This window comes from Barbatula barbatula, assembly GCF_947034865.1.
Source record: "Barbatula barbatula genome assembly, chromosome: 19".
NCBI classification, from domain to species: Eukaryota; Metazoa; Chordata; class Actinopteri; order Cypriniformes; family Nemacheilidae; genus Barbatula; species Barbatula barbatula.
The window spans coordinates 1,675,587-1,918,024 of record NC_136782.1 but is presented as its reverse complement, the minus strand read 5'-3'; the positions used below and the strand labels follow the sequence as shown (position 1 = coordinate 1,918,024).

At 41.8% G+C, this 242,438-nt stretch overlaps 4 protein-coding genes across 24 annotated transcripts; all 4 read right to left on the bottom strand.

Moving 5' to 3' along the window:
• Positions 1 to 2,795: 2,795 nt before the first annotated feature.
• On the bottom strand, positions 2,796 to 6,327 carry apoa1b (apolipoprotein A-Ib). 3 transcript variants are annotated; one of them, XM_079481912.1, is made up of 6 exons: positions 6,187 to 6,327; positions 5,940 to 5,992; positions 5,132 to 5,406; positions 4,575 to 4,621; positions 4,116 to 4,260; positions 2,796 to 3,682 (listed from the first exon to the last, which is right to left on the bottom strand). In XM_079481912.1, the coding sequence occupies exons 4-6, from the start codon at positions 4,612 to 4,614 to the stop codon at positions 3,097 to 3,099; spliced, it is 771 nt and encodes a 256-aa protein (XP_079338038.1). In that variant the 5' UTR covers positions 4,615 to 4,621; positions 5,132 to 5,406; positions 5,940 to 5,992; positions 6,187 to 6,327; the 3' UTR covers positions 2,796 to 3,096. The 3 variants fall into 3 exon arrangements, with proteins under 3 accessions (XP_079338038.1, XP_079338039.1, XP_079338037.1); XM_079481913.1 differs by having other exon boundaries at positions 5,132 to 5,301; XM_079481911.1 differs by having other exon boundaries at positions 5,940 to 6,327.
• Positions 6,328 to 26,898: 20,571 nt separating this feature from the next.
• septin4b (septin 4b) lies at positions 26,899 to 74,962 on the bottom strand. 8 transcript variants are annotated; one of them, XM_079482148.1, is made up of 13 exons: positions 38,492 to 38,570; positions 37,757 to 37,936; positions 35,978 to 36,262; positions 35,105 to 35,201; positions 34,930 to 35,016; positions 34,649 to 34,772; positions 32,894 to 33,028; positions 32,342 to 32,459; positions 32,165 to 32,266; positions 31,173 to 31,269; positions 30,434 to 30,596; positions 30,141 to 30,240; positions 26,899 to 28,208 (listed from the first exon to the last, which is right to left on the bottom strand). In XM_079482148.1, the coding sequence occupies exons 2-13, from the start codon at positions 37,886 to 37,888 to the stop codon at positions 28,146 to 28,148; spliced, it is 1,503 nt and encodes a 500-aa protein (XP_079338274.1). In that variant the 5' UTR covers positions 37,889 to 37,936; positions 38,492 to 38,570; the 3' UTR covers positions 26,899 to 28,145. The 8 variants fall into 8 exon arrangements, with proteins under 8 accessions (XP_079338274.1, XP_079338281.1, XP_079338279.1 ...); XM_079482150.1 differs by lacking the exon at positions 26,899 to 28,208 and having other exon boundaries at positions 28,258 to 30,240; XM_079482149.1 differs by lacking the exon at positions 26,899 to 28,208 and having other exon boundaries at positions 28,722 to 30,240; positions 30,413 to 30,596.
• A 692-nt stretch (positions 74,963 to 75,654) lies between these two features.
• limk1a (LIM domain kinase 1a) lies at positions 75,655 to 122,826 on the bottom strand. Of its 3 annotated transcripts, XM_079482145.1 has the most exons (16): positions 122,678 to 122,826; positions 117,057 to 117,156; positions 97,434 to 97,572; positions 89,239 to 89,348; positions 87,264 to 87,461; positions 86,967 to 87,072; positions 86,291 to 86,478; positions 85,308 to 85,494; positions 84,869 to 84,955; positions 83,171 to 83,302; positions 83,031 to 83,090; positions 80,612 to 80,677; positions 80,203 to 80,371; positions 79,844 to 79,899; positions 79,440 to 79,597; positions 75,655 to 78,712 (listed from the first exon to the last, which is right to left on the bottom strand). In XM_079482145.1, exons 1-16 carry the CDS (start codon positions 122,733 to 122,735, stop codon positions 78,550 to 78,552), a joined length of 1,977 nt encoding a protein of 658 aa, XP_079338271.1. In that variant the 5' UTR covers positions 122,736 to 122,826; the 3' UTR covers positions 75,655 to 78,549. The 3 variants fall into 3 exon arrangements, with proteins under 3 accessions (XP_079338271.1, XP_079338272.1, XP_079338273.1); XM_079482146.1 differs by lacking the exons at positions 117,057 to 117,156; positions 122,678 to 122,826 and adding an exon at positions 104,138 to 104,292; XM_079482147.1 differs by lacking the exons at positions 97,434 to 97,572; positions 117,057 to 117,156; positions 122,678 to 122,826 and adding an exon at positions 92,838 to 93,061.
• Positions 122,827 to 133,908: 11,082 nt separating this feature from the next.
• elna (elastin a) lies at positions 133,909 to 210,868 on the bottom strand. Of its 10 annotated transcripts, none has more exons than XM_079481791.1 (41): positions 210,581 to 210,868; positions 202,985 to 203,044; positions 201,567 to 201,605; positions 196,201 to 196,263; positions 183,815 to 183,895; positions 183,663 to 183,725; positions 183,539 to 183,565; positions 182,996 to 183,031; positions 182,826 to 182,909; positions 182,705 to 182,752; positions 182,402 to 182,464; positions 180,225 to 180,254; positions 179,984 to 180,058; positions 173,609 to 173,647; positions 173,235 to 173,312; positions 172,777 to 172,827; positions 171,912 to 171,983; positions 171,611 to 171,649; positions 171,386 to 171,451; positions 171,250 to 171,294; positions 171,089 to 171,172; positions 158,148 to 158,222; positions 158,047 to 158,079; positions 157,772 to 157,849; positions 155,345 to 155,377; positions 146,556 to 146,639; positions 146,136 to 146,168; positions 145,441 to 145,554; positions 145,310 to 145,342; positions 145,072 to 145,200; positions 144,917 to 144,958; positions 143,801 to 143,827; positions 142,701 to 142,730; positions 142,526 to 142,603; positions 141,939 to 142,019; positions 140,423 to 140,494; positions 140,302 to 140,337; positions 139,270 to 139,317; positions 138,017 to 138,049; positions 137,622 to 137,678; positions 133,909 to 135,805 (listed from the first exon to the last, which is right to left on the bottom strand). In XM_079481791.1, exons 1-41 carry the CDS (start codon positions 210,654 to 210,656, stop codon positions 135,780 to 135,782), a joined length of 2,361 nt encoding a protein of 786 aa, XP_079337917.1. In that variant the 5' UTR covers positions 210,657 to 210,868; the 3' UTR covers positions 133,909 to 135,779. The 10 variants fall into 10 exon arrangements, with proteins under 10 accessions (XP_079337917.1, XP_079337919.1, XP_079337920.1 ...); XM_079481793.1 differs by having other exon boundaries at positions 145,441 to 145,551; XM_079481794.1 differs by having other exon boundaries at positions 196,201 to 196,260; positions 210,581 to 210,845.
• Positions 210,869 to 242,438: the final 31,570 nt, after the last annotated feature.

Genomic DNA, 242,438 nt, shown 5'->3' with positions numbered 1-242,438 from the left:
TCAACCAGCACCACATGCAGCCGTGGCTGGTACCGGTGCATTGAGTTCAATATCATCTAGATACAAGCATACATGTTTGAATCCGTGCAAGAACCCAGGCACACGTGTGAACTGTATACAAGTGTGTGTTTGTGTTCTTACGTGGCCATTATCATCAAGCAAGTTGTTGGTGAGTTTGAGGCGGTCGAAGGAGACGGTCTGCTTCATCCACTGGGCTCCCCATGCTGGCGAGTCCGGGTGAAAGTGTACTCTTCCAGGAGGCGCCACATCTCCACATCCAGCCACCAGCCAGGAGGAGCTGTGAAAAGCGTACCTGCAAGAAAAACCTTTAGTTAGCCCATATTAGTGATGAAGCGGTGAAGTAAAAAATGTGGTGTGAATTTAACTCTGCATTCCCACACAACATAACCAAAAAAATAAAAAAGCATTTCAAGTCATACACACGCCAAAAACAATGAAAATGTGTTTCCCTGAATCCACAAAACATGCATTCATCGTCAATACTTGGATTTGTCTGAAACAAATGCATTAACAGCCACAGCGCAATGCCATATTCTCCATTGCTGGTCCCCATATACAGTACAGTACCCACCACATTGGCTCCAAACTGTATTAACCTGTGTTTTCTACAGGCATTCATGGACAACCTTGGAAGTTGGGTATGTTCTTGTGCGTTACAAGCTGTTTGCACATTGAAATGATAAGCTTGTGTGAGCAGTATAACGTGGCATCAAAAACATGAAGCCATAAAAAACATAATGTATGTAAACCTGCTAGGTGTACAGATCTTCTGGCATTATTCCAAATTGTAATAGTTTAGTCAAATGTTGATACCTGTATCGCTTTTCATCCACAGGAATAAAGTCCATAAGGAGAACATATTCTGCTGCTGGGTCCATGCCTGAGATGTGTACTTGAAATGTGGGAAACATTCTTCTGTGGAAACACAAGAAAACAAAAGTAATGTAGAAATGAATGTGCTTAACATTAACAACAAAATAAGCTGTTTTCTTAGGTTAGTATAACTATGACAATTTTTTTCCAAAACACTGAACCCTGCATATTCAGCTCAATGCTTTTATATGCTCTTATAAACACCCACAACATTGTGGCACATGGCAGTGGGCAGGCATTTACTCATGCTAACGTCAGAAACAGTCTACACGATCTACATGTAATACTACAAAATGGCAATGTTAACAGTTGTGAGAATTGACGAAACCTTCCAGCTTTTGTCACAATCATTTCAGTGCCAAGTTGGTCAAATTGGCGCCACAAACTCTGCATTTCCAGCTGAACTCTGACACTGGCCACTTCAGGAGCTTTAGCACATGAGCGTGCATTGTCTAGGGAACACGACATGGTCAGAGTACACGTCTGTGACAGGTCAGACACTACAGACAGAGAGAACAAATGAATGTTAGATCAGGAATTCTTGAGAGAACATGAACACAATAAAAATCACAATGTAGAAATAGGATTATTACCATTCATAATAAGATTATTATGCATAAGAAACCTGTTCCAGAAGTAGATCCAGTCACATATTCATATCTTCAGAGATCTGAATGCATCCGATTTCATGCCGTTACGAGTCGGTATGAGTGCACTCCTGGCTTTATATAATCTCAGAGACCCATATCACTGTTTTTTAACACCTCATCCATTTCACTCACTCACAACCCTTGACCCACAATGTCCACAAACTTACTCTGAATTAAACTCATGTTTTTGTTCATTACATATACATCACCTAACATTATTGACTGAGAACAGAATAATCAGTTGGTCAGTGGCAGTAATTGATCAACACTCATCACAGAGTTAATTGGACTTTTAGTACCATTGTTCTGGGGCACAACCTGCTGTGAAGCCCTAGTGATGACCTTTGATCCACGAGCAATCACAACCTTATGTATAGTCTCAACTCTGACTTCTGCCTTAAGGTTCTGCCAAGCAGTGAAGATGGATCTGTTCATGATCTTGTTTTGAATTGCACATTAAATGGGAAAACGGTTGTGGTGCTGTTACACTTTATGTCATGGCACATACACCTTATCTACCTTCCAGACTTGAGCTTGTTTCTCTCAGTGTGGGCAGAATTTAGATATTTTCTTGATTCTTATTGAAGTACAATATTGTGCTGATTTGTAAATTTCTGAAACTTAGTGTATTCGTTACTTTAACCAAAGCATTCGTGATCGAACTCACAACCTTTAATGCTATGCTCTACCAGGTAAGTTTTGGTGTCCTGGCATGGCACTTTGGATTAAACAGTCAGCAATAATATTATGTATTTATTACTTTGTGTTTTTAATGAAATTGTTTCTACTTTATTTATTTATTGAACTTATGTTGTTTTAAATGCAAGTGAATCCACATACAGCTCTTGCTATCAAGTCCGAACTTAATTAGCAAAGGAATGTAAATCGTAAGACAAAAATATTATGGGTTGGTGTTGACATGGTCTAGCCCAAGGGCATTACTATGGGCACCCAATCCATCTTGTGCCATTACTAATAAATAACAGATCACTAACACATCAGACTATATTGATTCCTGCCAGTGTTGTTTTGATAAACTCATTAATCAAGTGTGAAAAGTTTTATATTTTTATTGCTACTGTTTCTTCTTATTTTAGAATGGGTAAACAAAACTTTAAAAAACTTTAAATTGACCATAATTGTTAATTTATCTTATCCACAGTGTTTTTGATTTCTTGTAAAAATAACATAATTTATTTGAGGAAGATATGATGTCAACATTACAACAGTGACAAAATGACACTGAAGAAATAATATGAAAGTGTTTTTTTATTCAGTTTTATTGAACATTAAAATAGTTTTTTACCAAAAACAAACAGCTTAACAGAGGATTTCGCTAGGGATTTTTTATTGTTAACCAAACAGTATTGTCATTTTTGTGTCATTAGAAAGAATGCAAGTCCTTTTGCTGCGGGAATCTGTGAAAAGTGAATTGTGAGCATGCTTTAATAAAGATCAGTAATACTCTGAGAAAACCTTGACAGACTGAGTTGTTGGTATTCAATGCGGGTGGAAAGGAAGAAGGCAATAGAAATGTTATGAAAAGAATGCTTTACTCCTTGTTAATGGCCTTTTGGATGGCTGCAACGATAGCCTCAAGGTGGGGCTTCACATCTTCGCCCAGGGCGTTCATCTTTTTCCTCAATTCACCAGATCTGACACTCTCACGAAACTCCAAGGCACCCTTCTCCATTTGTTCCCTATATTCTTGGATGTAGGGCTCCAACTGAGTCTTCAGTGACTCGAGATGCTCTGTCACCTTGTCACGCACAGCCTCCAAGATGGGCACCAGCTTGGACTTGGTCTCCTCCCAGTTGGTGGCAATTTTCTCCTTCATGTTCTTGACCACAGGCTCCAACTTTACCTTCAGCTCCTCCATTTGCTCACGGTGTTTGGTCAAGTACTCCTCTACGAATGGCTTAAGCTCAGTGCTGTACTCCTGAAAGTGCTTCACCAGCACCTGTCTCAGCTCCTCTCGTTTGGGCTCAATCTGCTTGCGGAGATCCTCCACATCATTCCTCAACTTCTCACGCACTGGAGCGGTGGCTTCCAGGGCCTGGGTAGCAACTGGGCCAATGGCTTGAAAGACATGTTGAAAGTAGGCATGGATGTTGTCCACAGACTGGCCCAGAAAGTCTCTACACGAAAGGAGACAAATAAGATTTAGTGTAGTTATTTTTGCAATCGATGTGGTGTAATTTCTTAAATTAAAAATAGGCTGTTAACTAGATGCTGAAATCTTCAGATCTTAGGAAATGAAAACACTAAATAACAAGGGACTCTATTTGGTGAAGTGAGGGGTTCATGCAGCACCAGCAGTGCCAACAGCACTGCAGTTCAATCCAAAAATACCAGCACTGAAAAGATACTCTTTCGGGGTATGCTATCGCTTCAAAAAAAAAGTTATTCTATGCATTAGTCAAAGAAACAAAATGTTTGATCAATAGTTAACAACTTTTAAATTCTTCTTCTCACCCCTACTATATAACACCTACAATTGATAGTCAATAGAATGCTATCCAAATAACTGCCCAACTACGCCATGTGAAGTCTTGTAGTAGTGTATCGTACTTGTAGTCTTTGAACTCTGTCTCATCGAGGTGATGAAGGGCTTTGTGTGCAGACTGCTTCATCTGATCTGCATACACCTGCAGAGCGGACTTCACGTGTTCCAGCTGTGATGGAGGTTCGTCCTGAAGGACACGAGCCTGGCAACCTAAAACGAGTGAATGTGAAGTAGAAGTCTGAGATGAGGTCTAAACACTTTTATTTTTCTAAAATGTTTACATTGCAAATGATTTATTTGGTAAAAAATGGTTTAACACAACAAATGTAATTGACAAACAAAGAGATCTGTTTCTCGATTTTGCCAAATTTTTGCTCAAAATGAATCTCTAGTGGGTGAAGTTAAAACAGTTATTAAAACAAAATGATTGTAAATGTAGAACGGGTGTTTAGATAGTTTTAGAGTTAAATAAAACAAATTAAGAATTTTTCTCAAGGTATAGAAAATGAATATATTATACATACCTGCCAGCAAAATTGAGAGTGCAAGGGCAATAAACCTCATGATGGATCTGAGAAAGAAAAAGAGAAGTTATTTAATACTTTAGAATGACACAAGAACTTAAGTAAGACGTGCAGCTCACTATTATGGATTTAAGTCTGCAGTATACGTGAGTCTATTAGACGACTTCCAGATTGATCTGAGATTAGACAGAGTTAGAGGCTTCACGACCAGATTACCACTACATAATCTAATAATCCTCTGGATTCATTTGGACCTGAATATCTATGGTGGAAAGCCTGATGTAATTTTTAAGCATCTGAAAGCAAGAATGGTAACCTGGGCCCCACAAACAAGCCTCAATACTTGAAAAATGCTAATATGAGTTAATTCCTGGCTTTTAAAACACACACACACAAATGTATTTTACAAAATGAAAAATACGCATGTACAAAGATGTTTCAATCTTCTAAAAATAATTGGCAAGAGCATTTTGCAGTCACATGCAACACAAGCTGGTTTGCTGTTGCTAATGCTTCCATACACAAATAAATCGCCCACATTCAGGCTGGATGCTTACCTGTTGATGTAGCTGGTCTGGGAAGAGACTGAGGAACTGGTGCCAGAGATATCTCTTTTATAATGCTCATCTGACGGAGGGGGCAGATTTTTGGAGGTGAACCTCACCCCCTTGACTCCTCACAGGAGGCGTAGAGTTCAAAAGTCACTCACTGAGAGGCCGGGGGAGCTCTGCGTCAACACAGTCAGCACATATGCACATACACGTGGTAGCTTCCATTTATGTTGAGTTAATAAACCCTGCAAATGTTCTTTTGATTCAAACGATGCATTTTTCTGCAAAGTATAAAAATAGCATACAAACAATGATTTACTGATTAACTATGATCTTACTACCCGTGCACCCTAAAATGACTTTCGCTGTGTGTAATCTAATATTTTTAGGTTGATTAAAACCAATTGAGGTTTTACTAAGGCATATTTATTATTTAAATATTCTTAAAATCTTGATACTATCACACGTTACTCCATTTCTAGTTATATGAAATCAATCTTGGTACTTTCAGAGCTGTAGCATTGGGGAGAACAGTTCAAGACATTGAAATATCACATTAGATCTCTAATAGTAATATCGAAAGGGGCACGCTATCCCATGACACCATTTGATCTATGCATTTTGTTGCTACAGCCCTATAGTGGCCTTTGGGTCTGAGACTTTTTAGCTGAAAAACAAAGTTTATTAAAAGAGTTAGGCTAGAATCTAAAGTTTTAAAGCAGCATAAAACAAAGTTTTTTGATCAAGCAATTGCTCATTTGTAACACAAAGAGAAACAGTGATCACACTTTGAACTCTTTATTTGGGTTCTCACCTCATGCAGAGTCAAGAGATGGCCTGAGACAAAAGACTCTCTCAGACAGAGCCCTCATGAAGGAGGAAAAGAGAGGTGTTTCAACCATGTTTATTGCATTTTGTAAAACACTTTAACATTATTGTTTTTTAAATGTTTAAAAACTATGTCAAAAATGTGGTGGTATCTCCAAAAAGGTGGTAAACCTCATATGAAATAAAACATCACTATCCAATGTAAAATGCTAGAGGAAATAAAAAGTGCTCACAATTTGTGCTATCAGCCCATCTGAGTAGGAGTTTAAGTAAACCAATCCAGCAAACACAAAATGTAATTTGTTCAGCCAAAAATCAATGTCAGTGTCAGTTTCATCCCACATGTGTCTCTTTGGCTTTTCCTTGTAAGAGCCAAAACATATTTGAATGTACTCTCTGATAAGGCCATGCTGGGGCATTCGGACCAGGTTCTGCTTTGTTAGGAGAATGTCGTAACCGTTCCTAGTACACGCTGCCTATATGACAACATTAGAGAACACTGCCAAACGCTGTTCGAAAGCAAATGGGTCAAAGATTCAGCTGAGCTGTTTGCTGCTTGTGGACTTTGATGCTTTGGTTTGCATGTAGTTAAATGAAATGAAATGAAATGAATGAAAATAAATACAAATAAGTAAAGTAATAATCAAATAATATATAAGTGTAAACACCTGAAAACATAAATTATATCTAAATTATAACTAAATATTGTTTCTATAGAGCTTTTCACAATGTGTATTATTGCAACAATAAAAAATATATTTTTCAAATAGTATCAAAAGGATGCTTATATTCCTTTCCTTACACATACTGTACATACACACACATTTATATGATGAGCATTATGTATGTCAAGGTCAACGGGTCCTTTTGATAAAAAGCCATACTGGCTAAGTTACTAAGATTTACTTGAATGATTGTGTTAAAGGAATAGTACACCTTCAAAATGAAAATCTTTTCATTATTTAAATGCCCTCCTGTCATTTCAAACCCGTGTGTCTTTCATTCTTCTGCAAACACCAAAGTAGATATTTTGAAAAATAAAACCGTTGGTCTCCATTGACTTGGATCGGTTTTGTTTCCATACAATAGAAGTCAATGGGGTCCAACAGGATCTTTCAAACTGATCCTAAATAGTCAATGCATCTGTGTTTTATCTTTCTTTCCTGTCAATGTCATTGAATTGTCTTTTCAAGTGTGTGACATTCATCTTTATGAGTGCTGTAACATTTCCTTTTATCATTTACCTCTCAGTCTGCCTCTTCTGCATATCAATAGCTCTGTTTGCAGTTTAGGGTCCAATCGAGTGGCTGTTAGTTCTCACCTCTCACCCACCAGGAGTGTCACCATCCAACAGTCATGGCTGTATACTTTCCAAACTCAAACTATTTTCTTCAATTATTCATATCTGAAATACATTTTCAGCTACTCTTACCAATGAACTACTACAGCATTTAATGATGTAATACTTTTTTAAATAACATAAAATATTTGATCTGTACATTAGTTGTACACAATGAACTAACATGAAAAGTGAACAGCTGTATTTGAATTGTTCAATATTTATCATTTGCATGCATCTACGTTTACATCTATGAAATTAAAATTATTATTTTGTTTATTTCGGTTGTAAAACTAATGCATTTTTGAAAATACTACTACTAATAATACTAAAGCGACAAAGGCACATGTTTTATTATCTCATTTTTGCCACTGTGGGCTACATTCAACTAAAAGTTGGATATAGGAATTATGTAATGGACAAAAAAGTTAGTTTTAAACCCAAATAATTCACAGAAACAATTGCTTTTGTGAAAGAAATGACTCTCTGTGAAATCAAGTTAACTCTTGTTAAAGTTGAGGTTTAAATACAAACGTGACTAACATGTTTTTCTGCAATGGAGCTTGTGAAAGACTTGATAAATCTATCATTTAAACTTTTCTCCCACTAGGAGACAATCTGAGGGGATGAATTGATTGGTACTTCATGTGTTCAAGGCTCACTAGGGTTACATTTGCTTAAACAAACAGCCACCCACATAAACTGATAAACCTTTGCTGTTTGCATCATCAGCGTCCAAAGGCAGTTTTGGCCTTTGTCCAGTCCGGTTCCACATCAAGGTCCACAACTCAATTTATAAAGTTAGCGTTGTGAATAAGTCAAATGTTGTTTTTACATTCATGCGTCTTGGCAGATGCTTTTATCCAAACATCTGACCAGAATTTGTGTTGAGCTACAGAAACACTGTTCCTTAAGCCATTTGTACTTCTTACTTCATCTCGCATGTTCAGATCCTTATCTGTTCAATGTGTTTGTGTAGGTATATTTAACATTATTGGGTTACACTTTATAACAAATGCATGCTATTAAGCATTAGTAAACAGTTATTTCATCATTTATAAAGCATTGTCCCAACATTAATAGAGACCATTAAGCAGTTAATAAATACAGACATCAATCCTGCATGTTTATAGTGTTTAATATTGTATTGTATTGTTAATGATCAGTTTATCATTTCTAAAATAAACAATGCAAACACAAAGCAGTTATTTAGGAGTTGTCAATGCTTCATAAGATAATTGAAATAGTGTTAGTAAATTGTTAATCTGAAAGAAGAAAACTTGCTACACCAAACCATGCTTATGTTCTTCGTAACATATCAAGCTTTTTGTTAGTTTTCCTACTCATTTTGTTGATTTATATTTATTTTGTTTATCCTATTTTTATATATCTTTGCGATAACACTTCAGTAAAGGAACCAATTCTAACTATCAACTAGTCGTTTATAAGCATGCCTATTATGAGCATATTGGCTGCTTATAAATACTTATAGAGCACATATTCTGTATTACCATATTCTACTATAATCCTACCAAATACAAAGCATAAATAATCCCTTCTTTAGATGAGTTCAGAAAAAAATTGTAAACTGACAAGTTATAAATGTTTTATAACTACCTGAATTACTCATGAATTAGGAAACAGATAATTATTTAGGTCACACTTCAGTATCGGGGACAATTCTCGCTTTTAACAAACCATTAATTTACTCAATAAACTCTTCATTTGTTGCTTATTAATAGTTAGTAAGGTAGTAGTTAGGTTTAGGTAATGGGTAGGATTAGGGATTTAGAATATGGTCATGCAGAATATGTGCTTTATAAGGACTAATAAACAGCCACTAAGTAACAATCTTTCTACATTATAAGATGTATAATTGTACATTGAAATAATTCACTAATAATTTGTTAAGCACTTTCTTAATGATCATATGAAGACTGACAACTAAATAACTGGTTTGTATTTCTATTGTTTAAATTAGAAAATTATAGAATGTCAGACACCAAACAGGACGAGGACCACAAAAGCGTCACGTTCAAACGTTTATTTAAGGGTTGGGGGTTAAGGGGGTTTCAGGGGTTCCGGGGGGGGTACAGGAGTTCCAAGAGTCTGCGTGTGTGTGTTCCCCCAGTAGCCGAACAGCGATGGCAGGAGCTGGATGATCCGGGAAGTCCTGGGGGAAACACACACACAACAGCAATTGAAACGAAGCAGCAGTACAGTCAAGGACTAGGCGGTATTCGTAGAAGAGGGATGGAAGGCAGGTCAAGATTACCGGGGCTGGAGAACACAGAAGTAGTTGAGCGGGTCCGGGATCACAGGCAAAGAGTCAGAGGCGTTTTCCAAAACAGGCAGGTAACGGGTGCTGGTTGCAGACGATCTGACAAATGTGGACTGAAAAGCAAGGCTTTAAATACAGGGCATGATGAGTGGTGAATGCAGTGCAGCTGGTAGGTAAACGAGGGTGAGGCAGAGCAGAGCAGGAACAGGTGGAGGTCATCAGACTTCAATCAGCATGTGTTACCAGGCAGAGAGACAGCTCATGACAGAACCCCCCCCCTAAGGGACGGCCCCAGAAGTCCCCAAGAGTGACACCATGTCGGGAGGGCGGAGGGGAGCCGGTGGAGGGCTAGAATTCCTCCGAGCGGTCCGAGTGAACCTCCTCATCTCGGAGGGAGCTGGAGGGTCGTGGACAGAAGACGGGACAGGTACCGAGACAGGGTCAGGCACAGGACAGGAAGCCGGGCGGGCAGGACGGTTAGGGACCCCTCTGGGGCGGCCCCTACGGATTGCAGGTTGATCAGGATGCAGACGGTGGAAGTCGGCGATGAGTGTCCGGTCCACAATCCGACTGGCTGGCACCCAGGTTCTCTCCTCAGGTCCATAGCCCTCCCAGTCGACGAGATACTGGAGCCCCCTACCTCGCCGTCTGGACCGAAGCAGGCGTCGAACGGTGTACACCAGCCCACCGTCAACGAGGCGAGGAGGAGGAGGAGGAAGCGACACGGGGACCAGCGGGCTTTCATGCGTCGGCTTGACTTTCGAAACATGGAAAGTAGGGTGCACTCTCATGGAGGTTGGCAACGGGAGCCGGACTGCGGTTGGGCTGATGACCCTCTGGATAGGGAACGGGCCGAGGAATCGAGGTGCCAGTTTACGCGACTCCACCCGCAGTGGGAGATCCTTGGCTGACAGCCACACCTTCTGGCCAACACGGTAGGCGGGTGCCGGCGATCTTCGGCGGTTAGCCCCAGTGGCATAGCTGACAGCTGACTTGAGTAGCGTAGCACGAGCTTGTGACCAGGTACGACGGCAACGGCGGGCATAGGCGAGGGCAGACGGGCAGGACACATCTCCTTCCTGGCTGGGGAACAGGGGGGGCTGGTAGCCATACACACACTGGAAAGGTGACATACCAGTGGCAGAGCAGGTGAGGGAGTTGTGAGCATACTCTATCCACATCAGTTGTTGTGCCCAAGTCTGGGGTTTGCGAGAAACCATGCACCGCAGCGCCTTCTCCAGCTCTTGGTTTGCCCGCTCGGATTGACCATTGGACTGGGGGTGGAACCCAGAGGTGAGACTCACTGTGGCCCCTAGAAGACGGCAGAACTCCTTCCAGAATGTAGAGGTGAATTGCGGACCTCGGTCAGAGACAACATCCCTGGGCAGCCCGTGTAGACGAAAGACATGATCAAGAACAGCCTGGGCAGTCTCTCTGGCAGATGGCAGTTTAGGGAGGGGAATGAAGTGTGCCATCTTGCTGAACCGGTCAACCACAGTGAGAATGACCGTCATCCCACCTGATGGTGGGAGGCCAGTTACAAAGTCCAAGGAGACGTGGGACCAGGGTCGTGTGGGCACAGGCAAGGGCTGGAGTAAACCAGCAGGGGGCCGAGTGGAGGACTTGTTCTGATTGCAGGTGGGGCAGGCACGGACGAATTCTCGGACATCCCTTCTCAAAGAAGACCACCAGAAGCGCTGGGCAAGGAGATGGCAGGTGCGGGCGGAGCCCGGGTGGCAGGCAAGGCGGGAGTTGTGTCCCCACTGTATGACCCGGGACCTCAAATTCTCTGGGACGAAGAGACGACCGTCTGGGCATGCACTAGGACTGGGATGGTCACGGAGGGCCTCTTGAATTTCCTCCTCGATATCCCAGGTCAGGGCAGCTACAACGCAGGGATCGGGCAGAATTGATGCAGGTTCCTGGGAAGGGGCGTCATCCTTATGAAACTGACGGGAGAGAGCGTCCGGCTTGGTGTTCCGAGAACCTGGGCGGTATGACAGGGTGAAGTTGAATCTGGTGAAAAACAAGGCCCAGCGGGACTGTCTGGGGTTAAGACGTTTGGCATTGCGGATGTATTCAAGGTTTTTGTGATCGGTCCAGACCAGGAACGGAACGGTGGACCCCTCCAGCCAGTGACGCCACTCCTCCAGGGCAAGCTTGACAGCCAACAGCTCACGGTTTCCAACATCATAATTGCGCTCTGCAGTTGAAAGCCGGCGAGAGAAAAATGCACAGGGGTGCAACTTGTTGTCCTCCTCTGCCCGTTGAGAGAGTATGGCCCCGACTCCCACGTCCGAGGCATCCACCTCGACAACGAACTGCCGGTCTGAATCCGGCATCTGGAGGATGGGGGCAGTGGTGAACCGGGCCTTGAGGGTATGAAAGGCTGTGTTGGCCTCTGGGGTCCAGAAAAAGGGGTGTTTGATGCTGGTCAGAGCTGTGAGGGGAGCGGCGACGGAGCTGTAGTTCCGGATGAATTTCCGGTAGAAATTGGCAAAACCGAGGAATTGCTGCAACTTCTTCCTATTCCCCGGAACTGGCCAGGAGGTAACTGCCGAGACCTTTGCAGGGTCCATCTGGATATTGCCTTCAGCGACGATGTATCCCAGGAATGACACACTCTGAGCATGGAACTCGCATTTCTCCGCTTTGACATAAAGAGAATTCTCCAGGAGCCGTCGAAGAACCAGCTGGACATGACAGGTGTGTTCGGACAGAGTTCTGGAGAAAATTAAGATGTCGTCCAGGTACACGAAGACGAATTTATTCAGCATGTCCCGCAGCACATCATTCACCAGCGCCTGGAATACCGCTGGGGCGTTGGTGAGGCCAAATGGCATTACCAGGTACTCATAATGGCCGGTGTGGGTGTTGAATGCAGTCTTCCACTCGTCACCCTCCCTTACTCGGACTAGGTGGTAAGCATTTCTAAGGTCCAGTTTGGTGAAAATAGTGGATCCCTGGAGCAACTCAAAAGCAGAGGTGAGTAAAGGCAGAGGGTACCTGTTCTTCACTGTGACATCATTCAGACCTCGATAATCAATGCAGGGGCGAAGAGACCCATCTTTCTTTCCCACAAAGAAGAACCCGGCACCAGCAGGAGAGGAAGACGGGCAGATGAGTCCAGCTGCCAGGGAGTCCCTGATGTAATCCTCCATAGTTTTTCTTTCAGGAGGGGATAGTGAGTAGAGGTGACCTTTGGGTGGAGCAGTCCCAGGGAGGAGATCAATGGCACAGTCGTACGGACGGTGTGGGGGCAGAGATGTGGCTTTGGTCTTGTTGAACACCTCTCGGAGGCCATGGTAACATTCAGGGACATTAGAAATGTCAGGGCAGTGCTGGGGGGTACTGAGCCGGGGGGCAGCGAGGCAGCACGCAAACAGGTCAGGTGGCAGGCATTTCCCCACTCTTTCACAGTTCCGGAGGCCCAATCGAGGTGAGGATTGTGAAGACGGAGCCAAGGGTAGCCCAGGATTAGGGGTTGGCCTGGAGAGCTGAGCAGGTGGAAGCGGATGATCTCTGTGGTTTCCTGACACCATCATTGAGATGGGGGCTGTGATGCTGGTAACTGTGCCAATTACGTGACCGTCCAGGGCCCGGGCTGGAACAGGAGTGGACAAGCGATGGCTTTCCAAGCCCAGCTGACGAGCAAGTCCTGTGTCAATAATGTTTGCTTCTGCGCCAGAGTCCACCAGGGCTGCCAGGGTGTGGGTGGAATCAGACAGGTGAAGACAGACTTGGATGAGGGGTTTACGGCTGATGGAGGGCTGAATGTTCATTGAGCTCATCCGGATTCCTCCTACATCTGGTGAGCTCTGGCTTTTGCTGGACAGGTGGCGACTCGATGACCATCACCACCACAGTACAGGCACAAGTTGGAGGTGATGCGTCGCTGGCGCTCTGCAGGGGTTAGGGAGGCGCGGCCGATCTCCATCGGTTCAGACTGATCCGGCTGGCTAGACGGTGTGGCAGGTGCGGACAGAAGGGCAGTTGGGACACTCCGTGTGCTGGTGGATGGACTCTGGCGCCCTCTCTCACGGCGGCGGGCCTGGATCCTGCGGTCGATGCGGACAGCCAGAGCAATGGCTTCATCAAGAGTGGGGGGTTGATCATGGGAAACCAGCTCGTCCTTTATGTAGTCCACCAGGCTGTGGAGGAAGGCATCCACCAATGCTTCCATGTTCCAGGAGCTCCGACTTGCCACAGTTCGAAAGTCAATGGAGTAATCCGCAACAGTCCTTCTGCCTTGGCGAATACTCATCAGGGTCCGAGATGCCTCTGCTGTTGTGGATTCCAAATCGAATACCTTGAGCATCTCCTCTGCGAATAGGTTGAAGGTTGCACATGCTGGGGTCTGGCGCTCGAACTCCGCCGTTCCCCAGAGTTGAGCTCGGCCCGTCAGGTGAGTGATCACGTAACCGACCCTCGCCCCTTCAGTGGCAAAAGTCCTGGGTTGCAGGGTAAACTGGACACGGCAGCTCGTCAGGAACGCCCGTACCTGGGTTGGGTCGCCGCTGAACCGCTCTGGATTGCCGATCCTGGGTTCTGGGGCTCCGGCAGCCACGGCAGCAGTGGACTGGGCAGGAGACTCGGGTGCTGGGCCAGTGAGCAGGCTGGCTGGGGCTGGGCCGGTGGGACCAGGCAAAGGAGAAAGGTTGGTGAGAAGTTGAATGATCATTGCAAGTTGTTGCTGTTGCTGCTGGAACTGCTGACGCTGTTGGTAGCCGGCTTGAAGTAGGAAGGCAATGTCAGTAGTGTTGCGGTTTACCTCTCTCTCTGTCTCTTCCAGGCGTTGCCTGGCGGTGGGTGGTTCTGGTTCGTTGGTTTCCATGCTGGTTCGACCGTGCGCTGGGTCCATGTTTGGTCAGATCGTACTGTCAGACACCAAACAGGACGAGGACCACAAAAGCGTCACGTTCAAACGTTTATTTAAGGGTTGGGGGTTAAGGGGGTTTCAGGGGTTCCGGGGGGGTACAGGAGTTCCAAGAGTCTGCGTGTGTGTGTTCCCCCAGTAGCCGAACAGCGATGGCAGGAGCTGGATGATCCGGGAAGTCCTGGGGGAAACACACACACAACAGCAATTGAAACGAAGCAGCAGTACAGTCAAGGACTAGGCGGTATTCGTAGAAGAGGGATGGAAGGCAGGTCAAGATTACCGGGGCTGGAGAACACAGAAGTAGTTGAGCGGGTCCGGGATCACAGGCAAAGAGTCAGAGGCGTTTTCCAAAACAGGCAGGTAACGGGTGCTGGTTGCAGACGATCTGACAAATGTGGACTGAAAAGCAAGGCTTTAAATACAGGGCATGATGAGTGGTGAATGCAGTGCAGCTGGTAGGTAAACGAGGGTGAGGCAGAGCAGGAACAGGTGGAGGTCATCAGACTTCAATCAGCATGTGTTACCAGGCAGAGAGACAGCTCATGACATAGAAATTATAAACTGATCAATAATAAAGAAATAAAATACACTTATGGATATGTTTATGAATCAAGATTAAAGCATCTATATCTGTATTTATAAACTGCTTACTGATATAAGTTAATGTAGGGACAATTCTTTATAAATTATGAATGTATTGTTTGCTAATGCTTAATAGCATGCAGTTACTATAAAGTGTTACCCATTGTTTAACTGTACTTTGTCATTTATCTAGAATAGTTTGTTACTTGATTGTGATTGTAAGTGATTAAATCAGAGGTGTTGATTTGTGTATCAGTGGGTGGCTGTTCCAACAATTGACTCATTTGAATGTCTTTGAGTGTTTCTGCGCCTCTCTCTACTGTAGTGGCTTTTTTTCTCAGATGTTATTGACACTTCTTTAAATTGTGTTTCTCTATCTGATGATCTGGATGACAAAGTGTTCTTTCGTCTGGTCTGGACACGTTCGCTCCCTTGAAATCATGATCTGTTTCTTTCAGATGCTCCGCCCCTTGGTACAATGTTGATCTGCTTGCTATGAAGGCCTTTTGTTGTAAAATGGAGCATAGATTGCGTATGTCAGGTTTCTCACCAGGCCTGGAAGGACAGTTTACAGTCGCTTATTGCTCCCTGAATTCTTTGTAAGTCGCTTTGGATAAAAGCGTCTGCTTAATGACTTGATGTAAATGAATATTAGGCTGAAATTGTGTCTGCTAGATCTTTATTTTTCACAGGTAATTGTTGTCAGGAATGGTGAGGACAGAACCCAGATGCAGGCAGACGTAGGTTTTATAAACAAACTTTTATTAAATAACCAAACCCACAAGGGGGAAAATGTGAACAAAAACTTGCAAAACAAACACTTCCCACGAGGGGGAAAAAACTAAAAAGTCAAGAACTATGAAATAATATGTCCACAAACTTAGAAACCAGGAACAAGGTTAATCCACATACACGATGAAATCTTAGATAATGACCTGACAAAGGAACGAGGGAAACTGGAGTAATATAAAAGGGAGACACTAATGAGGACTGATTACACAGGGACACTGGTAGCAGGTGACTGGGATGAAAAACTAAGGAAAAGCTAACAGGAGGATTGCACGGAGCAGGTGAGGGGAATTAAACACTAAGGGGAAGATAGCCCAGGGACGGTGACAAGACTAAAGGCCTATTGTCCTGTTACTTCCGGTAGACGGAGTTTCACCTCACTGCAGCGGAATCGGTTTGTTGTATCACTGCACTTGTACTTTCTTTCATATTAGTGGATTTTATTCATAGCATACATTGTTACTTATCACTGTTGTTGCTAAACTTATCCTGATATCTCAATAACCATTTCCTGGTTATTTACGTGAAGATCTTAAACCAAAACACTCAGCGCTTTCAGCATAGCACAAGCGTGCTAGCGGGCTTTCTGTTTACACTGCTAAATATCATCTCGCCTTCTAGTTTTCTTGTGTGCTAACGGTTTCTCTCTTAAGCGTATATACTAAGAATCACAGAGCAGCCTTGGTAATTTGGAATTACTCTTCAAACCCGGTGAGTTATGGCTTCTTCTCTTATTATTGTCACATGCACCTCGTGTCAAATGTTTAGCTTAGCCTTCTCTGTCAGCGGCGAGGGCTTTACATGCGATAAATGCAGGGAAATAGCTAGGCTGACAGAGAAGATCTCAGAATTAGAGTCTCGCATCCAATCTTTATCTGAGGATGGTAAGAATGTAAGGAGCTTAGAAAACACTTTGGATGCGAGCAATATTAGCGCGCACAGTTCGGTTCCGGTTGAACAACCACCGCAGCTGGGAAGCTTTGTGACTGTGAGACGGTATAATGGCAGGTCAAAACACCCCTCAACCGTTCCGACTGCAGTCTCGAACAGGTTTGCCCCGCTCAGTGACGCACCGACTGAGAAACCTTCTGAAAGTGCCCTAGTTATCGGGCAGATTCTATTGTTCGGAACGTTAACATAGAGGCACCAGCCACCATAGTCAAATGTTTACCGGGAGCCAGAGCGCCTGACATCAAGTCAAATTTAAATGTGCTGGCTAAGGCTAATTGTAAATTTAGTAAGATTGTTATTCACGTCGGCACAAATGATGTTCGACTCCGTCAATCGGAGATCACAAAAGATAATATTAAAGAGGTGTGTGAGCTCGCAAGCACGATGTCAGACACTGTAATATTCTCTGGCCCCCTCCCCGCTTATCGTGGTGATGAGATACATAGCAGATTATCATATCTAAATGGCTGGTTGTCTGAGTGGTGCCTGCAGAATGATATAGTTTTTATAAATAACTGGAAGAGTTTTGAGGGCAGACCTGACCTGTTGAAAAGTGATGGTCTCCACCCCTCCTGGGCTGGAGCTTTTCTACTGTCTAGAAATATGGCACATAGTCTTAATGCTAAAACTTGACTCACTGGGGCCCAGGTCAGGGAGCAGACAGAATGGCTTAACCAACGGTCTGCTTGCCGTCTCACGTTGCAGAACACACTAAATACACAACATGCGATAATACTTTCTCCCAAACATCATAAAATAGAGACTGTGTCTGTCCCCCGGATTAGCAAACATAAAATAATGCGTAAATCTCTCAAAGGTAATTTAATTAATGTTAAACTAACTAAACATGAACATAATACTCAACTGTTACGACTCGGATTGCTAAATATTAGATCTTTCTCTAATAAAGCACTTTGTGTTAACGATATGATACCAGATCATAAAATAGACATGCTCTGTCTAACAGAAACATGGCTAAAGCCAGATGATTACATTGCTTTAAATGAGTCTGTCCCCCAAGATTATTATTATAAACACGAGCCTCGCCTAAAAGGCAGAGGGGGAGGTGTTGCTGCACTTTACCGTAACTCTTTTAGCATTTCTCAGAAGTCTAATCCTAAATACAATTCTTTTGAAGTCATGGTACTTGATGCATCAACACCTAATACTAAGGACAAAACATCTTTAAAATTTATTCTGGCTATTGTATATAGGCCTCCAGGGCACCACACAGATTTTATTAAAGAATTTGGTGGGTTCTTATCAGAACTAGTACTGGCTGCAGACAGAGTCCTTGTTGTTGGTGACTTTAACATTCATGTAGATAATGATACAGATGCTTTAGGAATGGCTTTTAAAGACACTCTTAACTCCATGGGCGTTAGTCAACATGTGTCGGGACCTACTCACCTACTCACCTCACCAAATCAAACTCCAAGTTACAAATATTGTAGAACAATAACTTCGACTACAAAAGGTGCGTTTCTTGATAATTTGCCTGAATTGTCTCAAATCTCTAGCATGAGTAATGACGTTGAAGATCTTGACTTTACCATTGAAAATATTAATGCCACCTTCTCGGAAACGCTAGACATAGTTGCTCCTCTGCGCTTAAAGAAGATTAAAAATGACAGACCGACACCGTGGAATAATGAACTCACTCAGGCTCTAAAGAAAGCGACACGAAAAATGGAGCGCAACTTTAAGAAAACTAAATTAGAGGTATTTCGTACTGCCTGGAAGGATAGTATTAAAAAATACAGGAAAGCCCTAAAAACGTCTAGATCTGCCTACCTTTCACCACTAATAGAAGAAACCCAGCATAACCCTAGGTTTTTATTTGATACAGTGGCTAAATTAAATTAACCAAAAATAAATCGTCATTCTGTATACCAGCATAGCAGTGATGATTTTATGAACTATTTCACAAATAAAATCCTAGATATTAGAGAAAAAATTATAACTTTGCAACCAGAAGTGAATCCCGCTGAACAAACGACTAACCACAGCGCCTCTAAGGAGAAATTACGTTTATTTTCTACTATAGATCACGATGAACTCTCTAGATTAGATTAGATTAGATTCAACTTTATTGTCATTACACATATACAAGTACAGTGTAACGAAATGTAGTTTAGGTCTAACCAGAAGTGCAGTTAGCAAGTGCAGGATATACAGTTAGAATAAATACAGAATACAATAGTGAGAATATAATACAGTGGGCATGGACTATAAAAATATTTTGCAGTAGGTATGTTCTATGAAAATATGACAGAAGGTATATACTATGAACAATATATACAGATGGCTATATACTATGAACATTAATGTACAGGTGGATATGAACAGATAGTAATTTAAACTAAAATAGTGCAAGTGACTTAGGTATGCATAAATTATTGACATTGACTATTAAAGTTGCAGTGCAATAGGTTGCAGTCCAGAAGATGAGTTAATGCAGTTAATAAGGTTACAGAGCAGTAGATTAGTTAATGCAGTTACTGAAGTTACAGAGCAATTGATGAGTAGATGCAGTTAATAGAGTTACCGTGCAGTTGGTTAGTTAATGCAGTTATTGAAGTTACAGTGCAGTAGATGACTAGAATCATTTATTAGAATTACAGTGCAGTAGACAGGTTAATGCAGTTATGGAAGTGGTCCATTAGTGCAAATGAGCATTCAGTTAAATATTCCTGGTGTGCAAGTGAGCAGTATAGAGTGCAAATGATGCTGTGTGTGTGTAAACAGTCCGGTAGAGCAGATACATGAAGTACTGGTGTGTACAGTTCAGTCATGCATGCAGCCCTGTAGTGCAATGTAAACAATGTTGTAGCAGCATTGGAGTTAAGGATATGAGAGGTAGTGGAATCAGTGGGGGGCAGAGTTCAATAATGAAACAGCTCTGGGTAAAAAGCTGTTTCTTAGTCTGCTGGTTCTTGTCCGGAGGCACCAGAAGCGCCTACCAGAAGGCAGGAGAGTAAACAGTCTATGAGCGGGGTGAGAGGAGTCCTTGAGAATGCTGCGAGCTCGACGCAGACAGCGTTTCTTCTGGATGTCCTCAATGGGAGAAAGTGTAGTCCCTGTGATGCGCTGGGCTGTTTTCACCACCCGCTGCAGTGCCTTGCGCTCAGCAACAGAACAGTTCCCGTACCAGACTGTGACACAGTTGGTCAGGATGCTCTCTATCGTGCAGCGATAGAAGTTCACCAGGATAGTTGAATACAGTTGGTTCTTCTTCAGTGTCCTCAGAAAGAAGAGACGCTGGTGAGCCTTCTTGACCAGGCATGAGGTGTTGGTGGTCCAGGACAGGTACTCCGAAATGTGAGTCCCCAGGAACTTAAAACTGGAAACACGTTCAACAGCCATTCCATTAATGTGGATGGGGTCGTGTGTGTCTCCTTTCGCCTTCCTGAAGTCCACGATGATCTCCTTTGTCTTTGAGGTGTTAAGGAGCAGGTTGTTGTCTGAGCACCATATGGCCAGGTGCCAGACCTCCTCCCTGTATGCAGTCTCATTGTTGTTGCTGATGAGACCAATCACTGTTGTATCGTCTGCAAACTTGATGAAGGAGTTAGATCCGTTCACAGGCCTGCAGTCGAGTGTGAAAAGGGAGTAGAGAAAGGGGCTCAGTACGCAGACCTGTGGTACACCAGTGTTGAGGGTGGTGGTGGTGGAGCAGATGGGGCCTAACCTAACAAGCCGAGGCCTGTTCGTCAGGAAATCCATAATCCAATTGCAGGTAGGGTTGTTGATGCCTAGGTTTCCAAGTTTGACAAATAGCTTGGAAGGGATGACGGTAATGACGGCGCGTTGATCCGACTTAGTGCATTGTGAACATCAGTGGAGTTAAGTGTGATGATTGGGTGGTCAGCAGAGGGTGTGAGCTTGGTAGCTGTTTCCTTGTTGTCTCTCTCAAAGCGAGCATAAAAGTCATTAAGCTCGTTCAGGAAGATGGCATCTGTGGCTATGGGGGTGGAGTGGTTGGGTTTGTAATCACTGATGGCCTGGATGCCCTGCCACATGCGTCGAGGGTCAGAATTGGAAAAATGCTCCTCTAGCTTCAACTTGTAGCAGTGCTTGGCCTTTTTGATGCCCCTCTTCAGATTTGCCCTAGAAGTACTAGAGGCCTGTGCATCTTCCGATCGGAAGGCAGTGTTACGTGCTTTCAACAGGAGGCGCACTTCCTTGTTCATCCATGGCTTCTGATTAGGGTACGTGGTGATCTGCTTCTGGGTTGTGACACTATCAATGGTGGAATTTATGTAGTCCAATACAGAAGAGGTGTAGCTGTTAATGTCTGTGTGAGAGCCACTGGTGGCCTGAGAAGCAAACAGACTCCAGTCTGTGTGTAGAAACCTTTCCTGGAGTGAAAAGTCTGCCCCTGCAGGCCACACCTTGATGGTCTTCACTGATGGCTTCACACGATTGATGAGATTAATGTATTTGGGGGTGAGGAACAAAGAAAGGTGATCAGATTGACCCAGGTGGGGGAGGGGTGTCGGGGCGTAAACTTTAGCCATGTTTGTGTAGACATGGTCCAAAGTTTTGTTTCCTCTTGTGTGGCAGGAAACATGCTGATGAAATTTAGGGAGCACTGTCTTTAAGTTTGAGTGATTAAAATCTCCCGCAACAATAAATGCAGCCTCCGGGTGAGCAGTCTGTTGTTTAGGGGGGCAGTCGTGGTCCCGTGGCAGATAAAACGGTCTACATTTAACCATGAGAAACTCAAGGTTAGCCGAGCAGTGTCTCCCGACAATAACAGAGTTCGTGCACCAAGTTTTGTTGATGTAGATGCACAATCCACCTCCTCTTGTCTTACCGGATTCCTCTGCCGTTCTATCCGCCCGGTTTGTGTTGTAGCCCGCTAACTCAATAGCGTTGTCCGGTATACCGCTGTGTAGCCATGTTTCTGTGAAGATTATGACATTGCAGTTCAAAAGTCTTTTGCTGTTGATGATGCGGAGTCTAATCTCGTCCATTTTGTTCACTAATGATCGAACATTAGCAAGGAAAAGGCTGGGTAAAGAGAGCCGGTGTGGTGTTAGCTTTAGCCTAGCTCTTAGCCCTCCGCGCTTCCCCCGCCTTTGTTTACGATCTCGACGCCGCCGACGAGCACTTCCGCCCGGCCGTGTGAGGTGCGTAGCATCGGATGTTCTGACGATCTCAGGGACGAGTTGAATGTTGCTGATGCAACTTCCGGACATGCGTAAACTGATATCCAAAAGCTCCTGCCGGGTGTACGATGTAAATGCACAACTGTTCTGGACGAACAGACCCGAGATGAGCAAGAAATACACTATATAAAAGCTAAAACTGGAGAGACGCTGAGCCTCGCGATGTTCACGCGCCGCCATCTTGGTCTAAGATCTCTAAAATCATTAGATCATCTAAATCAACTTCATGCATGTTAGACCCTATACCCTTCAAATCTACTGAAAGAGATGCTCTCAGAAATTATAGCTCCTCTACTTAGCATTATTAACTCATCTCTGACATTAAGACATGTGCCTAAAGCATATAAGGCTGCTGTTATAAGGCCCCTTGTCAAAAAACCCCATCTGGAACTAGTTACTACAGAGCTATTTCGAATCTACCTTTCTTATCTAAAGTTCTGGAAAAAGTAGTCTCAACTCAAATATGCTCCTTCCTCCAAAGGAATGAGATTAATGAAGATTTCCAGTCTGGATTTAGAGCACATCACAGTACAGAGACTGCTCTGATTAGAGTTACAAATGATCTGCTTATGGCGTCCGACCGAGGTTGTATCTCCTTATTGGTGCTGCTAGATCTTAGTGCTGCATTCGACACCATTGACCACAGCATGCTCCTACATAGACTCGAAAATGATGTCGTTATTAAGGAAATAGCTTTGAAATGGCTTAGATCTTATTTATGCGACTGTTTTCAATATGTAGCAATAAACAATGAGGTATCACGCAAATCACAAGTCCAGTACGGTGTACCACAGGGCTCAGTCTAAGGGCCTATGCTCTTCGCATTATACATGCTACCTCTAGGAGATATAATAAAGCGACACGAAGTAAGCTTTCACTGTTATGCTGATGATACGCAACTCTATATTTCCTCGAAGCCTCATGAAACACAGCAATTCCATCGAATAGTGGAATGCATAGTCAATATAAAAAAGTGGATGAGTAGCATTTTTTTATTACTGAACTCGGACAAAACTGAAGTGTTACTTATCGGACCGAAAACCGCCCTACATAACAACCAAGAATACTGCTTAACTATTGATGGATGTTCCATAAAACCCTCATCTTCAGCTAAGAATCTTGGCTTTATATTCGATAGTTCTCTGTCATTTGAGAACCAGGTCGACAACACCTGTAAAATAGCGTTTTTCCATCTTAAAAATATATCTAAACTACGTCATATGCTGTCACCATCAGATGCAGAGAAGCTTATACATGCCTTTAGGACATCAAGACTAGATTACTGTAATGCACTATTAGGTGGTTGCCCTGCAGGCCTATTACAAAAACTCCAACTGGTCCAAAATGCGGCAGCTCGAGTTCTTACACGTACAAAAAAGTATGAGCATATTAGCCCGGTTCTGTCAACCTTGCACTGGTTACCTATAAAGCATCGCATAAACTTTAAAATCTTGCTTATTACCTATAAAGCCTTGCATGGTTTAGCTCCTCACTACTTGAGAGAACTTCTAACGTATTAAAGTCCATCACATGCACTACGCTCTCAGGTGTCCGGTCAGTTGGTAATACCTAGAATTTCAAAATCAAGTGCAGGCGGCAGATCCTTTTCCTATCTAGCGCCTAAACTTTGGTCTTTGGAACAGTCTTCCCTGCACTGTCCAGGAGGCAAACACTCTCTGTCAGTTTAAATCTAGACTAAAGACGCATCTTTTTAATCTTGCATACACTACACTATCATAATATATATATTTCAAAGATCTAGGCTGCACTAGTTAGATCAACCGGAACCAGGGACACATCCAATAACAACTGATGCATTTGTTGCATCAAAGAGTGCAGAACAGTACTCTACTCTCAGCCAGTCGTGTCTCATTGTTCCAAGGTTACTAGAGCGGGCAGGATGCAGTCCAAGGTTACCGGAGCGGGCAGGACGCAGTCCATTCCCAGACCTGACAAATGCTGGACGAAGGACGTGGCGACTCTACAAAACTTCAGTCGCTATTAGATTATTAATGATAATTTTAAATCTAACTTTTTTTATTTTGCCTTGTTGTGCAAGCACTGTCGAGCTTGTGCAGAGGCAGCAGTTTTTGCCAGAGGGGAACTGGAATCCCCTGGTTAGGCCTGGTTTCCCTCTGAGGTTTTTTTTCTCCTCCAATGGAGATTTGGGTTCCTTGCCACCGTTTGCATACTGTTTTGCACTGTTTGCCTGGCCGGGGGGCTGCTAGAATTTGATAGTCTTATTTAATTAACACTGCATATAGGAATTTATTGTGTGTCTGATATTTGACCTGTGTTTTGACTTCCATAACCTTTTATGTTTTACTTATAGTCAATGTTTTCTTGTACAGCTTCTTTGTAACAATGAAAATTGCAAAAAGCGCTATATAAATAAAGCTGACTTGACTTGACTTAAACACTAATGGCTTGAATACGGGAGAACGGAGGGCAGGGCTGAGAGACATAACAGGAGGACAGGTGGTGCCAAGTAACAACAAAAGCCATGTGTCTCCACGCATAACAAAACAAAACCCGAAAGACGTGGCAATGTCATGACCAAGGCCATGTCCAAGGAGCTAGAAAACTTGAGACAGGAAGGACAGAGTCCTGACAGTTGTCAACAATCAGAGAAACCCTAAACAACTGTTTCACTCAATCATCAAGCTGCTTCAAAATCACTCTAGTATTCCTGCTTCAACTCACTTTTGTAATGTTTTTTGAGTTTTTTTACACCAAAATTGATTATATACTGTACGTAACCACATTATCGCTACTCATACTTTGGCTGATTCTTCCTCATGTATTTGATATTTTACTTTGATAACCTGAATAATTTTCGTCCCATCTCTAATGTTTTGATGGGTGGTTCCCAGGTCTGAGGTCGGTGAGGTGCACTCTGTGGTTCCCCAGGGATCAGTTTTGGGCCCTTTAATTTTTAATATTTATATTTTTCCTCTTGGTCAACTTTTAAGAACACTTGGTCTTAACTTCCACTTTTATGCCGATGACAGTCAGATCTACATACATTCAAAACATGATGTCAATATGCCTGGGGCCTTTCTTTCTCAATGTTTTACTGAGATAAAAAATGTATGTCTGAAAATGTATGTCTAAACAGTGATAAGACCGAAGTGATGCTTATTGGGTCACCTCACCAGAGTCCGCAACTTTAGGTCTGGATGGCTCTGCTTTACAGTTTCAAACTAAACTAAATCATCTGAGGGTGATATTTGATGTCAACTTAACATTTGATCCTCATGTTCATAATACAGTTATGTTCATAATACAAAGCTTTTTTTCATCTCAGAAACATTGCCAAATTATGTGTGTTCCATGTAAGTCCTATGTTAACTTTTTCTGTGGCTGAAATGTTAATCAACACTTTTGTGTTTTGTGTATTGATTATTGTAATGCATTGCTGGCTGGAGTTTCAAAAGCTACCCTAAGTAAATTACAGTTGGTACAAAATTCAACTGTCAGAATACAGACTAGGACCAGCGTAAGGGAGTACATCACACATGTCCTGGAAAAATTGCACTGGCTTCCTGTTAGTATCCAAATTTATTTTAAAATTCTCATGCTTATAAGACCTTGTATTCACATGATTGTATGACTTTGTATGTAATTTGCATTTAGTGTGAGCTCAGCATTACACTTTTGCTCAAGTCATTTTGGAATTGGTGACTTGTAACTAGTAATGGACTAATATTCGCTGCAAGATATCTGTTCTTTTACTCAAATATGGTTTTCAGTTCTCTAACACCTCTGCTATGCCAATATTCTGAGACTGATTCATTGGCCGAAAATAACAGGTATGGTATGGCGACCATTGGTGAATTTATTAGATTCTTAGTTATATCGTTTCAATTCGATTTAGATTCTGAATTTAATTATTACCATATTGATTATTAGAAACATTTAATGATGAATGTTAGCTTTGCAAACATGGAATCAACATTGTCAGGTGTGTGTATTTCAATATAAATTCTGGTAAAACTACTTAATATTAATAATTACTTCTACTTTATTACCAAATTACTCAAATACACATTAACGTTAACAATGGGCCCACACATGTTTAATTACATTTACTTTATTACTTTTGCTCACACAAAGGTAATAAATGGACAACACTAAAAAATGCTAATTGACATATATATTAATATGGTAGGGCGATCTTCTCAAGACAGCATACCCTGATAGCAACGTTAATGTTTTAATGTTGGACACGTCACATGAGCTCCACAAGCACGCGCAAAACAAATGCAGATTACATATTTACACAACATCTGAATATTTCAAAGGTTTCTCTGCACAATTTGAATTTTGTTAGCTTTTCGGTGCTACTTTCTGGTTAAGATATAATACATATGAATAATACACCGGATATACAGCAAAATCAGTTTTATGCCTGGATTCCAAGATTCAATCATAGTGGCCTAAATATGGGAGCCCGTATCTTGTATTTTCATATTTTTGCCCCATTAAGACACCGAAAGTTTTTTCCTACATTTAAAAATCGTTGCATTGTAATGGTGGATTCACACGGTACGCCGCAGTCGCATTTGACCAGTTCATTTTCAAAGGGAAACATGGGGTAAGCTGCAAAACGCGGCCGCTTAGTTGGTGGTGCGCAAGCGGTGCATTTGCTTGCATGCAAAATCCTGCAACATCCACAGGCACGGCTCTATTGCAGCATACGCAGCAGAAGATACAAATATTTGTATCTACATTCAAACATGTTGGTTTGTTATATTTTGATTCCTTAGTAATTACTTTATATACATCTACCTGTATTCATTTAACATCTTATGGGGCTAGAGACTTGAGTTTAGGTGAGTAATGTCCTCTGCTGAGCACTTTACTGCCATCCTGTGCCACACAAGAGAGATAAACATATCACACACACACACGCAGTTAAAACAGAACAGATACAACAAACAAGTTAATATATGTCAAATAATTTCTTCTTTATTCCTAATGTTTGAAACATAAATGTGTTTAAGTCAGTAGGAAAATGGTCTTCAATCCAATTAAAAATAAATTATAAAATAAAGAGTAGTAAGTTTGTACAACACAAAGCAATATTATGATGTAATGACATCATAATTCTATTAACAATTGAGCTGCTCCTCTGACCAAAACAAACAAACATCACATCAATGCATTGCTGTCCATATTATTCTTTTGACTTGAAACACACCATGACCAAATGTTACCTTAAAGTCCCCATGATCATTTTATCACTTAAAACTAATCTCTGAGCATTTAAATTGCATAATGCTTTTACTTAAAGTTTGAAAGAACTTACTATTAAATCACTTTGGTAATTATTAACTTACATTTTAAGTCTGTTCAATATCATTTAAGTTTAATTGACTGATAAAGCTAATTTGATAAAAAACTATGTTCTCTATGACAATATAACAAGTAGTTTTACTATAATGCATTCAATGTAACATCACAAATGTAACGGTGTCAGTAAACAGAGATTTCTTCTTTACACATGCACATACTGTAGATGTGTTAAAGTCTCTCTATAGAGTATTTCTATAATAATAATAATAATTTGATATATTATAGTACATTGTATACAATACTTAATCGTTACATATCTCCAATAGGAAAATAATTTTTTTTTATCTAGAAACCTAAATGTTTTGTATAGAAATACAGAAAGAAACATTACAGATGAATGAACATTTTACAAAATAAAGTAAGTAGCTGTAGAATTATTAAATAATCACATAATACCTATCGCTGAACAATTATAAAAAGCAAAACAAACAAGCAAGTATATACAAACAGATATCGGACAAACAAGCAAAATGGTTAAAGGGCTTTTTTACTGTCCCCACAAACCAAAACCAGCTCACAGAATAAAGACATTTTTCCATATAATAATATGCACTCAGAATGCTCTCCAAAAAACAAGATTCATGTGGTTTGACTTACAAAAACAATCTACATGTTCAGGTCATATTTCAAAATGTCATTAAAAAAATATGTATATTTTACATAAAGAAAATAAAGCATAAATGTTTTCCTTTTAGATGAAATATGCCCTGGACCTGTTTTTTAGGAGATTTACCCATATACCGGTAGAGTCTTACTTGGTCAAGGTTAAGAGACACCTCAATGCTGGCCTGGTGTGTGTTTAGTCAAGGAGACAGGCATAAAATCAAAGCGATGCAGTGTTAATAGGCCTCTCTCTGCATCTGCTCCTGGATCTTCTGCAGCATGTCCTGCATTCGTCTCAACTGAAAAGAACACGAAAACAAATGATTAAACTCTGTGATAAAACAGATACATCTCAAGCAACAGGCTTTATTCTGAACTATCCAGCATATCCAATCCCATCAGTGAACCACAAATGATCAATAATAATACAGCACATCACAACACCTCTACCCTGAGAACAAACACGTTTGACACATCATTCATTTAGTGACAATAGGCAGCATTTGTTCCTCACAACGGATCATGATCTCTGTGAATGATATATTAATATCGCCTCATGCGTTCAGGGGTTTCATTCCCAACTACTTCATTGCCATGAATTTATCAGCGCAAGAATTTGAATAATGGTCAAATAAAAGCTGATTCCATGGAAATTAAAATACAGATTAGGGAGAACACTCATATGTTAGCTGGGTATCCATCTTGAGAACAGCGCGCATGAATGCAGACATGCAGTGTGAAGTCATGTCAACAGATGTCAAAGATTTGAATGTCAAAAATGTTCGGAATTCAGAACAAAAACAACTAAATTAAAGTATGAAAATATATTTAAACCATTACAGAGCAGAGGAGGGATGTTTGAAATAATGCAGAAATTCAATAGGATCAATCTTATGGAAATGTTTACACATATGGGCAATTCCGTGAAAATGTCAACCGTATCGCGATCAAATCAATTTTATACCAACGGTTTTTACTATGCTAGTAGCACACATACAGTATATTAACATTTGGTGGTTCAAATACCCAAGTGAGGTCTCTCTTCAAGTTAAAGAATTTGTTTTATTTTCAGTGCACCATTTTTCACAGTGAGATGAGTGCCATTATCAGTATTGTCAGTCACATCCAAAACGGTACATATTCCTCATAAATGGACACATAAAAATTTAAATAAAGTAAGACTTAATTGTTTACAAAGAGGCGTCCCTTCTCTTTTCATTATTGCTTCAGGTTTGTGCATTTTAACATTTTCACACAAATCCTGCTACATTTGGCGTCTCCCAAAAAGTATGTTTATTTCCCTTTTTAAAATAGAAAATGTGTTCATAGACTGACATATTTCTGATGTTTAGACTCCATCAACAAGGGTTTAGTAAAATATAAACAGATGGTTCACGTCCATAACGCTGGAATTGCCCACATGTGTCATATTCCACCTTAAACTTTAAAGATTCAATTCTATATTCCACATAAGATGACTTTTTGTTAACTTTTTATGATGGTGAAGCACAATACCTCTCAAAATTGATTTATATGAATGTATCGGTTGTAAATGTACACCATGACAGTATTTGTTGAAATGCAGTCAATTCATATTGACTGATGAGAGAGTAGTGCACATGGCCTTCCCATGTGACATTGCTTTACCCTCATCCGTCAGCATGTTACGCTTTTTGATACGTCTGCTCTGTTTTCACTCTGCTCATAGATGCATTGGTCAGCAAACACAAACAAGAGGGGCAGTGATCAGCCACACTCACACTCCTGTGTTGTAAATGAACATCATTTTGAGCATTTCAGATTTTGCATTATTTTTCACAATTCAAATAATAGAAATTTGGCCCTAAAAACACCCAATAAACTTTATGCAAGCTAAATAAACGTTCTTTCTCGATTTTATCATTTCTGAGGGAGATTCATTCATTGTGGAATGCAGGACAAAAGTGCTTCATGGCACAGAGGTTGGCAAACAATAAGAACACTAGACACACACTCTCCTACACTACTTCCGTTCTAGCATAGATGCAGTGAAGGGTTGATGAGAGACTGCTGTGGTCAAATATACAGACTATATGAAGCCCGGTCAGAAATAATCGCTGTCAGGACCCTTTGCGCTGAGGGTCAACGTCAGATTTGGGTTCTGTGTGAGGTTCCGCCCATGGCCTTTAGTCCAAATGGGCCTCGTGATGATGCGTTTGCTCATGCTGGTCTGGGCAGGGAGAATGGCATACCTCCTCATCTTTCTCTTGGATGAGCTTCTCTGTCTCGCTGTCAGCAACGCTGGGTACCAGGGGAATGGGGAAATCTGTGCCGCTCTCCCTGGTCAGTTTGCTGCTTAGAAAAACACAGACAAACATCAGGCTGAGAAGTGCCTTTCGGCCCTGGTGGCACCGAACAGAATTACAAATAGATTTATCCAAACACTCCCCCCACTGTCTGTCCAAACGGAGAGACCCACCCCCAAACACAGGTTGAGTTTGTGTTTAAACCCACAGGGACTTGCCACAGAGTTGTGAGTTCATACTTGCGGTTGCGTTCCTTTACCACCATGCGTGTCATGCTCTGGATGCAATGGGCTCTGTAGTTCTCATAGTGGGTTTCCCGTGTCACATCTTTCAGATCCTGCATGTGTGTTCGTACCAACATGTTTCTCAACTTCACAAAGTCACAGTGTGCTGGGTTCTCCACTGTCAAACACAGAAACACACAAATCATAGCTCTTACTGTAGCCATTTTACAAAACCATCCAGAATCTACATGTTCACTTTTTCACATTGTGGCGTATATTTGCTCAAATGTGTAGAAAGATGCTTGGCGAAAGATGATAAACCTACAGAGCTTTCTGGGGAATCCTGTACGTGTAGCCTTAGATGTATTTTTTTTATATGAATTTCGATATGGATCAGAGATTTTGAAAGATCGGATAAGAAAGATTTGATTGAAAATACAAAAAAATCCCATAAATTTCACGTTTTTACAAAATTATAAATGTTATGGCTTTACGTGAGGATTTTTTTAAACAGCAAAAACTATATATACAAGTAGATTCTTAACATGTAAATATTAATCCTTATTCAATGACATATTATTGTGTGTGAGGAAAGAGGAATCATTTTCTAAAACTTTCTGCAATTACAATATGAAAATGATCTGCACAATTAATAGAAATGTGTGCGTTTGATATTTTACAATTTGCATACATAAACAAATTCTGAAAAAAAGTTTCCAACTCTGATTTTGAGTAGCCCTGTAAACGGTCATACCTTCTACAATTCCCCAGGGGTACAGTCGACCTCGAACCCTCTTGCCTTTGGCCTCCACTACTGTATTACTGCCTATCACAGCAAAGGGAATGCTGTCCTACAGGACGAGAATGAAATAAAGTTATTGTCTCATCTGAAACACAGGATTTGCACAGCTATAATAGAGCAGTAGAGCCTCGCTAGTTTGAGATTTCTTTAAATAATTTGTGTAACAGGGTTGAATGATTGAGCCTGACAAACGCTTTCAACAAACTCTATAAAATGATGTCACTTCCTGTGTCACTGGTGACACAATTTCATGTTCTACTTCTAACAGGGTTCGGAATCGTACAGTAACAGGGTTGATTGCATAAAAATTTTGGTTTTGGAAATGAACATTAGTCACTTTTCTTTTCAACCATGGATTGAATTCAGCATTTTTTGTGTAAAATTAGGCCACTGTAGCCATAATCTAAGAAATAAAGCCCCCACGACACACACAATACTGCTCACAGGATGTTGGGTTTGACAACAAATGCTGTGATGATTGAGCTGGACAAAGGACATGGCGATTCTACAAAATTTAAGCCGCTATTAAGATTATTAATGATAATCTCAAATCTTGTTTTTTATTTTGCCTTGTTGTGCGAGCACTGTCGAGCTTGTGCAGAGGCTGCAGTTTTTGCCAGAGGGGAACTGGAATCCCCTGGTTAGGCCTGGTTTTCCTCTGAGGTTTTTTTTCTCCTCCAATGGAGTTTTGGGTTCCTCGCCACCGTTTGCATACTGTTTTGCACTGTTTTGCCTGGCCGGGGGGGCTGCTAGAATTTGATAGTCTTATTTAATTAACACTGCATATAGGAATTTATAGTGTGTCTTATATTTGACCTGTGTTTTGACTTGCGTAACCTTTTATGCTTTGCTTATAGTCAATATTTTCTTGTACAGCTGCTTTGTAACAATGAAATATAAATAAAGCTGACATGACTTGACAACAGGGCCGATTAAACTTAAACCTTGAGTTCTTGGTCTTGTTGTTTGAAGTCCTCATCCTCGTCTGAATCACAATCTGGAAACTGGTAGATCTTGATTCCATATTGCTCAATCTCCTCTCGAATCTGTTATAAGCAGAGGTTTAAAACTGAAATAAACCTACGACACAAACAACAGCTTTCGACAGCTTAAGCACTTGCCTTGATTTTCTTCTTCTTGACCTCGTTGGGGGTTAACGTGTCGGCTTTGGCAAGCACAGGCACGATATTGACCTTCTCATGGAGAGCTTTCATAAACTCCACATCGAGAGGCCTTAATCTGAACCAGACGCAACAGCAGACAATGAGCATATGAACACGTGCAGCTTCCCAACACAGGTTTCTACATGAACATCACTGCTCTTACACTTATTATTCTCTATATTTATTACTGCTGGGATAGGTTTCGTAAACACTTTCATGCTGTCTTGCATTAAATATGATTCATCGTGGGACTTGATTTCACGGCTGTAATTACACTTATATAACAGCAGGGGGCACAATTGCCCTGTGGGACGTCTCTCTATCTCTATTTCGCTAGCGCTTTATAGTTAACTTGTGTGTTAACAGACCTTGAATAGACACTTACTCGTTTAAGTGTGACACTGTGGTAATAATTCAATCAACTTTAACCTACTACAGCACACAAAAGCACAATCAAGGTTCATTTAGTCACATCTGATGGGTCGTGTAAAAAAATGACATCATTCGCACCCGTGACCGAAGGGTGAAATGAAGTACAGACAGCAGTGTACACGGTTATCCTGAATGTTTTTGCGGTTCAGTCCACTCTCGTCTCTGAAGTACTGCTCAAACTGCTGGTCTATGTAGTCTGCAACGGACTTCCAGCTGAAAACAGGCACAGATCATATTATTACAATAAATCACTCTGGGTATCATTGTTTCCACAAAAATGGTTTCGGTAGTGAGGAAAAGGAACACTTAATCCTTTTTTGGGGGAAATAAACAAAACTCTGTACAGTTATGCAAATCATTAGTATTTTAGTATGTTTTAATAGTGATATAGTATGTGAGCTGTAGGTTTTCTATTAGATATTTACTGTCAGATGTGTGTCTGCTATATGTGCTGGCTGCGTGCGTATGTGCAACAGAGTTAGTTATTTGTATTAACATAAAATGTTGAAAGTCAGATTCAGCAGTGCAAATTAAATATTGTGATCATTACCAAAACATTACCATCACTACTTAAGATGTGTCTCACAACCGACATTTGCGATGTTTTGTCAAAAATAAAGTATAAAAAATTATCATCAAAGATGCTAAGATTGTGTTTGGTTCAACGTATATATAACTAATGAATCCTTAACTTTGAAATCGGTATGATGTCATGCCTTCTACAAAGAAAGATCAGATTTAAAATACAACAAATCCCATAAATTACACTTTTTTACAAAATTGTAAATGTTATGGCTTTACATGTGGATTTTTTTAAATAGCAAGAAATATCTTTAAAAAGTAGATTTAAACAAAATCTTAACATATAAATATAATCCTTCTTATTAAATGACATATTATTGTGTTTTGGTAGTGACAAAATTTGAGAAGAGGAAGAATTTTCAAAAAACTTTTGCAATTACAATATGAAAATGATCTGCACAATTACTAGAAATGCATACATAAACAAATTCTGAAAAAAAGTTTCCAAATCTGATTTTGCTCCAATTCTATAGAATGGCCCATACAGTATACATACACACACAAACACGTATAGGCCCAATCCCAATTCTAATTCTATTTTATAGGGCTAAAGACATTCCCCTAAGAAAAGGGACACAACTACTCTACTGTCATACGTCATTATAATTCGTCACTGACCGAGCAGAGTTTATCACAAACTTCCAAAATGCTGCTGTCAGCTGTGGTTGTATCAGTTTCATGGATATCAGCCTAAAACGTGAAGGCGGAGTGCGTGTTGCTTAACCCAGTGTTTGTGATCGCATTCCGTGGATCTCTCCCTCTGTCTGGGCGGAGAATCTGAGGGCGAACGCGAGGCCCAGAGCGCGTTCTGCTTCCCCCGGTTCGTGATTGCATTCCGTAGACGACCATGGTTACAATGACTTTTTCGCAGTTGTGAATGTTGCGGTTCTATCGTGCAATCAGTAAAGAGTTACGTTACTAAAACTGTCCGACTTTTTATAAACGTTTCAAGTATTCAAGACAAAAAGGTGAACACAACATTAAATTGAACATAAGATGATTATTTGTTGTTTAAATCCGTATTAAAGCCTAAATAAAGGCTTACATTATACTCGCATGAGCAGCCATGTTGGAAAATGTTATACCCCTTCGTTTGAAGTGAGGTCCCGAAAAATCTTCTTTTGAAGGCCCTTCCACCTACCCCTCCAATCAAAAGACAACCGAGACATCCCTCCACGTGAACGGGCTAAACAGAGGGGTAGAAATGGGATCGGGCAATAGTATACATAGTATAAGTGTAAAACTCTGTACCACTCAGTGTTATTGACTGCGTCTCCGAATCCCGGTGTGTCTACGATAGTGAGCTTTAGTTTGACACCCTTCTCCTCAATGTCCACTGTGTGTTTAGTGATCTCCACCGTCTGAGTGATTCTCTCTGCCACAAAACAAAGAGAAAATATTCACCACAAAACTCTTCTCTTGACCCATTTCACAATCGAGGCGGGTGGTTGGATGGTCGAGTGAGTGAAGGCATGATTGTAATGAATGCATTTGTGTGTATATGTGAGAAACTCAGGGCAGGCGCGTCTCACCCTCAGCATTAAGCAGTTTTCGGTCTTTGTATAGATCTGTTAGAAAGAGACTGTTGACAAGGGTGGATTTTCCTAAACCTGACTCTCCTGTAAAAAAAGAACAAACAGCATTTCATTTCAAAACGTTTTTTATTTTTGGTCTTAGGTTTTAAAAGTAAAGGCGTTAGGACATTACCTGCTACCATTAAAGTGAAGTCAAAGCCCTTCTTCACAGATTTACGGTGAACCTGATTTGGCAGAGTTGCAAATCCCACATACTCCTTATCCTGATCCTACCAACATACAAAACAGGAATAAGAGGAAAATAGACTAACACTAAAATGACTAATAAATTCAATAGAGAAACGGCCTGAAAGATGTATATAGCATAAGTTAATTCATACATCATTGCGATGTTCAATTATTGTTTATTAAACACTTATGGCACTTTTTGTCCAAAATCGTCATTGGTCTTTATAAATACCGCACATACCGAGGTATTTTTGTACAGTGAGACTGTGATATTGTTACATCCCTACTGGATATGTTTATGTGCGCAGATGCTAGTGTATATACAAAGTGACATCGCCAACTGCTGGCATGCATAATACAGCGCTTTCACTCATTTTCAAGGATCAGTGGAAACAACAGATCCTTTTGTGTGTATGTGAAACTTAAAAAAATGCTCAAAAGATAAGTAACACATCAAACACAGTCAGACAGATTAACATGTTATTACATCCAAGAGTACTGGTGCACTTTACTTTCTTTTTGCTCCAAAATGATGTGACCACATAAATAAATAAATCAGACCAAGAAACGATGGAAACATTGCTCTTTGAAAGACCCATGTGTGGTACAGTGGAAGTACTAAGTTACCAAATTCAGATTATCATTCAGTACCAAAGTATATACACTATATATATCAACCATGATTTTACATGGTACACCATAAATGGCAAAGAATATGTATCTCCAAAAATATACAATTATATGACAACCATAATCATGCATCAAGAAAGTCAACCACGGTACACATCCAAACCCTCAATATTCCAGCATGCTTTACCTCAGCGAAATAAGGGTCAAAACAACCCCAGGGGCTTCGAGGCCTCGAGTGGCTGATGGGTGACGGCAAGCTAAACTCCACATGGCCCCGCTGAGCCACTGCTATGGAATCGTGGTCTAACTCTACCGGGCCGATGGGTGCCGCCGTGGGCCTCAGGAAAGTAGGAGTTCCCGGGGTGTGGGGTCTACTATGACCCTCATCATCCCCCTCATGAAGCCCATCTCTGGGAGGTTGATGTCCCATGATGTGCTCTAGCTCTGAATCGGAGTCGTCTTTGGGGAGGTGCTGGAGTCAGGGGGGGTCAAGTCATTTTTAAAGAAGTCAGGGGGGAAAAATGTGAGGCAGTTTGATCGGGAAAGCAGGTATGAACAGAAAGTCAAGGTTGCGGAAGAGAAAAAAAAGAGCTTTTTAGTGTTTGGATACAAAATTATGAATCACATACTAACAAAAATGTACCACGGTACGCGTGCCAAAATACACTTATACAAACTATAGCTACTGCAGTTACTGTTACACAACTTTAAGAAGTGACTTTGATATTTTGATAGTCACTGGGCTTACCATGGCAAATCGTCTGGGAATCGATAAATGCAGAAATGCATTTTAATAGCAAGTGAAGAAGCTTGTCACATGTACTACAGTATATGTTCTCTGTTCTATACACTTTTAGTTTGTAATGATTTCTGGTTCCTTGTGTGTCAGTTGCTAGTGTGTCAGTTCCTTGTGTGTCAGTTCCACTGTTTATATAAACCCCAATGTTTCCTTTGTCCTTTGACAGCAATTGTGTTATGTCATGTGGATGGCCTTGCTTTTTGTTTCAATACTATGACATACAGATTGCTGTTTGAGAGGAGTCGTATGTGACATGAAGAAAAAAACACCTAAGCTTTGTATGCTGTGATAGGCTATATGAGACTAGTTTTACTGCATGTCTGCTTTTTGTTGTCCTCATGTTGTTCCAATTGCTTCTATTGTTTACCTATTTTGTAAGACGCATTGAATAAAATCGTCTGCTAAATGACCAAATGTAAATGTTCAAATGTTCAAAGTGAGAACCATACTTTAACCTACATTCATTCCTCAAAAACAAACGTTGCACCTGATTTTATGATGCTAACATGGAAAAATAATGGCCGTGGCTTTCGTCCTTCTCAGCAATTTGATTGGATATATAAGACAGCCAGTTAAAGGGGAGGAGTTAATGGATGCTCCAGCCAAGCCATGTAACTGATTTAATTTAAGATGGGTAGTCACTGCAGGACGGAAGTGCATTTTCAGATTTTAACTGAAGATTATGACGACACAAAGAGAACAAAAACAATGACCCACATTGATAAACTATGTAACATGGCTTAATCGCAATGAAGATGAACATGTTAAAAGTTCGTAGAAAGCTGTCTGAATATTTCCAACTCTTGCATAGTACCAGAGCCCAACAGTAAAAAACTAATGGGATAGCCTTACAATATCCTATTTCCCAGCTGCTCTAGGACCTGTCCTGATAAATAATGCAGTGCAGTGATGTTGTGATGTTAAAAAAAGTGTAGGCACTGTTCACTGGAACAGTCATCTTATAACATCACATGGTGAATCTTTTCGACACAATTTAAAGAAACTCCCACACTTGCCAGAATAGTTAGGCCGGGAGATCTTCTTAAATGATTTTTAACCATAGATGTCAGCTAATAACGAAAGAGAGCATTCTACAAACCACATAGTAATGCAAACAGAAGTAAGAGGTCATCTGTACCCATTGCAGGAAGGGGGTTGTATCAGTACCTTTTCCTCTGCATGAGCCCTGGGTTCAGGGGACACGGGGGATGCAGGGAAAGAGTCCTGCTCATCTGACGCAGAGTCAATTTCACAGTCACTGTCCTCCATAGCTACTGGGGCTACTGTACACTCTGCCATGTCCAGCACATGAGCATTCAGCGATGAAGTGGGCCAAACCAGTTCAAACTAGGGCCAGTGAGGGGGTGTTACAGCGAAAGGATGGTTAGGGTTTGAGAGAAAGAAGAGAACGGTTAAACTAAAGCAATGAAATAAATGCAAGAGGTGTGGATGCAGAATATGTCAGCGGTGAATTACTCTCAGTATTTAATCAATGTGGTATATATCAGTGGCGGTCCTCGGCAATTCTCAATTCATTTAAAGTGGATTAAATGGAATGAATACAAATAATTTCATCATCACAAATATGCAAAACATAATAACAGTAAACACTGGATGGTTAGTGCCACTCCCTACTTTACAGTATGTGGATTTTTTCCACATTGAGCCGAATCACTGCTCAATGCAGCAGACACAAAAAAAGATGTACAACATCACAAATCTCCTGGTTTTTATGTAACATATGGACAATACGTTTCAATACAGTTTTGATAGGAATCTGCCGATTAATCTACAGCCAGTAACAAGACAAATTGACAGAGAGAAAACAATCAAAGATACATATCCGTCCTTCATCTATGAAGCCACAACCTCCTTCATCCTAGAATGCAGAGAGCAACTCACCCAAAACACCTGTAGGCAGTCTGAACTTCTTGCCTTGACGAAGCCAGCTCCTCATTCCATCATTCCCTGCTTCAGACCCAACGTTCGACTCATTAGCTCAGGCTTTTATACCACCACACCCAGGACACTGTGTCCTTCAGCCGCATCGAGCTGCCCCGCTGCCCCAGGGCACCAATCCACATATAGGCAATCAACCACTTAACCTGCCCCACTTTCCAAAAAACCCAATACTGCTGCCATTTCCATACATTTATAATGCACTATGGATTATGCTGGGAGAAAGTCAGTAAAGTTAAATATATACTGAATACCGAATACAGTTGTGGTAAAAAGTACATTGACATACATTTTGTGTTTTGCTTCTCTATTTGTAGATTATTTTTCTACATATCTTTAGTTAGTATATCCTACATTTTATTGTCGTTTATAGGCAAAAACATAATATATGCAATAAGAGTCAATATGTACAGTGTTGGGCCTTGTTTTTCATAACCTCTGCAATTCGCTCTGGCATGCTGGATATTTGCTTCTGGGACAAATCCTGATGGATGGCGAACCTTTCTTGCCTTAATAGTGCTCTAAGATCTTTCTGATAATTTTTGGGCATCTGCTTATCCACTCACTTTTTGAGGATTGACAACAGGTTTTCTATATAGCAACGCCCTGGCAACCACTACCTAAACATTCTTGCAAGTGTATGGTTCTGAAATTGAGAACTCCACAGCAGCTCTTGCAGTAACCATGGCACTTAGATTTGCACGGATGAAGCACATCTCACTTTGTCTTTAGAAAAATCTACTTTTAATGAATACTCAATGATTAAAGCTGATGGTAAATCTGAGCGCAGTTACGATCAGGGATTATACTTGGCATTAAATGTTAAAGTAGTCATTATCTACTTTAACATTCATGTAGATAATGATACAGATGCTTTAGGAATGGCTTTTAAAGACACTCTTAACTCCATGGGCGTTAGTCAACATGTGTCGGGACCCACTCACCTTCGTAATCATACTTTAGATTTAATATTGTCTTACGGTATAAACGTGGGCGACGTAAAAAAAAATCCTTCAGCAGAGCTAAGACATTTCGGATCATTATCTGGTATCATGCTTGCTTCACTACCCAATGGTGGCAAATCAAAATCCAAGTTACAAATATTGTAGAACAATAACTTCGACTACAAAAGGTGCGTTTCTTGATCATTTGCCTGAATTGTCTCAAATCTCTAGCATGAGTAATAACGTTGAAGATCTTGACTTTACCATTGAAAATATTAATGCCACCTTCACGGAAACGCTAGACATAGTTGCTCCTCTGCGCTTAAAGAAGATTAAAAATGACAGACCGACACCGTGGAATAATGAACACACTCAGGCTCTAAAGAAAGCGACACGAAAAATGGAGCGCAACTTTAAGAAAACTAAATTAGAGGTATTTCGTACTGCCTGGAAGGATAGTACAAAAAAATACAGGAAAGCCCTAAAAACGTCTCGATCCGCCTACATTTCATCACTAATAGAAGAAAACCAGCATAACCCTAGGTTTTTATTTGATACAGTGGCTAAATTAAATTAACCAAAAATAAATCGTCATTCTGTATACCAGCATAGCAGTGATGATTTTATGAACTATTTCACAAATAAAATCCAAGATATTAGAGAAAAAATTATAAATATGCAACCAGAAGTGAATCCCGCTGAACAAACGACTAACCACAGTGTCTCTAAGGAGAAATTATGTTTATTTTCTACTATAGATCACGATGAACTCTCTAAAATCATTAGATCATCTAAATCAACTTCATGCATGTTAGACCCTATACCTACAAATCTACTGAAAGAGATGCTCCCAGAAATTATAGATCCTCTACTTAGCATTATTAACTCATCTCTGACATTAGGACATGTGCCTAAAGCATATAAGGTGGCTGTTATAAGGCCCCTTGTCAAAAAAAACCATCTGGACCCTGGAGAACTAGTTAACTACAGACCTATTTTGAATCTACCTTTCTTATCTAAAGTTCTGGAAAAAGTAGTCTCAACTCAAATATGCTCCTTCCTCCAAAGGAATGAGATTAATGAAGGTTTCCAGTCTGGATTTAGAGCACATCACAGTACAGAGACTGCTCTGATTAGAGTTACAAATGATCTGCTTATGGCGTCCGACCGAGGTTGTATCTCCTTATTGGTGCTGCTAGATCTTAGTGCTGCATTCGACACCATTGACCACAGCATGCTCCTACATAGACTCGAAAATGATGTCGGTATTAAGGAAATAGCTTTGAAATGGCTTAGATCTTATTTATGCGACTGTTTTCAATATGTAGCAATAAACAATGAGGTATCACGCAAATCACAAGTCCAGTACGGTGTACCACAGGGCTCAGTCTAAGGGCCTATGCTCTTCGCATTATACATGCTACCTGTAGGAGATCAGATCCTTTTCCTATCTAGCACCTAAACTTTGGAACAGTCTTCCCTGCACTGTCCGGGAGGCAGACACACTCTGTCAGTTTAAATCTAGACTAAAGACGCATCTTTTTAATCTTGCATACACTACACTATCATAATATATATATTTCAAAGATCTAGGCTGCACTAGTTAGATCAACCGGAACCAGGGACACTTCCAATAACAACTGATGCATTTGTTGCATCAAAGAGTGCAGAACAGTACTCTCCTCTCAGCCAGTCTTGTCTCATTGTTCCAAGGTTACCGGAGCGGGCAGGACGCAGTCCATTCCCAGACCTGACAAATGCTGGACGAAGGACGTGGCGACTCTACAAAACTTCAGTCGCTATTAGATTATTAATGATAATTTTAAATCTAACTTTTTTTATTTTGCCTTGTTGTGCAAGCACTGTCGAGCTTGTGCAGAGGCAGCAGTTTTTGCCAGAGGGGAACTGGAATCCACTGGTTAGGCCTGGTTTCCCTCTGAGGTTTTTTTTCTCCTCCAATGGAGTTTTGGGTTCCTCGCCACCGTTTGCATACTGTTATGCACTGTTTGCCTGGCCGGGGGGGCTGCTAGAATCTGATAGTCTTATTTAATTAACACTGCATATAGGAATTTATTGTGTGTCTGATATTTGACCTGTGTTTTGACTTCCATAACCTTTTATGTTTTACTTATAGTCAATGTTTTCTTGTACACCTGCTTTGTAACAATGAACATTGTAAAAAGCGCTATATAAATAAAGCTGACTTGACTTGACATTGAAGTCTTAGAACATCTCTGCCAGAGATTTCAAGAGCAAGATTAAGGAATTTCAGAGCATGTCCTAAATCTCCAATCCACCCCCCTTTGGAAACTCAAATAGTATTAAAACCAGGGACGTGCACAGGGGGGTTGCTCAGGTTGCCCGGGCAACTGCCCATATGCCCTTCTCGACTCACGTTGCCCTCCCGAGGTGGAAAATAAATAAATAAATCATGTACAATGAATGCAGAATTTCACATAAGTCTAGATAAAAAACGCGAAAAGCCTCATTCACCTCCGTATTCGGGCAACGAAAGTGAAAGTCAGAAGAGGAACGGCGAACGCTGTTCACTGCACGTGACCGGCACCTGAGCTGAGCCTGCATGAGCGGCCCTAGAAGGAGATTGTCGCGGTTATCGGGTGATACGACTCAACGCCATACGTCTGGATTTCGGCCGGACAGTCCGGATTTTAAGCCCCCGCGTCCGTGGCAGCCTCAAACCGGACACTCATTTGTCCTTCTTTTGTGCTGAATCGGCCTAAACAAAACCCGCTTTGGAACATTTATTGGGATGCAGCAGCATTGCGTCTGACGCCGTAAGATCTCCAGTCAAACAAATGATTGGCTGAAAGAGGTGTCAAATAAATATCTGATATATCATTGGTTAAAAACGTAAACAAGCCTCCATGACAAAGGGCAGTCGTGGCCTAATGGTTAGAGAGTCGGACTCGTGACCAGAAGGTTGCCAGTTCGATCCTCAGGGCCGGCAGGTAACGACTGAGGTGCCCTTGAGCAAGGCACCTTACCCCTACTTGCTCCCCGGGCGCTGCAGTGATAGCTGCCCACCGCTCCGGGTGTACGTGTGTTCACCACTTGCTGTGCGTGTGTTCACTACTCTCTGGATGGGTTAAATGCAGAGGGCAAATTTCAGGTATGGTTCTCCATAACTGACAAATAGGTCACTTTCACTTTCACTTTCACTTTCACATGACGTGGAAGTGGAGTCCATGTGCTGGCTTCGTCACATCATAACGGTAACTTGCTGAAACCTCATTTAATCTGGAATGGACAAAAGAGCACAACTATATATAAAAAGGCTGTAGAGACACTTTTCATGGATGTCGCTGTGAAGTGGACGTTTGTAGTCAAGGGACATGCGACATGCCAGCACAGAAAACAAAAGTAACCCACGAGCTGCAGGTACATCTTCCCTTAAGCTTAGGTCAAATATTCATTGCCAGACAATTTTTGAAAAAACAGAGTAGGCGATATGATGCACAAAATTGTATTGTAGTTGCGAGTACACCTGAGTCCTATGCAGTTATTCTCGCCTCACTTAATGCTGCAAAGTGTCCTCCTTATTGGTGTTATGGAAATGGCCACTATTACGTTGTCAGAAAAGGTGAGTTTGTGATGTATAACAAACGAACGATCATCATCATCAAGTTTTGTGAAATGAATTAAAATCTTCATAAATCCAGGCTAAGCCTGCTACTATTGTTTTGGTAGGTAGGCATTAGGTAAAACTAAGCTACATGTCTGCTGATAGTTAGGTTGTCACATTTCGTTTTAGCAAGAATGAATGATGGAAGCAATGCATCACATTAATTATTTTATTCTAAATGGTTAAATGCCTAAATCCTTTCACTATTTTGGATAATGTTTGAAGCCAAGATGCCCACTGAAGAGAGGCGGATTCAGGAGAGATATTTCAGGGAGTTATGTTTTTCTGTGTTATTATTAGTACTAGTTAAGGTGATTGAGTGCTGTATTTCAGTGTTTTACTTCTTTATATATATATTTTTAATAAAGACCCTGTTATTCTCAGTCCTTCTTATAGCCTGTGAGGTTTTTTGTGGGGGTGGGGGGTTAACCTTTTTTCAGGTCAGAGCAACTGCCCCTCAAAATTCCTGTGCACGTCCCTGGTTAAAACAAACCTGTTTCTTTCTAGCATAAGCCTGCTACAGTGCCTCAATATTTCGATATGATTTTTTGCACCCTCAGATTCCAAGTCTTCAACAAGTTGTATCTTGGCCAAATGAAGAGTTTATCTCCAAAATGAGATAACTCGGTTTAAAAAAACAAATCTTTTTTTTCATTGTGCATTCCAAGTGGTTTGTTTTGATTTAAGCCATAATAATTAAAATCATACAGCTAACTAACACAATAAAAACATGTTAACATAACAAAAAACATGATTCAAACGAAGTGATCTTTTTTTGAAAATAAAAGTTTTAACTATTGTCATATACTAACAAAGCATACATCAATGGAAAGCTTATGTATAATCTATATCTTAATATAGTCTATATATATATATATATATATATATATACATATAATATAAATCTCAATTTCATGGTGTTGTGGTCCTGGGCCACATTTATAATGTGGGAAGTATCAACACTATATAATGAATTCAATTCATTATCATCTCACTTCAGTCAACCAACGTGTGCAATATTACTTGCATACTCAAAAACTAGCAATGTTACTTATTTACATAATGCCCAGAATTATACTTTTTTTACTTTTATTAATTTTTAGAATATATATATTTGGAATTGAAAGTCCTTTTGTGTAGTCTATTTTCTGTAAAAACTGTGTAAAGTCTTTGTCACTAAAGTGGACAAAGAAGAATTCCAGTGTACGTGTACTGTCATGTAATTATTGTCAGTAATGGAAACTTAAAAGTACAATAAATGTGAAACATTTGCAATAATACACATAACATGCAAATAGAATGTAAATATACATTAAGGTTATAATACATCTCTAATGCATAAAGTTAAATGTAAGATGTTAAAGAAGCATCCAACCCAAATTCCCAAATTCCATAAATGTTGATGAAAAAACCTGGTCAAAATAATGTTGATGACAAAATAGTTTGTGTCCGGCTATCGTGCTATGACGTCTAAAAGTAAAACGGCCATGCACCCGTGAATAAGTGACTTCAACCATTAGATCATCCAATAAACGAACAAAAAAATCTTATGTTTCTCAATTATATATCACAACTAAGCACAACACAAACAAGTAGTTTTCGACCTTTAGTTTTGTTTCAACAGGTTTAAAAACAAAAGATTTTCCCTGAAAAATGTAACATTACACTTCAGAAGACATGTATTAATCCACTGGAGTCATTAGCATTCTTTTAATAAAGGATGTTTGTGCTTTTTGGAACTTCAGCAAGTTACGCCTCATATAAGTAGATTACATAACTACATTATATTACAAAACTATTCATTTGTGTTTAACTGAAGAGAAGGAAGTCATATACTGTACATCTTGGAGAGGCATGAGAGAATTGGTCATATTTAGATTTAGGCTCATGTTGTCAGACGTTTGTGATGACTGCAGCTGGGAGTCTGGATAAATAGTGCTGCTGTGTGAATCCATGATTAGTGTGTGTGTGTGTGAGAGCGAGAAAGAGAGATTTTCTATAAGGACTATCGGTAAAATATTTCTTTAAACAATTACAAACATATTAAAAAGTAAAAAGTAAATAAAATACATGAATACATAAATAATTAAAAATCAATATTAACAACAACAAGTTTTTCCTATAAAAACAGCATATTTTGCTTGTACCAAAATAAAATTGTTCAAATAACATTTAAGTGTCTGTTTTGCATTGTAGAAAAAAACAAATGAAATAATATTTTTGTCAAAAAATTAACTAAGACAGACACATAACAAATCTAAAGTGTTTTCTCATCAAATGTTACAATTGAAGCTAGTTAAGCTTGACATTTCTTGGCTTTTTTCAGCTTTTTGTAAAATCACATGCAGCTTCAGTAATATTTTTCAGTTTAAAAAGTTTCTTAATACAAAGTGTGTGTTCAGGCTGTTATGCGAGCTGCTACGGTTTCTGCCAATCCACAACTCCATTGCTGCCCCACCAAAACAAACTGCATCCCCAGCTTTAAAAACAAAGCTAAATCTAATCCCATATCACCCACTTTCCTCCTTCTTGAGGCAGGAACAAAACACTTTGGGGAGCCCAGCGATAAATTCCACCAGTTCTTTCTGAATTATTACAAGAGGTCCATTTGGTGGATCTACACATGCAAGTCTATGCCATATTGAAGATGCCACAATATTATTAATAATGAGTATACTGTATGTCCTCTATATGACATTTGAGAAAGTAACCATTGCCATTTTTCCGAGCGTCCTTTTACTGTTTTTACACACCCAGTTTCTCTTTAAAAAATCTTTATTACCTAAACAGACAGCAAGATATTTCAGTCCTCCAGTTAACCTCACCATTCCAATTTACAACTAATAAAGCTTCACTCTTCACATCATTGCTTTCATTAAAAAATACAATAACATTGTCAGAACGCACAAGCAAGAAAGATCAAATAAATCATTACACCCAGATATAGTTAAATAATTCTCATAATTTATAGAGCAAAGGCATTATAGCTAAAGAATACAACATACCTATCTCCTCTTTAAACTTTAAAGGGTGCAGGGACTCAAACCACCATCAATCGTGAGGACACTCCCAATGTTACCAGTGTACATAGTCTTAATCGATATGAATTTTGGACTGATTTCCAAAAGTGTTCCATGGATACAAATAGGGTTGCACGGTAAACCAGGGCGGGTCAATAACTGATACATTTTAGATTTCAAACCAGTTCAATACCATGATTTTGCTCATTTCGCTCAACAGTATCCAACTGCAGCGCCGCATCGCCACACAATCCAGGCCACCTATTTCAGTCCAGAAGTGAGTGGCTTAGTTATTAAAACATAACAACATGGGGAGAGCACTGTGAGTAATTCAGTAAATAGGCTATGCAATGAAGTGTATTATTTGCATGCGTTTAAAGTCTTTCAAGCGATTTTACCCGCAATGCATGTACAGAACAGGGGTTCTCGTTCACTTCTTGTGCTCAAATACACACAATGCTATGGCAAAAACAAAAGGTAAGAACTGTCGGTTATGCCTTAAGATTGTATATCAGCATTCGTTTTTAAAGTGACAGAAGCCTAATACAGTATATGTATGTGATATATTAAAGAGAAAACCACTCACTGCTCTCGACTGAAGAACTTGAATTAAAGCTACAAAGTCAATGCATAGGGTCAGGGGCGCAACTACCCAGTGTTAGGGGGGTATACAGAAACAGTTTTGGCGCCCCCCCTGATAAATAAAAGTGTGCCGGACATCATCATGTATGGGCTTGAAATAATAAAGGTTTATTTTAAAAGTATATCAGACAGCTACTGTAAGCCTACCATAATTATATGTTATATGAACACAAAAATATAAAAATATATTCATGGAAATTTCTCTGCCATTTCTTTCTTTTTGCCGTATCTAAAACGTACCGATCCGTACCGAAACGTGACACAAGTGTATCGTATCGAACCGAACCCTGAATGTTGTGAACCATTACACCCCTACCTTTTCCATATTAATAATATTAAGAAATTAATCTGTTGGTATCAAGTATCAAGTTGGTATCAAGCTCCCTCTACACTTCCACCTAATGTTAGACCTACCTGTTGCTTTCCCCTGTTTTTCCTGATCCACCATCCTCACACCTGAATAAAATGAAGTCGCTGTTAAATATAGCAGCCTAAATTAAATTTTTCAATCAGCCTAGGGATGGCATCAGATAAGACGACTATTATGCAGTAAGGTTGTGCTGCTGTTGAAATTACATTAACATTTGGGATTTTAAAAAATAGAAATGTGACACACACACACACACACACACACACACACACACACACATATAGAAAAGTAATTACAGGGTCACGTCTCTCTCTCTTTAAAGGTCTGTGCTGATATACATACATACATACACATATAGCACAGATCTTTAAAGAAGGAGAAATGTGGCCCTTGCAGCTTCCATGTCACCCAGCAGATGTAAAGTAGCCTGTATGTCTGACAGCACAGCTGAGCTAACATGAAGCTAATGGTAAAAAACAATCCATGATAAACCAGCCTTATTGCATAAGTAATGTTTTCCAGCTTCTAATCATTTATTGTGCGAGCTACCCTATATTTACCAGTTCTTATCTTACTTTAATAAAATTGAGATATGTCATGCATGGCATTGGTACAATAGGGTTTAACCTTAATGTAGATCTATGTTAAATCTAAATGTAGATATCAGCAGCAACATTATTTTGCATTAAGTTAGCAAACACTTGCCAGTCAATATTTATATTTGCAAGCCTCCAAGTTTGGTAACAAATCTATTCATGATTCCGACGGTCGGTTGCTCAACAAGCTCGCTAGCTAACGTTAGTCTGTTAACACGAATATTGTATTTTCAAGAATAGACGTCACATTTTAAATCCTACCTGTTGCCTTTCACCATCCACGTATTTAGCTGCTGTCGCATCCCTTGACAGGCCATCTCCTTTTTCCATTTTTCTTTTTCTATTTTTAGCCCCCAAAGGCTTTTTTGGTTTATCCATATTTTTCAAATTCAAATTTCAACGACAACTCACTAACGTTACTGCTGCTCACGGCGCCCCGCCCACTCGCGATATTACCCTTCTATGTCTAAATAAATTATATGAACGATTTTTATGAGGGCACCGGTGCCGCCTAGCCTGTTAGTCCTCGTAAATGTATATAACTTTTTATATATACAATAACTTATATACATTTTATAAAAATGTATATAACTTTTATTATTTCAAATCTTTTAAACCATCGCGTTGGCGCCCCCCATGGTGCGGCGCATAGCACATACCCACTTTTTGCGCCACTGCATAGGGTTCATGTGACACCCCTTTTCATCTCTCTCCACTGGCTACCGGTTGAACCCCGTATCAGATTCATGTGACTGATGCTTGCCTACAGGACTATCACTGGTTCTTCACCGGCATACCTTCACACCCTCCTACACCCCATCAAGAACCCTGCGTTCAGCGAACGAGCGGCATCTTGAAGTGCCTTCTCATAAGGGCAGTAAATCACTTTCCCGCTCATTCTCCTTCCCAACTCCTCTTTGGTGGAACGTTCTTCCGACTTAAAACCCATCTCTTCTGTGAATACTTGACAGACAGACTCTTTCTCTCAACAGGTAGTAGTCTAGCTTTTGTTGAAACTGGTAACTTTGTATTGAGCCAACATGAGCCAAACCTGTTCATTCAAAACCACATTTAATCATGCACTAGACTTGATTATATCCCACGGAGCCAATCTAACTAATACAGATATTATACTTCAAAGCGACGATGTCTCTGATCACTATCTTATAACATGTACACTGCGCACTGCAGGAATTGGCCGTTTAACTCAATATCGACAGGGTAGAACAATCACCTCAACTACTAAAGATAGTTTCGCAAAGAGCTTGCCATATCCGTCTACTTTAATAACCATACCAATAAATACAGAATCGCTCAATGACATGACCAGCAAATTGGGCACTATTTTCTCTAATACATTAGAAGCTGTCACACCTATGGAGTCAAAAAAGATTAATGAGAACAACATAGCACCATGGTACAATAGCACCCCTCGCACCCTTAAAAGAAAAACATGTAAACTGGAGCGCAAATGGAAACAAACCCAATTAGAGGTCTTTTAAATTTAAATAAAGACTTGAATTTTTTTACAGAGAAAATCAAAAACATACGAGACAGAATAGTAAAAACTCAACCTCCAAGTCTGTCCTATGAATTAGTACCAACCATCACCCCAAAATATTTTTTTATTTTCACCTATAAAACAGGAAGATTTCATTAAACTTATTGCAACATCTAAACCTTCAACTTGCTTATTAGACCCCATACCAACTAAATTATTAAAAAAGTTACTACCCGTTGCAATTGAGCCCATTTATTACATTATCAACTCGTCAATTAATTTAGGGCCATGTCCCAGGACCATTTAAACTGGCCGTCATTAAGCCTCTTATCAAGAAACCAAACTTAGACCCCAATGACCTAGGAAACTACAGACTGATTTCAAATCTCCCTTACCGGTCTAAATTACTACAAAAAGTAATGTCCACTCAGTAGTGCTTTTTCTTACAAAATAATGACATACACAAAAACTTTCAGTCAGGCTTTAGATCGCATCATAGCACTGAAACTGAGCTCATTAAAATTACAAACAAACTGCTTATTGCATCAGATAAAGGTAACATCTCACTCCTAGTCCTGCTTGACCTTAGTGCTGCGTTCGATACTGTAGACCAGGGGTCCCCAAACTACGGCCCGTAGGCCAAATGTGGCCCGCCCACAGATTTGGATCGGCCCTCTGAACAATGCCTTATAGAGTGTTCACACCAAATGTGAATGAAGCGTTAAGCGCGAGTGATTTACATGTTAAGTCAATGCAAAGACGCGATGACCTACTTGCGGCGTGAATGACGCGAATTGAGCATTCACGTGATTCGCGCAAGTTGAAAATTCTGAACTTTCGCCACGTTAACCATTCAGGAGCTTGCTCTAGTAGGGCCGTGAGCGAGTGGCAGAAGCCCCTCCCATGACGCAAATTCACGTCTGTAATGAAGCGAATTTCACGCGCGAATGATGCGATTAAACTAAAAAAGTTCAAGCGTCCAAATACACGCAAATAGCGCGATTTACCTCGTTTGGTGTGAACACTCTATGAGACATTAAAAAACATAAAAATATACAGTTTCACTTATATGATGTCTATATTTGAAAATAAATATTGGCTTTCAGACTCAAATTTCGCTAAGTTACTAAAGTAGCCTAATTATTTGTTAATTAGGACAAATAGAACAGCTCACGTGTGAACCAGCGGAAAATTTAAAAGAGACGACAAAATGGCCAAGCGGTTGGGAAAGAGAAAGGTTCATTAATATGCATAAGTAAATGTTTTGAATTTGAGTAGCACTAAATATGAAAAAAAAATCATTATGATAGTAATAACAATGCTTTTAAATAGGCTATATCTCTTGAAAAGTAATCATTTGTCTGTACAGTGCATAACAAAATAAACTATTCTACCATTAGGAGGCATAAAAAATACATTTCAAATCATAATTAAATCTCCACAATAATTCAAGTAGTACATCCGGCCCATGTAATTTTCTGTTACAAATCGACCCGGCATTAAAGACAGGGAGAATTATCTGGCTCTTCCAGAAAAAAGTTTGGGGACCAATGCTGTAGACCATAACATTCTTCTAGATCGCTTACACAATTACACCGGTATCGAGGGACAGGCACTAAAAATGTTTCAGATCTTACTTATCAGACAGACATCAATTTGTCCATTTAAATGGGGATCAAATATAACGCAAGTAAATTACGGATTACCTCAGGGATCGGGTTTAGGACCCTTGCTATTCTCCATATCCATGCTGCCCCTTGGAAACATTATTAGAAAACATGGAATTAGCTTAAAGTGCTATGCAGATGGTACTCAGCTATATATCTCATCAAGACCAGATAATTCCTTCCAGCTATCCAAATTGGCAGAGTGCATCGAAGATATAAAACTTTGGATGACCTGTAATTTCCTTCTTTTAAATTCTAGTAAAACAGTAATATTACAAATCAGACCAAAGACACGTGAGCAGAATATTTCGGATTATAACCTGCAAATTGAATTCTGCACTGTTACTCCAACAAATCGAGTAAAAGATCTAGGCGTTATAATAAACAGCAACCAGTCATTTCGAAATCACATCGAAATGTCACAAAAACAGCCTTCTTCCACCTTAGAAATGTTGCCAAATCACGAAATATTCAATGTGTTGCTGACGCAGAGAAGCTTATTCATGCATTTGTGATCTCAAGACTTGACTAATGTAATGCACTACTTAGTGTTTGTCCTGCATCATCAATAAACAAACTACAGTTAGTTCAGAACGCAGCTGCCAGAGTTCTAACCAGGACCAGAAAATACCATCACATAACCCCAATGTTATCAACCCTTCACTGGCTACACATTAAGTATGGTATTGACTTTAAAGTTATTTTAATCACTTATAAAGCCTTAAAGGGTTTAGCCCCTACCTACCTAACAGAGCTTCTATCACACTAAAAGCCATCACGCTCTCTAAGATCTCAAAACGCAGGACTTTTGATAACACCTAGAATAACTAAATCCACCAAAGGGGGTCGAGCTTTCTCATACGTAGCACCGAAACTCTGGAATAGCCTTCCAGACACTATTCAGGGTCAGACACACTCGCCCAATTTAAATCTAGATTAAAGACACATCTTTTCAGCCAAACATTCACTTAATTAAAAAATGCTAAATACACGACCGGGAGACTGCTGACAATAGATATTATTTACTAGAATAATTTAGCTTGTTCTATAAACACCATGTACTGTGCTGTGTTTTACCTTTTTTGTGTTTTTCAGTTTTTCTACTTTCTGTTGCTATGTCTGTACCTCTGCACTGGAAGTTTGTGACACCAAACCAAATTCCTTGTATGTGTTAACACCTGGCAATAATACTTTTCCGGATTTACTGCGGATCATTTGCATAGCCACACTCTCAGCATATGAATCTCAATTCAGAAAACCTGCATTGCCACACCCCAGCCTAGCACATGCTGTCAGACACCTGTACAAAATTGTTATATGCCCAATTGTCAAATTTGTATCCTGAAAAGTCAACACATTGTTACTATTTTACGAGGTGATTTCTAAATCGTATTTGTACGATTTAGTATGATCTTTAGTATGATCTAACAGTGATGGTTAGGGGTGAGGCTTCATAATTGCTTTTTTCTTTGTTTTGTGTCAGGCGAGGGTTAGTCTGGGATCTGTAGCCAGCCCTCTATAAGGCTCTCGGCATCTCTGATGACAGTACCATGAGAAGCCTGGTGCCACTGAATACATCAGGCCTGACACAACATCAGTAACAGCTGAGCCGTCTGTGCAGCTCTAAGCACAAAGACAACCAAACATAAGACACGGCATCCCCTTAAACCCAAGGGCACATAGATGTGTCCACCATCTTGGAACGGCCGTCACTCACAGTTTGCTAGAATAAAGACTGCCAAAGGAATAAAATGTAACAAAAAATTAAACAGTGTACAGCCATGGCTTTTAAAACAATGGGGATTTTAATTCCAGAAAAATGTGATATGCTTTCGCTGTTGTCATGTGTTTATTTAGCAATAAAAGAGTTTACACAGCAGAAAAAATAGGGGTGTGACGAGACACTTATCCCAAGTTTTAGACTTTTTTTCAGAAATCCTCAATGATGAAACATATAGGGAACATTTTTCTTTTATTCACCTTAAAACACAAAATGCAAAACATGCAGTCATTATAAAATCAACTTGTACTTTATGAAACAAATTAAACTTATATTTTAATGAATAATATTATGCCGGGAAAACAGCAATATGTAAACACTGCAAAATGTTTTGTCACAAACTCAACTGACAGGCAGTAATTGCACAAAATGTATGCTTTGTTCTCTTAACAGGCACAGCTTTTGCATAGTGTTCGTGTTAGCAGAGGTGGCGATCATATCACAAAGTCAATCCTCCTTCCTCCACTGACTGAACCCTAATAGCCTTCGGAGAAACAGTTATGCTTTTGCACGTTTTATGTTTACATTGCACATAAGTAAGAGACAGATGATCTTTTTTTGAAGAGGTTTGTCTGTGAATGTATTTAAAATAATGTAACGTGAACTTGCAATTGCTATTCTGTACTTGTGTCATCTCAGCTGCTGATCAGCCAGTAGCGTGAACCGCCGTAAATACTCGCTGCGCGAGAGACGTACGTGAACATTGAAACCCATTCGTCTAGCACGTTGACATAAAAAATGGTGGGAAAGTAGAGCTCCGGGATGGAAAATCACGTTGCCGAATGGCCGGTCCGGTCACTGTTTGCACACATTGTGCAGTTTTTTGCATGTTCAGTACAATAATGAAAACGAAAACTGGGAGAATATTTAGGGAGCATATGCGACATAAAATACTCACATTTGGAACCATCCTGCCAATTGCGTGAGGAAATCTTGTCACACCCCTAGTAAATAAGTGTCCTTACTCATTCATGATTTTTTTATAATATCAGTCTTTTAATGCAGGATATTTTACATTAATAGTTGCAAATTAGCTTGCTCTCAAAAGCTCATGGACAGGCCTGGCAGTATTGCCAGTTCTTTGTAATTCATATATTAAAAAAATTGTGTTTCTATATCTGTGTCCAGTTTTGGAAGTTCCTTTTTCTCTTCTAAAATGACTGTACCCATATATACAAGTCATCTGTGTTTGGTGACGAGTTATTGGCTCAAAGTCTGCATTGAAAGTCACACCAAATGTGTTCAGCTGGGATTTGGATTTGATGCAGAACAGTCAAGTTCTTCCACATAGGGGTATGGCATTGGCAAGCGGACGACAATATGGCACCACACGCTGCTCGGGGACTCATCCCCAAGTCGACAGTTTTTAAACCTGGTTTCTGTTTTAAAATCAGTGCCAAACAAGGGGAAATGATCACTATTATGATTCAGAAAGCCATAGTCATAAGTTTATATTTTTATCCCTGCGTTGCTGTTGGACAACAAACGTATACAGCAACGTAGACAAAGTAAACAGCATGTTATTACCTGCGATCCACACAGCCAGTTTGTTATCCACTCCATGATACTGAAAGATGGTAAAGCGACTTCTCAGACAAAAGGCTTCGATCCACGGAGAGAGAAAAAACGGTCTGTCGGTTCCGGCAAATGCGCTTCTAACGCTTCCAAATATCGCAAAAGTCCGTGATAAAACATCCACTCATAAACAACGCAACTTTTTGCTGTTTCAAACAAGAAATCATGATAAAGTTTTATGGGACCCACACGCTAAAGGGATACTCGGGGGACATTTAAACACTGACAAACTTGAAAAACTACTTATGGATTTCCTTTGTTTGTCGGAATCATGGCTGACAGTCTCATCAACAGGAAAATATCGAAATAATGGCAGAGGAGGTGGACTACTGATGTATGTTAAAGACTGTATAAACTGCAATGAAATTGAACTAAACTGTATGGATTTACTGGATGTATGGCAGTAATAATAATTTTATGTACCAACATGTCATTCACTGTTATTTGTATATACAGACCTCCGTCATCAAATAGTATGGTTTATGAACACCTGAGAAATATTTTGAAAGAATTTGATAGGAACAAAGAGTCTATTCTGTTTGGAGACCTAAACATTAATTGGACTGAGAAGTCAAAAAGGAAAAAAAACTTAAAGATATAACAAGTCAATTTGATCTAAAACAATTGATACAAGGTCCAACAAGAATCACTCCATCATCTCAGACGCAGATCGATGTCATATTTAGTAATAAACTAGAAAGAATAACTAAAACATAAAACATTTTGACGGGGCTATCGGATCATAATCTGACAATGGTATCACGAAAATTAACGAAAAACAAAGGTTCATATACCAGCAAGAAAGTAAAAAGGTCTTAAACATTATACCAAAGAGGTTTATCAATGAATTTGAAATCCAATTGAATCAACTAACATGGAGTGAGATCCTGTCCATAGAGGACTTAGAGGTTGCTTCTAGGAGTTTAATGATCAATGTTAATAGTGTTAAAAATTAGTTCAGTAAAACTGTTACACATTCTAGAAAAAAAGCTAAATCTGCCCTGGCTTAATGTAAAAGTATGGAAGCTAATGACGCAAAGGGATCATGTACTAAAAACTGCAATTAAGTCAGGATTAGCCCATCATAGGAGAACCTTTCAACAGTTACGTAATAAAGTTGTAAATGAATTGAGAAAGGCAAAAGCAACGTTTTTTTTTTTATCGATATTATAAATGACTCTAAAGGGAACAGTAGGCAAACTTGGGAAAACATCAATAGAGCTTTAAAGAAGACCAAAAAAGAGACAAAGAGTTTGAATTACAAGTACATGGAACTTTAATTAAAGACAAAGATCAAATATCTTCTATGTTTAATAGTTATTTTATAAATTCAGTTCAAGATTTGGCTTCGGTCTAAGAGGGAAGGTCCTTTCACCATCAAATGATAATCTTCCACTGTTTAGCATTTCTGAAGTATCTTCCATAACTAAAATCTTAGGTAAGTTTAAGAACTCTAAGGCTAAAGATGTTTTCACTTGTGATTGTGCATTTCTGAAGAAGTATAAAAGTATCCTTTGTACTCCAATTACTCATCTGGTAAATCTATCCATTAAACAAAGTTTTTTTCCCAATGCTTGGAAATCAGCTGTCATAACTACTATTTTTAAGGCTGGAGATGCGACCAATATAACCAATTATAAACCTATTAGTATCCTCCCCGCTGTTTCCAAAGTAATGGAGAGGATAGTCTGTGACCAGTTGCTAGACTATTTAAATCAAGGACATTTTCCACTGCACCCTATGCAGTTTGAATTCAGGAAACATCATGCCAATAAAATCCGGCCTTGATAATGGAGGGGTTGTTGGGGCTGTTTTCCTCGATTTCGAGAAGGCTTTTGCTACAGTGAATTACAATGTCCTGTTATCCAAACTGTCAAAGATACATTTCTCTCCCAATGCTCTGACATGGATGGAGTCGTATTTAGATTCAAGAAAGCAGTGCACCAGGATTAATGATAGATGCTCCTCCTTTGCTAACTGCACTACTGGAGTCCATCAGGGATCCATTTTAGGACCAATTTTATTTAGTTTATATATTAATGACCTGCCATTGATTTGCCCGGAAGTCCACATCGAAATGTACGCTGATGATACAGTTATCTACACCCATGCAAAAACTAGAGAACAAGCTGCAGCAAAACTTACTGCAGTTTTAACCAAAGTTTCAGACTGGTTAACTCTCAATTGTCTTACTCTTAATGTAAGAAAAACAGTGGGCATGTATTTATCTATCAAGAGGAATGGTATACAACATCAACCCGATATCTGTATTATGAGAGGGGTGATACATATAGTTGATCATTTTAAGTATCTGGGCATAATTATTGATTCTAATTTAAGCTTTAAAACACATAAAAAAGATCTCCAATTGTGTCAGAGCTAGTTTAGCTAATTTGAGACATATAAGACACCAGTTACCAATAGCCGCAGCTAAACTGTTTTTGCATTCAATGATTTTCTCACACTTATCTTACTGTTCGACAAGCTGGTCATAGGCGGGTGGGACTTTGCTGACCAATTATGTACCCTTTACAAACAATCGGTGAAAGTTCTCAACAAAAAAAACAAGAAACTATCACCACTGCACCATCATAAAAAAATACAACCTATTTACCTTTGATAGTTTTCTCTGTTTTGCAAACATGTGCTTGATGTATAAATTGATCCTTGATCTTGCACCACCTCCACTCAAGCAATGTGTGTCACACCAGGGCTTCTGTAAGAAGTGACTGCTACACTCAGTTTAGGGAGACCAAATTTGGGCAATCAACTTTTTAATTTTCTGTAGTAGAAAAGTGGAACTTAATTCCACCCCACATTAGAGATATCCATTAAAAACTTGGCTGAAGGCGAATCAATTATTTGATCATTGATCCTTTTATAACATGGAATGTGTATCTATATCTGTGTTTTGGTTTATACGTGAGTAATGTTTGTCACATGTTGTTAAGTTTTTATCTGTTGTTTTTAACTCTGGTTCAGGGCTTGAACTGTGCACAGTCCCTGTCAAATAAACTACTAAAATAAAAAAATAATAAAATGTAATTTTTGACCCTTGCCTTATACACAGAGGCGTTGTCATGTTGGAATGGAGAAGGATCCCGTCCAAACGCTGCTATAAAATTAGAAGCACACGATTGCCTAAAATATCACTATACACCTGCTTGGTGTGAAGCAGCAAACACCTCTCAAAGTATAATTGATGATGCATTCCCCACGTGAGCACACACACAGAGTTGTGAGACATTGAAGAAAGCAAAGGATACAGGATACAAGGTACGGGAGTGTGGGCCAGAGATTAGCCATGTGATGTAAGCGCAACAACTTAAGTTATGAGAGACAGGGTGCATTAATACTGTAACATGGGTTTTGTACAAGTAAACAAAGCGTTCAATTGTCTTCAAGTACAGCACATTCATGTTTCAACATTTTCATTTTTATATGCTTTTGCTAAAAGTAAAAAAACGAAAAGGTATACAGCAGCTTTGTGATTTCGCGATGCGATTTCTCAGTTGAATGTAGGCAAGAACAGGCCCATCCACACTTCCACATTGTGAAGAATGATTATGCCAATGGAATGTTGTTTTTGTAACAGAAAAATGCTTATTGACTATAAACTGCTGCTACACTGCAGAAAATGACTCTTACTTTGTCTTTTTTCTTGTTTTCCAGTAAAAATGTCAAAAAGTTCTTGAATCAAGTATTTTCTTGATGAGCAAACTGACTTAAGAAAATAAGTCTTGTTTTAGTCAAAAATATGAAATTTCAGTGAATTTGTGCTTAAAACGAGCATAAATGAAAGGGAATGTTAGCAGAACATTATAAAACACCATTTGTTAGCTGGCTGCTCTTGGTACTGATATATAATATATGTTCAGGCCTATATTTTCTTGCTCAATCAAACCTAATCTAATCTAATCAATAGATGTGTATCAATACCTAAACACAACTTACCACAGAAGATGGTTATGGTCTAAAGGGTTGAAAACATTGTCTGGCCATTTCCCACATACCCAGTTAGTCCTTTACAGCAGAAAACAGCATCTCAGGGGCCGACTGGCGCTGGCAAAGTCCTTTCCCAGACATCCTGTCGCATTCAATTAGTCTTTATCTACAACTCTTCTGGGTTCCTGTTCAATGCAGCTGGAGTGATATACCCTCCCTCAGTCGAAAGTCGCGTTTGTGCATTCTGCTAATTCAGCTCTCCTCACAGTAATACAAGATGCTAGACACAGAAGTGCTGTCGTCACGGGCAGTGCACACTAAAGTCACAACTTTGACCCAACCGTTCTCATTCATGTGCTTAGCTTTTTTGGAGAGCAGACAGGTAACATTTATCGCACCTAATGGCCTATAATCACTGCCGTAGAGTGTACAGTTGCATTCTCACAGCCGTTACTCCAAAGGAAACCAGGGATTACGCTGTCTATTGGTTTTCAGTGGACCTCGAGAGAAGAAGTCAACAGAGCAGTTGGCTCAGACAGAAAACCATAGAAGCATGCTTCTGAATTTCTCTTATGTGAACTTCTCAGTGGCAAATCAGCGAGAGGCGGAGGCAAGACTTCACCTGGGACCAATACAATAGATGTAGACATAACAACAGTGGAATGTCGAAGGTTGTGCCCTAGCTGTGGCTTTGCTGTCAGCATTATGAAAGAGCTTTAGACGCCATCAAGGTGGCCTAAATCCAGTGTGTGAGGTTCATTTCCGGCGTAAACTATGCAGGCAAAACACTAAATAACATATTTTGAGCATTGACCGACAAACACTCGACTTTACATATGGTCACGTGTTCCATTACTTTTTCTTGTGAATTACATTACATGAATAAATTACATAATTCCATCTAAAACAGTGTTTTGTAGTTTGCTTCAGTGGATACAACTGTTGGTCACTCAACATCTAATAGCACACTTCACTACACTTATTTTTGATAAGGGAAGGCATAGCGATAAGATTTACTTTTAGATGAACCACAATTCATTTTAATGAAACCTAAACTGCCAAGTCTGAACAAAACCTTAAACAACAAACCAGTGGAACCTGGAAACATTATCTGGAGTGAACACTTAAAATAATTATTTTGCATCAGTAGGTAAAGTATGTTTCGCTCTGGAATATCCGGAGGAAATGTGTTCTCTAGTTTTTTGGTGGCTGACATGCATCCTCTATTGCAACACCCCTCCCTCCAGTGTATCCTCTGAACGATTATCTCATTATACCATTAGATAAAACTAACTGCCTGCATATCTGTCAAACCACACATAATGCTGCTTGGGCCAACAAGTCACTGAGGTTTCGTGCCACATAAAACATCACAGTGAAAGGCATTTTACTGGCTTCGTGTGGTTTAGTGATTAAAAGTGTGATTGAGGTAGTCATGATTTTGACAAATATTCAGTCTTGATGTTAATAGGCCTCTATGTCTCTACTGTACTGTATGTTGTTGCAAACTAGATATGTGGCGATTCATGTATAGGGAAGATGGTTTCAACACCCAATTTCTTCTGTTGCTATGTCAAGGGAGAGTTCTTTAAAATAGTGCTCCTTTCAAGTGTCATATTCGCTACCCTCCCATGTGCGCCCAACACCAGTCTGCCATGGGGCCGTAGCCACCAGATTCACACTTTCACATTATAAATGGTTTCCGGGGTTCCCTTTAGACTTGCCACAGGACACAGAAATGAAGATCAAGTTGAGAACTGGAGAAACATTCGGCGGTAGTTAAACATTCATGTCAGCTTTCTTAACCAGCACGGTTGCTGCATGTGCTGCTGAAAGTATGCTAAACATATCCATTTTAACAGAGAAACCAGGACGAGACCACAGGGAGAGTATTATTCTCACATACAGAGACACATACATCCCATGTACACACTTCTTCACTCCCTTACAGAAGACATCAAGGTCATCTTCTGTGATCAGAAGTCATGCTTTGCTCTGCTCTCATCAGAATTAGGAGCCATTCACATTTCGCATCTCTTTCGCAGGCATGTTCGTATTTTCAATACTCAAATAGGTAACGACACGGTCGCGATGCGCATCCATATAATAATATTTCAACTTTTCAGAATGCTGTAAACATACGAGCCTTTCTGGAACGTTCCCCCACAGACTGTCATTGCACTGAACATCACGCCAGTACTTTAGAGAAACGCTTTTAAGTGAAAGAACCAACTGAGTAAAATCCCAACACTACCAAAACATCCCCATGAGAGATGGACACTGATAAATTAATCGGTGGCAGAAAATAAAATGTTTGGAATTCACCAAATATTTCATGGTCATTCGCAAGGGCCAAGTTTTTGAGGTGACCTCCGCCTGAATTCTCAAGCTAACTCTATAAATAACCCTAATGAAATCTCCCAAGATGTACTGGCTCACAGTCGCCGCATGGTTTACAAGAACAACAGTATTACTTCCTCCTAATCTGTCTCAACACTTATACAAGCATTACACATTATTGCTTTATGTACAGGTACTCAAAAACAACAGTTGTTGCATACTAGCCTGCCATTCAAAATCTGTGAGAACGCCTAATCACTTCTCACAGGGGCGAATGTAAAGTAACATTTTTAAAGCTGCATTAAAGTTAAATCATGTTTACTTACAAAATAATGATAACAACTCTTTACTATATATACACTGTAGTATAAATAAACAATTTCAACCCACTTGAAAAAAAAAAGATAATTATAAAGATAATAGACTTTGGCGTGGAGAGTTCAGAGAAGAGAAATCATTATGAAAACATTCCACTCTATTTCTGGTGCATTGCTAACTACACCTAACAATTCAAAGAAAACAAGCTACATCTACATCAGCTAAACCAACAGACCAATAAAGAATGTGTGTTGTGTAGCAAAATAACCCCAAATCAAACAAATTCATCACTTCCTTCAGAGGATTATGAAATGTTATATAGACTTCATTAGTGAAAGACAACTATACAACCTGCAGTAGACAATAAGGCTAGTCATTTAAAGTGGTGTTCCTATGAATTGGCTGCTAATGCCAATGTTGCGTGTCAAACACAGAGATCCAGAGCAGGTGTGCGCTTCTGAATAATTCATCTGAGCCCATAAATCATGACCCTCCACATCCGAGACTTACTTCAGAAGATGATGCATTCTCTATCGACACGTTTGAAGGATCCAGCATTCTCCGTCTTGTACTGAGCTCTGTCGATATTCCTCACTGCGGAGCTGAACACACAATCCCCTTCAGACCGTTTCCCTCTGTCCGCTCAGATTTGCAGGGCTTTACTAACCACAGCAAATTTCAGTACTGCTGTACTCACCCTTACTCACAATCAGCTGGTTTTTGAAGTAGCATGCTAGTGTGCAGTGCCACCCTCAGGCTCTGGCATAAGAGCTACACGTCACAAAACAAAGACTTTTAAACAAACACGCACATACACACAGAGAAAATAAGATTCAGCTCAATTAAATTCTATCACATCGAAATGTACATGAATGATTTGTTTAAACAGAGCGGATTTTCTCATCTTGTAACACTGTGGCTCCACATTCCACACACAGGTCAATCTGTGGATATCTTCACACATGACTTCAACACGATCCATACTGCCAACACGTTTGTGGCGAGCAGGGCGGGACGAGAGCCGTGAGGGAACCGGCGCGAGGCGGGTGACGGGAGTGTGGACGAGTGGAGCAGAGAAGTTGCCGTCGTTCGCCGTGGGCTGGAGCCTGCTGCCGTCCGCCATGAAAGGGAGGAGCAGGGAACGGGGGACGGAAGGCGATCAAGCCGTCCACAGAGCGTCCAGTAACACAGATCGCGTGCACCGGTCTCGCATCTCTCACAGAGCACCTCCGGAAGCATAAGAGTGGAGCGACAGCAGGAAAGGGCGAACGAGGACCAGACCTGGACTTTATGTGATGTGTTATTGTGTTTTTACTTCCGTTATGTTTTTTTATTAAAAGTTGTGTTATTATGTAAATGTATGTTTTATTTATTAACTTAAAAATAATGTATTAACGGTCTATACAAATGGGTTTTAGGCAACCACTGTAGGTTACTTTAATAGCTTTTCATTTGGCACAGCTTCCATATGCGTGTAAGTGATTGAACCCTGCTGTCCGCTGTGATGTTTCTCCTTTTTACTACTTCCTGTCTGTGCCGGTGCCTGCTGTGAGCGTCTGGAAGAGGTTTGGACACAGCTCACATGAACCAATACAATCTGAAACATCATCTGTGGGTCCAGCCCACCTTCAGACAACTTAGGGGTCAACTCAACAGGCAAATGTATCATTATTCCAATGCTCCATTTTGTAACAACTGTTAAGATAATAACAACACCAAGGTTGCCTGTCTTGCAAATATCAAATGATTATAATTGGGAAATACTTGCTTTAATGTATATCTCATACTGTAGACAGCCTATGATTAAAAAAGCAACCCTGCAAGACTAATGGATTTGATATTACTGGTAGTTTATTCATCATTTTAAAAATGGCTAGAGAAGATCAATACATATTGGGATACAGTATGCTAAGCAGTGTGCAATGCTTACACATTTAAAGATACCGTATGTCATCTGGCCATTTCATGTAAATGTCTGCAAGGTATACAGTAAATAACTAAAGGAATAGTACAAGAAGCACAGTAGTGTGCTATGTTGAACACTTGCTTGAACATTCAGTGCTGCTCTATCTTCCCAAAATGCACAGTTTTGCAACACATGCCAGGTATCTCCTGGGACCACAGTAAACCATGAGAACACAGCTAGACTATACAGTATTTATAGAGAAAATTTCATTGAGTGTTCACAGGCAACCCCGAGTCATATCAGACCACAGGGCTGACGCCCGGACAGAAGGGCAGCCACTTTGCTAATCAAGAAGATGAGTCCATCTGTGACGAGGCGGACCTATGTCAGAGATCCTGTTCAAAATTACTGCTTGGGTTTAGAAGAAAGTTAAAGAAAGCAGAGCAACAGTGTGAAAGTTGTGATCTAAGTTAAAAAATGAAAACGTTGTTTGGATCAATGTATGCGGAGCCCCTGGTCACGCCCACTACTTACTTTGAAATGGCATCATACCTGTTTTTTTCTTCATGGGTCTAGTTAGAACCATCAGCAAAGCAATGGCAGATATGCCTAAAATGTTATGAGTGGTGAAAAGCTCAGTTGCAGAAGGAACAACAGAGTTTATCCCATTCAAACACACCCAACCCAGCTAATCAAGCTTTTCAGGATTAGAAACCTCAAGGCAGGTGTGGTTAAAGCTCCCTCCAGGAACTGAGTTTGACACATGTAGTATATATTATTAAATATTACAGTCACTGCATAAAGATACAGCGGTTTCTGTTACTTCAGTTATAGTTTGTTCAGTAGTCAGGGCACTGATCAGTGAGTTGACCATGAAAGACCATGTCTCCTTTACCTGAAATCATGTGACATTTCCTAACCGAAATCACACAAGAACTCAATAAAAGAACTCATGAGAGACAATATTTTATGCATAATGTGATATTTTATATACTGTAGTGGCGACTCTACAAAACTTCAGCCGCTATTAGATTATCAATGATAATTTTAAATCTAACTATTTTTTTATTTTGCCTTGTTGTGCAGCACTGTCGAGCTTGTGCAGAATCAGCAGTTTTTGCCAGAGGGGAACTGGAATCCCCTGGTTAGGCCTGCTTTCCCTCTGAGGTTTTTTTCTCCTTCAATGGAGTTTTGGGTTCCTCGCCACCGTTTGCCTGGCCGGGGGGGCTGCTAGAATTTGATAGTCTTATTTAATTAACACTGCATATAGGAATTTATTGTGTGTCTGATATTTGACCTGTGTTTTGACTTTTATGTTTTACTTATAATCAATGTTTTCTTGTACAGCTGCTTTGTAACAATGAAAATTGTAAAAAGCGCTATATAAATAAAGCTGACTTGACTTGACTGTATAAACAATATGCATTGCTACACAGATTATAGTCTAGTTAACATTTAAATATACCATTTGGCTAAATTCTTGCATGAGAAAAGTTCTTAAGAGTGTAAAAAGGATGCCACTTTCCCAGCAGCATCAATGGTCACATCACATTTCAGATCACACAGGCATTTATTTTGAACAAAATGAAGATAATATTCGAAAACAGGTGTTTAAAAAGAAAGTGTATGGTAAGGTTAGAGCTAGAAGAGGGTCTTAAACAGGGGTGTCAAACATACGGCCCGCGGGCCGTATCCGGCCCGATAAGGCGTCCAATACGGCCCGAGGGAAGATTTGAAAAATAATACAAATATGAAATAAAAGTTTATTATTATTTTAATTAATTTAAAGTTTATTAATACAATCAGGTTTTCGCTGCCATATTATGTTTTGTTTTATTAAATTTTTTATTTTATCATTGATCATTTAATTGGGCTTCTGCCGGAACCCCTAACAAGCATGCGCATTCTAAAGCGCCGCCTACATTTCGAAAACAAAGTCGGCTAAGTTGTGCGGCAAGGACTAGTGATTTTAAAATGTCCAAATAAAGAAAACTGACGGAAGAAGACGTATTTCTTCTGTGAGTTCAACGGTAGGCCGGTATGTTTAATCTGCTCACAAGCCGTGGCTGTGCAAAACGAGTACAATATTAAACGGCACACACGCAGAGAAATATGATAAATACACTGGACAACTTCGAAAAGTCAATAATTTAACTTTAGCCTCGGAAAAAAGCAGTCAATGTTCACAAAAAGAACAGAGACTGATGAAGCTGTAAAGCTATTTGATTGCCAACGAAATCGCAGCGGGATCAAAGCCGTTTTCAGAGGGAGAATTAATCAAGAATCGGTAATGAACATTAACAAGTCCAACCTGCGCTCTCAACTAACAAACAGACAGCTAAATGACATCATGAGATTGATGTGGTTGAAGAAAAGAGATGTCAGGAATTAAAATCATAATGCAGATGCGATCTAGATCTTTTGTTGTTAAAGGGAATTTCTAGTATATATTTAATGTTCATATCCAAAGTGAAGTTGTACTACTGTACAAAATGGTTAAATATGTTAAGGCAGTTTTTCCTATTAGTGAATTATATTGTATAGCTTGTATGGTTCATATTTAATGTGACCGTCTGTACACAAATAGAGTCTGTTGCATTTTTGTCATTACTAGTTTAAAAAGTATCTGACAAAAAATATTCATATTCAAAGGAAAGGGTTTTGATTGCCTTTACCTAAACAAAATAGTTTTTTCAAAGAGGAATAAGAGTATTATTGAACCGTTCTGAGGATTTATTAAATGTACCTTTTACAGAACAGTATGTCTTTCTAGTTTTTTTGCTAATTCATTTGTAATTTGGTGCAATATGGTTTAAAAAAGGTGATTCGGCCCGCACATTGTCACTTTTCTCTCCATCCGGCCCTTACCCTAAAATGAGTTTGACACCCCTGTCCTTATTAGTTGACATCGGTTTAACAATTTGAATTGGCCTTTTTCATGTACGTTACCGCACATCCCGTTCAGCGTAAATTGACATCTATTTCTGGTATATATAAGCTACACAAACCGCTATAGTAGAGATAGACGGGACAAATCCTCCAATTATTTTATCGACGTTTACAGTAGTGAATGTTGTTTGACTTGTGAAGTTTCAGTAGCACGGGGTTCAAAAGGATACAAGTTCTTTAAAATGACATATTTAATTATGAAGGTAAGTAACTAGGGTGGCCATACGTCCGGCTTTTGGCAGGACAGTCCGGATTTTAAGCCCACTTAAAAGCCGGACACTCATTTGTCCTTCTTTTCGTAGTTGCGCTGAATCGGCCTTAAAAAACGCGCTCTAAAGCCTTTATTAGAGAGCATAGCGTCTGATGCCGTAAGATCTCCGGTCAAACAAATGATTGGCTGAAAGAGGTGTCAAATAAATATTTGATATATAATTGGTTAAAAATGTAAACAAGCCTCCACGACGTGGAGAAAACGTTAACGTTATCATAACGTTAACATGCCGAAACGTCCGACATCATTTAATCCGGAATGGACAAAAGAGCACGAATTCATATCAAAAAGCATTAGAGATGCTTTCCATGGATTTTTCACACTATGTCGCTGTGAAGTGGACGTTAGTTGTAAAGGGAAAGCCGCCATTTACCGACATGCCAGCACTGAAAAACATAAAGGTAACCGATGAGCTGCTGGTACGTCTTCCCTTAGGTCTTAATTTCGAGAGGCAACATAACCTTAGGATGACAAAATCTCCGCTGCAGAGCTTTGTAAAGTCTATCACGCAGTCAAGCATCACCAGTCATACAGGAGTGTCTTGAATAAATACAAATACTGTGAACAAACACTTGTTTTCCTCTTCTGGTACACATATCTACATCAAGATATGTGGTTGATCAAATTGTCTGGCAATGAGAAGAGTAGGCTATTTCAGAATCACTGTATCATGATCCCATAGATATGATAGACAAAATTGTATTGAATTTGCGAGTACACCAGATGCAGTTATTCTTGCCTCACTAAATGCCGCAAAGTGTCCTCCTTTTTGGTGTTATGGAAATGGCCACCCTAAAAGTAACTGACCATACGTTAGCATATGCTAACATGCTAACGTTACCATAGTTATATCTTTACTTTACCTTTTGTAACTTTTCGTTTTTGACTGAAGTGTAGTCACTTTTAAACAGATTACAACAGACAGAAAACACTGATGATCCTGTTTGTTTATGTGTCAATGAGGAAGTGTGAAGAGTAACTTGATGTACTGGAAAGTTACTCTGAACTATTAAATTATTATTGTACATGGTTGGACGGAGTGAAACTCTACGTGTCAAACAACATCCACTAATGTAAACGTAGGTCAAATAATTCAAGGATTTGTCCAGACTATCGCTGATATAGTGCTTGTGTACGTACTGCCGGCAATAGATTAACATAACTAATGCTGTAACGGACGTGCCCCATAGCGTCTGTGAAAAAGTCCTATTAATATAATCATTTACACTCTATCATTATTGTATAATTTATAATGCAGGCCAATAGGCATGTAATAACAATACTTTGTTTACCTTGCTGTGTCAAAACAGAAAGGAGTTTATTTATATGGACTCAGAATTAGTCAGGCGGAATGGATTTGAGGAAGCAGCAGAGTGGAAGTCAAGCCTGTAGAGTCTAATTTATAAGGCATTCCTCAAGTGAAATGGATTTGACCGACGCCTCTCAGAAAAGTGAACAACATGTGAGCTAAATTAGTACAATATCATTGTTCTTTAGAAAAATACAATGGTTCCAATGTCCATGCACAAATGTAACAGAAAAATCATAGTGTTTCTAGAATGAAGAAAAAGTACTCGTCTGCCTGTCGTTGATAAATACTAGTGGTGAAGTTTCGCATTGCGCTTACAGTAAGTAGGCACATCACAGGAAAAATAAGGTGTCAGTATCAGTGTCCCGATGTGTAGTGAACAAGGGCTCTTATCAGTGCCCGAACCCATACACAATATACTGATTCAATACCTAGGGAGCTAAATGAGACACAGGAACTGTTGTTGGAGTAAGGATGGTGATCTGTCGGATTATAAATGTTTAGATCAATATTATGGGACTATGGGTAGTGAAGGTTGTTGAATTCAACAAATAAACTTAAGGTTTCAGTGAGGAAATGAATGCGATTTTAATGTCAGCCACAGAAACACTAACGACTACAGATTTATAGACGCTGGCTAACATCCAGTCCAATAACCGCTTGCCCTCATAACGCTGTCAAAAAGCATCACATCAATACCACAGTGCTCAACTATAAAAGGCTCATTTACAGTGTATTTCACTTTTGACGACTACACAATCTTTCACTATATTTGCTGAACTGAGAACAGTTCAATGATTAGATGTGGAGTTTAGCAGAAAGTCTTTGGGGGGAAACCATCAGACGTGGCTGCAAAAACATGACATCAGCAGTCAAAAAATGTCATTTTGGCGATCCAATACTTTACAGGTTGCACAGGTCGAAGAGGTTTTAGAAGGGATGACTAGGCATTTCCAGCGGCATTCACAACACACCCAGCAGGACAGAAACAGGCAAGAAAACACATCCCAGTTAAAGGCCCAATAAAATCCAAATATAGCCAAGAAGCACAGATCTTTTTCAGCAGCAAATAATACTGTAGACCAACAGAAGGCAGATATCTGTGTTTAGAAGCAGTCTGTACATCTGATGGAAACTCTCTCATTCTCTCATACGTGCTTCTTGTGCTTGTACTGAAAAAAACATCTCACCACATCCAACAGTAAACTAAAAGAAAAACAACTGTGGGCACTACAGATTTCATGTTTTTCTGCTGTGGCTTCTCATCAGTGGGTTGTGGTGGTTTGTTATGGGCTTCAACGAGTAGCTCATACACTCTAGAGGAGCATCAAGTATATAAGAATATTTAAAGAGGGCAGTGACAAACCATTTTTCTGGAGAGTGCATTGTGCCGTCTTGGCATGGAATGGATGTAAAATCAATATCACACATACATTCAACTGACACCCAACAAACTGTTTGCCTGTTGGGCTGAAATAAACACTCAAACACAGCTGTAGCACCCGTGACACACGATCACCCAGAGCATGCTGGGAAATGAAAGACCAACAACATTAGATCTGAAATCTCATTTAAAACCTGCCCTTTTTCCAGTATACACACTCTATGTCAAAGTCAAGAGTTATCTGAGAGAATCTAGGCGTGATTAGCAAGCATTCTTAAGGAACATGTAGGAATTTTCTGAAACAAGAAAAACTGGGTTCATTTAAAGCCCCAACCAAACCCATTGTTGAGCAACACCTCAACTAAGAAACTCATCAGGCCTCAAGACAACGGATAATCAAAGACCAAAATAATGATATCCCGTGATTCACAACACGTAATACGTTCTGTGAGTTTCTGTACTAATGAATACACAAGAACAATTATATTTGTAGTATTAAATCAAGCCTTTCTGACAGGTCACGTGAGTCAAGTTTGCATCAGCTGATCCACATCTACCTATAGAAGTATGACGCTATCACAGCTTGCATTTTAAATTAATTCAGCTATCAGCAGCTTATCGCGTTGCTCACAAGCAAATAACCCTCCTCCATCCCCAACTCCACTTACACTTACAAAAAGTGCGCTGCTTAGGCATGCGATGTGAAACCGGCTTTAGAATCTCACAGTGGCTCTGACAGCAGCTACAGAACTGAATCATGAACACTCACCTCATCATCTGAGTATGGTTAAGCAGGAGGGATGGATGATCCAACCAGATGTCAAACCGAGAGGGAAAAAGAGAGTTACAGATCAACACTTGAAACTACTTTGATTTTATCAACACTGACAAATTATTGTTATTGTTAAAATTATTAATAAATCAAAGACTCAAAGGAGTCTCAACAATCATAATAAACGTAAAATATAAATTAAAGATAATCGACAGAGGATTGCCATCCCTCATATGATTTCAGACATTCTCTTTGCTTTATGCGATTAACAGCCATAACATTATAAAGTATACAAACAAATAAATGAATAAAGGTGTTATAGGTTCAGAACATCATGGGATGGACAACATATAGGAAATGCTTCACAAAACATGGCTTAATCTAAATCACATCACACGTTGCAGCTGAAAAGCCTTCATCAATGTGTCCTATGAAAATAAATTAAATGCTAGGTACGACCCAAATCGTGCATTTATGCACTATTCTACGCCAAGTGCACTCAACCAAAAATATGAAGTGGACACTTCAAACACTTAAAGGGATAATTCACTCAAACTAAAAATTCTGTCATCATTTACTCACTCTCTTTTCAAACCTTTTTGACTTCATGTCTTCCGCAGAACACAAAAGAAGATATTTTGAAGAATGTTGAAAACCGAACCGCGATGGTCATACAATTTAATTTCCATAATGACCAACGGCAGGGTTTAAGACATTCATTTTTTGCAAGTTAAGTAATGCAGCAAATACTTGTGGATGGAGTTTTGGGTTCCTCGCCACTGTTTGCATACTGTTTTGCACTATTTGCCTGGCCGGGGGGGGGCTGCTACAATTTTTTTGTCTTATTTAATTAACACTGCATATAGGAATGTATAGTGTGTCTGATATTTGACCTGTGTTTTGACTTGCATAACCTTTTATATTTTGCTTATAGTCAATGTTTTCTTGTACAGCTGCTTTGTAACAATGAAAATTGTAAAAAGCGCTATATAAATAAAGCTGACTTGACAATGATTAATAAATCCTGAAAAACGGCATTCCAAACCGTGGGGTGCGATCTATATGGATCACAGATCATCCGCTATTCATTTAAGCACTAAAGGATGTGTTCACGTAAACAAGAGCAAATATTTCAATTGACGGCTCAGGCATTTAAGGTCCAAGTGAAATAAAAAATAACCATTCCTATTTTTTCATGAAATATTGCAGCGTTTATTATAAATAGGGAGTCATATGACATGGCTAAAATTAATATTATCATTTGTTTTAGAAGTTATGCAATGTGTATACACTATTTAAGGTTCAAAAACGCAGTATTTTCCACCGACTGTGCATGTTTGTATCTTTTTGCTCCGCCTCTCTGAAAAGCGAGGTGTGCTATGATTGGCCGGATAAACAGAGCGTAGTGATTGGCCGAATAATGCAAGCGCGTAACGGAAAAGTAACGCTTCTTAGGTTCCAAAGCAATTGTACTGACAGGTACGCCCATGGGTTTACATTTGGGTGATCTTAGTCCAGTCATACCACGAACTGACGAAGATTTGTGGGGGTGTGGTTACACAAGGCGTTTCAAGCAGGTTTGGGCGAGCAAAAACACAATGCACTCTGGGTATATCTTTAGAATGTAGACACAAAAGCGCCACTTGCTGCCATGGAAACTCAAGAGACTGAGCTTTTGACTTTTGTTTCTCTTGGTACAAGGGATGCTCTGATTAATGGGTGCAGATCGGTATTGGCCGATAATCACATTTTATGACTTGATTGCTACTCACTTAACTTGGCTGATCTCTCACGGATCGATCACAATTTCATGACCTCACCACGTAGGGACGTAAATTAGTTGGCACTGCAGTCATGTCATTACTGGTTGTCATCGGTTTTTCCTGCATTGAACATTTTTTCAGGCAGCCAAAAACATTTTTGCCCAGCCAAACCTGTGTTGATTATTAAATGTGATTTATGTGTCATGTATGACTGCCGCGCTTGTGATGACTGCAGGAAAGTGCAAGCCTGTGCGCTCTCTCTCTCTAAAGTGTTTGTGACTTTATTCTGTGTTTCCCAGACCGATCTGGTATGCAGGTATACTGCGGGAGCAGACTGCACCTTATGCTTATAAAACAAAACAATCTCGCTGAATGATAGGTGATGTCATATGGCTGGCTGTATGAATTCCCTCACTCGTTCACTCATCCACTATTCCATATATAGCGAATGCTAAATGGTCCACTAGGGAAGGAAGTTAATGAAAACGAGTGAACGATAAATATAAGAAGTATAGGATGTGTCACATGAGCTGTTTTAGTTTACCAATTCAGTCACATATTAGTGACTGTTTAAAGTGCCATACGCAGGTTTTTTATTCGAGCACAACCAGCAACTCAATAGTTTTTTTTAAATGCATCATTTGTTTATTTATGTAACAGATGCCCAATGGTAGTCCGAACCACTGTCTATCTGTCCTTCCTGTTTTCTAACACCCCTGCCTCGCTTTCGATTTCAACATGACAGCAGAGTGGAATCAGTCTATACTTAGTGTCTCCATCACTATACTGGGACATTAGGACCCACACAGACCACAGGGTGAGCACCTACCGCTTGCCTGACTAAAACCTCTTCCAGCAGCAACCTAGTTTTTCCCAGGAGGTCTCCCATCCAGGTAACCCATCCCATCCTAACCAGGGGTGGGTTTCCCAAAAGCATTGTTAGCCAACTTTGGTACCAAGTTACGTTATTCCAGCATAGTTCGTGCTGAACTAGTAGTTTGTTTCCCAAAAGCATCTTTCCAAGCAGCATCGCATAGTTGCATGGTTAGAACTATAGGGCTAGAGCTGTTAGAAGCATTGTTCCTTATTATTATGACATGTATACTTACATGCATCAAGCTTTTGATCAAAGCAAGCGAGGAACATGCAACGCCTTCCATACCCATTCAAAATACATACAAATTCAATTTTACTTCTTCAAGAAAACAGAAAAAGTGTGCATGACTTGTGTGCTCTAGGACCTTGGTCTAGGACACTATTCTTGTCCAATTTTAAAAGATTATCCAGGTAACCAGGGCCATGCACAGCTAGAGCCACTGCCCCTCTAACCTCAAGATCTTAGATTCCCCTCTCAACCCCACTTCCGGGCAGACATCCATTCAAGATCCCTGCTAAAAGACATCTGTTAACACTTCGCTAAAGATCCTCTGATTCCCATTATCACTCACATACAGTCTTGTACGCGTACTGGAGTGGAGACGACAGTTTCAGAAGTTCATCCCATCACTGTAAGGATATTATCCACATTACAGACAGTGCTTGGTGAGCAGAATTAATAATTTGATCGTTTTTTGGGGGGTATTTTTGTATATAATGTTTTGCTCCTGGTTTTCTATTAATGGTGCTAACTGCTAACAACTTCAAACAAAATACAAAATATCCATGTTCTCATAAGAATATCCATGATATGACATATCACTTATTGCTCCCTGAAGTCTTTGTAAGTTTCTTTGGATAAAAGCGTCTGCTAAATGACAAAATGTAAATAAGAAATCGATCTGGTATAAATAACACCAGATTTGCAGTTATTGACACACTTTGTAGGAAATGCCTTCACAAAGCTGACAATTTGTGACACTGTAACTGCTGTGCAGTACATGATCTATATTCCTAGTTGAAACCAGTAATCTATAACATATATCAAATAAATGACATTTTATTAAAACCATATTAATAGTAGTCCTGACAGCATGTGAAAACCATTGAATCATTTGTTAATGCTTCCATATTTCCTGTAGCTCAGTGGTTAGAGCAAGGCAAGGTCATGGGTTCAATCCGAGGGATTGCACTTACTCTGAAACAAATGTATAGTATAATGCAATGCAAGTCACGTTTCCGCACGCAAATATTGTTGAAAAATGTTCAATTTCAACAAATCACCATTATTGTGAAACTTGGCTACTATAAGTGTTTTAAAAGAGCTGTACCTAAACAAAGTACATCATAAAATACAGAGTTACATATTTACGGAGTGCTAGAGTGTGATACGTAGAAAAACATTTCTAAGAGTGTGTGCTGTCTTCTCCTGCCCCAACCTTAGTGCCTTCTTTTTGTTTTGGCCACTGCCCCTCAAAATGAATGTGCGCCGCCATGCTGGTAACATTAGTTCCTATTTAACTAGTTTAGATCCTGCTTGAGAAGGAGCTCTTTCATCCCTCCAATTGGCTGATCTAAAACTCTTCCCGGTTCCTGCGGTGCAAACACAATAAAATGTCATCTGAGAATTACTGGCACACTGAATATGATCTACGTGGTACACATGCTCAAAAGACAGTAGCTACTAGCTGTACTGTATAGTAGTGTGCTATTAAAAAAATAGGAGGTCAAACATGATATTTTATCAGCTGCAAAGGAATGTGCGCTGTACAGAACCTACGAGAGCAGATGGTAAACAGTAAGTGTTCTTCCTCTCGCCGTGGGGACATGACGTAAACACCGGTCTCCAGAAGGTTAATGGTGATCCATCCCTCAAATACGCATCTGCTAAATGAAAACTTACACTACTACAAATAAATCTCATCGCCAAGTAGTGCTTAACTTTCCCCGTCATCCTTGTTCTTTCTTTTCATCATGGACACAGAATTCAAATACCAGGACTAGTATATGTCCCAAAAGTCAAGGCGTGAAGATTTGAAATCGCAGTGACAATTTAAGAAATTGATAATGCTTTTTGTGGTTGTAAATATGTTCTATACAATTGCAATGTATTTTGCAAATCCCAATAACGTTCAACATTGGATTTGTAGTATATTGACATCAGGGTTTACATTGCATTCAAACTATATGACATCTGACAGCAGCTGGAGACGTCACGTAGACGTATATATGAGCAAACAACAAAAACAACGCCTTGCAGATGTAAATGCCGATATCAAATATCGGTATGTGTGCCATTACGTCTAAGAAACGCGTATTTTGCATGTCTGTAAGGATAATGTCACACGAGCTTTGGTGTCAGTCTTGTGGAGCAACAGCATGTCACGGTGTTGTAGATTAAAAGTGGTCTTGAAACAGAAAGCCTTCGAAGCTTTAGCTTCAGCTACATTAGAGTCTGTAGACACAGACATTCCCTCACACTGATGCTGGTGATAACAAGTAAGGTCCTGACGGCGGATTCTTGCGCTCCAGCGGGGGGGTTAGATGCCGCGCATTAACTCATACTGTGCTCACGACACGAACTCATTTTACGGGTAAATGTTGCGCAGTCACTGCGCAGATCGTTACCCACCGTGGTTGAAGAGCGCAGTCCTGAACCGGCTGTTGAAAGGCGAGTTTTCCATGTCGATGCGCTTTACTCTTTCCAGTCGGGTCCTGTCGTTATAGAAGATCCTCCACGTCGCGATGAGACACGACGCCTGAGAGAGACACCTGTGTTGTACTCTTTGCGCGCAGAAGTAAAGAGTGACTGCAGCTGCGCATCACTGATGCCTTTTAAACGCAGCTCCGTGCCGCCGTGACAGCACGCCCCGCCTACACCGCCGCGTCACGCTCACATTCAAAACAATCGCACGTGGACGCGCGAATATATTTTGAATCAAAAATGATTATTGATTTGATTGTGAATCTTATGATTTTAGTTGGTGAATATCATATCCGTAAAATAAATCATTGGAAACCTTGTATGCATGTGTTTGTGATAGATTTGCACTCATATTTGGATACACAATTGTATTTGCTAAAATGAATTTTTTTCAGTAATTGTTAACGATGTATTTTTTATTTATATGCAATTCAAAATGTAATCTTAAATTTTCCTTTTATTTGGATGTATCTTGTTATTAGTGTATAAGTTCGGCTTTGTTGTAGTGTCAATAGAAAAAACGTGGACAGGCAGACTACACTGTATTTCACGTGACACTTTATATATTATGTGATGCCAAATGTATTCATAAATAATGTACCAATTAATATACTAAACACTGTACTGTTTCATATGCAAAATAATCTCGATGTTCAAAATGACTGCTTCAATTTTGTAACACTTTATTTTAAAAAGGCCACATTTTACGAACCATATGTAACTTGCAACTACATGCCAACTCGTTCTCCTAATCCTAACCCTATACAAGTGTATCTCTAACCTTAACCTTCTGTTAAGAGTTTTATCATTAGGAATGACAACAACAGGCGTAAGATCAGGAGCATCAGTTTTATTCTGTACAGTCGCCTTCTTGAATGTTGCTTGTTCACAGCCAGTATGTTTAAAGTGCAGAGTCATTTTCACAGCTTTAATAAAAACATGAAATTAGAGGAAACAAACAAAACTGTGTACCTGAAGTGTTCAACTTGACAATGGAGACATAGAAAATATAAATATATAAAAACAAGGAATTCTCATTAAAACATGGATGCATAAGCAGTGACAATAAAAACAAAAGAAAATCAACTCCTAAGGCTCAAAACGCACCACAAGTCGTTGGCAAGGCTAGCATAAAACCAAGGCACAGCAATGTCGAGAGGTAAAACCATTGTTGCAGCATTCGCGCATGACATTTTCGCAAAAGTACAGGGTATATGGCAAACACGTTGTTGTTTATGAACTGTTCAACTCTTGATGCATGTACAAATCTGTCATCACATTCTACTGTAATCTCCACTAATGCCACGATCTTCTTGACCAGTTCTGGTGCCCTGAGTTGGACTTATAATTGTTCAAAGACTACATCGTATACTGTAAGTGCTCTTTTACTGTACAGGCCAGCAGCGGTTCAAGCTTACTTGACAAGATTTAACAGTTAGAATGCTTCAAGACAACTTTCACCGAAACCCCTCGATAGGCAGCAGTGTGACCACACTCCTGAGCAGCCTTTCACACACACAGACACGCTACTGAAATGAATTCGTGTGATGTGTGTCTCCTTTGTTTGGTTAGAGACACAAATGGACACGTGACATGGCTTTAAACTTTGTTTAACTAAAGAAGGGAGAGGGCAGGTGGCAAATGTGGCCATTAATCCCATGAATCTGACCCAAGTCAATGCACACATTCAAATCAACTCATATTAGCTGATTCTCCAGTCTGTCATGCTGTCGGTTTTCTGCTCAGGAGGTAGGGGCCGAACTTCACAAAAGGCTCCATCAGTGACTTGCATTCATATTTACAAAAATCTCAGTTCTGAGTAATAAAAAAATATCCAAAGGCTTCCGAGGTAGCCCCTTCTTCACATAGTGCAAATAAAATCCTTTTCTAAAAGTGGTTCTATCTAGAAATAGAGGCTGTTTTTTTCTTTCAATGGCCTTTGACTATACACATGCTTTCCTTGCAGTCTTCCTCTGTCTTTTTTTTACTATTAAGAACATCTGCTCATCATTTTGAGTATAGCGGGACTTGTAGTGGAGGGTGCGACACTAAGCGTGTAACACCATGCAGCTTGTCTCCGGAAAAATGAAGGAAAAGCTCAGAGGGGAAGCGTTTTGTGCAAGATATTTACAGGCAGTGGCGTTACCTAAACACGAGGGCTCGCATAGCATTGTTTTCAACGGTTCACAATAAATGAAAGTGATCAAGTGAGTCACAAAAAAAATGTCCAGGTCCAAAATCAAAGAAAATTAAGTATGTTTTTTGGTGACAAATGTGTCCTATTTTATATCTGTAACCTTAGAAACGTCATCCATTGCCATAAAATGCTAAAATGCTAATTTACCTTACCGTGATATTTGGCACAGACATGTTTTTGTGAGATTCACTCCGTCAAAAGACCAAACTGTTCATTATTTTACAGTGACCTCTCAAAGACACTGTACGCGAGGGCCTTTTAGCAGACGTACAAATTCAATATATGCTAATGATGTGGTATCTGTATACAAAATAATTTCCGCACATATACAATATATATTACATTTAGCAATTTTCACCAGGGAACGTGCAAGGGCTGTGTATTGGCAAGGACCTCATGATAGATGTTCACGATCCAATATATTGTTATACGATAAATATTTCAATATATTGCAACCATTTCTTTTGTTTAAAAGTTGCTGTGGACCACCTGGGGTATTCTGTAAGAATGAGTATTAACAGAGTGGCCCTGATATGCGATGCGTAGACCTCTAGAGAAGAGGTTACTAAACTGTGGGTTAAAAGCGCCAGTTGCGCCTCCATTAAAGCAAAATAGCACGCGTTTCATCCGCGCTATAAACGTGCACTTGCTTAAGCCCAATAAACGCATAAAACAATCAATATTTCTTGCGGATTGCATCACAATAGACTGAGTGGTCAACCACAAACCGCATTTATTCGATTTATTACTTCCTGACTTGTTGTTAAAACCAAAGTGGACCCACACGTCAACTCTGAATGCTGGAGCGCCATGCACACTCCCGCTTTTGAGACAATTGTATGTAAATGATTAAAAAAAGTAGGCTTAGCGATAGAAGAGGTTGGAATATCACCAAAAAATATTGTGATGTTTGCTTTATCGATATTTTTCCACAGCCCTAAAACGTGCCCGGCATCACCGTGCGGTGGATTTACATGATAAGACTAGTGAATTTACCTAACGTAGACAATGCAAAGATACATAGAGTATTTAGAACGCCTGTTTTATAACATAAATACTCTTTGAATTGTGTCTAATCACTATTACGAGATGAAACTTGATTGACTGTTGAAGTTATCATGCGGCAATAGTCTGAGCTTTCATACGACAAGCTCTTGTTATAAGGAGTTTGAAACTTGCAATTGCGGTAATGTTAGTTAGTGTCCAAAGCGGCAACAGTACCATTATAATGAATGTCAAACAATAAGCCACAACAAAGGCTATTTTCAGACGTGCATTTTTGAATGCATTAGGACTGATGAACCACAACTAAGTTTCTGATGTTGTAACACAGAGGTTCTGCAACGGACATGTGTTGTGAAATGATTTTATCATGATCAGGACGGTGTCTCTGGCCGTCGACCCAGCAATGGAGCAGTCCTCAAAGTCTTCAGGTGAATGTTTTAGCATGAGATGAGAGACCGCCCTCGCTGGCCCTCTGTCAGCAGGGTGTTCTGTGAAAAGCATCAGGGCCCATCAGAGATCATGGGTTACTCGGGCTGCTCCAGGTGGGTGTGCAGCTCGTGCTTGCTGGGTAATTGTGTCTGCCAGAAGTCACTGTGAATGTGTTTCAGCTCTGACACCAAATGCAGACCCATTTCCAAATGCATTTTCAGGTTCTCCAACCACACCTCCAGCTTAGCGAACGCAGGCCTGCAACGAAGACATGTCTTCACTCACAGTGTGTGTAGAGCAGACACAAGACATATATTCAAAGCAGCATTTCAGAAGACATAGTTACTACAATCAAAATGAAGGCAAAACCTGATCGATGTTTTAAATCTCTTAGTCAATAAATGTTGCATAGTTCTAGTGTTGAGTGGATACTTGGGCTGTTTAAAAAAAAACTGTCCTAGGCTACAGTACATACTCTCAAAAGGCATCTAAGGTGTTTGGAAGGGCGGCTAAACAGCTGCTAGTGTGTCCTGAATGGTTGCCATGGCAATGATTAGTGTATAATTGATGCCACGGTCACGCTAGACTTTCTGTTCCATTGACTTCCATTCATACGTATCATGTGACGATGTGTGACCAATAGAACATCCATATGTGTGACCTTTTATAGTTGGAGGAAATGCTAAACATTACATGATACAATCATGTACAATACAGTTATAAAATAACTAAAACAACAATAACACTGCAAATACATTATAATGAGAAGACAATGTTTTTTAGCAATGTGTTTACTGGTTGCTACCCATACACGCAGGGCTCATTCTTGGAGTCTAGCGTGACCTTATGTTGGCTTTGTCACAATCTATTATTATATAAAATATAACAAACGATAACTACTATCTTTTGTGATTTTTTTACTGTCTCTAACAAGACATTACAAGAAGTGTGTTGTCTTGAAGGAGTGGAAGTGTTTGACACGAACCTTTTCTCAGCGTCCAGGTCACAGCACAGAGCCGCCAGGGGGAAGAAAGAGGGCGGGCAGTCGGCAGGGCAAAAGTCATCCAGAAAACCCTTCACGTTCAGCCCAAAATCCATCGCCCGGGGCAAATAATCAGGGTCAGCTTTTACTCGGCCTATAATCTGAGAAACAACAGACATTCAGCGGAAGTATGAGCAGCGCCCTCGACAAACGTGTGTAACAACATGTATAACGCTGGGCTTTACCAATCCATCCAACACGGTCAGAACACATACCACCAACAGCTTCTCTGTGAACTAACCACTACTGTCAGTGACTTCAATTAAACACACTCCCTGGAAGTTCGGCAGCTATTCTGAATGTTTACTGCCTGGCAGTCTGTGATTATTCCATCCGGAAGCACTCACCTCACACAGTATGATGCCGAAGGAAAAGATGTCCACCCTCTCATCATAGCTCTTTCCTAAGGAAAACATTCATCACAGAAAACTCATTAAAACACTTTTTCCCTAGTTTTACAGATGCAATAAAATTGATATAAAGTTAATTTCTTGTGTCTAGAGCTAATCATTTAAAGAAACAAAAAGAATGCAGTTTATACAGAAAAACACAGAAATATAGATATGTAGGCAACTCTCATAACATCATAAAGTTTTTGCAGTATTTTTAGCATAGGAAACAGTCAAAAAGACTCATAAAAGTACCTTACGACACAATTAACACTAAATGTATAATACCGTACATTCAATAAAAAGCTTGATCTCACCGTGGATCATTTCAGGAGCCATCCAGTATGGGTTTCCCACCACAGTGTATCTTTTCCTCCGGTCCGCCTTCTTTACACTGGGCACCTGTCCAGACGTCAGTTTGTCCTGACTTTTCTCTTCCACCATGAGCCGGGCCAGACCGAAGTCTGCCACCACCACACTGTTGTTCTGTAAGAGCACAAAACAGCAGACAGCCGACGTTTTCATTGATACTGTATGTACAGCAGGCTTCTTATTCTTCTTACATCTGTCTTCTGCTAATGATCTCGAAGCATGACACAGAAACAACACAGATACAGAAAATTCTTCTCTACAAACGGTTTCTTGTCCTCTGCGACACTGTATAAATACGTATATACAGCATAAAGCACAAGTCAACCGAAGGTGTGTGATGGGGCTGTGACTGACCTCTCTGACCAGACAGTTGTGCGAGTTCAGATCTCGATGGATGATGTTCATGGAGTGCAGGTACACCTGTTAGACGAAGCAGGTCACGTCATCACTGTGAGCTGTGAATATCATACTCGATCCAGGTACAGGAATTCACTTTTTTATCAAGAGGCAAAATGTGCAACTCTGACATGATTTCCGGGGGGATTTATTATGTTAATGAGGGCAATTTCTTTTAATTACCTTAAAAAATGCTATAGACTATGATAGGATATGATCAACATCTTTAAACTCCAGAATTCTGCATCTGACATTGCTTATTACAAAGACTGCTCATACCTTAATTATATTGACATCACAATCGCATTAAGTTATACGATTCATGTTATTTTGAAGTTCGTCTATGTGCAACTGTTTAATATAGTTGTATTAGTTATCGTTTATTTATTATTTGGTCGATGTAACTCTTGTGAGACGCTTGTGAGTCCATCTCTCTCTTCCGATGTATTTCTGAACATGAACCGCTGTTGTTATTGCTGTAAAGCACGAATTCAACTCGCTTCTGCATCTACTCGAGGTTAAATCAATGAAGTGTGCGTTGTGATTTAGTTTTGACAAGCCGCTGCAGAAAAGTGTTTAACAATGGATGACCATGTGTCTAGTTTCAAAAAACGCTTTATATTTCAAGTCTATTGTTCACCGCTGTTCCTCTTCTCACTAAACGATGGGATGTTCTCCAGTTTGTATAAAGTTTCTCCTTCTGAAACGCTCTGATTGGTAAAGCTGACCCAGTCTGTCTCGATTGGTTCCCTGAAGATGTCCCAACCACAACATATCACCGAGCTTCCTCTTCTCATGCTGTTGTGATTGGTCGAGCCCTCCTCTCAAAACAGTAACAATGGCCTCAACTTCACGTCATCAGTTAAACACGTGCGTATTGATCGAAGTGTAACGGGAGATCTGCTAGTGCATGTGCAAACGTCAATCTTTGTTAGAGAACGCAATTTATTTCCTACTCTGGCGAGGGAAATGACAGATTGGCGTTTGACCGGTTATATTTAACATTTATTTTTATATTGGACCCATGTTGGATAATAAAACAAGCAGATTGACCAGGAGACATTAGCAAGCAGGACTTCAAAGGACATTTCACAGAAGTGATTTAGAGGTTTGCACACACACACAATATCAGTGTATTACACAGAACAGCTTTCACAGCCGATGTTAAAGTCATGGAAGCTGTTATTTGACCGTTGGTTATCTAAGAATGTGTGAAGCTGAATAATTATTACCAGCTGTAAGACTGTGATGAAAGTGAAAGTCATTAAAAGCGTAGCTTTCTTTTTCCATTAAGATTAGGCTATTTGACGGATTAATATGCAAATTTGACGTATGGTGTGAAGCAAAAAAAAGTCTGTCCTAAAAAAATCTCTTTTATGCAGTTTTATATTATAAAACAGAAATATTAATAATATTAAAAGAATGAAATATTAACAGTTTGTTTTCTCAATTTTGCCATGTCACACGATTTATTCGTCAACTACCCATTAATTGTTCAAAATTGAAATTTATCAGATGAATGTCCTTAATTAAAGTGTTACTTTGTGTAAGTTATCAAGTATTAGCATAATTAAGGTTTTTATAGGTTTTCAAATCTTAGAATCTGGACCTCAAGACAATGCACCCAATTGAAGCCATATTACATTTTTCTCCTCCAAGAGTGTTGGTCCAATTTGCATGAAATATGGTAAGTAGCATTAAGAGACAATGCTGACAAAAAGTTATTAAAAGATTTTTGATTCGCCAAGTCGTTCTTGTATCGCTCGTCAACGAATTAGATGGCGAGCACGCCCAAATGGATTTGGGGATGTCTCTATCTTTAATGTATCAACATATAACTTTGTATGTTTCGTCACAAGCCTGACCTGAGTCAACATTCTATGTTTCGGTGCAGTGTCAAAATAGCTATTTTTGCTTATAACTTCTGAAGGGTTCGGCCAAAAATCATAAAGTTAGATTCGGGGTGACATGCAGAGTCAAACGATATCCAGTTTTCCCATGTCGGCCATTTTGGGCCTTTGGTCATATGGAATATTGCAGTGAAATGCTGTATTTTATGAACATATTAGTGTATTGTTACGAAATTCACCATGCCTTAGAGGAGCCTTAAAAGTTTTGGGCCGGCGCCACCTAGTGGTGAGATAAAATCCTTAAAGGCCTATAACTTTTTCTACGACAGTTTCATGAGAGTATGAAATGCAGATTATTATTTATATTTTTAAAAACATCTTTATTTTGGGGTATTTGATATAGTCTTTTTGCTATGCTAATGGTGGCGGAGGACATTCTTTGTCCCCAATGGGAAAACATTTTTTCAGCAGAAGCACATGTAAAAAAGACCATAGAAAATCACACCCTTGTTATAGCGTTCACTCACCATGCCAGAGGCGATGTCCTTGGCAAAACTGACTCTCTGTTTCCATGGATAACTGCTATCCTGTTCAATCACAGAACAGCGCACATTAAAAGGAATGCATTAAATGCAACATTTGTCACGTTCGCTTCACAAACACACACCATTTTCTTGATTATTTCTCGCAGCGTTCCTCCTTTGATGTATTCGGCAATAAAGTTGAGCCGTTTGTCTTTGTAGAGGACACCGATGAACTTCAGGACATTAGGATGATCCAAACATCTCATGACTTTCACCTGAGCACATAACACAGCACAAACACAAAAGTCTTCAGTTAAGACAATTATTTGTTATACATTAACAAATAACACAAGCTGATAAAAATTATAATATTATATATAATATATATCTTCAAATGTGTAAAGTACAATACATCTCCATTTTTAAAGATGTACAGTATGTTTCCTTTTCCATTTCTCCAAAAGAACTTGATGAGAAGCACAGCTCAAACTTAAAAACACTGTATTATATTATAAGGTTTAGTAAATTGTAATATTCTAGTAGTAAACTGATAAACTACATAAACACTAAACCATTGCTTACTATAGTAAGTTTCAATAACACTATTGTATCTGCAAAATGAGAAATCTAACTGCAGTTTACCATAGTTATTAATATAATAGTATACTACAGTATATACTTATTTAATAGTAAAAGAATGGAAAACAAAGAACTCAGAAACATTTTAACAGAAAAAGGAACTTGAGAAAGGGACATTCCCCTTATTTGCCCAACTGTAACATAAATGTCCTTCGTCAGTTACCAGCCTATTTATGTGATAAATATTTGTTTCTAGTATAACAGACGTCTTACATTTGTGTTCAAACCGTTTGGCCTGTGCTACAAAACATTAAACCTCTATGGAAAAAAAGTGAACGTACAGCCCCAGGGTTACTTTAAAACATATTCAGTTACAGTTACCAATTACCCATAAAGTATTCAGTGTCTTAAAGGAACGGTTCACACAAAAATATGCATAACCCCCCCAGAGTGGTTCCTAACCTGTGTCAATTTCTTTGTTCTGCTGAACACAAAGAAAGATATTTGAAAGAATGTTAGCAACTCACATTTCTGGGACATCATTGACTTCCATAGTAAGAAAAATTAAGCCCCAGAAATCTCAGTTGCTAACATTTTCCGCCCATGTTACACTGTGTTCAAAAGAGCAAATCAATGTATACAGGTTTGGAGCAACTTGAGGTTGATTAAATAATGAAAGAATCTTCTGAATCCAAATATGAAAGAAATGATTACTTTTGGATTCCATCAAGGTCACATACTATACATTAAGAGTATTAAAAAACAACTTGCATTAAATAGATTACATAATGGACCAAATCCTTAATTAATACAAACTATTGAAGAAAATGTCGTATAGTTGTAACCTATGATTAAGAAAGTGTTTTGGTAGCTGGAAGGCATAGTTTGCACTCTACAAACATGTTTTTGCCTTTTCTTCTTTAAAAAAAAGAGCTTCGAAATTTCCCACGGTCAGCATTGTCTCAGCTAGAGACATGTTATTTGCGCATCGGCCAGCAGGTGGCTCACGTGAGTGATCACCAGGAACTACAGTATGATCAAGTGGCTCTCAAAAAGATGTGTTATTATGCTAAAATATTTCAAATTAAAGCACTGTAATCCTGACACAGTATTCCCTTTTTTATCGAATGTAACTCTTATCGGATTACTATGTTTTTTACGTAACTGTAGCTGATTACAGTTACTACTTTTCTGTATACTGATTACCTGACGCTCTGTGTATGCTATAGAGGCGGTCAGTGCTCTGAACACACACTACGCACCTCTTTAAGGAAAGTCCTCTGTGTTTCTTCATCAAAGCGAATGAGCTCCTTCATCACCATCACCTCCCCTGTCTCCCTGTGAGTCACCTGATAATGACAAAAGCCATGATGTCATCAACATGTGTGACCAACACATGTGTCTACTTCATACTGTACACGGTTTACTGCCTGCTGTTTTTTGTACAGGATCAACACGCAACAACAATAGCAGTATGCAGCATGTTTGTCACTTGACCTCGTAATATGCATGTTGAAGTGGCATTCTGTTACACTGGATACAAATAGTGGGACGCCCCCTACTACTGAGCAGGTCTGACCACTGTAGTCGTGTGCATAGTATTCAGTGCTCAGTGCTGTGCTATGGCTGTAAAGGCCTACTGCACATTATTCCATTCATGCAGAAAATTCACAAACACGAAATGCACGAGTGATGTAAAACCTTTATCGCTTGGCCGAAGCAGCCCTTCCCCAGCACCTCTCCATGAATCAGGTCGGAGGCTCTGAATATTCGGTGCATGTGGCTGGACATGACTCGCAGTGACTCTGAACGGCTGATGTCTTTCCTCAGAGACAGTGGTGATGGTGTGTTACTGGAGCTCGGGGATTTGTCAATACTGTAGCTGCGCCTGCAGAAACAACACACATCAATTGTCATTTCATTTACACATAAAATGCAATGTAACATTATTAATTATTAAAAAAGGGCAAATTGCTAATTATGCATACAAACAATGAATGTCATCTTCATTGTACTGGTTTACCTGATCAAGTAATGTTATACCTGATATTGATGTCTGTTTTGAAAAGCTTGATACTTTATTAATGATAATCTTAAATCTAACTATTTTTTTATTTTGCCTTGTTGTGCGCGCACTGTCGAGATTGTGCTGAGGCTGCAGTTTTTGCCAGAGGGGAACTGGATCCCCCGGTTAGGCCTGGTTTCCCTCTGAGGTCTTTTTTCTCCTCCAATGGAGTTTGGGTTCCTCGCCACCGTTTGCATACTGTTTTACACTGTTTACCTGCCCGGGGGGGCTGCTAGAATTTTATAGTTTTATTTCATTAACACTGCATATTGGAATTTATAGTCTGTCTGATATTTGACCTGTGTTTTGACTTGCATAACCTTGTAGTCAATAGTTCTTGTACAGCTTCTTTGTAACGAATTGAAAATTGCCAAAAGCGCTATATAAATAAAGCTTACTTGACTTGAATGTTTCTACTACATGCAACAATCAACCATAATTACATGCAACTAACCATCAAATAAAAACTGCGGTATGGTAAGTAGTCAGTACTTGTTTGTATGTATGCATAGTAGCGAGACACCTTAAAATAAAGTGTAACCATACATAATATATATAATTCAAGATTTCATTTAAGACATTGTTTTAATATGTAGCTGAAGTGAATATTGAGGTTTACGTGATCATGCGTGAGCGTAGGTTATTGATGTCCTGACTCGGGGGTCGTGTGATGGGGGTGATGGGACTGGACCCTTCAGAGAGGGGGGTGGGGCCGTCGGTCTGGTCCATAGAAGGCCCAAGGTCATGTGGATCATGTTCGATAGTTAGCTGCAGCAATCGACTGGTTTCCTGAATAAGCAAATCAATCTGACACAAACACAAACAGTGAACTTCGTGTCAATTTCATGCAAATCCATGAAAATGTTGAATCGACTATGCTTCACTTTTGTTACAGTACTGTTACTGATGGCAGCAAGAAAGTGCTCAAACCCAAATGTTTCATCCCACGGTCACCACTTGCAGTTTATATAAAATTACTAATATATATATATATATTTATTTCGCTTCAAAATCCAAAAAGGTTGATGAAGTAAACTCGTTCCCATTGTAGAGTAATATAGAAAGAAAATCGTTCCATAAACGTTCTTAATTCTCCACAAAAATACCCATCAAACTTTCTATTGACACAGAAGTTTATGGATGTTCTTCATGGCATTTCTACTGCTATAAACTCAAAACAAACGTTGGATTCAGATAAATAAACTAGATTTTGTGATGATAAGTCATTAACCGTGTGAGCAAAGAGGTTTTGCAGGCACCCTTCATAGACAGCTCACTAGGTTTTTCAAGTTTACCTCATCTAGAGGAACATTCTCAATCGGGGTGCCGTTGATCTCAAGGATCCGATCACCGACATGAATAGAGTTCTTCACATCTGGACTGATGCATTCAGAGTCCACCCTTAAACCACAAAGCAAACATGCTCTCAAACCATAAATAAAACACACACATATGAGTAACACAGGAGGCTTTGACAATGTTCAACCTTGCTTCATTTTTACATTTTCAAATAAACATCATTACGTTTGTTTAACAACCAAGTTGAACCCCACAATGTATAGAAACCTGCACAAACACACACAGACACTCACTGTGTGACTCTGACAGTGTGGTTGTGATCGGAGCAGTATCTGTTGGGACTCGGCCCCTGATCGATGGACACGGAAAATCCACGCTTGCCATCGGTGGAGGCGGGAATGGACACCAGAGCGACTGTGTGAGGAATCCTAGAGCACGGAGAGTCGGGCAAGGTCACAGGTGTCACGATGGTCTGATAATAACAGTGACCACTAGAGGGAGACACAGCACATTTATTATCATACAAGCTCTTTTAAAGACAACTGATTTTACCCCAATAGTTAAATAAAGACACTTTTAATTATACATTTATTTATTTTAAAATGCCTTAGAAAAAAACATTTCACGTTATTCTCAGTTAAGAAACATTCGTTTTAGTCTGGGACTGGCCTTAAAGCCTTGTCTGTGAAACCTGGCATAAAACTCTTAAATGGCTTTAGCAATTTTAGCAAGTGTGTTTATATTATTCATTGGATATCTGATCATTTCACGCTCTCTAGTGTAAAAGCTATATTTCCCCACAATATAACACACGACCATATAATCTGGTGGTAAAACTCTAAATGCCTGCCACTGAAGTCAATGCCATTATATGATTGGTAGAAGTGCCACACATGATCCAAGTTAGCTATTTTGACGTTTCAAATGGTAGAGTTGGTCAACTCCATAATATTAAAGTCCCTGTGAACCGGAAGTAGCGTTTGTTTTTACTTCCATATTTTGACGCATTTCCGAGTGAAAGGGAATTTCTAATGAGAAAATAGCGGGCGTGGCTTGTCTTTCTCTGCGATTTGATTGGATGTATAGAAACAGCCGTTGCATTTTAAATAGGAACTGACAGCAGACTGACAGTCGAAGGGGAGGAGTTAACCGATGCTCCGCCTAAACAGTCCAACATAGGTGCATTTTTAAGATTACATGGGAACACACATTTATACAAAAACTGTATAAATGTTGATATGTATAATTTTTTTTTCAAATTGTCACTGTCAGAAAATTCTCATCACATGAGTGCGTGACACCAGTAGAAGATCAAAACTTCAGAGTGTGACCTCTCGGTACAGAAATGTGAAAAAGGAGGAATCACTTGCAGCCTCTTTTGTACCACCGTCTGAACGAATTTCGCATTCTCAAAGTCAAGTCTGACCGCGGCATCAGTCATAAAAGACCAAAACAATCAAATTTACACTTCTGAAGTTTTGGACGATTCATTTTTAGTAACAGTTTTGTTAAACTGTTGTTTTGAGCCTAGTGTTATGCCAGTAGCTTGTCATTTCTGCGCACAAGTAATAATACAGGAATGTATAAATGTGGGAAAACTATTTTCGAGGGCCGTCGAAGGTAATAAAAAGTAATATGAGTTTCGTATTGAGAATGTTAAACTTCATAACGAAACACTACTTTAAAAATTGTTAGAGCGTGGATTATCTGTCCATCAGATGCGTTTGAAAGTTACCTTCATTACTATAGCAGCAGACTCACTGCACATTCTCTCCTCCAATCTTAAAATGATTTTATTTATGAATGTTAAATTCTGTTATTTGTACTAAGCACGTGAGGCTCGTGACGAAGGATTTTGTTTCACAGATCTGGCAACCCTGCCAAGCCGGTCAGTTGACTCTCAAGAGCAAGCTGACTGTGTATGATTATGAAAACATATTTGTTGTTGTGTAAACTCAAACATTATATTTCATACACTAACACATGACAACAATGAAAGGGTATCCAATATTTCGGGAATTTAAATTTTGTGGCATTCTAGCAAACTTTTACGTGTATGTACCTGGACCTTAACACAACATATAGCCTCGCTTGTTTTAACAGTACAGTTTCACGTCAATAAGGCATCCAGAAATCCCCCCATATCACTTCAAACATTTCCTTTCTGTTCTGGCCAGTTTGATAAATGCTGCAAACCCCTGACCATAACACTTCCCGTTCTCACCCTCCGCACAAATGTCACGCTCATCATATCAGCCATGCACTCACCAGTACAGTTTGGAGCGCTCCACCAGAGCGTATGTGTCTCCATCGCCAATAAATGCTCGACAGTTCAGGCACATGAAGCATTCCGGGTGGTACTTCTGTTCTCCAGCAACCTGTAACAGAAAACACATTCACTTGTGTTACAAATATCAAAACATTCAGTGAAGAAAAGGGGCTTTGAGCTTTACAGAATAAGCATGTGAAGTGCTAAGGCATTGTGGTAGAAGATCACGTGAACCTTTATTGATGTGTCTTTGATAGAATCCCTCTGCGATATGCTAATGTTTAGTGTCTCTAAGTCAAGACATGTTTATTTCAATAGTGATTTTTACCATTCGCAAGATTTTAACAAACAGACAATTACATTTACAATATGTTTTAGGCATTTGGCAGACGCTTTTATCCAAAGCGACTTATATAGCATTATCCTGTACATTTTACATAGGTATCTGCAATCCCCTGGGATCCAACACACAACCTTGTGTTGTTAATGCAATGATCTTACCACTGAGCTACAAGAAAGCCTTAACAATAATGTTAAAGACAAGTTTGTACTTTTGTTTTATACATTTTGATGAATGATTAAAGGGGTTTGGGCTTTGTGGTACTAATATTTATTCTCATGTGCCACAAGAAGTCATGACTGGACAACATCTTAATTCTGTAAAGAAAATGTAAATATCAATGGGAATATAATTGCGATATTTTACTCAGAAGAATTTCTATGGGTGATTTTCATACAAGTTCCCAGAACTTTTCACAGTCCCATTTGCGCGTAAGTTTCTTTAAGCGTCTTTGAGACATTGCCACAGTCGTTCTGCATTTGGTCTGTCTCAGTAAAAAAAAATCTTTAAGTTATAATAACTACACTTGATGATGGTGCGCCCAGATCAGTGGAGCATCCTTGGTTGTTTTAAAACAGTAAGCCTGTGCATAGCCATGTCTCACTGGATTCCCTCACTGAAGGGCACTTGAGCAAGGCACCTAACCCCTGATTGCTCTGCAGTAATGTGCCACTGTATAAAACTACTTGTAAGTCGCTTTGGATAAAAGCGTCTGCCAAATGAATAAATGTAAATGTTATATAGCAAGTAATGGAAAAAGGAATGTAAGGAGATGTGAACTGATATTTCCTACTGAAACACTACAGTACAGTACCGGGTTAAAACCCTTTTTGGGGGTACAAATATGAACATGCCTAAGACTTTTGCACATTGTATACAACACTGTGCAAGTGGTTTTAGGAAATTTAGAAAAATCTTATATACAGTATCGTGCCTTTATGAATGGACTGGGGTTAAAGTCGCCCTTTTTTGAAAATGTTAAGTTGTTCCATAATGCTGCGGCGCCCAGAGAGCAGTTGGGGGATTGGTGCCTAGCTGAAGGGTCTCACCTCAGCCATGGTGTTGAAGATGGAGGCGAGTGCTGACCATTCACTCTCCCCACCTACAATCTCCCCACCTCGAACCGGCAACGTTTGGGTTACAAGTCTGTGTCTCTAACCATAAGGCCATGACTGCCTTAATAATTATTCAGCTGTGTTTAAACTTTTAAATAAACCAGTACTGGGCTATTGAACTGCTTACGTTACAAATCTCCTTTTGTTAAATAATACTACTATTAATAATAATAATGTGAATATAATCTTCAGAGGGGAAAATGTGACAACGTTATGCTGTGAGGACACTGTAAGCCCACCTCTTCCTCATATGAGCACCCACCTCAAAAACCCTCAACCAACGCAGAAACATTACATTAACCACACACACGTCACGGTATGAGGAGGTTCTTTCCCCACCCCCTTAATGGAAGACAGTTATACATACATATAAAACTACAAAAACACACCAAACTACAGACGATTAACTTCATAATAACTTCTCATTGGTTCTAACTAGCTGTCAAATGCCTCTCAGATTACTTCAGGTTTCACTTTTGCCATCAAGCACACATTTCACATGTGACTGTAATCTTGGGAAAGAACTAAACTCAAGAAAATAAGAAAGTCCCCTGGAAATTTTGAAATAAGCTTCTGTTCATGCAGGTTAGTTCATGTGATACAAATATACATATTTTTAGTAAATGCACGTGGTTGAGTAACGGGAATCCTATGACAACACTGAGAAGCACATGCTTCCCTTTAGGACAGAAGATATGACTGCATGACACACTCCACTGAGAAAATACAACTGGAAAATCAGTAGAAGTCATGATGGTGAAACAACACAAATGTAGCTCATTTAACTTGACTACGGCTATAAGAATTATGACCCGAAGGCATCATTATGAATGTATGATGGACTGCATCAGTAAACTGTAAACTTCTCACCAATACTTTCTGCCTACATGTGTGTTTTTTTAGTGTGTATAGACATTCATTTGGTCTAGAGCATTGGTTCTTAACCTGGGATCGAACCCCAGGGGTTCGGTGAGTCAGTCTCAGGGGTTCGTGGAGGTCAAGACACACACCCGACTCATATGATTCGTGATGACACACCCCGATTGGCCATCATTGGCGGCAGGTGATCACGCAACATTGCTTGGCCTATCTGTGCTGCAGGGAATTTGGTGCGCCCAGTAGTCGACTTGTGTGATTTCTTTCTTAATATTTTAATCCTTTCATACTAACTATGTCGAGCAAAAAAAGAATTTGGTCAGACGAATATGTACAATATGAATTCACGTGTATAACGGAACGTGATGGGAGTCAGCGTCCTAACTGCATGATTTGCAATGCCAAATTGAGCAATTCTAGTCTAGCACCGGGAAAACTAAGAGAACACTTTTGTTTTTATGGTTTTGTTCTTTAAAACACAGTGATGTTGATGCACGGTTCATTTTGTGCACCAGTAAAATATATACTTATGTTTTTAATTTGAAAAAAATCTTATTTTATTTTTCCAATTAAGAAGGGTTCGGTGAATGCGCATATGAAACTTGTGCGGTTCAGTACCTCCATCAAGGTTAAGAACCACTGGTCTAGAGTATTTTGAATAAGCGTTCGTGTGACCAAGAATAGTGTTCACAAAAAATACACTCAAACCAGCTAACATGAGAAATCATTAGGGAAGGTGTTGCACAAGATAAAGAGCAAAAAAAGAATGTCACCAACAATGAACAGAAGGTTTAATGTGGAAGCCAGAAAGCCTTGTCCAGAGCTGTAACGGGTACAAGTAATAAAAAGCAAGGATGCGTCAATAAAGGCTCGAAGTTCATGGATTGCATACGTGTGATTTCATTAGTTTTCACATTATTTTGTGCAAACATTTATTTATGAAAGTTTCTATTACATCATGTAGCTAACTTTCAACCAAATGAACTTTTTTAAAACAGTGTGTAGATGTAGATCATATATAGAAATCATTTGGCTATAGGCATTAGCTGAGATGTCCTTGTGTCAGACATCACAAATATAAACATACGAGGAGGATAACAGGCCAGTGCGACGACGACCCAGAAAATCAAACCATGAGATCTCAAATAAATGTTTCGAATGAAACGTTTCGATGTAAATGAACGAAAGCAGGAAATTCTAGGGAAGTTTGATCAAACGTAAACAGGGCTGTGCTGTCATGACAGATGTGTGACCGAGAGCCTCTTACCTTCTCTTTCTTCCAGAGCCTCAGACAGCAGAAGCTCCAGTAAAACAGATCCCCGACCATGACAGCCAGTGGCTATAGTACGCAGGTCATTTTAGAGAATGTGGCATGCTCGAATCAAAACACAGCATCAGCAGACAGCGAGACACTCGCTCGGCCCACACGCCCCGCGCTGAGCTCATCACGGAAAGCTCTGTGTCACTCTCTCTCTCTCCATCCTAGTGGGTGATTTCATTTCCTGGTGAGCCCATTCACGTCTGCGCAGACACACACTCACACCTCCCCCACTTCCCCAAGCCCTCCGGCTAACACACAGTCTGAGGAAAACACGGTCAAATCTATAGTCAAGTTACTACCCTCAATGAATGCTACTAGCTATTGACTTCAAATTAACACATACATGTATGCAGGACATTATATACATGTTTTTGTAAAAAACTCAAAACAGCAAAACAATGTAATAAAATATTTTAGGCATATTTTTGTTTCAATATACTTTATAACATAACTCCCCCCAAAACTGGGAGTGTATTCATGGATCCAGCTGTGAGATTCATTGATCCGTGTGATGATTTCTGACCTCATGCCAACAACAGCTGCTCCCTGAAGCCGTCAATCATCACATATCAATAGACCCAAAAGGGCTTTCCATTTTCACATGTGCATGCTGGAATCAAACTTTGGACAACCGACATACAGTGGGTACGGAAAGTATTCAGACCCCCTTAAATTTTGCACTCTTTGTTATATTGCAGCCATTTGCTAAAATCATTTAGGTAAATTTTTTCTCTCATTAATGTACACACAGCACCCCATATTGACAGAAAAACACAGAATTGTTGACATTTTTGCAGATTTATAAAAAAGAAAAACTGAAATATCACATGTTGCTAAGTTTTCAGACCCTTTGCTCAGTATTTAGTAGAAGCATCCTTTTGATCTAATACAGCCATGAGTCTTTTTGGGAAAGATTTCTCACACAGTTTCTCACACCTGGATTTGAGGATCCTCTGCCATTCCTCCTTGCAGATCCTCTCCAGTTCTGTCAGGTTGGATGGTAAACGTTGGTGGACAGACATTTTCAGGTCTCTCCAGAGTTGCTGAATTGGGTTTAAGTCAGGGCTCTGGCTGGGCCATTAAAGAACAGTCACAGAGTTGCTATGAAGCCACTTCTTCGTTATTTTAGCTGTGTGTTTAGGGTCATTGTCTTGTTGGAAGATGAACCTTCGTCTTGAGCACTCTGGAGAAGGTTTTCGTCCAGGATATCCCTGTACTTTGCCGAATTCATCTTTACCTCAATTGCAACCAGTCGTCCTGTCCCTGCGGCTGAAAAACACCCCCCCAGCATGATGCTGCCACCACCATGCTTCACTGTTGGGAGTGTATTGGACAGGTGATGAACAGTGCCTGGTTTTCTCCACACATAACGCTTAGAATTAAGGCCAAAAAGTTATATCTTGGTCTCATCAGACCACATAATCTTATTTCTCACCATCTTGGAGTCCTTCAGGTGTTTTTTAACAAACTCCATGCAGGCTTTCATGTGTCTTGCACTTAGGAGAGGCTTTCGTCGGGCCACTCTGCCATAAAGCCCCGACTGGTGGAGGGCTGTAGTGATGGTTGACTTTCTACAACTTTCTCCCATCTCCCGACGGCATCTCTGGAGCTCAGCCACAGTGATCTTTGGGTTCTTCTTTACGTCTCTCACCAAGGCTCTTCTCCCCCGATAGCTCAGTTTGTCCGGACGGCCAGCTCTAGGAAGGGTTCTGGTCATCCCAAACGTCTTCCATTTAAGGATTATGGAGGCCACTGTGCTCTTAGGAACCTTAAGTGCAGCAGAAATGTTTTTGTAACCTTGGCCAGATCTGTGCCTTGCCACAATTCTGTCTCTGCGCTCTTCAGGCAGTTCCTTTGACCTCATGATTCTCAGTTGCTCTGACATGCACTGTGAGCTGTAAGGTCTTATATAGACAGATGTGTGGCTTTCCTAATCAAGTCCATCAGTATAATCAAACACAGCTGGACTCAAATGAAGGTGTAGAACCATCCCAAGGATGATCAGAAGAAATGGACAGCCCCTGAGTTAAATATATGAGTGTCACAGCAAAGGGTCTGAATACTTAGCAACATGTGATATTTCAGTTTTTCTTTTTTAATAAATCTGCAAAAATGTCAACAATTCTGTGTTTTTCTGTCAATATCTGGTGCTGTGTGTACATTAATGAGAAAAAAAAGAACTTAAATGATTTTAGAAAATGGCTGCAATATAACAAAGAGTGAAAATTTTAAGGGGGTCTGAATACTTTCCGTACCCACTGTAAAGTCTGGTCGACATAAAAGCTTACGCCTGTTCAGATTAAACGATTCCAGCTCTTGTTTAGGGCGATCCATTGTAAAACTCATATGTTTTATCTCTCTCTCTTTATCCTTAGCTGGCATTGTGCTGAAGACGTCTTCATAGCTCATACGCTGCTGTCTGTGCCGATGAACTTCTGACATAATTCACAATTTGCTTCCATTTTACGCGGTCAGTTTATAGGGTCCTGGCTTCCATGAGCGTGAGACGCCGATTTTTGAGGTTACTTTTGACTTGTTTCGCCCACGTCTCTTTGGCACACAGTGGTGCATCTACCACGTTAGTGGTTGTCAGCAGCAGAAACGTTTATACAGTGCATCCGGAAAGTATTCACAGCGCTTCACTTTTTACACATTTTGTCAGGTTATTCTAAAATGGATTAAATTCATTATTTATATTCAAAATTCTACAAACAATCCCCATAAATGACAACGTGAAAGAAGTTTGTACTTTATTACTAATAAAAAAAGCACAGATTATAAATTCAAATTGTTATTAAATATAAATGTGAATATTGATCTGATAGTGTAAATTAAACAAGGTGGATTAAAGTGATAGTTCACACAAAAACGAAAATTCTATCATCATTCACTCACCCTCGTCTTTTCAAACCTGTATGACTTTCTTTCTTCCGCAGAACACAAAATATATTTTAAAGAAATACCTTGTTTTTGTTTTTTTTACAGCAAGATATGCGATATGAAAGCATCTTATATGTATGTGATACAATTTGGGCAAATTCTAAATAATTAACGTTTGAGGTCTTCTTGTAGCTCAGTTGACACAGCAATGTGTTAGCAGGGAATTGATTATGGGATCAATTTCCAGATTATATACCTTGAACCATCAACGTAAATTAATTTCATTGTGGGCTCCTGCAATAGTTCTGTAATGAACATCAGAAGCTTCATCTTCAGATGGGTGTCTAATACAGATGTGATATGTCCATGCCGAGCCATCTTTAATTCACTTATCCCAGGCCAAGAGAGTTCAGTTACTAGGACGACATTGCCTGTGCTCACTAAATCACTCGCTGTGCCCTCTAGACACCAGATGAAGCCTGCATTTAATCCGAAATAGGCCAGATGCTTTATATTTAAAAAACCTGTGGTTGAACCACAGACTCAACCATCAGCTTTATAGTCGACAGAAGCCAACCGAGGGTCTCACAATGAGAAACTATTTAACCAAACCATGCTATGGTCAAACTCGGGTTTGATCTTCCTCACGATCATTAAAGGCCGATTGAGCATTATAGAAAAAGTGTGAGGGCAGGATGCTGTGAGGTATTAAAGATAACAGATGTGTGAAAGCCATTTTAACGTATGTTTTATGAACAGTGTGTGTGTGTGTGTGTGTGTGTGCCAAACATCAACTTTGCGGTATCAACAAATAATATCTGGAGCCCAGATACGAGGCCTTTGCTTCACTAAATATTACAAGTATATTTAATAATCAAGAGACTGTAACAATATCAAGGTTAGATGAAAACCTGAATAAAAGTGTATCACAACTAATAAGCTCTCTCTGTTTTTCATAAACATTTACACAGTAACTTTTAATCAAAGTCACTGAGTGCAGCTGTGACAAGTCAGAGGAGACTTGACCCTCCCGACTGAGTCTGGTTTCTCCCGAAATTCTATCCTTTGGAGCAATGCACATTGTGAAAAGCACTATATCAAATTGAATTGAATTATTATATGTGAAGAACTAATGATACAATTTAATCTGGAGGAGAGGCATGTTATTATTTCATTGTTGATGATAAAATGGCAGCGACTCTTTCTTTACAAAAAAAAGGTTACTTTAGGACATCTGAAACAAAAGAGAAGTGTCTATGTTTATACGTTATTCCTTCTTTCTGTATGTGACCAAATGTTTTTAATTTAAAAGTGTAGTGAACATGCATTTTTTTAATGGCATTCATTTCAGCTTGAAAAGTAGATGGCAAACAATATCTGTGTGATGATTCAGGCAAAACATGCATTTTTAAAAGCTTGTAATTCACACAGTTCTTTTCACGTTAAATACTGACTTTCCTTTCATTGACACAATCTCTGATAGCTGCTCTTTTCACCACAGCACACAAGAAGCGCTGTTTCCTTCATCATGTAAGATAACTGTGTGAATGGAGTATTGTAGAGTTGCGTAACTGGAGCAACCGCTGGACTGTCAGACTGAAAAGAGGATTGTGGAGTGAGAAGAGATGAGACAGGCCGGGTTTCTGATAGGTTTGGACTCACCATGATGAGTCCGGTGGTGATGGGCTCCGAACAGCCATGACACAACTCTCCAAATTTAGCCCAATAGTCCTTCTTACAGAAGAGACGGCCGTCCTTTTCATAATACCAGTGTGACAGGGATGCCCCGCACTCACAGCACCTGCGAAACAACAGTAAGGTCAGAAATCAATGTATTTAAGTCATTAGGAATCAGAGCAGATAGTTTGGTAACCCCAAATATAACAACGTAATCTCATGGCAATTGCTAACTATTTTAAAAAGATCTTATTTGCACATTTTTGTAACCTCCCCAGCCATCGCTCGCCTAGAGCATTCATCTAACTCACCTTTTAAACAAGTCTATTCTGCAATATAGTTAGCTTGTCATACTGCATGATACTGTATTATTTTAGTTCACTTTCTGTGAGCAGGTATAACACTCATTTCACAGTTTGCCGGGATCCCAAGGACACCAGATGCTGTCAGTCCCAGCTCCAGATCTGAACTGATGCTCATGCTTCTGCTGCCTTCTGATGACTACAGCCACAAAATATAGTCAACCAGAGCCAGAATAATATAGGAAAGACCGGACATTTCTTTTTATATCCCCCAATTGAACTTTTCACTCATTTATTTCCGTAGAATCTCATGGCTTACAGTATTCATTCTCTCTGAAGATGCAGCAGTGTTACATATCAAAGGAGAACTGGCTCTCCCGGTTATTCAAGGAGTTCCCTGCTACCGTCACCACTGGATTACTCCTTGGGAGGCTGGTGATTTTGCTTCTGGGCTTTATACTCCGGAAACATCGATATCTTAAATTTAACATGTGCATTTAAAGTTTTTGTTGCTTGCTAACACCCAATTCATGAAACCGTTCACCCATTCATTCTCAAAACTATACACCACCAACCCCACACATAACTTCCTAATTTTGCAACAAGTTCCCATTCAGAAAACACAAACACATAATATAATTAACTGTTAACGTCTAAACTCAAACAGCACACATTTAGCCATCAGTCGACATTCGGTAGCAAAACTAATGACACACCGATTAGAATCTCAGGATAATATCAATAGAAACACAGGTAAATGTGCATCCTATCATCTACAGGGCTTTATACTACTTTATACTACTCAAGAAATGTGTTTAAGCAATTGTGAAAAACTGTAATTCTGAAATACACATTGTATTTGTGGGTGTATTTACGAGTGATTATACAGTATCTTACCATCAGAACAACCTTAATGATTAATAGCACCAGGACAATGGTGCATTTCATCAACATGGCATAAATTTACCTCAAGTAGAAATTATGTGAAGAGTGTCAGGATGACGTCAGGTTGCGATGAACCGCCGCGGTACAATAGCACATGATGAACACATACCAAGTGCTGGGAAACTCTTAACATCACCAGAATTACATGACTATATAATCCTTCTTGCGTCATATATGTGTGATGTCACAACACTAGCCAGAGGCTAATATCTCTGTCTATCTGTCATTTCCGTCCATTAGAGACAGTACGGATAGATTGGATCAGACCCATGGGGAGTCAAACTCTTTAATGACCATCTGGCTCTCAATGACCTCTGAACTGTGATAAAGCCAAATAACCAAAGTTCATCCTAAACTACAGCAAACCCTATAGCTGGGCATCTTAACTCACACAGCAGTCAGGGGTGGGTCAGTGTTTTCTCAGGAAGGTGTGGTATAATGTAGACAGCTGAAATCAGCAAGCAGGAAACTCATAGAGGAACTCGGGTCAAAGTGTTACCCCATTCATGCACAACAATGAAATTCAATAACAATGACCTCACACACTTGACAAAGCAGGTTAAATACTATAGCAAACCATGCAGTTCCTTATCTGCACATGCTTAAAAACCGAGCTATAAAAAAAGCAGGTGAGTCTGAATGATTGTTTCCCACTGTAACGCATATCACGTCACAAATGTTGTCAATAGAACTTACATTAAGTCTGTAATGTTGACCCTATATGAGACACTGTAAAACAGATGCTTTACTAAGCAAATACCAATAACATGACCTTCTGCCAATTCAGTGCAAATAAAAGGAGGACACGTTAGACTGATTTCTGTCTACTAAACCCTATTAGATCATCTCAATCAGGAAAGTGTCCGGCTGGTGAAAAGAATTCTGGGTAATCTTCGTCATGGTCCCTCAGGGAGAGCTAGAGATGAAAAGCACAGACCAAAAGGGGGGAGAGGTTGACACATGTCTCAAACCTTTTAATAGAAATATCCTCTAGATGATTCACTCCATTTACAGCAATTCAGCCAACTTGGCAAACAGCTGACGTTCAAGTTGTTGCGATAGCGTTTACTTCTAAAGGTTAACATGTACATCAGAGCTTTTGGCATTAGAAAAATGTAGGGTGGGACTTGATTTCATCCTTCCGGATTTAATTGGATTGTTGGCAGTTGGAAGCCCGGACATTGGACACTACATACAATCTCGCCCTCAGGCCGAGAACTAGTCGTGCAGAGAAGAGAAGTCGTTTAGAGAGGGAGGGGAAGTTTTAGATTTTAAATGAAAGATTATGAAAGCACGTGACCTGCAAGAATAGATCATGTAGCCACAAAGCTTTTATATCACTAGAATCAAGTTTGTTTGGAGGTGGAGCGAATGTGAAAACATTTTTGGGTGGTTTGGTTAACCTTGTCAGAGTATCAGTTTCACCACCCAAACGTCTAAAGCAGACATGTTCACCAGGGAATGTTTGTTATTTCTCACAAAGGCTCATTAAACTCAATAAAGTCAGCATGACAAAATGAAAGTGATGTTAGCCCTGTAATGCTGGAGGGGGGATTTGCCAAGGAATTGCTATTCAGTCCCTAGGGGGTTTTAGGGGGTTGCCAGAGCATCAGGTTCCTCCATCAACGCCCAATATTTTATCATGTCTCTTAAAACAATATTACATCATTAATGTATTCATTCTTTTCAAAAACATACTTTATGTGCATCTCGTAAATATAATTTTCTGTCAGTTCAAGTCAAGTGTACCTAAATGTATAAGTTGGTCTATGCTTGTTCTCAATAAATCTTAAAAGTATAAAGAAGTATTATTGGCTTATAGTTGTGTTTATTATTTTAATGGAGCATGTTTTTTATAGTTTTACATCTTATAAACACTGGGAAACATTTATCAGTCTTCCTCCTCAACATAACACATGCTGTCATCAGGGTGGTCCTTTACTACTTGAGTGTTTAAAGACGTCCAATGAAAATGAGAGGGAATCTTCATTGACATGATAGGCTGGAGAAAACACAGTTAACCCTGTCAGTGCTGAACAGAATCCCAAACAGCATACAAGTTCAGCAAACATTTCTTACACTGCATGTTTCTGATATACAGATTTACTGAAAAGCAGTATACTGCAGCTTTTGTTCGGTGTCTTGTTTAGGTTCTTATAGACGGCAGACATCTATACTGCTTGTGAGAACACAGTTTTGTGCCAGCAGTCTCTTTGTGCTTACTAAGTCCTTCCCAGAAAGCAATGCTTCAGTGCCTAATCTGAAAGTGTGAAGAATGAATTTTCTTCTTAGTTTGACCAAGACACAAACAAGATCTTGATAGTATGTATATAAAATTAATAATTATAAAAACAGTTGCCAGTGTATTACAGTGTATTAAAGTGCAGCGCAAGACATCTGAAATGCTGTGGGCGGGAAGAGCGCAGGGAGCGTGACAAATTTCTTAAGGGGACTCCGAGCTCATGTTGATCTTTTTTCTATTTTATAGAAATGTTTGTTTGTCAGTTACGATTTATTCACCCAAAATTATGATGATGATAGTCTGTAAGTAAAGACACTGTGCTAATGCTACACTCTTAAAAACTAAGGTGCTTAAAAAGGTGCTTTTTGTTGTGTTTGGACAGAATTTTTGTTTGGAAGAACCTTCTTGAAGGAACACTTAAGCTCTCGGAGGCAGGGTCTAAACCAGCAGGATAGGAGCGGCCGTGACGTAGGCAAAAACTGATTGGCCGAACTTCTCTTGTTAGTTGTTGTTTGGCGGACAAGCTTAAAGAGTAACTATTACGGTTGCTGAGTCCGAATTACACAATTTCAGTAGATGCGTACTCAACGGGGCTAAATGGGTATGTACGGTTTTACCTGAATGGGTGTAGTATGAATATGATCTGCCTTTGTCCGCCATTTTACCCTGGAAGGTTTAATGACAAGAGTTATCACTCGCCACTGAGAAACATCGTGCTCCAGTCGTGCTGGAGTTTCTTGTTTCTTCGTCAGACTCGGCCTCAGACTGCTATCTATACACTGTATATAATATCCAACGACCTGTAAACCGTCATCAGTAATGATGATAGGCATTCCATTTGTGACACATGATGAACAGGTTTGACCAATCACAACAGATTACACCATCTAACCAATCACATGACACTAGGCTCGCAGATAGGAAGGGATTAGACGGATGAATCGGGGTGAGCCATCCTGGAATTTCTCACCTACTCTTTTATGAATACTAAGGATTCGGACACACTGCACGTCCAAAACTCGCTAGAAAAAGTGCACCAGCCGAGAAATTCTCCACTACTGTGGTTTCGGACATACCATTTGTTCGCCTACAGCTTTTCCCCTTCTATATAGCATGGCATGCGATCGGTTTCGGACTCAGCCAATGTCCTTAAAATTGCTTTTCTTGCGGTGTGTAATGTTGCTGTGTGTGAATGCAAGTAGTCTGCCAAGTTGTAAAGCTGAATGTTAACGAATAACAAAGTTATTGGCTTGAGAAAAAAGAAGTCGACTCTGAATCACGCGAATATTTCAGTTCCAGGTCAGATTTGCCCGCCTACGTTCCATTTGCAACACTACACGCGGTAGACCAATCACAGCAGGCTAGAACACTTCTTCAGATATTAAAGGTTCTTTATGGAAACATTTAGACAAAAAAGGTTCTTCTATGGAGTGTAGCTTCTTTTGCTTGGAGAAACTTTAAGCAGAAATCATGGTTTTTATATAGCAAACAATTTGGGTTGTTTTTCAAGTCACACCAGAGGTATTCAGCCGGGATGTATTTTTAACCCTTGCCTTATGCACAGAGACATTGTCATGTTGGAATAAAGTGTAGCATTAAGATTTGTATTCATGAAAATAACTAAAGTTGTCGAAGCTGTTTTTTGGAAGGGGGTGTCCCAATGCTTTTGTCCATATACTGTAACTCATATTTCACCTTAAGCTGCTCCGCCTTCCGCCATTCTTCTCCATGCGAGACTGTTTACATCGGAGTGTGCGTGCGTATGGCGCTTATGCAACATGCATGCAGTAATATTTTAGCCGGTAAGAAGAGGCACATTATTTTTCACTGTAACCAGAAATTGACCGATTCTGCGGTTTGCTTTGTGTTTGAATAAGGAACCTTTTCTGTCTGACACCTTTCTGGATGTTGCCCTCAATGTTTCTGGCACAATCATATAAATACATGTTTCTTCCGGTTTTTCAGCTGCAAACACAGTAAATCTATGCAATCTGTCCAATGACATGAGTCCTTTTTGTTAAACACTGACAGTTGGGTGGAAAAAAACAGAAGTGAGAGGACAATGCACACCCCTTTAACTGCTCATCAGATTAACAATAATCATATACACTCAAAATAAAGGTGCTATACTATGCCACAGAAAGAAAACATCAGAAAGTTGTCAAACAGGACAAAACGTGTGTTTGACTCTACCCACCTAAAGAGAAGCGATGAAATTAAAGCATATCAGGCATAAGATAATAAATTCACAAGAGCAAAGAACTAGGCCAAAAATTAAGGTGCTTAAAAGGTTCATCACATCGATGCCATAGAAGATTTATTTGCCACATAGAACCTTTTTGAAACAGAAAGGTTATTCAGATGTTCAAGGTTCTGTATGGAACCAAAATGTTCTTTTATGGCATCAAAGAACGATTTGAAGCACCTTTGTTAAGAGTGTATGGTCACAGGTAATGAAATAGAAAGAGTATGTTGTATCTACTCCTTTTTTAGATTTGATTAATGTTGATTTAGAACAGACCTTTGGGTTTCTGATTGCTGGTCTGTGCGATTCATCGTAAATGGATTTTTAGATTTTGCCTTCCAACGATTATGAAAACAAGACAATCCAGGTAAACTGTTTGCCGCATTCTGTCCAGCACATATTCCATTCCTTCACACTGAACTCTGTCGGTTTTGTCAAATTAATGTACAGTGTACAGACAAAGAAAATGCAAAGATGGCGTACGATGGAGCCATCCATATGTCATGGTTGGTAAGGTTTCATCCACAAATTGTTCAAATAATGCATTTGACTTTGCTAAAAGGTTTAAGCCTTATACAAATATTGTAGTTATCGGATATTTAAAATAATTTTTTTTATTGCTCATCAAGTGCACGACCATCTCCTCCCCAGTGTAGCACTGAATAAACATGAATACACATCATAGGGTATGTTGAAATATTTAGAACGACTAACTAAAATGTCTCATCTCTAAATCAGTGTTTAACAGCACCTTTAAAACCTGTTCGTGATGGAGACGAGGTTTTTTTACTGTGTTTGTGCTCTCTGGCTTATTATAATAACAATATTCAGAATAACCTTAATACAGAGTCTGTTAATTTTGGCTATAAAGACCCTACGTGAAAGTGCTCACTCACTTTTGCCCGACCCCCAAAAAATTGCAAAGCGATTTCCAAACACAGGAACACATACTTACATTCTGCCCTTGAGGCGACGGTAGCGCTGATGTCTGCAGGAGATTAAGCGGACTACTTTGTGGGCTTCTGGAAGAACGCTCATGTTAAAATAATCTCGACGATTAGCTGAAAGCAGAAGCAGCTAGACCTCTCGCTCGCTCTGTCATCTAAGGCTGTGTTCGGGTTGTTATTTGATCATTTCCTGTTCTCTGCGCACACTTACAGCTTCATGGGAGCCAATGTGACCCTATGACACAGACTTCATCCCCTCCCTTCACCTCTCTCGCGTGCAGTCACTAAAGATACAACTGACCAAAAAGTGCAAATGTATACCATAGCAGTCTCACAGTATTCTTTGTACTGAATCCAGGAGTTTAATGAAGTTATATATGCGTCCAATGGTCGCATTTTGCGACTAGTTTTTGAGACAACACAAGCTATTTTTTCAACTACTTGCGCATGCGCGACCAGGCAATTAAGATTTTTTTTCTTGTTGTTATATCCATTGTGAAAAGTCAAGTATATACTTTTTCATACAAAATAACATTTTCCGTTGTTTCAAATGAATTCAGTAGCACTTAAAGCTTCTCTGTAGGCTCTTCCTCTTTTTAAACGATGAGCAGAACTAAACCACGGTCACCTTAAATGCATAGACAGGTAGGTTTTTAAAACCATTTTAACACATTTACACATACTTACATTTGTGAACAAACATAAACGCATTACGTAGTTTTTCCAATATTTTAGCATAGAATCAACAAAAAAGTCTGCATATTCTGTATGACCCTGCTATTGTGTAATGTCATATCCCTCTGAAATGAAAATAAAACTGTACATTGTCTCTTTATGTGAGTCAAGTCTATTTATTATCAAAGTATTTGTCAGTAATACAGTTATTTCCGGGAAAATTGTCAATAATTGCATTGCAGGCTGATTTAAGGTGTCCCTGAATTTTTTAACTTCTTAACGCTCTTAAAAATGTAGTCAGGGGCCACAATGCCCCTAGCAAAAAAAGTTAGTCTGGAGTCCTGCAGTTTGTGGAAAACATTCAAAGAATAGATCTAGCTTGTAAAAAGTCAACCTACCTTGCTCTGCGATGCCGAAATGCCATCAGATTGGTTTTTCTAAGTCTCTGGGATCAACACAAAATATATGTCTGAGAGAAGTCCTGTAAAAGGATGAAATGACGCTACATGTGTAGTTCCTTATGTAGTTATAGATTGGTTTCAGGTCAGGTGATCTGACCCTCAATGAACGTGTTTCTCTGTTAGTCTGACTGTCTATCTAGTGTCTATTAGTGGTTATATCTTGCATTACTTCCCCGGTCACGTTGGGAAGTGTGCTAGTGCAGAGAACAGCAATTTCAAAACTAAACCTTGATGTTTGCTCGCCAGTAGGGATGGGCGTAAGTACCCGAATAGTCAGTAGTGCTGGGTATTATGACCATAATTTAATATAACAATATTTTCCACATTTAAACAGGATTCCTTGTACATGGCTGTATTTTTTAAACCACATTTTCTACTGATTGAGAGAGGAAATACTGTAGTTGATTGACTTAAAATGCCGTTTAATACTGTCATGGTGAGTGAATATTGTAGAAAAATTCCACATCAGTATTATACAGGTTTTTAAGTCCCACAACATGATGGCGTTTATAAAGAGGTTGTACCGGTGTTGCCAACTTGGTCAACTTTGTCGCAAAATTTTGCGACTTTTCAAACCCCTTTTGCAATTTCTTTTCCTTACTTTCTGAATAAGCCTCGGCGACTTAGCAAAACATTCTACTTTACTTCTACTGCCTCACGAGAGTGAGTTTTTGCCTTCCCAGCGCAGCACCACCTATCTCTGTCTACTCTGTTCATTGAGTGGCAGGGAGAAGCCCAGACTTCAGACCACCCAGACACGAGAATGAGATACGATGAATGATGACGATATCTGACAACATTAAGTGATTTTTCGGGCAGGCTTTGGCTACTTTCCATTGAGAATAGTTCTCAATGGAGAATATGAGACTCTTCATGCTTCCTGATTCCTTCACTTCATCATAAGTCAAAATACTGAACCTTTTAATTGTGCAAATTTCACAAGCAACTTGTAACTACACAATGTAAACAATCCCCTTCCCCTATAATAAATGCTAAGTGTTAACAACAGAATAGCAAAGGGGTTCCCTATCAAAAGCTACTCTTGATGCTGCATTTCAAATGCTATGGGAGAACATTCTTTGTTCGACCGGTTGTGAAGGACGTGTCAACACGTCAAGAATTGGCTATAAATAACCTTGGCAGGTGACGTGGCTAATTACCCCTGCACCTGTAGGTTATAAATATATGTGAAGCATCCCTTGTTTCAGCAGGGTTGGAGAGCGTATCCTAGGGGCATTCCTCTCACAACACTAAGGCACTTGACAAGCTTCTCGGGGCGGTGACAAATGCGGTCGACTGTCTCAAGCTCGACTGGCCGCAGGAATTGATTGAGATGCCGTTTTCAGAACTACGCCGGGCAACAACTTTGTCTCTCCTTGTGCCATCAGCCGTTCTATGGCTGCTTTGGTCACCACAGAGAGACATCTGTGGCAAAAACTCACGGGCATCAAGGACAGGGACTGGGTGTTCCTCCTTGATGCCCCAATCTCACCTTCCGGACTGTTTGGTGATGCAGTCGACACCGAAGTCACCAGGTTCCGGGAGGCGACGCGCCATGAGGAGGCGTTTGTCAAGTATCGCACCCACCGTGCCCAAGCATCTGGAGTGGCGGCAACCCTCTCCGGACCAGGCACACAGTCTCAAGTGGGTCCGGTCTACCTGAGGTGTGAGGTACCCTCAGGTCGCCTTAGGAGGGCCGGACCTGAAGCCTTTCATCTCTTCCAAGAAGAGGTCCTGAGATTTGTCTGCCCGGCTCTTTGGGGGTGTGCCCCTCAGGGTATTAAATACCAAGAGAAATTAGAGGATTCTCCCTGGCACCTCCACAGGGCCGCTTTGCAATCTCCGCCGTTACCAGCATTTTTCGGGACAAGTTAAAAATGTGGACAATCAAGATGATTGTGTCTCAAATTCAATGTCACGACTAGTTCGTTACGAACGATCTCAGAGATGTATACTTTCACATAGAGATTTTGTCACAACACAGAAGATATATTGTCCAGCACTAGCGATCGGCCATTAAAACGATGATTGTGTGGGTCTAAAAAAAATGTTTTACATACAACTATTTTCTTTCATTCTGATTTGTTTTGCTGGCATTTCGGGCGGTAGCCTGCAATTTGATTGGTTTGTGTTGTGAGAGGTTGCGGTCCAGAGTCAAACCCAGAGTGAAAGGGGGAAAATGAGATGAGTGACGACTCACCTCAACCTGATATTTCTTTTAAATGTTCACTGTTTTTTCATTTACATTTTAGCCTTTGTGATGTCAATGACCACATGGATCAGTGCTTAAAAATACCCTAGTAACCTCGTTGAACAACACAGCGACCACTCACAATATCCCTTTAACACTGTGCAACCAGATTATCATAGTAACAACACCAAATCAGCATTATTTATAATCTTTTCCATGAACACTTCGTGGGCAGACAGAGAATGTGCACTTTATATTTTATTAAAATTGCCTCCTTAGGGGCTGTGTCCACCAAGCCATTTCTGTCGGTGTACAGTGTGTTTTTTCAATTGTTTCAAAGCATTGTTTTTTTCAAGCTCTGAGTATCAAACTAACCAATGCCTCTCAGCTTGAAAAAAAGTGCAGTTCAAGCTCCCATTATTGGCGATTTAAGCCAAGTGATACTGCCTTGGTGGATCTGAAGCCTTTGGATAAACTGCTAAGTTGTTTTCCTACTTTTTGGGCTGAGAATCGAGTGATTTTGGCCCCTGCTGAGGGTTTGAGTAAAACAATGAGCATGAGAGTTATTTTCCTATGATATTAAAATACCACTTACATTCTCCAAGGAAAACAGTGTTTTTCCACCCAAGGGACAGCGAGCAGCGCTGCAAATAAGCCAAGCTGTTTTCCACTAGCGGACCCATTTTTTCTTTGTTTCTAAAGCTGATACATTCTGCTGTTAATCTAGTTTGCATCTGGATAGGAGTTAACAGAATTTTTAAATGTTGATTTTGTATTTCGCAGATTCCTTTAAACCACAGCCTTTAATCATGAAATCCACAACCAAAAATCTGAGTTACCCAACAGAACAACAAATCACATTGACATCCATAAAAAAACTAGAATCTGGACTTCCTTTCCTGCGTTACACTGAAGCCAGGCTGTTAACATTAACCATTATGCTTTTTTGGCTGAAGATATATGTATGCTTTACAACTAAACAACCTTATTGTAAAGTGTTACCTGAAAGTGTTAAACAAATATAAGTTTATTCATCAAGTCTTAAAACTCGGGTTAATTCATGGAGGTCTGTCAGATGATGTGGGCAAGGCTGAAGAAAATGTTGCTTATATAAAACAAAACACATTAACCAAAAAATTCTCATAATTGGAGAAGTGGATCTGCAATGTTTGGAGAAAAACATAAAATAAGAAATGATCTAAGATCATAAGGCTTGAAGCTTGTGAGGACAATGAGAAAAACACCTGCTTTCAAAGCCACACCGTGGCGACTGTTGCTTCAACACGACCCATAGGGAAGGGGAGGACTGCAGCTTAAAATATTAGGGAAGTTCAACTTCTGCATTAGCTTAGAAGTTTGTGACTTTCTGACCATTTACAATGTGACGCATACAATTTCTTGCGACAGCACTGTTGTCAAGGAAGAGATGATAACATCTTAACTAGGCTTTGCATAGCCAGTTTTCTGAATGTCAGCATAAAGCATAATCCACTTTGTATCTTATAACGGCCAAGACCTGTCACTTAGTTTTGAATTGGAATAAGTGTCGTCTATTTGAATAACGAAAAGTCGACTAAAAGGGGGCAGCCCTACGTTCATTCATTCTCTTATTTACACATACTGTGCACATCCCGGGCGCAGAATGATGCACTTAATACATCCACCTTGACACGCACAACGCACCTTCTTCTGAGGTTCACAACAGTTACTACACAAAGGTAAGCGATATTTTATATGTTTAACAAATAGTGCCTTGCCTTCTTCCAACAGGTTTGAAAACAGACTTATTGTGTGTGAATGATGCGTTTTACCCAGACCGCTACCAATGCTTGAATCTAAGACACCCATCAGAGATTAGCAACTCCAGTAAAATACCATCCTTTTAAACAAAACTTTTATATAGTCATTAAGCAGGATAATTAAAACATTGTAACATTTTGGATAGAGAAGCATCCTGACTGTCACCGAACACTAGAGTATGCTGAATGGAAAGTGACAGCATTATCGGAACTTAAAGATCTTTTGTTTTCTCCTCACATAAAGCTATTGCATGACATAAGAAAATGGTCAGAACTGGGTGATACCCATCAGTTTTCAAAGCAAACAGATTGCGATAATGACAAGAAACGGGATGGCCAACAACTTTCTTATGCTTAATCCAGAGGTTAAATATAACACCAAATGCAAGTAAACATAAAAAAGTAGAGTGCAACATATTCTTCAATGGTTGTCTGGTTATGTTTCATCCACAGTTAAGAATCTGGGTGTGTTTCTAGATAACAATCTGTCATATGATAAGTCACATAGCAAATGTGTGTACAACATTCTTCAATCTTAGAAACATATCTAAACTGCGGCTAATGCTCAATGCTTTAGATGCTGAGAAACTTATTCATGCATTCATGACTTCACAAATAGATTATTGTAATTCATTGTTGGGTGGAATAGACTTCAAAATCCCGCTAATAAATAACTTTAAACGTTTTTCTTATAGTTAATATGTTTCTTGTACAGCTGCTTTGTAACAATGAAAATTGTAAAAAGCACTTTATAAATAAAGTTGACTTGACCTGACAATCTATTGCGCGCTGCGGTCGCAATGCTCCTGTCTTTTCATAGTTCCCCTACTATCAAAATCATCTAATGGTGATCGATGCTTTTCATGCTTGCTCTTAACTCTGGCATAGCCTCCCCAGCAATGTTTGGTATTCAGACACCCTCAAACGTTTTAAAACTAGATTAAAGATCTCTTTGTAATAACTTTCACCTAACTCACTGTTAATTCACCGTAAGCAGTCAATGCCTCAATGTAGCTAGCTTGTCGGAACCGAACACACAGACACACCCATCATAACTTGTAACTTTCTTACATTTTCTGTGAGCGGCCTCTAAGCTAATATCAGTTTGTTTTGTTTTTCATGTCCTGTCCTCAGGTTCCCGGGGACACCAGAGGTCATCAGTCCAAGCTGGTCAATCTACCTGATGACAACTACAGCCACAACCTTACAGTCATCCAGAACCAGAATAATATTGGACAGACCTAAAAATCTATTTTTTTCTATATGCCCTAGTTCTTTTTTCTTTTCACTTACCAGCCTGGCTAAATATTTCAAGTTTACATTAATTATTCTCTCTGTAGTTGCAGCAGTGCTTATTTGAATATGCTAGAAGAGAACTGGCTCTCCCTGCGGAGTCTGGCCTCCCCAAAATATTTTTCTCTCCTCTTACATAAATATACATCTATAGCAGAGTTTTGGTTCCTTGCCACCGTTGACACTGGCTTACTCACTGTGGACTAGGAGTGTAAGGGTTCTATGTAAAAAATGTAACCGCACGGTACATATGCAATGTTATGTTTTATTTAGTTACTTTCATTACGTTCACAGCTTTAAACTGCACCTTGAAGGCCTCATTCACCTCTTTCCATCGTTTGTTTTTTATTGTGTGCAGTGCAACACATGCAGTGCGTGTGTGCTGCTGCGTCTGCACATGCCAAGTCAAGTCAGCTTTATTTATATAGCGCTTTTTACAATGTTCATTGTTACAAAGCAGCTATACAAGAAAATATTGACTATAAGCAAAGCATAAAAGGTTATGCAAGGCAAAACACAGGTCAAATATCAGACACACTATAAATTCCTATATGAAGTGTTAATTCAATAAGACTATCAAATTCTAGCAGCCCCCCCGGCCAGGCAAACAGTGCAAAACAGTAGGCAAACGATGGCGTGGAACCCAAAACTCCATTGGAGGAGAAAAAAAACCTCAGAGGGGAACCAGGCCTAACCAGGGGATTCCAGTTCCCCTCTGGCAAAAACTGCAGCCTCTGCACAAGCTCGACAGTGCGCGCACAACAAGGCAAAATAAAAAATAAGATTTAAGATTATCATTAAGAATCTAATAGCGGCTGAAACTTTGTAGAGTCGCTTAGTCCTTAACCAGCTCAATCATCACAGCATTTGTCAGGTCTGGAAATGGATTGCGTCGTGCTCGCTCTGGTAACATTGGACTTCATCCTGCCCACTCTGGTAACATTGGTAAACATGATACAAGACTGGCTGAGAGTAGAGTACTGTTCTGCACTCTTTGATGCAACAAATGCATCAGTTGGTATTGGAAGTGTCCCTGGTTCCGGTTGATCTAACTAGTGCAGCCTAAACCTTCGGAATATTTATATTATGATAGTGTAGTGTATGCAAGATTAAAAAGATGTGTCTTTAGTCTAGATCAGGAGTGCCCAACCAGTCGATCGCGGTCTACTCGTAGACCGCAGACTATTCCCAAGTCGACCGCGAAAAAATTTAAGAAAAAAAATACAAAATATAACACACACACACCCCGTGTGTTTGTGTGTTATATTTTGTACTAAATGTACACTACAGCCTATCATGAGTCCTTGCCTGGTACCCTATCAGTCTCTTAAACACGTCCACAAAAAAGTATTTAAAAAAAGTAGGTCACGTTTAACCTACGGTCGCGCGTGACATGCATGACAGGAAGTTGACAGCTGCATGTCAACAGTAGCCAGAAGCCTAGAAGCTAGCGAACAGAGCGGTTACACGTACCTAAACGAACATGGCTGAGGGGAAACGAGCCAAGACCTACCATTTTCACCCTGAATGGGAGGAAGATTATTTTTTTGTTTATTCTCATTCAAAGCCTGTTTGTTTGATCTGCAATGCAACGGTGGCATTGGCAAAAAAAGGGAACCTGGAGCGCCATTTTAAAACAGTACAAGGGAGCTACGAGAGGGATTTCCCTGCAAAAACGCCTTTACGCGCCACAAAAGTGCGGGATTTGAAAGCACAGCTTTCAGCACGGCAGTCAATCTTCACCAAACCGAAGACTCAGGGTAAGGCCGCAACTATTGCTTCCTATCGCGTCAGTCACATCCTTGCTAAACACAAGAAGCCATTCAATGACGGCGATATGGTGAAGGAAGCCTTTCTCGAGGCAGCGGATAGCCTTTTTGACGACTTTAAAAATAAAACAGAGATCGTGAAGGCCATTAAAGAAGTGCAACTCTCCCGCAATACTACTACAAGGCGATGTGAGAGAATGGCTGTGGAAGTGGAGGAGCAACTGAGGAAGGATATTGATGCGTGTGAGTGCTTTTCCCTCCAATTTGATGAGTCGACTGATACGGTGGATGTAGTACAATTGTGTGTTTTCATCAGGATGGTTTTTGAAGACATGAGCGCCAAGGAAGAGCTGCTCACACTTTTGCCATTAAAAGGACACACCAGAGGTGAGGATATTTTTAATGCTTTCATGGGATTTGTTAGCGAGACAACACTGCCGCTCTTCAAGCTGATCTCCATCACAACTGATGGGGCGCCTGCAATGATGGGCCGCACCAGTGGGCTCATTGCACTGTGCAAAGAAAGTGAATCCTTCCCAGATATCCTGAATTATCATTGTATAATTCACCAGCAAGCGTTGTGTGGAAAGATATTAAATATGAAAGAAGTGATGGATATTGCGATGAAGATTGTGTGTTCAGTTCGGGCCAGGAGTCTGCAGAGAAGGCTTTTCCGTGCTAACTTGGAGGAGAATGAGGCTGAGCACACAGACCTGCTGCTTCACACGGATGTTAGGTGGTTAAGCAGAGGTAAATTTTTGTCCAGATTCACGGAGTTATTACCTGAAATCAAGGACTTCCTGAAGCTTTCAAAACATGTGGATTACCATACAAAGCTAGAGGACCACCAGTGGCTGTTAGATGTATCTTTCCTCACTGATCTCACTGCCGAGCTCAATGAATTGAATTTAGAGCTGCAGGGTAAGGGTAAAGATGTAGTCAACATGATGAGTTCAGTGAACACATTTAAAAGCAAGCTACAGCTGATGTCAAGCAGGCTGCAGCGTGGTAACCTGCGCAACTTCCCTCACATGCAGGCAGAACTACAACGTCAAGGTAAAGGTGTGACACAGCTTGACAGTGCACGTTATGAGGAGCATGTTCAGAGCATCTCGTCAGAGTTTGTGAGGCGTTTTACTGACTTTGCATCCATCGAGCCTGTAGCCAGCTATATGTGTTATCCATTTGCTGCAAGTATTGATGTTGGTGACATTGCAGCCAAAGTCAAATCACTTTTCGACTTGGAAAGCTCCGCTCTTGAGGATGAGATTCTGACATTGCAAAATGACATTGAGATCAAAGCCAGATCAACATCTGCTCAACCTGGAGAGCATGTAGTGTTCTGGAAACTACTGGTGGAGGAGAAATATCCCAATCTCAGAAGATGTGCCTTGAACTTGACAGCTCTTTTTGGATCAACTTATTTGTGCGAGTCTGCTTTCTCACACATGAAAATCATCAAGTCCAAGTACAGATCAACAATGACTGATGACCACCTTGCAGCCTGCCTACGCCTTGCAACCAGCTCCTACACTCCTAACTACGAGAAGCTAGCCTCCTCCTCCCAGTGCCAGAAAGTGATTTCCTTTTTTCAAACTTAGAGATCTATCTGGTTTATGTTTCTGTTTGGTTCATATTAAGGTCAGTTATGACTATTGCTCATCACGCAGATTGGTGTGTGTGTGTGTGTGTGTGTGAGTGTGACAGAGAGAGAGGAGCATAGAGAGCGGGTTTGTGCTACAGCGCACTATGCAAACTGGCAACTGTGTGAGAGGAATTTGTCTGTGTGTGTTTGAGAGAGGGAGGGTTTGTATTGTGATGTCTAGTAGTTGTGTGACAACAAGAAAAAGTGTTGTGAGGTTAGTTACTGCAGGCTGGAAATGATGTGTGTGGGTTTGCGATGTTGACACTGGACTGGTAGATCTCGGGAGGTTGGCTACTTGAAAAGTAGATCTTGGATCAAAAAAGGTTGGGCACCTCTGGTCTAGATTTAAACTGACAGAGTGTGTCTGCCTCCTGGACAGTGCAGGGAAGACTGTTCCAAAGCTGAGGCGCTAGATAGGAAAAAGGATCTGCCGTCTGCACTTGTTGGCCCAACTGACCGGATGCATAGTGCACGTGAAGGACTGTAATACAAGAGATGTTCACTCAAGTAGTGAGGAGCTAACCATGCAGGGCTTTATAGGCAATAAGCTAGATTTTAAAGTTTATGCGATGCTTTTAGGTAACCAGTGCAAGGTTGACAGGCCAATTTTACAGATGTTGGCGACATAGTACTCTGTCATTTGAGAACAATCGAATAAAACGACAAGATTCTTTGCTGAAGATGAGGGTTTTATGGAACATCCCTCAAAAGTTAAGCAGTATTCTTAGTTGTTACGTATAGCGATTTTCGGTCCAATAAATAACACTTCTGTTTTGTCTGAGTTCAGCAATATGAAAATCTTACACATCTACTTTTTTTGTATCGATGTGGCGAGCAGGGCAGGACGAGAGTCGTGAGGGATAGGTGCGAGGCCGGTCTCGTGAGTGAGAAAGCTTTCTGCACCGGTCTTGCATCTCTCACGGAGGAGCTCAGGAAGCATAAGAGAGGAGCGACCGGTGTGTATGACGAGAGAGGACCGAGTCCGGACATGTGTTCAGTTTGTGTTTATGTTTTATGGCCGGCAGTCTACAGCAAGGTGGCTGCCGGTCTTTTACTTCCGTGTTTATTGTTTGTTTTATTTGATTAAAGTTTTGTTAAATGTTCGCCGGTTCCCGCCTCCTTCCCTTTTATGGAACTTCATTACAATCGACTATGCATTCCACTATTTTATGGAATTGCTGTGTTTCATGAGGCTTCGAGGAAATATAAAATTATTATTTTACATTAGAAAATAATCACAATTTCTCCTTAGGGGCGCTGTAGTTAGTTGTTTAGTTGTGGAGTAGTTCATAAAATCATCACTGCTATGCTGGTATACAGAATCAGAAGTCGCTGACGATTTATTTTAGGTTATTTAGCCACTGTGTTTAATAAAAACCTAGGGTTATGCTGGTTTTCTTCTATTAGTGATGAAAGGTAGGCAGATCTAGACGTTTTTAGGGCTTTCCTGTATCCTTTTTCAATGGTAAAGTCAAGATCTTCAACATTATTACTCATGCTAGAGATGATCGATTATCAAGAAACAAATGTCTATTTTATGATCTGTTATCTGAGTCGTAAAAGTTGATTATCTGTATTTTGTTCATGTTTAATTAGTTTAACGTTAATTCAATTACATTTGAGAGATTTACGCATTATTTTATTTTTGCAAGTCCGGGGGACAGACACAGTCTCCATTTTATGATGTTTGGGAGAAGGGATTATTGCATGTTGTGCATTTTGTGTACTCTGCGAACGTGCATACGAGTGTATGTTGATTTTTCTAAACCGGAACTATTGTAAAAAACCATATAAATATGATAACCATATGTAGAGATGAGTGTTTGTTTACATTTTGTACCTGGATCAATTTCTTTGCTCTGCTGAACACACAAAGATTTCTGGAATAATGTCAGATCTCATCCCCTTTGCCCCGATAGTATTTATTTTCCATACTCTGGCAGTAAATGGGGGATGGGATCTGACATTCTTCCAAATGTCTTTGTGGTGAGGAAGGCGGGACGAGAGCCGTGACGCGGGCCGGTGGCGTGAGTGATCAGTGCAAGCAGCTGTGCGCGCACCGGTCCCGCATCTTATCACGGAGGAGATTGGGAGCTTAAAGGGATGTTCGGCAGGACTGTTGACGAGAGAGGACCGGGCCCGAAACTGTGTTTAGTTTGTGTATGTTTTATGGCCGGCAGTCTACCGTGAGGTGGCTGCCGGTTTGTTCAGTGCTTATTGTTTATTGTTTATTTAATTAAAGTTTTATTGTTTGAATGTTCGCCGGTTCCCGCCTCCTTCCTTCCCTTCTTACGAACATCCCTTTAAGCTCCCAATCTCCTCCGTGATAAGATGCGGGACCGGTGCGCGCACAGCTGCTTGCACTGATCACTCACGCCACCGGCCCGCGTCACGGCTCTCGTCCCGCCTTCCTCACCACAGTCTTCCTGTATTTTCAGCAAAACAAAGAAATGTATACATGTTTGGAACAATCTGAGGGTGAGTAAATGATGACAGAGTTTTTGGGTGAAGTATCACTTAACGCCCATGCCTTCACGCGGCCCCCGATGCATTTTCAGGAACTGAAATGTGGCACGGATTGATTTAATGTGAATCGGTACTTGGTTGTACTGAGATAATTTGGTCAGTGCCCTAACCCCCCTCAAAAGAATTACACCACCCTACAATGACCAATGTTTGTATAGTTCAACTGGAAGAGCATTGTGTTAACAACACAAAAAAGGTTGTGGTTCAATCCTAGAAAAGAACCATTTGCAAAATGTCATGCAATAATGTCATTCATATGTTGCATAAAACGATTTTTCATCCATCTGTTTTGTTATTGAATGGTGTAATTTTTATCGCAATAAATTACCCGATATGGGGATACAAATATACTGTATCAATAAATAAAAATGAATTTCTGATGGTAAGCATTTACTATTTCAATAAGGTACAAAAATAAAGGAGACAAGGATTTCTCATGCATTCAGGGAGTGAACCGAAAATACATGGCGGCATATAAGTGAGAATGATGCAAATAGTTTTGCTGATATGCAAATGTTAATGTAGCTCGGTGTGATGTGACATTTAAGCGAGAAGGAAAATATTTTACCTGAAACACAACGAGTGCCAGTCAGTGTTGAGGGCCTGTAGGTACTGTTCATCATAAATGTGCTGTCGGCAACCGGCACACTCGGGCAACCTTCTGCCAGCTGAACATCACAAACACAACACATCCATTCACATTACCATCACAACCATTTCAAACTGTATGTCCACATGTACAACTACCAATGTGCACTACCACCTATTTGCATACTGTTCCAAACCTGTCTGTGGGTATTATAAATCTAATTTGTATGACATGTTTGTAAAAACTATGTAAATGTCCTGATTTCACTAAGGCCTAGTCCAGTTTTACGCTAATCCCTTTCCAGGAAACCACGGCATTGGTCTATTGCTTACTATTTGTATACCATTTTTAAGCAAATAGCATGATTAAACTACACTTACTGTGGTATTATACGTTTGTAAAAGAATGAAGAACTGTGTAAATAATGTAAATGTATCTCCTAATGCTCCAAATCTCCTAATCTCACGTATTAAGAAGATACATTTACTCAGGCAGTTGTACTTCAGTGGTGGTCAGATATCGGATCAATTAAATTTCCATTTCATTTATATGGTGCTCCTCTATTGTGAATTTTGTCACAGTTTCAGTTCCATTTAGACTTTTATAAATGAATGAAGTTTAAACATCACTCTCTGAATGCAGTTTATACAGCAGTAACATAGACAGCAGTCTAAATATTGACCTTACTCTGAATAAGACAATATTCTGATTTCCTATAAAATAATCCTTTCATTTTTTCATTTAACATGTAATAGAACATGGATCGATTATTGTCACACATTATTTCGTCGCCATGCCGTCCGACATTGCGGATTTAGCTTTAATTCACAATAAAAGAGTAATAAATTCAATTCAACAATAGGATTCGTTCTACTGGCCCGATTTTACATTTTTTCATGCCCTTCTAAAAAGATTTTAACAAAATAAATAAAAATAGTGATCTCCACATGTCCAAAGCCAGTGTGTTTTATTAAGGAAGGGTACCGAAACGGCTCCCATTTAAAACAACGTAAATTCGATTTAGCTGGTTTGCTAATTTCATTCGGATTAAACAGACCTGAGGATTTAGGTGAGGTAATAAAAAAGGTGACACACATATAGTACAAAGTTTGGGTGTCTGGGGGAAATGTTTGTGATTTTCACATTCAATTGATGAATATAATATTTTGTCACACCATCCATAATTTGTTAATCAAAATGTATAAGCCTGGACAAGTTTTCAAGTGCACCAATGAGATCTACTGTAGCAGCAGCCGATCACATGACAATAATAATGATTATTTACAGGGTTTTTAGGAGGATCTTTTGATAGAAATGCAAAATAATATAGAAAACTTGTTCTTCAGAGGTGTCTAAAGACCTTACGTAATGAACCGTTAGAATAAGCTATTTATATCTACATACAGAGCACTGTGAACGGCAGTAGGAGGGAATAAGGGAACTTCAATACACCACTTTCCAGTGAAGTGATAAACTTTATTTATCAGGGCTGTACAGTGCAACATATATACACTTTTTATTTAAAAAAAATCGGTCTGTGATAAGAAATGTACCAGTGTAGCACTAGTGCGATACAGTTTGGCAGGTGGATTAGAGAGCCGCATGTTTATGTAAAGTGTGTGTAACGTTAATTGATGATGCACTGCTATTTTACGATTGAAACTTATTTTACAGCATTGAGCTCTATGATTTGCGTGATGCAGAATCACGAACACTCCAACAATTCACTTATATATTAGTGCCACCACCCCCAAAGATGGAGCCTAATGTGCGGGTGTAGGCGCATTTAATGCTATGATGAAACAGAACGGCGGATAATGCAAACGAGTGAAGCGCTTAATCTTGCAACTGAAATAAATATGTTTTGCATTCATCTTTCCCACGATCCTGACTAGTCTACCAGTTCCTGCAGACATGACGCTTGCCATTCAGGCCAAAGGGTTCCCTCTTTGTTTCATCAGGCCAGAGAATTTTGTTTCTCATGGTCTGAGAGTCCTTCAGGTGCCTTTTGGCAAACTCCGGGCGGGCTGTCATGTGCCTTTTACTGAGAAGTGACTTCCGTTTGGCCACTCTGCCATACAGGCCTGATTGGTGGAGTGATGCAGATATGGTTGTTCTTCTGGAAGGTTCTCCTCTCTACACAGAGACAAGCTGGGACCATCGGGTTCTTGGTCAACTCTCTGACTAAGGCCCTACTAAGGCAGACAGCTCTAGGAAGAGTCCTGATTTTCTGTAACCTTCCGCAGATCTGTGCCTCGATACAATCCTGTATCTGATGTCTACAGACAATTCCTTGGACTTCGTGGCTTGGTTTGTGCTCTGACATGCATTGTTAACTGTGGGACTTTATATAGACAGCTTTTCCAAATCATGTCCAATCAACTGAATTGAAAAGTGGTAGAAACATCTCAAGGGAGATCATTGGAAACAAGATGCAATTTTGAGTGTCATGGCAAAGGCTGTGAATACTTATGTACATGTGCTTTTTTCGGTTTTATTTTTAATAAATGTGCAAAGATTTCAAACAAACTTCTTTCACGTTGTCATTATGGGGTATTGTTTATATAATTTTGAGGAAAATAATGAATTGAATACATACAGTATTGGAGTAAGGCTGTAAAATGACAAAATGTGGAAAAAGTGAAGCGCTGTGAATACTTTCCGGACGAACTGTATTATTGTATAAAGCTCTCTAACAATTCTGCAAAACATTCAAAATGTCAACATACGTTATACATCGCATTAAATCCTATTTATTTGTGAGTCGCTACTGATAAAAGCCAAACGTGTATCAATGCAGTAAGAATAATCAATAAAAACATTCAGGTCTCGAGGGTTGTTTGACATATGCCCCCAGGGCGTCAAAATGAGTTCTCTTTTCACTCCCATATTAACAAGAATCCTTGTAAAGGTAGTCAGTTTTGTGAATATAAAAGTTTTGGGAAATAAAACGCATGTGTGTTACAGTATTGTGCACTAGCTCTTAAAGGGGCAGCAGCATAATACAGATATCTGTTTGCAATGTTCATCAAACAACAAAGGACATGGCAAAAAACACAGTTACCACCCCATGACCAAACTAAGGGCTAGTGCCACCAACTGAATAACTTGGTAGCACCAGTGCCACATCTCTCAAATGTTAGTCTAGAGCCCTGCATGAAGATACAAGTGCTGTACAAATGTATATATCTGTGCAAAAAATCATATGGAATGTGAACTCATAACCTGTGTTCACAGGCCATTTCATAAGAGTATGTGGTAGTAGCTCATGTACAGGGTCATCACCTGTCACTCTAACATAAACAATCAGATATTTCCCCTCCAACCCAATCTGTTGTTATGTATGTATTTTTAATCTCCTATATCCGAATTAATTCAATTCTAATAACAACTATACCCTATCGTTTGATTTTCGACTTTGTCTGTTGTGATTGGTCACCCACTTAGAGCATGTGACTAATGTTTCGCCACTTTCCAGTTATGGCTTAACGGTGTGTTGTGATTGGTCAAACGCTCAGAGCTTCATTAGAGAATGTCTCGCCTAAATGTACCTTGAGCTTTTGCTCTTGACAATAACAAGTAAACAATTGCTTCAGTTTCACCTCTTTAATAGAAAGAGACGAATCAATCCGAAGCCTTTTTTCAAACGTAATAGAGGCCTGCTAGTGTGTGAAAGTGTGCATGTGTAAACCTAAACCTCAATCCTTGTTAGAGATCGCGATCATGTTTTTAATTACTATGGCGAGGGCGCAGTGCACTGTCTACTATGGCGAGGGACGTTACACAGGTGGTTGCGCATGGGACTGGCTCCAGAAGTGATATCAAATAATTCATATTATTTACAGGGGGAGTTAACCTACGATGACTTTCACGTAAGAGAGAATCTGAAACCGCTCGTTGGACAAGACTACTTCTGGTTTCATATCATGCAAGGGGACCCGCGGTGTACGGAGATAGAAATAGCTCATTTTAAGATGATAAAAACAAAGCTTTATTGTGTAAGCTCTTTATACACCTCTGAAGACATAGCTAAGTATATTATATTGCATATTTCTATCAATAGATCATCACAAAAACTATACGCTGGACCTTAAAATGAAGGAACATTTCGGTTAACTCAATGGAATAGTCGGTTGGTTAACAGACATGTTTCACACGCACTTATTCAGGCATGATGCTTAGGTCATGTTTTTAGTAGGGATGCACCAATATGTACATTTTGTCAGTTATAACGATATTTGATACTGCTGTTATTTGAAAACATTACCTGCAGAAAACCAAGTAACAAGCCTACTTTACCATTTTTTAACCTTCAAATTATTCTTCATTTCATAAACAAATTATAGATGTTCTTCCAGAGCAACTCAGAAAAATGTTCTTAATAGCCACATGTTTAGCAGGTCTCAAGACAGAAAGCATTCAGACTTAGTCTGATTCAAACAATATGCTTTTGTTCCTATGATTCACACATTCATAAATACTTTACCTACATAGTGTACCTACAAGTACAAGTGAATGATCACGACAGAAAGACAGAACTGTACTGTATTTTAACTGAGCAGCAAGCAGCTGAAGAAGTTTAACCGGAGGAAATAATGTATGAATTATCGGCCTAAACATCATTATCGATCCCATAAAAAAATGACCGTTTATCGGCTGATGATTTCAAGTGTATTCTTTGTCTTACGAACTTGTGTATGTACTGAAGAATAGAAGCGAGTGCAAGTGCGTGTGAGAAAACGTAGTTTCGGAGGACCAAAATGTAAAAGTCTGTTTAACCGGAACACTAGAATGATAAAATACTGTAGTGTACTAGTTTTTGCTATAGCAAATATAGATTATTGTAGTAAAATTATAAACATAAACGTCACTAAAAACTGCAGCATACTTCGGTATTTACTATTGTAAGGTTCAAAATCACTTTAGTCTCTAGGAATTTGACAGCAGCTTATTATAGTTAGTATTACAGTACAGTACTTCCTCGGCTCGCCTAAAGTTAAACCTCACAACTATATGAGAGAGGGAGCGCCCCAATGGAGCAGATGAGGAACAACAGACTGAAATTCAGCAGGTCAAGAGCACATATTAGAGTTGTTCATTCACATGGTTTTCTTTTCATCAAACTTCAGACAGATTTAAAGATCTACACATCACGGTTATTCATGTAACGTGGGATTAACATGGCGTCCAATATAATAGTTTCAGAACTTTTCCAGTTGTTTTTAATAATTCCAGGGTTTCCATTAACCATTCAATAATAACTGTAATGAATATCAACATCTGTAATTACAGAAACTCCCATCAAGTTCCAGAAATCACTATTTTCATCCAAATTCACAGATATTCCAGGTTTTCTATAATATCACTATTGCTCTACAGTAGTTTTATCATTGCACAGCTTGTAATGTCGATGCGATCAACCTAACCTGGTAAAGACTTGAACACACGGTTTATTTATTCTTATGTATTGTCTGTCGCGTTCCTTGAAGATGAGCAATGGAAACGTCTTTCTGCGCAGACAGCATCAGTGGCCTCGGGTCCTTCACGACCTCTGCGTCTTTCCCTTCAAACACGGTGTAAACAGATGCAGAATGACTGACCTTCCTCCTCTCCCATGCGCTCGTCCTTCCAGGTGCAACAAGGCAGCATCAACCTCATCCAAGCGTCGTGCAGAGAGCCGCGTTTCTGGAATCACTCGCCGGAGAAATGCGCCGCGCGCGGCCGGTCGTTACTTTCAGTATCCTACTACGGGAACGGTTCGTATGAAATACGCAACGAAACGCTTTTTTTCATTGGCTAAACGGCTACTTGATAAGCAGGGTTGGGTCGGCTGGCAAATATGATATGGTTACGTCACTGCGCGCTGTTTATTTGATGTTTATGTGCTCTGGCGATGTAAAGACTCTGAATCATATAGGCCACTCCCTCGTCGTAGTACGATCTAAAACCCCGAATCTAAACCAGAAACTAAGGGGAAACTGGCCAACTAAAGTCTATCCCTGGGAGCCACCAGAGCGCGAGAATCCCGTCTGTGCATGCGCCAAGCCGCCAACAATTGCACACCCGAACGACTTAAAAAAGAATAACATTGCATACATGGCATTTCATGTTTTATAGAGATATTTTACATAGGTAGGCGGTTTGTTTATCGTTTTAATAGGGCTGTCTTATGTCGCGATATAAGATTGTTAAAATGTACAAATAATGTTATCAATCAAAATCATATTATTTATTTTCTCCTTTTTGGCAAAAAATAAATGACACTACATATGTGAGATTTAGAGATGATATCACGGGGGGCGGACAATACCTGTATATTGTAACACCCCTAGGCTACTATTAATATGCTAAATAATAGAATAGAATAGAATAGAATAGAATAGAGTAGAGTAGAGTAGAGTAGAGTAGAGTAGAGTAGAGTAGAATAGAGTAGAGTAGAATAGAGTAGAGTAGAGTAGAGTAGAATAGAATAGAATAGAATAGAGTAGAATAGAATAGAATAGAATAGAATGAGCTTTATTGCCAGGTATGTTCACACATATGAGGAATTTGTTTTCGCAACAGAAGTTCTGCAGTGCAACAGAATGACAGCGATAGAACAAGAAACACAATAAAAGAATAAAAAATACAAAAGATACAAATAAGGAGGTACGGAGACAATATACAAATTGACAATTGTATGGCAGGTATATTACAATGAGCAGTTATGTATGTATATTATGTGCAAAAAAAATAAGTGTGCATGTGTGTTGGATAAATACGTGTATGTGTATGTGAATATAAATAGTGTAGTGTGTTCCACGGTTATATCAAGTGTTCATAAGATGGATTGCCTGAGGGAAGAAACTGTTCCTGTGTCTGGTCGTTCTGGTGCTCAGAGCTCTGTAGCATCGACCAGATGGCAACAGTTCAAAGAGGGAGTGTGCTGGATGTGAGGGGTCCAGAGTGATTTTGCCAGCCCACTTTGCTGGATAAGTAAAGTTCTTGAATAGAAGGGAGGGTTGTACCGATGATTCACTTAGCAGTTCGGACTACCCTCTGTAGTCTTCTGAGGTCAGATTTAGAGGCTGAGCTGAACCAGACAGTTACTGAAGTGCAGAGGATGGATTCAATGATGGTGGAGTAGAACTGTTTCGGCAGCTTCTGTGGCAGGTTAAACTTCCTCAGCTGACGAAGGAAGTACAACCTCTGCTGGGCCTTTTTCACAATGTAGTCAATGTGAATGTCCCACTTCAGGTCCGGAGAGATTGTGGTGCCCAGGAACCAGAATGACCTCACTGCAGTCACAGTGCTGTTCATGATGACACTACATATGTGAGATTTAGAGATGATATCACGGGTCAGTTTTCGGGTTGAGAAACTTTGGCAACACGCAAATACTGAAGTTGTTATACAGCATCTGGGACACAGCATCTGTTGTTCTGTTATTATGGATCACGATTACTTTTTGGCGAGTAAAGGAAACCCAAAAAAGCATAAATGTAGTTTACTTTTTAAACAACGACTGTATGTGTGTTTTAAACACGTAAAACTGTGGCTAACAAATCAATTGACAAAGCCTAAAATCATTAGCGGGCTAACGTAGCATTACATTCCATGTTTCTTGCAAGCAAATTCATTACGATGACATAAAATCAAATTCATTCATTCATTATCTCGTCCATGAAAATGATGGGCGATCTCCATAGGCCTCTGATGGTGAAAACGTCCCATAATTCCACTCTCCTACATAACGTCATTTCCCTTTCTGTCGGTCTCTCGACGTTGTGTCGAACCGACAGATGGGGTTCGCCCTTGAGAACCTTTCATCTTCTGACTATTTTGAAAAGACCAATGAAATTGGCGAATGAAATTTGCATGCCGGGCTCCGCCCCCGGATATCCGGGTATAAAGGGGAGCCGGCGTGCTCATTCATTCACCTTTTGTTCTTCGGAGCCTTCGCATCTGATGACATTCTTCGAATTGCCGAATTCTACGACGCGGTGCAGCGGAGATTCCCCTGGGCGTCCTGGCAGTTCCTGAGGTATTTTTCTAAAAGAGCAATTTCCTCAGCGTGGCATTGCCCGCTGATCTCTTGGGTGCAGTACACTCATCGAGGTGGGGGACGGACACGGTGGTTGCCGCAAGTGTTCGGGGGTCCGACCACTGTTGCAGCCTCGTGGATTCGTCCTGCGCGGATGACTAGTCAGACGCCACCACCTCGTTTGCTTCCCGTTCTGTGACCGCAGCGGCTACGGCCCTGCAGTCAGCGGCGGCGAGCAGCGAGGGTGATGTGGGGATTATCGTGAGCGTTAATCCGTCAGCCGGCTGGCTCGCGGACCGCTCGCGCCCCGTCTCGCTTGTTTAGCAGTTCCCCAAGGATGGTCCTAAGCCATCTTATTCCTCAGCCATGCGCTCGGACACGAGCCGTGGAGATGAGGTGTCTCTTGCAACATCGGAGCGCGACCTGCTGGCATCAGACTCTGGCGATTCCCTGAAGCTCCCTCCCTCGGGAGGTCGAGCACAGGTGAGAGCAGACGTCAAGATGTCAGCCATGCTCGCTCGGACCGCCGTGAGCGTCGGTTTGCGGATGCGCCGCAGCCCCGGTGCTCGTGGCTGGGTACTTCGCACATTGGGCCCGGGCGCGACTCCAAGCCGTGCCCGGCTCAAGTGCCAAGTTTTACCGAGCTGCATAAGGAGTTCAGTAAGACCTGGAGCGTCCCCTTCGGTGCGCTTCCGTCTAGCTGACTCTATCGCCCTCTCTTCCTTTGGGGCGGGGAGGCAGCTAGGGACTATGTCAATGCACCCTGGGTGGAGCATGCAGTCGCGGGTATCCGCAGACGGCGGCCACCTGGGGAGCTTGACCTAGACTCACCGTCCAGGGCATGTAAGGTCTCGACATCTCTGGTGTTGAGGCTTGCAGTGCCGTGGGCCAAGCTGCCACCACTCTCACGCCATGGCCATCCTGCAGGCCAGGGCGCTAAAGAGAGCCCCACAGGGTAAGACCGACCCAACTAGTGCCGCCGCCGACTGGCCCTCCGGGGACAACGGTGGCAGCGCAGGCTGGGTCGGACGATGTCCACATCAGTGGCCCGGAAAGATACCTCGGACTCAATCTTGCGCAGTTGGGTGATGTCGAGAAAGGCCACTTTCCCGACTCGCCTCTCACAAGGTCGGCTTATTGGTGGCGCTGTCAAGGACTGCTCCAGCAGCCTTTTGACAGTGTAGTAACAGACCGGCCTGCTGTGACCCGGCCGCCTTTCGGCCGTCGAGGTCTCGCACGTGGTCTGCCCCCCAGCAGCCCCGGCCTTCTCCACCGTCGACTCCGGTTCCGGGGCCCCGGCAGGTGGCCCCGCCCCGGAGGAAGACGCCGAGAGAAGGACCACCTAGAGAGATTGAACCATTGGGCCCGACCCAGCCTTGGTCGCTGGATGGTCGGACTGGGGCAGTCCCTGCCGCGTCTCAACACCTTCTGTGCCCCTCCGGGGGCCTAGTGCCCGCCTTCTCACAAGGAGAGGTCTCTCTCTGGGTCCCAATGGCAGCCGCTCTCACCCTCTGAAAGATGGTGTTCGGCAACTCGACGTTGCGTCGTGGCGGCACGCAATGACGAGTATAAAGCAGCCCTCATCACTCTCGCTTCGACGGTGCGTCGAGCTGCGCCATCGCCTGGCAGGTGATTTAGCGGAGCCGTTCCCCCCCGGGGGGACCAGCACTGCTAGTCATTGAACCAACCCCCGCGGGTTGATGAAGCAGATCGCAGCCCCCCCCTGTGAGGTCCCTGGGTGCTTGGTTAGCATTTCAAACCATCACGGTGGCTGGGAGTGTGGTCCGTCTCGGCATTCGATCCAGTTCGCCAGACCTCCGCCGGACTTCGGGCATCCTCTTACCTCAGCAGAGGCAGGGACGTTCCCGTGCTCCAGGCCGGGGCTGCCACCCCTCTGGCGAAGGCGATCGAACCGTCCCCTCAGCCGAGATGTCCAGTGGCTTCTACAGCCGCACTTCATCATCCCCAAAACCAGGGGTCGCTGCATACCTTGAGCAGCACCTTGCAAGGGTGCCGTTCAGGAGGCGCAGAAGCACGTCCTGGTGTCTGTCAGACGCCAGGAGTGGTTCATGACAACTGACCGCATACTCTCATGTACAGTTTCCCTCTGCACTGTCGAGGGGCTGGCATGTCAGTGACGGGTCAGCCGGGAAAAAGAGAGCAGCTCTCCCTGGCGCGGAGCTCCCCTTTTTCCTGGTAGAGAACTCAACACTGTCTCCATGACGGCGTGCTCGCTCACGAGCACGCACAGTCAGTGCTGAGCTGCTTGAACTTTCAGGCAGCAGCCAGCGGTCCCCTGAAATCAGTTTCAGGGGCTCCTGGGCATGGTGTCCTCGGGGGTGGCCTGTCCCCCTCGGGTTGACGCACATGGGACCGCGACAGCACTGACTACAGAGATGAGTTCCCTGGAGAGCGTGGCGCACTGGCAGTAGGCGTATCGTAATTACGCCTGCTGCCATCGCATCCTAACCCCGAGCAGGTCTTGAGGCTGGTCGTGGTAACGACAGACGCCTCCCTACGGGGTGCGGTGTGCAACGGGCGCGCAGTGTCGGGTCGCTGGACGGGCCCCCGCCTGCGTTGGCAGATCACTGCCTTCAAGTTGCTAGCTGTCCTGCTTGCACTGATGAGGCTCCGGCCTCTCGTGCAGAGCCAGTATACTGGCCCGGACAGCACGACCGGCGTAGCGTACTAAACCTCAGGGTGGCATTCGCTCGCTGCAGTCATCGCAACTCGCCCAAACGCCTCCTCCCGTGGAGACAGCAGGTGGCAAAGCCAGACAGCCAAGCGCTCTCTCGTCAGTTGACGCCTCGTGGGAAGTGACGTCTCCACCCCTGGTGGAGACAGCAGGTGGCAAAGCCCCTGCAGGTCACACACCCACCGGGTGTCCTGAACCAGACAGCCAAGCGCTCTCTCGTCAGAGAGACACCCCGTGGGAAGTGATGACTCCATCCCTGCGGGCTGGCCTGTGTGTGGGTTGGGCGGGCACAGGGGGACCTGTTGCCTCCCTGAACACCACCCAGTACCGCTGGGCACTCCTTGGACGAGGACCCCCTCGACACGGAGGCCCTAGCGCGCAGCCTCCAGTGGAGACAGCAGGTGGCAAAGCCCCGGCATGTCACACGCCCACCGGGTGTCCATAACCAGACAGCCAAGCGCTCTCTCGTCAGTTGACACCTCGTGGGAAGTGACGGTTCCACCCCTCCGGGCCGGCTTGGGTGTGGTTTGGGCTGGCACAGGGGGACCTGTTGCCTCCCGGAACACCACCCAGTACTGCTGGGCACTCCCTTGACGAGGACCCCCTCGACACGGAGGCCCTAGTGCACAGCTGGCCGCGGGACAAGCGGAAGTAAACCTTCCCCCCAGTGAGCCTCATTGCGCAGGTCCTGTGCAAGGTCTGGGAAGGGAGTATCAAGTGCCGCTAGTTGCGCCTTACGGGCCCAACTTCACTTGGTCCTCGGAGCTAATACTCCTGACGACAACTCCCCCTGGCCAAATCCCCTGGCGAAGGGCCCTACTCGCAGGGGATGGGCACGTTGCATTCGAGCCGGGCCTTTGGGTCTGGCTCCTGGACGGGACGAGGAGCTCCTGAATGATCTACCCCACCACAGTGGTGGAGACTATCACTCAGGCAAGGGCGATGCCCACAAGGCTGGATGCCTTTAAGTGGCGCCCCTTCTCGTCCTGGTGCTCTTCTCGAGGAGAAGACCCGCGGAATTGCTCGCTCAGGAACGTGCTGTCCTATGCAGGAGCGGGGGTACCCGCTGTCGCGGTTATCACGTACCAGTTGCTGGTGAGCCTCTGGGGTGGCATGACCTGATTATTAGGTTCCTCTAGGGCGCGAGGGGCTAAGGCCTCGTCCGAGCCCCGTACCCTCTTGGGACCTTAAGGCGGGCCTTTGGGTCCCCTTTTTCGGGCCCTGCGGAGAGCCCCCTTCCTCGTTCTGCGAGGGGGGGTTGGCTCTCCTGCTGGGGCTCGAGTCCATCCAGAGGGTGAGGCACCTGCAAGCATTCCGTGTCCACCGATTCAGACCAAAAATTCAGGCCCGGTGACTGTCACGTGATCCTGAGACCCCGGCCGACTAACGTGCCCAAAGTTCCGCCACCCGCCTTTTGGGAAGTAGGTGGTGAACTTGCAGGCGCTCCCACACCGGGAGAAAGACCCAACCTGTACTTGGGGGGACCAGTAAGCGCATTGCGCCTCTACTCGAACCACACGGAGGGCTCAAGGCCCTGAGCAGCTCTTGTCTGTTATGGAGGTCAGCAACGGGAGTGCTGTCTCCGAGGAGAGTTGTCGCGCTTGATCGCACACGCCGTCACTTCGGCGTGGCGATCCTAGCCCGTGCCCATTTGAGTGACGGTACACTCCGCTCGGGGTGTGGCCTCCTCGTGGGCACCGGCTCAGTGCGCCTCTCTGGCAGACATCTGTAGAGTTGCGGGTTGGGCTACGCTACACCTCGCAGAGGCTTGCAACCTCCGTGGGGGACCGGCAGCTCGAGTCTGGCCAACAGGTGAGACCAGCGGTCGTAGAGCGTACGCCTGCGCATAGCGCCATTCCCCTTCTTAGCTGGATCAGTGCGCTATGGGCTGCCTCCCTTCTTTCCCCAAGGGTGAAGAATAGGCAGTCCGTCCATCCATCAATAAGCACTCAGGGCGGCGGGCTCGGCGGAATAGCCCTGCCGCCTATGGCCGGGTATCAAGCTGAGTTATTACATATAGCTCTAACCGGACCTAGTGCCCCACACGTAGTAACCCCCCACTAGGGTGGTTCCGTCTGAGATGTCGTCATGAGATGGTTCCCCTCGTGGCAACCCATGACCTCCCCCAGGTGGACATCCACCTTGCGGCATTCCGCACATACCTCCCATGAGTTCTCCCCTATTTGGTGAGACCATGTTGGTGTCTCCACTGTATTCCCCCCTATGGTGGGAAGTGGTCTCCGTAGCGCACGTCCACATTGAGGGAACAGCGCTTACCCAGTAGCCCTACGGTACCGGACGGCTTCTCGTTTAGAGAACAAGGCCTCCGTCTGTGGTGGCCGAGGGCAGGGGCTACTCATCTTTGCCAAAAGCTCTGGGAGCCCCTGCCTGCCCACTGGAAGGTTACAAATTTCGCGATAGCGCTCAAGTGTGGCTCGCCCAGGCCGGTCAACGTCGCTTCGCTAGAGATTGTGACGCGGCTTAGTGCTGTGGCGTTTTCAATAGGAACCCCATCTGTCGGTTCGACACAACGTCGAGAGACCGACAGAAAGGGAACGTCTCGGTTACGTATGTAACCTCTGTTCCCTGATGGAGGGAACGAGACGTTGTGTCCCTCATGCCACAACACTAGCCGTCCGCTGCAGCGATCGTGAGATGCTCTCAGGCTCCTCAGCACAAAAGGTGAATGAATGAGCACGCCGGCTCCCTTTTATACCCGGATATCCGGGGGCGGAGCCCGGCATGCAAATTTCATTCGCCAATTTCATTGGTCTTTTCAAAATAGTCAGAAGATGATAGGTTCTCAAGGGCGAACCCCATCTGTCGGTTCGACACAACGTCTCGTTCCCTCCATCAGGGAACAGAGGTTACATACGTAACCGAGACGTTAGCTTTGCCTTCTTGATGTTGTTTTGAAAGTGCACCATCCAGTGCTCCAAATTTACATATTGTGGCTTTAAGATGTAAAAATCAAGTTTTTAGAAAGGAACCTTACTGATGGTTATGATCGCGGGTGGTGAGACACAGACAGAGGACCCATGTGCAGATAGCGGGTAAGGGGTTAAATAAGGGACGAAACCAAGAGGGGAACAGGTGTAGGGCATGAATCATTAACGAGAAAACGAGAGGATGGGAACAGACACGAGATCGGAGAGAGCATATGGCAAGCCAAATAAACAATAGTTGCCTCTCTCCACATTTAACATGAGGTTCTGTCATGATCCTGCCACTAGACCAAGAGAAACATGACATGATGCAGCAGAATTATGACACTGATGGGTCAGATGTCAATATTCTGTAATAATATGGTGGTTTAAATACATTCACATTTTCTTTCTTTTAAAATAGAAAACTTGTGCATGGACTGATTTTTAGATGATTTTGTGTATTGGTTATAAATACATTCTATTCTAATAATATTAGATTTAATTGACTTTTTGTGGGGTGTAATCATTCAAAAACTTCTATTGATTTAAATGTTTAGTCCTAAAGATGTTAACTGACTTAGACTCTTGCGTTACTTAAAAGGACATGTTTAATAAACCTGTATATTCTGTGTAAATACTGTATAGATGGTATATGTTCAGAGAGTTCTTGATCATATGAGTTGACTGAAGAATAACTGTTATCTTCTAGTCTTTACCAGATGAGGAGAACATCATTGGAGGAGAATTGGAGACTACTGTTCAAGGAGCTGAAGACCAGTGAGAAATCCTTCTGGTCGGTCAGTTTCTACCCTAAACAATACCAGAAGAGTTCAAATATTAAAATTTCTTTGACATGAAAAATAAAAAAACATAAGTGAATAAAAACAATAGCCAGGGGTTAAAGATGAACAAAAAGTATATAAATAAATAAATAGACTTGATTTCTAAGTGACACAAGATTGAATGTAAACACACAAACAAAATAAGCTAAATAATTACGATCTGCTACAACACGAAAGAGTTTTCATTGCTTAAACATTTTTTATTCTTAAGTGTTTGTAAATATTGTTTAAACTCAATAAGAAACACATTAATATTTGGTTGCACCAAGTTGAGAGAACACAACATTCGGAATGTTATTCCTTATAGAAAAAGACTGGAATACACTACACGACTTTTAAAATCTGCACAGACTAAAAAAAAGTAGACATCACTCACTATGCCATACATTCTTCAGACTAGAGTAGACTTTCTGCAACAGCTACAGACTGAGAATCTGGGAGATATCTGAGCAAAAGTCTTGTAGTGTATTCCAGCCTTAAGGGATAAGAAGTGTTTTATCTAATTAATTAAAAGAAAAGGTTTAGAATCCAGTAAACTCAACCCTCCATTTTCATACGTGTTCATAACTAGAGTTTTCTTGTTTTAATGGCTATGGTTCCTCCAAACAAACTTAAAGAGCATTTGCTCTATCATCTCACACATCTTGCCCTCTTAATGTAATGACAAAGTTGCATATGTCAATCCAGAAAGACCTTCAGCTTTAGTATGCAGGACCCTTCCTTAAAGATAAATCGCTTTGAAGCCACTGAATAAGCTGTTTTCGGGTTTTGTTAATAATGGGAATAAAATGATAAGCTTGAATCTGATTGGCTAAAGAGTACGACAACCCAAGGGGTGGGTTTGCGTTGCCAGGAGAGTCTCAAAAACACACACACACACGTCCAAGGCGAATCACACGTGTGTGACGATTTGTACATTCGCATAACAAGACAAACGTGTACATTTTAACTTTTCGAAAGTTTTGTGCGCAGTTGTATGTTTGCGAAACGTACTTTATGAGAAACTAGTTTCAATCAATCCATCACTCACTATGCCATACATTCTTCAGACTAGAGTAGACTTTCTGCAACAGCTACAGACTGAAAATCTGGGAGATATCTGAGCAAAAGTCTTGTAGTGTATTCCAGCCTTAAGGGATAAGAAGTGTTTTATCCAATTAATTAAAAGAAAAGGTTTAGAATCCAGTAAACTCAACCCTCCATTTTCATACGTGTTCATAACTAGAGTTTTCTTGTTTTAATGGCTATGGTTCCTCCAAACAAACTTAAAGAGCATTTGCTCTATCATCTCACACATCTTGCCCTCTTAATGTAATGACAAAGTTGCATATGTCAATCCAGAAAGACCTTCAGCTTTAGTATGCAGGACCCTTCCTTAAAGATAAATCGCTTTGAAGCCACTGAATAAGCTGTTTTCGGGTTTTGTTAATAATGGGAATAAAATGATAAGCTTAAATCTGATTGGCTAAAGAGTACGACAACCCAAGGGGTGGGTTTGCGTTGCCAGGAGAGTCTCAAAAACACACACACACACGTCCTAGGCGAATCACACGTGTGTGACGATTTGTACATTCGCATAACAAGACAAACGTGTACATTTTAACTTTTCGAAAGTTTTGTGCGCAGTTGTATGTTTGCGAAACGTACTTTATGAGAAACTAGTTTTGTTTTACGCACATGAATTGCTTTTCGTAAATGTAAATATATATTTTGTGCACGTAAATTAGGTTTTATGCATGCAAAACTGTTTACGCATGTGTGTATCTTGTTTTACGCTTGAATAATTAATGAGACTAAAATCGCTCCATAGCTGTCGGACATTAAAACAAGTACATAATAGTAATTAGATGCGACTCTTAAAGGGTGAATGTATTTGGTTTTGTCTCTTTTTCTACTGCGTGAGGTGTGCACTCTGGTGCGGCTGCATGACACTAGTGTTTACGGCGATTCGCACTGCCAGCAGCACTTTGGGAGCGCGCAGCTCACTGCTGAACAGCAATTGGAAATTCACATTACGTCATTTAAATACATTCACATGCAATGTAAGCATAAAACATTGTGTTTATGTAGTTTTAACCGTTTCTCTGAAGGCTATGGGGATTCATTTAGCGGAAGAAGGATTTGTGAATCGATTAGAATCGCTAGCAGATTGAATCGATATTCATATGTGAATAGTTTTTTTCTCCCAACCCTAATCTAATAGAGATACCTTTTAATTTGCTTTGCTTAACATGATCTGCTTTAAGATGTTAAGATCATGTTCGGAGGCTGCGTGCTCTTAAGCATTTCATTTTTTAACTCCAATGTTCATCCAGTCATAAATACCATGAGACAGTTTTTATTTACTTTAAACACTTTATTTTTTCACTAGAGCAGGCAAAATGCCGGGATTTCCGGTAACTAGACAGAATGTAGGTCATGGAAATAGTGCAACAAAAAATAAGATGAAAATCCCATAACACAGTAATAGACAAAACCTGGTAGGGCTCACAGGCAGGTCAAATACAGCACCATGTATAATTATGAATGATAAAGTGTCTCTCAGATGGTTCTAAATACAGTATTAACCAAATCTGGTGAAATGAGACATTTTATATATGGTAATACATGGGTTAGTGAGGCTTTTTACGGAAAAGAACACACGATTTGAAACACTATGTGTATTACATACACAACCTACACACACACACAGCCCACATCTTATTCAAACAGATCTTATACAGTTTTGCAAGTTCCAAAGGGACTAAAGTAAATGCAACTATTTAAAGGGAACAAACAAAGTTATTGTCATATGATGTGTACAAACTTGATAATTGATCAAAATGTCAAGTTCAATAGGTGCAAAACAAACAATGTATGGCAAAGTAATTTGTTTTATAAGTATATGATATACATGTATATGGTAATTCTATGTGAATATACAATGATTAACAAAACACATTCTTGGTCAAATGATTTGAGCGCCTGGGGAACAACATGTTATAGTTTTTTCAGGTTTAATGTCAAATAATGTACACGTCAGATCTATAAGTACTATGTTACAGATTTTGCGTCCTTTCCCTCTCAGGACAGAGATCAAAACGCTTTTCCATACATACTGCAAATTTGCTTGATATTACTTAACAACACACTGAAATGAACATTCACTTCTGCATGTTATTTAGCACAATCTTGACAAAATGTAGCTCTTCATACTTAACACAACAGGCAGAAATGAATGTTACGATCAAGTTGTCGCTGTCCATAGCCACTGTCCAAATATCTCTTAGAATAATATAAATATGCAATAATAAAAACACTGTGCTGCCGTATCACGAATGACAAGATTCAGATCTATAATTTTCTGATTATAGCCATCAATTCTAGTGGGAATCGCACAATAGGCAACATGTTTGATCTGATGATTTATATTTCATCCCAAATTCTATGAAAAATTAATTGCATGTAGAAACTTTTCCATAGGCCTTTATGTGTTTTCTTATTCACAAAAAGCCTATTTTAGGAAATATTAAGATTTTAGCTTTACATAAAAAGTATAAAATTTTGTAGTACTGTAGTTAAAACTATTGAGAATAACAATTCCCCCCAAAAATCCAGCAAAATCACATTTTACTTTTGCTTGTCAGGGATTAATGTCACAAAGCAATATCTGCTGGTTCTTATAGGCTATATTTTTAATTGAGCTTGAAATTGTACAGTACGCTGTCTCACTGACCGTTAAACTTATCAGGCAAACCTCTAAGCTTTCACAAGGCCAGATGGGATATCAGCAGTACGACAGGACACTCCACTCTAAATGTGTACCATGAACATGTTCAAAAAAGTAACAGCAAAAGAATGAAAAATGATGTCTAGAGATGCCATTTCTTTGAAAGAGTTCTTTAGTATCAATGCGACTGGACACCGAAACGTCAGTAAATAAGAGGTCGGTGCTCAAAAATGTTTACAGGTATACAAAAGTTTGCCTGGTTAATATTCACTATGTTATGCAACTCTAAAATATGAAACAATAACATGGAATGTGCCATAAACAATCAGGACTGGAAATAATGTAACAAAACACTGGAAGATGTACTAGCGTACAGGAAATAATATTTACTATCAGTACAAAACGTAATATTTGTGCATGACGGGATTGGTTGTTGGAGTAAAGTACATTCTAGAGCATGCACTAGCACCATGTTTCTAGAGGACATTCGAGTCTCAAGAGATTGCTTATTTTCGCCTCCGGCCCGCTCCACCTACAGAGGAACACCACACACACACAAACAAATCAAAGAGAGATAACGGCATTAACATTTCTTAATAACTGAGATATCAAACCTGTTTTTTAATCAATGATCTTTACAAATGAAATTATCAACGCTACAGCAGGTCTTGATTTGAAGTGCCGGAATAAGTGGGCGTGGACAGAATGTCCAATCTCTTATTATTTAGATGTTTTGAAAATGCGCCTAAAAAGTCTCAGAATTATCAAAGAAATTTAAGGGGACTTTATCTCAAGTTTGCATGCCTTCGTTCAAATGTGTTCCTTAATGTGATGGAAACAGTTTACTGTCACAGTGATGATGTTGTGATTATTTGTGCATGTAAACAAATACGACACCACCCTCAACATGTGTGTAGAATTCAAAAGTTTAACGTTAAACTTAAATTACACCTGCGGGTGCAGTTGGAGGCTGCCATGAATAACGTTATTAAGCATGTCAAGCATTTAATCATCAGTTATTAGCAACTATTGTACTTTTGCTCTTTGTATGACATATCGCTTATTGCTCCCTGAACTATTTGTAAGTCGCTTTAGATAAAAGCGTCTGCTAAATGACTAAATGTAAATGTAGTTAACCGTATTTCATCAGTTCTCTGCGTCTTCACAGCATTTGTCGAACGACACAAATATTTCTTACTAAATTGTCCATCACGACAACTTCCTTTCGATATATAATGCAAAACATTTGTTTTGCGAATACATATGTATATGTGACACCGCGGAAGTGGGATGTTTCCCGCCACAAATGCATAAGTAACGTCTGGATTTACTTAACATAAAAGTATTTAGTAACATTAGTGTTACTAACAGGGGCATCGTAAGTGGGGGGAATGGGGTGAGTGAGTACATAGGACCTTGGCATGTGAGGGTCCTTGAAGTTCCTAAAATCATGATTCATTTTATTTTACAATTGTGCGCGTACACTTCTTTGTTCACCGCTAATTTTAAGAAGCTTCTGTAGACGTCAAGAACAGACTCGTGTACGGATCGACTGGTTCTCACAATGAATAGTCTGAGATGCTGGAATGGCATAAAGAATGAATTAAACAAACGTGAATAAGATGTGCTAGTGTATTTAGTCCTTTTATTTTTTTTATTAATTTGATAGGATTGCCATCCCAGTTACAGTCACAAAGGCATTATTACTACCATTTATGGAGTACTAGCCTATTCTTATGCTACACACTTGTGACTGTTGGTAGCATATATACATGATTTCTTTCGGACTACACTGCACATTCAAATACAATATAGTTAAACTGTCAATTCATGTTTAAGGGGAGACTGAAGTGATCTATTTATATTTAAGTATATCACAATTCATACTCAAATGAGATTCAGTGCTATATTATAAATACATATAACACTTTACTCGATATATAGTGAGGACGGGCCCCACACTTTGCCTTTGCACAGGGCCTGAGATTCTGTGCTACGCCCCCGGTTACAAATGATTAAGTAGCATTAAAAAACTACAAGTATCTTTTAACATGAGCACCGTTCCATAAATTGTTTCCAGGTTGAAGTGGGAATTATCCAATTACAGAGCGCGCGTGAAGGCACCGTTTGGAATCATACAGCTTATGTATTTTTCATTAGACCTCAGAGAATATTGTGGTCGCTGAGCCTCAATTCAGAGGACGAAGTCCAGTGTTTGGTGAGATTTTGTATCAGAGTGTTCAGCAGAGGACAGATGAGATTAGATGAGATGATGAGAAATGAGGGATTATATAACATCAAATATATTCATTCTGTGTCTCTTCCACGGGAAATTTAAACCGTAGTACCTTGATAACCGCCTCCAAGGAATCCATACAGTCGACCTCCATACTTGGCTGCTTTGGCTGAGAGAAATAAACAAATCAAAAATACAGTGAGTTTTCCTAAATAACTTCGATGTTATTTGTGTTAGAATTTACTCATGTTGTTCAAATTCGTAAGACTTTCTTCATTTCGTCGAACACAAACAGAGACATTTGTCAGAATACTCAATCTGCACTTTCTACACAACTGAATAGATATGTTTCCAAACCATAAACGTTTCTGCATGGATGGTTTGCTGCAAGTCTGATTTAAAAACACTGTCTTTGGTTTTGTCGAAGAGAAGCTGATGTTTAGTACGATGCTGTATTTATCAGTTCAGTTATTAACTGCTTATGTGTGTGAAGGAGAGCGATTGTACCTTGTTGCTTTGTCAGACCTGCACCATATCCCCCTAAATCCACAAAATCAAAAAAAAAACATTACTACTTCTACAACAGCAAGAGTGACTGAAAGTGAAGAAGTTCTATAATGTATGCAAAATGAAAGAGTCTGTCTGGAGTGACTCTGTAACAGATACAGACAGGAGCTGTGGAGAGATTCCGGACCAGCTATCACCAAAAGCATTTAGGTAGTAAAAAAAACCTGCCTGGCATCTGTACCTGTGATTATGTACATCATCGCATAATCCGTCAGAGCATGTCTCATATGAAACAGCTTCAAGTGCTGACCTGCAGGCTGGAATACACTACACAACGTTTTTTTGTGTTGACACGGCGCTTTAAAAACTGTCCGACCAATGAGATTGGCCTTTTTTTTTACCTGCCTGGAGCTGCTGAAGTTACAGTAAAACACAGCTTGAGCACAAAGCGGTCTTGCCGAGCACATGATAACTGTGTCCCAATTCAAGGGCTGCATTTTGAGACTGATCGCGTCAGGCTGTCCCGATTCAAAGGTTGCTTCAAATGCAGCCTCAACATGCGACCTTATCAAGGATAGGAAATGTTTAAATAATCATTCAAAACTTTAGATAAATAAATACCTAATATGCAAAAATGATGAAATTAGTTTAAATTATTTTATTAAACGCCACCCTTGGTACTTGATTCTGATCGGCCATTCATTAGTTATTCCCTATAGTGACCGCTCAAAATAAATAATTCACAGTCATCCGGGTAGTGTGGGTAATTATTACAGGTGCAGTTTAAATTGCACATAAATTAACAATACATTTTATTTAAAGCTCCTGATCACAGGACTTATTCTGTAATAACACTTGGCTGCCTTTACTGTACATTATCCCTTACTTATTCAGTAATCGACAAAAAGATCTTTAGCCGCATTGAACATCCCTAAGCGACAGACACACATTAAACATGCGCAACATTTATTCTGGCAGGATTTTTTCAAGATTATAGATTTCCGTCTCCATTTCAGAGAAATAGAATAAAGGGGTTTCTATGAGAATGACCTCTGTGAATGGAATGTAGCCACACACTGTCCCAGGCCAGGAGTAAATAATCTGTTTTAAAAATGTAAGTGTAAGGGCACTGTCATAGCTCACCAAGTCTGAAAACTGTACATTTTCCAGATGCTTTTACCTAAAAGCGGCTTTTAGGAGCGTGATCCAATCATACACATTGTAATTCTGTGATCATGTCTATGATACTTTACCTGGATATGCTTGTGGGTATCCACCATATCCCCCTGGATATACACCACCTGCAATGTAGGATTCAGGGACAATAAACACTGTTATTATATGATTTTTTTCACTGACAAGATCACTGTAAAACGTCTCCGCCCAGACACTGCGCTCACACAGAAAGCTGCACAAAAACATATAATGATGCTTCTAAACTGGAGGATAATAATGTGATGAATGATGATGCCGCTATGGTTAGTGTTGAAAGGGCTTCTAATGAAAATGTTGAATTGTGTAAGTCTGGTGAAATGAGAAATGATAACAGCTTCCCACACATATCTGATATTGGAGAACAAAATGTGGAACGTCTCTGGCAAATGACGAAAGCTCCCGCACAGAGGATACGGTATCCTACTGGAACAAAATGAAAAATGCTGTGTTCGCACCAGAACTTACCGGAGCCCGTGTAAAACAAGCCTCTTTGGTTCACACGCAGCAAAGGGATAAAGCTAGACATTATCGTTAATAACGTTGTCAATATAGATATCTTTCTTAAACAAACGTATCGATTCGCTTTAGAAGACCTTTGTTAAGACCACAGAGCCGAGTCGAGCCGTTTGTTTCATCGATGGATGCACTTTTTGGAGCTTAAAAAAAAAAAAAATCGCCTCCCATTCTGCCGCTTGGAAGTAAAAGGATATGTGGTATTAGAACTCCTACTGCATTATACTTCAAGAAGAAGGTCATATTAATTTAGGGTGCCTTGAGGATGAATAAAACGTGGGGAAATTTTGTTTCTTGGCTGAAATATCCCTTTTAAGTGATACATGCGTACCAATAGTTTAACAAAACAAATTGGTAAATTTGTCATTACGCGATTACGTCATTTCACATGCACAGAGCTCCTGGTTTTAGTTTTCAATCCGATCAATGTTTACATCGCATTGGCATTTTTTTAGTTGAATACATGGAATATTTTCATTCGGACTGAACTTTTTAACCAATTACTATCGGAATACAATGGTCAGGAATGATAAGGAATTTTAGAAATATTGTCTCACCTGGCTGTTGATATCCTGTGCCCAAAGAGCCATAGCCTGTTGACAAGACATTGTGACGTTTTTTAGATATTAAAGCATGGCATCAAGAAACATTTGTATGATGTATGAATTATTTATCGACCTGTTTTGGGTGGTTTAGCACCAGTTCCGACACCACCGGTTCCCAACCCAACACCTGCTGGAAATCTTGCACCTGAAAGGAAGAGCTCATAATAATAGTCTTGAATGGCAGTAGTCATTTGTTTTATTTTTATCCATTTTTTTAAGTGGTACTGTCAATCCAATTGCTCACTATTAAACTTGATTAATTTTACATCACATTCAATTTTTTAAATTTATTTGTAGATTAATTTAATCTCCAAATGAATGTGGAAAAAACTAAAATTATAATATTTCACTAAGAACAGTACTACTAATGATGTATTTATAGTTGCAGCTTCTGTATATAAACATTTTATTTTCTTAATTTTAACATTAATTCTGAGAGCAATACATTTAAAAATTTATTAGGCATTAAAAAAACTGTTAATTTAAGTGAATTTATAACAATAAGCCCATTATAAACCGCTCCCTATGTCCTATATAGTGCACTATATTGGGTACCCCCATTTTGTAGTGGTGTCCGAAACCTGAGTGAACTACTTAATTTCCCTGACATTCATTCACTTTTTTTACCCACAATGCACTCTGATTTCGCTCATTCACTATTTCCCATGATACAACACGAGACAACCGCTTGATTAAAATCTGCTAAAGACTGAACGTTAACGCCACCAATGTATGATTAAACACAGTAATATTGTTTTATTAAACTTTTATAGAATAAGCAGATTGAATGAATGTGAAAAACGCTAGGGTTTTCTGTATGTTAAATGTATTAAACGTGATAAAAAAGCATCCCTGCAAATGAATGTGACTGTTGTCTAAAACTAATACAAAAAAACATGGCAAATTAAGTGGATTTTTGTATTTTATAAAACAATCCACAAAGCCCCACATGTGTAATATAAGTAGCTAACAGCTGTCTATCTATACTGGACGTGTCAAAGCAATCGTTTCCAATCATGCTTAAATAGTTGAAAAGCCTTTGCATGAATGATCATATAATGTAATGGTAGCAAAAGGATGACAGAAAAAATGGATGCTGTGTTAATCAGGTTAAAGTCCCCGTGAACTGAAAGTTGGTATTGGGACGCACGTTGTACGCGGCACGTCCACGCCGACCGCAGAGCCTTCTGATGGCGAAAATTGCATCATGAGGACGGATGGACCATACTTCCTGCTTAAATTACGTCATTTACGATGGATTGTCACCACAGGACAGAAGTGCTTTTCAGATTTTATGAGGGCACATGATTTTAAAACGAGAAGGACACACATTTTTATTCACAGCTATTCACAGTAAACGGTAGAATATTTCATGAAAAAATTGGAATTGTTATTTTTAATTTCAATGGGATTTGAAAAAATATTTGCATGCGCTTACACGTTTTTTTGTTCTATTTGTATCTATTGGTTTACAAGCCTAGATCTGTATTCACATATGGTATACCATACCCCTGAAACAGTTTAATAGACCAAGTTATGCAAAGAAATATTATGACAAATATGGTATGTCGGTACAGTGTTTGATTTACCTGCTCCAGGTGTAAGTCCAGGAATAGTCCCTGCCCCACCAACACCACCCACACCTGCAACACTACCTGCACCTCCAACACCTGGATGACACAAACATCACATATAATGTTAATAAGACATGAGATCTTCAGCAGACAGACAAAATTTCTATGAAAACCAACTTATATTTTGTTCCTCCAAAACATTCTTCATTTGTGGTCCACAGAGCAGTTGCTCAAAACTTATTTTAGCTAAAGCAATAAATGAACAGTTATTTTGTATCTCTTTCTACAAAGCTGTTTTTTCTTCTGTGCATGATACAAGACACGCAACAAAGCCTCTGACTACTAAATTAAATATCAGAACTGCAAGGTAATCTATGGGTGATCTATAAGGTCTTATGAATGATCTAGTTTTTGTATCTTTGGCCAGGAGTGTATTATCACAAAAATGTGTTTTGTTATAGGTAATGATTCATTTGACACTTTAGCCTCCTCAGTAAGATAAATAGATCAAATCTTTGCAGAGGCTGAACTATATGAATAATTATTTTAAAAACCCTGAATAAACATTTATACACCAAACAGACTGTAGCAAATCATCTAACCGGGGGCTTTCAGTGGCTTGGCTCCAGGTAACACGCCGGTACCAATGCCAGACGGTCCGGCACCACCATAATATGGACCTAAAACACCAGAAAGAAAAGTTCAATTTTGGCATTCATTTTGAGATGAATGACTTAAGTATTGATGATTTTCTAGTCTAATGTTGACTATATTTACCATAGGGATAGGGGTTAACCCATCCACGACCTGGTAACAAAGATGTGCACTTTACTATGACATCAAATACAGGTGTCTACAGTAAAGATGTTAGGGGTTCATTGTGGTGCGCTGCTCTTTTTATAGTAACCTATGTCACATAAAATTTGATTTACTTAATGGTAGAAAGATTTGTATTTGAGCCCAAAGAAACTTTAGTGTTGGTTTGGGGAATAAGGAAAGATAATGTCCCTAATTTAACACATTTGTTTTCTGATGGCCAGGGCGGATGGGTACCACTCAGTGATGGCATCAGACGACAGTTCTCATACTGCTCACACTGTTTATGTTGCCCGCAGCACACGTTCAAATCTTTTTTTAAATCTTTTTTTTAACATTTCAGTGGCCATGATGTTACTCTCTGTCCTCATGTGGCTCATTTAGGGTTAGGGTCACATTAATGCCAAGTGTGCTCACGTATGCACTGTAAAATCGGCCTTAGCAGCTACATGTCTGGAAGTGACAAATACAGCATACACATATACTGTATATCTATGGTCCGAGCTGGTGCAATTAAGTGGAGGTGGGGAATAATAGAAATTGGCTTCATGTAAACTAAACGAATATGAATATAAAATCAATTATTATTGAAAACATGTACAATTTACACTTCAACCCCCCACTGTTCAAAACCAAATCTGCTCACTCAGGTGCTATAAGACATCATTATTATAAAGAGTATAGTTTTAAAACATCAACAAAAAAAGCAGATGCTTTTATCAGTATGTCGAGAATCTTAGAAAAAATCGGGTCCGATGTTCGATGCAGATTATCGAGGCATTTACAGATCAAATCTTACCTCTTCGGATCTGCTCCAAGAAAAATCGGGGCCGCCCCGATCATATCAAACATTTAGGATTTTAAAACGCGGTGATGACGTTGGATCTTTTACAACAATCAATTTGATACAATACTGCAAGATGACGGAGTGACTGGTTGTGAAATATATATATCAGTATATATCAGCAGGGAACATGTGGTTGATTCATTTGAGCAAAGAACATCAATACTCAATGCACTTTGTAAATCGTAAATAACTGGACAGTCGTGTGTGTACTTACCAGCAGCGGGGACTCTCTGTACTCCACCTGTGTAGCACAACATGAACATACAGAAAAAATGATGATCTCAATGAGTGCAGACAGATACACAAGCAATAATGCAACATGCAGGTCCGGTTTCGCAGTTTTTGACTTTCTTACTTTTTTCCAGTACAAATGGCTAAAAATCCTTGAATCAAAATGCATTTTCTTGTTGAGCAAAATTCCCTAAGAAAATAAGTCTTGTTTTGTGGAACCCGTGTGTTCTCATCCTACTGGATCTATCGGCTGCCTTTAACACTGTTAACAACCACATCATCCTGTCAAGTCCTTGTCCAGGCTCTTGTCCTGTCCAGACTGGACTATTCCAATATGCTACTTGCTGGACCTCTAGCCTGCACAACCAAACCTCTACAGGTCATCCATATTGCAATGGCAATAGTGGTCTTCAATGAACCAAGGAGAGCACACATTACTCCTCTCTTCATGAAGTTACATTGGCTCCCTATAGTCGCTTTCATAAAAAAACAAAGCTCTGATCTTGGCCTACAAGACAACCACTGGTTCGGCACCATCATTTATTCACTCGTTAATGATAAAAGCGTCTGCTAAATTACTAAATTTAAAGTAATATAAATGGATCGGTCTAATACCGATCGATACCTCATCCAGAAAAATGCTTGGTATTGACCCTGGTCGAGGTTATCGCGTAAAAAAATATTTTAAAACTTTTACTAAATACATGTAGAAACATAACTGTTGTATTGCTTGAAAGTAAATACGAACTTTAGAAAAAAATATTAATTAAAGATTTAATAATTTAAGAAATGATTCATTAAAGAAGATATGAACTGTTTTCTTTGCAGTATTAGGGGTGTGAAAATACAGAGATTATTTTTGTTATTTTCATCAGTTTTTCCAGTTTTAATGTTTATTTTCTGCAAATAAATTCAAATAGAAATAATATTTGTATTTGTAATTTGGTAGAAATATTACTCGTATTTCACAAAACGAAACAGAAATGAGCTTTTTACCTAAACACATACCTATAATTAGTAAATAAAAATCGGTCTCTTTTTTTCCGTGGCTGAGTAAACACTCTGTATAACATATATACTGTGTATCCATATTTTTTACCTGGTAAAGCAGTCCCCTCAGGAGCCAGGGTTGGGAACTTTGCTGTAAAATGAACACATTTTAGTCTATTAGACAAGAACAACATAATTTGGGCTTCATGTCTCTTGCCATTTGGTGGTGATATTATATCAGAAAGCACATTATTTATATTGTACCTGGTTTCCCACTTGGTGCAGCTGGCCCCCCAGAAACACCCACCCCTGTCCCACCCGGTACCACCACCACACCAGTACCACCAGGTGTTGCAACTGGAACTGCTGCACCAGTTCCAGTGATCCCAACACCTGGCAGACAATAGAAACGAATGCATTAGGCATTCACATTATATTGCATGATTAATGACATTTAAATGACAGTTTTTGTGAAGCTGTGTATAACCTTAAATTAACATACCAGCTTTAGCAGGTTTGATTCCACCGGGATATCCTTTAAGATTGAAATCAGTTTTGTTAACTGCTGGTCAATATCTCTGTCAATTATATGACATTGATAGTAATTTGTTCATAGGTCAGCAAATCAGTTACCTCCAACCCCTGCTCCTGGTGCCAAACCTGTCCCAGTTCCAAGTACTGGTGTTCCTCCAGCGCCCGGTACCATCCCTGCTCCTGGCACTGTCCCTGCCCCTCCTGCCACTCCTGCTGACAAACCAGATCACTGCTAAGAATTGATTTGTATTCATTTCTGTTTGCACCTGTATATTTGGGTTTTACTCCACAAAAAAAACTCTTCATGACAAATAAAGGCGCAGTTAACATAAAAATTATGCTTATTTAAGTACGGTACAATTTTAAAGATTTGATTTTAGATTTCATCGTTTGCGTGGAAGAGCAATACTATCATACTATCTTGCTTTTCCAGACTATTAAATATCTATGTACAGTATATCTATGATATGTTTTTTTATATATTTACAATTTAGAGTCAAATGGGAATAAATATCCTGCAGTGTATTCATCATTGTGATACAATGTATACAAACTTACTTTTGCCATTATGTCATTAGGGTCCGTTTTCCCAAATAGAAACATTTGTATGATTCTCTCACCAATCTCATCTGTGGTATCTTTAGCCTAATCTCTACTTTAGAAATTGCCCAAGCAATCTGTACAGCTTTACAATGTCCACATTCTTTGACAACTACCCATACATTAATATCACATCACAGTTAGTCTAGATGTACAGTATGTAGATACATTTACAAATAGATAATGTTTCTCACCATATTTAGGAGGTTTAACTCCACCTGGGTACCCTATAAAAGCAAAAATCCATAACAGAGAATCAACATTTAAGACCATTCTTTGTGCTATCGAACGCAGACTAGGGGTTGAACGACCTCAGATTTTTTGAGATGGACTATTATGTAAAACAAGTTGTGTCGACTTTCTTGTCCTGGGTGTGGAATTTTTTCCACAATGCTCAGGCAGCAAATAATAAATAACTACAAGATTATAGTACCTCATAATTATGCCTCCAACTTAATATTAACACACTGATATGTCTTATAATGTTCCCCTACTGTCCCCACACTATTCCTACATCCTTAGGTTTGAACATGAGGCAGCTATTTTACATATCAAATGCATTGAATAAAGTGCTGCTGTCTGGATAACAAAAGTAAAGAAAACTGCTGGCAAACCTCCAGTTACTCCACCAGGTACACCAGCAGGCACTCCACCAGGAACAACTCTAGCTCCTCCACCAGGTATTCCCCCAGGAACACCTGTTCATGGTTGGAATGTGTTGTTAAAAAATTTAAGTTTTAGTTATTGCCCCATTGCACGTATTACATTTTGCCAACCATTTTCCTTCAGTTGAAAACTATGTGCCTGGAAACTAACAGTTTTATGCAACATTATTCACTGGCCAGGTGCTAAAATGTATGTAACACCTGCCTTAAGCTTTTCCTGGTGCTGCATATAAAATGAGGGATTACAGTAACAAGCCGACTAATATCAAGCTACAGTATATTGGACACCAAAAGCACATATTTATAAGTCATGCTGGCAACAACTAAATTGTCATAAAGTCTTACAATCTGTGGTGATATGTGTAATGTGATTGGCTGTTAACTGTGAAACTCATGGTTGCTTGGCAACATGGCCGGGCGTTAAGTCAAGAGTCAGAGTTTTATTCTTTGTTGTGTTCATGTGGGCGGCACAAATACAGAGTACTGTGAGTGAGTTCACTAAAGTGTGAGCTCCATACATCATAAAATGGTGTCTGAAGTGAAAGTTCTTCGCACACTCCTGTGATCCGAGAAAAAGAACGGAAGGGAAATGTTGAAGTTTAATGTGCCTGAACCCTTCGATTTCACACAGTCATCGAGTTGGCCAGCGTGGATTTGGAACTAAATTTGTCAAGACAGAGATGTGTAGGTGAATTCATTACTCTGTGCGATGGGTAAATAGAACAAACCTATATTTAGCACGTTTATGTAACCGTTTCTCTAAAGAGGGTCAACAACCACACTCCGGAGGAGCCGACACCAAGGACACCAGTCAGGCAGGACAACGATAGTACGCAAACTTTTGCTTTCTCCTTCGTAGTAGGTCGGATGCAGTAGCCAACAGACTCAAGGTTTGCTTCTTGCAGGGCAGCAGTGGACCAGACTTTCGTCGAAGGGTGTCGCCACAGCGTCCAGCAATTTCCTGTGTCCACAGAACAACAATGAGTAGACAGTACAAGCGTTACTAACCGGCTTTCTCTTTCCACCGAGCAAACAGGGAGGAGGTGGCAGTCTCCAAGGAAAGAATCAATAATCACAAGGTGGAGTGACTGGGCTTTCTTCGGTTCCTAGAACAATAATCAGAAGATATTCTCCCACAACTCGAGTACGGCTCATCCCACCAGCACACAAGGCCGAGCTTCTCCGTTCTCAAATACGGCAACAAACAGGCTAGGAACCCGGACACAGTTTTTCAGATCGGTAGATCAGATTTAATTCTTGATGCCCCACTGGTTAGGCTTTCCCAGACAAAGATTACAGAGTGATGGTAAAGGTTAAATCTCCCACACTCGTGCATGCATCAATACTAGAACTCCTCACACGTGCTCACTTACACTTTAAGATGCCACACCACCTCACAGTGAACAACAGGTCTTCACTCCATCTCGGCAGGGTCGGACAATCCACGGATGGCTTTTCGTAAGCGGGTATCAGGTTTCCAGATCTATCACATAAGGCCCGGTTCCTTACTTGGTCTCTGAGGCTCACAGCGAGAGAGAAATAGACCCTGCCAGCAAGCACAGGTCAGTATTCAGCATGCTCTAGGCCAATCCTCATAACATCACTTTTCTCATAAGTTAATTAAGGTGCACTTAACTTCCCTCTTTGGTGACAGCATAGATCTTTAGCACTATCCTTAATCACTCTGTTCTCTCAGTCCCATTTGCCAGTCACTCACCCGTCTTCAGTGTTTAAACACCCTCGCACTTGCAGCTGTTGCTGTTTCCCACTGTCCACTGGTAGAAAGCACTAAAGGCAATCCGAAATCAAACACAAGCACACCAAAAAAACCCATCGTATGGCTTCCAGCTTCTCCTTTTATCCATCTCCCCGCCAATAACGGCCTGATTAGTGGTCACAGCTGGCGCTCGTCAATGTCGTTGGCCATGATATATCACCGGAAACGGCTCCCCCAGAGCAACAAATTCCGCTTTTAAGGTTCCTAATTTCACCCGGTGACACCCTCCCTCACCAATCCGTTCTAGTCCCGAGAACGGGGACCTGACTCCCATTCGCCATATCTCGCAGGAGGCACTCCTTAAGTCTCTCGTTGCGAACGTCTAGGCGGCACAACAGGTTCCACTCCCCTCGGCTCAGCCATGAGGGCTCTAGGTAACACAGCCCATCCAGGACGGTCCGGAGGTCACTGGAGCTGGTGGGGCCTCTGTTACTTGCCTCGGGTAGTTGGGACAAGGGCGAAGCAAGTTGCAATGCAATACCCTCATGGGCCCTGCTCTTCCCTCAGGGCGAACGGCATAAACGGGCTCACCAGGGCTCTGTCGTTGCTCAACCACATATGGTGCGGTCTCCCACCGGTCGCTGAGCTTTCCCTTCCCTTGGCGCCGATTATCACGCACAAGCACCCGCTCCCCAGGCAACAAGGGGGCCTCTCGAGCGGTTCGGTCATACAGGCGTTTGTTCTTCTTAGCAGCCGTATCAAGACGTTCAGAGACTCTCTCGTACGCAGCGTGGAGCTGTCGATGGTGTCGGTGTACCCATTCAGAGTCGGAACAGCCCAGGCGTACTTTATGAACAGATCCGTCACCACCAGGATATTTTGATACCGATCCATCGGCCGACTCAACGTCAGAAAGTCCATAGCCACCATATGCAACGGAGCCCGGGGCCACACCGGAACTAAGGGGGCTCTCACTTCTCTCCTGGCTTTAAACAAGATACAACGGGGGCATTCCTGCACATACCTCCTCACAGACTCCTCCATCCTACTCCAATAGAAGTGCCTACGCAGCAAGGACACTGTTCTCTCCTTTCCTTGATGCCCCAGTTGGTCATGGTACGCCTGGAGCAGAGATTGAACTTGGGCTTCTGGCACCACCACCTGATGGACAGTCTCACGAGTCCTTGGGTCCTGGATAGAGCGACAGACCACTCCATCTTGCAAGTACAGCCGTTTCCAGTGCCCCAAAAGTTTCTTTACCATCAACGTTTGGCCTTGTCGTTCCGCCGTTCCAGGTAATGTATCTTGTTCCAAGTAAGTCCGCAGGGTGTCCAGCCCTTCATCCAGTTCCTGTCGTTCCCTCCATCGTTGCGGGTCCCATCCCCAGCTAGCCGGAACCTCTTCCAACTGTGCTCCAGGCGCCTCAATCACTCCTACCATCAGCCCTTTATCCAGTTCCACCTCTAGATGTTCTCCAGCTCTTGCCGCTGGTAATCGGGACAACACATCGGCATTGGCGTGCTCACGACCTGGCCGGTACTGGAGCTGGTAGTTAAAGTTGGCGAGTTAGGCCACCCACCTCCGCTCTACCGCTCCCAGTTTAGCCTTCTAGAGGTGAACCAGTGGGCTGTTATCCGTGACCACCAGTACTTCAGCTCCCCACAAGTAGTCCTTGAATTTCTCACATAGGGCCCACTTCAGGGCCAACAGCTCGATCTTAAAAGAGCTATAGTTAGCGTCCTTCCGCTCCGCTGGGTGGAGACTCCGGCTGGCATAGGCAATGACCTTCTCCACTCCGTTCTGCTGCTGGGCCAGTACTGCCCCTAGCCCCGTATTACTGGCATCCGTGTACAAGACAAATGGCTGGGTGAAATCAGCGTAAGCCAGAATAGGGGCCTGCAACAGCTCCTGTTTCAGCCTCTGAAAGGCCACGTCACACTCGGGGCTCCAGACTATCAAAGGGGAACCTCCACCACGTGGACGACTTGACCCAGCGAGCAGTTGGTTTAAAGGCTTAGCAATCTTAGAAAAATCCTTTATAAAGCGCCGATAGTATCCCATGAATCCCAAGAAGGACCTCACTTGCTTCACCGTTTTAGGGGGATCCCAGCCTTGCACCGCAGACACTTTATCTGGGTCTACAGACACTCCCGCAGCACTCACGCGATGGCCCAAGAACTTGACCTCTTTCCGAAGGAGTTGGCATTTCCCTGGCTGGAGCTTCAACCCATACTTCTCCATGGCTTGAAATACTTGCTCTAGATGTAACAGATGGGAGCCAAAGTCAGGTGAGTAAACGATCACGTTGTCTAGATAGACCAGGGTGGAGTCCACCAACTGCCCTCCCAGGCATCGTTGCATCAACCGTTGGAACGTGGCGGGGGCGTTACAGAGTCCAAAGGGCATCCGATCCCAAAGGGCGTGGTAAAGGCAGTCTTCTCTTAGTCCCCTTCTTCCACCTGTACCTGCCAGTATCCGCTTGCAAGATCAAGAGAAGAGTACCAGGCGGCGTGCGTTAGGCTCGTGAGGGAGTCTTCAATCCTCGGCAAGGGAAAAGCGTCCTTCATGGTTACCTGATTCAGTTTACGATAGTCTACACAGAATCTCCAAGAGCCGGTTTTCTTGCGTACCAGCACAATCGGGGCTGACCAGCACCACTTGACCCACAGTGGCCGGTCGTCTTAAAAACCCCTTGCGAACTGCGGCGAGATCTGCATTGGCGGCTATAGTGCGCAGGTCTTCCACAGTTATTACAGATCGGGCGCCCCTGTCCATCCCACTGGAACTTGGGACCGATTGGCCGACCGGCACGTCTTTCTGGATCGCTTCCTCCATCCGAGTAGGAGCGTTCTCGAGGCAAAGTCGGAGGCTCTGGCCGTCCACGGCGAAACTCCCCCCGAAGGGTCTTGGATAACTCTGCCATTTCTTCACGGACATCCTTCATTGACTCAGTACGCAAGGCTTGTTTCCAATCCGACGGTTCAGGAGGTACAGGAATGCTAGCGCCGCTTGCAGCCATACACACGGGGGAGTCCACTGTTTCGGCGTGATCCCGCTCCAGAGCTAGAGCCTCTCGGCGAAGATCTTTGAAGGTCAAGGCCGCATCTCGCCGAAGCTGTAATTGTAAACTCTGCTGTATAGGGCCTTCTCGTAGGCCCAACAAGAATTGATCTCTCAACAGGTTCTCCTCTTCTCCCAGACCATGATTTTCTCAGTCCTTCAATCTAGAATAATGCTCTCGTAGACGCAGGGCAAACGCCCTCAAAGTTTGTCTAGGCCCCTGCTTACAGTTGAAGAATTGTGCCCGTAGCACCGCCACCGGAGTGGAATCACCATATTGCCCAGTCAAGAATTCAAAGATGGCTCGTGTGGTGGCTCGGACAGCCTCAGGTGCAGCTCAAACCTCTCTCTTCACCTCCCCCTCGAGGGAATTTAAAATGAACTGAACCTTCTGGGCCTCACTTAATCCCTGTAGTCCAGCCATATACTCCACTTGTGTTCTCCAGTCAGTCAAGTTCAACTCTGATCCAAGCTCACCGTACCTCTGGGCCCACGGAGCTCCCATAAACATTGGTGCCATCGGATGCCAGGCGGCTGGCAACTCTTCATCCGCCATCATGGATCCTCGGCCGCTCAACTCCGAGTGGAACCCTGCCGACTACGCCAAATTTCTGTAACCGTTTCTCTAAATCCGAGGGTCAACAACTATACTCTGGAGAAGCCGACACCAAGGAGGAGCCGACGCAATCTTTTCTCTTCATTAAGTAATTAAAAGCACTTAAAACAACATTGGAGCTCCACTCCAGGGCGTCCCACGTGGGCCTCGAACGAGGGGAACTCTGGCCAGCGGAGAATCAAGAGGGCCTGAGACAAACAGTCGCGGAAGTTAAGCGACAAGAGATAGACCTTCGGTCGGGGCGTCGGAGCAGCCATAGACTCCCTTCTCCCACAAAGGGATCTCTTTGCTCACAATGCAGCAGCCAATTGGGCACAACAGTCAGCAGACTCTGGGTTTACTTCTTGCATGGCAGCGGTGGACCAGACTTTCGTCGAAGGGTGTCGCCAAAGCATCCAGCAACTTCCTGTGTTCACAGAACAACGAGTAGACAGTACAAGCGTTACTAACCGGCTTTCTCCTTCGTAGTAGGTCGGATGCAGTAGCCAACAGACTCAAGGTTTGCTTTTTGCAGGGCAGCGGTGGACCAGACTTTCGTCGAAGGGTGTCGCCACAGCGTCCTGCAATTTCCTGTGTCCACAGAACAACGAGTAGACAGTACAAGCGTTACTAACCGGCTTTCTCTTTCCACCGAGCAAACAGGGAGGAGGTGGCAGTCTCCAAGGAAAGAATCAAGAATCACAAGGTGGAGTGACTGGGCTTTCTTCGGTTCCTAGAACAATAATCAGAGAATAATCTCCCACAACTCAAGTACGGCTCATCCCACCAGCACACAAGGCCGAGCTTCTCCGTTCTCAAATACGGCAACAAACAGGCTAGGAACCCGGACACAGTTCTTCAGATCGGTAGATCAGCTTTAGTTCTTGATGCCCCACTGGTTAGGCTTTCCCAGACAAAGATTACAGAGTGATGGTAATGGTTAAATCTCCCACACTCGTGCATGCATCAATACTAGAACTCCTCACACGTGCTCACTTCACACTTTCAGACACTGCAATGCCACACCACCTCACAGTGAACAACAGGCCTTCACTCCATCTCGGCAGGGTCGGACAATCCACGGATGGCTTTTCATAAGCGGGTATCAGGTTTCCAGATCGATCACATAAGGCCCGGTTCCTTACTTGGTCTCTGAGGCTCACAGCGAGAGAGAAATACACCCTGCCAGCAAGCACAGGTCAGTATTCAGAATGCTCTAGGCCAATCCTCATAACATCACTTTTCTCATAAGTTAATTAAGGTGCACTTAACTTCCCTCTTTGGGGACAGCATAGATCTTTAGCACTATCCTTAATCACTCTGTTCTCTCAGTCCCATTTGCCAGTCACTCACCCGTCTTCAGTGTTTAAACACCCTCGCACTTGCAGCTGTTGCTGTTGCTGTTGCTGTAGCTGTAGCTGTTGCTGTTGCTGTTGCTGTTGCTGTTGCTGTTGCTGTTGCTGTTGCTGTTGCTGTTGCTGTTGCTGTTGCTGTTGCTGTTGCTGTTGCTGTTGCTGTTGCTGTTGCCTGTTGCTGTTGCCCACTGTCCACTGGTAGAAAGCACTAAAGGCAATCCGAAATCAAACACAAGCACACCAAAAAAAAAACATCCTATGGCTTCCAGCTTCTCCTTTTATCCATCTCCCCACATGCGCTCGCCAATAACGGCCTGATTAGTGGTCACAGCTGGCGCTCGTCAATGTCGTTGGCCATGATATATCACTGGAAACGGCCCCCAGAGCAACAAATTCCGGTTTTAAGGTTCTTATTCATTTCACCCGGTGACATTTACATTTTCTGTGGATGAGGAAAAAGAGTAGTTAAAACGTTTTAGGAACACTCTGTGGCCAAACGCAGTTAGATTCATGAATTTGCTTGTTTTCATAGAAGTAATAAAAGTAGTGGTGAATGTATTGAAGCATACGATTTTGGTGTTACTAAAGATGAGCACATTGTGATTGGAGTAGCTGACAGTGAGAAGTTGCAGCTTGAGGCAGATTTAATGCTGGAGAAAGCAATACAAATTGCTTGCCAGTCAGAACTCATTAAAATGCTGAAACACAAACCAAAAAGAAAGAAAGTCAACAATTTGTTAAAATTTTATGTCAAACAAAGATTGTAAAAGGAAGTGACTAGTGAAGAGGAAACAAACAGCATGGTTTCTGTGATAAGTTTCTGACAGTGCTAATTAAGCCAAAGAATGGCAGTACAGTAAAGTTTTAGATTGACATCGTTGCAGATATCACAGTCATGACTGAGCAAACATTTTTGAGCCTGCCTAGTCGCCATTAGCTTTTCATAACATTTGTTGAAATAAGGGTCCGGCTGGCCAACTGGTCTGCATTGGCAAATTCTTAGCCAGCACAAGGAAAAATATTAGTTCCCCTTCAGTCGGTCTCTGTGGTTTGATCTTGAGAACCTATCATCTCCGAGAGGAATTTAAAAACTCCAATGGGCTTGGCTAATGGCACACGCACGCCAGTCTCCGCCCCGTACATACGGGTATAAAAGGAAGATGGCGGCAGTCATTCATTCATCCTTTGTTCTTCGGAACCTGCATGGCACATGGTGTCAAGCGAAATCAACTCTGAGACTCCCTTCAATCTGCTGGATTTACGACGTGGAGCAGCGGACTTCTCCTTTCTGGGCAGACTTCCCCTGGGCGTTTCCGCAGCAAGCAAGAGACCTAAAAGAGCAAATTTCTGTATCCTTGGACTCATCCCTGAGTCAGACGGTCATGATACCTGGTTAGGTTGATCCGGCATGTTCTGAGAACATGACTATCTAGGTGTTGCGGTCATGGCTGGCGACATTCTGGTGACAACGTGGCCACCCATAGGTTGTCTTGGTCCCGAGTGCAGTATGCTTCCTAGCAGCCTCACCAAAAATCTCCCCCCCCCCCCCGCGGCGGCTCCTCTGGTTTCAGGGCCCTCCCAGAGGAAGACATCTCGGTTCGGAGGACGGGTTCGATCTCACCTTTCGCCAGAAGGGCGGCAAACTCCTCCCAAAGCACAGGGGCATTCTCTCCTCACACCAAGGAATAGAGAATGCCCCTGGCGAACTGGATCGCGTAGCCGAGACGGATCGTCACTCTGGTTCCACTGTCACGGTTCCTGGGCGCTTGGGAGCGCACCAGCATGCTACGCTGTCTAGAGAGCACAATCCGTCTCGGCTATTCCTCGGTGCGAGGAGAGAATGCCAAGAATGCCTTTGTGTGCAACCAAACTAAGACATTTAAACAGGTTTGAGTAATGTGAGTAATTTAAAGTAATTCAAGACAGAATGTAATTTTTTGTGGAATATCCCTTTAAGCTAGGGTTTTCCAAAAGTGTTTGATAAAAATAAATGAAATCTAAAACCACTCACCATATTTATATGGTTTTACCCCAGTTCCATATCCTGTGGAAATAGAAAACACATTATGTTTAACTAAAATATTTATCTAACATATTTTTTCAGTACAGAATCACATCTGAAAGAAAAACATCCAACCATTATACAGTACACAAACATGTTTTGAAACATTCAAATGAACAAGAAAATGTTTTCCAGATGCTTAACTTTATTTACAACACACCATACATCACGCATGATTCAGGGCATATACTAAACTATTAAAGAAGCATTAATATTAATAAAAACACTTCAAATATGAGATATTGTTTCCAAAAGTCCCCTCCCCAATAGCATCTGGCTAGCGAACTGCACTTGCACTCTCAGACACCTTCGCTTCCTGAGCAAGTGACGTCACCTGCAGTCGACACCTGCACTCTTCTCTGACTGCGACGTCATTTGCAATCGACACTCCTGTCGCGTTGCCAGGAGACAAAATGCTTTTAATCACTCTATCACAAGACATACAGTGTATTATTATATTTAGCATTTAAATAAGGGTTGACTGTCTATTACCAGATGGGCAATTCCAATGTTATGGATGTGACATTTTATTGACTGTCAATATATAGAATGTCTATATTATCAATATATTGAATCATCTGTTTATATTTTACTAAACCCCTGATGACTAACTGGGGCCCAGGCCAGGAAATAAACAAAGTGGCCTTCTGCTAGCTGCCACAACATGTCACTTAGCTCACAAAAACCCAGCACTAATCAAGTTATTATAATATAGCGACTGTGTCTGTTCCCCGAAACAGCAAAAATATAAAGCACAGCTGAAATCATCACAATTCGATCAATATTAAATAAGGAATAATTTACGCTGTGCATTAAACAGTGATACTTAGGGTTACCTTTAGCATCTTCAAAGTGATAAGGAAAGCATTTCACGTTACTTAGTTTTTTGACACCTTGGGAGTGAGACTATATTTTCAGATTTACTCTAATCTATATAAAACATATCTAAAAGTGGTGATTCGCCGGAAATACGTGTTTTTCTTTGTCTTTGGTGTGTTATAAGTTGCCCATACATGTATTAGACAAGTAAAATAGCAATAATTTAAGTGTCGGAACAAAAGATGTATTTTATCTAGAAGTGAATGATTACCCAGACCTGCCTGAAACGCCTCGAGTAACCACACTCCGGCGAATTTACGTCAGTTTGTAACACAAATTGACTAAGACCGCCCAAATCTTGTAAATCTCATTGTACCGGTCCGTCGCCAGCGCAGCCAAGTCGCAGAAACGCTGTGTGTTTGCCCCTCCAAAGGACGAGGCAACTAAAAACACATGGTTACGTTTTATGTACACTACTGTTCCAGAAAAGTACAGTCCGAATATTGAAGTGTGTGCAGAGCATTTCACCAATGATTGCTTCACGAATCTGGGAGAGATCAAGACCGGCTATATATGCACGGAAGCTTTTGTTAAAAAGTGGGGTAATTCCAACAGTTAAAACTCTGCTAGGACTGTCTGGCGCTTCAGATTCACAGCCTGTAAGTATATTTACATTGTAAAAGACTTTATTACGGACTAACGCGAGTTGGGTTTGATGTTGTTGTTTCTTTGTCCTAATAATCAGCAATTATGTTCCAACTAGAGGCAACAAATGTGGTGTTTTGTTTATAATGGGGTTTATTGTCTTTGTTGAGTCGTGACGAGACCTGGCGGAACACTGGTTGATCGAGAAGGGCCGATGCGGTATTTATAATGTTAACATTCCCTGCTGTAATGCTAGCTTGTTTCTATCTCACACAAACTCTGTATGATATATGGTTGTTTGTAAAGAGGCGTGCCGTTTTCGAGCAATCTTTACGCACTAGTGAACTGGCCAATCACAGCACACCTCGCGTTCAGAGCGATGAGCTTTGTAAAATATCAGCGCGAGGAGATACAAACATGCGGAATGTGGAAAATACAGCATTTTTAATACACATTAAAACCCCTAAAGCAAACAATAATATTCATTTAACTGTGTCGAATGACCCTTTTAACTTTATATACTAAAGTTTTAAGAACTAAAGCAGAATGTTAGCGGTAAATTAAGAGACCATTTCAAGTTTTCATGTAATCAGCATTTCTAGATGTGTTGTGGTCATTCCAGTCTAGTGTCTGTTGAATTTTAACAAAATCAAACCTCAGGATGGAAAAAAGTCATCAGACAGCAATGTGAAAGACTAAAAAATATGTTTTTAACTCTCCTAATACATACACTAAGCATAATTGCTTAAAAGTGAATATGAATGTCTGAAAAAATCAGTTTGACCTGCTTCTCCAGTTTTCATTTTCTGAAAATAAATGCAAGTTTATTTGACTAAATGTCTTAATATGCTTTTATAGAGGATCCTGTATGTGAAGAGGCTGCATTCTTTTATAAAACAGAGCATACTCTACCTCCTCCTCCAGTTATAGGCACTCCTCCAGGGACAACACCTGGTACTCCACCTGGTACTCCTGCTCCTCCAGGCACTCCTGTAGACACATTTCCATACAGTTTGCAGTGTCCCCCCAGGCCCTTATGTACATGTATGCATTTAAAACTGTGAACTGTGTGTTCTTAATGAAATCAATAAAGTTCACAGTCAATAATTGGGATTGTTTACATGACATTACAATAGCAGTTTAAGGAATTTCAATGACTGGTATTATGAAAACATTTAAATCCATACCATATTTAGGTGGTTTGGCCCAAGCTCCTAGTCCTAAAAAAAGTCACTGTTACTAAACTTTAAGCAAACATTAAGAAACTGCTAATAAAAATAAGATATACCACTAGCTCCCGGAAGTCCTCCTATGCCAGTGACTGATCCGTAGCCTGGGATTACACTGCCCCCTGCTGCCACACCTACAGACATGATACAGGCAGTCAAACAGTTTCATAATTATGCCTTTTTAAAGGGAAAAAAACATTGAACCAAAATTTAAGTGAACCATCTGTAAGTTTCAATTCAATTCAATTTTATTTATATAGCGCTTTTCACAATTTGCATTGTTCCAAAGCAGCTTTACAGGGGAAAAACGAAAAACCCAAGAAAGGGTAAAACACACTACATTGTGTTTTATATAATAAATCCAATTATTCTAGTAAATAATATCTAAAGTCAGCATCTCCTGGTGGTTTATTTAGCATATTTTGCATTAAGTGAATGCTAGGCTGAAAAGATGTGTCTTTAATCTAGATTTAAATTGGGCGAGTGTGTCTGATCCTCAAATAATATCAGGAAGGCTATTCCAGAGTTTAGGTGCTACGTATGAGAAAGCTCGACCCCCTTTGGTGGATTTAGTTATTCTAGGTATTATCAAAAGTCGTGCGTTTTGAGATCTTAGAGAGTGTGATGGGTTGTAGTGTGATAGAAGCTCTGTTAGGTAGGTAGGGGCTAAACCCTTTAGGGCTTTATAAGTGATTAAAAGAACTTTAAAGTCAATACGATACTTAATGGGTAGCCAGTGAAGGGTTGATAAAATTGGGGTTATGTGATCATATTTTCTGGACCTGGTTAGAACTCTGGCAGCTGCGTTCTGAACTAACTGTAGTTTGTTTATTGATGATGCAGGACAAACACTAAGTAGTGCATTACAGTAGTCAAGTCTTGAGGTCATAAATGCATGAATAAGCTTCTCCGTGTCAGCAACACATAGAATATTTCGTAACTTGGCAACATTTCTTAGGTGGAAAAAGGCTGTTTTTGTGACATTTGAGATGTGATTTCAAAATGACAGGTTGCTGTCTAATATAACGCCTAGATCTTTTACTGTATTTGTTGGAGTAACAGTACATCCTTCAACTTGCAGTTTATAATCAGAAATATTTGGTTTGCGTGTCTTTGGTCCGATAAGTAATATTTCTGTTTTATTAGAATTTAAAAGAAGGAAATTACAAGTCATCCAATGTTTTATATCTTCAATGCACTCTGCCAATTTGGATAGCTGGGAGGAATCATCTGGTCTTGATGAGATATATAGCTGAGTATCATCTGCATAGCAATGGAAGCTAATTCCATGTTTTTTAATAATGTTTCCGAGGGGCAGCATGTATATGGAGAACAGCACGGGTCCCAGAACCGATCCCTGAGGTAATCCATAATTTACTTGCGTTAGATTGGATGATTCCCCATTTAAATGGACAAATTGATGTCTGTCTGACAAGTAAGATCTAAACCACTGTAGTGCCTGTCCCTCAATACCGGTATAATTGTGTAAGCGATCTAGAAGTATGTTATGGTCTAAGGTATCGAATGCAGCACTAAGGTCAAGCAGGACCAGGAGTGAGATGTTACCTTTATCTGATGCTATAAGCAGGTCGTTTGTAATTTAACGAGCGCAGTTTCAGTGCTATGATGCGATCTAAAGCCTGACTGAAATTTTTCGTGCATGTTGTTATTTTGTAAGAATGAGCACAACTGAGTGCACACTACTTTTTCTAGTATTTTAGACAGGTATGGGAGATTTTAAATCGGTCTATAGTTTCCTAGTTCATTTGGATCTAAGTTTGGTTTCTTGATTAGAGGCTTAATGACGGCCATCTTAAATGGTCCTGGGACACGGCCTAGATTAATTGACGAGTTGATAATGTTATAAATGGACTCAATTGCAACAGGTAGTAACTCTTTTAATAATTTAGTTGGCATGGGGTCTAGTAAGCAAGTTGTAGGTTTAGAAGTTGCGATAAATTGAATGAAATCTTCCTGTTTTATAGGTGAAAAACGCTGGAGCCTTTGTTTTGGAGCGATGGTTGATACTAATTCATAGGACAGATTTGGAGTTTTTTTTTTGTCACGAATGTTTTCGATTTTCTCTGTAAAAAATTTCATGAATTCATTGCTACCGAGGTGAATAGCCAGGTCAGGTGGTGTCTGTTTATTTGTTAATTTAGCGACTGTGCTAAATAGTAACCTTGGATTGTTTTTGTTGGTTTCTATGAGGTTACGGAGGTGCTCAGCCTTTGCTGCTTTTAGTGCCTTTTTATAACAATTTGCACTCTCTTTCCACGCCATTTTAAAGACTTATCATTGCGATTTTATCCATTTGCGCTCTAGTTTGCGAGTTTCTCTTTTAAGGGCGCGGGTGGTGCTATTGTACCATGGTGCAATATTTTTCTCATTAATCTTTTTTGACTTCGTAGGTGCAACAGCTTCTAATGTATTAGAGAAAATAGTACCCAATTTCCTGGTCATGACATCGAGCAATTCTTTATTTATTGGTATGGTTATTAAAGGAGTCAGATCTGGCAAGCTCTTTGCGAAGCTATCTTTAGTAGCGGAGGTGATTGTTCTACCCTGTCGATAACGAGTTAAAGGGCTGATTCCTGACACAGAAACGCCAGTGCTAATGCATCGTTAGCGCTATCTACGTGGATATTAAAATCTCCGACAATTAGTATTTTATTAACGTTAACCAATAGGTCCGATAGGAAGTCCGCAAACTCTTTCAGAAAATCAGTATAGGGACCAGGGGGTCTATACACCGTAGCCAATGTAAAAGAAAGCAATGGTTTTTTACTTTTGTTAGGAATAATTATGTTCAACGCAAGCACTTCAAATGATTTAAATTTATGCTCTGTTCTCTGAGTTACAGTAAGAAAGTCTCTAAATATTGTAGCGACGCCGCCACCCCGACCAACCGGACGTGGCTCATGCATGTAACAGTAACTTGGTGGGGTACACTCATTTAGACTGAAATAATCATTTGGTTTAAGCCAGGTCTCGGTAAGACAGAGTATATCAAAACTGTTGTCCGTGATCATTTCATTTACAATTACTGCCTTTGAATTTAGTGATCTAATATTAAGTAGGCCGAACTTTATAAATTGGTTTTGGTTGTTTATTACATTGTCTTCAGGTTTAATCACGATCAGATTTTTTCTCAGACTTTTGCCAAAATTTTTACTTTGTTGTATTATTCGGAGGACACATATAGTCTCTATATATATTTAAGCCACTTTATTGGTGTCACGGTGCCGTGCCGGACGAGACAGACGCGGATCCGGGAATAAAAAAACGGGTAAACTTTAATAAAGCAAACAGACAGGTACAGGTAACGCAAGACAAGACAATCAATAACCGACAATGGGAAAACAGAAACACAGAGTATAAATAGTCTTTGGTGATGAAACTGATGGCTGGCAGGTGCGGGAAACGACGTGATTACAAACGACGAACAGGTGCAGGATCGAGAAATGAAGTCCATGGGGAAAAACAGGCAGGAAAACGGACGGAAGTGTTACAATTGGACTGACAAATTTTGAACATCAGTATTGCCAAACAATTTATAGCTCAGCTTTTGTCTTCAAGGACCACTTTGTGGGTGTGTGTTGCGTCTTAGCAAGTATAGTTGTAACACAAAGCAGAATAGGGCTCGTTATCATTTAAGTTCTAAGCACTACGGCTACTTAGATATAACATAAAAGAGTAAAAAAAAATTATGTCTAGTCCAGAGCGAAAATGTGCCTCCTTGTCAGAGGTTCCTTGACGAGCAGGACAGACATGAATTCTGCTTTGAGTGCTTGGATCATGCTACCCTGGGGCTAGAGGGAAAGTGCAAACTCTGCGAAGTATTTGACATCCAATTTCTCCGTGCTCAGCGTTCTTTCTTTAAGAGCGACCGAGCCGCCTCTCCCCCGACCTGGGGCTTGCGGTTCGATGTAGCCGGGGCACAGGACACGGAAGCACTCGCCGAACCACGATGTCCTCGTGTCCTCGGATCAGGCAGAGGATGAAGCATCCCTTGTTTCTGTGGGCTTGGAGAGCGCCGCCTCTGGGCATTCCTCTCTCAATGCAAAAGCATTGGACGAGCTTCTCGGTCTGTGACGAATGCAGTCAACCGTCTTAAGCTCGACTGGCCACAGGAACAAGAGAATCGCCATAAAGACTCGTGCTTAATGCAAAGGCGTTGCAGTTGCGCGCGAACGTTGAAACCCGTACGTCTCCCAAATATATATAGAGGTCACGTAGGTTAAATTTAGGGAGCATATGCTATTAAAATTCTCGCAATTTGGAGCCCAACACCCCATCATGCCAATTGCGTGAGGATATTTTGTACTCGAGAGACATTTCCCACAGTCTTCAAAGAGGCCTGTATTTTACCGCTACTGAAGAAACCCACTCTTAATCCTGCACTGTTAGATAACTACAGACCGGTATCTCTCGTCCCCTTCATTGCCAAAACTCTTGAGCGTGTTGTATTTAACCAGCTCTCATCCTTTCTCACGCAGGACAACCTCATGGACAGCAACAAGTCTGGTTTCAAGAGGCCCTGCAACTGGCAAGAGCAGCCTCTAACTTGTCTGTACTTATCCTACTGGATCTAACTGCTGCCTTTAAAACGTTAACATTCTCATCCTCCTGTGAACCCTCAAGGCTATGGTTGTCTCTGGAATGGTGCTACAACACTTCAAGTCTTACCACTCAGGTAGGTCATTTAGAGTATCTTGGAGAGGTGAGGTCTCTGAGTCCCAACATCTCAATACATTGGTGCCTCATGGCTCAGTGCTTGTACTGTTACTCTTTTCCGTATACATGACATCCCTAGGTTCTGTCATTCGGAAACATGGCTTTTCCTATAACTGCTATGCGGATGAAACATAACTCCACCTGTCTTTTCAGCCTGATGATCAGACTGTTTCTGCACGCATTTCAGCATGCCTGAGTGACCTTTCGCTCTGTATCTAGGACCACCACCTGCAACTATACCTTGCAAAAACAGAACTGCTTGAAATCCCGGCCGAGGGTTGCCAGTTCTAATCTCAGGGCCAGCAGGTCATGACTGAAGTGCCCTTGAGCAAGGCACCTTACCCCTGATTGCTCTGCAGTAATGTGTCACTGTAAAAAAACACTTGTAAGTCGCTTTGGATAAAAGCGTCTGCCAAATGAATAAAAAATAGGACTTTAAATACAACTCTGAGTCCTGCCATATTCAGAAATATTCTGATGATATTATGACATGCATCAGGGATGAACAGGAAGAGGAGTACAGGGACCTTGTGAGTGCCTTCAGTGACTGGAGCGATAATAACTGCCTCCTTTTGAACATCCTTAAGAAATGGAAAGTGGATTTTCGTAGATCTAGAACGCATCTGCATCCTGTTTGTATATGGGGAAGACCATTGAGGTTGTGAACTCCTATAAGTATCTGGGTGTGCAGCTGGATAATAAGATGGACTGGTCCCTAAATACAGATGCTCTCTACAAAAAGGGGCCACCCAGTTCTGCCACCGCTTCCGCCTCATGAGGGTCAGGTCCTTTGATGTGTGCAATAGCATGCTGTGCATGTTTAATCAGTCACCCGTGGGTTAGTGTTCTATTTTATGCTGTTGGATAGGCTGGTTGAAAAAGCCAGCTTGATGCTTGGCAGGAGCCTGGATTATTTTTATGTGGTAGTAGAGAGATGCTATTCTGCCTTCACTAGTGTGTGTGAACTAGCTTTACAGATAGCTAACAGTCTCCAATAAAGAACCAGGAAGCATCTTGTTCGTTTGGTGTATTTTACTGAAGGACTGTTAGCTATCTGTAAAGCTAGTTCACACACACTAGTGAAGGCAGAATAGTAAAAAGACATGATGGAAGGTCAGCCAAAAGTCGTCAAAGAAGACAACACTACAGTCCCGGAACATCATAGTACAGTCAGTAAAGTTGGTGACCTGTGGGAAACAAGATCGAACTGTTCCAACACCTCACATGCGAGTCAGCGGTCCCGTGCCAGTCAAAGGTCCAATGCAAGCGTTTTGGCAGCAAGGGCACGTGCTAAGGCAGCTGCCGCCCAAGCACAAGCATCATACGCTGAAAGAGAAGCAGAGGTGATGAAAGAACAAGCCCACATCGAAGCGGAAGCTACAAAAAAGAAGGCAGAGCTCAGCGCTGACCTCCTCAAACTGCGTCTACAGAGCGCTGCCGCAGCCGCCAACGCCGAAGCAGAGGTCCTAGAGGCAGCAGCTGAGGATGAAGGTGGAGATACCTGGTTTCCTAAAAACAGCGACAACATCGCTCAGTCCATACAAGTTCCACCGCCGCCGGTTAGTACCTGCTTTGACTGTGCACAAGCTACCACACTAGTGCTCCCAGCAGCTCAGCAAGTAAATTACAATGGTGATTTTGAGCAAAATAAAGTCGACGAGTGCAGCATAAAAAACAGTGAGATTTGTGAACATAGGTTTCAAGAGCTACCAGAGGCGCATTCCTCACAATACGGCATCACCAGTGGAGCAGATCGTCCTTATACCCAAAGCTCGGTCAAGAATGCCTTTTTCACATCTCGCTCGCATAATCCAACCGCAGGCAATATTGACCAAAGATTTCAGCCACGCTCTTTTAACCAGTCTGCTCCATATCAACCCAGGCTATCGTCTCCTTGTCCTGTTGTCAGCAGAAACGAGTTCAATTCCTCAGCCACATCAGACTTAGCCAAATATTTGGTTCGCAGAGAGTTGGTCAGCTCAGGGCTCCTGACGTTTGATGATAAGCCTGAAAATTACTGGGCTTGGAAGGCATCTTTTTTGAACGCCTCAGTTGGACTATATTTATCCCCAAGAGAGGAGTTGGATCTCCTCTGCAAGTGGTTAGGTCCTAAATCATCGGAGCAAGCAAAACGATTGAGGGCCGTACACACCTACGATGCCACAGTTGGTGTCAAAATGGTGTGGCAAAGACTGGAGGAAAGCTACGGGTCCCCTGAAGCGATAGAGAATGCTCTCTTGAAAAGGTTGGACGACTTTCCCAGAATCGCTAACAGGGAAAACCACAAGTTAAGGGAGCTGGGTGATCTCATTTCAGAGCTTGATGCCGCCCGTGTAGATGGTCTCCTGCCCGGTCTGAGTTACCTAGATACGTCCCGGGGCATCACTCCTATTGTTCAAAAACTCCCATTCCACCTCCAAGAGAAATGGATTACTTCAGCATCCTACTACAAAGAGCGACACCATGCTTCGTACCCACCATTCCCTGTTTTCGTGAAGTTTGTGTGCGACAAAGCTAAAACGCTCAATGACCCAAGCTTTGCCCCCTTGCTCGGTACTAGTGGCCAAAGTGTCTATAGGCCTGAAAGACTGAATAACCCTAACTTCAAAACTACAGTATCTGTTCGAAAAACTGAACTAACTACTTCAAAGGGTTATCGTGACTCCTCTGACCAAAAGGTGGTTGACCCAGATAAACTGTGCCCGCTCCACAACAAACCTCACTCCCTCCGCAAGTGTCGTGGTTTCAGAGCAAAGACCTTGGATGAGAGAAAAGCCATTCTGAAAGAAAAGAACATTTGCTACAAGTGCTGTTCCTCCGTCAGTCACATGGCAAAAGACTGCGACATCAGTTTACATTGCAACGAGTGTAAAAGCGACCACCACACCACTGCGCTGCATCCTGGACCAGCACCCTGGAAAACGGAAGCTTCTAGCTTTGCAGCCCCAGACAGGCATGGCGGGGAGCAGCCAGAAAGCCCTAACCAAGCCATTGTTTCAAAATGCACAGAGATCTGTGGCAACGGTAACAGCTCACGCTCATGCTCAAAAATCTGTTTAGTAAACATTTATCCTGCTGGACACAAAGAAAAGTCAGTGAGAGCATATGCTGTGTTAGATGAGCAAAGCAATAGGTCTTTAGCAAAGACAGAATTCTTTGAGATCTTCAACGTTAACACAGGCACCAAAGTATACACTTTGAAAACCTGCTCAGGTGTAAGTGAGACAAGGGCACGCCAAGCAGACGGGTTCATAGTAGAGTCACTCGACGGCAACATTAGCGTTCGGCTTCCCACATTAATCGAGTGCAACATGCTCCCAGATGATCGTTCTGAAATCCCGACACCAGAGGCCGCAAAACACCACACTCACCTCAGGCATTTGGCGGACAAGATTCCAGATTTGGACCCTAATGCTTCAATACTGGTCCTCCTTGGTCGGGACATACCAAGAGTGCACAAGGTCAGAGAACACTACAACGGCCCCCACGATGCTCCGTACGCCCAGCACCTCGACCTTGGCTGGGTCATAATAGGTGAGGTCTGTCTTGGGGGTGCTCACGTGCCAAGCAAAGTCAGCGTTTACCGCACAACAGTGTTGAACAACGGACGTACTTCTCTTTTAGACTCTTGCCCTAACTCATTCCATGTCAAAGAAAAGGTTCTGAGAGCGGATTCTCCATTTAACTGTTTGAACATGGACAGCCTGATTGGCATAGATGAACACGACTGTCTCAGCAACAAATTGTTCATGAGAACCCCACATGATGACAAACCCGCCATGTCTGTTGATGATGAACTCTTCCTGGAGATCATGGATGAACAAATGTTCATGGACGAGTCCAATAGCTGGGTGGCGCCATTACCCTTCAAAACAAACAGGCGCAGACTACCCAACAATCGAGAACAAGCGGTCAAACGTCTCAATTCCCTGCGTCACATGCTTGACAAAAAACCCCACATGAAAGAACATTTCATGAACTTCATGCAGAAAATGTTTGAGTCAGGACATGCAGAACCGGTTCTGCCGCTCGACAAAGACCAAGAGTGTTGGTACTTACCGTTTTTTGGAGTCTACCATCCTCACAAACCTAACCAGATTCGCGTAGTGTTTGACTCTAGTGCCACTCACGAAGACACGTCTCTCAACAATGTTTTGTTGAGTGGCCCAGACATGAACAACACTCTTATAGGGGTCCTCTTGCGTTTCCGAAAAGAACCTGTGGCTATCGCAGCGGACATAGAGCAAATGTTTTATTGTTTTCTCATTCGCGAGGACCACCGCGACTTTGTGCGTTTCCTGTGGTACGAAGGCAACGATCCCACAAAGGACATCAGAGAGTACAGGATGACTGTACACGTGTTTGGAAATAGCCCGTCTCCCGCCATCGCAATATATGGCCTCCGTAGGGCAGCTCTGTCTACACAAGAGGGGTACAGTGACGAAGCCAAGCAGTTCGTTCTTAAAAACTTTTACGTTGATGACGGACTGGCTTCCTTTCCTTCAGACGCCAGTGCTATCCAAACTCTGAAAATCGCCAAAGAAATGCTTGCAGACTCTAACATCCGCTTACACAAAATAGCCTCCAACAGCCCAGATGTGATGGAAGCGTTCCCAGCTGAAGAACGTGCAAAGGAACTGAAAAACCTTGACCTTAGTGCAGAGCCCTTGCCTTTTCAGAGAAGTTTAGGGCTCAACTGGGATTTGCAAAATGACTGTTTCACCTTCCTTGTTTCAAGAGAAGACAAGCCATTCACAAGAAGGGGTGTTCTGTCTGCCGTTAATAGCTTGTACGATCCCCTAGGGTTCACAGCCCCCATCATAATGCAAGGCAAGGCTCTAATCAGAGAATTGTGCTCAGAGAACTGTGAATGGGACACTCCTCTGCCTGCAGAAAAAGAGGCACAGCGGATATCTTGGAAAAACTCGCTTGTTGCTCTTGAGAAACTACAAATTCCTAGACGGTATGTGAATACGTCGCTGCAATCTACCTGTCAGAGAGAGCTGTGTGTCTTTGCAGACGCTTCTACATCAGCCATATCAGCAGTTGCGTATCTTCGAGTCATAGACACCGAAGGTCACGTCCACGTAGGCTTCTGCATGGGCAAGTCCAAACTAGCACCTAGACAAGTCCACACAGTACCTCGTCTGGAGCTGTGCGCTGCTGTGCTGGCGGTGGAGCTGGCAGATATGCTATTAAGTGAACTTGACATCGTAATTCACAAAGTGAAATACTACACTGACAGTCGAGTAGTCTTAGAACCTTCGGCTGGTGTTGTTGATGTAGCCTATGTCTACGTTGCCAACCGCGTTACTCGCATCAGAAAATCATCTGAACCCAGTCAGTGGCACTTTGTGAGCACGGAAATCAATCCTGCCGATCATGGAACACGGCATGTGCCAGCTTCATTACTGAGTTCTACCAATTGGTTTACTGGTCCTGACTTCTTGCGGAAATGTGATGGAGAGTGTCCTGTGCAACCAACCTTCTTTCAACTTGTTGAACCAGCCACTGACACTGAAGTCCGCCCACAAGTCTCAACATTTGCAACCACAACTGCGACACAATCGCTCGGCTCACTCAGGTTTGAGCGCTTCTCCAATTGGAAACGTCTTACTCAAGCTTTCGCCAGACTCATTGAAAAGGCCAGATCTATCTCAAAAGCTCCTGGGTCAAATGAATCAAAGATGGATGCTCTAACACAAGCAAAGTTAGTTATTGTACGAACTGTTCAAGGCAAGACATTTGAAAAGGAAATAAGAACTTTGAAAACAGGAGAGGATATACTAAAACACAGCCCTCTGAAGAATCTCGATGTGTTTTTGGACAAAGAAGGACTGGTGCGAGTAGGAGGACGTCTGACTTCTGCTGAAATTACTCAAGAACAAAGCCATCCCATCGTCATTCCCAAGAAGCATCACATTGCTACTTTGCTGGTCCAGTTCTACCACGAACAGGTTATGCACCAGGGCAGACACATCACAGAAGGAGCCGTCAGGTCTGCCGGATTGTGGATCCTTGGAGGAAAAAGGTTGGTGACACAGCTTCTCAGCAGATGCACAACCTGCCGCAGGATGAGAGGAAAGGTGCAACAACAAAAGATGGCAGACATTCCAGCTGATCGTCTCATTCAATCTCCTCCTTTCACACATGTCGGAGTGGACGTGTTTGGACCATGGAACATAAGTGTCCGCCGTACAAGAGGTGGAGTGTTGGAGAACAAACGTTGGGCAGTAATGTTTACTTGTTTAGTAATGCGGGCGGTTCACATCGAGGTGGTTGAGTCCCTCTCTACTTCAAGTTTTATAAATGCTCTCCGAAGGTTCCTGGCCATAAGAGGCCCCGCGAAGCTCTTTCGATCAGATTGTGGAACGAATTTCGTTGGAGCGTGCAAAGAGCTTCAGATAAGTTCAGAAGATCCAGAGCTTCAATCCTACCTGAAAAACGAGGCATGCACATGGAAGTTTAACCCACCTCACTCTTCTCACATGGGAGGGGTGTGGGAAAGAATGATCGGAGTGTCCCGAAGAATTTTGGACGTTATGATGCTGAAAGTTCACTCTCCAAATCTGACTCATGAAGTACTTGTGACGTTTATGGCAGAGGTATCAGCCATAATGAATGGTCGTCCATTAGTACCTGTGTCATCCGATCCCCAGCAACCTGACCTGTTGACTCCCAGTGCCCTTCTCACTCAGAAAATCTGTCCCGTCTCTATTCCTCCTGGAGACTTTGATCCTAAGGACTTGTACCGTAAGCAATGGAAACAGGTGCAAGGTCTGGCTAACTCATTCTGGAAACGTTGGCGAGAAGAGTATCTTGCTACCCTTCAACCAAGAAGAAAATGGCAAGCAGATCAACCAAATTTAGCCATTGGTGACGTTGTTCTCCTAAAAGACACTCAGGTCAATAGGAACGAATGGCCTACTGGACTTATTGTGGACACTTATCCTGGTAGAGATAAGAGAGTACGTAAAGTAGGTGTACGAATAATCAAAGAAGGTACTGCTAAGGTGTACACAAGACCTATTTCAGAAATTGTGTTATTAGTTAAAGGTTAATAGTGTTATAGCAGTATACCAGGCGGGGAGTGTGCTGCCCCCTTGTGGAAATAGTTATTTGCGTTTTGAGTTTCTTGTGTTTGTCCACCCAGAGTTTCCGTAGCGCAGTTACTTTTCTATCAGTCCCACAGCGATGTCAAACTACAGTGTGTCTAAGTCTGTAAACGTCTAATTTGGTCCCTAAAAATATATGTCTGTGAGTATGTGTTTGATACTAATCTTTACTTCCTTCATATATACCAAATGTAGTTATTTTAGCATGTTTTCTGTTCGTAATTTGTAAGGAAATATGTGGCGCTAGTAATGTTAGCCTCCCTATGGCATTTTCCATGTATTTTAGCATAGCGCTAATCGCTCGCTAACGAGATCGTTTTATTTGAGGGTTTAGTGAATCCTAAACTACTTATGTTATATATGCATTGTTTATTAACCCTATTGAGGTTGCAGTATGCATTCTTTGTTTCTGTATGTTACAGTTTTACAGTCCTTCAGTAAAATACACCAAACGAACAAGATGCTTCCTGGTTCTTTATTGGAGACTGTTAGCTATCTGTAAAGCTAGTTCACACACACTAGTGAAGGCAGAATAGATGCACTAGTAGAAAATCGCAGGTAATACTGGACAATACCAAGCACCTCTTCATAACATTTTGGTGAATCAGAGGAGCAATTGCAGGAGACGAATCAAATCACTGCGCTGTAGAACTAGAGGTTTAAAATATCCTTCATTCCAAATGATATAAGGTTGTTAAATAGTTTTTGATATTTTCCACCTTTTTCTTATCATAACAGCTCTACAAAATGCTGGACATGTTGTGGCAATGCACTGGTCTGTTTGGATATTTATTCTATTGAGTTTAGGACTATGTGCCTTTTAAATATGTATGTTCTTTATTATTATATGTACTATTTAATCTTAGTTGTTTTGGTTATTAATTGTATTATTAGTTGGGTGTTTGTTTTACTGTTTGAAATTGTTGAGTGTTTGTAATTGTGAATTTGTTTGAATTTCCCTAAAAGGGATTAATAAAATATGTATTATTATTTTATGATTATTACCGAGCCAAGGGGTTGGAAATGTATCCAATGTACTAATTAAATCTTTTTATTTGCAAAGTTGTTACAAAACTGTTTTGTTATTATTGTCTGTGGACTGTATTGTCAGAAAGTACAGGACAGGCAGTCTAGATTTGTGACTGTACCTCCTGTTCCAGGGAAGACTACTCCAGGGAAGGTGCCTCCTCCTGGCACAACAGCAGCACCAGGCACAATCCCAGCTCCAGCACCTGTAACACAACACCGCCATAGTCAGAAGGTGTACTTAACAGTATTTGTCATTCATTCACGACAGCAAGATGCCCACCATATTTAGCAGCTTTGGCTTGAGCAGGGGTGAGTGCACCAGGACCTTGAAACAGAAAAGTCTGGTTTATTGTTCCAATATGGTAAATCAATTGATTCTAAATTAAAACCATTGGTGGATGTCTGTAGATTCATACCTGCTCCAGGAAAAAGTCCACCTGTGCCTGGTACACCACCGATTCCAGGAACACCAGGACCAGCACCTAGTCAAAACAAAACACCATACAGATGTTCTATTTCAAACCCAACTGTTGGTTTCCCTTTTTAGAATGTCACTGAGATCAATAATTTGCCAATGCAGTCTGTCAATCAATCATATATGGATCCATATAATACAAGAATCAATTAATATCCTCACTCACCATATTTAGCTGCTTTGGCTTGAGCCGGTGTGAGGACACCTGCAAATAGGAAGGTTTCGTAAGCAACCAATAGCGGCAATTATCACAGCTCTCACATAAATTATATGTTCTCTCCCAGAACATCATTGTTTGAAAAGAGAGAAATAGTAACACTTTATAATAAGGTTGTTATTGTTAACATGCGCTAGCTAAAATGAACTTGCAATATAGTTTTTCAGCATTTATAAATCTTTATTAATGTTAATTAATGTCAGTAAAACTACTGTAGGTCTGTCTTAAGGACAAATGAGTTAACTATCACCTCCTGCACCAGGATAAAGTCCACCAGGACCACCTGGCAAAGCTCCAGTCCCACCCAAACCAGCTCCAGTACCTGAGGAAATACATAAACACTACACTAGCAAGATTTCAATCCCCAGTGGCCTGTGTCACAAAGCCAGTTTAGTTTTTTACCCAGGTAAGTATTTTGTGTTTACTTTGAGCATACGCTAAGTTTTTGGGCTCAAGAAGGTGGATTGGTTTTGAGCGGGTTTCGTCGCCATGGTAACTGAAGTTACACGGCTAACCTGCTCCGGAGCAGGTTGTATTCTGGTTTAGAGATCGCAAACCAAAACTGAACCAATCAGCTCTGAGAAACCTGACTTTACCCCCCAAGTATCTCTCGTTCCATATTAAAAAAACATTCATATAATTATTATATGAGTTGATGATTAATATGTATTAATTAATATAAAACACAGCATTTAAATTAATATAACTACATTCGTATAAAACCTAACTTTAATATATAAAGCTTTTTAAAGTAATGAAGAATACATATTATCTTTGGATCTTTATGTAAATGTATGTATATAATTTAAACGTGCCTCCCACAGGCAATCAAACCTGTGAACAAAAGTGAATCAAACCTGAGTTGACAGAGAAAGTTTATACCAAGCGTTGTGCTACAGCTGGTGGGGTTTGTCTGGATTTGTCAATAAATGTTACTCTGCAACTCAGTGTTTGTTAACCTCGCTTTGTGATACAGGCCACAGGTTTTACCTGAGAAATCATTACAGTAACTGAAGCACAATATGTTTTTGTGTTGTTACTTGAGAGTAGGGCATGTGGCTTTTGCGAAGCGCTTCATAAAATGACGACATGTATAAGTAAATAAATATTATTACCATATTTAGCAGCTTTAGCCTGTGCAGCAGAGACCCCTAGAGACCCCACACCTACACACACAGAGTGAACATCAATCAGAGCTCATTCATTTGTGTACAATGAAAAAAATTACTTTCTTAGTCTTTTTTTCTTGTTTGCCAGTAAAAATGTCTACAAATTCTTGAATCAAGATCCATTTTCTTTTTGAGCAAAATAACCTTTGCTTGTCTTAAAAAAGACAATTCAGTGAATTTGTGCTTGTTTAAAAGCACATTTGTGCTTGTCGGGTTCTTTTGCTCATCAAAAAAAAATGCATCATGATCTTAGTATTTTTGTCTTGTTTTCAGTAAAAATGTCAAAGTATAAAAGTCATTTTTCGCAGTGAACATTTAAACTCAAAGACTGGTAGTGTATATGTCATTTTTCATTAAAACGATATATGAGAGTTGTCCAGTAGTTTTGCTATACAGTAACGCACCAGTTCCTGTAGGATACCCTGGCTTGGATCCAGCTTTTCCACCAGGTAGCCCAGCGCCTCCACCAAAGCCACCATAACCTTCAGGACATCAGCTGACAATCAGCACACAAACTAATGCATATGTTACAAAATGGATTCTGCACATGCACATACTCAGGAGATTGATATACATCACTAGTCCAGAAGCCATTCCTGTTTCCATATTAACACTACACAAATGTTAGATCAAAATACAACAGAACATTTTAAACGGAATTTAAATGGTGAAGAATCATCTTTAAGTGTTAATTATATACATTATGTGGGAAAAAGGAAGTGGAAGTAATAGGAAGTGCTTCTGGACCACTGCTATTAAGTTTTGGTCAATAACCTACCGTATGGAAGTTTGCCACCAGTATAGGGGGACCCAACACCTGTTGAAATTTGAAACCGTAAAAAATTACTTTACACATGTGCAGGTATGAATTGAATTTGAGATATCAAATTCACTCTAAGGGGGTTTGCTGGTCTTAGCAAAGCTGGTTGGTATAACTTAATGTGTTGAGAAATAACTCATCTGCAATAGAGAGGACTCTCTCGTCAACAGTCCTGCCATTGTCCTCTTAAGCTCCCGATCTCCTCCGTGAGATATGCGGGACCGGTACGCGCACAGTTGATTCCAACTATCACTCACACCACCGGCCCCGCCTCACGGCTCTCGTCCCGCCTTCCTCACCACAATCATACATTAATAAATGCAAACAATAACACCACAGACATCCAGACCTCCCAAAGTACCCAGAGACTATCACTGCCTACATCATCAAGTGCATTGATGATGTAACGGTCACAAAAACCCAGATAAGTGGAACGAGTCACATGACTTGGGCTCGAGTCAGACTCGGACCACTCTATCTCTCTCTGTGTTTATGTGCATCTGTGTCGGCACAACATCCAATCAATTTAGATCCTCGTTGTTTTAATCAGACAATCCAATCAAATTGCAGGACAACCAATGAAGAAGAACTGTCAAACAACGCACCAGTAAAGATAGTTTGGTTCGGGTATAAAAACTACAAGATGGTCAACAAAAAACTAATTGCAATATGCAAAAAATGCCGGTCGAAGATTACAGACCGAGACGCAACAACTTCCAACTTCATTCGACATTTGAAGTTTCACAATGAACAGTAAGTTTTGAATGTTGCTAGCTTATCGGCTAAGTAACTTTGCAAGCTGCATAGTTAAATCAATGAGACTGTAAACTCACTTTTAACGTAACATTGCAAACATAATCATAAATGAACCACAACAGCCTTCAATTTCACAATTCATGGACAGTCGTGTAGGGCATTACAGCATGAGTCATCCACAGCTATCACCAATGCAATATGTCCGACTTGATTATTGATTGCAACTTTCCCCTGTCTTTTGTGGAAAACAAGAGTTTTCGGCACTTTCTGACAGTACTTGGCAGTAAGTACAGCCCAGTGTGTCGCAGAATGTTGACATTAAAAACAGAAAACCTGGCTGAAGAGAGACCTTCAAAATTAAAAACTCAATTAAGCAACATTGACCATGTTTCCGTCACTGTGGACATTTGGTCTGACCGAAAAATGAGGGGATTACTGGTTGTCACTGTGCACTCGATAGAGAAAGAGGCAGATAGGATACAGCTTAAGATTAATCTCTTGGCCTGCAACCGCTTCAAAGGCTCAAACACCAATTTGAGAAAATATGTGATAAATACAACATCAAAGATAATTTGGACAATGCTGCTAACACGAAAGGCATTCTCTGTTTGCTTCCCCAGTGAATAAGAGGATGATGATGACGGAGATCATCTTGATGACCCAGAGCTGTGGTGTGACTTAACCCTGGAAGATCAGCAAACGCTAGATGCTACAATGGCAAAGAAACTACTGGTGGTAGGAGACGGTTTGAAAGAAACAAAAGTGGCATGTCCTTCTCTTTCCAAGTTATCAAAACTTAGCTCACTGCTGCACACAAGCACAACGTTCAAAAATGTGTTTGATGTGAATTTGGGGAACAGAAAGGCATCCCTGCTGCAGTCAACACAAGATGGAACTCAACACTGAGGCAAGAGAAGGCAGTTCTCCAGTGTGATCATCTAAAGCTGAAGCCTTAAGTCCATTTCCTGAGCAGCCCGGTCAGAAGTCTCCAGGCATCCCTGAACAAAAGATTTCTTGGGATCTTCATCAACGTGAAAATGGCCAGGACACAAGATGGGATCACTGCCCCTTATTCAGATCCAGTCTACCTCAAAGCAGCTGCCTTGGATCCATCCTTTTATCTCCTGTGGGTAAAGCCCCATGTGCTGGTCAATTGTGACATCAAGGCAGAGGTGGCACAACAAGTTAAAGGTAAATATTATTGACTTTAATGTCATTTTTTCCTCATAATCTGATCTAATTGACTGCACCAATAATACTTTTTTTCAGTCTAACACTGTATCACCAACACATATGGTAATAAGTGCTCTTTTGTTTTTGCTGTCGTTACATGTTTTGCCAGAATTGATCCTGCAAGATGTTGCAGAGACTGAGCAACCTGTGCCTCCGGTTAATGAAGAAGAGCAAGAGGACCTTAGAGAAGAAGAAGGGCTGTTTGTTGTTGTATACCATAAGAGGGAGAAGAAGGATGTTGGGACCACTCCAGCACTACAGCTAAGTCACTGTCTTGACATAGCCGAAGGACAGAATGCCCTTTTGTACTGGCAATTGAACATGAAGACTCTTCCTTCACTCTTCCGAGTGGCCATCAGGGTCTTGGCAGTGCCTGTGTAATAAAGTTCCATAAAAGGGAAGGAAGGAAGCGGGAACCGGCGAACATTCAAACAATAAAACTTGAATTACATTTACATTTAGTCATTTAGCAGACGCTTTTATCCAAAGCGACTTACAGATGAGGAAACATTGGAAGCAATTATAACAACATAGGCAACAAAATACATAAGTGCATCAAACTAGTCCATTAAAGCCTAGCACAGTATACAAAGCTAAGAATAGTGAGGTTCGTAAGTTTTTTTTTTATAAAGAAGGAAAGGGAAGAGAATTAGGATAAATCAATCAGCGACGTGTTGACGGAAGAGATACGTTTTTAGGCGTTTTTTAAAGACGGCAACCGAGTCTGCTGATCTTGTAGCAGCTGGTAGATCATTCCACCAATGTGGAACAGATCCAGAGAAGGTAAAGGGAGAGTGACTTTTTTGCTTTTTGGGATGGTACCACTAGTCGTTGTTCCTTTGCAGACCGCAGTGATCTGGCAGGAACATAGATCTGCATTAGCGAGTGGAGATATGATGGTGCAGACTCGGTGTTGGTCTTGTAGGCCAGGAGCATAGCTTTGAACTTCATGCGGGCGGTAACATGGAGCCAGTGTAACCTGATGAAGAGCAGAGTTACATGCGCTCTCTTCGGTTCATTGAAGACCACACTTGCCGCCGCATTCTGGATCATCTGGAGAGGTTTGATTGTGCAAGCAGGAAGTCCAGCCAGAAGCGCATTGCAATAATCCAGTTTGGACAGGACAAGAGCCTGGACTAGGACTTGCGTAGAGTGCTCCGATAGGAAAGGTCTAATTTTCCTAATGTTGTAGAGGATGAATCTACAGGACCGGGTGGTGCTGGCAACATGACTTGTGAGGTTAAGCCGATCATCGATTACCACCCCCAGGTTTCTGGCTGTTCTGGACGGTGTAATAGTTGATGAGCCTAGTTGAATGGCAAGGTTGTGGTGAATCTTTGGGTTGGCTGGGATCACAAGCAGTTCCGTTTTTGCAAGGTTTAGATGCAGGTGATGATCCTTCATCCAAAGTAAGATGTCACTCAGGCATGCCGCGATGCGAGCAGCGACCGTCGGAACGTCCGGTTGAAATGACAAGTAGAGTTGTGTGTCGTCGGCATAGCAGTGATAGGAGAAGCCATGCTTCTGAATGACCGAGCCGAGGGATGTCATGTAAATGGAGAAGAGTAGCGGTCCAAGCACTGAGCCCTGTGGCACCCCCGTGTTGAGCTGTTGGGATGCGGAGACCTAATCTCTCCAGGATACTCTGAATGACCTACCTAATTAAACAAACAATAAACACGGAAGTAACTGGCAGCCAACTCACGGTAGACTGCTGGCCATAAAACATAAATACAAACTAAACATATGTCCTCTCTCGTCAACAGTCCTGCCGGTCGTTCTTTTAAGCTCCCGATCTCCTCCGTAAGATATGGGGGACCGGTGCATGCACTGCTGATTGCACTTATCACTCATGCCACGGGCCCCGCCTCACGGCTCTCGTCCCGCCTTCCTCACCACAGCCTGCCTCAAGTGCTTCAGTGGAGCGAGTTTTCAGCCATGGTGGCATCATACTACATCCCCATCGTGCACAAATGACTGACAGACTTTTGGCCAATTTGATCTTTTGCAAATGCAATCCAGCATAGGGCCCTGACATAGAACAAGCACAACCAGTGGCGGATGCAGAACGTGACAGATAGGTGGGCCTGGACTAAGTCGAGGTGGGCCTGAATGGGTGTTCCGAAATCAAAGCAGTTGTCCCGAATCCAGCAGGGCTGGGTTTCCCGAAACCTTCTTAACGCGACGTTGTTCTTATGTTAAACTGTATTTTACCATATGTGCACGTAACGTGTACATCACTTTTGAATTAGAAACAATAACAAGTCTATAAAAACATCTTAATAAATGCAATTGTGATTATTTTATAAAGAACACCGCTTTCTCACATAACGCAGTGAAGCAGTCCATGCATGAGAGAATCATTGATTCTCGAGCCGTCGAATATCAAAATATTCAGCACCATAAGAAGGTATATCTTAAACAGCTTCCTAAGGTATTGTTCGGGGAACACGCCTAGGAATATTTTTCTCATTAGAACCATACTGTAACGCAATGAAACAGATAGGCAGATATGCTTGCTGGTTAGCATCAGTGGAGGTCGTCGGTTCGGAGATAATCTCCGCTCCATTCTCAGAACCAGCGTTTTTTCCGATTACGATCCACAAATTGGTCCTCCAAATAATTTTTAATCTCAATACAAGTTTTTTTTTTAAATGAGACAATGTGAGAGTAACTTGTTAAGCCATACTACACTTCTAGCGAACGTTAGCCATTAGTCGTTCGCGCCAGATTGCAATAGTGCGTGCTACGTTGATGTTGCATTGACCAATGAAAACACATCACCAACACACTTACATTTGAAATAGTATCCATGTTTAACTATTGTATACAGAGTAGTATTTAATTTTTTATTTCTGATTGGGAGGGCCAGCTGTCAATGTGGGCGGGCCCAGGCCCTTCTAGGCCCACCCACAGCTCCGCGCCTGAGCACAACCCTGTTTATTGTTATGTTCATGTTTTTATTATCCCCCCTCCTTTTTGTACACACACACGCACACACACACACACAATATGAGATGAGATATATACAAGAGAGGAAGGAAACTGTTGTGGCACTTTTTGTGTAAATAATTACATTTGCATATGTTTAGTTTTTTGTAAATGTGTTTGAAGAATGTTCTTGCAAAAAAGTTTTGATAAGTAAATACATGCATACATGATCTCTTCAAATAGTATTACTCTGCTGTTAAAGGGACTCGAAACTCAAACTGTAGGACTTGGGACTTGTACTTGTTGGTCTTGACTTAGGACTTGACTCGGGTCTTGTGTGTCTTGACTTGGGACTTGACTCAGGACTTGAGGGCAAAGACTTGAAACTTACTTGTGACTTGCAAAACAATGACTTGGTCCCAGCTGAGTACTAATAAACAGCCAATAGTCTAATAATATGCATGCAAATAAGTAGCTTGTTAATGGTCTGAATTGGTCCCTATACTAAAGTGTTACCCCTATCGAACCTTGTTAATAAATGTATTTACTTTAGTATAGGGACCAACTCCCACTATTAACAAGTTGCTTATTATCTTGCATATTATTAGAATATTGACTGTTTGTCAGTTACCTATGAAGCACATCATCTGACCATATTCTACATCCCTAATCTTACCCAATACTTAAACCTAACAACTATCACACCAAATTAGGAGTTTATTGAGGCAAAATTCGTAGTAATAGCAATGATTAGACCTTAAATACATTTTGACCTTAAAAACTTCACATATACAGTATATTTTACAGGAAAGAACCTAAGATTTGATCGTATCCCTCGCTCATGTGCAGATTAATAAATGGCAAGTTTTACAAGGAAATTACCAAACACACAGTTTTCTGTCATATGCTTGTTTCGTAAACAAGGTCCATTTTATCTACTTTTATCTTAACAAATTTGATGTTGGGAAAACCTGAGTAATATGACGTGAGTAAATATGAAGTGAGTGAAATGATGATCTCAATTCAAAGCTCCAAAAAAATGTTTGAATATGAAAAAAATGAAAATATGCTTAAACTGTGGCCATGAAACCGGTCAATGCCTTTTCACTAGAAAGAAGGGCAAATTATCAGTGTTAGAAACAAGTAAATTGAGCAATCTGCAACTTGACTGATTGTCTAGGTAAGCAAAAATCCAAAATTATTATGCACTACTGCAAAAATAGATGTTTAGCAAAGAGAGTCTAAACAATGGTACATCTGGGCCAATGGATGAAAGACATTTTGAATCCCTTCTAGTAGATCAGGCCTATGTTAAATGGAAAACCACATTTTCCATCACTGGCCAAAGGCTTTGTTTAATTAGGATTCATGATGTGGACAAACTCTTAAACAAAAATGAATGAAATAATTCACCTGGGGCTTTGGGAGATTTGAGAGGGTATCCAAGAAATACTCCTTGCTGCAGCGGTCCCCCATATACACGACTCCCTGCAGCGAAAAACATTGACTATTTTTCTTTAGGTGGACAATTGTCTTTTGAAAGATTCATGAGAAAGTTGATCTTTAACTCTGCCCAGGAATTTAGTTTGTATTGTTAATTCTGTAAAAAAATATATTCATATGCGATGGACAACAAATGATTACTTATCAGCACCTGGTACCAGACCCTGCCCTCCACCGGCAGCTATGGAAAAGATTAAGACAATTACTTGTGTGGTGAAGTGAGTGACTCGTTGCCACGTCATCCTCATTATGTATATAGCCAATGGGGTACCGCCCTTAGTGTATATAGACTCTGTGTTCATGCCTCCTGGGATGCGTCATTGTCGAAAGCCCGCCCATTGTCTTCATCCCAAGAGACCGTGGAGGTATGCGTTTCAGCTGTGCAGCTGGTTGTTTTGATTTTAGTATTAGGTGATGTTGCATTGTTTCTTTATTTGTATTTGTTTAGTGTGACACTCGGCCATCGAGGCTGCGCGTGTTTTCGTGGTGACATCCACATTGTAAGTTTTAATGTGGTACCGTTGCAACTTTTCAGGAAGTTTGTTTGTTTGTTTGAATGATCAGCAATGCATTTTAGTGTGGCGTGCCTTCGGGGCTTCCATCGGTGTGTCATCTCTTAGTAGCCGCGTCGGAGTGCCAGCTGTTTGTTGACTCACTAACCCATCGTATGACTTCTGTGTGCCTGTGATTACGTGTGCGTGCCGATATTCAATCAGGGTGAGTAAATTATCTATTGTTTCCTTTTAATTTGCAATTGTTTTAAGTAGATGGTTAATACATATTTGTGTTTATGAAATCTCTTTGCTCGCGTTAAAGCAAGGTTGAGCAGCTACATTAACAACTTGCTGTCAGTAACCCTTACTTTTTCGAGCCACGTCTGATGCTTTGAGGGAAACAGAACTTACTGCTGTGATCCCATCTCGTCTGCTGCTCAGGCGATCTGTTTTAGGCTCGAGTGGGCCTGAATGTTTTTTTGTTATTTCATGATTTTGTTTCTGTTTATGTGTCCGTCTTTGTATGGATTTGGCTGTTTCTGTCACCAGTCCTTTAGCTGCATGATCATCACTGACTTATTGCAGGGATTGATAGCAGCCAAATGGTCCCGTCATCTATATAGTTTTGTGACTGATTGTGTGACTTTGTGACGTGACCACGTTGTCTTGAATGTGTATTCTTTTGGCATAAATTGTTGTTGTTTTCTGTCTTGGTTCAAGTGGATTGTTTATCTTATATCTTATCGTATTTCATTTATTTCTGTATTCCGTGGGAACTGGGCTTTCCTGGAAGCAGGCCGGTGGTGGTAGCTGCACGGCCTTCACCTTAACACTAGGGCATTGGTTCTTAACCTGGGTTCGATCGAACCCCAGGGGTTCGGTGAGTCAGTCTCAGGGGTTCGGTGGAGGTCAAGACACACACTCATATGATTTGTGATGACACACCCGATTGGCCATCATTGGCGGCAGTTGATCACGCAACATCGCTTGGCCTATCTGTGCTGCAGGGAATTTGGTGCGCCCAGTAGTCGACTTGTGTGATTTCTTTCTTAATATTTTAATCCTTTCATACTAACTATGTCGAGCAAAATATGTACAATATGAATTCACGTGTATAACGGAACGTGATGGGAGTCAGCGTCCTAACTGCATGATTTGCAATGCCAAATTGAGCAATTCTAGTCTAGCACCGGCAAAACTAAGAGAACATTTCCTTAAGCTACATGGAGATGGAAATTGTTTTTATGGTTTTGTTCTTTAAAACACAGTGATGTTGATGCACGGTTCATTTTGTGCACCAGTAAAATATATACTTATGTTTTTAATTTGAAAAAAATCTTATTTTATTTTTCCAATTAAGATGGGTTCGGTGAATGCGCATATGAAACTTGTGGGGTTCAGTACCTCCATCTAGGTTAAGAACCACTGCACTAGGGGTTATTAGTGCTGTGTTATTTCTGATCACTATTTGTAGTGGAGTGTGACTTTTGAATTATTTTTCTTGCCGTATGCAGCTATAGCTAGACTGCTTTCGGGGGCCTCAGCCCCTGCCGTGATCTACATTCTTTGACTTTTTGTTTACGGATCGAGACAATTCATTGTGAGTTATTATTTGTGTAATTGTTCTCTTTAATAAACAATTGCTTGTTTAATTGTGAACTCCTGCCTCTCCTGAGCAAACGGACTTGTGTCCCGTTTATTAGATTATTTCCCCGGTAATTCGGGGTGGCGTAGTCACAACTAGACGAGCCACTTTTTGCTACACTTGTATAGTTAGTTGTTGTTTTATTAAATTTCAAAGGATTAGATTGTGATGTTATTGCTGAGGATTTACCCGATTTTGGTTTGAGTCCGGTTCCTGTGGCTACACCAGGAAGAATTCCCCGCCCATTAAATCCTGCAAACATGCCAATGGGGTTCAAGTACAAAAAAGTACATGTGCGATTGTTACTTTGAATTTAATCCAAATATCTGATTGGCAGGCCTGCACAGAATATGTGCCCACACAATTCCACAGAAAGCTCCACAGATGTCCATCTGTGCAGAATTCTACATATTTCCCTCTAGTCTCCAGACAGTGTGGAAAATGTGAAGAAAAGTGTGCAGATTCTGTTGGTCTGAGGATATACGAACACACCTTGTCCAGGAACGAGACCACCCTGGTATGGTCCAGGCACTCCCACACCTGCAGAAAGCAAAGTTGAAAGCATTGGTCTGTTGATCAATACAACTGCACCAGTTTACATGCTGCCACTCACCTGGCACTGGGGCTTTTCCAGCCTTTGCTGGTTTTCCTCCTGGTCCAACTCCACCCTGCACACCAGTCTGAGGAATGACTTGTCCTAACAAATCAAAAACTATTTAGATTGACGGGACCATCAGGACTGGTTAATATAGAAAAAAAAAGCTGAATACATATTCACCACACCTGGAAGACCAGCACCAGTTCCGCCTGTACCTGATCCTAAAGAAACACACAGAGAATACATTCAGTTCCACTGCTAACACCAGATTTCGTATTTCTTTTATTATCACTTGATCTGATAAAGCATGGAAGCTGATGTTTTGGACTGTTCATTTATTTAACCCTTTTCCATCAGATACCATGTCAAACATAGAGAAAAAATACATTGCACACTGCTATCAGCTTGTGCCAAGGACACACTGAAGTAATGTGTTGGCCTTGGTTACATGCACACCACCAGCACAACTTCCCGGAGGGGACACGTTTGTTGATCTGGCTTACGATCTGAGGCTGTTTAATTCAAGTTCAAGCCAATTGGAAAAGCATCTGACATTTGTATTGAGGAGTAAATAGAAGGCCCTGTATGTTTTAGTGAATTGTTCCTGTGAGAATGAGGTCATTTCCATTTCTTTTCTTTCCGAATATGTCTCGCTAAAAGGCATTTCTCTGAATCTACAATGTGTTTTTACAGTAAACACAATGGATTCAGCAAGATGTATTCACTACCTCCTTTAGGGGGCTTTCCAACAGCACCTGAAAAAAAGACAGAGAGACTTAATTGCCAGGTTAGAAGTACACAGCACTCTTCTAAGACAATCAAAGTTAGGTAAAAAAGTTAGTAAAACCCCACCTCCTGGTAGAATTCCTCCAGGTAAAACTCCCCCAGGCAAACCTCCACCTGGTAGCCCAATACCTGAAGCACATACACATATAAAAGTTAATAGCCACAAGCAGTTCTTTCACTCCCCTAATCTTTCTGATATATACTCATTGGATGAGCACCTGATTTAGCTGCCTTCAGACCCCCAGTTCCTGGGTAGAATCTCCCAACTCCACCATAAGCCCCATAAGCCCCATAGCCACCTAAAAGAGAATATAACAATGACAAAGTCTGAAAAAAAGACAAATCATGGCATTTATTCATTTGGCTGATGTTTTATCCATGAACAACCTTATGAAGATGATCTGCTTCCATATTATAAATGCCTAAATGTATCCTCTAGACCAGGGGTGTCCAAACTTGGTCCTGCAGAATTTAGCTCCAACTTGCCTCCACACACCTCCCTGGCAATTTCTAGTATCCAGAATAAGACCATGGTTTGCTGCTTCAGGTGTGTTCAGTTAGGGTTCGAGCTAAACTCTACATGACACTGGCCCTCCAGGAGCAGGATTGGACGCCCCTGCACAATAAGTGAGGCGAGAAGGAAAGAGAGGCAAAAAAATGAGAAAAGCAGAGTGAGATTCAGGGCTGCGGTGGAATGTTTTTGGCCAGGTAAGCTAGGAGTTAGGCTTCATTCAAAATGATTGATACATTGTTTCCTCCTACATGGAAAGCCTAAACAAATGAGGTCACAAAGAGCATTTATACTTTATGATACAAGGAGGAAAACTGGAATGGCAAGAATACGCAATAAAATGCTTTGCTTGTCAGTCTGTCTTTTGCCTTGTTGCCATAATACATCTAAGATTAAAGTCCCCTAAATCCTGGTATAAGAACTTTGTATACAAGAGAAAAAGGGTGAGGTAAACTTTTGAGATACTCCTTCCTACCGCAGTTAGTTTGCTAATGTCATCGACAACAGGCTATAGAACAAAATATTTTATGCTCTTCCAGTTGTAAGGTTGTTGTATCTTACACGTTTTTAGAAAGACTAAATTATAATCCTATATAATTTTGCGGCCTACATCCAGGTTATTGAAGGCAACTGCAGTGAATTGTTACTACAGAATCCTGGAATTCAAATGCCATGGCATTGCTGTGGGGTTTTTGAAGGGATCTCAGGATCATCGCCATTTTCAACGACCTGTGAGCATGGTAATTACAAACGCTATAGAAAGTAATGATAACAACCAAATGGTAATATAAATGTCCACCAAATAAACAAGAGAAAAAAACAAAAGCATGCCTTGCATGTCAATAAGCAAACATTCTTTTCTTTAATGTTCCATCCCAAATTAACCAGGGTTTTAGAACAGTTTAAACAAGCAACATCAAAAACATGGTAAATGTAGTAAAACCATGGTTACCAAAAAATAATAGTTCAACCATATTTAAACCTGCTGGTATTATTGCAGTCCAGTGTGTTGAAATATAAATTGGAACCATTTGCATGGCAGCTTATCACCTCTTTTCCTGCATGAACACCTTCTCCCTTTGGGAGAGACAATCGTTTTTTGACATTGGATACAGGAGAGGAGAAACTTAGCATTTTGACCACATGATTAGCATTTCCAGCAACACTGCAACACTCCTCCTACTAAAATTAACCATGTTTTTCTTTGTGGTAAAAGTGCTGTTACCATGGTTTTGTTGTGTAGGCTATTGATAATGATATTGATATATATTGATACTATTGGCAAAACCATGATTTAAATACAGTATCCATGGTTTTCTTGCTGATTTTATAAAGTGTTACTTCCCTCACAGAGGAAGTGTCAATCATGCTCATATGTTAACATCTGCTGTCTTTTTCTTTTATTATGGTCCTAAGTATCTAAATGTGTCATAAACTTTGTCTGTGTTTTTACCGTAACTTCTGCACAGTGGTCTTCAATAGACATACATGACTTAATCTTTAGCATAACTTGCTCAGCAGCTGCACAGCGTAAATCACTGGTGACAACCAACGCTTACATCATTGCTACCTCTTACGACAGCATTTGTCACAAACAGAAATACATGCAGGGATTATTAAGATGTGAATATGAAATGTTTATGGCAGAGTACACTGGGATGAAACAACATCTGCTTCAGTCAAGTCTTGTTTCTCATGAAATTCCTAAAATAAGCCATTAATAGTTGATGCATTTCATATCACATCCGAATGGGTGCAGAGCAGTTTGAGCTGGCACAGGCCACCAGGTCATTCATTTCAATTGCTTATTGTCAAAAATGTTAATACGGGAGCCAACAATGGAGGTCTGACCAACTGGCAATGCGTGAAACATGTCCCAGATGGCTAACATATGCATATGTTTGACAACCTTTTGGACAAGTCAGGCCTAAGATGTGATATGAGATTTGACACATAGCATAGCACTGAATGATTTTTATGTCCCATGGCATGCCAAGGATCTACAAAGGTACACCATGGTACAGTAAGTACAAATATGGTATCTGTTGTTGTATTTCAAGAAATGGAAAAATCTACCAAAAACAACAACCATCTACCAAATATGATGCACAAGTCAGTGAAATACTATGTTCTGGGAGTAATATCTCTCCAGTTTACATGAATGTTTCCCCCTTTCTAATTTATGGCACCCACAAGCATGGAAATAAACTCTAAGCTTGACACAATAGCAATATGTATCTTTATTTTTTATTTCTATATTTCTCTTGCTTTTTTCTTCCAGCTTTACATACAACACTTGTTTGAACAATGTACATGTATATGTGTTTTGTGTATGCTTGTGCCACTAAAATACTTCTCTGTTCAGCGAGGAAGACAGAGAAGAAAGGACCTCTTGTCTTAGACATTCTCTGTTTTGACGATGACCACATTGTGGTGAATAGCCAAAAAAAACTAGTTTTGGCATCCAAAAGAAATTGCGAAAGACCTGTGAATCGAAAAGTACACCAAATCAACCTCGATTTTGAACATCTCGAAAAATGATGACTTTGACATGTCTAACATAAACAGGCCCACATGAATCCAGCGAACATTTCTTTGCGATTGTTTTCGCAATTGGAAACCTCGCCATTCACAATTGGACAGTCTGCATCTGGGGATGTGCACAGGAAGTGGTGCGTGGCTCCTCAGGGAGGCTGTCGCAGTGGACTCAGTCCATGAGGACCAGCTATTATTCACAATCATAGACAAACAGCTTGAGGATCTGAAAGTCTGGGCCAGCTAATGAAAAACACATGTTCCTCTCAAGACTTGCTGGCTCTTCCCAGCTCATCTGCTTGGCCCACACCCTTCATTCTCCATTTACTCTTTCAACTATGAAACAAACTGTCTTCACTTACTGAGACAACAGAAAAGCATGTGGAAGGCAAAAGCTAAAATACTTTCAAAGGGTTGTGCTGCTCTGGTTTCTGTATAGATCAAAACAATGTCTGCCTGGGTTCAGGTGAATAAATGAAAAGCACCTGCATGTATAGCATTTCAGTGTGAAACTGTTTTGATGTCTTTGCTCATCATATGCAAAAAGTGTAATGTTCCTCCTAATTGACCTCATTTCACAACTTGTTGAATAAGAATCTAGTTTCTAAATTGTGCCCTATTCAGGGACTGTAGCATAGGGAACAGGAAGTAAAAGTAAAATTCCTTTTGCTCTAGGCACAGATTCCTCCTGATGACGATAACAGATTTTACACCTCACGTGTCAGCCATCACATTGTTTTCACTAAGCAGCAGATATCTTAGATGTGCACAGGGGCCTGTTATGGATTTACATTTACTATGAACACACAGAAATTGGTAAATTGTGAGCTATTAGCAATATTGTTATACTACCAGGCACATGTTACATACACATAGTTTGTTCTTGAACTTTTGATTGTAATATCTATGTCATTACTTAGGCAACACATATTTCATAGTACTCAAACCACTATTGCGAAGTAAATAGACACAATATTGTTTCAGCTGCAATGCACTGCTCATTCATAAGGCTTATATACCACAGAGCAACATCCACATGACAGCAGTAGAATAAACAAAACTATTTCCAGCCATCAGTTTCCAGATCTGATGTACATTATCAATATGTGCTCCCTGTGGAACCCATAACCTTGTTACAGCAATGCCCCACAGCTGAGCTGAAGTTACACACTTGACTAAGCCTTATCTAAGGTTCAGTTAATGGTCAGTGGTGTGTTAAGTGCAAAAGTTAAGAGTAAATAAGAGTTAAATGTGAAGCCTGGGATCCAAATGGTGTCCACTTCCCACCAGAGCTGTTAGATTTACCTGAAAGAGATTGGGTCATTATGTCCTACTTCTTTTTAGCTTTCACAGCCAAAGACAATTTCCATTGCAAAATCTGATATAGCAAAAAGGTCTCTTTCGGAAAAGGCAGCAAGGCAACAATTCATTCCTTATCTCTTCAAACATGTTGCTGGGGCCCAGATGAAATCTGGAAATTCAATTAAACCTGAATAGTGGTAAAATGCACCCGTACAGCTTGAATTGACAGAGAAAAAAAAAATATTTACCCTACGATATCAGAGTAGCGCAGCTGAGCACCTACGCTACAGTTTCCAGTTATTGTATCGCCAGTGTTCCAATAACACAGTCAGCGCTGATGTGCCATTGCTTGCTATTATGGGTTTGATGGAAGTTTATACATATGGATCAAAGTGCTAAGCTGAACATTTTCTGTGGCCAACCCTGGTGAGCCAGCAATTATAAAACGGTGGAAATATTCTCATTTATTAAAAATAACTCCTCAATTTGCTTTTGCCCATTACTATATATTTCTAAATTTGACAGTGAATTGAATGAACTGTTAATTATTGTGTGTGCTATATCTCCATATGTGTTATTATTCGGTGATTTCAATATCCATGCTGATACTGATAATACAGAATCCTGTGAACTTAAATCAGTGCTCTAATGTTTTAACTATGTAAAACATGATCATTTGTCTACACACTCAAAAGTTCACATGCTTGATCTTGTTTGTACAACCAGTGTGTAAAATGTCCGTCTGATCAAAATTCCCTTAAATTAAACTAAAAATTGCCTTTTCCTCAACCTCGTTCAAGAAATCAAACATAACTTATCGTAATCTAAAGTCCTGAGTTTCCCATACAATTGTCACGGCTCTCACGCCGGACGAGACAGACGAGAATCCAGGTTTACAAAAACAGGTAACTTTTAATGAACAGACTGGTACACGTAACGCGAGACAATCACAAGACATTCAATAACCGACAAGGGAACAAAAGGAAACACAGGGTATAGATAGTCTTTGGTGATGACTGGCATGTGCGGGAATTCATGTGATCACCAATGACGAACAGGTGTGGGAACGTGGAAAATCAAGTGAAACAAACAGGGGAACAGTCGGGAGTGTTACAACAATGCATTTACTTGGGGCCATGTCTTCTCTTATTTTGTTTGGTGTGAGTGGAGCGTGGCCTCTTGCATGTAGTTAGCTCCATGTAGTGTATTTCACTGTCACTTGCATTTAAAATCAATGAAGCGTTCATAATACAGCAACACATTGTCGAAATGTGCAAACAGCATATAGCCTCTCTATAATGTAGATGCACTGTATTGTGATTTTGTCCAATGATGTTGAGTTTATAAATCAAGATTTTAGCAGCAGTTAAAGTGACTGCAACATTAGTTTGTGACGTCTCAGCACAACAAGTCTGTCAATTACCTGCACTCAAATAATGCAGAGTACCATTTCACTAAACACACATGTTCTATTGACATCCTCTGGAAGTATAATTTCTCCATTTCCACTGCCCTCGACACTTTAGCCCTCATTAAAAGTAGACCTGTACCCTCTACTTACACATCTCCCCTGTTGACTCCTGCACTCTGAAAGCTACTGGCATACTTAAAGGAAATCTGGCATAGATGTCAGGGAACTGGTAAGGGAAGAACCCAGGTGCAGGCAGACACGGGGATGAAGGGGTTAACAAAAGACTTTAATAAATAATAAAACAGAAAACAAACACCCACGAGGGGGTAAAAGACAGTACACAATAACGAACACTACAAACTGAAGACTAACACTCGACAGGACTAGCAAATACAAACACTAAGACTTGAGACGGCTTCAGGTACACGGTAACAAGACTGGCATATGAGTACATCCCAGGAAACACGTACCACATACAATGAACGAGCACAGGACAATGAACACGAGGATGTTTTATAGGGAGACAGACAAAGGATAATTAACAATGGGCAGGTGTGGGTAATGAGACACAGGAGGAAAGCAATACTAGGAACGAGAAGGGCGGGGCCAATGACGAGACTGGAGAGAACACATATCATGTCCTGATTGAACATATGTTTCTCTCCACATAAAACACGTGGGTCTGTCATGATTCTTCCCCTAGACCAGAAAACCAAGACAAGATTAGGCAGAATCATGACAGGACCCCCCCCTTAATGAACGCCCCCTGGCGTTCACCAAGGGAGAACACTAACAAGACAAGACCGACTGGGAAACAGACAACAACCAACAAAACATGGTAAACACAATTAGGGGCAGACAAGAATACATGATAAAAGGGTTGGGGTGACATACTAAAAAAAAAACAAGGTAGGGGGGTGGAGGCAAACAAAAATTCATAGGGGGAACACAAGAGTCCAGGGGAGGAAGTCCAAAGGGGTTGTGACAAGGGGGAACAGTTCCTGTCCCCGGCGCTCGGAAGCGCGGAGTCCCAGGGGACACCCTGGGGGGCGGCGCTCGAGAGCGCGAAGTCCCCGACAGGGCAGGACTTGACGCCAGCTGGAAGGCCGGCTGGAAGGCCGGCAGGGCAGGACTTGACGCCGGCTGGAAGGCCGGCTGGACAGGACTTGGCACTTGCGTGGACGCAGGCAGGAACACCGGACTTGGGAACACCGGACTTGGGAACACCGGACTTGGGAACACCGGACTTGGGAACACCTGACTTGGGAACACCGGACTTGGGAACACCGGACTTGGGACCTCCGGACTTGGGACCTCCGGACTTGGGACCTCCGGACTTGGGACCTCCGGACCTGGGACCTCCGGACTTGGGACCACCGGACCTGGGACCTCCGGACCTGGGACCTCCGGACCTTGGACCTCCGGACCTTGGACCTCCGGACCTGGGACCTCCGGACCTGGGACCACCGGACCTGGGACCACTGGACTTGACGGGACCACCGGACTTGACGGGACCACCGGACTTGACGGGACCACCGGACTTGATGGGACCACCGGACACGGGACCACCGGACTTGGAACCACCGGACTTGGGACCACCGGACTTGGGACCACCGGACTTGGGACATCAGGAGGCCCGCTAGACGATCGGGCCCTCCTGCTCCTACGGCGCCCCCCCAAAAAATATTTGGGCTGAGTCCCGGTGTTCTCCTCCGGCTGGAACATCGGGCTTGACATTACACCCCTCCTCGGCTTCTTCTTTGACTGGCTCAAGGTGGGTGTAGCCGGTTGCGGAGAAGCAGTGGGGAGCATGACTAGCTCCGTGCTGGAAGAGTCGAAGGGTGCAGAGGGTGAGTAGAGGCCCACAGCCCCGACTCGCAGGGTACGGCCCTCGGGGATGGCGGCCAGCGGGGGGAACAAACTGGGCTGGACTGAGACCCTGGGCTCCGGCCGGTTCATGGCATACCTGATAAGGTTGGAGAAGCCCAGCGGTCTCAGCATTTCCATCTCCCACCCCGCTAGAGGTTGGTTGAGGCCGCCATTGAACAGGACCATCTGTTCCTGTTCACTGTGGACCATTTCCCCTGCCATCTCAAAGAAGCGGTCCCCATACTCCAGCACATCCAAGTACCCCTGACGTACACCCCGGAGGCGACGAGCCTGGGTTGCTCGCCTTGCCTCCAATCTGCCTGCTGGGTTCTGTTCTGGCTCGTTCATTCTGTCAGGGAACTGGTAAGGGAAGAACCCAGGTGCAGGCAGACACGGGGATGAAGGGGTTAACAAAAGACTTTAATAAATAATAAAACAGAAAACAAACACCCACGAGGGGGTAAAAGACAGTACACAATAACGAACACTACAAACTGAAGACTAACACTCGACAGGACTAGCAAATACAAACACTAAGACTTGAGACGGCTTCAGGTACACGGTAACAAGACTGGCATATGAGTACATCCCAGGAAACACGTACCACATACAATGAACGAGCACAGGACAATGAACACGAGGATGTTTTATAGGGAGACAGACAAAGGATAATTAACAATGGGCAGGTGTGGGTAATGAGACACAGGAGGAAAGCAATACTAGGAACGAGAAGGGCGGGGCCAATGACGAGACTGGAGAGAACACATATCATGTCCTGATTGAACATATGTTTCTCTCCACATAAAACACGTGGGTCTGTCATGATTCTGCCCCTAGACCAGAAAACCAAGACAAGATTAGGCAGAATCATGACAATAGATGTTTATTTTAATGCCTATAAGGATCATACAGGGCTGTCTAAACACTGAACAATCTAATTACTATTCTAGCCTCATTAATAATGCCTCCTTTCAACCCAAAACATTGTTTTCCATAGTCAGTAAACTAACCATTAGTTTTCTATAGTCACTGATCCCCCTACACCTGAGATAAGTAACTCATCTGGGCTGTGTTTCCCAAAAGCATTATAAGCCTACGTTTATCGTGGCTCAATTGGTGACAATTGTTCTTAGATCATCTTAAAGATACGATGCTTTTGGGAAACGCAGCCCAGAGCTTTGTGAGTCATTTTAACACTTTTTCAGGACAAAATAACAGCATTATACAATCTACTTCGCCTCTCCCCCCAGAAGACTGTCTTCTTACTTCCACTGCCAACACGTTCTCTACATCACAGAATTAATCTAGATATCAAAATTGTCCCTACTGCCCTACTTAAATTGTCTTCTCGTTACGTTACTCATCTCTCAATCACTTAAGGCTTTGTTTCCCGGGAATTAAAAAAACTGTGGCGGTCACCCCTTTACTAAAGAAGCCTGGACTTTCTTTTGGCCTAGACTGAAAGGGTATGTGTCTGTGTATATTAAGACTTGTCATGTATGCCAGTTTACAGGTAAGCTGAATCAGACTATTAGACCAGTGCCGTTGCAGCCTATTCTAGCGGTGAGTGAACCTTTTACACACCTTATTGTTGACTGTGTCGATCGTTGCCTGGTGCTAAATCTGGTTGTAAATATTTACTGACCGTTATGTGTCAGAGCACCAGGTATCCAGCTGCGTACCCGTTAAGGTCCATTACTACTAAGTCATAGGTTAGGGCCTTAACACAATTTATTTCCGTATTTGGCATTCCTAGGGTGATCCAGAGCGACCAAGGGTCAAACTTTGCATCTCACATGTTTAGTCAAGTGTTGAAGCTGTTGCGCCTTAAACAAAATCAGTCTTCGGCATATCATGCGCAAAGCCAGGGTGCTTTGGAGAGGTTTCATCAGACGCTTAAGTCTCTATTACGGGCATACTGTACGGATCTAGATTGAGACTGGGAAGATGGACTCCCGTGGCTAATGTTGGCTGCACGAGAGGCTGTACAGGAAAGTACAGGCTTTAGCCCAAATTAGCTCGTTTTTGGGCATACAGAACGGGGTCCTTTGGCTGTCTTGAAAAGTGGCTGTGTTGATACAGAGCCATGGAAAAATCTGATTGACTTTGTGAATGGGTTCAGGCACTGTTTGCTTTAAAGCTGGGTGTATGCGTCAAGAGAAATTGGGAGTATCGCAAAGTAAAATGAAAAAGTTCTATGACAGACGTACACAGAGACAGGAGTTTAGTCCTGTTGACCAGGTCCTTGCACTGATGCCTATTGTGGGCTCACCATTTCAAGCTAAACATATTGGTCCATATACTGTGAGTGAAAAAGGTCACATTTGAACTATATTGTGGAGACACCAGGACGTAAGAAAGCTTGACGACTGTATCATGTTAATCTGCTTAAACCTTACTACAAGCATGTAGTTTAGATTGATTAAGGGCAAGATGTGAAGAATGTTGTTTGCCCAGCGCTTTTGGTGACTTCAGAGGTATTAACGCAGGAGTCAGATGGGGTGCCGGAGCCAGACGAAAGTTTGCTTTGTGGGAGACTGAAAAATTCAGAGTCTCTTTGTAATTTGGATAAATTGTTGGCTCATCTGCTCGAGTCTAAACGTAGTGAATTGGCTGAGTTAATACACAAGTTTCCATGTCTGTTTGGTGACATCCCTTCACGTACCAGTTGGATTAAACATAATATAGATGTTGGAGATACTAAGCCGATTAAAAAGCACTTTTATCGTGTGGCACCAGCTAAACTAAGTTATTTGGATGCTGAGGTGGATTAAATGATCCAAAATAATATTGCTGTTCCTTCTGCATCTAGTTGGGCCTCCCATTGTATTTTGGTGCCAAAACATGATGGTACACCAAGATTTTTTTCCAATTTCAGGAAATTAAATGCTTTCACAAAATTTCACAGATTCTTTTCCGATTCCACGCATGGATGACTGCATAGATCAAGTGGGATCTGCCAAATTTGTTGACAAATTTGATTTGCTTTAAGTTTATTGGCAGGTCCCTTCGTCCAAGCGTGCACAGGAAGTTTCTGCGTTTACTACACCTTCAAGGTTGTATTCGTACAATGTGAAGCCATTTGGATTAAAGAATGCCCTTGTAACATTTCAGCGGTTGATGAACCATGTAGTGTCTGCTTTGACAGGCTGTTCTGTTTATCTTGAAGATGTGGTCATTAATAGTCACACCTGGTACTTACATCTCCGGGGCATTCTTTCATTGTTTGAGCGTTTGGTGGAAGTACAGCTCACCATTAATTTGGCTAAATGTACTTTTGACATGGCCACAGTGACATATCTTGGCCGTGTGGTAGAGTATCCTCAACCCACTACAAAAAAGGAACTTCAGAGGTTTTGGGGTTTAGTGGGTTATTATAGAGTGTTTTGTAAAAACTTCTCCAAGGTGGTTTTTCCCCTCACCGAACTCCTCAAGACCAAGATGAAATTTGATTGGTCGGCTAGTTGTCAACAAGCCTTTGATAATGTGAAACTGTTGTTGTGTTCTGCTCCTGTCCTAGCAGCTCCATGTTTTGATTGAGCTTTTTTGCTTCAAGTGGATGCCAGTCAGGTGGTAGCAGGTGCTGTTTTGCTCCAGGGGGATAACCAGGGTTTGGTGAGACCAGTTAGTTTATTTTCCAGAAAATTTAATAGGTACCAGAGTAACTGAGAATGAGGCTTTGTTACTTATTTGGGCCTTACAACATTTTTATGTTTATGTAGCAGCAGGAGGGCCGATTGTTTATACTGACCACAATCCACAAAATTTTTTGCGGTCGCTCAGATGTCCCAACCAGAGATTGACCCGGTGGTCATTGTTTCTCCAGGCTTATAACCTGGACATTATATATATAAAGGGATCAGAGAATATTATTTCAGATGCACTTTCTCGTGCTCCTCTGCATTGATACACCCTGTTTCTTCTGTATGTATTCTCTTATTCTGTTTCTCAGGTACCGGGGTTGCTGAGGATAAGTGGGGAAGTTTGTACGTGAAGTGGCCGGGACGGAGGTCATGTATCTTTGTGTCATATTGATATAATTTAGGTTATTTAAATATATTTTTTTAGGTGTTACTGCTGGGCCGGTGGTCCTTGTGGACGCCGACTTTAAAGGGGGGGTGTGTGACAGATAGGCATAGTTGGGTTTTTAACTGTGTGGTGTTGGCAGTTTACTGTGTTCCTTTTGTCTCTGAAGGTATCAGCGCCCGTAAACCAGATTAGGAGCACCTGTGCCAGACACTGGGGGAGGATAAATACTCCAGCCCTTTTGATCACTCGCTCTCTCTGCTCTGATTTCACTTCAGCCAGTAGCAGCAGCAGCAGCAGCAGACCTTTTGTTTTGTCATGTTATGTTTTGTTACCATTTCTCAACACTCAAACTGCACAATAGCCACTCATTCACATTTATACCACTGATACAACTGACTAACACACTCTATATGGTTAATTGTTAGTTTAATTGTTTAAGTTGCAAAAATAAATAGGTTTATTTTTGCCAGTCTTCCGTGTCCTTCTCGTATTTGTCATGACTGTTGAGCCGGGACGTGACAAATTGGGACACAGAACAAAAGTGTTGTGTTTATAATTTTGTTCAGTGTATATGCTTACCTTCGGTCACATTATCTGTCAACATGGCTTTAATTTTCTTTTTTGCTTCCAATGCCTTTTCCGGCCAATGGTATATCTGCGCGTATTGATGACCTACATACAGTATATGGATTTCCGACCCTCTATTACATTATGTAGCACCTTTATTTTTCGATTAGCGAAGGAAACTTAGTTTTTTTGTAAATCATAAAATATGTTTTTTAAAATATGTTTTTATATTCATGTACCATGACACTTCACCTACTCCGGGAGTGCTAGCCAGGTTTCTTCGCCAAAGTGATCCAGCTATTTATGTATTTTTTACACAGTCAAAAAATCTTTTTTTGCATGAGTTGGCTCTTAAAATTTAGACCTGAAAGAACTCTTACCAGCTCCAAAACCTCCTGTCTGACCACCAGTGCCAAGAGTCCCAGCTCCTCCGTAACCCCCTGCTGAACAAGAGAAGTATAAAAGCTTACAATGTTCTTGTATATGTCATGCATGTTGTCAAACTAAACCTAGTATGCTTACTATGAAGGGAATATGTACTGTATTTGTTTTGGAAAGTATATACATTTTATCTGCAGCAAAACAACATGCATGCACTGGAACATACTAACAGGAAAGGGAAGACAACGTTGTGGCCATTAACACTCACACATATCAAAATACAGCTCTTCTTTCCATTTAAGTATTTATTCATTTATTGTTTCATATGATATATCATCTCGGTTACGTATGTAACCTCCGTTCCCTGATGGAGGGAACGAGACATTGTGTCGAACCGACAGATGGGGTTTGACTTGAGAACCTATCATCTTCTGACTATTTTGAAAAGGCCAATGAAATTGGCGAATTAAATTTGCATGCCGGACTTCGCCCCCGGATATCCCGGGGGGAGACGGCGTGCTGCATTCATTCACCTTTTGTGCTGAGGAGCCTGAGAGCATCTATTGACTGCTGCAGCGGGCGGCAAGTGTTGTGGCATGAGGGACACAACGTCTCGTTCCCTCTATCAGGGAATCGAGGTTACATATGTAACCGAGAGGTTCCCTTTCTGTTGGTCTCTCGATGTTGTGTCGAACCGACAGATGGGGTTCCTATGGAAAACGCCACAGCAATATGCCGCGTCACAATCTCTAGCGAAGCGACGGTGACTGGCCTAGGCGTGTCAGACGCGAGCGCTAGCACGAAATTGTAACCATCCAGTGGGTTTGGCAGGGCTTCCCAGAGATTTGGCAAAGATGAGAGGCACCTGCCCTCGGCCACCACAGACGGAGGCCTTGTATCTCTAATGGCGAGAAGCCGTCCAGTACCGTAGGGCCACTGGGGAAGCGGTGTTCCCTGAAGGCTACGGAGACCACTTCCCACCGCAGGGAGGAATATAGTGGAGACACCAACATGGTCTCGCCCGCACGGGAGAACTCATGGGAGGTAAGCGCGGAACAAGGTACCGCTAGGTGGATGTCTACCTGGAGGAGGTCATGGGTCACCACGAGGGGGACCATTTCATGAGGAAAACGTCAGATGGAACCACCCTGTTGGGGGGTTACTACGTGTGGGGCACTAGGTCCGGTTAGAGCTATGTGATAACTCAGCTGATACCCGGCAATAGGAGGCAGGGCTGCTCCGCACAGTCCGCCGCCATGGAGTGCTTAGTGATGGATGGAATGCCTGTTCTTCGCCCCGAGGGGAAAGAAGTGAGGCTGAATTAGCGCACTGACCCGCCCGGAAAGGGGGGGAAGGCGCTTTTGCAGGCGTACACCTTACCGGCCGCCGGTCTCACGTGCTGGCAACATGCAAGACTCGGGCTGACACTGGTTCTGCACGGAGGTTATAGAACCTCGCGAAGGCGTAGCCCAACCCGCAGCTCTACAAATATCTGCCAGAGAGGTGCCCTGAGTCAGTGCCCATGAGGAGGCCACACCCCGAGTGGAGTGTGCCCTCACCCAGTGGGCAGTCCTGTGATTGGTATGCCGTCGTAACGTTGTCCACGATCCAGTGCGCCAACCTCTGTTTGGAGACAGCCCTCCTTATGCTGACCTGCGAAACAGATAAAGAGCTGCTCAGAGCTCTGTGTGCGGTTTAGGTAGAGGCGGGTACCGGACACAACACGGACAGGGTTGGGTCTTCCTCCCCAGTGGGGAGCGCCTGCAAGTTCACCACCTGGTCCCTAAAGGGGGTGGTGGGAACTTTGGGCATGTATCCAGGCCAGGGTCTCAGGATCACGTGAGAGTTACCGGGCCAAAATTTAAGGCAATCCGGGATACGGAAAATGCTTGTAGGTCCCCTACCCTCTTGATGGAAGCGAGCGCCAGCAGGAGGACCGTATTCATCGAGAGGTGAGGAATAGCGGCCTCGTAGGGGCTCGAAGGGGGGCCTCTGAAGGCCCGCCAGGACCACATTGAGGTCCCAAGAGGGAACAGCCTTCTCGCGCCCTTCAGGAACCTAATGACCAGGTCATGCTGCCCCAGGGGCAATTGGCAAGTAGAACAGCTAACAACTCTTGGCAATTGAATGGCAGCGCAGGCGGGGGCCCGTCCACAGACCCGATACTGCGTGCCCGTTGCACACCGCACCCCAACCCTGCGAGGAGGCGTCTGTTGACACCATGACTCGCCTTGAGACCTGCCCGAGAGGGACTCCGGCCCGTAAGAAAAGGTCATTGAAGACCAGGAGGTTAGGATGCAACGGCAGAGAGGCGGGATGACTATACGCCTGCTGCCTGTGTGCCACGCTCTCCAGGGAACTCGTCTCTGTAGCCAGTGCTGGAGCGGTCTCATGAGCATCAACCCGAGGGGGACCACCCCCGCCGAGGATGCCATGTGCCCCAGGAGCCTCTGAAATAATTTCAGGGGGACCGCTGGTTGCTGTCTGAGAAGGCTCAAACAGTTAAGCACTGACTGTGCGCGCTCTAGGGTGAGTCGTGCCGTCATGGAGACAGAGTCGAGTTCCATACCGTGAAAAATAGGGAGCTCTGCGCCGGGGAGAGCTGGCTCTTCTCTCTGTTGACCCATAATCCCAATCGGTCGCGGTGCGCCTCTGCGTGAGCATCCTGAAGGGCAGCTTCTGCAGGTGCTAGTTCAGGGTACGCAGATCAAGAATAGGGCTCAACCCTCCGCCTTTCTTGGGGACGACGAAGTACGGGCTGTACAACCCGCTGAACATCTCGGCCGGGGGGACGGGCAATCTCGGCCCGTAGTACAGGAGCATCTCTGCCTCAGCTGAGGTGAAGAGGATGCCCCGAAACCTGGGTGGAGGCCTGGCGAATTGTATCGCATAGCCGAGATGGACCGTATTCTGTAGCCACCGTGGAAAGTGCTACCCAAACACCCAAAGACCGAAACAGGGGGACTAGAGGTACGATCTGCTTCATCGCCCCCGCGATGGGGTGGTTCGACAGCCAGCAGTGCCGGTCCCCCGCCGGGGGAGACCCCCACGGGAAGGGAGCAGCTCCGCTGTGTTTCCTGCCTGGCGATGGCGCAGCTCAACGCACCGTCGAGGTGAGAGTGCTGAGGGCTGGCTATGTTTATACTCTGCACTGCGCGTCACCGTGACGCAATGTCGAGTCGCCGAACACCGTCCGCAGAGGGTGAGAACGGCTGTGAAAAAGACCCAGGGGGAACGAAAGCTCTTGTGAACATGTGGGCACAAGGCCCCCAAAGGGCCCCAGCAGATGTTTGGATGGGGCAGGAACCATCCCAGTCCAACCAGGCAGCGATGGAATGGCTGGGGTCAGGCCCAATCTTGTTCTCCTTGGGTTCACCTCATCAGGAGTGCTTTTGCTTCCGCGGCGGCTGCTGATGAGCCGGCGGACCTTTCCTTGACGTCTTCCTCCAGGGGGCCTCCTGAGGAGGGGGCGCCGGAACCGGGGACGACAACAAAGGTGGCCGGGGCTGTTTAGGAGCAGACCCCGAACGGGACCTCGACAGCCGAAAGGCGGCGGGGCTCACCAAACAGCCCACCCTGTGAGATGGGAGCATCGAGAAAGTGGACATTCTCGGCGTCCCGCATCTGGGCAAGGTTTAGCCAGAGGTGCCTCTCCTGGAGCACCATCATCGCCCCGGAGGGCGAGGTCGGTGGTGGCGCAGAGTACCCGCATTATCTTTGGGCCGGACTTCCCTCTTGTAACTATTTCACTGATGGACCTGCAGGACGGCCATCGTGTGAAGAGCGGGGGCAGCCTGGTCCGTGGCACTGCAAGCTCCTGACACCGGGGTGCCGAGAACCCACAAGCCCCGGACGGGAGGCTAGATCGGCCCCCCCAGGTGGCCAGCGTCTGCAGCACAAGTGCACCGCAACGTCACGCTCCACCCGGGGTACGTCAACGTAGCACCTAGCTGCCCCCCCATCGAGGGAAGAGAAAGTGACAGAGTCAGTCTGACGGAAAACGCGCCGAAAAGGGGGCGTTCCCAATCTTACCGAGCTCATCATGTACCTCGGGGACAAAAAGGCATCGGGGCTGGGTGCGGCTTAGAGTTGCGGTGCTCGCGGCGGCCGACATTTCGACGTCCGTTTCATCCCGAGCTCAACCTCCCGGGGGAGGGGGCTCCAAGGAATCATCCGGGTCGGCAGCCAGTACGTCACCCTCCGATGCTGAAAGGGACATCTCATTTTTGTCACGCATCGTGTCCGAGTACGTTGGGAAGGAGCAGGACGGCGAGCCGGTGGCTGACTGATTAACGCTCACGGAAATCCCCATGTCACCCACGCTGCTCGCCGTCAACAGGACGGGAAGCAAACGAGGTGGTGGCAGGCTCTTAAAAGAAAACAGCCACCCGTCTGAATAGCCATCCGCAGTGCGAGCAGGATTTATCCACAACGGCTGCGTCAGCGTGTTGGACCCCCAAGCACGCGAGGCAGACATCGTGTCCCTGCCCCTCCTCAATGAGTGTGTTGCACCCGTGAGAACAGCGAGACATGCTGCGCTGTAGAAATTTGCTCTTTTAGAGAGAAAAACACCTCCGGAACCGCTGAGACGCCAGGGGAAGTCACTGATGAGGGACAGTCCGCTGCACCACGTCGAGAAATCAGCTCTTTTAGAAGGATTGTCATCAGATGCGAAGGTTCCGAAGAACAAAAGGTGAATGAATGCAGCACGCCGTCTCCCTTTTATACCCGGATATCCGGGGGCGTAGTCCGGCATGCAAATTTAATTCGCCAAATTTTCAAAATAGTCAGAAGATGATAGGTTCTCAAGTCAAACCCCATCTGTCGGTTCGACACAACATCGAGAGACCGAAAGGGAACAGCCGTTAGAGTGTGCAGCATTCTACACTTCCAATTTCCACCAGAAGTAGAAGACCATCCGGGAACCTTTGGAATACTCTTTTAAAAAAACTAGGATTTGGGACATTCGGATAGTATGCAAATTGGGATGTTTTAACTTAGGTTTTTGATAAACGTTTTGGTAACCATGGTTTTACTACAGTTGCCGTAGTAAAACCAGTTTTTTAAACCATGGTCAATTTCTGTAAGGGCCTGTGTAATGTTCACTGTAATCTGCAAAAGAGAACAAGGACTGACATTAACTTTCACTTGACAGAAGGACTTTAAGGGGACCAGGCACACATCTGCTGTTGGCTTGTGACCACAACATCACTGAAGCCAAACACATTTCATCAGTCTCTTACTGTTGCTGACTGCAGCTTTATTATTGCATGTTATTACTTTACCAGTTATCCTTTATACAAATTAACATCAGCATTAATAATTAAGATGATTAAGTCATTGTGCGTGATAAAAATATCCCTACCTGCAGCTTTGGCCTGTTTGAATGAGTATGTCCCAGCACCTGTTAAATACATGACAGTTATAGTAATCTTCAAAAATTTAGCTAAAACTTGTTAGACTGACCACCTGATGCTTGCAAACATAGAAAATAAAATGTTAAATAATGACAATATAATAATAACAATTACTGTTTAATTAGCACAGATGTATTTCTTATCACCTTGAAAAAATATACAATATATGGTGAAAAAAGAGAAATGTTGCCAAGTGTACTTAAAATAATTAATATAATTTCATTGATATTTTGTAAAAACAATGTAGTTCAGAGGACAAAGAAATTGGTTATGAGTTCTCTGGATAACTAACCTCACCAAAATAATTTTATTCAAGTGCGCTTGCTTCTTTTGAACTTAAAATATGAAAGTGTACTTTTTGTCTACTTCCTATGTACTTCGTACAAATACACTATGTTCTTAGGAAATATACTTAAATTTGAAGTACACTTGGCTTGTACTTGTGTTAACTCTTTTGATTGAGTAGCCCAATAAATATGTCTTTCACAAAGTTGGTTCTCTTTTTTACTTTTATTACTAAAAAGGTATGCATTACTTGCCATGCACTGTGTTTCATAGACCCATGAATGAGGTGCAGAATCGAGTGGCTTATTAAAGAGATGTGTGCTATGACTTTTATAAGTGATTGTGCATACAATGTTCCTCCAGCAAAAATCCCATAGAAAGTATCTACCATGACCTAGCAATCATTTAGAGCATCCTAGCCTAGCAACAACACAGACTTTTATTTAAAGGGTTATCTTTGGATAAAAGGTCAAAGACAGTAGATTTGAGAGTGACATTAGTGGTTAATGTAATTAATCTCAACAAATGAATTGGAGGCTTCCAATAGTGATTATTTTAGAACAAGATGGATGACCTTAAAAATGTTTCAGATAGATGCTATAGTATATTGTTTTGTACTTAGAACGTTTTCGTATACCTTTGTCACCACTTATTGTATTAATACGTATTTGTAGAGCTGTGAAAGTTGTCAATTGTGCTTAAGAAATACATTTGAATTAAAGAGAATTAAATTGACTTTGTTTGGTTAAGCTTAATTCAAAATCTCAGAGGTGTTTCTTAGTTTTTTCCTAGTAAGGAGAACACTGATGTGTTAATGTAATTAATGAATTCGTGTCCCCTGTACATGCATAGTACAAGAGTATTTCAAGTTCAAAAAAAGTAAATAGTAAGTTTATAATCAATTCAATCACACTAGTAGTTCACTGAGAATACTGTAACGTGTACTTACAAATTACTATACTTGTTACATAAAGACAAAATATACTTGAACTTTCCTTAAGTATAGTTAATAAAATGAACTTCAAGTATACTTCTTTTCGAGTAAAGCTATCGTGATCAGGGGTTTGGTTATCGGTTGTACCTGGGTACACTCCAGCACCTCCTGGTCCTCCTCCGACTGCCCCCTGTGGCGGATACACTCCTGGAACAGAGAGACAAATGACTTGAGAATCTGTTCATTGTTTCCCTCATTCAAATTTAACATGACCTTTAGACTTTTGGACACACCAGGTCCGAAAAAAAGAAGTCTGGAAAAAAAATGCTAGCTTCAGAAAGCTTTCCCAAGGATGTTTTTGCAAGCTTAAGTTATCCTAGGAAGTTTACGGCTCACAGTAAACATACTCCACAACAAAGTCAAGCCCACTATGTTCCTGTTACAGAAACAGGCCTGAATAAACGGAGGGATTGGCAGGGCACACGTCTGGTGCTGACATTATTACAAACAGAAGATGTGGATATCCCCGGTACTGATGTGAAATGTGCCTGTGAAGTAATGTAAGAAAAAACTGTAATAAATTTCTGGAACGTTTACATAAACTATTTTGACCAAACGTCAGAGGGTTGCAGGGACAGTGGCTATGTTTACATGCAATCCGAATGAATTCAATATGATTGCAGATCATTTCAGTGCTGTTTACATGTCCCCTTGACTTTGAATACGGAAACTTCTGCGCAAGAGCACATCAAGGGTTGCCAGTTTGCGTAACAAACCCAGCCCAAGGACCATTCCGACAACCTCGTATAGCCAAATAACAACATCTGATGAACAACACTATTTCACTTTTAACCCGCGAGAAAAACTGTTTAAAAAGTTTCCGATTGACGTACTTTAAACGTAGCGGGACCCGGCAATACTTTGCTAACATATCATTTCAAACTTCGTCTCTGGATGGATGTATAAGTCAAACTCTGTTTAGAAAACAACCAAAAAAGGTGAGCAACAGGACAATGATTGAATATCTTATTTATAATGCAGTAGCTGCACACCAATGCCCCATTCATGAGAGAAAGTGGCTGTAAGTAAAACATTGAGAGGGATGTGACAGGCTAACATAACATTCTTTGGACAATTGCTTTATGCTGGTGAGTAAGAAATGGGAGAAACTCCGCCTGCTTTTAGCAGTAAAGGAAGTGACTAATCACCATTGTCACCATGTTACAGACTTAATATCAGAATCAAATGGAGGATGTCCTGTTTCTGTGAGGTGTCAACGTGCTGTTATTGTCTGGAAGAACAGACCAGTACAGAGTCCTCAATGACATTTAGAATCTACTGTACATGCTTATTAGAGTAAAACAGTAAAGTCAATACAAGATATTTACAAAACTGACATAACAAAATTGTGACATGATACAAATGCCTGTGATGCACATTATGTACAAGACTGGCTGACATACTCCACAGTTAAAACATGAGTCATTCGTTCGTAAAATGCATCAGTATAAACCTTGTTTTATTTTTTTGTCTTTGCTTTGAACTAAAGCTACTTACTGCATTCAGTGTTTAAAGTAGTCAAACAATCAGGCTTTAAGATGCTTACACATTTAACAAATACAAGTTAATAAAAACATCCAGAAGCTGGGTCAAGGACAGATTTGTGTTTAAAGGGACCGTTCACTCAAAAATGATGTTCTATCATCATTTACTTACCCTCACAGATTGATCCAAACCTGTACAAATGTATATGTTCTCAACGAACACAAAGAAAGATATTTTGAAGAATGCCAGTAACCAAACAGATTTCATCCCCCATTGACTCCCCCATAGTATTTATAGTCCCTACCATGGCAGTAAACGGGGAATGAGATCTGTTTAGCTACTGACATTTTTCCAAATTATATTCTTTGTGTTCAGCAAAAAGAAGAAATGTATACAGGGTTAGAACAACTTGAGTGTGAGTAAACGGTGACAGAATTTCTATTTTTGGGCGAGCTATCCCTTTAAATGAAATTTATAGTACATATACATAGTCTTTTGCTGCTGGCCTTTTTCCTTTCATTACAGCACTTCAAAAATAGATGCTTTAATTGTCAAAATATTGAAATTATCTTTAAAGTAATTCAAAAGATTTTGAATGAATGAATGAATAAATAAAAACCCATGAATCATTTGAGGGATAGACAATGATCCATCACTTGTTTGGCAAATTAAGAAGTGATTATACATTTGCGCATTCTCTATGTGGGATGATTTGATTCAAGGACATGGCTGATTAATACATTTATAAAGCCTTAACTCATAGTAGTGTCTGGCTCCATTGCTGATGACTGACAGTCTTAACTACATAAATATGTTGGTTTGCTAATACTTAAGTTGAATAAATACAAACAGAAAGTCAAGTTAGGTCAAGTTTATTTTTTATAGTGCTTTTAAAATGTTGCATTGTTTCAAAGCAGCATAGAAGAAAATTTGAATTAAAGCATGTTAATGTAAGTTAATCTAATATCAACAGTCTCCCAGTGAGCAAGCCAACACGGCAAGGAACCAAAACTCCAATGATGAAAAAATTGCGAAAAAAAACCTCAATAGAAACTAGCCTCATCTGGCAGTGCCAGTTCTTCTCTGACATGTTACAGCTGCAGTCAGTGACTTCTGAGTAGTAGAAAGTAAATGTTTATTATTAACAGGGAGTTAATAAGTAGGCCAACATTTATATGATTAGCAGGCATTGGCATCACTTTGTTTTAAAACGTTTTGGGGACAGAGATCACAAAAACAATTCTTTACTAAATTCTTTCTGCCATAACTCGTTGGGAATATTTATCATATATAGTGGGTACACTGTTTTTACAGTTTCTTCCTATGACTAAAAATTTTACTTATTTATTGGTATATTTTTGTGATTGGAAACTGGATGCTCAACCAAGCGCTTTGAGTGCGGAGGATCCATGAGTTTTTATACTGGCCACGTTATATGTAAATGTAATGTAAAAGTACGGTGTCCCTGGAAGACATGGAGGCCGTAGACGGGGATACGGGAGAGTAAGGCACGGGGAGGCTGGAGCTGACTCGGTGGCCAGATCTGGGCAGGCTGTGGCTGACACAGCGGTCGGCTTTGGAGAGGCAGAGGTTGACACGGCGGCCAGCTCTGGAGAGGCTGCAGCTGACAAGGTGGCCGGCTCTGGAAAGGCCAGAACACAACCTTCCGGAATCTCCACCAATGGAGAGGGGGACCTGACTGGAGGTGTGGTCATGGGCTTGCCCCGGTTGCCGAGGTACTCTGCTGGTGAAGTCCAGGGGCTCAATGAAGCCAGATTAACTAAACTAGACCCTTTTCAGAAACTTAGATAACAATAGGAGTATGCTAATGTGAAGGCGTTTCTGCAGCATAGATGGAACTCACAGTAAATTTGACATAATTCTGTCCTTTGACTGCCGTTATTAGATTCTCTCTATTCTTTTAATTTTTAAGAATTAAAAAAAAATTATTTGAGGTAGTCCTCTATTCACCACTATAGAAGTTTACTCAAATATGATGACTTCTGCTGCTGAGAAACCCAGAAACGTGAAAAAGGTTCCTATGTTAACATACACCCTCATAATGCAATTAATGCCTGAACTTTGACAATATTAAGCATTTAAGTCCAAATAGGAAACAATGGTTTCTGCAATAACGTGTTTTATGATAATTACCCACCATATACAGTACCTACCTAAATTTAACATCTGTACTGGATAAAACATTTAGCACTGCCTTTTATGCTTAAATGAAACAAGAAAATAGTCATAGTTAATTGGTTGCAGCAAAAAAAATTAAGGAATAAATTGCTTCAAATACTTAATATATCTATATTCTCTGACAAATAAACTAAATGCTTAAAAGAGACCTGTATCCTCTTGGCCTTCTACAGTATAATGGATTGAAGACCTGGGAAAACCGAGATTGTATCAGTTCACACCATAACATCATGATCACGCACATTCCATGGCTTAATAAGATTTGCTTTCTGACAGAGCCCATATAGGGACTGTATTAATGCTGTAATATATACAACGGTTTAAGTGCAGGTCTTTGCTTAAATCTTGGCCCTTGGTGGAGCTAGACAGACTTTGCCATTTACCCTCAGAGGAATTTGTGGCCAAGGAATTTATTAAGAACAAGTTTAAGAAGTGCCATTGAAACTTTAATAAATATGACCACTGGATCTGTGTCATTTGAAAAAATGTCAAGACCACTACAGAAATGATCATGTAATTTACACACTCGCTTGCGTTCCTAATTTCACTTATGACAGTGTTCGTTTACTCTTGTTGGTTCTGGTGATACAAACATTCTAAACCGATTTCATCCATGTGCTGTGAAAGCTGTTCTGTGTAATACACTGATATAGCATGCGTGTGTGTTTACATGTCTCAAAAACACTTTGAAGTCCTGATTGCAAATGTCTCCTGGTCCATCTGCTTGATTTGTTCTCCAACTCGAATCTGAACTGTTTAGGCAGAACTGACGCTACTGTTATTACTGCTTGTGGAACCGGTTTGACGAGGAACAAGCTCCAAGCGGGTGACCAATCACAACAGATTTGGTCATCCTGACCAATCGGGCTGTATCGGAAGAAGACAGAACGTTTTGTGACAACAGAGACAGTGGTGAAGATTAAAGTGGAAATATGTCAAAATAACATGTTTTTCAAAAACGTCTTCCTTAATGCTAGTATATCCAGCTCTGAAAAACAAGTCCACAGAGCTGCTCCTCCAAGCACACATTTGCCATCAAGCACCTCTGGAGGAGTCACTTATAAGGCACAGCCAGCTGAGTGTCTATGAGGAGGAGACCTAATGGAACAAATAGTTCTCAAAGACTCAAGAGCCGACTGGGGTCTTATCTCACCCCCCTCCAATTCTAGCACGGCTGTGTGAAAGCAGAGCTTCTTAATTCTTCCGAGACTAGGAGGCAAGACATTGCTTTTCTTTCCACTCATCTGGCCTCTTCCTTCACCCCTCGCACATAGCTGGCGTGTCATTAAAAGCTGTTGTCATAAATGTCTTATTACTTTGGCTGCGTAAAAGAACACAAGGGGCCTTCTGCTGTTCTGAACTGAACTGAAAATGTCTGCAGTAACACGTGATCAGCAAAGTGTTTGAAGGACACTGTTACCCACAACTGAGCTCAATATGATTGATTGTCTTTCGGTTCCATGTATGACAGGTGTTTGAGTGATAAATGACCAGAGCAAAATAAAACAATAATTGATATTTCCACAATGGGCTTTGCATTGTACATGATGTAGCTGGCCAGTACACTTTAGATACTCTATGATGCCAGTTCCAAGACTCTGGTCTTGCACAGATCCTTTACTTAATACAACAATAGTTGTACTATGACATATCTCAGTAGGTCATAAATGATATATGAATAAAAAAGACTGACAGATGTTTGTGACATGCATCAAGAAAATCACTATTAAGGTGATGACCAATGATAGGTAACTTTCCAAGGCCCAGAAATTCTTACCTGTCCCATAACTCACTCCAGAGAAAACATTCCACCTGCACGAGCTGTATCAACAAACTCGTAGGCTCTGAACTTTGAAATTTATATGGACATTTTGCTATCTATCCAGTACAAAAGTGAATTGATAACGATTCACTGAGAATTTATTTGTCTCAGACAAAAGCTGAAGAGCAAAAAAACACCATTATATTTTGTTTAAATTGGTGTCAGGCTGACATCGAATTTGTACTTCAAATACATGCAAATGGAACACAAATATCAGAAGTGCCTTACAAACATGCCTGGATAGAACAGACCTGCAGTTTATCATTTTGGAACTGGAACAAGTTTGTGTTAGGACTCTGTCCTTCCTGTCTCTAGCTTTCTAGCTCCCTGGGCAGAGTCATGACATTGCCACGTTTTTCGGGTTTCTGTTGTGTTATGTGTGGAGACATGTGGCCTTATGTTGTTACTTGGCGCCACGTGTCTTCCTGTTATGTCTCTCAGTCCCACCTTCCTATCTCCTGTAATTTCATTAGGGTTTCATTCCCATCGTCTGTTTTGTGTTTCACTTTCGTTAGGGTTTTATTCCCATCACCTGGGTAGTTGTTTCACCTCGTTAGGGTTTTATTCCCATCAGCTGTCACCACTCTCCCCATGTAATCACTCGTGGCAATGTCATGACTCTGCCCAGGGAGCTAGAAAGCTCGAGACAGGAAGGACAGAGTCCTAACAGTTTGTGACATTCAGAAGAAGTACTTGAGCATTTTTACATTCTTAAAATTCTAATTTTCGTATGAACATATCAGAAGCCAAAATTAAGACGTGGACCTTATGGCTTCTATGTAAAACATACTGCATTGCAGTTACAAATCCACACAGGCAACAGCGACTGTTTTTTCCTAAATAAATTTATCCACCATCAGCCAGACAGCATTGCGAGGTCCCTTTTAGGAACAGCCTGGAAACACGAACATCGAGTGTGGAAAAAGTATTTGAAAGAAAATAAATAAATCATTGTGAAATCTTTTGGCAATGTTGGGAAACTGGGAACAGACCATCGCATGCCTTCCAATCATGGCTAAACATTGCACAGATGCATCCAAGAACGTCATAACATTTGCAATCTACAGAGAGAAGCCCAAGACGTGATGGAGATCATTTGACTTCTCATCTTTATATTCATACCACAATCGCTCAATTCAACGGTCTGCCTTCATACTTGACTTTGAAGTGACCGGGAAATTTGACTGAACATTTGCGCACCTCACTGGACACAGAGAAGGTTTTTATTATGTTAAGTGCACACGAGCTGACAGAAGGAGAGCTGTTGCAGCTGAAATCTTTTGTGAGCTGTGCTTTCCATTAACAAACCCTCCCCATCACAGAAGCAAAACACTCTACAATTTAGAGGATCAACCTTTACAGCTGATGCTTATGTTATACTAACATCTGTAACTGGGTTTGAATGTTTTTGACATTTTATCCTTTCCAGATGTTTGTAATCATTCTTTTTGAAAGCTTTACATTTGAAATGTTATTAATTATTAAAAGTTCTTTTGATCTAGATTGTCATAAGACATCGATAAGACATCAATATGAAACAATGGTTTACAATCCTTTTTAAGCCTTTGACTTAGCAAACCTACAACTCAGTAAAAACTAAATTTTTAAGGGTAAAGTAGGCTATATATGGGAATCATATATTATTATGTTGACTGTGAAATTTTCGATACTTTCTTTTGTGTGTTACATTACTGACCTGGCTCTAATTTGGGCAAATACAGACCATATGCAAATATGGACTAGGTTAATGTCACTACACCAATTGTTTGCCGTTAATGTGGACCAGATTCTTCAGTAAAGACACATGCGGCCAGTGCCTGAGATGTTTTGTGAAGTTTTGTCTGAGGTATTGTTGGGATTCTGTATGATCTACTGTAGAAGGTTGCAAATCATCATTTTGGTACCAGGCAAAGTATACACTACATAAGTTTAATGATAAATCATGTAATGTTTGACTACTGTTCTTGCATGTTATCAGTTAAGGTCTTCCTGAAACAATACCCCTCGCCCCCAGCGAATGTGCATGACAAATATCATAAACATTCACACCTGCAGCACAAATCCTTTCCACACAAAGTGTTCCACAATAAACTCAAATGTGTAGTAGAAACCTGTTTTGACGGTCCCTTTCATGTATCTAAGGATCTCTCATATGAGTCATCAAAGTGGACACCTACCTCCCTGTAGTGAAGGACTCGGCTGTGTGGTGAGAAAGAATCCGAGAAGAAGCAACACAAACCGCCTGCTAGCCATCTCGCCCCAAAATGCGCCGGCCCTCCCCAAATCAGCTGGTTTTATTCTCCAAGAGCTAATTACCACTACAAAAAATGTCTAGAAAAAAGAAAAGATACTGGACACGTTATTAAAAAGGGCAAAGCCTTTGGTGCGATGGATCATTTTTCTCTTCTATGTCTGGTGTTCCTGTTTTTATTCTGGTCACTCCTGCCAAAAAACTGAGGGCTGCCAAAGAGCAAGAAAGAGAGAGAGAGGGGGGGGGAGTGAAAGAGAGAGAGAGAGAGAGAGAGAGAGAGAGAGAGAGACATGGTGGACTAGAAGGAGAAAAGATGTGAGAGAACAGGAGAGAAGGGGAAGAGAGAGTCGCTTTCCCACTGTCATGTCCAAAAAGAATGTAACTGTCTGCCAGACATTTGCATGGGCTTTTACAGCACTCCTTATTTTCATGTGTGCAGAGAAGAAAATTATGATGATGTTTGACCCATCATTGTGTGTCAGCCTTACAACCAAAAGTTTCACACAAACACAAAAAATATATTGAGCCATTGATTCTCAAGACATTACAATGCTTCTCATGTCTGAAAAATGTCTGAACTGTCATGGGAAAAATGACTTGGTCAAAGAAAGTTTGAAAAATGTTTGTCTAAGAGCTTTAGGGGAAAAATCAAGCTTCTTTGAACAGCCTTGTAATACATCTGAAATCCTTTATGCCTGCCAGATATAACTATTGCATGTCATTAGTAATGAAAGACCTTGATGAAATGAATAAAAAATGCACCCAAACCTGAAAACACAATTAAGAATAGACAAGTCATCCCTTGTGATGACTGCAATGTTGTCAGTGAGGTCAATAGAGTGAATCTCAAAGAAATGTTTCTGACATATGGGCACATGCCAATAAATGAGGCAAAATAATGCTCCTGAGTGTGACCACTCCTTTACCTGACTCTGATTCGTGGCTCTGGCCTTAAAGGCATGGTTCATCCAAAAATAAATTCTGTCCTCATTATTTTATCATTTATGTTTTTCAAAACCTGTGTGTGACCCACCATCACTATTCCCAACCATAACACAAACCCAAACCCATATTCCCAGCATGATTCACAGCTATAATTCAGTCATGGCCAGCAGTTGAGGTGTATTTCATAAATGCATGTGACAATGCTCATGTGAAACGTGAAAAAAGCGAAACATTCATGGGTGCAGTTCATGTTAAAAATACACATTCAGAAAATATTCTAATGCAGTAACCAGTATGATGCCAGTTCCAGTAACCAGTAACCAGGGGACATAAACATTTCTCTGGGCATCACACACGTCACGTTTCAATGTGAGAAACATATCATCTTTTGAATATTGCTGATATCAATGTGAAAGAATCTCTTGTGGTACTCAGCTCCAAGTTTTGTTTAGTTTTTGAATATTTTTCAATTAGAAGAGCGTGGTGAAGATGTTATCGGTTGCCATCATTTTACCCAGGAATGACGTAAACGACTGATATCAGTGACATATCCGACAAATTGGCTGAGGTTCCATCTAACAGGATTAAGTGATTCCTAGATAATTCCTTTGCCAATATAAAGAAGCTTTGTCTTAGGCCATTTTAGGACATGCATCTGTATCTAGAGTCCATAAATGTATTAAGCATATCTCTAAAGATAATAGCATACTGAATACAGAGAGCTAATGCTGATTTATTGGACTCTCTAAAATCTGGCTTTGTTAAAGGAAAAGACCAGCTCAAAATCAGAATTGTGTTATTTTTTACTCACCCACATGACGTTCAACATGTTTTAAGACCTCCGGGCGTCATCAGAACACAAATAAAGATATTTAAGGTAACATCCGAGAGATTTCCAGGCCTCCTCTAAGACATCATGGTTATAGTTGTTGTCAAGGTCCAGAAAAGTACTAAAGACATCATTAAATTGGTCCATCTGCTCATAGTGGCACAATATACTTTTTTTAAACGACAAGAATACTTCATGTGCGAAAAACAAATCAAAATAACAACTATAATAAATATATTCTCTTCTGACTTGTCAGTCTATGGTGCTCGAGAACGCTTCGTCGCATGTGCATTCGTTGGGGGCAGAAGCAACTCTGTGAGACAGGGGAGAATATACCCATTAAAGTCGTTATTTTGTTTTGTTTTTTGCACATAAAGTATTCTCGTTGCATCAAAGAAATTCAATTGAGCCACTATAACCAGACGGACCAATTTGACAATATCTTTAGTACTTGACAACAACTATAACCACGATGTCTCTCGGATGTCACCTAAAACATCTTTATTTGTGTTCAGAAGATGGTGGGAGGTCATAAAACATGTTGAACGTCATGTGGGTGAGTAAAAAATAAAAAATATATATTTTGAGCTGAATTTTTCCTTTAACTGCGAAAATATGATTACCTACAATGTGTTAGGATAACAATAAAAAATTCAGCCACCTAAGAAATGCATACACACATGAAAAGGGCCATTCTCTTTTTTGCTTACAGTACACCATAAGCTCAATTCCAAATCACTATGAACTGTTTTGACATCACACCGCATCCTGCAAACACCACATTATTGCTGTTTTTACATTCAGGATAATAACTTTTGTGTAATGACACTGAGTGCATCTTTTCGAAGTCAAAAGCTTTTTTTCTTCTTTCTGTTGGCTTCTCTATGCTAGCTCATGTCTGGTGCTTTTCATTTCAGCATCTTGTAGATGCCAAAAGACATGGCTTGTTTATGTATCCAAGGAGTTTGTGAATATTATCCAGGCCTGCGTTTGTCAAATAGTTACGTTTTTAAAACATTCAACACTTCATTCTAAGAGTTTGCATTCATGTAGGATTTTTTGTGTTCATATTTAAGAAGTAATAGTGCAGGTTTGGTATCAGGGACATGGCTGTTATTTTTCTACAAGGAAACAAATTAAGCTTAAAGTAAAATATTTGTCAAAATTGTGAACAGCAGTTTTTCAATGAACATTTTTTAATTTTCCTGCCCTCACAGCAAGTTAGGTGCAGCTTAAATGGGTCTTTGTCTAATATATACAAATCGAGACAAAAACATGAATTTAGGTAGCTCACAGCTCTATAGCTTGTGAATTAGCATTTCATGTACAGACATTCAGCCAATGGCAAGGTTACTAATCCACTTCACATTGGAAGTCTGATGTGCATCATGACAGACTCACTTGTTTCGTGTGAGAGAGAGACATTGCGTTGTTGTTTTGACATGCCATGCACTCTCTCTGGTCCCGTCTTTGTCCCCCGTCCCCTCGTTTCCCCATTATTGATTGTTAATGATTTTATGCCCGCACCTGTTCCCCTCTTGATTTGGTTCCCTTTATAATACACTTGTCTATTTTGTCCTGTGCGAGTTTGTTTTGTTTTGTTTTGTTTTGTGGCTGCGACCCGATCCGATCCCTGACATGATGACTCAATGTCCAGCAACCTGAAGAAAATTGCCAATATTATCAGATATTAAAATAAATTTATCCAAAACCACTGACTTCACAATATTAACCAAAATAGACAGATAACAGTTTACATCTTTTCAGATTGTTAGCCTTTGTTTTGTGTTTAATGTTTCCACTCTGTGTTTTGTGTTATTAACGTAGCGGCGTTATACTACTGCGTTTTCCTTTAAAAATTCTTGCTACTATTACAACTGGCGTTTTCAGAAGTGTAAATACAGTTTTTTTCTAAAACGCATGTTGAAACGGCAGCATGAACAAGGATCGTTTTTGATTTAAAACTCAGTTTTTGTACAACAATGGGCTAATGTAAACCCCACCTGTTTCTGCTTTCTTGTGTGTCATCTTACCATGAGCTCATTATGCATGCTTGTTTAATCAGAATCACTCAATAAACCTGTTGAATTATGGCTTCATCTAGTTATATCTAACTCGATGTATAGAATTAGTGTAACTTTATTTTTCATTATTGCTTAAGCTCAATTCCTCCCCTTATTTTTTGTTTCTTCAACTGCAAATTGTCTACTCTGTTTCGGAATTATAGGGAACAAATGTCACTCTCTGCTATGTTTACGCAGAGGTTTTTTTTACTTCAAATACATGCCTCAAACAACAATAACACTAAGAAAAAGAGAAGACCACCCTACAACACACAATAGTGAGCAGTCATCTGAGAGATTTTCTCCACTGTCCTGTGGCTGTAACGTTTAGCCTTACATACAAAGCACACAAGAAAAGTGTAAATCAAAAATAGACTTTAATAATAAATCTACAAGAGTCCAGGTGCGACGCGGAAACCACAAGGCGGCATAAACAGACAATGAACTGAGGAACAGACAAGGCTTAAATACATGGGGAAATGTAATCAAACGAAACAAAAAAAGGGGTGGAGCAATTAACAAGCAAGGCAGGATAACAGAAATATACAGAAAACTAAACCTAAAACTGTGACAGTTTGCCACCCTCACACCAACCAACAGTCCAATGGAGGAAGGAGCTTGGGGGATACTTGTGTCCATAAACGTGCATTTATAGATTCCAAATTTCCACATACTATGCCTCTGTCCTGGGCAACGTTAACAACATTTTTGGTACGGTTTCATTGAGCACTGCCAGCGCAAGCAATGTCCGATGTGTGCAAGTTACTTGTGCATTAAACAGTTTAAATGTGCTGTGTTCAGCGAATCAGAGTTGTGTATTTAAATTGACCCAGTATTGGTTAATTTTCAATTATACCATGGTCTTTGACCATACTTTTAGGTCTTCCTTGGATACATTGTAATGAGGAAAAATTATACAGGGCTAAAAACTCCTGAAAACAAATTGCATCAGAACAAAGCCTTGCATCCTCAGAGCGAGGAGAAATGCCTTATAAACGAGTGAACTAAACAAAACCGACACAGTCTATCAATGACTTCACATGCCTCCAGATAACACACATATTTCAAACACAACGCTCCACTAATATTGCATTTCAATTCAGATGAGCAAATACACCCCTCCGTTTTTGTGTAAATCAGTGCCTGAGCAGGAGGATCAAAGTGCCCATTTACAAATGACCTAATGCCTGGAGAACAAATAGTCGAGCAATTAAGGGCAAGATGAAGACCGGTAATAAAAAGGGAGGGTGTACACCCTGCACTTTTACTTGAGCATTCATCTTAACCCTTTCTCAGACCTTGTTTGCATACGAACCCATGTCTTTCATCATAATTTCTTCCCCACCCCTGACTCCACTTCTCTCACACATATATGCTAGCAAGGCTTGACATTAGCTATGAACTTTGTTTGCTCACCATCCATAGTAGAGTGGTTTTCCACAGTTACCAGCCACACAGCATTTTCACTGGGCACAACTTTGTTGCTGGGAAATACAGTTTTATATTATTAAAACTGCCTTTTGCATGCTAAAATTACTTGATTTAGCTAGATTTAAAACACTTTTAAATGCAAAATTAAGACATATATCAGCTGGTAAACCACAATACAGTACTTACTTGCACATCAACACGTAGTCCGTAAAGGTCAACCTTTTTTCTCAATAGCGTGTGCATTCCGAAACAGTAGCTGTGTCTACCGTATACAAGTATCATCAGGGTTGTCTCATTTCATTTAAGAAAAACATTATAAAACTAACATTTCTCTTAAGGTATAATAATTGTAGTTTCATTCTTACCTTGAAATGTATCGATTGACTTACTGAAAGGATAAACCTCAATGACGAATGTGCCCTACAAATGTGACCTACGGTGGACACAGCCTTCAAATTGAGACCCAGCTAGTATCTTCATCTTCTCTAGATCAGCAGACTTTATGACTACAAGGGACTTCACCACCAAACTTATCTTGTAGTGACGGTCTCTTCACCCGTTTAGTCGACATGCTTGTGGTATAACCTACAGACTTTTCTGACTGCTATGTTGGTAGTATGCATTCTGAAGGCCAAACACTGGGTGCAGGGAGTACTCAGTTGTAGTTTTGTATTGTCACATTGTGCATTGTTTATAATTTCACATGACTTTCGAGAAAATTACAATAAAAAAGTATATTCAAACCCGCCAAAATGACTACTGGGAGTGATAGATGAAATCTACCAACATTTGGTGGGATGACAGGTGTTAATATCATGCCCTGTATGCTAGTCACATGTAGGCATTATCACACAACTACAATATTGGCGAAGTTATGACATAAGAGTCGTTATAGTATTAATATACAGTATGTTATTGGAATGCAGAGAGACTCTGTCGCTGCTGTTCTCAGACCTGCACATGCCATGTCTAACTGCTGGAGACTGAGAACTTTTGGAAAACTTTGCTTTGTTTAAACGTGATGAAGAAAAGGGCTTAGCTTATCTCCGCCTGTCTGCAGCTGATTAGAAGTAGCATATTTTCCTTGTGGAAGTCTGTTTCAAGAGATTGTTTTTCCAGTATTAATCAAAGGTAAAAAAATATTTGTCTGAATGAAAGAAAATTTCTTGATCGACACAAATTGTTAGTTTTATCAAACTTAAGTGTGCTTCATTCAAATGTGCTCAGAGAAAACCAGTGAGGTTAGATATCAACTGTAACATTTTAATGTCCTTCCTCTGGTTTTGCTTACCCCAACCCAACTGAGAATCATTGAATGTCCATGCCACACATGCTACTTGTCACAAATGAACATTTTCTCATTCACAACATTCCTTGCTAATTGTTTTTAAAAACACACAAAAAAATTGGTTTACGTAAAAATTATTTCCAGACATTCTACAAGGTTTCTGACTTTGAAACTGTATAGAAGCTCTACTGAAAATGTCCACACATTCACTGGCCAGTGTCCAAATAAGCTCCCGACCCCACTCCCCCAACAAACCGTTCTCACATTTACTCACGCCAAGTCAGGGTGGGTCTCTCTTTCCAGCACACACTTGCCAATGATCTGCCTCTTAGAACAATTGTGCAGCATTGGCTACATTCACCTCGGGAACCAATTAAGTCTCAAATCAATCACTGTGAAATTAACCACTTGGCCAGAATCTGCAGAATAATAATATTTAGCCATCACTCCAGATTGATCTGCAGGCCTGGCATTGCTTTGGGATAATGGAGAAAAAGTACAGCACAATGCCCATTGCCGTTTACTGGAAACATAAGGACATAGAAGGAAACAGAGCTTCCTTTTACTGTTCTTATGTGAGAGGCTTTATAGAATGAACGGGTGAAAGCTGGAAAAGAATGTGTTTGAGTTGTGTAAACATGAGTTTGAATGTTCCAGGTCAGAGGTCGTAAAATTATTCTGAAAATGTTAAATTCCACAAGTGTTTGCACGCTTCTTAGACATAATGCAATGTTTATAGTAGGTAATCAAAAATGTGATGCTTCAATAGGAGGAGCCAGATTCGACTACCAATGTCACATTGGAATCTTCGCAGAGGCGTTATGCAACATGAGGATCATGCATTTTGCATGCATCATAGCATGCACTGTTCCACTAAAAAATATGATTTATGATGTAAAGAAATGGGATATTTTTAGGGTTGGGTACTCAAGGTCTCCTCGTCCCGTCCAAGGGCAAGATGTGGAGATTACAGAGGTCTGGCCTGAGGTGCAACACTGCCCTTCCCTGTGACAAAAGGTCCTTCATCAGGGGAATCAGCCAGTGGGGGACTGTCATCAGAGCCACCAGATCTGAGAACCAAGTCTGTTTGGGCCAGTAAGGCACAACATGCAGTACTTGATGTCCCTCTTCCCTGACCTTGTGAAAGTATTGCGTTTCATCTTGCGTCTCACTTCGCTTTTTAATATTCATTGTGAAAGGTCCATAACTCCACATTCCAGTTGCTGCCTCCATTCTGGCTTCTTTATATTTCCAGGGACCATTTATAAAGCTGTAAAACGATCTACATTATGTGACAATGTCACAAATTTAAAGTGATAGTTAACCCAAAAAAACCATCCCTCTTAAAATGTAAAATCTTTATGACTTTCTTTCTTCAACAAAAAAAAGAAAATATTTTGAACAAAGTTGGTAACTGAACAGCACTGGACCCCATGCACCTCTTTAAGTGAATGGGGTCCAGTTAACAAAACTTTTCAAAATATCTTCTTTTGTGTTCCGCGGAAAAAAGAAAGTCATACAGGTTTGAAATGACGAGAGGGTGAGTAAATGATGACAGAATTTATCACTCAACACCTTATGTACAGTGTTTTTTAGACAGGGCTGCAATTTTATATAGCTGTTTTTGCAACATAATTTTTTCTGCACTGCCAGATGTACTTTTGTAAGCCAAAGACATTGTGAAATCATACCGTAGCCTCATGCATAACAGCTAGGTATCCCACTGAACAACAACAACATGAAGTTGTTCAGCACGATACCTGATACACAAAGAACAACTCATTTGATGTAGCCAGTATTGTGTCTTAAATTCTGTGTTCGTGTCATGACTTTATGGCTATACATATCATATATTCAGTCTCTGCCTTTTTCCTTCCTCCTTTTCATTCTCTGTATACTCAGTCAATGAGCTCACCACTGCTTTTAAGAGAAAAAACACACAGTATTAGGCATGGAAAACGGTTCCCAGAAATCTGCAGGGGCTGATATGTTACTGGTCCATCAGCCAAAGGAATGTCACAGAGCCTCTATTGATAAGCCCGAGAGAGGGTCACAGCTGTTGCCTGGCACAACCCTCTACACAATGAGAACTGCATGTTTGGGTGTGACACTCTTCCTTGGAAGTGTTTTGTCCAGTTGTTCAAATGAATGGAATTAAATCTAAGGTGTAGAGCATTTTCCTGTAAAAATGCATATTTGATGCTACGATTATGCCTGGCGTTTACACTACCATTGAGTTTTCAACTTTTGGAAATGCTGCAGACCCTGTTTTAGTTGAAAACTCTGGGGTTGTGTCCTGTGTAAATAGATGAAAATTGAGACTTTAGAGAATGAAGGCATAGCTGCCCACATTCACTCACTTACTGGATTTTCTTTTTCATTGCGTTTGATCTCTGATTCTTTAAGCCCCTGTCATATGAGCCATTAGGCGCAAATTGTGTAAAGAACATGCTTGTTTGACGTCATGTGGCGCTACGTACAACGATAGACCCTGGCACCGCGAGAGAGAATCGAGGTAGTTCTCGACGGTAAAGAAGCAGACGGAGGCCATTAAGCACATCCTTCCTGCCCCGCCGCGGCCCGGCCGCCTAGCGAAGGATGCGATCGAGCTCGTCCCTCTGGCCCAGATGTTCTAGGGACTAGACTCCAATACAGCATGCCTCACGAGAGTGTGCCTATTCGATGCTGTGCTGCCTGGCCCTGCGGGCCATTCATATCCTGAACGATCTCGATCAGGCAGCCGACGTGCTCTCTCAACAGGTCGCTCCACAAAAGTTGGCGACTCCATCCCCGTGGTCCAGCTCATTGGGAGCAATGTGGGCAGGCACAGGTGGTCTTCTTCGCCCCCCTGCACAGCTCCCATTGCCCGCTTGGGTACTCCCTGACAGGTACTGTGGGGAGCCAGGGTAGATGAGCATCTAAGTCTGCTAGTTGCGCCCGGTTGGTCCAACCAGCCTTGGATCTCGGAACACATGCTCTGACGATAAGGGCACGGTCTTGCACCCGAGACCAGACCTCTGGAACCCCATGGCTGGACCCTAATGGGATGAGGAGATTGGAAGTGACCTGTCTCCCGCTCTCGTGAGCATGGTCACTTGGGCAAGAGCACCACCACTAGGCGACTGACTCTATAAGTGGTGCCTCTTTTTTGCCCTGCGGTGCTACCTGCAGCACAGAGCTGGGCAGCACGACCCATTCAGCAGATTCATAAGGGGTGCGCGGGCTGGCTAACCCCCTCCCTGTCTGCTATCAATACCGAACCTGTGTCGGACCGGGTCTTCAGTGAGACCGATGGCGGATGGGCGTAAGCCTGCAAAGTGCCCTCTCCCCTCTTGAGGCAAATAAGCGTGCTATTCCAGCCTCCCTATTTCCTCCACTGGATGAAGTATAGCCATTCCATCCATCACTAAGCACTAGGGGGTAAGAGCCTGACGGAGCAGCTCGTATTCACACCCAGTATATGTGAGTTTCCATCACAAGGTGAACCCTTGTACCTGGGCTAGTGCTCCACACGTGGTGACTCCCCTCCTTGGGTAGTCCCGTCTGATGCTTCTCACTCTTGGTTCCCTTGTCGGCTAACATGTGACCTCCCCTCGGTGGACTCCACCTCTTCTGTGCACCCCTGGTTTGGGCCCAGCAAGCCTACTTCCAGGAGTTTTCCCCACTGGTGAGACCGTGTAGGTATTCCTCATATTATCTCCCTTCGGCAGATCCGTAGCATCCCCCCCCCTCAGGTAAGGGGTAGTGTTTCCCAGTGCATCTAGAGAAGCAAGGTTACCGCCTGTACGGGCGGTAGTAAGAACCTCTCATTGTGGTCACACGAATAGATGTCTTACTAGACCACTAGATGGTTACAATTCGCGCTAGGACGCTCATTTCAACATCTCAGTTACGTATGTAACCTTTGTTCCCTGATGGAGGGAACGAGACGTTGTGTCCTTCATACCACGAGCGCTGCCCGCTGAAGCGATTGAGAATGCCTCTGAAGTTCCACAGCCCAAAAAGGTGAATGAATGGGCAAGTTTCGCCAAGTTCATTGTGTCAAGAACGTGGTGAGACACGGACAGAGGACCCAATCGCAGACAGCGGGTAAGGGGTTAACAGATAATTTAATAAATAATAAAACAAAGACCCACGTGGGGGTAACATAACAAAACATGACATGACATGGGTACAATAACAAGACAGGACTAAAACTAACTACACTTAAACAAGACTTAAATTAACTTTTGACATGAACTACAAATAACTAAACTGACAAGACATGAACTCACCTAACAAATCACAATGAACCAGCACAAGACAGAAGACACAAGGGCATTAAGTAAGGGAGCAAATCAAGAGGGAAACAGGTGTAGGGCATTAATCAATAACGAGAGGATAGGAAAAGAAACGAGACCTGGAGAGAGCGTATGGAAGGCAATTACAACAATAATTGCCTCTCTCCACATTAAACATGAGGTTCTGTCATGGTTCTCGAGTGGTGAGACAAGGACAGGACCCAGGTGCAGACAGCGGGTTCTGAAACACTCAGGGAAGGTTAACGAGGAAACGAGATGGCGGGAAACACTGACGAGACACGAGAAAGCACATGGCATGTCAGAATCAAAACAAAGCCATGTCTTTCTCACACAAAACCTAAGGCTATGCCATGACTCCGCTGCAAGACCAAGAATAAACATGACATGATAGCGGAATCATGACACATTGGCCTTTTCAAAGTAGAATCTGAGATGATATGAATTTTATAGTTTTATTTAATGGACATATAGGAATTTATAGTCTGTCTGATATTTGACCTGTGTTTCCCTCTCCTTATTTTGGGTGTGTGGTTTCAGGTGATGGAACGTGTGCGCATTTGTGTGTGTTTGTGTGTTTGTTTGTGCATATTGTGTGTGTGGAGTGTTTTGTGTGTGGCTGAATCTGTGTGTCTGTCTTCTGTATTTTCACCTTTTTTTGTTTTGACTTGCATGACCTTATATGTTTGGCTTATAGTCAATGTTTTCTTGTACAGCTGCTTTGTAACAATGAAAGTTGCAAAAAACGCTATATAAATAAAGTTGTTGCAACTGAAATCTCATCCTCTGTCAGTCTGACGACGGCCATAGGAGACTGGTTCAGTGAGAGTGGACGATCCGCGGCAATGGCTGCGATGGATTTGCATCCATAAGACCCTGCCTATCACCACCTCCACTCGCTGCCACAGACGGCTTAGCAGCCGCTGTCGAGCAAGGGCAGACACAGCCAGCTCTGACCGCAAAAAAACGTGATCAGCATGTGCCGCAGTGCGTATCCATGAACGCATCTTCAGCATGCTGGGGACACAGACATGTGACGCAGGTATCCTGCCTGTCTAGCATGAATTTGGTATGGGGTATGGGGTACCAATCCATCTGCGAGTGTTTGTGAGGTGGTGTGGTGCGGTGCACTGCATCCCGACACTCACATCCGCCCGGGCATGCATGACTGACACTTCTGCATCAGCCTCGTCCCTGGCTTGGCCGCAACGAAAACTCATACTCGTCAGCCTCTTGCCCGTGCCGCCCATCGGAAACATGTATTAGGGTATGAACGGTCCGTTGCTTGGACGGCTCTGAAGACAGCCCGGAAGCCATCGCTGCAGACGGCTCTGAATCTGCCACGAAACAGGAAGCAGGCGATGCTGTCTTTTAGGAAATTAGCTCTTTTAGGCACCTATGTCTTCCACTGAAATTGGGGTCGTATACAGGAGGCGATTTCACTGATATGGTCCAGTAGGTAAATACAAATACAGCATAAAGATGATGCTTTGAAGGTTCTGAAAGAACAAAAGGTGAAAAAATACAATTCTTCTAAGAATTGTATTTAGTGTTAGAAACGTTAAATTAGTTATTGTAAAGTGCTGCAAAACGGCTCATGTTAAAAATAATAATCTTCGGGGACAGACAGATATTTAAAGTATTATAAACATCTGGCTTTAGCCATGGTTCTGTCAAACAGCGCATATCTATTTTATGATCTGTTATCATATTATTAACAAAAAGTGCTTCATAAGGGAGAGATCTAATATTTAGCAATCCGAGTCGTAACAGTTGATTATCTGTATTTTGTTCATGTTTAATTTTTTTAACGTTAAATAAATTACCTTTGAGAGGTTTACGCATTATTTTATGTCTGCTAATCCTGGGGACAGACACAGAAGGGATTATTGCATTTTGTGTATTCTGCGTCCTGAGACGGCAAGCAGACCGTTGGTTATGCCATTCTGTCTGCTTCCTGACCTGGGCCCCAGTGAGTCAAGATTTAGCATTAAGACTATGTGCCATATTTCTAGACAGGAGGAAAGCACCAGCCCAGGAGAGATGGAGACCGTCAATTTTTAGGGTTTCCCCTCAAAACTCTTCCAGTTATTTATAAAACTATATCATTCTGCAGGCCCCACTCAGACAACCAGCCATTTAGTGATGATAATCTGCTATGTATCTCATCACCACGGTTAGCAGAGAGGGGGCCAGAGAATATTACTGTGTGTAACATCATGCTTGCAAGCTCACACACCTCTTTAATTTCATAATTGGTGCCGACCTGAATAACAATCTTACTGAATTTATTTATGATAAGCCTTGATTTCAGGCACTCTGGCTCCCGGTAAACATTTGACTTTGGTGGCTGGTGCCTCTAACTCAACGTTATAGAATCACCCATAACTAGAACACTTTCACCAGGTTTCTCAGTCGGTGCGAGACTTTATTCGGAACGGTTGAGTGATGGTTTGACCGCTGACTAAGCCGTCTCACAGTCACAAAATTTCCCAGCTGCAGGGGATCTTCATCCGGAACCGAGCTGTGTGCGCTAACGTTGCTCGCATCCAAAGTGTTTTCAATGGTCCTTAAACTCTTACTATCCTCAGATAAAGATTGAATGCGAGACTCTAATTCAGAGATCTTCTCTGTCAGCCTAGCTATTTCCCTGCATTTATCGCATGTAAAGCCTTCACCGCTGACAGAGAAGGCTATGCTAAACATTTGACATGAGGTACAAGTAACAATAATAAGAGGAGAAGCCATAACTCACCAGGTTTGAAGAGAAATTCCAACTTACCAAGGTTGCTCGATGAATCATATTATATACGCTTAAAATAATAACAGTTAGCACACAAGAGAACGGTGTTGAGTTAACAATTCTGGTTAAAGATCTTCAATCAGTTTTATTTATACAGTGCTTTTTACAATTTTCATTGTTACAAAGCAGCTGTACAAGAAAACATAGTTTTCAGACTATAAGCAAAACATAGTTATGCAAGTCAAAACACAGGTCAAATATCAGACAGACTATAAATTCCTATATGCAGTGTTTATTAAATAAAATTATGAAATTCTAACAGTGGTGAGAAACCCAAAACTCCATTGGAGGAGAGAAAAAACCTCAGAGGCAAACCAGGCCTAAGCAGTGTCATCAAGGCATCAATTAGCTTCTCTGCATCTGATGGTGACAGCATATGGCGTAGTTAAGATATATTTTTAAGATGGAAAAACGCAATTTTACAGGTGTTGGCGACTTGTTTCTCAAATTACAAAGTATTATCTAATAAAACGGCAAGATTCTTTACTGAAGATGAGGGTTTTATGGAACATCCGTCATTAGTTAAGCAGTATTCTTGGTTGTTACGTAGGGCGGTTTTCGGTCCAATAAGTAACACTTCAGTTTTGTCTGAGTTCAGTAAAAGAAATTGTTATTCATCCAATTTTTTATATCGACTATGAATTCCACTATTCGATGGAATTGCTGTGTTTCATGAGGCTTCGAGGAAATATAAAGTTGCATATCATCAGCATAACAGTGAAAGCTAACTCTGTGTCGCTTAATTACATCTCCTAAAGGTAGCATGTATAATGCGAAGAGCATAGGCCCTAAGACTGAGCCCTGTGGTACACTGTACTGGACTTTCGATTTGCGTGACACCTCATTGATTTTTGCTACATATTGAAAATGGGCAGTATTAAATCTAAAGTATGATTACGAAGGTGAGTGGGTCCTGACACATGTTGTCTAACGCCCATGGAGATAAGAGTGTCTTTAAAAGCCATTCCTAAAGCATCTGTATCGTTATCTACATGGATGTTAAAGTCACCAACAGCAAGGACTATCTGTCTGTGGCCAGTACTAGTTCTGATAAGTACCCACCAAATTCTTTAATAAAATCTGTGTGGTGCCCTGGAGGCCTATATACAATAGCCCTAATAAGTCTTCAAGTAAATAACCAGGACAGGGTTATTGAGATATCAGGATAAGTTAGCAACGACAGTGATAAGTAACAATAATAAAATACACTAATATTAAAACAAAGTGCAAGTGCAGTGATACGAACAAACCGCCGGCAGCGATGCAGACAGGAACCAGATCCGGCAAACAGGAACCGGAAGATTTCTGATATTCTATCCATGTACATATTTGTTGATATTCATTTTGGTTTTAGTGCCAGTGTTTCTTAATCATAAGTAAAGGGCTACTTCTAAGCACTGGGCCTTGTGTTTGTTTGTATTTTTGTTTTGTTTATTCAATGTATCATTTAACGTATGAGGTTTGGTGGTATTTGGTTACTGGGTGGTCCACCACTTGTAGGAATGTAGAGGAAACAATGTAGTCTTGCTGTCTCAATGGTTGTGTATATCCCAGTTCTCCTTACTATTTGCATGTGGACCATGTATGGAACTACATACATTTTTCCAGAAGAGCATATTGAGTTAAGGCGCGCCCCACATAAAGAGCAGCCTAGGGGCCCCTGACTACTTAATCCCACTCCTGATCTTGGTAAAAGCCCTTATTGTATTATTGCCTCCCATTGACAAATTGCTTCATTCATCTTCTCTCAGTGGCACGTTTCACCAAAACCTAGGGTATGGCAAAATTTCCTATGGCCATACAACAACGACATTCGTAGAAACAGAAGCATAAACTATACCAGATCATATCTAAACAAAACATGTTCAAGAATCCACAAAACTGAATGAATGCACGAACATACACAAAAACTTACAGGTAATAAACCCTACCTTCATATCCTTTAAAATTTGTTTTTAAAGCTCTTATTTCTGCAGCAAAATAGCGACTCTAACAAAATATCTACTAAACCATCTGCCATTTATACTGTGTGAAAAATCATTGACAGATGCTGTCATTTAAAACCACCAACGACAACTTTAATCGGGTAGGAGTCTAAAATATAGGCCAAACATGAAATTAACAGCAAACAGGATTAAAAATAAAACGTATCTGCAGTGAAGTTTATTGCATAAGTAGCGGCGAGGTTGAAGCAGTGCGCGTGGATATTAAAGTGCAGTAAACTGTGACTGCGCAACCCTGGCACAGGAATACATTTTTGAATTATTCAAAGATAATGAAAAATATTATTCATCTTGCAATATTTATTATATCTGGCTTGGGCAGATTATATTGTAATGTGACAGTTAAAATAAAAAATTATAATTGCCAATTTATTGGCATATGTCGATAATGAAGACCTCCCTACTTACCTCACCATACACTTTATTATTAAACACCTTTTAGGCATTTTTCAAATAGTTAAATTTTTGTTGAATATAAATGCCTGTATTTTCTAATATGTGATGTGAAAATGTAGACAAGCTAAAGGTGGATTTGAAACTGCAACACAATGGTGTTAATCACAAGTCCAGTACGGTGTACCACAGGGCTCAGTCTTAGTGCCTCTGCTCTTCGCATTACCTCAAATGCTACCTCTAGGTGATTCAATAAAGGTAGAAAGCTAGCTTTCACTGTTATGTTGATGATACTCAACTTTATATTTCCTCGAAGCCTCATGAGAAACAGCAGTTCCATCGAATACTGGAATGCATAGTCGATATAAAAAACTGGATGAGTACAACTTTTTATCTCGTGTTACGAGATCTCGCAAGATTAAAATGGAAAAGATTTGTCGTCGAGGTGAAAATAGCATGATGGAGCGTGAGGGTGAAATTTGTATTGAAGATCCCCCTGCCATTTTTAAATAATTTGTATGGCAACATTTTGGTTCCCTTTCTGTCGGTCTCTTGATGTTGTGTCGAACCGACAGTTGGGGTTCACCCCAGGAGAACCAATAATCTTTTGACTATTTTGAAAAGGCCAATGAAATTAGCGAATGAAATTTGCATGCCGGGCTCCGCCCCCGGATATCCGGGTATAAAAGGGGAGCCGGCGTGCTCATTCATTCACCTTTTGTTCTTCTGAGCCTTCGCATCAAATGACTAACGAAGCTGATATCTTGACGTGGTGCAGCGGATTGTCCCTTCCAGTGATCATCCCCCCCGGCGTTTCAGCAGTTCCAGAGGTATTCGAGAAAGAGATAATTTCTAAAAGAGCAAATTTCTTCAGCGTGGCATGTCCTGCTGCTCTCGTGGTTGCGACTCCCTCATCGAGGAGGGGGACGGACACGATGTCTGCGTCAGGTGTTTGGGCATCCAACACGCTGAGGCAGTTTTCGTGGAGAGCCAGCCACCACCTCGTCTGCTTCCCGCTTTGCGACCGCAGTGGCCACGGCCCTGCCGTCAGCGGCAGCGAGCAGCTTGGGTGGCATGGGGATTACCGTGAGCGTCAATCCATCAGCCGATGGCTCGCAGAGCGTTTACGCCCCGTCTTGCTCGTCTGCCCGTTCCCGGGAAGGCGGTACCACATCGTCTTATTCCTCCGTCAAGCAATCGGACACGATGCGTGACGACGATGAGATGTCCCTCGCAGCATCGGAGGGCGACCTTTTGGCATCCGACCCTGACGATTCCTTCGAGCCGTCTCCTCCGGGAGATAGAGTTCAGGAAAAGGCAGACGTCGAGATGTCAGCCATGCTCTCTCGGGCCACCGCGAGCATCGGGCTGCAGTGCACCACACTGCCCACGCCCAGCGCTTGCGGCTGGATAATTGTACATCAGGTCTGAGCGCGACTCCAAGCCGCTCACGGCCCCTGTACCATTTTTTCCCGAGGTCCATGAGGAGATCAGTAAGACCTGGGGCGCCCTCTTTTCGGCTCGCTCCCGTCAAGCTGACTCTGTCGCCCTCTCTTCCCTCGATGGTGTGGCAGCTAGAGGCTATGTCGATGTCCCCCAGGTGGAACGTGCAGTCGCGGTGCACCTGTGCCCGCAGATGGCGGCCACGTGGAGGTCTCGACCTAGACTCCTGTCTAAGCCACGTAGGGTTTCGGCATCACTGGTGTTCGGCATCACAAGCTGCCTCAGCTCTTCATGCCATGGCCATCCTGCAGATCCATCAGGCCAAGGCACTGAAAGAGCTCAACAAGGGTAAGACTGACCCAAAGATTATGCAGGAGCTCCGCACTGCCACTGACCTCGCCCTTCGGGCGACTAAGGTGACGGCGCGGGCTTTGGGTCGGATGATGTCCACACTAGTGGTCCACGAGAGGCACCTCTGGCTGAACCTTGCGCAGATGCGGGAAGCCGAGAAGGTTCGCTTTCTTGATGCTCCCATCTCGCAAGGAGGGCTGTTCGGTGACGCTGTCGAGGACTTCCCTCGGCAGTTTTCGGCAGTGTAGAAGCAGACGGAAGCCATCAACCACATCCTGCCATGCCATGACCCGGCCGCCTTTCGGCCGTCGAGGTCCCGTGGATCGTCTGCCTCCCAGCAGCCCCGGCCTTCCTCATCGTCAGCCCCGAGGTGGGGCTGGCACCGCTAGCCAGCGAACCACCCTCCACGGGGTCGTGAAGCAGATCGTTCCTCTAGTGCCCCTAATGCTAATGCTTCTGACGACAACTCCCCCCTGGCCAATTTCCCTGACGAAGGACCTTCTCTTGCAGGGGAAGGGCACGTTGTGGCACCCGAGACCAGACCTCTGGAAACTCCACGTCTGGCTCCTGGATGGGACGAGGAGATACTGAGTGGTCTACCCCCCGCGGTGGTTTACCATCACTCAGGCTAGGGCACCTGCCACAAGGCGGCTGTACGCCTTTAAGTGGCGCCTCTTCTCGTCTTGGTGTTCTTATCACAGAGAAGACCCACGGAATTGCTCGGTCAGGCACATGCTGTCCTTCCTGCAGGAGAGGTTGGAGAGTAATCTCTCCCCTTCCACACTGAAAGTGTATTTAGCTGCTATCGCCACTCATCACTCAGACAGCTCTCCTGGTGGAGCTCGCATCCATCAAGAGGGTGGGGGATCTGCAAGCATTTTTCGTGTCTACGGATTGCCTAAATTTCGGGCCCGGCTTCCCTTCCGAGACCAGGTGGTGAACTTGCAGGCGCTCCCCACCGGGGAGGAAAACCCAACCCCATCCGTGTTGTGTCCAGTTCGCGCCTTGCGCCTCTACTTGGACCGCACGTAGAGCTTCAGAAGCTCTGAGCAGCTCTTTGTTTGTTTCGGAGGTCAGCAGAACGGGAGGGCTGTCTCCAAACAGACTGGCGCACTGGATCGTGGACGCCGTCACGACGGCATACCGATCTCAGGACTGCCCGTGCCCGCTGGCAGTGAGGGCACACTCCACTAGGAATGTTGCCTACTCGTGGGCACTGGCTCAGGGCGCCTCTCTGGCAGACATATGCAGAGCTGCGGGTTGGGCTATGCCCAACACCTTCGCGAGGTTCTACAACCTCCGCGTGGAACCGGTGTCAGCTCGAGTCTTACAGGGTAACACCAGGTGAGACCGGCGGCCGGTAGGGCATACGCCTGTGAAGAGCGACATCCCTCTCTTTAGGTGGGTCAGTGCGCTATCATCTGCCTCCCTTCTTTCCCCTCGGGTGAAGAATAGGCAGTCCATCCATCAGTAAGCACTTAAGGCAGCGTGCTGATCGGAGCAGCCTGCCACCTTTGGCGGGCCCAAGCTGAATTCTACTTATTTAGCTCTAACCGACCTCAGTGCTCCAGACGTAGTAACCCCCCCAGCAGGGTGGTTCCGTCTGAGATTCCGTCATGAGTTAGTTCCCCTCCTGGAACCCATGACCTTCCCCAGGTGGACATCCACCTTGTGGCATCCCGCACATACCTCCCATGAGCTCTTCCCTGCCGGTAAGACCATCTTGATGTTTCCATTGTATTCCCCCCCGAGGGTGGGAAGTGGTCTCCGTAGCGCACCTCCCCATTGAGGGAATAGCGCTTACCCAGGGGTCCTACGGTACCGGACAGCTCTCGCCAATGGAGCCGTCTGAGATGGCCGAGGGCAGGGGCTACCCATCTTTTCTAAAGCTCTGGGACCCCTGCCTACCTACTGGAAGGTTACAATCTCGCAACAGCGCTTACATCTGACTCGCCTAGGCCGGTCAACGTCACTTCGCGATAGATTGTGACGCGGCTAGTGCTGTGGTGTTTTCAATAGGAACCCCATCTGTCGGTTCAACACAGAGGGCGCAGCCCTTACAGCATTGGCAGGCATTTACCAAACCCTTTGTTGCTATGTCACCGCTTTGTGCTTTGGACTATAATAGAGGAAAAGAGGTTATTCTTAAGAAATATAAGATCAACTCTCAAAGCTCACTGGACACACCTGCTGGTGAATCACCAATGTAATTATGCGTCTGTTTAAAATGCTTATTTTCCAAATGGGTATGCTTCGATACATGGAAATGTTGCTTTTAGAACAGTACATGAGGGTATTATACCCAGACATTAAAACTTGGGTAAAGGATTGGGATCCTAAGACTGCAGAGGAAGCAGTTAACATTGTGGTCACATACATTACGGCAAGGAAGGGGGATATTGGGTCGTTTCAGTAAGCTTGAAGACTACAGGCCAACAGAAGTATGTCTGGGGGGTCATGGGGTAGTCTGTGCTGCTTAATTTTTTATTCATAAGTCAGTATATCGAAGGAAGCATGAATGGATCAAGCAAATAACTTTATGAGTAGTACATTGTGTCAAGTGCATCAATTACTGGGTATTAAGAGAGTGCGCACTACTGCCTATCCCCCCAGACTGACAGTCTAGTCACTTAAGAGCATGTTTAGCAAGTTTGTAGCAGAAACTTACAGACCTGTCTCTCTCCTCCATTTTATTGCTAAAACTCTTGAAAGGGCAGTTTTCAACCAGGTTTCTTCATACCTATCCCTGAACAAACTACTGGATGACAAGCAGTCTGGCTTCAAAACAAACCACTCCACTGAGACTGCACTGCTATCGGTCATAAAAGCACTGCGGCTTGCCAAGCCGGAATCCAAATCCTCGGTCCTGATTCTGCTAGACCTATCTGCAGCGTTTGACACGGTCAATCACCAGATAGTGCTAGCAACCCTGTCATCTTTAGGAATCTCAGGCTCCCTTCTCCGCTGGTTCCAATCCTACCTCTCCAGCAGATCCTTCAAGGTGTCATGGAGGGGCTCGCTGTCCCTGCTCACCACATGATCACCGAGGTTCCTTAGGGATCGGTGCTTGGACTGCTGCTTTTTTTCCATCATACAGGCACACGCTTCTCCTATCATTGTTATGCTGACGGTACCCAGATCTACATATTGTTTCACCCAATCGATACCACTGTAGCAGCTCGCATAACAGCTTGCCCAGATGACATTTCAGCTTCGATGAAAGAGCATCACCTCCAGCAGAACCCGGCCAAGACAGAACTACTCGTGTTTCCGGCACACTCCATGTTGCAACACAATCTCACCATCCAACTTGGGCAATTCCACAATCACTCCCTCCAAATCAGCCAGGTACCTCTGAGTCATATTTGTCCGTCAATGATCACATTGCAAAGACAACGCGATCCTGACGATATGCCTTATTCAACATTCAAGGTTAGACCCTACCTCACGGAGGATGTGGCACAACTCCTTGTCCAGGCCCTGGTAATCTCAAGGTTGGACTACTGCAATGCTCTCCTTGCTGGTCTTTCTGCAAAGGCTATCAAACCACTTCAACACACCTCATCCTCCAACAACCCTTAAAGGGCTCATGTGACACCCCTTTTCATCTCTCTCCACTGGCTACCGGTGGAAACCTGTATCAGATTCAAGTCACTGATGCTTGCCTACTAGACTATCACTGGATCTGCGCCGGCATACTTTCACACCCTCATTCACTCCATTAAGAACCCTGCGTTCTGCTAACAAGGAGTGCCTTGTATTGCCTTCTCATAAGGGCATTAAATCCCGTTTATCTTAATCTTAAATTTCCCGCTCATTCTCCTTCACAACTCCTTCCTTGTTGAACATTCTTCCTAACTCGGTCCGGTCAACCACATCTCTCACAACCTTCAAAAAACGACTTAAAACCCATCTCTTCTGTGAATACCTGACAAACACTCTCTCTTCTTTCAACAGGTAGTGTTGTTGAAACTAGTAACTTTGTTTAGCGGGTAAAGTGGTTGAGACGGGAAGTGTACCTTTAAGGCCGGCTGGTTATTTGGATCAGGTGGCGTAAGCATCGCGTCCCTTTAAATGTGTTGAGATCCTACACGGGTTTACAGCAACATAAGTGTATTGGCTGTGTGAACGGGAGAACGTGAGTCTTTTTGGAAGCTTATGCCCGTTTGTCGTTAATACTAAACTCATTGAACCGCTTAACAAGGCTCATTGTTTGTTTGTTTGTAGCTCGGTCTGGCGTCTGCATGCATGGTGACCAGTCAATGGTACCAGCAGTGACGAGCCTACAGAAACTTGCTTTCATAATAACGAGGAGTGATCGTACACGGTTTTGCAGTAACAAGCAACACTGGTGAGAGTTCGAACAGCTATTAGTCATCCACACCATTTAATTGTATTGCTACAAGGCATACAGCTTTAATTCATCTAGGCTGGTGTCCAAAGAAAAACGTAAGTTTTTATCCTCTTTCTGTTTTAATCTTTCAATCAGAGATTTGTTATTGTTTTAAATTATCATAGCATCATAAGCCACTTATGCTTGTGATTACAGGAGGATTGCCTTCGTCTGTCACTAGCCACGGTTTTTCCTGGGTTTAATCATTCTGTTCTATTCTGTATTTCTTTGAACGTTTGTGTTTGTATGTCTTGTGGTGCGCTACCTTCATTTTGTGATGACCCGGACCTAGGTGGGCTTAAGATGGAGTCCCGTTAGTTGTAGCCAGTTAATCTAAATGTCGTGTCTGCTTTGTTTTTTTGTTTATTTGGCAGTCATTAAATCCCAACATTCGGACTATGGGCATTGTGCAAGATCTCTTTTGGGAACAGTGTCTATTTTGTAATGTAATGTTCACTAGTGAAGTGTGAAATGCTGTGCTAGTGTATGTATGCACGGCCGAGTTGGTTTGAAGTGATGAAGTGGTTGTGTGAACAGTATCTATTTATTCGACTTTATTCACTGTTGTCTTGATATTGTTAGACTTCATATCTTGTAATTCATTTACTATGATACTTTTATTCACTGTGATCTATTTATTGTAGAATTGTTCACTATGGGGAATATTTGTCTGCTCTGATTGCCAATCATTATATTATTGTTGAGTGTCTAATAAATGTATATTTGAGTACATCAGTCTAATTTCTTTTTCCTTTATTGGATACAACCTGCCTAGATATCTTAAAGGGGAGCGCGGTTTGGGGTTTCTATTCTAGATCTCCAGATTGTGCGACAAAAGTGCCCCATGGGGGTCACATTTGTATTAGCACCCATCATACTATACTGTCAGGTCTCGGGTCTAGCACTCCCTATGGTTGTCTATGTTTTATTATCTTTAGTTTTTTCTGGCACGTGATGTGGGTTTTGACAGCTATCACGTGTCTGAGTCTTGTGTGTTTTTCTTTCTCCCGTTTGGTTCACAATTGTTGTTAATTAGTCGATTGCCCTCACCTGGTACCTCCTCTCCCTCAGCATTGCACACGGGTGGTTTCCCATTCACTCATTAGTTCCAGTTCCTTTATAGACTATGTTTTTCCTCTCACCCATTGTCAGACCTTTAGTGTATTAGACCTCACCTTGTCTTGCGCCTTGTATTGAAAGGATTATTTTTAGTTTTTCAGTTATCTGGATTTCCTAGTTTTTGGCGGCGTATCCTGTTACTCACCTTGTCTCACCTTCTAACTCCAGGCTCTAGCGCACTTCCGGGGTTTGTTGGGGTTCCTTATCTACTGTCCTCAGCGATCGTTGCCTTCTCTCCTGACTGGATTATCCGGGTTCTGCTGAATTCCATCGGAGACGTTTACGCCCTGAAGTTCGCGGGTGCGTCAATTCCGGAGGAAAGGACAGAGCTATTTTGACTACAGTCTGGGATTCGTTGCTGAGCTTCAAACCCACCAGAAAGCCGCCGACTAAAGACTCTAACCTTTCTGGATTCTTACACAGTGGATGACACTACAGAACGCCTTGCTCTTTCTGCTTTGGACTTATTGGAATTTCTTGTTCTTGTTTTCTGGATGATATTCAGATCATTTTTTGACTTATAGTCCCGGGACGTTTATGACGGTAGCTCCGTCAGAGGGTTTTGACTTTCTTTTCTTTTGATTGAGTTTGCCAGTTGCAGTGTTTGTTGCCTGAAGCGCTCTATTTTCTTGTATTTAATAAACCTGTCAAATCCTGCACCTGACTCCGGTAACTCTCATGACAGAAAGGTCTGACCAACAGATGGAGTCAGCAGGATCCGATCCCGTGCACTCAGCCATTGCACATCAGGGGGCACTGTTAGGCCAGCAACACAATCGTCTCAGCGCCACTGAACAGGAGGTGGGGGAACTTAACAGACAGTTATCACAAATGCGTACTCGACTCGAGAGCCTACAGCTTGACCCAGGAGAACATTTGAGACATCCAGAACCTCATGCCAACAACCCCCCGGTTTACAGTGGAGATCCTAATTCATGTCGTGCCTTCCTCTCACAGTGTGCTCTTGTTTTTGCTCTTCAACCCCGTCGATACCCCACGGAGAATTCCAAGGTGGCTCACGTCATCACCCTGCTGTCTGGGACTGCTCGGGATTGGGCGGTTGCAGTGTGGGAGGCCAAGAAGGACTTCTGTGCCAATTTTGAGGACTTTAGAGAGGAGATGATCAGGCTCTTTGATCGAACGGCACAAGGAGATGAGGCGGCAGCTATTCTGGCTCGTCTAACCCAGAAGGGAACTTCAGTGACCGAGTATACTGTTCGTCTCAAGACCCTCGCGGCAGCCTGTGATTGGAATGAGAGCGCCCTTAGGGCCCGGTTTTTGGAGGGGCTCGATCATACCATTGCCGACGAACTGGCCCCACTCGATTTGCCAAGGGATTTGGATTCCCTCATTTCTCTCGCGGTTCGGGTCGAGAGCCGTTTATCCCGCCGTCGTCAACGTCGACCCTACAATCCCTTTGTGAATCCGTTTCAACCCCAACCTCTGAGTCCTCCTACTCCAGTCCAGGACAATCTTCCCGGGACGTCGGAACCCATGCAGTTGGGTCGCATGAAACTCACCCCACAGCAGAAGCAACTTCGTCTGTCCCAGGGCCTGTGCCTTTATTGTGGAAAGCCGGGTCACTTTGCAGTCCATTGTCCACTAAAAGCCAGAGCCCACCCGTGAGACGGAGAGTCCGGGTGGGCGTGATAAGTTCCTCAAACTCTCCTCTTCTCCGTACATTACTGTCGTGTCAAGTCCGGTTCCAGGGAGACCAGCACCAGGCTCAAGCCCTTCTAGACTCTGGAGCAGAGGGCAACTTCATCAGTGCCCAAGCCGCCCAAGAGTGGGGAATCCCAGTCCTGCCACTCAAGGAGCCCTTGGATGCCAGGTCGCTGGGAGACAGACCACTTCCCCCCATTACTCACGTCACTCCTAGTGTAAGTCTTTCTATTTCGGGAAATCATCACGAGAGAATTGTGTTGTACGTCCTTGATGCCCCAGGGAACCAGGTTGTTCTCGGCCATCCATGGCTCGTACAACACAATCCTCACGTAGATTGGCAGTCTAGCTCTCTTCTAGCCTGGAGTCCTTCGTGTCATGTTTCTTGTCTTGGTTCCGCTTCTCCTCCTGTTTCTGGTTTTTGTCGTCCTCAGGTGCCACCTGCAGATTTGACCGGAGTTCCGGTGGAATACCACGATCTTGGTGAGGTTTTCAACAAGACCCGAGCCACTTCTCTTCCTCCGCATCGCCCCTACGATTGTGCCATAGATCTTCTCCCGGGTACTTCTCCGCCTAAGGGTCGTCTGTACTCCCTCTCCGGTCCTGAGAGAGAGGCCATGGACAAGTACATTCAGGAGTCCCTTTCGACTGGTCTTATTTGCCCATCTTCTTCCCCGGCGGGTGCGGGTTTTTTCTTCGTTGGCAAGAAGGACGGCTCCCTCCGCCCTTGTATTGACTATCGAGGTTTGAATGACATTACTGTAAAGAACAGGTACCCCCTACCTCTCATGTCTTCTGCCTTTGAACTCTTACAGGGAGCCCAGGTCTTTACTAAGTTAGACCTCCGCAATGCCTATCACCTCGTCCGGATCAGGAAGGGCGATGAGTGGAAGACTGCGTTTAATACCCCTTCGGGACATTACGAGTATCGGGTGCTTCCCTTTGGTCTTACCAATGCTCCTGCGGTCTTCCAGGGCCTTGTCAATAACGTGCTGGGAGACATGATAAATAGATTTGTCTTTGTATACCTGGATGATATTCTCATATTTTCCCCTTCTCTCCAGGTTCATACCCAGCATGTTAGGCGGGTTCTTCATCGCTTACTCATGAATCAGCTCTATGTTAAGGCGGAGAAGTGCGAATTCCACACCGAGTCTGTTACGTTCCTGGGCCATATTATTTCTTCTAGCGGTATCCGGGCAGATCCAGCCAAGATAAAGGCTGTCACCGATTGGCCCCTCCCCGACTCTCGCAAGGCCCTCCAACGGTTCCTTGGTTTCGCCAATTTCTATCGGCGGTTCATCAGGAACTTCGGCCTTATCGCTGCACCCCTTACCGCATTGACCTCCACTAGAACGATCTTCAGATGGAGTAAGGACGCTCAGGTTGCTTTCGATTCATTGAAGTCCCGTTTTGTCTCTGCACCTGTTTTGTCTATTCCAGATCCTGAACTTCAATTTATTGTCGAGGTGGATGCATCAGATGTCGGGGTCGGTGCAGTATTGTCTCAGAGATCTCCCGTCGATGGGAAGGTGCATCCGTGCGCCTTTTATTCCCACCGCCTCAGCCGTGCCGAACGTAACTATGACATCGGAAATCGAGAGTTGTTAGCGGTAAGATTGGCTCTGGGTGAGTGGCGTCATTGGCTGGAGGGGGCGGCACTTCCTGCCTTGGTCTGGACGGACCATAAGAATTTGGAATATATCCGTTCAGCCAAGAGACTATGTCCCCGTCAGGCCCGTTGGGCACTCTTTTTTGGCAGGTTTAACTTCACCCTCTCGTACCGGCCAGGTTCTAAGAACCTCAAACCCGATGCACTCTCGCGGCAATTCGAGACTCCAGAGAGGGAGGGGAACACTGAAACCATCCTTCCGAGGAGGATGGTGATCGGGGCTCTCTCTTGGGGTATCGAACGGCGGGTAGTGGCGGCTGGACGAGGGGTGCAAGTGCCAAGGGAGTGTCCAGAGGGTCTGCTATTTGTCCCTGTAGCACTGCGCTCCCAGGTCTTACAATGGGGCCACTCATCCAGGTTGGTCTGCCATCCAGGAACTCAGAAGACGCAGGCCGCCATCCGCCGGCGTTTTTGGTGGCCGTCACTTGCCACCGATGTCAGACAGTTTGTGTTGGCCTGTCCCACTTGCGCTCAATGCAAGACACCCAATCGCTCGCCTGCTGGTCTTCTTCGTCCCTTGCCCATCCCTTCCCGCCCTTGGTCTCATATTGCTCTTGACTTCATCACAGGGCTACCCTCCTCCAATGGGAACACCGTGGTTCTCACAGTGGTGGACCGCTTCTCCAAGGCGGCCCATTTTATTCCCCTTCCCAAGCTCCCGTCTTCCCGCGAGACCGCTCAACTGTTGGTGGACCACGTCTTCCGACTCCATGGGTTGCCGGTCGACGTGGTTTCGGATAGGGGTCCACAGTTCTCGGCTCGATTTTGGAAGGAATTTTGTAGACAGATCGGGGCCTCTGCGAGTCTGTCTTCCGGTTTTCACCCCCAGACCAACGGGCAATGCGAGCGGGCCAATCAGGATCTTGCCAGAATGCTCCGCTGTCTGACATCCAACAGTCCGAGTTCCTGGTGCTCTCAACTCTCATGGGTAGAGTACGCCCACAACTCCCTTCCTTCAGCCGCGTCAGGTATGTCCCCTTTTTTGTGTTCCATGGGTTATGATCCACCTCTGTTTCCATCACAGGAACCCGACGCTGCGGTTCCGTCTGCTCTGGCTTTCGTCCAGCGCTGTCGCCGCACCTGGAAGAGAGCCAGAGAGGTTCTGGTCCGAACCAAGGGACGGACCAAGGCAGCAGCCGATCGTCACCGGTCCTCTCCTCCTACCTATGTTTGTGGGCAGCGGGTATGGCTTTCCTCCAAGGATTTGCCTCTCCGGGCGCCTTCTCGTAAGCTGGCTCCCAGATTCATTGGGCCGTTCCGCATCTCCAAGGTGGTTAATCCGGTGGCGCTCAGGCTTCCCCCCCCTTATGGTCGGGTCCACCCTGTCTTTCATGTTTCCAAGGTTAAACCCGTTTTCTCCTCCCCTCTTAATCCTGCCGGCAATCGTCCTACCCCCCCTCCCCCTCGTCTGGTTGAGGGGTCACCTGTCTACACGGTCAGGAAGTTACTGGACGTTCGTCGCCGTGGCAGAGGCGTACAGTTCCTTGTGGACTGGGAGGGCTATGGCGCAGAGGAGAGAAGTTGGGTACCATCCCGGGACATTTTGGACCAAGCCCTGATCGTGGACTTCTACCGGAATCGAGGTGAGCCCCCTCCTAGGGCGCCAGGGGGCGCTACTGGGGGGGGGGCTACTGTCAGGTCTCGGGTCTAGCACTCCCTATGGTTGTCTATGTTTTATTATCTTTAGTTTTTTCTGGCACGTGATGTGGGTTTTGACAGCTATCACGTGTCTGAGTCTTGTGTGTTTTTCTTTCTCCCGTTTGGTTCACAATTGTTGTTAATTAGTCGATTGCCCTCACCTGGTACCTCCTCTCCCTCAGCATTGCACACGGGTGGTTTCCCATTCACTCATTAGTTCCAGTTCCTTTATAGACTATGTTTTTCCTCTCACCCATTGTCAGACCTTTAGTGTATTAGACCTCACCTTGTCTTGCTCCTTGTATTGAAAGGATTATTTTTAGTTTTTCAGTTATCTGGATTTCCTAGTTTTTGGCGGCGTATCCTGTTACTCACCTTGTCTCACCTTCTAACTCCAGGCTCTAGCGCACTTCCGGGGTTTGTTGGGGTTCCTTATCTACTGTCCTCAGCGATCGTTGCCTTCTCTCCTGACTGGATTATCCGGGTTCTGCTGAATTCCATCGGAGACGTTTACGCCCTGAAGTTCGCGGGTGCGTCAATTCCGGAGGAAAGGACAGAGCTATTTTGACTACAGTCTGGGATTCGTTGCTGAGCTTCAAACCCACCAGAAAGCCGCCGACTAAAGACTCTAACCTTTCTGGATTCTTACACAGTGGATGACACTACAGAACGCCTTGCTCTTTCTGCTTTGGACTTATTGGAATTTCTTGTTCTTGTTTTCTGGATGATATTCAGATCATTTTTTGACTTATAGTCCCGGGACGTTTATGACGGTAGCTCCGTCAGAGGGTTTTGACTTTCTTTTCTTTTGATTGAGTTTGCCAGTTGCAGTGTTTGTTGCCTGAAGCGCTCTATTTTCTTGTATTTAATAAACCTGTCAAATCCTGCACCTGACTCCGGTAACTCTCATGACACTATACACTTATATGACATTGCTTATAGCTCCCTGAATTCTTTGTAAGTTAATTTGGATAAAAACGTCTGCCAAATAACTAAATGTAACGTAAACTGGATTTGCTTAAAGTCATCAGCAGATGCTAAAAGGCAGCTTCTGGTAAGGATGGTTCAGGAAGAGGATGAAGTGGAGGAGCAGTACTTGCCTGCTCAGCAAGATGAGTCCTTTCTGGATTTACAACATCTGAACATAGAGCAGGAGCAATTGCTAGGCATCATTCCTGACAATTTGTTCGAGAATACCGGATAAGACAGATCCTCTGCAACATCGCATTTATCTGAAAGACAATAAACCTATACATCAATGTTTACAGGATACCAGAGAACTGTTATCCACAATGAAGCAAGAGTTGGAATAATCCTATTGTCCTGGTTCCGAATAAGGATAGGATAAAAGGATTTATATTCTGTTTGGATTTTAGAAAATTTAATGCAGTAAGTAAATTTGACGCTTATCCAATGCCTCAGGTGGACGAGTCGATAGAGAAGCTTGGAAATGCAAAGATCCTAACAACATTGGATTAATGTAAGGGTTATCGGCAAATACCGTTGAGCCCAGATAGCAAGGACTTAACAACTCAATTTGTGCATTACCAATTCCGAGTATAACATTTTGGACTTCATGGAGCACCTGCAACTTTACAGAGTATGATCGACCAGATTCTCAGAGGTACAGAGCAATTTGCACCAGCATACATATATGAGATTTGACATTTTCAGTAACACATGGGAAGAGCATTTACAACATCTATCAGAGATAGTAGCAAGGATAAAAACAGCAGGACTTAACATTCACCCAGACAGTGGCCAAGATGGAAACTACGTACCTGAAACATGTACACGGCTGTGGAGTCATACGTACTCAGGTTGGAAAAGTTGAAGCAATTCTACATGCAGGGCTACCTACCACTTAAAACAGGTACAATCTTTTCTAGGACTGATTTGATGGTACATGTGTTTTATTCCTCACCTCTCTGCGAGAGCAATAGCTCTTACCAACCTCAAACAAAAAGACAAACCTAATAAGGTAATCAGGACTGAGGATTGTGAAAGTTCTTTTGAAGACTTTAATGGTAAGTCAGGTGTTGGGATAATTGAGTGGGTTGAGGAGGTGTAGGCTTGTATGCGGGCGCGTCGCTTGTCCGTGTCAGATCAGGCCTTCTTTATGTTCGATCATTTAGAAGGTGAAGCCCGGGATGAAATTCGATATAGACCTGCTCATGAGCGTGATGATCCTGAGGGTATTATTGCTGCAAAAAGACTTGTATGGCTGTTCGAAGTCGTATATCGCTTTGCAGGAGGCATTTTTCTCCAGGAGACAACAGGAGGGGGAGACTTTATTGGAGTTTTCTCTTGCTCTTATGGGTCTTCTGGAGAAGGTGAAACAGCAGTCACCGAGCGTAATGTCGAATGGAGATGTACTGTTACGGGATCAGTTCGTCAAGCATGTTTTGGATAACACTCTTCGTCGTGAATTGAAGCAGCTAGTGCGTCTGCCACACTACTGGAGGTGCGTAGGGATGCCATTAGGTGGGAGCGAGAGGGAATGCCAAGAGGGGTAAAGGGTCGTAGTCAATCTGTTCCTGTAGCACATGGTTTTCAATATGGTGTCCAAGGTGACACCTGCTCACCGGTGGGGAATCCCCAGCGGTCTGAAATGAGCGAGCTTAGAGAGATGCTAAAACTTCAGCAGGAACAGCTAGCCCAGCTTACCAAAAGTGTTGCTCAGTTACGTGAATTGCCTCATAGTATGCGCCAGGTTCGAAATGATTCTCTGATATGTAGAAGATGTCAAAAACGTGAGTGTAATGAGCGTTTTCCCTCTCGTCCATCTCGATTAGATCAAGCAGGCACCAGGGCACCAGAGGATAGGTTACTGCGTCAACATCAGGCATCAGAAAACTAGCTCCCGCTGTGTCGTTGAGCCACGACTCGGGTGGGGACTTTGAAGGCTCCATGCTAGATAGAAATGGCCCTGGGCCGAATTTAATGTAATCTTGCCCCCATTTGGTAGTTCGTATGGGTGGCGTGTCCGTGCCGTGTTTGGTGGACACCGGATCGATGGTGTCCACCATCACAGAAAGTTGTTTTAGGGAAGCTTTTGAGCTGGGGGATCAGGAGCGTCTAAAAACCTGTCAATGGTTGCAGCTTAGGGCCACTAATGGGTTGTCTATCCCTTACAAGGGTTACATCAAAATAGATGTAGAACTGTGCGGTAAGCTTGTTCCGAGATGTGGTGTGCTCATTGTTAGAGATCCTCCTGGTGGTATATGTGCCCATGCCCCTGGGGTGTTGGGGATGAATGTTTTGGGAAGGTGCTATCAGGAGCTTTTCGGACAATATGGCCCCTCTCTGTTTGATTCGCCATCGGTATCCGGTGCTTCTCCGATAGTGTTTGAAGCATTGCAGTACTGTCATCAGGCGACCACAAAATTGTTGGTTGAAGCGATAAGTAGGGCAAAGGTGCGGGGCCCTCGAGCGGTCGTATACCAGGTGGTA

Bases quoted from the DNA above. Each gene is read 5' to 3' on its own strand.
- apoa1b (XM_079481911.1), bottom strand. From the start codon at position 4,614: ATGAGGTTTATTGCCCTTGCACTCTCAATTTTGCTGGCAG. The intron at 4,261-4,574 runs GTATGTATAATA...CACTCGTTTTAG, and splicing joins ACTCTCAATTTTGCTGGCAG to GTTGCCAGGCTCGTGTCCTT. The intron at 3,683-4,115 runs GTACGATACACT...CCTTTCGTGTAG, and splicing joins ACAGAGTTCAAAGACTACAA to AGACTTTCTGGGCCAGTCTG.
- septin4b (XM_079482149.1), bottom strand. From the start codon at position 37,888: ATGGCAGAGTGTACAGTAGCCCCAGTAGCTATGGAGGACAGTGACTGT. The intron at 31,270-32,164 runs GTTTAAGTTTAA...CTCGTCCTGTAG, and splicing joins AACAAGACCAAGAACTCAAG to GACAGCATTCCCTTTGCTGT. The intron at 30,241-30,412 runs GCAAGTCCCTGT...TTTTCTAAGCAG, and splicing joins TATGAACTCACAACTCTGTG to CAAACTGACCAGGGAGAGCG.
- limk1a (XM_079482145.1), bottom strand. From the start codon at position 122,735: ATGAGGTTGATGCTGCCTTGTTGCACCTGGAAGGACGAGCGCATGGGA. The intron at 89,349-97,433 runs GTGAGTCCAAAC...TTTCTGTTACAG, and splicing joins TCACCACCGGACTCATCATG to GTTGCTGGAGAACAGAAGTA. The intron at 83,091-83,170 runs GTGTGTGTTTGT...GTGATTGAACAG, and splicing joins GAGAAATAATCAAGAAAATG to GATAGCAGTTATCCATGGAA.
- elna (XM_079481791.1), bottom strand. From the start codon at position 210,656: ATGGCTAGCAGGCGGTTTGTGTTGCTTCTTCTCGGATTCTTTCTCACC. The intron at 182,753-182,825 runs GTGAGTGGCAGC...TGCTTTCTGCAG, and splicing joins TGGAAAAGCCCCAGTGCCAG to GTGTGGGAGTGCCTGGACCA. The intron at 180,255-182,401 runs GTAAATCCTCAG...TCTTTTCCATAG, and splicing joins CGGACTCAAACCAAAATCGG to CTGCCGGTGGAGGGCAGGGT.